At 38.4% G+C, this 216,056-nt stretch overlaps 6 protein-coding genes and 1 non-coding gene across 27 annotated transcripts; 4 read left to right on the top strand and 3 right to left on the bottom strand.

Annotated features, from left to right (window-relative positions):
* Positions 1-3,049: 3,049 nt before the first annotated feature.
* On the bottom strand, positions 3,050-18,208 carry PIERCE2 (piercer of microtubule wall 2). Its single transcript, XM_048217999.2, has 2 exons — positions 18,191-18,208; positions 3,050-3,397 (listed from the first exon to the last, which is right to left on the bottom strand). The coding sequence occupies exons 1-2, from the start codon at positions 18,206-18,208 to the stop codon at positions 3,050-3,052; spliced, it is 366 nt and encodes a 121-aa protein (XP_048073956.1).
* A 383-nt stretch (positions 18,209-18,591) lies between these two features.
* On the top strand, positions 18,592-57,255 carry CCPG1 (cell cycle progression 1). 15 transcript variants are annotated; one of them, XM_048219432.2, is made up of 13 exons: positions 18,625-18,767; positions 29,092-29,250; positions 36,169-36,237; positions 38,415-38,535; positions 40,127-40,203; positions 41,024-41,225; positions 43,206-43,301; positions 45,087-45,338; positions 46,432-46,455; positions 49,586-49,707; positions 52,358-53,763; positions 56,081-56,178; positions 56,722-57,255. In XM_048219432.2, the coding sequence occupies exons 3-13, from the start codon at positions 36,178-36,180 to the stop codon at positions 56,736-56,738; spliced, it is 2,475 nt and encodes an 824-aa protein (XP_048075389.1). In that variant the 5' UTR covers positions 18,625-18,767; positions 29,092-29,250; positions 36,169-36,177; the 3' UTR covers positions 56,739-57,255. The 15 variants fall into 15 exon arrangements, with proteins under 15 accessions (XP_048075409.1, XP_026374311.2, XP_048075407.1 ...); XM_044391023.3 differs by lacking the exon at positions 29,092-29,250 and having other exon boundaries at positions 18,619-18,767; XM_044391019.3 differs by having other exon boundaries at positions 56,081-57,255.
* On the bottom strand, positions 56,834-90,251 carry PIGB (phosphatidylinositol glycan anchor biosynthesis class B). Of its 2 annotated transcripts, XM_057306328.1 has the most exons (12): positions 90,119-90,251; positions 88,151-88,284; positions 87,600-87,719; positions 83,549-83,653; positions 82,002-82,132; positions 75,767-75,907; positions 69,126-69,177; positions 67,809-68,020; positions 67,030-67,094; positions 60,081-60,294; positions 57,730-57,910; positions 56,834-57,209 (listed from the first exon to the last, which is right to left on the bottom strand). In XM_057306328.1, the coding sequence occupies exons 1-12, from the start codon at positions 90,249-90,251 to the stop codon at positions 57,072-57,074; spliced, it is 1,626 nt and encodes a 541-aa protein (XP_057162311.1). In that variant the 3' UTR covers positions 56,834-57,071. The 2 variants fall into 2 exon arrangements, with proteins under 2 accessions (XP_057162311.1, XP_026374315.1); XM_026518530.4 differs by lacking the exons at positions 88,151-88,284; positions 90,119-90,251 and adding an exon at positions 85,786-85,937 and having other exon boundaries at positions 87,600-87,690.
* On the bottom strand, positions 75,163-75,269 carry LOC113269758 (U6 spliceosomal RNA). The gene has a single exon (XR_003321568.1). It is a non-coding gene; the product is annotated as a U6 spliceosomal RNA (small nuclear RNA).
* Positions 90,252-90,370: 119 nt separating the features above from the next.
* On the top strand, positions 90,371-95,784 carry PIGBOS1 (PIGB opposite strand 1). Its single transcript, XM_048219479.2, has 3 exons — positions 90,371-90,460; positions 91,528-91,593; positions 91,898-95,784. Exon 3 carries the CDS (start codon positions 91,979-91,981, stop codon positions 92,141-92,143), a length of 165 nt encoding a protein of 54 aa, XP_048075436.1. The 5' UTR covers positions 90,371-90,460; positions 91,528-91,593; positions 91,898-91,978; the 3' UTR covers positions 92,144-95,784.
* Positions 90,375-174,031, top strand: RAB27A (RAB27A, member RAS oncogene family). 6 transcript variants are annotated; one of them, XM_044391027.3, is made up of 7 exons: positions 90,389-90,460; positions 119,211-119,331; positions 149,953-150,127; positions 155,759-155,844; positions 158,092-158,195; positions 161,884-162,007; positions 171,732-174,031. In XM_044391027.3, the coding sequence occupies exons 3-7, from the start codon at positions 149,975-149,977 to the stop codon at positions 171,928-171,930; spliced, it is 666 nt and encodes a 221-aa protein (XP_044246962.1). In that variant the 5' UTR covers positions 90,389-90,460; positions 119,211-119,331; positions 149,953-149,974; the 3' UTR covers positions 171,931-174,031. The 6 variants fall into 6 exon arrangements, with proteins under 6 accessions (XP_044246961.1, XP_044246962.1, XP_048075435.1 ...); XM_026518521.4 differs by lacking the exon at positions 90,389-90,460 and adding an exon at positions 103,793-103,917; XM_044391026.3 differs by lacking the exon at positions 119,211-119,331 and having other exon boundaries at positions 90,375-90,460.
* A 4,958-nt stretch (positions 174,032-178,989) lies between these two features.
* RSL24D1 (ribosomal L24 domain containing 1) lies at positions 178,990-197,520 on the top strand. The gene is made up of 6 exons (XM_026518520.4): positions 178,990-179,139; positions 182,919-183,032; positions 184,707-184,779; positions 190,147-190,210; positions 191,923-192,008; positions 193,220-197,520. The coding sequence occupies exons 1-6, from the start codon at positions 179,059-179,061 to the stop codon at positions 193,291-193,293; spliced, it is 492 nt and encodes a 163-aa protein (XP_026374305.1). The 5' UTR covers positions 178,990-179,058; the 3' UTR covers positions 193,294-197,520.
* Positions 197,521-216,056: the final 18,536 nt, after the last annotated feature.

The following is a 216,056-nucleotide window of genomic DNA, read 5'->3' as shown; positions in this document are numbered from 1 at the left end:
TGTACCTGTCACTGGATCAGGTGTTTGTCCACGTGATCATCTACCTATCAGGTAGTTAGTTGTGGAAAAGGCGGAGGTCTCCTTCCAGGGTGGTGTTTCAGATCAAGAGGGTTGCAGTTGTCACTGTCCTAAGGCATGCAGCCACATGGCCACCAGGTCAAGCTCTTTGTTTAAATATACCACTAGCTGCTGAGTTGGTCCCCTGGGCCTGGGTTAGGATGCCCAAGGCCATTCCCTTCCTTTCTGTCACAAGTTTTAAGTCCTCCAAGTAGGAGTTAAAGCTGGGGCACTGAATAAAGCCTAGAATAACAGGATCGGTCTTTTTCCTTTTAAGGGTAGTTTTCCTCTTAGGACAGGGACCCTTGTCCCTGCCTGCCTTTCTTCCGACTATCCTTCATTCGTTTTTTAGTCCATATTAAAGAAACATTACTCTGTAGTTATCTTCAGCTACCTTTGTCTTTAGAACTGATTAGTATAGACCAGTAGTTCTCAAAATGTGATCCCATCAGCATATAAATAGGCTATATTATCCTATCTTTTAAAAAAGTAACCTTTGGCCCCCATGTGTCTACTTTTAGCTTTCACTCTATTTCTCTGTTCAGTATACAGTAAAACTAAAAAGTACTACTTCATTCTTTCTTAACCTATTACAGGGGTGTCTGGGTGGCTCAGTAGGTTAAGCATCTGACTCTTGGTTTTGGCTCAGGTCAAGATCTCAGGGTCGTGGGATGGAGCCCCGCGTCTGGCTCTGCACTCAGCGCAGTCTGCTTGCCTCTCTCCCTCTACTCCTTCCCCTGCTCTCTCTCCCCATCTCTAAATAATAAATAAATAAAATCTTTAAAAAATTAAACCTATTCCATTAAAGTTTTCCATTCTGTGACCTCACTGAAACACTTCTTGTTGAGGTGACCAATGTTCTCCGCATTGCCTAATCACACCTTCAGGTCTCAATCCATGTGTTATCTCTCAAGATAATTTCACACAGCTGGCTCATTCCCTCTTCTTCTTTTTTTTTTTTTTTTTAAAGATTTTATTTATTTATTCGACAGAGATAGAGACAGCCAGCAAGAGAGGGAACACAAGCAGGGGGAGTGGGAGAGGAAGAAGCAGGCTCATAGCGGAGGAGCCTGATGTGGGGCTCAATCCCATAACGCCAGGATCACGCCCTGAGCCGAAGGCAGATGCTTAACCGGTGTGCCACCCAGGCGCCCTCATTCCCTTTTCTTGAAACAAGTTCTTGGCTTTTGGGCATTAGTTTGCTAATTTCTTCCTCCTCCACTAATCACTTCTTCTCGGTCTCATTTGTTTATTCATACTCATTCCCCCCACAAAGACGACGACCACCACCACCACCACCACCACCACCACTACTACTACTATTACTACTACTTCTCCTCCTCCTCCTCCTGTTTTTAAAGATTAAACAGGTTTTACTTTTTTTTCCCCCCTCACAAGAACATAAAAATTATTGATGGGGAACTGCTGATTATATCACATGCCCTCTTTAATGTCCATCACCCAGTTACCCCTACCCCCACCCCTTCCCTCCGGTAACCCTCAGTTTGTTTCCTATGATTAAGAGTCTCTTATGGTTTGTCTCTCTCTCTGATTTCATCTTGTTTTATTTTTCTCTCTCTTCCCTTATGATCCTCTGTTTTGGTTCTTAAATTCCACATATGAGTGAGATCATATGATAATTGTCTTTCTCTGATTGGCTTATTTCACTTAATACCCTCTAGTTCCATCCACATCATTGCAAATGGCAAGATTTCTTTTTTTTTTTTTTGATGGCTGTGTAGTATTCGATTCTCTCTCTCTCTCTCTCTCTCTATACATTTTTAAATTAACTTTATTCACCTGGATATCTTACGCAATTCCTGGATTTTTGATGTTTTAAAGGAAGTGAACAAAACTAATTTTTCTTTTTGCTTGTGTCATTATATCAAATTTTGAGGTATTTGGAAAAATCTCATGAGGCAGAGTTTGAGCTGTTTCCTCACATCAAACCATTTTTTGTAAACAGAAGATGCAACTTTTCTAATGCCCTAGGAACTCACGAAAGTATTTTTCTAATTGATGTTAGTATCCTGAACCTGAAACTAACAATGACTTTTTTCCATAAAAGTACTCAGACTCAAGTGTGGTTACAACAGAGGGCAACTGAAATAAATAAATCTTTGTATACAGTAGAATTACAGAGTTTGAATAATAGTATAGTCCATCATCTACCACTGCTCATACTGTGTTAAGGATATATCACATTATTTGCATTTATAAAAAATGTACCACATCTCTTGCATCTTTGTATTCTTATATGTATTGCTTCTTCTTCCTGGACAACCTTTCCTTTGATTTGGTTTTACCTTCTCCAGGATGCTTCTCCTGATGTCCTTGGTCTTAATTTGAGCAGTTTGTCTTTGTGTCTGAAAGATCTTTTGCATACTTTACAGAAATTATCACACTTTATTAATTTGCTAATCTCAGTCCCCTAAAATATTATTCATTTAATCAATAAAAGACACTTTTATTTCTGCGTTCCATTTGCATGGTATGGTGCCTGTCATAAGTAGGTGTTGTATAAGTATTTGCCAAATGAATGAATGAATAACAGGTCTTCTCTTCTACTAGCCTAGCAGTGGAAACTAACATTCCCCCAGGTTCTAAGCCCTTAGTTGAAATAACAGAAAACTGGGAAATTACTGGTCAGTCTTCCTTTAATTCAGTTTTTTTCTTAGTGCTCTTGTGTTCCTTTGTCTTGATAAATATACTGAGTGGACAACTGAGATCCTGAAAGCCTTTTGAAACTTTTGGAGAACATGTACTAAATAAAGCCAAGATGTATTAAAACGTGTTTACTTTTTATTCTGTTTTGAACACATTTTTATTTAAGGAGTCACTGTAATTCAGTTATCAATTCAAATGCTTTATTTCTTAAAGGTATTCTTTTAATTCAAATACTTTTATATTCCAAGTTAGGTTTTCTAGCCTTAGATTTAAAACTCATTTTTCCTGAGTATATTTTCTCTTAACTATACAAAGGAATATATTTTCATAGAGTATGTTGAAAATTAGGAAAATCAAGGGTTCTGCTTCTATCAGGTGCAGTATTGAGAGAGTTATTTTGATAAAATCCAGTAGCTCTGATATGGCTTGAAAATACTTGCTCCCTTGGAGTATAATTGCAGGGAAAAAACTGTGGCATAGGTAAAAATTCACCATAATTACATGAATTGGTTTTATACATAATCATCTTAGGTTTTGATAGTGAGGTAGCTGTATGGAGTGTCTTTGGGTCCAACATACATGAAAACACAGGATTGCCAGGGTTCACACAAGAAGGAACTTGTTCAGGTTTCACTTCTGTGCCTGAATTTGAAGCTGAAGCACATTTCTTGTCCTAAAATATAAACACATCAAATAATTCTCAATTATAAAATTTTTTGGGAAAAAAACAAAGTTAGCACCAACCTGTCTTATACCACTGACAAAAATTAACTCAAAATGAATTAAAGACTTAAGTGTAAGACCTGAAAGCACAAAGCTCCTAGAAAAGAACACAGGGGAAAAGCTCTGTGATGTTATTCTTGGCATAGATTTTTTGGATATGACACCAAAAGTGTAAGCAACAAAAGCAAAAATAACAAGTGAGACTGCATCAAACCGAAAGCCTCTGCACAGCAAAAGAAGTAGTCAGCAGAATGAAGACAACCTACAGAATGGGAGAAAATATTTGCAAACAATATTGATAAGGGGTTAGTATCCAAAATATACAAGGAACTCATACAATGCAATAGCAAAACATAATCTGATTAAAAATGAGCAGAGGACCTGAATACACATTTTTCTGAATAAGACTATACAGATGGTCCACCAGGAACATAAGAAGGTGTTCAACATCATTAATGATCAGAGAAATGCAAATTAAAACCACAACGAGATATCACCTCACTCCTGTTAGAATGGCTAGTGTCAAATAACAAGTGTTGGTGAAGATGTGAAGAAAAGGAAACCCTTGTGCACTGCTGGTGGGAATGCAAACTGGTGCAGCCTCTATAGAAAACAGTAGGAGATGCCTCAAAAAATTAAAATTAGTATTACCATATGATCCAGCAATCCTAGTTGTGAATATATATCCAAAAAAAGTGAAATCACTATCTCAAAGGGATATCTGCACCCCCATGTTTGTTGCAGCACTATTCACAATAATAGCCAAGATATGAAAACAATCTAAGTGTCCATTAATGGAATGGATAAAGATGTAGTATACTATATTCTCATGTATACATACACACATGAATATTAATCATCCATAAAAAAGAAGGAAATCATGCCACTTCAGACAACATGGAGGACATTTATACTAAGTGAACTAAGTCAGACAAAGAATACAAGAATCTCACGTATATATGAATCTAAAATTTTTAAAAAGTCAAACTCATTGAAACAGAATAATGATGATTTCCAGGGGATGGGGGAAATGGAGAGATGTTGGTCAATGAGTACAAACTTCCAGTTATAAGAAGAAGTTCAGGGGATCTAATGTACAGCATGATAACTATAGTTACCAATACTTTATTACATACTTGAAAGGTGCTAAGAGAGTTCTCAACACAAAAATAACTTTAATTATGTGAGGTGATGAATGTGTTAATATTATGGTAATCATTTCACAATACATACAAGAAATCATGTAATACACCCTAAACTTACACAATGTTATATGTCAATTATATCTCAATAAACCTGGAAAAACAAAACAAAACGAAAAGTTAGCACATCTACTTCACTTTTTCAGAAATTCTATTCTCTTCAGGGCAGTGGCTAGTCCTCATTAAATGACATAATATCTGTTCAAAGTAAACTTATCAAAAGTATGCATAAGATAGCTTTTAAAAATCCTGTACTGGAATCATGAGAATTTGTAAAAACATTTGTAAATCATGGAGAAAATCTGCAAGAAGTCCTACTGCTGAATTCTACAGTGAGAAGAGAACAAGATAAAATTTAGGGATGATTTTAGCCTTGTGGGCATAGCCATTAAGCAAATAATTACACAACTAATAATTACAATTGTGGTAAGTGTTACGGAGGAAAAAAAATACAAGATATTTGTGGAAATTTATAGGGGGTTCTAACCTAGGTGGGGGCTAAGAAAGGCCATTCTAGTGAAGTGTCATTGAATCTAAGACCGGAAGGCCAGGAAAAGGTAGAAGTGGGAATAAAGAGAAACTCAGCATGCCCAAAGTCAAGTAAGTTAGGGTGAAAATAGCTTGAGATGAGAATAGAGGGGAAGGGGCCATATCTTGAAGGGTCTTGTTGACTCTGATAAAAATCTTGATCTTTATTGTAAAAGCATTGGAAAGCAATTGAAGTGTTCTAAGGAGATGCATGTCATTAAGTAACAAGTTTTAGTATGATCACTTTAACTGCTGTCAGGGCCTTGAATGGATGTAGAAAGGAGCTACAGCTGTCCAAGTGATGACAATGATCTGTAGTAGGGTGGTAGTATAGAGAGGGAGATAAGTAAACAAATTTGAAATATATTTTGGAAGTAGAATTCACAGGTTCTGGTGATTGATTGAATGTGGGTGATGATGAAGAGGGACAGATCAAGGATGACTACTAGGTTTCTGGACAAACACTTGGGTAGCTGGTGGTGCCATTTACTATAATTTTTAATATATAAATTAAATATGTGTGTATATACATATAATTTAATAAATACTTAAATACAAATCATTTAGCTGTTTGGGAATGCAAGGGAGCAAGACATTAAAAAGAATGGATGCAAAAGTGCACATAGCTTTCTAGCACATGCATATAATATGCTTTATCCTTAGTAAAGTTAAGTCTATTAAAAATATCAACCTTCATTAATGAAGATGAAATAATTCAAGTGGAACAGACTATATAAACTTAATTTATCATTCATTCATTGATTCAGTAAATACTTATTGAGTGCCTACTGTATGCTACACAATGTTAGATGTTGGAAATGCAGTGATAATACAAAATTCCTAAGGCTTACAATTTATTATATGGAAGACATATACAGGAAACCAACTCAGTAAATGATGTTGGGAAACTAGTTAGCTGTTTTCAAAAATATATATCTTCACCTTCAAATATTATCAAAATAAACTTCAGATGAATTAAATACACAGTGATTAAAAATCACATTATAGAAAAACCAGAAACCTAGGAGAAAGGTATTTTTAACCCTCTGAGAAAGGAGGATATTAAAAATTTAGAAGTGACAAAAGAAATTATAGAGGAAAGGGTTGAGGTATTTAACTGTCCAATCTATACCTGAAAATACAGTTAACCAAATTAAAAAATAAACTACAGACTGGGAACATTAACAGCACTTTGTATTGACAATTGTCAAGTAAATTAATGTAACCCCATTTAAAAAAATTAATGAAATGTATGAAGAACTAAAAACTGCTCATGATTTTGAATCCTGAAAATCTAGTTTTTATGTCTATCCTAAGAAACTTAATTGTAGAAAAAATTCAATCTACAACGTTCCTTATAAAAGAACTGAAACGTACTTGTTAAATGGATGTTAATTTTGATTATATTGTTTATGCCAAATAGACAAAGTACTTGAAAATAGTTTCATAGATAGTTAAGTTTCTTCCTCAGTTTACATTGGTGAAGATGAATATTAACCCTGCCCTGGCTTAATTCTCTCAGTATAATTCCAACCTGATGGGATTGCCTAAGTTCTGTTACTACAGATTTTTTTTTTGTTTAATAACCTTCATTTTGAGCCTGTATTAGATAGCTTAATTTTTTCTGATAGATTTGCAGCGGTTAATCCTTTATAAACTCAATTTTGCTTGTGTTTCTAGTTGGGAAAATCATAAATATATATAAGAACCATAAGTAAGAACATACATATATCATCTTATATCTACTCATGTTTTAAATGTACTTGTGCCTGGTTATAATCTTGAAAAATAAGAAGGTGCTACAAATTGAAATGAACCTGAGCTAAAATGTTTTCCCCATAATAACATCCCTAAAAGCTACCTTTTCATTTAACAGTACTATAAAACCACATTCAATCAATTCTTCAGTCAACTATTAATGTGCTACTTGAACAGTATCTTTAATAAACTTTTTGAAAGTATTTTTCTGTGATTAAGGGATTTAAAAATCTGAATCAAGTGTAGTGAAAAGAGCACTGACGTTATAAGACCCAGGTTGTAGTCTCCTTGACTTGACGGGAATGTGAGAATTTGGGTAAGTCTGATTCTCTACAGTTTTCTGTTTGTAAAATAAGGGAGTCTGAATTATTTGTTATTTTAGATATCATCTAGTGACTCCATTTATTCCATAGAAATTATAAAGTTTTGTAAAATGAAGTGGTATCATAGAGTAGAACATTATGTTCTCGCGCTTTGCCCTAATGATAATCATCAGGCAAAGTGACTTTTCAGAAGAGCTTCTTTCAATAATTTTAAGAAATCTTTTGGATCTTCTTGAAAACCCAGTCCAAGAGTGCTTGATCTGCTGGTGTATTTGCATAAGGGGAAAAAGCCTTTTTCTTATTGTGTATTACCCTATTTCAAACATAGGTGTTACATATTAGATTGCTGGTCTTTTTTTCCTCAAGTTTTCCATGTTAACTATCCATTTCTTTAAAGATTGACTTTTTATTGACAAAAGTTTGAGGTGGTTAGTTATTGTTCTATTGTCTTGGTATCTTCTAAGCTGAGAGCTTTAATCTTTGGCCTCAGAAAAACTTCATTGGTCAGTTCTTGGGAATTAGACCATTATTTTGTGAATATTTATCTTGCTAGAACGTCCAGCTACCACTGTCCCAGCCACCTTTAAGGCCCATTTCATTTCTTTTACTTTGCTAATCAGAAACAAAATCTTAGTAGTGCTTTACTACCTACCAATAACCCTGAGAAGTTATCTGAAACTAGACATCCTTTATCCATAGTAGTGTAGGGCCAAGATTCTGCATTTCTAACAAAGTCCCAGGTGATGCTCAAGCTGCTGATCCTTACATGACGTTGTGAGTACTGGGCTACACACACTTGTTAGGAAAGATGTGGCTAAGCCATGGTCAGGAATTAAACAGGCCTCTGGGAGACAGGCCTCTGGGGAGAGAGAAGGCCATCATCACAGCTGCATGGCTTATACAAGAACATGTCAAGCAGACTGATTGGGAAATCTTGTTGGTATTTGTGTATCTTCTCCTGTAAGAGTTGTAAAAAGCACCTATTAGGTATCACCAGTCCTGTGTTCTGATATTGGCACTAATAACTATTTGACTTTGATGAAATTATTTTACAAGGATATAAATATAAAATCTGCCTATAAATATATAATAAAGAATATGGATTAGATGGTTTTGTTTCCTAATCTGAGGACTCAGATAGCAGGACCTTCCAAATGTAGCAATAGCAACTGTTAAAAAACAAAATGCAACGAAGTAAATTTGAAGATCTAATTGGCTTTATTAAGTGATTCACGAATCAGGCAGCATCCCATCCAGGAAATGGAGGGTAGCTTGGAGGAGTGGTGCGAAATGGAAGGTTTTCATAGGAAGGATAAGTTACTAGCAAGAGAAAAGATTGTTTCAGGGATTAAGGTGCAAGATAGCAGAGGAGTAGGAGAGTCTGGTCCCAGGAATTCAGCTAGATAGCTATCAAATCATTCTGAACACCTGCGAACTCAACTGGAGATCTAAGAAAAGAATTGCTGCAACTCTACAAACAGAAAAGCAACCACTTTCTGCAAGGTAGGAGGTGCGGAGAAGTGAATCTGAGGTGATATATTGGAAGCTAAACAGTGGGGGGGAGGAGCAGGCTACTGGAAAGTGATATAGCAGCAGAGTGGAACTTTTAGAAGTCTGCTCTGTTGAGGGACATCCTTGCCTTACTCAAGTGAGGAAGTGGGATGGAATCCTAGGTGAGACAGTGTGATCTTAGGATCCCCGGGGTCACAGAAAGAACGAGGGTGCCTGAATGTGGCAGAGTTCACAGGCATTGGAGTGGAGAAGGCAGCTGCAATCAGTGAGCCCAAGAGTGGGCTCAAGATTGCCATAAACCATGAACCGCGGCACAGTCGGACAACTGCTCTCTGAACAGGGCTCCAGCAAGTGGTAGAACCATGGTGAGACTCCCCACCCTTCCAGTGCAGGTGCACACTGTGGGAGTCTGCAGGGTTTGGAGACTCGAAACAGAGTCATATGCCTGAGATAGAAACTCTTGGTCACAGGCTGGGTGAACACAGAGTACAGATGGAGACCAGGGAGACAGGAGTGATTGACTGCTTCTTCCTGAAGGTGCACTGAGGAGTGGGGCCCTGAGCTTCCAGTTACAGGCTGGAGATTGGGAGGCCACCATTTTCATTCTCATCCTCTAAAGTGGCAGGGAAAGCATTCAGGGAAAAAAAGACACGTAGAGCAAACTGGAGCAGATTACTTAGCCTGGCCCCCTGGCTAAATGCAATTCCACCCAGGGCAAATACACCTGAGAACTGGAGCAAAAAGATCAGCAAGAACGTTCAGCTAAGTTTACCAATCACAGAGAACTGAAAAACTCCAGCACTAGGGAAAATAGTATATAGAATTCATTGTTTTCTTCTCATGATTCTTTAGTTTTTCAATTTTGATTTTGTTCTCTTTCCTTCTCAAGCAACTTCTTATTTTATCAACTTTTTAAAAGTCTTTTAATTTTCATTTTTTATAGTTACATTCTACCCTTTCATTGTATTTTATACATATATATGTTTTAATTTATTTAATTTAATATATATTATATATATAAGATATATATTATATATATAAGATATATATTATATATATAATTTAATTTATTTAATTTAATATATATTATATATATAAAATATATATATAAAATATATATATTTATATATATATATAAAGTTTTTCTTTCTTTACAATTTTGGGATGCAGTTTTTTCTAACATACAGACCAAAATACACCCAGAATCATGTATTGCTCTGTTCTCTTCGCCTGTCTGATCATATTCTCTCATTTTTCTCTTTTTTTAAAACAGTCCTTTTTTATTTTTATCTCTACAGTTACATTCTATCCTTTCAATGTAATATATATATATATATATAATGGAGGATCTAACTACTAGGATAAATGAGGCAGAAGAGAGAACTAGTGATGTAGAAGACAAAATGATGGAGAATAAAGAAGCTGAGAAAAAGAGAGATAAACAACTACTGGATCATGAGGGGAGAATTTGAGAGATATGTGATACCATAAAGCAAAATAGTATTAGAATAATTGGGATCCCAGAAGAGGAGGAAAGAGAGAGTGAGGGGCAGAAGGTATAATGGAGCAAATTATAGCTGAGAACTTCCTTAATCTGGGGAAGTAAACAGGCATTCAAGTCCGGAGGCACAGAGAACCCCTCAAAATCAATAAAAATAGGTCAACACCCCAATATATAGTAATGAAACTTGCAAATCTCAGAGACAAAGAGAAAGCAGCTCAGGATAAGAGGTCCTTTACCTAAAAGGATAGAAACATTAGACTGGCAGCAGACCTAGCCACAGAGACCCGGCAGGCCAGAAAGGACTGGCATGATATATTCAGGGTGCTAAATGAGAAAAATATGCAGCCAAGAATACTTTATCCAGCTAGGATATCATTCAAAATAGGAGAGATAAAAAGCTTCCAGGACAAATAGAAGATAAAAGAATTTGTGATCACTAAACCAGCCCTGAAAGAAATATTAAAGGGTATCCTTTAAACGAAGATATAGCCCAAAAGTAACACAGATGACAAAGGAACAGAGACAATATACTGAAATAGTTTACAGGTAATACAATAGCACTAAATTCATATCTTTCAATAGTTACTCTGAATGTAAATGGGCTAAATGCTCCAATCAAAAGACACAGGGTATCAGATTGGATAAAAAAGCAAGACCTATAGATATGCTGTCAGCAAGACACTCATTTTAGACCCAGAGACACTTCCAGATTGAAAGGGAGGGCATGGAAAACCATTTATCATACTAACAGACATCAAAAGAGAACTGAGATAGCAATCCTTATATACTTATATCATACAAATTAGATTTTAAACCAAAGACTATAGTAAGAGATGAGAAAGGACACTATATCATAATTAAAGGGTCTATCCAACAAGAACATCTAACAGTTGTAAATATTTATGCCTCTAACATTGAAGCAGCCAATTGTATAAACCCATTAACAACAAAATTAAAGAAACACACTGAATACAATAATAGTAGGGGACTTTAACACCCCACTCACTGCAATGGACAGATCTAAGTAGAAGAACAAGGAAACAAGGGCTTTGAATGACACAGTGAACCAGATGGATTTCACAGATATATTAAGAGCATTTCACCCAAAAGGAACAGAATAGACATTCTTCTTGAGTGCACATGGAACATTCTCCAGAATAAATCACATAGTGGGTCACAAATCCGGTCTCAACCAGTAATAAAAGATTGGACTCATTCCCTCCATATTTTCAGACCACAATGCTCTGAAACTTGAACTCAATCACAAAAGGAAATTTGGAAGAACTCAAATACATGGAGGTTAAAGAGCATCTTACTAAAGAATGAATGGGTCAACCAGAAACTTAAAGAAAAATTAAAAAATTCATAGAAACAAATGAAAATGAAAACACAACTGTTCAAAACCTTTGGGATGCAGCAAAGGCAGTCCTAAGAGGGAAGTATATAGCAATACAAGCCTTTCTCAAGAAACAAAAAAGGTCTCAAATACATAACCTAACCTTACACCTAAAAGAGCTGGAGAAAGAAGAGCAAATAAAGCCAAAATGCAGCAGGAGAAGAGAATTAATAGAGCAGAAATCACTGACATAGAAACCAAAAGAACAGCAGAACAGATCAATGAAACTAGGAGCTGGTTCTTTGAAAAAATTAATAAAATTGATAAACCCCTGGCCAGACTTATCAAAATGAAAAGAGAAAGGACCAAAATAAATAAAATCTTGAAAGAAGGAGGAGAGATCACAACCAAAGAAATAAAAACAACATATGTTCTATATGTTCTATATCATATAATAACTATATGCCAACGAATTAGGCTATCTGGAAGAAATGGATGCATTCCTAGAGACGTAGAAACTACCAAAACTGAAACAGGAAGAAACAGAAAACCTGAACAGAGCCATAACCAGCAAGGACATTGAAGCAGTAATAAAAAATCTCCTAAAAAACAAGAGTCCAGGGCTGGATGGCTTCCCAGGGAAATTCTATCAAACATTTAGAGAAGCATTAATACTTATTCTTTTGAAGGTATTTCAAAAAAATAGAAATGGAAGGAAAACACTGAGACTCATTCTATGAGGCCAGCTTTACCTTGATCCCAGAACCAGACAAAGACTCCACCAAAAAGGAGAATTACAGACCAATATCCCTGATGAGCATGGATGCCAAAATTCTCACAAAGATACTAGCCAATAGGATCCAACAGTGCATTAAAAGGATTACTCACCATGACCAAGTGGGATTTATTCCTGGCCAGCAAGGTTGGTTCAATATCCCCAAATCAATCAATGTGATACACTACATTAATAAAAGAAAGGACAAGAGCCATATGATTCTCTCAATAGATGCAGAAAAAGCATTTGACAAAGTACAGCATTCTTTCTTGATTAAAACTCTTCACAGTGTAGGGATAGAGGGAACATATCTCAATATCATAAAAGCCATATATGAAAAGCCCACAGCGAATATCACTCTCAATGGGGAAAAACTGACAGCTTTTCTCCTAAGGTCAGGAACACAGCAGGGATGTCCACTCTTACGCTGTTGCTCAACACAGGACTAGAAGTTCTAGCCTCAGTAATCAGACAGCAAAAAGAAATAAAAGGCATCTGGGGCGCCTGGGTGGCGCAGTCGTTGGGCGTCTGCCTTTGGCTCAGGGCGTGATCCTGGCGTTCCGGGATCGAGTCCCACATCAGGCTCCTCGGCTGGGAGCCTGCTTCTTCCTCTCCCACTCCCCCTGCTTGTGTTCCCTCTCTCGCTGGCTGTCTCTCTGTCACATAAATAAATAAAATCTTTAAAAAAAAAAAAGAAATAAAAGGCATCTGAATTGGCAAAAAAAAAGTCAAACTCTCACTCCACACAGATGACATGATACTCTATGTGGAAAACCCAAAAGATTCCATCCCAAAATTGCTAGAACTCATACAGGAATTCAGCAACATGGCAGGATATAAAATCAATGCACAGAAATCAGCTGCATTTCTACACACTAACAATGAGACAGAAGAAAGAGAAATTAAGGAGTCGATCCTATTTAGAATTGCACTAAAAACCGTAAGATACCTAGGAATAAACCTAACCAAAGAGGCAAAGGATCTGTAATCAAAAAACTGTAAACACTCATGAAATAATTTGAGGAAGACACAAAGAAATGGAAAAACATTCCATGCTCATGGATTGGAAGAATAAATATTGTTAAAATGTCTATGCTACCTAAAACATCTACACATTCAGTGTAATCCCTGCCAAAATACCATCAACTTTTTTCACAGAGCTGGAACAAATAATCCATCCTACAATTTGTAGGAGCCAGAAAGGACCCCAACTAGCCAAAGGAATGTTGAAAAAGAAAACCAAAGCTGGTGTCATCACAATTCCGGGCTTCAAGCTCTATTACAAAGCTGTAATCATCAAGACAGCATGGTACTGGCACAAAAACAGACACACAGATCAATGGAACAGAATAGAGAACCCAGAAATGGACCCAAAACTATATGGTCAACTAATCTTCGACAAAGCAGGAAAGAATATCCAAAGGAAAAAAGACAGTCTCTTCAACAACTGGTGTTGGGAAAACTGGACAGCCACATGCGGAAGAACGAAACCAGGCAATTTTCTTACACCATACACAAAAAAAGACTCAAAATGGATGAAAGACCTAAAGGTGAGATAGGAAGCCATCAAAATCTGAGAGGAGGACATGGTCAGCAACCCCTGTGACCTTGGCCACAGCAACTTCTTGCTAGATATGTCTCCAAAGGCAAGGGAAACAAAAGCAAAATGAACTATTGGGACTTCATCAAGATAAAAAGCTTTTGCACAGCAAAGGAAACAGTTGACAAAACCAAAAGACAACCAACAAGATGGGAGAAGATATTTGCAAATGTCTTCCCAGATAAAGGGCTAATATCCAAAATCTATTAAAAAGCGTATCAAACTCAACACCTGAAGAACAAATAATCCAATTAAGAAATGGGCAGAAGACAGGAACAGACAGTTCTCCAAAGAAGACATGAAAATGGCCAACAGACACATGAAAAAATGCTCCACATCACTTGGCATCAGGGAAATATAAATCAAAACGACAATGAGATACCACCTCACATGGGTCAGAATGGCTAAGCTTAACAAGTCAGGAAACGACACATGTTGGTGAGGATGTGGAGAAAGGGGAACCCTCTTAAGCTGGTGGTGGAATGCAAGCTGTTGCAGCCACTCTGGAAAACAGTATGGAGGTTCTTCAAAAAGTTTAAAATACAGCTATCCTACCACCCAGGAATTGCACTACTAGGTATTTACCTGAGAGATACTAATGCAGTGATCCGAAGGGGTACCTGCACCCCAATGTTTATAGCAGCAATGTCCACCATAGCCAAACTATGGATAAAGAAGATGTGTTTTACACACACACACACACACACACACGAATACCACTCAGCCATCAAAGAGAATGAAATTTTGCCATTTGCAATGACAAGGGTAGAACTAAAGGGTATTATGTTAAACGAAATAAGCCAGACAAAGAAAGACAATTATCATATGATCTCACTCATATGTGAAATTTAAGAAACAAAACAGGATCATAGGGGAAGGGAGGGAAATATAAAACAAGATGAAATCAGAGACAGGGAGAAACCGTAAGAGATTCTTAATCATAGGAAACTGAGGTTTGCTGGAGTGGAGTGTGGGGGCAGGGTAACTGTTTGATGGACATTAAGGAGAGCATGTGATATAATGGACACTGGGTATTACAGAAGATTGATGAATCTCTGAATTCTACCTCTGAAGCTAAGTACATTATATGTTAATTAATTGAATTTAAATTTAAAAGATATTAACAAACAAAAAGAGATACATAGATCAATGGAACAGAATAGAGAACCCAGAAATGGACACTCAGGTCTATGCTCAACTAATCTTCGACAAAACAGGAAAGAATATCCAATGGAATTCCCCCTTGGGGGAGGGACTGAGGTTCTTTTTTGTTTTATTTTAGTTATTTGACAGAAAGCAGCACAAGCTGGGGGAGCAGCAGAGGGAGGGGGAAAAGCAAGCTCTCCATTCAGCGTTGAGCCGATGCGGGGCTGGATCCCAGAACCCTGGGATCATGACCTGAGCCACCCAGGGGTGCCAAGGACAGAGGTTCTTATCAAGCAGATCCTCTGGTTTTCCTCTGGGAGAGGGCGAGGGCAGGCCCAGGTAACAGAACACCTGATTGGTGCTAGTTAACTAGAAAATTCCAGATTGATTGGCTTAAAATTCCACTTCTGGAGAGGCTGAAAGTCCAATTAAATCTTCCTTTGCTGTCCTGGGGTCAAGTGACTCCACCTAGGCCCCTGTTTTTCTTTTTAACAGAACTTAGTGATTTTGTTAATCAAAAAGCATAAAGGGATATGTAGATTTACTCATAATAGGGCCCCTCATTTGTGATAAGAAGCTCTTAATAAGTGTGTTCTGTGGTGTCCAAATAGGCAAAAAAAATTGGTAGTTAAAAAATACAACAAAAAAATTTGGCAGTACTTAAAAAATTTGGAATACTTAAGATCTAAATCCTTCCAGATTAGAAGTTGCATTATTATATCTAAATAACTTCATGGTGGTCGGCAGGGTATTGTAACTGATCTTTTAAGGTTGCAGTAAATAGAAGATTGTTTACATGTATTAAAGTGCCTTTTCTTTGAAGATTCTAGAGTAGATTCTTGTGATTCATGAAGCTGAGACCCTTTATGAATTCTAAATCTTTAATACTAGTAAAATAATCTCAATTTCTTCCACTCTAGAATGAAGATAAGAATGTTTACAGAGCTGCATGTCAGAGTTAAGTGAGGATAAAACCTTTCTGAGTTTCAAATTTGGGTTGGATTAGTTAGGTTCCTCTTTAGCATAACTGAGCTCATCCTGAATTCCTGGGTTATTCTACTAAATATTTTAGCCAAGTTAAGTTTCTCAAGGTCAGGAACCTAATTTGTTTCGAAGGCTGAGCTCAATTCTCTAAATATGAAGTAGTTAATCCACTTTCTTTTCCTTTGTTCAGATTTGAATCATTATCAGTAGAGTACTGGAGGAGTAGCACCAGGCAGGAACTGTGACCTAGGTTCCAGTCCCTTACCATGATTTCACCTCTGGCCATCATCTGTAAATTGGTAAAAACACAGCAAGACAAGCAAAAAACCTGCCATAATTCTTGTGGTTTTGGAGATAAAATGAAAGAAAACTGGACGTAAGTGATAAATTGCTATATACATGGAATTCGTTTTTACCATTTTCTTTCAGGTTTACCTCAGTGCATATGGATGATGTTCCAGAATTCAGTTCTGAAGTTTACAGGTTAATAACACTACATTAGTACAGCAGTTTACTAATACTTCATAATCTTCTAGGAAGCTGGCACAGCTGGGAGTAGAACTCATCAGATCTTGCAGCTGCTTCTTTGCGACACTGCCAATTAATTTGTTTTCAATATCAAGAGCACAGACACTGAAACAGCAAGTCACCAGAATCCTATGGTATCTCACCAAGTCAGGTTTTCTCAAAATGTCCAGGTTTCTGGAGTACAGGGAAAGCTGCTTAGGTGGAAGGTGGCTGCCCTGTGACTTGTACTACAAAGTACCAACCCTAACTTACTTTATGGATACCCAGTCAGGTTGCCCAGGGCAACCTCAGTCACAGAGGACTCTCTTTCATCAAATCATCTTCTTCTACCTTCTGGTCATCTTTGGCCCAAAATGTAATACAGTAAACCATATCTAGTCAAAACAGAAGACAAATTAGCTGATAAACTTTGTTGGCATAATTTGTACCACACAATCAGGAAATGTTAAGGTCTACCTGAATCTTTTTGACTTCCAGGATAACTCACAAATGTTTACAGACCTAGAAACAAAATACGCATTTGCTTTTACTTCATGTCATAGGTCACTACAGTTTTCTTATTTGGGTTTCACCCTCTTCAAATCTGATATGCTTAAGATGCGGAGTTCAAATTAGATACAATTAAAAACAAAACAGCCTTACAGAAAGAATAATAAAAGGATTATTTTAAATGCTCTGCCAGGTTACACATAGGATCAGCAAATATTTACTTAAGGATAAAAAGGTTAATTAAAATTGCAAATGATTCTTCTAAAATTGACGGTCTTAAAAAACTAGACTGTGAAAGTGCCTTGAAAAGAATAAAAATCTACAAAGAAATGGTATTAGCTCTCCCACTAATGTAATTTTCAGGCTCCCCTGGAATTACAGAAAGCCAAGCCACTGTCACTTTTCAAACTTCTTCCTTATAAACACATACACATTTTTAAAAAAATAAATAAGAACAAGCCATTGAGATAATAAAAATGCTCTATGGAAGCTCTAATTTTAAAATTAAAAATCGTTTTTTCTTTTTTTGATGTTGTGTCACAGGTGATGTTAACTATAGCAACACCAAGAGCAAACAAAAAACCCTCCAAAAATCTAATTTTGAGGCACCTTTTTGTTTCTGCTCAGGCACATCATTCTCCTTGTTAATGCTTTCCTTATTTATCTTTTTTTTTTTTTTTTGCCACAATTGGGGGACAGAACCTTAAGTTTAACTTTCTACGTTTCCACCAAAAGTGAATACAAGTGCACCATATTCTTTTTTTTCTCTATCCTTTTTGAACAAGGCACAGTGTAAGAAAACGTAAGATTAACAAGGTACGTTTTTTTCTCATTTAAAGCCATCACCGCAGTTGCACACCATCCCCAATCATTTTATACTTTCAGAGGCAATTCTGGCTCAAGGCGATGCACATTTACATCTGTGTAGCCCAGTGGTTGCCTAGAAAGATGTTTCTTGGGGGTGGGGGGTGGGGAGAGTGGCGGTGCGGGGTGCCCCAAATTTATAGCAAGGAAAACCAACTGTCAAAAACATTCAGCCTTCTAGAGCCCAAACCCACCCAGTCGTACTCGGTCATTCTCGGTATCTTCTTTATTTTTTCGGCAAACGCAGTCTTCCCCGGCAGCGGATGGCAAGAAGACCAGCGAGCGCACAGGGGAGAAGCCTTACAACATCCAATTAAAGCCGCAAAGAGAACGTGAACCTTCCGCTAGATCAATAGCTATCAACTAATCCGCCTAATCCAGGGAGCTGCCCTTGGGGTGAAACCGCGAATCCTTTAGAGTGGTTGTAGCAGCCCGTCTCCATAGCAACTGGCCGCGGAGCTTCTCTAGCGCCGGGGCCCGGATGTTGTGGGGATCGCTGCCGCCCCGCCTAGCTTCCTGCAGCCGAGCCGGGGCGGGCTTTGCTCCTCTTCGGGAGTCGTAGTTCTTTCCTCCTCCTGTGCCAGACATGAGGAGCGGGAGGGACTACGAGTCCCGGCATGCGCTGCGGCGCCCCGCCGGCCGCCGCCTCCCGGCTGCGAACGCCTGCGAGCAGGTTGTTGTTTTTAAGAGAGGCGTCACTGTGCTCCAAGCTGTGACCGCCGCCACCGCGACAGTCAACACAGTCGGGCGGAGGTGGCGCTGCTTGTTCAGGTACGGCCCTGGGCAGGTTGGGACCCCGGGAGAGGAGTCTCGGCCGCCTGTCGGGGCCCTGTCCGGCACCCGCTGCTGAGTTGTTTGGCGGAGGCAGAGGCGGGGACTTCTCTGAGGCGGGGGGCTGCCCTGGCACGGGCTGCTCGGGCGGGGGCTGACTCCGGCGGGAGCTGGCGCAAGGGTGGTCTCGGAACGCGAGGCAGCAGCCCTCCAGGCTTGAGTAGGGTCGGGAGGTCTTGCAGCCTCCGATTCCTGCCTGCGGACCGGAGCGGCGTACCAAGGGATTGGGGGAGCTAATGGCCCTGGGGACCCTACTTCTTTCAATAGGCTGGCTTGGGCGCTTCTTGGTCTTGATTGATGAGAATCCGTATGGTAAGATGTTATGTGCGTCACCCGGCCGGTTTTTTCAGCCGGCCCATCTTTTTTGGTGACGTTTGAGCCCCGTGATGCCAGGAATAGAAAGATTAAATATTAAATAATGCAGCTGAAATTTCTGCTTATACTCCAGGCTGACAATTATTAGATCCCCTTCCTCATCTTTCCCCCCCTCAACCGGCCCGCGTTAGCGTGGTCTTCCTAAACTCCTCTGTAGCAGCTGTCCACACAGTTCCTTGTATCCTCTACGTGTTTATCTTTGTTTAATGAATCCAGCTCTGCCATTGGGAGCGGCAGTTTAAACGAACTCAGTCAATTACGGTACTTTGTTGAGTGGGTGAAATTTGCACAGCTTCACAATTGCTTTATTTAAAAACGAAGTGGAGCTTTCGTGTAGTTAGAATAGGTAACTACTTGAGTCCTGCGAATTTTGGATTTGCCTCCTCCAATAAGGTTATATCCATTGGATAGTGCTTGAATTGTCTCTGCTAGCGCTTCATATTTTTGGTTTAAGATTTGAAGCTTATTAGGTCCTACATTTCTCGGGGGGGTATAATTTTATCACACCTTGGACGCTAGTGTGAACGGTTTACTATTTGCCGAGTTCTCATCATAAAGGTGAAGGGACAGGAGAAAAGGTATTATTTTAATGCGTAATTTTTAACCCTTTAAGCGAAGGATCGGATTCTGATTAAAGAAGCTGTTAAATAAAAATCATTCTCAAATAATATTCAGGGGTGTGGGAAATACTTTTTAAGTGAAAACTGGTTAGAAAATAGGTTAATTCTAATTTTGTAAACGAAACTATAGAACCAGAAGTGATGTCTACTAGAAAAAAGCTCAAAAGATAGTTATAAAAGTGATAAGATGGTGAAACCATAAATGACTTTTTCTTTATACTTTCTGGCATTTTCCAAATTTTCCAAGGAAAACAATTTAAAAAAAGGATATACAGGTACGGCAGTTCTATAGACCCTTTAAACATTGCTTTAAAAAGCAAATAAGCAACAAAAAAACCTACACAGAGCCCCTGTTACTGCATCCACAGACTATATGATTAATATAATAATATATTAATATAATAATTTAAATGTAAATTATTTGTCTGGAAGGGGCAGAAAGTGCATTAGTTGGATTAAAAAGGGAAAAAAACCCCAGATATGACAATAATTCTTAGCATTTGTACATCTCATTTTAATCTCTTTTCATTTTGTATGATAAAATCAGCGCCAGAGTGCTTAGTCTTTAGTTAAGGCAGTGCAATGTTGATTATTTTTGTAAATCCATCAGGTGACAAAAGATGGCCATATTAATCTGAAAAGATCTAGAGATAGGAGAATTTTAAGTTTATTATTTGTAAGCATTTGCCAGTGGAAATAAGGAAGTTAAGCAGTGATGAAATGGGGGGTTTAAAGCTTGTTTTCATTAAATCACTTTGAGTACCAGGTTTTGTATGGTACTGATATTTTGGATTGTGCTTACTTTTATTTTCTATTTGGATATGTTGGAGATGGATGGGTAAGAAGAATATTATTTAGCCCATATTTTGTTTTCTGTCCTAAAGAAAGGGTCACATTGGTCTTCTGTAGGAATATTCTATGTATTTTTGCAATTACCAGTCCTGAAAAATTGAGGTTTAACCTCTACTCCAAGATACAATAAGTCTTAATACAATATCCATTCTAAAGGTTTTTTTTTTGTTTGTTTTTCAAGCTGTAGTATTCATCTTTTATTTTCTTTGAAGCTTTGCATCCTCCTCAAAGTTCAGTTCCTTTTCACTATTTTGTACCTTTTAATTTTGTATATGTTGTGTGTTGTGTTGGCTCAATATCTTATTAGATATTTGGGTCCGTTTACAGGGCTTAAGAAGAAACATAATTGATTAATATGTTTGATTTACTATCTGGTTCCACAGTGTTGTAGTCTCAATTGTGTTGTATTCTTATCTAAGTTAAATAAAGATTTAAAAAAGCTAGATGAGTATGAACTGCTAAGATCCTAGAGCAATAGTTTCTGACATGTTAAGAACATGGACACAGCAGCAAGGCCTGTTAAGCCCAGGATATTTTAAAACAGAAAATGCAGACTCATCTAACAATGCAGAACTACTAGAGCCTGGATTGTTTGCATGTTTATGTGTGGTTAGGTGAGGAAGTTGCTCTAATGTATGTGATAACTTTCAATATCAAGAATTTCCTTGCTGGCAGTTTTACAGTTTTGACTAGATTAAAACAAATTAGAGATATCAGTGTGTTTCAAAGGTCATGTCCAATATACTGCACCAGATAAACTTGAAAAAAGTTTCTCAATTTGAGTTCTAAGATGAAATTTAGCCCTATAATGTGGGAAAGATTGTAAGTAACTGATAAGTTTAGGGATTTTCTTTTTTTAAAGGACATCTGATGTGTGGAAACTTGTTTAAGGGCCAGTAGGTTTTTTGAAGGAAGTATTTAAAAATGAGTAAAGTGAGTCAAAGATTTTCCTCCTTCATTACAGGAAGTCAGAATTTGTAATTTTTCTTTAGTATTTGTCCATAAATCACTATCCTAAAACCTTCTGGTTCGTGTCACCATCATGATGAAATTACTGTAAAAAGAGCATAGGATTGGGAGTCAGGATGTTTAGTGATGTTGAGCACATAATTTATGACTCTGTCTTGCCTCCATGTGTACATTGTACATAATAGCCAATTGCCTTACTTCATGAGGTATTTGTGAAGCTCAAATCAGTTATGAAAATGACACCAGTTTGTAAGTGGCAGAGTGATCTGCCCATGCAAAGTATTATTGGCTACATAAGTAACATTTACATAAAGTATATGGTGCATTTAAAGTGTGATAAGAATGTGATATGTATTTTTTGACTGGGAAGTTTGATGGAACAGTCAAATGGTATCTTAATTTGATATTTTGGTAGAACTTTTGGCTTTTTCTAGGTTGAAGGAAACCTGGCCCCTCTCCTGACTGTGACTTTGCACTCTGCTGCCTTAAAGGTCTTGAAACTGCAGTGTGCTTTTATGGCTGGGCTTTTCATTTTGGTTTTGTTTTTTTTTTTTTTTTAATTGCACATCTGAAGTCTAAGGAAGATCATCAGTCTAACTTCTGACAGTAGGAAGTGGATGTTTTTAATGTTCTAAATGTGTTTAATGTTCTAAAATGTTACTTTAAGTTGATTTCATAACAGCCTACACTGAATATGAAATCCTAGGTCCTCTGAGAGAAACATTGCATGTGTAAACATTGGTCTTTCAGAAATAGTTTAGAGCTTAGACAGCTTCTTCTGGGGATGTCAGCTCTGCCTATTACAGTATCTGACCCTTGAGATTAACTTTAAGTAAGGTGGGCATACAGAATATTCAAGTAAAAAAAGTGTTTTAGAAACTTTTCTGAGGACTTTATGAGAGTAAATACAAGTGAAAGTGAAAGGCAGAGGAATGTATTATGTATCATGCATGGGTTGGTAACAGCTGTTTATATGATGAGTTGATAACTCAGTATCTTAACTAACATTTTCTAATATTACTACTAAAAAGTAACAATGGATGTATATTTAATTGTTTGGTATTTTTAAAAGTGGAGAACAATAGAAGTGTAAAATCCCTTTGTTTTTCATAAAATTAGGGAGAATTAAAGAGTATAGATATATGATGAATATGTATTTTTAATAAGCAAAAATTGATTATTTTTTTAAAAATTTGGGAATAGAGGAAAACAAGGAGGGAAAACCCAGTAGTTTTACTTATTTATTCATGAAAGGGAAAAAGGGGCCACCAGGGGCTCATGGTGCCCAACTGAGTTGGAGCCTGGCCAAGTTTATGTATATATGGGCTCTTTTAGGCTCTTTCAGAATTAAGATACAACAATCTTGGAAAGCCAGGATTTTTTCTCAGAATGAGAATACCTGGTGAGAGGAATGTTTACATACTAATAGGCATCCAAATTTCCCCACAGTGTTTGAATTCATATCGTTGACTCACTTCATTTCAGATGTTTTATCAGAGGTGTGGCTGCTTTTACATGGAAGCCAAAAAAAGAGTACTTTTATCTTCAAATATGGTAGTAGTTGCTTTTGTTTCCCAATTTGAGGGATGTTACATCATAGAAGGAAACGTGAAGAAATTGTGCATTGGCTCACTTCTTGATTTATTTTCTACATCAAAAGGTTAATCTGCTGCATGTAACCGTGTTGGTGCCTTTTTCTGGGCGTGGATAACGCGAAATTACTACTCTATTCTAGATTTTTTTTTTCCAGATTCCTATCTTTAGTGATAGATTTCAGTGTTTTAAATAAAATTCCACTCCATTAGAGCTAGGAGAGGGCAGCTTACTATAGATAGGTTATGGTTATCTTTGCATCCACTCATATGATGAATGTAGTAACCAAGAGGCAGGGCAGCCATAGGACTCACATCTTAATGCCCTAATTACTACACTGTGGACTCATCAAAGCCCTGTTTTCATCAAAGTGTCAGTTTTCCACAGTAAGTTTCTCATACCTCAGATAGTAAACATTTTTCTGACTCTTTTAAGCCCTTTGACTTGTCTTGAAGAAACTGGTCATCCGGAAGATGACTGGATTTGTATCAGGCGTATACTGTACTTAAATTGGGTTTGTCTTTTTATTTTAGAAAAAAAAATTTTTCTTCTGCTGACTATAAAGTTAATAAGTGGTCATTGAAAATTTAGCAGATACATGTAATTTGTTTTTTTTGGATTTGAAAGCTTCTAAAATTTTAGTATAAATAGCATTTTACTATGCATATTTGTCGTGCTTTTTAAAATATTGATATTTCACCATGTCAAGGCATGTTGATCTACTCTATCTTTTTAATGGCTGCACTAATTATAGATACTGCAGATTTTAATTTTAATAAATTCACACTTGGTAGACCTTCCACTTTTTAATTTTGTACTATAAAATTTGTTCCGTCAACCATTCTTAAACATATGTGTATAAATTTTCATACTCATGTGACTATTTCTATCAGATAAATTCCTAGAAATGAAATGAATAGGAAATGAAGGAGAATTGGTGGGTCACAGGGTATCTGCCTGTAAAATTTTGTTGTTAAAAATCACTGAAAGAAGGGGTCCTGGCTGGCTCAGTCAGGAGAACATGTGGCTTGTGATTTAAGGGTCATGAGTTCCAGCCCCAAGCGGGGTGGGGGGGGTGGGTAAAGATTACTTAAATAAAACTTAAAAAAAATTACTGAAAGGATGATAATATACATTTCCACTGTTCACAATGCCTATTTTCCCATATCTAATCTAATTTACTAACCTGTTTAGTCTTTGTTAATTGGTTAGGCATTAAAATAATCTTGCTTCTCTTTGTGTTATTTGGTAGTAAGTTTGAGCATTTTTTCAGTATTGTAAGTTATTTTTATGTCTTCTATAAATTGAGCATGTTCCTTGCTAAATTTTTTTTTATATAGGATTTCCTCAGAGACTTTTCTTTTTCCTTTTTTTAAAAGATTTTATTAATTTGATAGAGAACACAGGCAGGGGGAACAGCAGGCAGAGGGAGAAGCAGGCTCCCTGCTGAGCAAAGAGCCTGATGCAGGACTGGATCCCAGGACTCTGGGATCATGACCTGAGCTTAAGTCAGACGCTTAACCTACTGAGCCACCCATGTGCCCCCACTTGCTAAATTTCCCACTCAGTGTTTTAACCTTTTTCTTATTGGTTTATTGGTGCACTTGAACTGTTTTGAAAACTCTGTCATACATGTCACAGATATTTTTCCAGTATATCATTCATATTTACGTATAGTGATTTGGCAAACAAGTGTATGATTTTTATATAAGATCTTTTCCTTTATAGTTTCTGGGTTTTGTGTAAGCTTAGAAAAAGATCGTATTTACCTCCAGATTATAAAGCTATTTTCCATTTTCTTTGAGTCTTTTTGTGGTTTCATTTTGTATGTTTAAATCTTTAGCCCTATTTTTTACCAGGTGGTAGTAAAGTTTTATGAAGCCTTATATTAATGCTGATCTTTCACAAGGCAGGCAAAAGATGACAAAAGAAAGTCTTTTGTAACTTCATGTTTAGGAAGTTTAACGGAGGCTGTGATTCCTGAATGATGCAACTTGGCAAAAAACTGATTTTTTTTTTTCTTTTGGGGGCAGGATAGGAGAACAATGAAATTTCTTTCTTTTTTAATTCAAAAGTATTTTATGTGGAAGTGACTGTTTTATTTCTGCATCTCTTTCATCCTCTACCTTCTACACCAGTGGTGGGAAGCTTCTGTGTTGTGTTTTGAGCGTCCAAAATGGCAGACAGCACTTAGTTCCGTATTCAGAATTGCCTGTCAAATCCTTTGTCCTTGGTGTTTTTGGAAAGCCATTTAGCTTTGCCTTTGCTTGGTGAAAATATGTTGCAAGATTTATCTGATGTAACAGTTTAAAAGTCCTATAGAAACTTAGTCTTTTTCAAATAAAGGGTTTAGCTGACCATTCTAGCCAGTAAGCTTGAAATCAGCTTCCCTAGGGTAGTACTTATGTTTCCCACAGCACAAGGCATAGTGGGTACTAAGTACTCCTAAACTAGGTTTATTTATTGCTAGAATTTGGGGACTGAAATAGGGTCGGCATTGCAGATAGAAAAAAGAAAAGTATAAACTGACCCCATCACTTAAGATTAGACTACTTTGAAAAAAGAAAACAAATACAGTGGAAGTTTCTTCTCTTCCACAGTGAACAGATTGAAGAGTCCTTAATTCCTGAGAGAGACACATTTCTCAACATGTAACTACAGAAGTAGTTATGTCAAAATTTTTTAGGAGGGGAGAAGGAGAGGGAGAATCTTAAGCAGGCTCCATGCCCAGCACAGAGCCCAACATGGGGCTTGATCTAACAACCCTGAGATCATGACCTGAGCCAAAATCAAGAGTCAGATGCTTAACCGACTGATCCACCCAGACCACCCCATGTCAGAATAACTTTTTAAATGCGAATTTTCCAAATTACCATAAAGCATAGTGACAGAACCGTCTAACTTAGTAAAAGGCTTTGATGATTTTTTCCTTGCATCACTGTTTTTCATTGATGATAAAAACCCATCAGCAACTTAAATTATCCATTAATAGGGTAATCAGCTATGATAAATATAACAATACATTATGTAGTCATTAAAGTCATTTTTGAATAATTTTTAAAACATTAAAAATTTTTGTTAAACAGCTAATTGGGAAAAGTAAGGTAGGAAACTTGTTGACCCTAGTGCTTATATAAAATGTTTGGAAGACTATATCCAAGGTGCATTTAAATAAAATTTGCAGCAAAATAAACTGTATGTACTCCCACTATTGAGGAACACATTCTTTGCCCATCTTTTTTTTTTTTTTTTTTGCTTTTGTACATGGTCTTTATTTTGCCTGAAACACCCTCTGTAATCTTAATCTGTACATTTTGCTTCTGTTTGTACTCACCTTGCATTTTTGCCTAATCAAAATCTATTTTGGGCCCTAAAGGATAATAATTATAGTAAAAGGATTTAGAACAGTGCCATATAGCTGGTGTGTAATAAATATTTGTGGAATGAATGTGAAGGAATGAATTTATCTTGATGTCAGAGGGTTGAAGCAACTTAAAGAGGTACATAAAATTCAGGAAGGTAACAAAAGTAGAAGAGAAGAGGGAGACAGAGAGAACATAGTGGTAGAAATTATAAAATGGAACCAAGGATGAAGATACTCTTCTACCCACAGTATCCATTATGATGTCTCTCTTTTTACCAAGGGTAGGTATCACGAGGGAAAGGTCTTCCTGTTACTGAGGGTACCTGTTCAGGTTGAGCTCATTTATTCTAACACTCCATTCAGAAATAAATTTCTACTGATGATTTTTCTAAAGAAGATGCTTGAAAGTGGAGTGAAGTATATGCTTCCTAACAGTTTCAGGATAACGAGTTCAGTGGGGCTCTTTTTTTAGTGACTTGTTACTGTAGACCCATGGCGTCACAACAAAGAGTTTATGTTGGAGTAAGGTTAAGGTGTAGCACTTTTATGGGGGCTGTCTCCCCTACAGTTAGAGAGTAAAATGCCTTTGCATAGATCCGAACTAGACTTCACTGTCTTTAATACTAAACAGAGAGCATCTTCAGTATTACATCAGAAAGGCCGGTCTCCTGATAGATGCAAGAGTATCATCATCTGACCGCTGAAAGTAGAATGAAGCGATACAGAAGCCAGCTCCAGCTGGAGACTTTCATCCTTTTTTTTTTTTTTCTTTGAATAGATTCTGCTCGGCTTTTGTAAGAGGTCTTTTTAGAGCTGAGGAGTATAGTAACCGGGTCAGACTGCTGGGGTGATGTGGCATTAGGCGTCATCAAATTTTCTTTACTTGCTGCTGGGGACTTTACTGGTAAGCAGAAGAGTGGGTGAAACTGTTAGATAATAGTGGATTTCTTAAGCTTTTCTATTTCGATGTCTCCATTGTGATGGTTAGGGATTTTAGTGGCTCTAAATCCCTTTTGAAAATAGGCAGAATTAAAAAAATATAACTATGCTAAGTTTAACAGAGACAAATTTAGGGATGAGGCTAAAATTGGAGCTCTTTATCAAAGCCTTGAACATAATACTAATAAGTAAAGTTACTCAAGGAAGAGAGTAATATGAACTACCACTAGGCAAGTTATGCTATGAAGTAAGAAGTAAATGCTGTAAATTCAGGGAAAGGAGAGACCATTGTGTCAGAAACTGCGATCTAGGAAAACTTGCATGGAGGGCTGAGCCTTAAATATAGAAATCAGAAGAAAGGAAGGAGGAAAGCATGCCAGGAAGTGTAACTTGAGTAAGTAAAGACACAGAGGTAGGGCTGTCCATTCTGTATTCAGGAGACACACAGGAAGTAGATTACTTTGACCATGTGAAGGCTCAGGAGGGAGACCTAAGTGATTGCTAGGTTAGAGCAGGTAGTGAAAGCTTCTGAATATCTCCCTAGACTTGGACTTTGTAGAGAATACTTACCCTCAAGGTCATGGGGAAACTTTTAAATGGGAAAGAAAAAAAGTTCTGGTACTTGGAGTTAAGTATTGTATGTAACCTGCAGTCAGTTTCATCTTTGCTTGTATATAAGTGTTTAGGGTGGTTGTATATGTTTAGGAAGGGACCAAGGAAAGAGTTGAAAAATGGTACTAGTGAAAAGTACCATAATAATTAAAACAGCATTGTATTGGTACAAGGAATATAGATCAGTAGAACAGAACGGAGACTACAGAAACCGATCCATAAATGTATATAGAACTTTTTATATAATAAAGAGTGGCATTTCAAATCATAGAAAGTATGGAATTTCAGTAATCGGGATAATTGCTAACACCAAAAGGGAAAAAAATCTGCATACAGAAATTTAAGTAGCTCAGTGTAAAAGCCAAAATTGAAGAAGTGTTAGTAGAAAATATACAAGAATAATTTTGTAATCTTTGGGAAGACTTTCTAAAGCAAGATGTAAAATATAGGTGTTCTAAAGAACACCCTTTGCATAAAATTTAAAAACATATTTGTGCTAGAAGTTATTTTTAAAAAATTGAAGCATTTTAGAAGAAAATATTTGTGATAAGTATAACAGTGAATTATTTCATGACCCAATTTATAAAGAACTTCTACAAATCGATAAAGATATCCAATAAGAAAGTGTAACATAGGAACATTAGATAATTTACAGAAAAGGAAATGAGGATAGCCAATAAACATTGGCAAAAATGTACAATCCCGCCAAGTTATCTGGGAAATGCAGATTAAGATAAAGAGATTGTTTTTGCTTATGAGGTGATCAGAAATTAAAAAGGGTTGTTACCCTGTTAAGGTTATGGAGAAATAAGGTACCCTCCTATTTTGGTAGGAGACCTTCCCTAACCTGGTTTAAAATGCTGATTCCCGCCCCCCCCCCCCCCCCCGCCCCGCCAATTCCCTGCATTCAGTTTTCCCCTTTCATGCTTTTTTTCCACAGTACTTGCCACCAACTGGCTTACTACATATTCTGCTTGTTTGTGGCACTAGAACATGAACTCTCTTCAGGGGAGGTCCTGGTGTTCTGCCACACTGCTGTGCTGTGTCTCCAGCACTTGGAATAGTGATTCATGCATGGCACATAGCACTTGCTCAATAAGTAAGTATATGCGGACTGACTGAATGAGTGTAATATTTATGTTCCAGGTTAAGGTAGTCTCATTTAAACTATTTCTGTAGGGTTGTTATTGGATAAAAAACAGAGTATAAAGGGCATTTTAAAAGTTTTTATTAGTTGGGATCTTGGATTCTCTTCCCTTTCTTATGATGAAATCTGGTTTAAACCAGGCATTTTGATAGCCTGTTGGGGAGGTGAAAGTTCAGGAGCCTTTGAAAAGCATTTAGGAAATGGTTCTTGAAAGCTAGCTAGACTGACTGCTCTTGATCACATAGTTCAGCGGCATTTTTGGAACCTTTGCTGCCAGCCCATTGGTTGGCTTACATTGGAATTATAGACGTGTGGAAGAATAATGCCTCCATTCTTCTCCATCATATCTAATTCTAGAAGATATGGTGATAGGAAACCGTACCTTTTCCATAGTAAAATGTAGCTACTCAGGAAGGATGAGGGGCACCATCATTATCAGGTAACACTCCCTCCACTTGCACTTTATGAGATAAAATTAATATTGTTGCTGTGTTATTACTTTTGACAACTGCCACCTAAATTATTTTACAGTTACATCTTTAGCGCATAACTCCCCTAAATTCAGTTTCCAGCTTCCTGCTTGATGTTTCCACTTGGATGTGATAATTGCCGTCTCAGATTTAAGATGCCCCAAAACAGTTCACCAGTTTTCTTTTCATAACCTACTGCTTTTGAAGCTTTCCTGTCTCAGTGGCAATTTCATTTTTGTATTTGTTTAGTCCAGTAGTCATCTTTCACACCTAATATTCAGTATTTTGGGAAGTGCTGTTAGCTAGCTGTTACCTTTAGAATACGTGTGTTATCTGTCCACTTCTGACTATCTTCACAGCGACCACCCTGGGCCAAACCAGCATTCTCTCTCTCTCTCTCTCTCTCTCTCTCTCTCTCTCTCTCTCTCGGCTGGATTACTGTAGCTCTGCAGATGACCTACCTACTTCTGCCTTTGCTCTCCCCCACGATGCTGTCTCAGTAAGGCTACCAGAGTGAACTGTTTCTTTCCTGATAATTCTCATGACCTTTAGTTTGACTCAGAGTGAAAAGCTACAGAGTCTTAGGACCTGTACGGCCCTACATGGGCCATCCCCTGCCTGTTACTCTCTGTCCTCATCTCTTCCTACTTTCTTGCTAGGCCCCTCTTCTTTATCATCCAGGCCTCATGGCTATTACTCGGAGAGGCAGGCTGGCTTCATTCCAACTTTGTTACCTGCTGTTTGGTCAGAAGTACTCTTTCCCCAGTTAACTGACTAATTTCCTCACCTATTTAAATAGTTGCTTAAATATACTTTTTTTTTTTTGGTTTTTTGTTTTTTCGATTTTATTTATTTGACAGAGCGCACAGTCAGGGAGAGTGTCAGGCAGACAGAGAGGGGAGCGGGAGAAGCAGGCTCCCTGCTGATCAGGGAGCTGGATGTGGGGCTCAGTGCCAGGATCCTGGGTTTATTATGACCTGAGCCACCTAGGCGCCCCCAAATATACTTTCTTAATGAAGCTTTTCCTGACTATGTTTTTAAAAATGAGTCCTCTCCAACCCAACATTTTCTGTACTCCTCTCGTGTGTTTCTCTACAGTAGGAACTATACCATCAAATATACTGTATGTTCTAGCTGTTTATATTATTTATCAAATGTCTCCAGTGTGGAAGATGAAATGCACAGTATAATTGAGATGGGTTTAATTCAGGCTACTGCAGTATGGAGAAAGTTCATTAATGAGAAACATCTCAGGGAGAAAACCAAGGGGTTTTTGTAGAGACAAGTAAACAAGGGAATTAGGAGGAGGATGGAAGTGACTTTTAACTGGGATTTTTGTGAGGGTAGGTTGATCCTTTGCAGTTAGTCATTTGTCAGAAGACAAAACAGGACTGGGAGATTTTTCAGTGTTCCTTGCTTTCCTCGAACATAGGGCTCAGTTCAGCATAGTCTACTACGAATAGAATTTAAGCCCCAGGAGGCAAGACTTCTGTTTTGTATATTGGTATATAGTATTTTCAATACCTAGAAAGTGCTAAGGACTCAATAAATGTTGAACAGATGGATAAAGGAATGAATTTAAAATGGTATTCACCTTAGGCCTCCTGTCTGCTGAAGAATGTGATTGTACCAGTGTGGAACTGGACTTGCTGCTGTAAGTAGCTTCATAAATGAGATGAGACTCTATGGAATAAATTTATATCCTGTCATCACCAATATGTGCTATATTCTATGTTGAAACTGTATGTTTGTAATACATATTGTCATTCTCTTTCATAGAGTTCTGCATATAAAATTTTACATGTTGTGAAGATATGTTCCTTAGGATTTCTTACGAAGTGAGAATCAATTTAAATAATGTCTCCTATTCTGGAATCTCTTAGGACGTTGGATTTTGTCTTGAAGGCAGTGTGATTCAGTAGTTTAAAAGATTAGATTTATGAGTGTGAGCAGACTTATGAAGGAGTGATGGAAAGGGAATTGATCGCAGGTAGAGATCCATTAGGGAGCTGTCACTGTAATTGCAGTGGGAAATGAAGTTGGGTTAGGCAGTGGAAGCAGGAATGGATAAGGAGTTGTTAGACTTGACTAGATTTTTAGGTCAAGGTGAAGTTTTAGTTATCCTAAATCTAGGATTTTTGATCTGGTATTTCATGGCTTTTCCTTATGTCCAGATTGTTTTTGGCTAATGCTGTTCTCTGAGATACCAGAAACAGGAGGAACAGCAGGGTGTGATTTTAGTTTTGTAGAGGTTGTATTTGAATGCCCAAGAGCCTAAGCAATTGGATATATATGACTGCTTAAGAAACTACTCGGGAATGAAAGGAAGCCTGAGTCTGGAAACGGGCTTCAAGTTTATAATCTTCTTTAAGTAGCCTCAGCTGTATAACTTTGTATTTTTTATGCCTTTGTAACTTCCCATAAATTCTGCATATTTTTACATTACTAGTAAAGCTCTTAAAATGGGAAGGGTTTGCGGGGCGCCTGGGTGGCACAGCGGTTAAGCGTCTGCCTTCGGCTCAGGGCGTGATCCCGGCGTTCTGGGATCGAGCCCCACATCAGGCTCCTCCGCTGTGAGCCTGCTTCTTCCTCTCCCACTCCCCCTGCTTGTGTTCCCTCTCTCTCTGGCTGTCTCTATCTCTGTCAAATAAATAAATAAAATCTTTAAAAAAAAAAATGGGAAGGGTTTGTGCATTTACCTTTGGTCAAAATAATGGGAGGTTCCTCTAGAATTTTGAGTTCCTCGAGAAACAGTTTAGACTTGTGCTACTAACTGTATCATCATCCAGAAGTCTGTTTACCTTTCTTCTTCTTCTTTTTTAAAGAGTTTTATTTATTTATTTGTCAGAGAGAAAGAGAGAGGGTGCGTACAAGCACGGGGCTATGCAGAGAGAGAATCCCAGGACCCTGGGATCACGAACTGAGCCGAAGTTAGATGCTTAACTGACTGAGCCACCCGACGTCCCACCTTTATTCTTTTTGAGTGCCTAATATGTATCCAGCAATGTGCTGTGTGTTGGGAATATATAATAGGCAGGTAAATAAGCAATTACAACAGCATTCTCTTTCAAGTAATAGATTAGGGAAAATACTAGTCTTTGGGGATGGGGTCGGGGAATTGTTCACAAAAGAAGTAATGCATTAGCTGAGATAGGAAGGATGGACACAGGGGTTTGGGTTGAGGTAGTGGGGTAGGGAACTGATCAGAATATCCGCAAAGCCCCAGAGTTAAGAGAAAACCAAGCCTTTTAGGGGAATCAAAATCATGAGGGGAGAGGGAATGGAAGGGGAGAAGATGAGATGCTAGAGACGAAGCGTTAGATATACAGTGCCTTTGGGCATTATCCAAAAGACAGTATGAAAATCTTAACATTTTAAAGGAGTAATATATAAAATTATCATCGTAGGAAGAGCACTGACAAGTGGGGAGGTTCAGATACAATGGCAGATTTGGGTCAGTGTGTCTAGGGTGGAACTCAGAAATTTACTTTTAAAAAGTTTGCTCTAAGTGCAGTGCACCCAACTTTTTGAGAACTGCTGACTTAAAAAGATTCTTTAGTAGGACCGTGAATTTTATCCAAACTGTTTCTCTGGTGTCGTGGCGGGTATTATTTTTCTCATTTGGGCTAGATGTCAAACTTGTCTTCCTTCAAGATGAGTAAACAAGGAATTAAACTGGGGCCTGATTTAAGTGGGCTCCTTGATTCAAAGAACTCAGATATGGTGAAGTTGATCCAATTTAGCAATTTATATACCTTTATTTTGAAATGTTGTCTTTGTTAATTTCATCACCTGAGCTATTAGATTACTTTGTTAGAAAACAAATGGCTAGGAACTGTTTAAAAGAACTTTTTAATGGAAATTATCAAGAGAAGGGTAGGAGATATATACATTAAATATCTCTGATTGGGTTTGGTAACCCACAAGTTTTGGAAGGTTATTAACAAAATAAAGCGCTGGTACGTCTCGGTGGTGAGATGGAGCAGCAGTGAGAATGTGAGCTTATAGAGGAGATTAGAATCTTTCACATGGTGAAGAAAGAATGCTTTTTAGGGTTCAGCCAGTTTTCTTTATCCTACTTCTTTTTTTTTTTTTTTAAAGATTTATTTATTTATTTATTAGACAGAGAGAGACAGCCAGCAAGAGAGGGAACACAAGCAGGGGGAGTGGGAGAGGAAGAAGCAGGCTCCCAGCTGAGGAGCCCGATGTGGGACTCGATCCCGGAACGCCAGGATCACGCCCTGAGCCAAAGGCAGACGCTTAACGACTGCGCTACCCAGGCGCCCACTTTATCCTACTTCTTGTTCCGTATAGAATGGTTTTTCCGACTACCCAGTCACTTAAACCAGAAACCTGGGAGTTATCCTACCAACACTCTCTCCCTCTTATTCAGTCCTTTAAAAAAAACCTTTCATGTCTTCTAACATCTTTCCACCCCTTCCGTTTTCCTTTGTCCCCTCCCCCCTCATCAGTCCTGGTTAAATGTAGGTGCTCATCTTCTCCAGGGAGTAATGCGCTGATGGCTTGTATCCCGCAGGTCCAGGCTCTTTAATTGCATCTTAATTTATGCACTTTTAAAGATTCATACCTGATTTTCTTTTAATATTCCACTCATGCTAGATTAATTGCTTTGCTTAGAACTTTCATATTTAATTTTTTCTGCCTTTGTTTTTGCTCTGTAATGTTTTTTCTGTTCTTTTGGGGACTCCTTCCAGTGTCTTTTTTTTTTTTTTTAAATGGGGAAACAGAACTTTACTTTTTGTGCTATCTCTTAATTTTAAAATTTTGGCAACTAATTCAGGTAAAAAAAAATGCTCTCTTGCATGTCTTAAACATTGCAACCTCATTTATAAAGCCTTCTTTGACCATTCTCCTTTCCTCCTGCTCAGTCTTTGTGTAGTCTCATATGTTAACCCATAATTTTCAAATTTTTATAAAAGAATTCAAGTACAAATAGTAACATATCAAAAAAATTTTTAAAACTCATCAAAACTGACTCAATGAGGAATTGGGAGTTATCTAGTCAATTTAATAAGGAATGCTGAAATAAAATTACTAAGGCATAAAAATTGGTTAATACCCTCTAGGGTATGCAGACTGTAGTCTTTCGGGTAGTCTTCTCTACTGGAAAGAAAACATTTATTGCACCGTAATAGTTTACCTTTAAATTTATAGTTATAAACTGCCTGGGCCCTAATCAGTTGTAAGTAAGAAATCAAGTAATTGAGTGACCTCAGGTGAACTTACTAGAAAATACTCTAGCATGACAGTAAAAGTCATACAGTCATCTTTATATCTTATTTTAGATTTTTCGAATAATTTGTTTGAAAATATGCTAATTGTTATATCATTAATGACCAAGCACCTTCTCATTTTATTATTATTTTTAGGGGGGAGTAGGGGCAGAAGGAGAGGGAGAGAGAGAATCCAACGTGGGGCTTGATCTCATGATGCTGAGATCATGACCTAAGCCGAAATCAAGAGTCTGATGTTTAACCAGCTGAGCCACCCAGGTGCCCCGGCACCTTCTCCTTTTAAAATGTTAGTTTTTCAGGAATCACTAATGAAAGATATAGACCAATATTTTTTGCTCTGTTCTTATTTGAAGACTGGTTCCATATTACATTATCTGCAGTAGAGCTTTCTGTTAGAACACCAACCATCAAGTTGGATTTAATGTGTTCTCAGTGTATGTACAATAATAGAAACATTTATAAGATTTAAATGTATAGAACAAAGCCAGTAAGATATCATTTAATTAGCTTGGTTTTGAAGTTTAAATAGGAGTTTCAGATAGTAAGGGGAAAACAAACCAGGTAGAGTGACCAGTATATGTGTTGGTTTAGGACTTAAGTCTAGGTTATTGTCAGTGACCACAAATTTCTAACCATTTCTGGTCTTTTCCCCCCTATTTTAATTCAGCTGAAGTATTGCTGACACCGTTATTTTCATAAAAAACTGTGATCATATTTCTTCCCTGCTTGAAAAATCTCAGTTGCTTCATGTTGCCAACACAATAGACTTCATTTTGCTTGGCCTGGGAGCTCTTCCACTCCCCTATTTGGTCTCTCAACCCTTGATTTATCGACACGGTCAAATTGGCTTCTCCTTTCCCTTTAGTTCTGCTTGGCCAAATCCTACCTTTTCTTTCAGACTCAGCTTCTTTATTCCTACGGTATGACTATACTATTCTAGCTCAGGAGGATGTCTTAAAAGTTTGGTTGTGTCTGTTCATACAGGTGTGCAGTTATATGTCCTGTATGATAACTCTATGGATGGCTTGTCTCAGTTTCACCTGGAAGGCAGGCAGTAAGCCACTTTTCATACTTGGGCACAGATAGTGCTTCCTATAGAATTTTTAAAAATATACCCACATGACAATATGTTTTTGTATTTGTAGACCTGAAAAATGTCTGAAAATTCCAGTGACAGTGATTCATCTTGTGGTTGGACTGTCATCAATCATGAGGTATGCTATTTAATACTTTTTATAAGACTGTTTGTAATACTACAGTGTATCACCTGAGTTTTTTGAAGGCCATTATTTTTCTGCATTGAAGCCTGAGGTTCCATTGTCTATAGCTTGGACATTTTCCCACCCACATTAAACTTCGCTGCTGAAAACTCTTCATGAACCAGTGTCTTCTGCATTATTGTTTGTTGCTTTTCTCAGCTTTGAGACACTGAGAGTTGATTATTGTTTAGGCCCTGTACTTTTATCTACATTCTCATAGAATCTTAACCTCTGTGGTATAGATTGTTTTCATTCTCATTTCATAGTTGAGAAAACTAGAGCTTAAAGTAATTTGCCCAAGATTATGTAACTAGAAAATATCAGAGCCTGCATTTAGACAGACCAGAAAGGAGCATGGGGGAACATGTATTCTACTTTGGATATGTTATGCTACATTATATTACTAACAGAACTTGGTTGAAAAAGAATTATGGCTTGAACACTTTCAGACAATGAGTTTTATTAAAGAAGCATGATGTTACATGACTGGTATATAATAAGCATTAATTTATTTTCCACACTGGTAATATATATTCATTGTAGAAAAATCATAAAAATACTGATGAATAGAAGCAATAAGTTAAAAATCATCTATATCTATTTAAAGTTTTAATGGATTTATCTATAGTTTTCCTATTTGTTTTTAGGATCTCTTAAGCCTTGACTTATTTTCCTTGATTAAGTGGTAATTTTTAGAATTACTTTGATAATATAAGATTTAGACAGTTGGTTACTCATGTCTTCTTAAAATCAACATTAACCAACTTTTTTTTTTTCTGCAATAAAATTTGAAAATTTAATAGCAGCTGGACCAATTGAGATTGGGGTGGTTTCTTTTTTCTTTTCTTTAATAAGTGATTTTTCTATTTTTAACCTGTTTTCTACAAAGCGTAGATCAACTCCCATAGCGGTAACTTCTCCTTCAAGGATAATTAACAGTATAGGAGCAAGGAAGCTGTGGGAGTCTTACTTGTGATTCTGCAGTGTGAAGCAAGACAATAAACCTCTTTGGCACTTAGCCAAGTGTGTCATTAGGGTATTTGGTATTAGAGATATCGTGTCATAGAGTAGATCATATTTGTGTTTTTATCCCTCTTCCCTCCCTGTCTAGCTTTCAGGTTCTACTGCTAGTGTCTTTTCCTTTCTCATTGCCACCATTCTGTTTTAGGCCAGCACTGGCTTCCCCTGTAGTCCCCAATTCAGCCCTAACCTTGCCTGTTTCTCTGATTTTCCTGCCACTTTAGGCAACCCCAGAGTCTTAACATTCAGAGTTCTCTTTAGGATTCAACTCAAAACCTACTCCTTTGATGAATTCTTTTAATTTTTGCTGTTTTGACTTACGTATATTAGGAGAACTTAGACCTTTTGATTTCATGGGTCAGTGAACTACATGAAAGATTGGGTGAGGGGCATGGGGACAAGCAGGAAGAGCTTAGTGGCTAACTTTATTTTGCTAAATAAAATACAAGGAGGCAAAACTGTAAGATCCGCTGTTTCCTTACACAGAAGATGGCCTGACATCAAAGTAGGAAGGACAGCCTTGGAAGAATAAAGAATACTCTAAAATTTTATAGGGAAAGTTTGCTCCATTAATCTTATAGGTTCATTTTAATCCTTGCCCTTAGGCTTTTTTGGTTCTACATTGTCATAGTAAATAGTTATTCACATGTGGAAATTTCTACATTGTCATAGTTACTCACATGTGGAAATTTCTCTGAATAGGCTGTAAATTTGAATTTCGGATTTGAATTTTGTATACCTCATAACACATAGTAAAGTACCTTGCATTGTACCTTCATAAATGTTGAGTAGAAGTAAAATAATAGAAATAAGTTCAGTTTAAAAACTTATCCTCTGGGATCAAATGCATTGCTCAGGCTCATAAAATAGAGTAGCGTGTTTGACTTTTGGCTGACTTCTCTTAGAATCTAAGCCTGTGATTCCATTCTGCCATTTCACTGCCATAGGCCTTCATGGACTCAATCGAATAAAACGTAGTCAGACTAGATCCTGCTCCCTTCGGAGTATGGCGGCATCTAAGACTTTGACCAGTGGAAGTATCTATCTACATGTAGTCATATCCAGCTTCGAGCAGCTGACAGACATACAATTGATGATCGCTTTTTCCATAGGGGTCTGATATAGAGATGGTGAATTCTGAACATGGCACAGCCAGTGACGGCTGTGAGCTCGCTCCAGAATGTACATCTTTGGAGCAAGAGGAGCTACAAGTATTGCAGTCAGAGCAGGGAGGTAAGATATTAAAACAAGTCTGATTTTTTTTTTTTTTTTTTTTTAAATAATAGCATGTGTGAATGACAGTGTGAATCTTGCCTTTTTTCTAGCTGGGCAGCCTTTCTAGCTAATCTACATGATGGTGTCACTGAATGACTGGAATCTTAGTGTGGGTTAGGTCGTGGTACCAACCTGCCCAGGGGCTTGCTTATTTGCAGCTGTAGCATATATTTGGGCCTCCATGTAACTCCTTCATACTACAAGTGTAACCACTAACTAAATATTACTAATCTTGATTAAGGCTAGTGATGTACAAAATAATTAATCGTAAGGGATTTACCAAACTCAGCTTTTCTAGTTATCATCACCCGTCAAATTACTTTCGGTTAGAGGTGGTAAAAGGCATTTAACTGCTGTACTCTTGATTTTTCAATTACTTCTTAAACCTTTTAGAAAACTGCATTAAAATGTAAATAGAACATTTCCTCAGGACGATAAAGTGGTGTGTCATGGCTAGAAATAGGATAGATTATACCTGTTAATCTTGTTTTCAGCCTGTGTATTGATTACTCTCTTTTGAAGTGATTCTCATCTTTGATAGGTCAGAGATCTCCTTGAGATCTGAAAGGTGTGGATGGTTTCTCCCAGGAAATGCACATACTCACATATGTGAAAGTACTTCCAGACTTCCTTGGGAGTCCTTGAACCCAAGTCCACCTTTGTTGAAGAGTCTTAATTTCAGATTGATACGCTGTTAGGGGCTTTGTAACACATACAAATGGGGTTGTTTTTCTTTTTTTTCTCCTGTTTTTTTTGGAGGGGCTAAATTATATGAGATACATATTCATGACAGAAAAAAACAATGAGCAAAAAAAATTTTAAGTCACCTTTTATTCTTTTTACCTGGCGATAACTGCTGTTAACATTTGCTATGTGTTCTTTGCTATGTATAATATTTATGTGTTTATCATATTGTTTTAATATTTTTAACTTCAGTTAATTTTATAGCCTTTCATTAAAAATGTAATTTTATGAGCTCTAGTTTTTTTAATACATTTTTTTCTTTGAGGAGTTTCTGATAAAATATATCTGCTATAGTGACATTATCTTGTTTTTCTGTGTCCTTTTGAATCCTTGTTGTTTATAGTCCTTTTTATTGCAAAGAATTCATAATTTGAAGCTATAGTTTTGATTCTTGTGTTACCAGGCATTGACAGTCATTAGAATAATGCTGCTTTTAGGAGTTCAGGAAATATACCATCAGATGTCTGAAAATTGGTTTTCTGTATTAACAAGGCTTTTACAGACACCCTGGATTTAGTACTTTGGTATTGTAAAGTAGAGATTATGTTTACTTAGAGATTTATATTGTTTTTTTAGTAGATGTTAAATGAATTCAGTATCTTAGATTATCCTCTGACAATTTCAAATAATTTTATTTGAAATACAGAGATCTTTTTAGCAATGGTAGAATGTTATTGTTATGTGACATTTAATTAAATCCACTTTAGAAAATTAGGACTAGATTTTATGTACTCAGATTATAGTGTGTGGAGTACAAAAACTCAATTAAGTGTAATTGACTGAATTGATCTTTGCTTTATATCAGAGAGTAGCCAGAATGGCACAGTGTTAATGGGAGAAACTGCTTATCCAGCTTTGGAGGAAACGAAGTCAGCACTTGAGGTAAACTTGTGTTGTACTCTATGGATATATGATAAGAATATTCCTTAGTGAATACTGAAGAATAATTAAAGTTTCCATTTCTAGTTGTGCATTCTTTTCCTCTTTGAATTATAAACGGTATTTATTAAAAATTTTGAGATTCCACAGATTGGTCACTTTTATGATTAAAGTTAGTTTCTGTCTTATAAACTCTTAAGTGAGATGTCTTCTAATTTATCAAAGTAATTACAAAAGTAATTTCTATTCATTTACCCTCTAATAAAATTTTTTTTGGAAATAGTTTGCATTCTTGAATTATATCGAGACATTAAGTTATTAGGGTTTATCTAAAAAGGAAGATTCATTTTTAAATTTGAGAACAAACTAAATCTTGTTTTTTGATGTTTTATTTGACTTCTGGATAAAACTAGATTAAATGATTTTTACATGGTGTAGCTATTGAAGTTTATTACACATATAACCAGGGAAATTTGTAATCAATCTTATGGGCTTCCTGACTAGAGTTATGCTCCAATAAACCCATGTAATTAGTGAGAAATGAATCCTCTCTTTTCTGTTGTCCTTGGTTTTAAAGGTGGGCTTGTCAGCTTGGCAACAATGATTAGGCAGCAGTTTGATCTAATTCTTAGAATCGCCAAGGGGTTTGATGGTGGTGTCGAAGTAAAAGATGAGCCTGCTATTGTAATCTTTGTCTTTTGGGCGGGACTCCTGTCTTTTAGTTTCAGCCCAAATTACCGTAAGTACTGTTGTATACTTTGAGCTTCATAGAAAATATCAGGCTCTAATTGTTAAACTTACTGTCTTTAAAATTATTCCTCAGAGAGAAGAAGAAAAGTCATCTGAAGACAATGTCTATTTTGGAACTGTCAGTGATGATTCTGATATTGTTACCCTTGAGCCACCTAAGTTAGAAGAAATTGGAAATCCAGAAGCTCTGATTGTTGAAGAAGCACACAGTCCGGAAGACTTTAACATGGGCTCTTCTTCCAGCAGCCAGTATACCTTCTGTCAGCCAGAAACTGGTAAGAGCTATGTAAAGAATACACTGATAGAGACTTCAGGTCTCCTATGACCACATTTTATATAATGGCCAAGTTTTTAATGTAGTTGAGATTTTTTGTAAAATCTCCTGTTTTATCTAGTGCTTTCTTAGACTGTAGGTCCAGAGCCGAATTGCTGTAACAATAAATACCATTTTTTATTAAGTAAAAGATGAAAAAACCTATCTTCAAGGAGATTTGTTATTACCTGAAACACTTCAAAACGCGTTTGACATATTTTAGTTATTTAGGGGTGGAAGATTGAGCCATCACAACTAAAAACAGGAGAAAGTTATGATTTCTACTTACAGTGGCACAAATTTTCTATTCTAGAAATTGTGAAAGAAGGTTCTTATTGAAGTCTGTTAGATCCTTTCAGTTATTAACCATTTAACAAACATTTATCGAGTGCCACTTCCGTTCTAACTAGAGTTCACAGAGCTGGCAGTGCAGCAGCATCCCCAAGCCCCTGACCTTTGTATCTTTCCTTTTAGATTGAGGTAAGAACGGGTGCCTATTTTAAGTCATATTATTAATGCACTTAATGCCTACTGTTCAGACAATGATTTGGAGGTTAAAATGTGAGTTCCTGAGTTAATGCCTTTCTATATTTTTTTGGCTCAGCTTGAGGGATGTATATAATATCTTTCAAGGTGGACATAAATATTTAGACACAAAGTTACTGGGAAATAAAAGAAACAAAGCTATAATTAACTCACAGTTATTAACCAACACTTGTAACTCAAGGATAAATTGAGAGAAAGACAAGTTGGACCACTGCTAGTGATTCCAAAATTTCCTAATATGATGCAGAAATAAGGATGTGTTTATTTCAGGTCATTTTCTTAGAGTTTACCATTCTTTAATAATCACATTTGCCAGAATCAGACAATGGAATTTCTGTTATTCCATTTCAAGCTAATAAAATGTCAAGTAGAGATTTTTAGCTATCTCATTGAATGGCAAGTTATTTTCAATTAGTATATCAGTTTGCCTATGAGCAAGAGTTTAAAAACACTTTATTCAAATATTTGAATACTCATCTGGCATTCTTAGTGGCCAGCCTTTGCCAGAATGGTGTACAAAGACAAATGAATTGACTTCAGAAACTTTTTTTGTTCATCAAATTTTATTTTATTTGTTTAAATCCAGGATTTGTGTGTATTCAAGTCTTCTTTTTTTCCTTCTTTTCTTTATTTTCTTGGAAGACTATAGATGCTAGTTTAATTTGAGAATATTCATGGGCCAGAAAAAGTAGTCACACTGAAGCAAGAGTATTGCAGAAGGGTCCAAGCAGACATTTAAGAACTTGATCGTACACACTTAATTTTTTCAGGAACTTGGGCACTTCAAAGGACATTATTCTGGTTTTTATCTCCTTTCTGAACTTGGACTCCTTGGAAATTTTATAGTTTCAGCTGAGAGAAATATTTTTACTAGGAGTATTTTTATCCATTGCTATCTCTCCTGAAGGAATGAATTATTTCAGTAAAGAAAGTGTTATATAAAATAATTTTAAGAAATGACACTTTGGATTATGTTGAAAATACTATATATAAATCAATTGCCAACAGCCTCATCTCCTGTTTTTTTGGTTTGTTAATCCCCTACTACCCATTGCCTGGTTATTTTGATTTTTCCTTTCCCTTCTTCTCCATCTCTGTAGGATTTCAAGTTTTTTCTTCTCAATTAGATTCTCGTGGCAGTGTACTTTCTGTTCATTTAAGAATACTACCCAGTGCCCCCACTGGACTCTCCCCCAAGAAAGCAAAGTTGGTAGTTGTAGAAAAGTTTGTATTGCTTATATATATATATATTTTTAAAGGCATGATTGTTCAGTTTTGATGGAGCATAAATGACAATGTTGGGTGATAATTAAATAAGTATTTTCAATTCTCTTTTTCCTTTTTAGTCTTTATGATAAAGCTTTATACATCTTTTTTTCCTGTTTATTCACAAAAGAAAGGTGGTGGGAGAAGCTGTGGAAGATTCCTGAGTGCATAAGGGGATGGGATGATCAGCTGAAACACCATGTTCCTAGCCAACTCGCTTTCCAAGGTGGTGTGACTAAATCTGATCAGCTTTTCTAGAGCTGAGTGTGCCTAGTCACATTTACGATTTACTTAGTGCTTAAAGATAACTGTTGTCATCTGTGATACTCTAAACAGGTGTTCAAATTGATCTTGTAATAAAGCTGGCTAAGCTTCTTGCATGCCTTTGCATTGCCTGTGTCTTGGACTATGGGCCAAATTAAGCTTTGAAAGAAATTTAAAAATCAAAATATTTGAGCTATCGGATGTATGGGTTAAAAAAGATGGAAGCAATTAGATAAGGATATGAATTTATTAATATGGATTAGGCTGGCTTGTTTACTTAGAATCTGTAATGAAGGCAATATGCCAACGTAGAATTAAATTTATTTAAGGGATTTTGACAAATGGTTTGTTTTTACATTTATCCGTCTTAATACTGTCAGAAAGTCTGACTTAAATACTCCAGCCATGATCTTGAATGCCTTTGTATCATGTAATGCTTTGTTTAAGTCTTCCTTTCTTTCTCTTTGTCCAAGAAATGTAACCTCACAGCTGAGGCGACGGCATCTGGGAAAAACTAGTGATCAAGAATAACCAGATAATCATGATGGGCATAAGGGTCATGACCAAAAGATCTCTCAGTGGCATCTGTATCACTAAATATTAGGAATATTCATTCATTCAGTAGTTCTCTTTTTGTCTTTGTGTTTGTCGTTGTCGGTGTGAAAGTTAACCAAATCCTCTGTGACCCATCTTTACAAAGCACTGCCTAACCCGCTCACCAGCTTTCCTGTGGCATGGATATCCTGTCTTCTGAAGAGCTGTTTTGCTTTTTTGAAGCATGAATGTTTGTTGTTTGGAGCTCTTTGTATCAAATTGAGGTCCACATTTTATCTTTACTTTGGGGCTTTTTTTTTTTTCCTTCTAACTGGCCTGTGGAAATGATTACCGAGCCATCTAACTTCTGTGTCAACATGTAGCTTATTGATTGATGGAACAGTGTTAACAAGTTCTACGTTTGAAAAAACCGAAGGTGATTTTTTTAGTGGATGTATTACCAGGACTTGAGATTTCTTACGGATTTTTTTGTTGTTGTTCTTTACTGTTCTTTTCATGAAGAAGCAGCACCAGACTAGTCCTTAATATCGGAGATAGCTGTTGTGTCACTTCCTCATGCTGACATATTTACTAGAGGGTAAAATTAATAACCTTCTAGTAAGAGTGGCAGTCGAAGGGAAGGGCTCATCTGACTTCTGGAAACCTGGTTTAAACTGTAGTGCCTTGAACGTTGATTGTGGACTCAAGGATGGAAATGAAACTAGGGTCCAGATACACCCACGAAAACTTTTGGTAGTTATTGTACTTTGTAAGTTACAGGAACTGTTCGTATACCTCCCTGTGTTCCTTAAACAGTTGAGCTTAGACTACCTCTACTTGAAATCGAAGAGGGTTTTTTCTTTCAGAAACAGTATCTATTTATGGCTCTAATAGCAAAGACATTTAATAGGCTATGGGAATGACTGACTGTTCTAATAGTGTAAACTATAAGAGAAGTTAAAAAAATAAAACCAGATAGACCCTCAAAGGCACAGAATATGATTAATAGATTCTTATGTATCACAGTTGAAATCTTTTATGTTTCGGCTTTGTGTTGATAAACTTGAAAACTTGAGTTTCTGTTTGTGTTGTTTTTGGTTTTGGCCGTCTTATGTAAAAGGGCATGTAGGGATGGCATTGATTATTCTAAATCATATTTATTGGAAAAGCTATTCTAAAATTCTTAATATTTACATTTTTCTTTTTAAAATAGTATTTTCATCCCAGCCTAGCGACGATGAATCAAGTAGTGATGAAACCAGTCATCAGCCCAGTCCTGCTTTTAGACGCCGCCGTGCTAGGAAGAAGACTGTTTCTAGTTCAGAATCTGAGGAACGGCTGCTCCCCGAACAAGAAGCTGAGCCCTCTAAGGAGCTGTGTAAACGCCAGTTCAGCAGTGGTCTCAATAAGTGTGTTATACTAGCTTTAGTGATTGCAATTAGCATGGGATTTGGACATTTCTATGGTAAGTATTTGGAAATTTGTTACACTTAAACAGATGGCATGTATGGGCACTTGCTAAGAGAGGAATTCTGGGATCTGTTTTCAGTGTCATCATTAAATACGTGACCTTGGAAAGCTTGCAATCTGTTTGAGCCTCAGGTTTCTGATTTGGAAAATGGGGATAGTGCTTGCAAAGCTGTTTTCACCTACGTTAGGTGGTATTTATTTAAGACATGTAGGGATTTTTAGCGTGCGTGTTTATTTTTATTTTTTTAAAGATTTTATTTATTTGAGAGAGCGAGAGAGCACAAGTGAGAGAGCACAAGTGGCAGGGAGGGGCAGAGGGAGAGGGAGAAGCAGGCTTCCCTCTGAGCAGGGAGCCCAGTGCCAGGACCCCAAGATCATGACCTGAGCTGAAGGCAGACGCTAACCAACTGAGCCGCCCTAATGCAGAGCCTTTAAAAGTGTCCTGGGTGAAAAGAGGAAGGAATTCCATGTGGTATAATTTTTCATTGGGAAGCCTAACCATTGAGTCTTATTTATAACATGTCTGTTTGTACAAAGATGAGACTGTTTGAGAACTGAACGTTTCACACTCATTCACACACTCTGTATTAGAATTTTGAAAAAAATCACTTTAAACAAATGTTTTAGATCTTGTCAGCTTTACAGATTTCAGTTTTCCATACATGAAGTACTTCTAGGTTTTTTGCTGATATGATCCACAATTTAACTTCTGGAATATTCCCATTTTGTTCCTTTCAACAGTGTCTGCCTTATGCAAAAATTGAAGAGTTACATGTACCCTTTGTTAATTTGTGGAAAAGATACATTAAAAACATACATAGTGTATGTTAGAATAAACTTAATCAATACTTGTTAAGTCAGAGTCAGTAAAATGGGTTTCTTCTTGTCTAACTTTATATTGATAAATATAAGTATTTAGACTTCTGGTGGATGCTTGCTTGAATTTAATACTGAGATACTATAATTTGTATCCTCCCCTGAAATTTATTGTAAGAGATTTGACTTGAAATAATATGATTACTTTTGCTTATTATCTAGCTGGAACAAATGTATGAATGTATTTTTGAGAATGATCTTTTTCCCCACAGGTAAACATGGAGGTAACAAAGAAGGTCTCATCTTAATCTTTTTTTCTTACTAAAAAATTTGGACAGTGATTTAATGTTAATCCAGATTGCATTGAAACCCCACCATTTGCATGACCTTTTAAGTATTTTGTAGAAAGAACAATGTAGAGAGGAGTGCTTTCAAAATTGAGAAATTGCTGCTCTGTTAAAGATTTTGGTTACTTGTAAAATTTACTTTAATGATGATATCTAATAAAACACGTTCCTATACTTTTTAAAATTATCTTTTCAGAATATGAAAAGTATGGGTAATATGAAATAGTTTTGCATGGTGATGAGATTGGCTCAGTGAGCATATAAAAACCGTTAGTTTTTCAAGGTCACTGTTTAAAGGACATCATGTTTTTTCTTAATTCTGGCACTGGTCTCAACACTTCAGGAGCTTCTTTGAGTTGATTTCAGAGCCAGTTTGAATTTCTCATGCACTGTGAAGCTAGGCGTTGCGTACTCCATAATCAATCGTTTGCTTACAAATTATTTAACAAACATACTATTTAAGTGAATTACTTAGAGCATTCACCAGCCTCAGCTCTTTATAAATTTGGAGAATCAGATCTATCCCAGAAGGAAGGGAAAACCAGCAGGATTGAGGATAGTAAAACAGTACACTGCAGGTATTTCGTACTGCTCAGGTTCTGAAAGTGCTTACAAAAGTTAAAAAAAGAAAATTTTCACATATGAAGCACCTGTCTTCCTTACGCTTTCTTTACATTGTAAGCTATCCGTATTCTAAATCAGCAGTGGAGTTCAGTTCATTTGATTTTCTCGTGGAGTTACCTTAAGCATTGCTAGGACTACCTTGCTCTTCAGACACTGTAGCAGAATATAGCTAGGTGCTAAGTTATGTAGCACAGAAAAGAATTATAGCTCAAAAACTGTACTTACTGAGTCATCCTGGAGGTGGTAGGTTTTGGGTGGGGTCTGGTCTTACGCTTATGGTAGGCAGAAGGAAAGTGGAACATTCCAGCAATGGAGAACCTGACAACCTGAAAGTAAACTTTGCTGGGTTTGGGAGCAAGGAGAAGACTGACTGGACTACAGCAGAGTAGATAAATTAGAAATAGTGGAGTAAAACATTGGCATACGTGGGCCGGTGTTATGTTGTAAAACATCTTGGAATCTGGGTAAGAGTTTAATCTGTAGAGTGACCTCATGCTAATTTTAGAGGAAAAGTGCAGGGAGGCATATGGTATGGGAAAAATTAAGATCGTCATTTAAGAGGGTTTGTAATCCTGATATTTGGTGATCAGGGCCTTGACAATTATAGTGAAGGTGGGGATGGAGAGAAGGTGAGTGAAATAAGGGACACTGAAGTAATAGTGAAAAATACAACTTTGAGCCAGGATACTTGTGATATTGGTTTATTTTTTAAATTCCAAGAAGTGTCCTAGTTGCTTTATTTTTGGAATTGGGGTGTTTCTGTGAAAGTTTTTGCTAGGTGATAAATAGATGGTGAGCACACTTTGGTTTGTTTTTATCCAACTTTATTCTAGAGTAGTTTAGGGAAGGTGTTAAGGTTAGATTTTTTTTTTTCATGAAGACTCCCCCCAAATTGTGCCCAGCAGGCAGCTGGGGTATTATTTGTAAGCTCTGGTAAGATTGGACTCAGAAGAGAAATCTTACAGCACTGATAGCAAAAACTGGGTTTTTATGATTAAGATACGTAGCTCTGTAGACATGACAAGGCCAAAGATTGTACCTTGGGTGGTAACACTTTATACTTAGGCGGCTAAAGATATAGGAAAAAAAAAAAACAAAACAACCCAGTAGTTACTAGATAAATAAAGGCCACATGAAGACAGTTGTCCAGCATATGTTATGTGATAGTACTGCAAATTCAGACCTTAACGCATAGTTTTAGGTTATGTTCCAGGGGGCGAAGGAATTCATCCTGTCAGCAGTTTGAAAAGAAAGAGTTTTTCTGTTATTCTGGGAACTACAAATGAATCTTCAACATTAAAAAAAAAATCTGAGATTCTTTTGAGTAATATTGAGACAAATTGGCCATGCTTTTCTAAATTGGAAAATTGAAAGAGAGGAAGTGAAACTTAACAGAATATCATAGCTAGTAATGGTTGTTTGTAATTTGGCAAAAGTTTTCTTAGTGTTTTTCAAGATTATTGAAGAAATTGAAAGCTAATTTTTTTTAGCAGTAGGGTTAGAAATAGTAAACTATCATTACATCTTTTCATTACAAAATCCTGTGATATCTTTATAATAATAGTATGCCACTTGGTAGATGTTACGGTCAAGCTTTCCAAATGCCTTTTGCCTTATTTTTGAATCAGTGTTTTTTTCTCTCTCATGCATGAGGCGTGCAGCAGCATGTGAACAGCATGTCTTGGCAAATTAACATTTTGGTTTTTAGGGTGAAAATATAGAGCATGCTAGTTGGTTTAAGACTTCCCGCTGCAGGGATGGGGATGGCGGTACTCTGGTACAGACCTAGCTAATGCAGAACTCTTCAACGATTTGGCTCTGAGAATGGCGGGTAATCACAGCCAGTTATTTTCCTTGCTGTACTTTTTGGGCTGTGTTACATCATTTACTAGGCAAAATGTAGTGAGAAAAAAATAGACATTTTTATTTTTCCTTATTGACTTACATCCTGTGAATAGATTGCATGGTTTGTTTTTTTTCCCTGTTGAAGACAACACTTTATGTCCCTCACCAGTCTCTCAAAACAACAAACCTGAGTGCCCTCGATATAGTAAGATTAAAACATTATATAGGCTTTTTTTTTTTTTAAGGGTAAGTGTGGGCTGGCTTGTTTTAGTCAGAAGGATAGTGAACTGCTTACATGTCCCTGGGTGTATGCTAATAAAAAAAATAGATTGACCTACTTGGACTGATTTATATTAACATCCGTCCAGCACCATTTGATGAATGACACCATGAGATTTTACTTATTCTTTTGTTTATATAATCAGAGTTTTTATAGAACTTGAAGTGCTGCCCTTGAAGAAAATGATCCTGTCCAGGTTAATTAATTAAATATATACAGATTAAATGTTTTATTATATGTTTTAAAATATCGGTCATCATAACATTTCTGTTACATATATATGTGTGTGTATCTACGTATATGTCCCTAATAAAAATTTTCATTTTTCAGGCACAATTCAGATTCAGAAGCGTCAACAGTTAGTCAGAAAGATACATGAAGATGAATTGAATGATATGAAGGATTATCTTTCCCAATGTCAACAGGAACAAGAATCTTTTATAGATTATAAGGTATGTACTAACAGACTTTATAAGAAAGAATTGTTAGCCAATAATTATTGGGCTTTTCAGATACAAGTACAAAGCAGATCAGTGATTCAGTAATAATATTATAATAATTGTTGATTACTTACTGTGTCCTAGTCACTGCTCTGAGTACCTCACATACAGTATTTCTCTTACTGCTCCCCATAGCCCTGTGAATTAAGCAAGTATTAGCTTCGTTTCATAGATGGGAAAGAGGTTCAAAAAAATTAACTTTTCCAAGGCTAGCAATTGGCAAAGCTAAATTTATCTGATTTCAAAAATTTTATTTCTAATTACTATAATTAACATTTTTAATTAATAATATTTATAGAAAACATTGTTACTAACATTATTTTTACAGAACTAGGTAAATATTTTCAGTCAGTGAGAAAGGAGACTTTGTAGCTTCTCTCTAAGATCTTCCCTTGATCAAGAGAAATAATCAGCCAGTCCTTTTTCTTTGGTTTCTTGTTCAGTCTGGCAGAAGAGAGAGCATGTTATATTTGCCTGCCTAAACTCACCTAACACCGGCAGGACTGTGCTGTCCATTAACCGCTGTGTGGGTTTATGAGGACCAGTGTAATAGCTGGTCTCCTCTCTGGTTCTTCATAAGAGGGGTATAGGGCTTGTAGATAAACTCAGGGTAGAAAAGTAAACTGTTCCTCTTTCCTTCCATTCTCCCAAATTTCCCTCACAATTTATGTATCCCTTATTAGGGTTATGATTGTATTTCTTTAGAAGACAAAATCCCACTTGACATCTGGATTAGGTCATTTTTCAGGCAGGGATTCCTGAAGTTTTTGTAAGTAGTGTAGTTTTTCCTACCTTGATCAAAGGATGTTTTAAAAAGAGTAGGCATTTTCTTCTTCACCACCATGGTTTCTGGTTCCATAGAATGATGTTGGCTTTTAGGAGACTGACCCTGCATAGATCTTTACTGAGTCAGTTCTTGCAGGCTTCTTTCCTCTAGCTATTAAATGTGGTTTGGATTTTGAAGGTCTTCATGGGAGACGTGCCCGGGATTTGCTTATGAGGCACTTCAAGATTATGGAGTTTACTGAATGCAGAATATACCCTCCAGTCATTCTGTGGTCCCTTGTGCTTTTGCATTTAAAAATAATGCTACGTTAGTCTGTACTGCTCCATGGTCCACTTCTTTTGGGTACACAAAGCTTGTTTTCTCCCACATATGGAGAGCAGATGAAATGATTATGATGAAATTTTTTAAAAAATTTCTTTGAGAGAGAGACAGTACGGGTGGGGGGGTCAGGGAGGCAAAGGATGAGGGGGAGAGAGAATCCCAAGCGAGGCTCAATCTCAGGATCCTCAGATCGTGACCTGAGCCAAAATCAAGTCGGATGCTAATCCGACTGAGCCACCCAGGCGCCCCTGATTATTGTGAAATTTTAAATTTTAATTTGTTCTTTGAAGACTAATGAACCAGATAATGGACCATCCATTTCAGATAGTTATTTTTCAGGTGGAAATACTGTCATTCTCCAAAGGACATTTTTCTTTTGTTTCTGTATATCTGATTTTTTAGTCTGATTCAAATAGGATAACTATAATGTCTGTGGTAAATTAAGTAAAATATAAGTATCATTTGCTGATTTATATACAAGGTATTTTAACTGACTGGATAATGCTATAACCATTAGCCTACTTAAACATGTTTAATTTCTTGCTGTTTTGGTGAACGTTTATTACTAACATATATGTTGAAAGAGATATTCAAGGCTACTTTGAAATGCAGCAGAATTTTGTAAACCTAACTGAACATGGTTTCCTCTCTTTCAAGGGTGCTGACTTCAGAGTTCACATTGCTAATCTGGTGATAGTCTCTTCAGAAGATTATTTGAAAACTGAGAACTTAGTTATGAATGTTACCAAGATTCAGTCCTCTAAGAAGTGCTGAGAGAACTTGCAGGACTTAGCTGAACTTACTTTGGAATGTTAATTTGCACAGGGTGAAGATCTTTCAGATAGGACTAAAATTATTGAAATGTTTTCCTTTCAGAGTGCAGAGAATATAAATAGAATTTTTTGAATTTTCAAGTCATCTCTAGCTATAGTTTTCCTTTTTATAAAAGAGCATCTCCTTCATCCAAGGGTCAGAGAAGCCTTTAGTTCTGCCTAAATTTTCTTAAGGAGACTTCTCAGGAGAGATTGGAGTTCTGTAGTCAAAAGATAGACTGGTCTCCTTTTCTCCTGACTTGTAATTGGGCCTCTAAACCATTAAGGCTTTTATATGATTATGGGAAATAATCAGTAATCACTAATAAACATTAATCAGAAGTACTCCTAGCTCTATTTTAGAAATCTTACTTGGGATAAACCAGGCTCTAGCTCATTTTTTCCAGTCTTTAAATTCTTCCAGCGTGCTGTGTTATTATTTTGATGTGGTTCCATGCTGTGCATTTTCTTGCATATGAACTTTTATTTTCTGATATATATGTATTGAAATACATATATATATATATACTCTACCAATATATACACTGCATAAAGGATAGTCTCTGCAGAAATAGATACTAAAAATTTATGCGTATTGGTCACATACGGTTATGTCTTAAAGATTTGAATTGAGCTTTTAAATAAAGCATTTGACATTTTTCTTCTCTTTCAAAAAATATAGTCTTTGAAGGAAAACCTTGCAAGATGTTGGGCACTTACTGAAGAAGAGAAGATGTCCTTTGAAACTCAGAAAAAGAACCTTGATACAGAAAATCAGTATTTAAGAATATCTCTGGAGAAGGAAGAAAAAGCCTTATCTTTATTACAGGAAGAGTTAAGGAAACTAAGAGAACAGATTAGGATATTGGAAGATAAAGGGACAGGTACTGAATTAGTCACAGAAAATCAGAAACTTAAGCAGCATCTGGAAGAAGAAAAGCTGAAGACACACAGCTTCCATAATCAGAGGGAGACTCTTTTGGCAGAAGCAAAGATGCTAAGGAGGGAACTGGAGAGAGAACGACTAGTAACCATGGCTTTAAAGGTGGAACTCCAGCAGTTAAGCTCCAGTGAGTCATACGGCAACCCAGACTCTCCCAACGTATTGACCGAAAAAAAGGAAATAGACATCTTACGGGAAAGACTCACTGAGCTGGAGCAGAAGCTAACCTTTGAACAGCAGCGTTCTGATTTGTGGGAAAGACTGTATATTGAGGCAAAAGATGAAAATGCAAAACAAGAAACGGATGGAAAAAAGAAAGGGAGCAGAGGAAACCACAGGGCTAAAAATAAGTCAAAGGAAACATTTTTGGGTTCAGTTAAGGAAACATTTGATGCCATGAAGAATTCTACCAAGGAGTTTGTGAGGCATCATAAAGAAAAAATTAAACAGGCTAAAGAAGCTGTGAAAGAAAATCTGAAAAAATTTTCAGACTCAGTTAAATCTACTTTCAGGCATTTCAAAGATACCACCAAGAATATCTTTGATGAAAAGGGCAATAAAAGATTTAGTGCCACAAAAGAAGAAGCAGCTAAAAAACCAACAGTCTTCAGTGAATATTTACACCCGCAGTATAAGGCACGTACACAAAACCAGAATAAAGGCCCTACTATGCAAAGAGAGGGAAGGAAGGAAAAGCCAATTCACTTTGAAGAATTTAGAAAAAATACAAATTCACAGAAATGCAATGCTGAGCATGACTGTAGTGAAAATTATGATTCTTTCAGAAAGTCTTGTTCTGGTGTATTTGAATGTGCTCAGCAGGAATCCATTAACCTTTTTAATATGAAAGTGTTGAATCCTGTAAGGATAGATGAATTTAGACAGTTAATTGAAAGGTATTTATTAGAAAAACTGGATAGTTTTCATCATTGGAAAGAACTCGATCAATTCATCAATAAGTTTTTCCTAAATGGTGTCTTTATACATGATCGGAAGCTCTTCACTGACTTTGTTAATGATGTTAAAGATTATCTTAAAGACATGAAGGACTATCAAGTAGATAATGATGGAGTGTTTGAGAAGTTGGATGGATATATATTTAGACACTTCTTTGGTCACACTCTTTCCCCTCCATATGGACCCAGGTCGGTTTACATAGCACCATGTTATTATAATAGTTTTTAACATTTATAGATTGGGTAGCATTTTTATCATTTTAACATTTTGGAATGTTACTATCCATAAGGTACTTTTCGTAAGGAAAAAAAAAGTGCTATTTGTAAAAGTACTTTATTGCCAGAGAATTTAGAATTAATTGTCGAAAGATACAATTTTAAGTTAAGAGCTATTACAAACTAAAAATTTCATATCATCAGTTTGACTTGAGCAAATGGTTTAATTTCTGCCTTAAAAATGAGTTAAGGATATGTAAATCCTGTTTTAGCCTCTCATCTCTCTTCATTCTAGTTTATATGAAAAGATAATCATCTTAAGTGAAATGATTTTTCTTTGGTCTTTTATTTATTTACTCACTTTGGGAGGCTAGGGTGAACAATACAGATTTCACTGAAATCGGAAGAGCTCATATGTAACGATTTGGATTGGCCCACTTATTTGTCTATTCCATTTACCAACTAAATTATGATACTTAGTACACTTATTACACAATTATTGTTCATAGAGGTAGAGGCAAACTTAGAGTAAGGCACAAGTTATAATGTGTGTGCTTTAGATACATAATTTCTAAAAATAACTATCCATTGCTTATCAGCTTCATATCCTGTAACATGAAACTCGCCTAATCTTCAAATGTTAGCTTTATTTTTTAATCTTCGAGTTAGTTATATATATCTTTTTGAATAAATGTAATGTGTCTATAAAATAATGAGACTGATCCTGGTGTCTTTAGTCTTTAAATATCTAGTGCCTAAATGAGCAGAACATTGTGAGGCTACCCTGACAAGACATGAAAAATTCTTGCCATCAAGTTGCTCACAAGCTTTTGGAGATTTAGGTAAATGTAAGAAATGAAATGGAGGTATTGGAGGCACATTGTATATGGTGGCCTCAGCCTGGAGATGTTTGGGAAGGCTTCAGGAGTGAGGTGGTCTTTGAACCGAACTTCTTTAAACTGGTTTTTGAAGGAGAAATGAGAATTTGCTAAGCAGATGAGTAGGACATTCTGTTCCAAGAGAACTTAATTTGCATAGATTTGGAGCTGTGAAGACACACCACTTTAAGGAGGCAAGGTAGTCCTGGGATAAGAAAAGAAAAGGTACGGATCTTTCGTGAAGATCTGAAGGACTTCATTTTATGCTAAAGGACTCGCCTCGTTGCATTTTGGATCACTGGCAGCAGCCTGGAGGGTTGGCTGGAAAGAGTGAAGCTAGAAGCTAGATGTGGTCTTGGAAGAAACACAGACATGAGCTGATGAGTATCTGAACTAGGGTAATAGTAGGAGTGGGAAGGGGACAGATTTGAATAATATATAGTAAGTAAAATCAGTGGTATTTCTTGTGAAAGAGAAGTAGAAAGTAACAATTCCAGATTTCTGGTTTGGGTCACTAGTTGGATAGTGTCATCACTAAGATAAGGGGTACCAGACATTTTGGGTAAGGGGAATTGGAAATGAGAATTGTGCTTGTAGGTACCTATTGACAGCCAAGTGGAAAGAGTTAGTTGGCCATTAGTTATAGAACTCTTTCTAGCCCAGACTGTGTGTGTGTGTGTGTGTGTGTGTGTGTGTGTGTGTGTGTAGGTCATCTAGGCTGGGGGCATTTTATCCGACTCATGGGGCACACTAACACCTACGGGGTTGTAGAGAAAGGAGGCTGAGAAGAATGCCAAAGTGTAGCAGCAAGAAAATCCAAAGATCATCTCAAGTGAAAGGAATATATATATGTGTGTCAAATGCTTTAAACATTAAACAAGAGACTGGATTTCCAGGTTGGGGAATTGGGTGGCCATGAATCGCATTAGGGACTATTTCGGGGAGGTAGTGACAGAAGCAGCCTGATCATACGGAGTTTGAGGAAAGTAGTAGATACAGACCTTGTTTATGAACCTTTGCTGTGGCTGTAAGAGAAGAGAAAGAAAAAGAGCCGTTCTTTAGTTTGTAAGAGATATGTACATATTCTAGCTGAAGGATGAGGCCAGTGGGGAGGGACTGATTTTTGAATGAGAGGAGAAATAATGGAAACACATCTCATTATTTTATTGTCACATTTCATTTATCTGTTGAGTATTTCCCCTTTTTTGCCACTGCAGTATATTTGTCTATTTTTTCTGTAGGATAAAAGTGTAATACTGAATCTTTTTGGTATGGTTGTGTTAGGATTCTACTTCAGATTAACATCCTTTTTCAGAGTGTTCAGATAATAGATTAATGGAGAAAAACATTAAAATTGTTTCTTGTTTAAATTTAACTCTAACATAGATGAAAAATGTGTTTACTGCTTTCAGTCGACCAGATAAAAAGCAACGTATGGTAAATATTGAAAACTCCAGGCATCGAAAACAAGAGCAGAAGCACCCTCAGCCACAACCTTATAAAAGGGAAGGTAAATGGCATAAGTATGGTCGTACTAATGGAAGACACATGGCAAATCTTGAAATAGAATTGGGGCAGTTACCTTTTGACCCTAAATATTGATCATCATGATTAAGTTAAATTAGCAAATGGTAACCGAAACATGGATGCTTTCTACAGTGTTTGGTGTTGAAACTAAAATGAAATTATCAAGATAATGTCTTTCTGTCACTTCTAAGTATCAGTTTGATGACTTTATTGCTCAGAAGCATCAAGCAAAAGCCTACTAACTTGCATTTTCCTTGTAGTTTAGCTTTGCTGAATTTTTTTTGGCACTGGAAATATTCAACTGTAGTTTTATGGAAGCCGGGCATGCAACAGATTTTGTGCATGAAATGAGTCTTCCTTTCAGCGTATGAGCTTAAAGCAAGCTCAGATCATATGACAAAGTGTAATTAACACTGATACTTGTGTTAAATTTTCCGTAGAGCTTGAAAAAAGTACATTGTGATGGAATTTCATCTTTAACATTTTATAATCTTACACTTGCTTCTTGTCTTTTTGTGGGTTCAAGAGCCCGTTGACTTGTGAAGAATTTGCTGCCTTCTTATGAGCTTGCTGACTTGTTCTCTTGTGAAATTTCTTGCACATCTCAATATTGTGGAAGAAACAATAAAACTACACCATGAGGAAAACTAAAGGTCTTTATTTAAAATCTGGCATTTATTTGTATTAATATATTTTATACTTTGTGGTATTTTTCATACATTTCCTCAGTAGTGCTATTTGGTAAAGCAGTTCAGTGGTTTTTTTGCTAGTTCACGAATCTTACCCAGTGTTTACAGGCATATGTATGCAGCATCTGAATATTTGTGCCCAGCAATGTCTGTTTCTTTAGGAAAGATTTAAACACAGTTCAGAGTTTCATCTTCTGTTGAGTGTTCCTTCTAACTTCCGTTCATAGACATGTATGTGACTTCCAGTTCGACCTTCTGGCAAGTGAGTGTGGAAGAACACAGCAGTCCTCTCATAGTTGCTTGAAATTAGGAAAGCACTTATTTCCTAGAAGTAAATAAATGTTTAAGTAAATAAAGGCTACATTTTCTGAGTACTGTTTCAAGAATTTTAGAATGACCTGATTTGCGCCTCTACCACTTTTTTCTTAATAAAACTATAGTTTCTTTTTTAATTAATTTTAGAGAAAGAGAGAGAGCACAAGTGGGGGGGGGGCAGAGGGAGAGAGAATCTCAAGCAGACTCTGCACTGAGCATGGGGCCCAACACGGGGCTCAATCTCATGACTCTGAGATTATGACCTGAGCCGAAACCAAGAACCAGACACTTAGCCAACTGTGCCACCCATGCGCCCCAAAGCAATATAGTTTCTTAATGAAAGAATTAACTCATGGTAAGTAACATATATATCTTGATAGTTATAGAACTGGGATGGATTTTGGCCAGGGAAAAGAACCAGTAACAAAATATGGGGCTTGAAAGGGACCATAAAAAAGTTTTGTTGTCTGTTTACCTGAGTGCTAAACCTGAGGTGAAATAGTGAGTTTTCCCTTTTCATGTTTCCTTACCTCCTCTAAAACGCTGAAGATGATCAAGTGCGTAGGCAATGTGGAATCATTGTGAAACTCTTTATCTAGCCAGTTTAAGGGATTCAGATAGAATGTATCTGCTTCATCAAGGTACTGCCTTTTTCCAGTCAGGTCTGGGGGACATTGGAGAAATCTCATTGGAAGTGGGTAGTGGACATGGCTGTGAAGAGAAAGTTATCATAATAGTTACAAGAAGTTAAAAAGGTGAGTTTTCCAGTTACTCTCAAGATCTGTCGTGTTCACATAACAAAATGTAAAGTCAGAATCTAAACTGGGTCCCATGAAGGTGAAGAAGCAAGCCTTTCATGTAGTTTTCTCAAAGGCGGACAAGAGGATTCTTACACCCTGTGCCGGTGCAGCAGTAGCATGACCGTCAAGTCCAAACTAAAGCATGAAACTCCATTTCAAGGTGGGATAGTAAGTCAGCCGTGTGGGAGACTCTATTCTCCAACATGAGTATGCTTTTCCAGGAATGGAAGGGGCCTTTGGGATGAAGTGGGTGACTCGTTAATAAGAGTATAATTCCCCATAGGCTTAATTGGCAAGGTAGAAAACTTCATGAACCAGAAAGGGTTCTTGCTCTCTTCCCTTTCTGCTCTGAAAGGGGATGGATCACATCCTTAGATGTTCCTGTGGGGGGGTGGTGGTGGTGGTTCACATTTATATAAATAAGATTTAGTAATAGCAACATGCGTTCACTGATTCAAATCCATATTAGTAATGGTTTTATTGTGGCATAGAATAGACTGCATGTAAAAAAGATGGATTGATGAATTATGACAACTTAAGCCAGTTACTTGGGCCCTGCAAAAGCTATGTTTATAACTGCGTAAGGAAAATAAACACGTGTTAGAGGTTTATGTTATCTATGGACTGCATACAAAGTAAATTTACACAAGACCTAACACTTCGTGACTTGTATAATTTAGGAGAGGAAGGTCTTTGCTTCAGGGAGAAAACCAAAACAAGCTGAGAAAAAGCTGTAGGCCTTCTAGCTCAAAGTAGGCATTAGAGATTTTTTTTTTTTTTGCGCTCCATTGTACAGTTTGAAAAATGTAAGATGAGAACCTGGTGAACTACTCAAAGCCTAAGACATCAACCATACAACCATGTATGGAGAGCATCTTGATGCCTCTAGAATTCCTGTTCTCTGCAGTGTTACTGCGAATGTGGGCATGGAGGGAGAGTGAATGTCCCGCTCTCAGCTCTAGTCTTTCCTATATTGTAGGTGAACCTCAACTTGAAGGGATATTTGGGTCTTACATCTAACCTGTGGCTTTTGCTAGGCAGTCCCAACTTTCCAAATTGTATATTAATGATTGGCATTAATGATTCAGTTAAGTATCTTAAAATGATACCAAGCTTTGATATTTAGTTGACTGAATATGCACATGGAAAATTAACTTCAGACTGTTTAAAGCTAGGTTAAGGAGATGTAGAACTATTTGAAGAAAAGCAGTTTGCTTTATCCTTGTACTGTTATCAGGCAATTGGAAGCATAGGACCAAATGGATTTCTTTTTAAATGTCCTGCATAGTTAAGGCAGTTTTAGTGTTGTATTTCTCAGCAATACTTAATTCATGCATCAGAATATCATCTAATTGAATTTCCTAACTTTTATAGGTGAGACAACTAATACAAAGAGAGATTCAAAAAGACTGGTTTAAGACGAGGGCAGCAGCCCAGTAGTAAATCTGGAGTAGAATCCAGTGTTTTGAGATTAATTCAAAATTTTAAAATAGAAGATGTATTACAAAGATTTGTAGTAAGCTCAATGATAATTTCTTTTACTACGGTTACCTTCAAATAATCTATAAAATATATTACATTTAAAGCAGATCATTTAAATGTAAGTCGTTCATATTTTTAAAATGAAGTTTATTTAAACGTGGTATATGATTTTCATTGACATAGTTCAAATGGCTTTTAAAATTCAGTGAATATATATGGATAAAGTTTCAGATTTCTTAGTCATTTGATCACTTATCAAACTCAGAAATCTGAAAGGAATTTTAAAGTAGTTTGTTTCATTTTCTTTTTTAAGATTTTATTTCTTTATTTGACAGAGACAGCCAGCGAGAAAAGGAACACAAGCAGGGGGAGTGGGAGAGGGAGAAGCAGGCTTCCCACCAAGCAAGGAGCCCGATGCGGGGCTCGATCTCAGAAAGTCGGGATCACACCCTGAGCCACCAAGCAAGGAGCCCGATGCGGGGCTCGATCTCAGAAAGTCGGGATCACACCCTGAGCCAGGATCACACACGACTGCGCTACCCAGGCACCCCAGTTTGTTTCATTTTCTTAATAGCATAGAGTGGAACAACTTTTATTACCTATAATAAGGAGTAGAGTGGCAAGGCATCATTATAAATACTGAAGCTGAAGATTTATTGGGTTTATTGTAACAGAGTTCTTGAATATGAGTCATGACATCAAGAGTACCTCGTTGATGAACTAAACCAGTATAGAGGGCGAGGAGCATATTCGATAAAAACAGGAAACTGAGAGCTGGTTTCTTCCACATTTTCAGGTGGTTTAGAGAGTACCCTGTATGAAGACAGACACATTGAACCATAATACTGACATTGTTGTTTTAGGATAGCTAAGCAAATGTTAACTGCAAATATATTTGTAACCTTTAATGGAAGTAGCACAAACTGAAATGGTATCATGGAAAAACAAGAAATAAGCAGTAGGTCATCTTCATAATTTCTCTAAGCATTCACAGTCATTGTCCTCGGGTCTTAACCTTTTTCTAGAAAAAAGAATTGGATAGTGGAAAAAGAATGGCTAGGGAGTCCAACAGACCCAAATTTGAATTCTAACTCTGGCACAGGTTGCTTTCTTTACTTAGCTGAGTGTTATTTTCCCCATCGGCAAATGGGATAATTTTTCCAAGTATGACGTCCAGTGCTTGTCCTGGTACATAGTAGTTCATTTATCTGTCTCTTCTCTTTAATCCCCCAAGCACTAGCAATGGCTTGTGTACAATAAGTCTCCGTAATTCTGGAGGAAGTGCAGCAGAGTGTTCTCTTAGAAAAACAGACCACTGGAAGATTTTTCAGTAGTTATTTTATGTATGGTGGCATGGATATCTTTTTCTGAAGGAAGTATGTCTTTTCTTTCACTACAGTGTTGGGCAGTTTGGAGATGCTGAACAATTTCTTTTTTAATTTGTAAAAGTAATTCTTGCATGTGGCAAAAACAAAAACAAAACAAAAACAACCAAGCAGAACAAATAGAGTAAATGAAAAGTAAAAGTCCCCCACCCCCTTCCTATAGTCCTCCTCACCAGCAGTAGCCATTGATAATGAGCACATAAGGAGCTGTTGAAAATACCCATAAAAAAAAAGGCCTTTGCATTGGAAAATAATAAGCTTATTAATGAACTTGACATTTTGTTCATACTCCACATGTACTGTCTCCATGGAATTAGTTAATTGTTCTCTTGGAATTTGGGTATCCAGGATCCAGTCTGTGGCTTGCCTAAAATTTTAGCACTAATTCCCACTGGGGCTTGGGCACTGTTTTCCATGATCGTCACCTGACTGACTGCTATCAGCTGTCTTAGCTTGGCTCAATCACTGAAAATAACTGAACATCAATAAAATTAATTTTGAACTGTTTCCATTTAAGGACACTAACATAAAGTTGGCCTAGGAGGGATTGTTTCAAAATCAGGAGCAAAGTAAGACCTGTGATTTACTTAAATCACATCTAATTCTTCACATTCACTGAAGACACTCAGTCTCTCAACTTACCATTGTCATAAATTAAAAAGACGGTATGTATTAACATTTGGTTTAGGAAAAACTGAAGATACCTTTTGTTTGTACACTTAAATGTATCTTAATTAGGTGTGGTGCCTTTATAGCTCTTCTCTCATCTGTATTCATTGCTCTGAAGATTATAAATAATATGTTGTATATAAATAATATATAATAATTGAAATTTTAGCTGTTGAAAATAGTTAAAATAACTGCATCTATTCCAGGGTATCTGATACCTGCCACTTACTTGAGAGCTGAACTAAATCTTAGATGCTCAATTTCGTTCCTCCAGGAAATGTTCTAGATAACATTACCTATAGTTCATCCCTCTCACTTACTACTACTTGAGACAGCTGATTAGCCAAAGCACATTTTAAAAAGTAATGTGATAAAAAATGTAGGAAGAACAAGAAAACTATACCTACATTTAAAATATATCTAAATTTATGTTTGCAGTGGTAAAATGAGGAACCTACTAAAAGTTTGAGAACTAGAATTAGCTTTATTAGAATTGAAATAGGATTCCAGAAGTTCTCTTACTGTACTAATTCCAGTCACAGAGCTAATAGACCAGCAGGCTTAAAAGCTGTGCTTTCTTGGGTAGACAGGAAAAAAACCAAATACACCTAGTGGCCTCAGATTACAAAAAGCTACAGTAAAGGCTATCCTGGCAAGGTGCTTTAGAAGACAACTTGCCCTTAGGAATATTCAAATGAAGTGTAACTTGGGCATGTGTGAAATGTTGACTCATCAACAGTCTTCACTCACTAAATGTTCCTTGAAACGGGCTTTAGGGACAATGGTATGGTGACTGACCTACACCTGGAGTGCATGGTGGTGAATGCTGTAAAAATGGCATTTTCGGTAGAATGCTGGAAGAAGATGTGTTTGTGTTTCCAGCTGCTGTAGTACGGAGGAGAGTCTTAAATCAGGCAATGCTTATATTTTATATTTTCTTTGTGGTGATATTAGGATGGACCCTTTCAAAGAGAACTGAATTTCCCTGTTATTTTGGAAAAAAATATACAGAAAATGCTGGAAAGAGAAGGAAAGAAGGAACAGTTGAACAGACTTGGGTTTGAATACTCCCAGGGTTTTCAAACTATCTGACACTGAACATTCTCAAGAGGATTTCAGAACCTGGAGTTGGTAAAGGGAGAGCTGGAAATACAGCTGCAGTGCTAGTCTGCGGCACAAGAGCAGCTTAGGATTCACAGTTTTCTTACAGGGAAGCAGTATGGTTTCTTCAGTATTTAAAAAAAGGCAATAAGATCCTAGTAGCTGCTGTCTAGTAAGTCTACATAACTGTACATACAGATAATATGCAGTTCTCACTGAAAGGATTCACCCTAAAGTGAGCAAGCTTCACAATGGGATAGTCAGCACAATGTAACGTAAGCATTATCTAACCTGAAATGTGAGACCGCTCTCCCAATTACTGAAGATTCTGTGAACACAAGCTTGCTTCTATTCTGTAAACCACTTACAGAAATCTTTCGGCCTCTCATGTAATTTCCATGAGAATAAAGACTTAGTATGAACCTGGCTGACTACTTGTCCGAATTCAGACACCTTCCTTTCACATACAGTAGCCCCCCCTTCTCTGCGGGGAATACATTCCAGACCCCTGGGGGATGCCTAAAACTTCCAATAGTACAGAACCCTATACTCTTCCTATACACACCTAGGATGAAGTTCTAACTTACGAAGTAGACGTGGTAAGAGATTAATAATAATTAATAGTAAAATACAAATGTAACAGCATACTGTAATAAAAGTTGAATGTGGTCACAAAATTTCTTATGTACTGTAGCCATCTTCCTTGTCATGATGTGAGATGGTAAAATGCCTATGTGATGAGATACGGTAAATGACGTAGACACCGTGATGTAGTGTTAGGCTACTGCTGACCCGAGGATAGGTCAGAAAGGGGATCATCGGGATCGCGGTTGGCGCAGGTTACTAAAATTGTGGAAAGTGAGTCGTGTGTGAGGGCATGCTACCATAGTAAGTCTTTCTAACTCAACGCTAAATAACATCCCAGAATATGTAATTTGCTCCTGTTATCCATGCCAACAAAAAGATACATAAAAGAGGAAGTTTTAAGAATTTAAAAGACTGATAATTATCTCTGGGAAATGGAGCTAGATGATTAGAGGATGACATTATTGGGTTTTTTCTTTTTGTACCATGAGTTTATTTTTATAATAAACACACTGGGTTCTTATCCAATCACTATCCTCGGATCACTGTTAAAGTTTTAAGCCCATTATGTCCCAGCTGACTACTCTCCAGGATAAAATCTAAAAACTTGAGTATATAAGAAGGCCCTACACGAATTGGTTCTTCTTCACTCAGCCGTATCTCCTAATCATATGATTTATCTTGATACAGTTACTTTTAAGTTTTGGATACTTCGTGTTATAATCTGTATTCTTAAGCAAGGACTGATGAGTTCCTTCTTACCAAGGTAAGGTTCATGGAATGGAGAAGATGAGAAAAGTCAGGGGCTGTACATTACTGATCCCATCAAACACAGGGGTAGGAAGGATGCACCTTGTTTTGACAAGACTTAATAGAAAACCCAATCTAAAAGCCCAAGAAAAAGATCTCTACCAAGTTCTACCAACCAGGGACTTTTCTCTGGGAAAGCTGTTCAGTTAACTTAAATTCAGTGTTTACATGAAAAAAAACAAAGGGTGGTTTAATTCTGGGATGGAACATACAGGAGAATGGGCCTGGGAAAGCGACTACTTTTTAAATCTTTTTTTTTTAAAGAGAGACTTTTTTAAGAACAATAAGGAGAATATTGGGCACAGAGGTATCAGGAAGAATTTTATGTTGCTACTTTGCTAAGGAAATAAAGCTATTTTCATAGAAGTCCTAGCTAATGCCAAAAACAAAGATATTTAAGGGCATAATTAGCTTTTTATGTAAAGAGATAAATTATCAAAATAACCACCTGAAAGTATGTAAGTACCTCTGAAGAGGGGAATTGGGAGGAAGGGGAGGGAACCATTGTTTTTTAAAACAAACTTTGGGAATGGCTTTTTGAAACAATGTGCATGTGCAGTTTTGATAAATCAGCTTATAGAGAAACAGAGACAAGTCTGCGTTGGCCACTGTGGTAAAAACAGAGGAGGCAGATACCTAACCTAGAATTAGGAGCAGGTGTTGGAAACCTCATCAGCACAAATGACAGAGGTTCAACTAAAAATTTCAATGTTACTAGACCAATGGCACATTTCTTTTACAGATAAGGAAACTGAGGCACAAGGTTATACAGTTCATTAAGGATCACAGCCAATTGCAGAAGGTATGTTTTCCAGAGTTAGTCCTATTCTGGATAGAACTGAGGGAAATTCAAATTAGGTAAGAGAAGTTACTGTAGATTGAAAAAAGTGTCTGCAATTATCCCCCTTCACGTGTCCAATCCCTACCTGAGCCTGAAGTTTATTTTTCATTTCTTGAATCTGGCCTGGGTTTGCAACTTGCTTTGACCAAAAGAATGTAGTGGAAGTGACCATGAGCCAAGTACAGACATAGTAAGTTTTAAGCCACTGGGTTTTAAGGCCCTGCATGAGTTGGGCCTTAAACTTAACGTGGCTGTTAAACAGCAATTGCTGATAGTTGTTGTGTTAATATAAAAATCAGGTTAGAATAGGTCATAAAAGAATAAAAACTGAGATTTGAGGTACAGTATAACTCAAGATTTCGTGTAGTTAGAAAAGACACAAACTGGGCCATTTAAAACAACTCCAAAGAGAACTCTTGTCTACCACTGTTCTGAACATCCAAAGACTACTGTCCAGGTGAGCTCACTACTGACTGTTAGTGGGAGTACGAGTCCCCTAGGAATTAGAATTTTCAGGTCCAATTCAAGGACCGTAGGTATTTGTGTCCAGAGGAGGGATCACATCCTCTGAGAAGATGAGGGGTTTTGCTAGTTCAGTCCTTTAGGGATAATTCTGAGTGGACAAAGGACAGAACAAAGGCTGATTCTTGTTCATTAGAAAGGGTCCTCTTCAACCCTCATCAGCATTTTATCTCAATCTTTGAGATTGAAAACAGATTACCAAGAACCTGCCACTTAAAAGATTCATTCTTTTGGAGTGGGAATGATGATTCAGACAACCCAGCCTTTCTCTAAAACACTCTGTAAAGACACAGCACAGAAGTGGAATGCTAGAAAACCTCGAATTATAAAAATGGGATGAATCCAAGTTCCTAAACTGACCAAACAACACACACAAATATTTGAGCTCCAATATAGCAACACATCTGGGCAGAAACCAGAATTATAACTCCAACTCCAGCTCAAGTGGTTGTAAAGAAAACTTTATCTGAATAGTGATTGATGAACAGATTTGCAGATCTGCTCTGGTGAATGGGCCCACTACTCTTAAGACTTGCCAAATAGCTGTTAGATGCCTATATTTTGTGCCTGCATCTACATATGAAGTGACACTATAATAACTCGAACTTTGGTTTCAGCACTTCAGATGTATCAAATATTTAGATGTATGTGTGTGTATATATATACATATGTAAATTATGTGTGTGTATATATATATATATCATAATGTACATATATATGTAAATTACATTTGTATCTCAATTGAAGAGAGTACATCTGACATCTGTAGGAGATGATGAAAACTTGGGCAAAGGTGGCTGCTTAACTCAGTGGGTTGTTTGGTTTTTTTTTTTTTAAGGCAAAAGTTTGATATTAACTCCCTAGTTTTTCCCAGCCTCCAGTCTCAGTTGTATACTTATTTCTTCCCTCCCCAGTCCAGTGATTTTTTTTTTTAGTGTTAATATTTGAGGGAAGCCAAGTTGTTTATTCTGAATTAAAGTTGAAGTTAATAACGTTTCAATTCATAGTTTATCCAAACCAACCAGTGTAAAAATTCACATTTTTCAGAGTTGAGTACTGTTAAGATTGGTGGAAGTTACATATAAAAAAATTACTGCAAAAGACCTAATGGAAAAATGGAGAAAAGTCCAGAAATAAAATCAGAGGTGTGGATCACTTTAAAAATTGCATATGCATTAGAGTGAATCTTAAAGGGGTAGATGTGTATGAAGAAGCATTAAAAAGTAGTTTCAACAGCTATAAATATATTTTTCATTTGTGGAATGAAGAATTTCATAGTTTAATCATAAACTTAAAATGCTATTCTAAAATAGACATATTTCATTACTTTAAAGATTCCTACTAGCCACAAACCACCACCACCCAAAGGTCCACCACCATTAAATCCTTACGTTTTTTATATCACATTATAGGACACAGGAAAAAGTACATTTAGGCTGCAGTAATATAACTTGTAATTAAGAATACTGCAGTAATATAACTTGTAATTAAGAATACTGCAGTAATATAACTTGTAATTAAGAAGCATTTCTCATTTAGCTTAGTTGAAAAATATTTTAATGCTTAAGGAAAATTTATTGTCTTAACTATGTCTATATAAATATAACTTTTTCTATATTAAACAAAAATACTTACCACAAAACACCATACAAAATGGTAAAACTGGATAGATAAACCTGAATTCTTTGTGGCTCAACATGCTAAAAAAAAAAATTAAGAGAATTACAGGACAGTTTGAGAAATAAATATATTTAGATATAAATATATTTAAATTATATTAAATAAATATATTTAAAATATAATAAAATATAATATAATTAACAATCTGTTTTTTTAAATATTGAGACAATTTCATCCTTCAGGATGCAGTCTCATTATTTGTTAGTTATAAGGTGATGGTGTGTTAAAAGTAATCCTAATATGTGATGTCAATGTGCGATTCTAAAGTACAATTACATTCTAAAAAAGATTTAAAAAAAGATTTCTATTACCAATCCAGTTGTCATATTACTCAAATTTGGAATAAAATAAATATATTTGGAATAAAAATATATACATATATATAATATATACATAAAAATATACATATATATAAAAATATATACATTTTCATTTAAAAATATAATTTCTCTGGTCCTTCAATACTTAAAATTTTGGTAGTTTCAGTGTTTAAAAGCAAATAAGATTTTTTCAACTTAAAAACTGAATGTACTTCTGGTCAAGCAAACTATACATATCAGAAGTATTCATTCTGAGCATCAGCATAATTATTACCTTTTCTGTCTGCTAAATAATCCCTACTAACAAATCATAAGAGTTAATACATCTTCAGAAGATAAACAATTTACTTTTTGAAGAATTTAAATTCTTGGTGACATTAAAAAATTTAATTATTTGAACAAATAAAATCTTACCTATAAACTAGCAGTGTCCACAGCACAGTTACCAAAAGTATTCGGTACCTCTTTGGGGCCAGAAAGCAGCCATGAATAAAGAAGGGTAAGTGAGTACCCAAGACAGCTGGAAATCCTTGGCTGAAGTACCAGTGCCACGGATGAGAACCATAAAATGTTCCCAAATTCTGAAGCACGTTAAATTTCAAAAAGTTATACTGAACCAGGGTCCACTGGCATAGTTGATGGAAAAAGAAATAGAAATGTATTAGTGCCAAGTACGAATCTTTGGCATTAGGGAATTTGGCAGAATCTTGATACAATACTTGATATTAATAATTTTGATTAATAACCACAAGAAATCATTCTTTATTCATTTTTAATGTTCTAAGTTTTAATGTGTTAATTTGTAAAAAAAAATCTAGGTTTCTGCAGTTCAAGAAAGCATGAATAAACGTTCATCTGTATTTTGACAATGTAAGTTTTGCATACAATAAGAGGTAAGACGATCCTCAAAAATCGTTTTTGTATGAATATGTGTGTTACCCATATTAAAGGTACTTTAGTACCTTATGATATCACACATTAAAATTTAAAGCTTTGAGAACATTACCTTTTGAGTTGTAGCACAAAGCAGATAATTAATAGCAACAACAATGGTTAACAGTAAGTGCTCATTTCTGCCAGGCACTGTTGTAGTCATTTACAGGCATTATCTCATTTAATCCGTCAACCTTATGAAACAGGTACCACAGTTATTTCCAGTTAAGGAAACTGGCAAGAAAGGTACCTAACTTATCCAAGGTCACAAAGCTAATAATGAAGGTTACTAGCTTTCAATTTGTGGCAATCTGATTCCAGAGGCCCTAAGTGCCTTTAAAATCAGGGAACTTCAAAGCAACCAAAGGCCATTTACCAACAGTCATGACATTAAAATGTCAAATCAAATGCCTGAAGAGAGTATTCTGATTAACTTGAAATTCTGAATGATTAACTTGAGGTCAATTAAAATTTAAAAATTTAACCTTTGTTACAAACCTGACTAAATTGTACAAACTTGACAAAAATGCCATAAAATGGACTCCTTTTAACTTCAACTATGAATACACAATTCTGTTTTATAGAAAACACAGCAAATTGAATGAAAGCCATATGCCAATAGTTGTTTTTTTTTAATGTATCCCATAAAATTTTTAAAAAGTGATTTGCCTGTGTTCCCAAATATTCATAGATTAATAGGTCAGGCTGAGTTTAGTGTAATAAATGGTAGTGTAATAAAGGTAGTGTAATAAATGGTTAGCTTAAAAATAGCCATTAGCTTAATATATTTTTACTTACTTGACCAAAAAAAATACGATCAATTATCAGAGACAAACTCAAAATGACAAATCTGAAAAACAAAATAGAAGGGTGATTATCATTCCGAACTTACTGAAAATCCAGTACTGGCATACGGCTTTGCAAATGCTTGGTATCAAAAGTCAATTTAAAAATGCCTTACAATTTTGTCAACTGAATATGGATTTACACATTGCAAGATCTTTCACTGATAGAAGCTGTATTTAAGGAGAGTTTCTAAAATTAATAAACACTGCATTATCTATTGCCACACAACAAATTACCCTGAACATTGGCAACTTAAACTATGAACATTTATTACCTCATTGTTCTGTGGGTCAAGAATCTAAGAGGAGCTTAGCTGGTGTCTCTGGATCAAAGCCTCTCATGAATTGTCAAAATGGTGGCTGGGGCTAAAGTTTCATCTGAAGGCTTGACTGGTGCTGCTGGGGAAATATGCTTCCAAGCTCACTCAACATGGCTGTTGGCGGGGCTCAGTCTCCCACATGTGACTTTTTTTTTTTTTTTTAAAGACTACCTCCTCACATGGAGACTGGCATCAGCAAAGAGAGTAAGATGGGCATCTAAGATGGATGCCACCGTCCTTATAACCCAGTCTTGGAAGTGACATCCCTTCTGCCACATTTCTATTTGTTAGAATTGAGTCAAAATGCCCAGCACAAGCTCAAGGGAGGGAGATTATACAAATGCATGAATATCAAGAGGATGGGATCAGTGGGGGCCATCTCAGTGGCTGCCTACTATAAACATATCCACAGAAAAGCACACTAGGAGTATAAGCCTTCATCAATCATCACTATATGAACACAACTGTGTAACTGTCCTATAGACCAGGATACAGAGCATTAGCACTTCAAAAGCTCTTCTATCTTTCCAATCAATCTCCACTCCCTTCCCAAAGACGACCACTATCCAGTCTTCTGATAGTGTAGATGTTTTACCTTTTACTGAATTTTACAAAAATGAAATCACCCTGTAGTACTCATGTCCAGTTTCCTTCAATCATATTTGTGAGATTTAACCACATTTTTTGTACATTGCAATAGTTCATTGATTTATAATACTATATAGTATTCCACTGAATTAATCTGTCACAGTGTATTTATTCTGTTGATGGACGCTGCTTTCCTTTTTTAAGCTATGAACAGTGCTATGAACATTCTTTTATGCGCCTTTTGTTTTCCAAATGTATGTATATACATTTCTGCTGAGTATATACCTAGGATTGAATTACTGGGCCTCAGGGTGTAAGTGCAATCAATTTTAGTAAATTCTTGTAGTTTTCCAAAGTGGTTGTATCAATTTTTATTCCCACAGGACTATATAAAGGCTCTATATCCTTTCAGGCACTGGGGTAGATGTATACTAGAATGTCATGGTGGTTTTAATTGATATTTCCTTGGTGACTAATGAGGTGAGTACCTTTATATTCTTGGCCATTTAAATATCTTTTGAAGTATGTGTTCAGGTTTTAAAATCAATTTTCTATTATCTCTTTCTTATACATTTGTACAAGTTCTGTATATAATTGATAGACCTCTTTTCTTGGTGTTGTGTTTTGTACTGCAAATATCTTCCAGTCTGTGTCTTGCTATTTCTCTTAATGGTGAATCTGATGAACAAAAGTCTTGAATTTTAATGTATTCAAATGTAATTATTTTTTCCGTTATAGTTAATACTACATTCTATTTAAGAAATCTTTGCCTGCCTCAAGGTCATGAAGATATTCTATCATATCTTGAAGAAATGCAAGATATGCATTTACTTTACCCTTTACCTTTACTTTAAGATCTATAATTCCCTGGATTTTCATTTTTTTGTTTATGGTGGCAAGAAGGGGTCAATATTAATTTTTTTCCCATATGGATATCCAGCTAATTATATATTTATTGAAAAGACTATCCTTTCTCTACTGCACTGCCTTATCACTATTATCATAAATGAATGACTTTATGTCTGGGTCTATTGCTGAACTATTGTGTTCCACCAGTCTGTTTTACCTTGCACTAATTCTAAGTTGTCTTAATTATTTTAACTTTGTAATACATCTTAATATCTAGTAGTGTAAGTCATCCAACATTTTTTTTCTCTCTGATTTTAATATTGGTATTTTGTATTCCACTTAATTTAAAATCAGCTTTATCAGTTCATACACATACACACCCTATACTGGGCTTTAATTGGAATTGCACTGAATATACAGATCACAGTCTATGTTGAGTTGGTATCTCTAAACTGTAGAGTCTTCCAACCATGAACATGGTATACTCTTTCATTTACTTAGGTCTTCATTAGTTTTCCCAATAATGGTTTTATAGCTTCCTGTGTAGAGTTCTTGTATACCTTTCATTACTTTATTCATAGACATCTGATGTTTTTTTATGCCACCATAAATGATATTTCTGTTTTCCTTTTCATTTTTTATTTTGACATAATTTCTGACTGAAAAAAGTTGAAAGAATAGTATAAAAAAATTCCCATATATCCTTCACCTAGAGTCCCCAAATGTTAACATTTTACCATATTTGCTTTATCTTTTTCTTTTTCTTTAAATATGCATTTTTTCCCTGAACTGTTTAATAAGTTGCAGACTTCACTCACCTCTATCCCTATACTTCAGTGGGTATTTCTGAAAAACAAGAAAATTCTCTTACATAAATCACAAATAATCAGAACTGGGAAATATTGGCACAGATAGCGATCTGTCCAATTACTGACAGTGTTAACTTTGATCCCTTTTTCTTTTTAAAATTAATTATTTTTTAAAAAGATTTTATTTTTAAGTAATTTCTTTACCCAATGTGGGGCTTGAACCCACAACCCTGAGATCAAGAGTTGCATACTCTGCCAACTGAGCCAGCCAGGCACCCCTTAACTTAGATTCCTTGATTAAGGAAGTGTCTGTCAAGTTTCTCCACTGTAAAATTATTTTATCCTTTGTAATTAATAAATATTTTATGGGGAGACATTTTGAGATAACATAAATATCCTGTTAGTCCTCAAACTTTTACCCACTAGTTTTAGTGTCCAAATGAAATCAATATTTGTATACTGACCTTGTATTTAGTGAACATGCTGAATTTATTTACTAATCCTAATAGTTTCTCTAGATTCTTTCGGATTTTCTACATACAATCATGCCATATAGTTTTATTTCTTCCTTTCCAACCATTTGTTTTTCTTGCCTTACTGTACTAACTAGGACATATACCGTTAAACGGCAGGGGAAAAAATAAGCATCCATGTATTGTCCCTGATCTCAGGGAAAAGGATTTCAGTGCTTCAACACTTAGTATGATTTTGCTATAACATTTTATAGAAATCTTTGTCATATTAGTGAAGTCCTCTTCTATTACACATTTTCTAATGGTTGTTTCCTCCTCTCCCATCATGAGTAGGCTTTTAATTTTATCATGTGGCTTTTCTGTGTCTATTAAGATTGTCCTATGAATTTTTCTCCTTTATTCTGTTAACATCATGAATCATACTGATTGATTTTAAAATAGTAAACCTGTTTCACATTCCTGAACTAAAACCAATCTTGGTTATGATGTATTTTTTTTTTTTTAAGAGAGAGTGTGCACAAGTTGGGGGGAAGGGAGTGGGAGGGGGAGAGGGAGAATCCCAAGCAGGCTCTACACCCAACACAGGGCCAGTCTCATGACCCTGAGATCATGAACCAAGCTGAAACCAAGAGTTGGATGCTTAATCGAATGAGCCACCCAAGTACCCCACTCTCTTTTTTAATAAATTGCTAGATTCAATTTGGTAAGATTTGTTTAAGAGTTTTGCATTCATAGTCATGAGATATATTGATTTATAATTGACTTTTCTTGTAACGTCCTTAGATTTTGGGATCAAGGGTATGTTATCTTCATTAAAGGAGTTGGGAAATGTTATTCTTTTTCTATTCTGTGGAAAAGTTTATGTGGATTGATGTTTCTTCTTCCTTAAATATATGGTAGCATTCACCAGTGAAGCCCTCTGAGCCTGGTGTTTCTTTGTTTAAAGTCCTTAATTACAAATTCACTTTAATATATATAGTACTATTTATATTTACTATTTCCTCTTTTGTCAGTTTTGGTAAGTTGTATTTTTCTAGGAATTTGTCCATTCATCCAAATTGTCAAATTTATTAGCAAAAGGTTGTCCATATTAACTTCTTATCTCCTTAATGCCTGTAAGATCTATAATGATGTCCCATACTATGTTTTGCCTTGCTAATTGTTGGTGAGAATGTGGCCGCTGAAAGCCAACTGAATTACGTTTGATTTTACATAATGAATGACAAAATGATGTCCCAGATTCTCATGTAAAAGGCAAAGAGAAGTAGTCCTTACATATTAGAAATTTTCCTAAGACTAATGCAAGATTTTTCCTTATATTTAGAGATACTTTTCCTATCTGGATATGCAACTGTTTTTTTTTTTTTTCTTTTCTTTCGTTTTAAATAAATAGCCCTAGGTGCTAGAGGTTTGGTGTTCTAGTCCTGTTCTAGTTCTGACCCTGATCAGCCCAAAGACCTTGCAGGTATCATTTCCTTCTCTGAACCTCCAATGCCTCATATATAAAGTGGGGTGATAGGTTAGATGAAATTTGTGTTTTTTTAAAGTAAACTCTACTCCCAACATGAAGCTTGAATTCACAACCCTGAGATCAAATTGCATTCTCTACCAACTGAGCCAGCCAGGTGCCCTGCATTTTTAAAGGGTGTTTAATGCGTAAAAGGCTGTTGGCTGGGGCCAACTCAGTGCACCAACACTTGAGAGTATAAGACTAATCAGGACTGTGAATCATATTTGTTATACACTGTACAATTCAAAGTATTTTCACATATATTATCTCATTTGTTCTTTCCTATATTGTCCTTCAAAATAAACAGGGGAAGAGTTTTGATCTATATGAATGGGCTCCTTCAGGCCTTTACAGCTTAAGCATGCTGATTCCTTAGGCCTGGCAAACTCATTTTCATTCTTGATATTATTTAAAACATCATCTACTTTTTATAAACCTTCTATTAATGTTTCCCCTGCAAGCAGAATTAGGCTTTTTTTATTATCTGTTCTCCTACAACATTTTGTTATATAACTACTCAGAACACTCTATCTTGCTGGTCAAGAATTACTGTTGTATCTCTTTTCCCCCCATAGATTTTGACTTTGGGAGCAGATACTGCATCTCACTCACTTCTGAATCATCAAATGCTTGATACAAAGCAGGCTAAATGCCTGTTGAATAAATAAACTATACATTGTATTGCTGATAAGGGAAAAAAAGGCTTTTTAATCTCCCTGTGTAAAAGCCTACATAATCTGAACTCTTGCTATTTCTCTGACCTCATTATCATATTCTCCCAAGTTCACTCTCCTTTAGCCACACCAGTCTCCTTGCTGTTCCTCAAATATGCCAAATACACCTTTACATCAAGGTCTTTGCACCTGCTGGTTCTTTGCCTGAAATATTCTTTCCTTATTGTCTCAATTCCTTTAGGTTTTGGCTCCAATGTCACCTTATGGCGGTCTTCCCCAGGTACCCTATAAAAAATAACAATGCTTCCCTCCTACACCAGCATTCTATCCTTATCTCTCATTATTTTTTCCTATGGCATTTATCACTTGACAGATATATATTGCTCCTATGTTTTTAGTTTTCTGTCTTCTCCCACTAGAATATAAACTTCATGAAGGCAGGGACTTTGTTAAGTTGCTGTATCTCCAGCATCTGGAACAGTATGTGGCACATACTAGGATTAAACCAATATTTGCTAAATGAATGTAATACATTAAAAACAATGTTAATAAATCTGAGAAATGACAACAGTGGCAACTTGGCTTCTAGATGATTTAGCCTTTTTGACTCCTACCCAAATATACTCATACAGAGTGAATACTAGTATATTAAAAAGATTACTGTTCTAAGAATGAGAATGCATTCAGCCCTTCAATAAATAACTGTTTTGGATACTTTATTAGATGCTTGGGGTAAGTTTGATCCTAGGAGCTCAAAATTAGAAGACATAGATTTTTGTTTTGTTTTGTTTTGTTTTTGTTTTTTTGCACAGGGGCCATGCTAATCTTCTTTGTATTGTTCCAATTTGAGTATATATGCTACTGAATTGAGCACAGAAGATATGAGTTTCAATCCCAGTTCCATCACAGCAACCAACCCAATGACTCCAGCTAGCGCATGTTTAATTTCACCAAGCTCCCCCCACCCACCCATTTCCTCCACTACAAACTAAAAATACCTACACAATTCTACATCCAAGAATTGTGAAAGTCATGAGATAATATATAAATACACATTATAAATTATAAAGCCTTATACAAATGTAAAAGAATCAAGTAGCTCTAAAATGTACTTGAGAAATATTTAGGAAATGAAGTGTAGAAAAGTGAGAAAAGTTCCAACGATCCCAATTTAAGCAAATTAAAATAATTATAGTTAATAATCATAAATATAAAAATATAAAATATAAATTTGGAAATACTGTTTCCTTAGTCTGACAATTCTCATTGACATCAGAAGATATAATAATTGACTACAAGATGTAAAATCATGTTCATAATCTGTAATTTATAGGTTATGGACATTAATAGATGGATTGTAGCCATACTTACCCTATAGGTAAAAATTGATGCAGAATAAGATCAAGCTTTTTCTGTTCTTGCCAGAAATGTCTGAAGACCAAAGGTATCCATGGAATGATAGCTGTGGGACGAATTATGAAGGCAAGTGCCACCAGGGACGAGTACTTGACACTATATGCAAGGAAAATGTATTGTCAAGACAACTAGGAAATAAGTTTAGAAGTTATCTACTATTTATGCTGTGATATAACATTTTTTAAAAAATGAGAGCATTTTCCTTTTGGTATAAATAGCTATGTGAATTTGGGTATGTTATACTTTTTGACTCTTAATTTTTCTCCTCCACAAAAAGAGGTAATATCTAAGGTCTTTTTCAGCTCTAATATCCCAATTCTAGCACTTTAAATTAAGAAGTTATTCTATGTCTTAATGTTGGTCTTGTTTTGCCAAAAGGTATACTAACTTTTAGCCATACAACTCTGCCAATTGCTTTCCTGATGGAAAAATTATCAAGTCTCTCCTAAGGAGATGAAAGTCACACAAAACCATTCTCTAAGAAAAAAAGAATAAATGCATTTAAGGAAATATTAGGATTATTTAGACAATGTTGGGCTTCTGGGTACATACAATTTTGTTTTGAAAATAAGCTGTTAATTTTATCCAAATGAAAGATCTGTATGTATAATCGATAAAAAGCCTACCATACAAACCTCTAAGATCATGGATAGAAATGTGGATTTTTACTGTTAGGACTTCTCACAATAACTGGTTAAAGAAAACTATAATAATTTAATCATGAGGACTACAGACAGTGGATTATCACATGGAAATAGTGTTAGCTGTGCTAAAAATTGAAAGCAAACAAAATAAAACTTTATGGTACTACTATATATGTATTAACCAATAACGAGCTATGGAGAAATTTCTAATGTTGGTGAGGATGTAAGAGAAGGGATTTCAAATTCAAATGCTTACAGAGACCACATAAGTAATAAAAATGAGTGATGTAGACCGTGGGGAGGCTCTGATTTGATATTGTCATGAAGGAATCTTGGGCCAAAATGTTGCTGGGCCTCTCATTTTTTCAAGAGAAACAAGAAACCCAGATTATGTAAGATCTCCCAATTTTAAAACTTTGCCAAGTAGTTTCTTCAAAAACAAAACAAAACCCCTTATGCTGGTGAAAAGAAAACATATTCATAGGTTGGTTTGACTTGCATGCATCCTACTTGCAACTTCTGCTGTAGTCAAACTACTGAGAGTACACCCAAGTATATACTTCCAGTCCTAACCTCACTCCAAACTTTCAGACTTGGATTTCTTATTCTTTTCTCGGTATTTCGACATAGATCTTTACTGGCACTCAAAATCAGAGGATCTGAAATAAGCCCAAACCTTCCCTGAACCTGTTCAGTGTCTAATATTTAATAGCATCACTCAGTTTCTCAGTCTTAAGATTTTAGAGTGCCTTAAATAGCAGCATCTTACCCCACATGTCCACCTTGTTTCTTTCCCATTCCCACCATCTTACATTAAGTCCTGTCACTTGTCTAGAATATTTTCATAGTTGCTGTCTTTTTTTTGTATTGCCCCCAAATATTCCTTTATTTAATATCATTGTCATCAACAACACTTACTGAGCACTTACTAAGAGGCCCTGCGCTATACACTTCATATAGATTCTCATTTAATTCTAACAGGAGATGTTTTATTGTTACCATTTACAGAAATCAGTGCTTAGTCTCAGTCCCTCCTTAAAGAAATCTTTCATTTATAAAACTTGGATTTTTAAAGGAGTTTGCAGAATGTCATATATTCTAAGGCCAGGAATAGTACCTGTCATGCTTATCAGGGGGAAAATGCTTTTCCAGTGGTCGCCTGTGCTACGTGACCCTCTCTTTCTGACTGAACACAGGCAGCCAATCTAAGTCTGGCCAGTGTGAAACTATGTCCAAATAGGGATAATGACATTTAACAGACCTAATCAGATTTTCTCAAATTGAATGCTACCTAGAGAAATTTGGACAATTGGCGGTGAGGACAGAAATGGAGACTAGCTACGCCTTAAAATTAGACAACTAAAATGGATTCACAGACTGAGCTATAAAGGTACAACAGAACAGACTTTTCCTCAAAACTGCCATAATTCATTCATTTCATTTATGTGGCTGAGATAGTCTATAATTTTCTTCCAGGCCTGGCCACAAGGTGACTCTTTTCCTTATTTTTACTTTCAGCCTTATAATAAAGCTCTCATTATAGGTAAACTTAAGTGAATGCCTATTCTTACAGTCAGTAGTCTAACGCAGAAATGATCTTATTTGATTCTCCCCACAACCTTTTAATATAGGAAGAATGGATAGTAGCTTCTTAACTAGACCAAATTCCAGCTTTCTCCCTTTCATTATATCCCAAATATTGGTACTGCAAGAGCTTCCTAAATCAGATTTGATCATGTCATGCTTTCAAAAGCCTTCAATGGTTCCTTACAACCTACAGAATAAAGTCCAAAATCTGGAGAAGGGCCAAGTCCCATTCCAGCCTCATCCCTTATTCTTCCCTTCCCCCATGCTCCGACCACGTGTGTGGTAGGATGGACAACCTGCCCACAACAAAATGAAGCCCTGTTACAGCTCTGTGTTTTTGCTCACGTTGGTGGTTCCATTTGCTTGGTATTTGCTTCCCCAGTTTATATAAGCCCAAATCCAGTCCATATATTTTCTTTAATTTACTTTTTAAAGCTGAAGTACAGTCGATATACAGTATTGTTATTAATTGCAAGTGTAAAACATAGTGATTTGACATTTACATACATTACAAAATGCTCACCACAAAAAGGGTGGTTATCATGTTACCATACAGAGTTATTACATTACTGACTATATTCCCAATGCTATACTTATCCTCATGATTTATTTATTTTATAAATGGAAGTTTGTACCTCATAAACCCCTTCATCTGTTTTGCCCATCCAACCCATCTGGCAACCATCAGTTTGTTCCCCGTTATTTGTGAGTCTGTTTCTGTTAAGTTTATTTATTCATTTGTTTTGTTTTTTAGGTTCCAATTTTAAGTGAAATTATATGGTATTTATCTTTCTCTGACTTATCACACTAATATCCTCTAGGTCCATCCATGTTGTTGCAAATGGCAAAATTTCATTCTTTTTATGGCCAAGTAGTGGTCCATTGTATGTGTGTGTGTGCATTTGCCAAACCTTATCTGTTCACTTATCGATGGATACTTAGGTTGCTTCCATGTCTTCCCTATTGTAAATAATGCTGCAGTAAACATAGGAGTGCATATTAGTGTTTGCATTTTCTTTTTCTTTTTTTTTAAAGATTTCTTCATTTGTCAGAGAGAGAGTGCGCACGAATACAAACGGGGTAGTGGCAGGCAGAAGGAGAAGCAGGCTCCTCGCCGAGCAAGGAGCCCAATGTGGGACTTGATCCCAGGACCTGGGATCATGACCTGACCCAAAGGCAGATGCTTAACCGATTGAGCCACCCAGGTGTCCCGGTGTTTTCATTTTCTTTGGATAAATACCCAGACATGGAATTACTGGATGATACATATGGCATTTCTATTTTTAATTTTTGGAGGAACTTCCATACTGTTATTCATAGTAGCTGCACCAATTTACACTCCTACCAATAGTGCATGAGGGTTCCTTTTCCTCCACATCCAAGCCAACACTTGTCATTTTTTGCCTGTTTGGTAATAGCCATTCTGACAGGTGTGAGGTGATATCTCATTGTGGTTGATTTGCATTTCCCTGATGATGAGTGATGCTGAGCATCTTTTCATGTTATTGGCCATCTGTAGGTCTTCTTTGGAGAAATGTCTACTTAAGTCTTCTGCCAATTTTTTAATTTGATTTTTTTTGAATTGTATGAGTTCTTTATGTATTTTGGATATTAACCCCTTACTGGATATATCCTTTGCAAATATCTTTTCCCATTCAAGAGTTTGCCTTTACGTTTTGTTGATGGTTTTCTTTGCTCTGCTGTTCATATAGTCCCAACAGTTTATTTTTGCTTTTGTTGCCTTTGCCTGGGGAGACAGATCTAAAAAAATGTTGCTAAAACTGACATCCAAGAGTTTACCACTTGTTTTCTTTTAGGAGCTTTATGGTTTCTGGTCTTACATTTAGGTTTTTATTTTAAGTTTATTTTTTGTATATGGGTTGAAAGTCAAGTTTTAGTCTTTTCCACGTAACTATCCAGTTTACCCAACACCATTTATTAAAAAGACTGTGTTTTCCCCATTGTATATTCTTGCCTAGCTTTGTCACAGATTAATTGACCATAAAAGTGTGGGTTTGGGCCGCCTGGGTAGCTCAGTTAAACATTTGCCTTCGGCTCAGGTTATGATCTCAGGGTTCTGGGACTGAGCCCTACTTTGGGCTCCCTGCTCAGTGGGGAGTCTGCTTCTCCCTCTGTCCGTCCTTCGTGCTCATGTTCACACTCTCTTTCTCTCTCTCAAATAAATAAAGTCTTAAAAAAAAAAAAAAGTATGGGTTTACTTTTGGGCTCTATATTGTTCCACTGATCTATGTATTTTAGTGCCAGTACCAAAACTTTTTTGATTACTATAGCTTTGTAGTGTAATTTGAAATCTGGGAGTGTGATATTTCCTGCTTTGTTCTTTCTCAAGATTGTTTTGGCTATTCAGGTTTTTTTGTTTGTTTGTTTTGGTTTGGTTCCATACAAATTTTAGGATTTGTTTTACTTCTGAGAAAAATGCTGTTGGTACACTGATAGAGATTGCACTGCATCTGCAGATTGCTTTGGGTAATATGGACATTTTAACAATAGCTTTCCATTTACTTCTGTCACCTTCAATTTCTTTCATGAATGTCTTACAGTTTTTAAGAGTACAGGTCTTTCACTTCCTGCATTAAATTTATTCCTACATATATTTTTAAATGCAATTATAAATGGGATAGTTTTCCTAATTTCTCTGTCTGCTAGTTAGTAGTGTATAGAAACAGAACAGATTTCTGTATATTAATTTTGTATCCTGTAACTTTACTGAATTTATTAGTTCTAAGTTGTTTTTTTTTGTTTTTAAAGATTTTATTTATTTATTTGACAGAGAGACAGAGAGAGGGAACAAGTGGGGGGGCGGGAGAGGGAGAAGCAGGCTTCCCACTGAGCAGGGAGCCCGATGTGGGGCGATCCCAGGACTCTGGGATCATGACCTGAGGTGAAGGCAGACGCTTAATGACTAAGCCACCCAGGCGCCCCTAGTTCTAAGTTTTTTTGGTGGAGTATTTACAGTTTTCAATATGTAGTATGTTAGCTGCAATAGTGAGTTTTACCTCTTCCTTATCAATGTGGATGCTTTTTTTTTTCTCATCTGATTACTGTGGCTAGGACTTCCAGGACTATGTGGAATACTAGTGGCGAGAGTGGGCATCCTTGTCTTATTCCTGACCTTAGATGAAAAGCTTCAAGCTTTTCACCACTGAGTATGGTTATTAGCTCCGGGTTTGTCATATATGGCCTTTACCCTCTTTACCCACTTTACCCACTTTGTTGAAAGTTTTTATCATAAATGGATGTTGAATTTTGTCAAATGCTTTTTCTGCATCTGTTGAGATGATCATATGATTTTTAACTTTATTTTGTTGTGGTATATCATACTGATTTGCACATAATGATCCTTGCATCTCTGGAATAAATTCCATTTGATTGTGATCAATGATACCTTCAATATACTGTTGAGTTCAGTTTGCTAATATTTTGTTGAAGGTTTTTGAATCTATGCTCATTAGAAATACTGCCTGTAATTTTGTTGTTGTTGGGTTTTTTTGTTTGTTTTATGATGGCAGAAGAGTTAAGCCAGGGCATTTTATTCCCCCAGCTCTCTCCTTGCTATGGCTAAAGGCTGGCTGTGCATGTGCCCTGTTGGGGCCCTCTGTTAAGTTACAGCTTTATATGGATTCCCATAACAACTGCCTCTGCTTGGGGCCCTGGAGTAGCAGGAAACTTCCTCCTGTGAGTAGCCCTGGGGTACTATGGTTATTCCCTTATTGGCTTTTCTAAACATTGCCTAAACGTTTATACATAAGTCCTTTTACTGAACTGCCCTTCGTTACCTAGTTTGCATGTGTCTGTTTCCTACTGTAATAAATGTATCAACTGACAATGTGTTTTTAATAAACGTCATGAACATATGGGGGTCCACCAGACATTACAATATGTTGATATTTAAGATTTTTCACGTTTTGTATATAATTATTAACAGTAATACATCTCACCTGTTCATAGACTTTGACCCTTCCAAAGGATAGTAGAAAAGAGCAATTATAGTGAGAACAGTTTCCATGGTGTTTGTAAGAGTTCTGGTACAGCAATACCATGTGAACCAAGAGCATAACTGGCAAAAAAACTAAGAACAATTATAAGCAAACATATGGAGTGGGAAATGGAAAAGCTCAGTATTATCTTCTTCTATGGAAAACAGCAAGTCTACATACTGCAAAAATCACATCAAAACATAAACAATATTGAAAACAGGCATGCCCAAACATTGTTTTTAAGAAGTTACATTACACACAGGTCTATGATAATACTAGATATGTAGGTGTTAAAGTTAACAAGTGTATACTTTCAGGTAAATTGACCAAAATAAATAAACCAGTTTTTCGAAGAACCTGCAAACAGAAGCATCAAGTCCACGAAGCAAATGTCTTAAACTTGTTAGCTGGTGCAAGGATGTTAAACATGTGGTATTAGATTCCTAGCTCTTCAAATACAGCCTTTAAAAAATGTTCCAAATTTTTGCGGGTTTTTTCTTAAACTAGAAGAACCCAGTACTACTACTTTGGAGGAAGGATTTCAAAGGCATTACACTTTTGCCATTTTAGGTTGAGCCTTCAGTGTATGTAAGCACAAGATAGACTGATTTTATCCTTGAATCCATTAACAAGGACTCAATCGCTAAACCATTCTGTTTTTTTAATGCAAATAAACACACTATCTGCAGAAATATCTTATTAATAATTGGCAAATTATTAATATTTATTAATACATTAACAATAAATTGTATTCCAGAAACTTATTGATAAGTTGGTCACTTGGGATTTGGAACGTATTTTTCAGTAGAAACAGTATTAAAAAGGTAGTAAGATTTCTAAGCTAGCTTGTATAAGTTTATTTAATTTAAGAAAGAGACAAGGGAGGTTAAACACAGTACTAAAGAATCCAATCACTCTTCAGGATATGGTTTCAATGAGAAAATCCATTCAAGATTTGAATGTTATGAGGAATCTATCACCCCACTGTGAAATAAGCCAGTCTGACAAAGAACAGTTTTCTACATCACATTTTCTCCCTTCCAGAGTCTAACTATTTCAAACAATCTAGCTAGAGGTGAAAGAATGCTTCAGTGAAAACCCACTTCTTAGGCTTAGTCCAGGTCGCTAGAGGTAGTGAACAAAGGTTGTCAACAGTGGAGGTGGTTTGTAAGGCAGGCAATTATTAGAACTATTCCTACTGAATTTTATAGAAAGTGAGGCAAGGACTCTGACAGATTTGATAAGCGAAGGTGCTTCCAAAGGCTTTTCCTAGGGTTCAGCCTCTCAAAGATTCTGAGGGCATCACTGGCTTCAATCACCCAGGGTGCAATCAGAAGGAGGGATATGACATGCACCACTTGCATTTTCCTGTTCTTCATTATCGTGGTACCTTTATAAAATTGTACAAATTATCTTCTGATGCTGTTTTGAGAACTGATATTTTTCCATGTGCTTCATGCTGTTAGGAATGAAGTGAGTGACTAGTTTCTAAAGTGTTTAGGACTTACCACCCATCTTGCCATTTGCTGATTTTCTAGTTGCTTCATTAATGAGTAGAGTCTGATGTCTGCTATAGCAGACAGAAGTGCTTGGGCAAGTCTAGGAATCCAAATCTTCAATAGTTAAAAAAAAAAAAAAGCTATTAAAAAACATTTACTGGTTCACACGGAATTATCATTAAGAAACCAACAAAGTGATCCAATTATCAATTGAAGGCCATTCTTAGTACAAAAATAGACAATGTCTTATTCGATTCTTCCGCAAAAATTCCCGTTTTTCTACAAAAATTACATTAATTTTTCAGGGAAATGCCCAAGGTACTTTTATCATTCTCATTCTTTCTCTCTGAAATTTATATATTACAACACTACTACTTTTAACGTAGATAGCCAACAAAAGAGTTCACTGTGTTAAGGTTCTATTTGAGAAGCATATTTAGTGATTTTCGTTAGCGTAACAATAGGGTAAATTTTTATGAAGCACTTAACAGTAATGTGTGATAGGTATCATACCAAGTACTTTATATATATCAGCTCATGCGGTCCTTCTAACAATCCCTGTGAGATAGGTACTGCTTTATAAGTGAGGAAACTGAGGTAAAGAGATGTTAAATAATTTTCTCAAGGCTGCACAGCTACTTAGTGTGGAAACCAGAATTCAAATCCAGGTCTTCCTGATTCTAAAGCCTGTGCTCTTAACTATTAAGTTACATTGCTTCCCCATCCTGCAATACAGATAATACAATTAATTACTTTTTTTTCCATAAAAGGACAAGTATTCTACAATTATAGAAACATAGTAATCAAATGACATTAAAAAGCAAATTTAAGAGTAAAACTAAAGAGTAAATGTATTATAACTTAATTAGTAATTCTAATGCTACACAATGACCTCTTTGAGAGTTTTAAAAAAAATGTGTCACAGTTATCATCAACAAAATAACACACCGATAGAGCACAATTTAATCTAGATTTGTTCAAAAGACGTGTTTCTAAAAATATATTTAAATTTGTATTTTTGTTGGATCAATATTAACTTTACAGTATAATCAGAGTGGCTTTACTTTCAGGTGTCAGTGCCTTCTAACACTTTAGCTTTATGTTCCTCCTCTTTCTCAGCAATCTGTAAATAAATGTTTAAGTCTTAAAGGTATGGTGTACTTCATAATTTCACTTAAACTCTGCCCTGTAAAATACAGCAAAAGGCATCTATGTACATACCTTCTGTTTACTCTGCATAGAGATCTATATGCTTCATTCTTACCTCTCAGGCCTGAAAGTAGTTTATGTGAGAAGTCAGTTTGGCTACAAACTTAATATAAGCCAACAGTATGAGGAAGCCACTAAAACTAAAAGAATCCTTATGCATTGACAGAAGTATATATAGCATTTGTAGGATTAATGGTTCTACTACATTCTGAACTAGTTACCCTACCTTTCAACATTTTATTCAATTTGGAGACCTACATTTTAAGACAGATATTAATAAATTGTAAGATGTCTAAAGGATATCATCTGATTATGATATTTAGAAATGGAGAGGTTTATCTGGATAAATAAAACTTTCTGAAGGCTTGTCTTGTAGAAATCTTGACTTTAAAAGAAGGTAGATTTGGGGCGCCTGGGTGGCTCAGTTGTTTAAGTGTTTGCCTTTGGCTCAGGTCATGATCCCAGGGTCCTAGGAGAGAGGCCCACGTTGGGCTCCCGGCTAAGCAGGGAGTCTGCTTTTCCTTCTCCCCGCTTCTCGTGCTTGCTCAGTCTCAAATAAACAAATAAAATCTTAAAAAAAAAATAAAAATAAAAGAAGGTAGATTTTGGCTCAACACAAAAATAAGTGGAGATGCAAACTCCCAGTTATTAGGAGTCTCTCCAGACTTTTAAGATACAATAATTTTCGGGGCGCCTGGGTGGCACAGCGGTTAAGCGTCTGCCTTCAGCTCAGGGCGTGATCTCAGCATTGTGGGATCGAGCCCCACATCAGGCTCCTCTGCTATGAGCCTGCTTCTTCCTCTCCCACTCCCCCTGCTTGTGTTCCCTCTCTTACTGGCTGTCTCTATCTCTATCAAATAAATAAATAAAATCTTAAAAAAAATACAATAATTTTCTAGATTTATAGTAAGGACCCGAGAAGAATTAAATAATAGTTGCATATGACTCTTGGAAATAAAAAGTTGAGGGGTGGGGCAAAGAGAAGGAACATGCAAGGCGGGGTAAACCTTGAGTATGATACTGTGTTGGAAGCTTACCATTCTCCTGTTCTTTAAGCTCCTGATTCCTCCATTAAGCTCCAGAGGCCAAATGCCCGTGCACGTCTTCTGACTATTGAAAGCCCCCATGGTGGTGCCCTATTCAGGCCTCCCTTCTATATCCCTTTCTTCTCACGTGTTCTAAGCCAGTGCTGTCCAGTAGAGATATAACACGATCCAGGTACGTAATTTAAAATTTTATAGTAGCCAAATTAAAAAGTAAAAAAAAATCCCAGACAGGTAAAATTAATTTTAGTTATTTTGTTTAACCGAATATATCTAAAATATTATCATTTCATCAAAATAAAAAATTACAGAAACATTTTACATTTTTATTTTGTACTAGGTTTTTGACATCCAGTATGAATTTTACACTAATAGCACTTCTCAACGTGGACTAGCCACATTTCAAATATTCAATAGACACATGTGGCTAGTGGCTACCATATTAGATGGTGCAATTCTAGTTCTATATCCACACTTTATACAGTTAAGGGAGAAGCTATCTGGTAAGAGCACAGGGCTGTGAATAAGCAGACCTAGGATCTAGTTTTAGCTTTGCTTTTAACATGCTGTGACCTTGGTCTATTTATTTCACTTCTCTGACCCCTTCTAGTTTCAAAATTATGTAATCTATGTTTAAAATAATCAGTATGACAGTATGAATGACTGATAACATCTTCATGTTTCTCTACCTGGTCAAGTTCCAGATAGGACAGAGGTGTTTTGGGGGGGCAGTAGGGTGGGTATAGGGACTAGAAGAGGCTTACTTTAAATCACAAAATGGCCAGGTGGGTCAGCTACAGGTTGAGGGAAGTGGACAGGTCCTGGAGGAATAGGAAGTTTCCTATCTTGAAGATTCCTTCATTCATAATATAGCCTACTTCTTGGGATATAAGATATCCTTGATGATATTATGTCTATTTGCCTGTGGTTCCAGACTTTATAGTTAACCTACATAATCTAGAAGCCCTGACAGGAGAAGGGAATTCACAGCCCCTAACTTCCACATGTGTCAATGGGAGAAACTCCGCTACTGCTCTAAATTCTCCTTCCCCATGATCCTTCCATGTGTCTTTCCAGGCTCCAAGAAACCCTTAGGATTTGGACTGCCTTTGGAATTCTGGGCCAGTTCCCTAACGGAAAATGGGAAAGGCCCAAACTCCTGAGTCTAATCTGAGGACAGCTTAAAGGATCTTGAGAGTGAGCTTAGAGAAACTTTGGCACCGTTAGTTCTTTTGTACCCTCTCTTGGCAACTGACCCCAGAAGTTCATGATCTAGGAATTACAACCCTACTTACTATTGCTGCCTAATTACTACATACATAGTACAATGATTGTGCATATCATTAAATTCTTGTCAAATTAATTTTCTCTAAGATTTAATTTCAACACTAAATCCTGACTAGGTTTATATGTAGTCTTCATAAGCTCATATAACATGGTCTTCTGCTCACAAGTTAAAAAAAACAAGATACAACACTGCTCTCCTGTGATTCTTTCACGAAAGAAGAATACTTCTAAAGTCCAAATGTAGTCATTCTGGAAGTCTGAATATCTTAACAGGATTCCTTGAAGTAGGGCAATTCCATGCTAAGTTTTGGGTTTTAGCTCATAATGAGGGGTTACACATCACAGGATGTCTTTGGAACTGTGGGCTTCCCAGATATAGTCAGAGTTTAGCAACAGTATCTTTTTAAAAACAAACTTTGTGATACCAATAGTGTCATTTAGTTAATATACATTAGCCTTTTAAAAAGGATGGAATAAGTCGACTTTTAATAACTATTTTGATTACTTTTATTTAAACTTACTAGCAGCTGAACACTGTCTTTTCCCAAAAGATGCAGAATCTTGTAAATGCTTGCAAAGATTAAGGGATACGTGTAACCCCTCAATCTTTCTGTCCATTCCCAGGTCAAATAACCATAATTAGTAATGTTAAGGATTAATGTTAAATAGCACTGAAACAAAATCTATTTTAATTTCTGTGCATAAAAAATTTCTATTTTTTTGACAAAGAACCTTAAAAACACAGCATTTTATACTGGTTATTTGAATTAAAAATGCAATTGGCCAGTTAAACTCATAACTTCTTCAAGAAGGGAATGTGTTTCGTACTTGATCTATATCCTCCACAGTACTGAGCACTATGGGAGTATCTTCTGGTTAAAGGTTGAGTCAAGTATATTAACATCAAAGAAAGATAGAAGAAATAGTAGTGTAAAATAATGGTATACTTTGATAAGTTAAAATTACTCAGAGAATATATGGAAAATTGATTGAAAATATATAACAGAAGCTGTTACAATTCCTAAGATGAGTATACATTTCTAGTCTGGAGAAGAAACTACAAAGGATATTTGAAAACCATGTGATGGGCAACTTCAAGAGACTGCCAATATTCATCTGGAACAAAACTTGTTTGGACTAAAAAACAGTTACATATTCGTAATGCTATGGTAAACAAGACCAGATAAATGTTTTCACCAAGAAGATCTGAAAAACAAAATAAAACAGGTGATTGTGGCATAAAAGTCAGGCAAGTTCCACTTGCAGAACTAAAACCCGCTGCTCTGGTTGACGCCTTGCTCAGACTTTGTGAAGGCACACTGGAGAGCTCTGGCCCGGCCACACTACTCTCAAAGCAGACTTGGGCTGACGGTTATACAAGGGCCGGAGCCTCACCATTGGGAAGTCATCGCTCCTTTCATTTAACCAATCTTTCTTGCAAGTAATTGTATAAGGAGAATAGTTTAAGATAACACGGAAAATGAGGTTGGGTTAACGAAGCCCTTAGGCTAATTAGGTGATATCCTGTATGGGCAGCTAAGGAAAGAAATCAGCTAACAAATTACTAACTTAGGTGCAACTCTTCTATATATGTCAACAGTGGCATATCAAATGGTCTGCTACATGTTTTTAAATAGTACTTATTGATGCTTACTCTATGCAAGGCACTGAGTTCATTCCTTCATGTGCCTTATCTCATTTAATCCTCCAAATCATGCTAAACGGTAGGTATTGGCTCCATTTACATATGAGGAAATTAAGACTAAGAAGTTAAACTGCCTTGTCCAGAGACAAAAAGGTTGTAAATGACTAAACAGGATTCAAAACCAGGTCTATCTGCTGCCTCCAAAGCCCTGCTCTTGGCCACAGTTGGACAGCCGGAAGGCTGAATACAGAGTACTTTATTTTTTAATGTGAATTTAGTTGTCAACATTTAAAAATCCGACTTTATATTGAAGTCTGTATTGCAGCATTTCAAAACTAAGTTCTGACAACAGAGCTCAACTGGCAACAACTGACTGGTTCTTTAATAGAAGGTGCTTTAATTTATTCAGACCTGCCTGTTTGGCCTCCTGAGTATTTGTGTTTGCACTCTAATCCATTTTGAGTCTTTTGCTATAGTTCTAGGTTCCTGCCACTCTCCTTCCTTATTCTCCAGGAACACATTTAAATATTTTTCGACAATTGGTACATTCAACACAACACACATGACCCATCTCAACTTTCACCTTTCAGAAGCACTTAAAGAAACACCCCGACCGAACTGTATCTGCTGAAAGAAAACCTTGTGAAAAAACCTTTTTACTGAAGTTCAACTATACGTCTGTGATCAATATGGTAATTTACCGTCCTTACTAACCTTTATCCTGAGGGATCCAACTCCTAACAAAGGAAGGATTGGGGAAAAGAGCGAGAGAACTCTGGCCCAGATACCTCTCCCTTTCCCGTCACAATCCTCCCTCATTTAGCAAAATGATTCTCCCCTTTCTTGGTCTCAGGTTTCCAGAGGGAAACGGCCTTCTTTTCATGTCGCTTACACAGTGCTCCGCACATATCAGGCGCACAATAAATATTTATTGAATGAATGAGAAGTCCATCTTCATACTAAATACCCCTCTGACACATCGAAAGCCCACTTGCTGGGGTGATTTTGCTCCTGTCAACATCATCACACCGGACCAAGGAGAAGGCGGGGGTGGGGGGTGGAAAAATAAATGGGGTGGGAGTCAGACCTGGTCCAACCCCAGGAATCAGTCCCCCCGTAGCCGCGAAACCTTAGTTAACTCCAGTCCGGGTGTCCCCTTTCTAAAATGCGGATGGCTACGTCATGTCAAGTCGCTCCGCACGGCCGCGGCAGAACTGATGCAGAATAAAGTGCCCTGTAAGCGGCAGGAATGGAGAATCCGTCTCGAGTGCACCACGATTTCTTGGCAACCCCGCCCAGCAGATGGAGCCCTAGCTCACGGTCCGCGGCTTCCCGCCACAGCCTGGGAGCTCCGCACTCGAAACCCAACCCCCCCCCCGCCCCCGCCCCACTCACCTCCGCGGCGCTCGGTGCTCTTCCGGGGGCTGAGGTACAAAGTTGACTTTCTCTTTCGCAGCTTCATCTTCTCATGGGAGCGGTTCTGGGCACCGCGGAAAAATAGGCTGCTATCGTCGCCCTCTTGCTTCATCCTGCACCTACTTAGAGGTCTGCTGAGGATCCTCTGGCACTTCAGTGCCCGCGATGAGGGAGACTGGAATTGGACGAACGCGCGTTGCTCTTCCGCTCACTAAGTTTGGCCTCTACAGCAGCCGTCACTCTCGGGCGCGGAGATAGCTGGGAAAAGGCACCAGCCTCACACGGACCTCCGATGTTTGTCTCTGTTGCAGCGTGCCGCAGGTTTGTTTGGCACGGGTACGCTTTGCCGCGAGCTCGCCTGCGCTTTTTCTTTAGCTTATCCTTCTCGTGAGATTGCTGCCGGCCTTTGGTTTCGTGGTTTCAGCGCCCTGTTTTCTTTTCCGGAAACTGCTGGAAAGGAGCTGGAGCTCCCCTAGGCTAGGGCAGACAGGAGGCGGGGTCAGCGACGCGAAGCGACAGCGGAACGGAAAGTGGTAATGGTAATAGTAATGATAGTTGTGAACGTGTTTGTGTAACATTTCACTGTTTCGGTGATCTCACAATAGCTGTTGGACGAAGTAGGCGGGGTAGGGATGATTTAGCCTCTTGTACAGATGTGGAAAATGAGGTTCGGAAAAGTTACATGACTCGGTCAGGGTCACTTAGCGAACTAGTGGCAAAAGGGGCACCTTCCCATTTCGTGTAGTTTATCTTTCAAGGAGCTAACTTGCAAAGGCTCCCCTCTTTCTTTCTTCCTTCCTGCCTCCCTCCTCCCCCCCCCCTTTTTTTACACGCCGCAGACGATGAACCAGAGCATGCTTGATAAGGGGTCATTTATCTAGTTAACCATAGACTCCAGGAACAAACAGGCATTTCTTTTCCATATTAGTTTAAATTACATTTTAGCGGTGTTAAGGACAACCTAGTTTCTAGTACCGATTGTGTTTCTGATGATTTTTGTAACCTCGGGGGCCGGTCTAAGAGACGGTGAAAGACTGTTATAAGAAAATTTGTAAATCCGTTACTCTGCTTTCCTCTTTCATAAACGTCTATTTTCTCCAGAGACTATGGTGTTCACAAATAGAACTTTCTGAGAAATACTGGCGTCTTTACTCCTCACTTGTTAAAAGTAAAATCGGTCAAATCTCCTGTACATTTTTTTTATCAAAAATGGATGGCAAGTTATTTACATGTGTTTGATGTCTACTTATACCTTCTAAAGCATCAAAGTGAACTCAAAATCTTTTAGTCTGTTTAAAATTTTTTAATTATGCATATTGCCAAAAAACATGAAATAGTAAAAAAGGGCTAATAATGAAAAGTAACAATTCTCTTTCTTCTACTTCCAGATTGGATTGGCAGTCACTTTCAACGTTTTGGGGGAGCTGTTTCTTTTAGTGGTTAGTTTTATGATGGTATGTAAAGGTGTAAAGAGTATGCCTCTTCCCAGCCTCTCCCCCACTTCTGCCATTTTCAGAATTATCTATTTAAAACTATTGAAAAAATTCTGTAATAGGATTTAGCTTTGTCTTACACCATCCCCTAACCCTCATTTGTCATATTCCCTGTATATTTATATTCCTATTTTAGTTAAATCAAGTGACATGTACATATTATGATAAAAATACTATTCACTTTGGGACAAAGTAGTGACATGGAATCTTTTAAAAGGATGTTGTGCTGAGTTGTTGCTTTGCTTTCCGTTTTCTTTGTACACAGATCTGAAGATATTTCCTGGATGTGGACTGTAATTTTTCAAAACCACCGTGTGGCAAAAGCAGTGTATGGCATTTGTGAAAAATGTTTGGGAGATTGACTCTTCCGCAACTGCTTTTTGCTAGCATCCTTGGAATTGCTGGAGGGCTGTATATTTATCAACCAATATTTGAACAGTATCACCGAGATCAGATGGAATTAAAAGAAAAGTTGAAATTGGCACAAGAATCAGAAGAGAAGAAAAGCTAATACTACATGGAGTTAAACTGTAATTGTTTAAAGTTCTATTGAAATTATACATTGACTATAAATAATCTAGTAGAAACTTCTCAAGTATATTTTAAACACAAATAAATCATAAGTAATGATTTTAAAACAAGCACTGTCGATTTTAATCTTTAATTTTATTTGTCATTTTTTAAGCTAAAATGAATGTCTTAAAGAATATTCTGTTTCCCATTTGATGTTTATTTTTCTGGGAATGCAGCATATACAGGATCAAGGGATGACAAGACTCTATAAAGCTGGGAATGGTGTTTGTAGTACTGTTTATAGATGAAGTGAATCAGTTTCACCACCTCAGGCAGAATGCCCCTCAAGTAGTCTACAGTTAGTCTGGTTTAATATACTTGAGCAGTCTTTCAGCCCCAGGCAGAATGAAGGAGTAAATTGAGAATGGGGGTGGCTCAGAGCAAATTGAGGTTTTAGAGAAGATAGATGGTATTATATAGGATGGCAAATACGACACAGATCTGTTTGTTTAACCTAAGCAAAATTGCACTAATAATGGTGGTAAGGGTGGAATTAATTTGTTATGAAGCTATTTTTCATGTAGTTAGTGTTTTTCTGAAATTGGTAAGAACTGATAATTACTTTTTATGCTAATAATCTTAAGCGTATATTTTCACTGGGAGCTATCAAGGTAATCACATGTAAAGATGCTTTATTAAAATCAATTCAGTTTTATTGATTTCTTTTTCTTGAAAAGTAAATTTATTATAGCTTAATCTAAGATATCTATGTTCAATGGAGGCCAGCATGGGTAATTTTTAAAAAGGAGTGAAGAAAAAAATTACAAAAGTAGTATGTGTACATAAAAAATTGAAACAGTATGGAAATGAACAAAGTGAAAGGTGAAAATTATTGTATACATCGATTTAATCACCACCATCAACAGTTTAGTGTGAACTTTTGAGAACTTTTGAGACTTTTTCTTCTATGCACATAAAAATATACATTAAGATTTTAATTCTTACACCAAGTATATACCATGTGACAGGCTTAGCTTTTCTTGAATTACAGTTAGACTGGGGTTCTGTTGCATGAGTCTTCTCATTGTGGGACCCAGGCTCAAGGAGCGTCTCCTTTCTGGGATATGACAATGTAGGATTAAGACAGAGGAAACTTGGAATTGTAAGCTTTTGCTCATTTGTGTCAAATGTCAAATCTCATATCCTGTTGGTTTAGAGCATGTCACATGGTCAAGCCCAATGTCAAGGGCAGGGACACAGACTTTGTACAGGGTGCAGAGTCAAGTCACATGACAATGAGCAGGAATATATGATCCTATTGTATCCAAGGAATGATAACCCTATCGTCAAGTTAAATTGAACTGCTTTTGATCCTCCTTTTGAGAAGGATGCATTGGTCAGTTTAGTATTTACGTACTAAGTGGCAGAGAATTAGTTAATTTTTTTTTCTAATAAAGAAAGATATTGCAGCCATTTACATCAAGATCACAGTGAGATACCACTTCAAAAACTTAGATGACTACGAACAAAAAGATGGAAAATAACAAGTGTCAGCAAGGATAGGGAAAAATTGAAACCCTGGTAGGGTGCTGGTGGGATGTAAGTGCAGTTGCTGTGGAACAGTTCAGCAGTTACTCAGAACGTTAAACAGTGTTACCGTATGACCCAATAATTTTACTTCTAGGTATATATCCAAGGGAACTGAAAATGTCCTCACAAAAATTTGTACATTATGTTCATAGCATCATTATTATAATAGCTAAAAAAGTGGAAATAACACAAATGTCTATCAATGCATAACAAATTATAGCACACAATAGAATATTACTCAGCCATAATTACTGAAATAGTGACATGTTACAACATTAATAAACTTTGAAAACATGAAAGAAGCTGGACACAAGAGGTCATATGTTGTAAGTCCATTTACATGACATGTCTAGAACAGGCAAATGCAGATAAAGCAGATTAATGGCTGCCAGGATGTAGGGTTTCTTTTTAAGGTAATGAAAATGTTTTGGAACTAGATAGTGGTGGTCAATATACTTTTTAGAATTGAATTGTACACTTCCAAACTCATTTTATAAGGCCGGCATTACCCTAATACCAAAGCCAGGTAAGGATGCCACAAATAAAGTTACAGGCCAATATCCCTGATGATCCCTGAATTGTACACTAAAGTAGTGGACTTTACTGTATGAGATTTATATCTCAATAAAGCTGTCTTAAAGAAAAAGGATACTGTATCCAGAATGATCACCCTCTTCACCATGTTACGATATAGCAAGAAGGTACAAACGGGAAAAGGGCCTTCTTGCCAGGCACCAAATCCACCAGCACCTTGATTTTGGACTCCCCAGCCTTCAGAACTGTGGGAAGTAAATATTTGTTGTTTAAGCCACCCATTTTATGGTATTCTGTTACAACAGCCTAAGGTAGGGTTCTTTCTATGAGGTCAATGATCATAGTGTATGATCCTTTTAATGTATTGTTGGATTTGTTTTGCTACTATTTTATTGAGAATTTTTGTATCTCTTCATCAGGGATATTGGCCTGTAATTTTCTTTTGTGTGTGTGTGTGGCATCCTTATCTGGTTTTGGTAGTAGGGTAATGCTGACCTTGTAAAATGAGATTGGAAGCATTTCCTTCTCTTCAGTTTTTTTTGAAAAGTTTGAGAAGGATAGGGTTTAAATCTTTGAATATTTTGTAAAATTCACCAGTGAATCCATCTGGCCCTTGGGTTTTGTTTGTTGGAAGGCTTGTGATTACTGATTCAGTGGTGTCAGTTATAACTTCTCTTTCATTTCTAGTTTTACTTATTTGAACCTTCTCTTTTTGGTGAGTCTAGCTAAAGGTTTGTCTGTTTTGTTTATACTTCCAAAGAACCAGTTTCATTGATTTTTTAATTTTAATTTTTTAAATTTTGTTTTTAGTTTCTATTTTATTTCTGTGACCTCTCTTATTTCCTTCTTTCTACTAACTTTGGGCTTTATTTATTCTTTTTCTAGTTCTTTTAGATGTAAAGTTAGTTTGAGATTTTCCTTGTTTCTTGAGGTAGGCATGTATCACTATGAACTTCTCTACTAGAACATTTTTTGCTGCATCCGAGGGTTTGAATTGTTATATTTACGTTTTCATTTGTCTTGAGGTATTATCTGATTTCCTCTTCGATTTCTTTGTTGACCCATTGATTGTTCAGTAGCATGTTGTTTAATCTACATATTTGTGATTTTTTTCGGTTTTCTTCTTGTAATTGATTTTTAATTTCATGCCATTGTGATCAGAAAAGATGCTTGATATGATTTCAGTCTTAAATCTATTGAGACTTGTTTTGTGACCTAACATGTGATCTGTCCTGGAGAATGTTTCATGTGCACTTGAGAAGCATGTGTATTCTGCTTTTGGATTGAATGTTCTGTATTTTTCTGTTAAGTCCATCTGATCTAATGTGTTGTTTAAGGCCAATGTTTCCTTATTGATTTTCTGTCTGGATAATCTATTCATTGAGGTAAGTGGGGTGTTAAAGTCCACTACTATTATTGTATTGCAGACAATTTCTCCCTTGATGTCTGTTAATATTTGCTTTATATATAGGTGCTCCTATGTTGGATGCATAAATATAATTTTTATATCCTCTTGTTTGATTGACTGCTTTTTCATTATGTAATGCCCTTCTTTGTCTTTTATAGTCTTTGTTTTAAAGTCTGTTTTGTCTGATATAAGTATAGCTACACCAGCTTTCTCTTCATTTTCATTTACATGGAATATTTGTTTTCATCTTTTCCCTTTCAGTCTATGTGTGTCCTTATTTCTGAAGAGAGTATCTTTTAGGCAGTATATAGATGAATCTTGTTTTTTTATCCAGTCAGCTGCTCTATGTCTTTTAATTGGAGAATTTAGTCCATTTACATTTAAAGTAATTATTGATAGGTATGTATTTATTGCCATTTTAATTGTTTTCCAGCTGTTTTTGTATTTCCTGTCCTTTTCTTCTTCTCTTGCTCTTTTTCCTGTGGTTTGATGACTTTATTTAGTGTTATGTTTAGCTTTTTTTCTCATTATCTTTTGTGTATCTACAATAGGTTTTTCCTTTGTGGTTACCATGAAGTTCACATATAACTGTTTACAGCATATTTTAAGTAAATAGCAACTTAATTTTTTTTTTAAAGATTTTATTTATTTATTTATTTATTTATTTATTTATTTATTTATTTGACAGAGTGAGAGACAGCCAGTGAGAGAGGGAACACAATTCAGGGGAGTGGGAGAGGAAGCAGAGCAGGGAGCCCGATGCGAGGCTCCATCCCAGGACCCTGGGATCACACCGTGAGCCGAAGGCAGACGCTTAACGACTGAGCCACCCAGGTGCCCCACAACTTAAATTTTTTTTTTTTTTTTTTTTTTAGTTTTTATTTATTTGACAGAGATAGAGACAGCCAGCGAGAGAGGGAACACAAGCAGGGGGAGTGGGAGAGGGAGAAGCAGGCTCATAGCAGAGGAGCCTGATGTGGGGCTCGATCCCAGAACGCTGGGATCACGCCCTGAGCTGAAGGCAGATGCTTAACCTCTGTGCCACCCAGGCGCCCCCACAACTTAAATTTTTGACACATTCTACATCCTCTACGTTTTTATTCCCCTCTACCACGTTTTATGTTTTTGATGTCATATTTTACATCTTTTTATTTAGTGTATTTGTTAACTAATTATTATAGTTATGGTTATGTTTGCTACTTTTGTCTTTTAACCTTAATACTAGCTTTATAAGTGGTTATTCTCCTACCTTTCTTATGTATTTGCCTTCACCAGTGAGATTTTTACTTTCATATTTTCTTGCAATTAGTGCATTTTCTTTTCTGCTTAAAGAAGTCCCTTTAATATTTCTTTTAAAGCTGGTTTAGTGGTGATGAACTCCTTTAGCTTTTACTTGTATGGAAAAAGTCTTTATCTCTCCTTCAGTTCTGAATGATAGCTTTGCTGGGTAGAGTATTCTTGGTTGGGAGTTTTTTTTTTTTCTTCAGCACTTTGAATATATTATGCCCCTCTCGTCTGGCCTGCAAAATTTCTGCAGAAATATCTGCCAGTAGTCTTAAGGGGTTCTGTTGTATGTAAGAAGTTGTTTTTCTCTTGGTGCTTTTAAGATTCTCTCTTTAACTTTTGACATTTGCAAAACAGCTGCCTTCCCAGTCTTGAAGGAGTGGCCTTATGTAGGAGATGAACCTTATTGTTCAACCTTGCCCTAGCTCTTATTTGTCTTTGGGACATTTGTGATTGTCTAAGTAGACTGATTTGTTCTTGATGGATCCCAACTGTTGGTGGTGTGCTGAGACCTGTGATTTCAGTCAGTACCCGGATTCAGGCTGATTGGAAGCCAGATCCTTAGGCAGCAGCTTTTAACTTACGTAAGTATATATAGTCCTTTGGGCACACAATGGTAGATCCCGTTGACCTCTAGACCAGGAGATCTGGAGTTGTCCCCTGAGCAAGAGTTGTAAGAATTGGGACTTCAGATGAGTGTATTAACTACTTTCTGGGAGGTACCAGTAAGCTGTGATGAGGCCAAGGGAGGGTGCAAAGATGGTGTTTCCCTGGCTATGTTCCCAGTAGTGCCTCTGTAATCTGCAGGTATCTGACAAACCTAAAGTCTGTCTATCAGGTTAAAGCTACAGAACAAGTAAATGGGCCTTATTCATAGGCAGACTGGGGGTGTGTTTCAGTTGGCTGTCTGTGAAGGCCCTTTGGTATAGTAAGTAGCCTGCCTTGAAATGTCTTTCCAGTTGTTACAATCTTGTAGTGCCCAGGAACACAAGCCCGTTAGGCCACCAGAGCCAAGTGATCTAGAGGCACCCTGTGTGTAGAGTGTACTTACCCGTAGGCTTTAGCAAGGCCTGGGACAAGTGGGGACAAGGAATGCCTGTAGCTTTAGTGAGTGGGGATTCTTTTATTTCTAGTTGATGCTAAGGAGACCTGTTGAAGCAGTATCTTCAACTGTCAGTCTCAGCGTATAAAGGGCAACTAGCATTGAGCTTTTCAAAGATGTCAGTGGCTTCCTCACCGGTGCCTCAGTGAAAGGAGTATCATCAGGGCCTTCCACGTAATAATCAGGTGGTGATTTTTCCAGTCTCATCACAAATCCATTCTAACTCTAAGATCAGGAGAACAAATAGTAGGAGTAAAAAAGCAAGGGAGAAAGTCAAGAAAATTATAGATTTTTAAGTGGGCCATTAGGTCCATGGGATTTCCTAAAGAGACTTTCAGAAGTGGTTTTTTTTTTTTTTTTAAAGATTTTGTTTATTCATTTGACAGAGAGAGACAGCCAGAGAGAAGGGGAACACAAGCAGGGGGAGTGGGAGAGGAAGAAGCAGGCTCCCAGCAGAAGAGCCTGATGTGGGGCTCGATCCCATAACGCCAGGATCACGCCCTGAGCCGAAGGCAGACGCTTAACGATGGAGCCACCCAGGTGCCCCCAGAAGTTTTTTTTTTTTTTTAAACTATTGTGACATAATTTCACACTTGGAGAAAAGGTGCAAAAAGAGTTAAAATAATTTTTGTATACCTCTTACCCCAATTCCACAAATGTTAACATTTTACTACATTTGCTTTAATGTCTCCATATATGTGTATTTACACACAAACACACTACATTATTTTATTCTAAACCCTATAAGAGTAAGGTGCCCACAGGATGCCCTTTCACTACTAAATATTTTCAGTATATAATTCCTAAAAACAAGGATATTGTCTTTCATAATTACAATATAATGATCAAGATCAGGAAATTAAGATTGATACAATATTATCTAATCTCAGATTTTATCCAAATGCTACCAACTCCTATTAATGTCCTTTAGATCAATAGACATTTTTTTTTTCCAGTCTGGGAACTAATCCAAGATCACACTGGACTTGCTGGATCATATGGTCATTCTGTTTAACATTTTGAAGAACTGCCAAACTGCTTTCCAAATTGACTATATCCTTTTACATTTCCACCACCAATGTATAGGGTTTCAATTTCTCCATATCCTCACTTAACACTTATAATTTTTCTTTTCTTTTTGAAAAAAGTTAAGGCCAACCTAATAGATGTGAAAGAGTAATTATGGTTTCGATTTGCATTTCCCTAATGACTAATAACATTGAACATCTTTTCATGTGCTTATTGACCATTTTTATATCTTCTTTGGAGAAATAGCTATTCAAGTCCTTTGTCCTCTTTTTAATTGAGCTGTGTTTTTAATTGTAAGAACTCGGTTATATTCTGATACTATATTCTCATCAGATATATAATTTGCAAATATTTTCTCCCATTCTATGTGTTGTGTTTTCACTCTTGATTGTGTCCTTTGATAAACTAAATCTTAAAATTTTGATAAAGTCTAATTAAGCTATTCATTCCTTATACTTTTGGTATCAGGTCTAAGAAACCACTGCCAAATCTAAGGTATTGAAGATTTGTGCCTCTTTTCTTCTATAGGTTTTATAGTTTCAGCTGTTATAATTTTGGTCTTTGATCTATTTTCAGTTAATTTTTATAGGGTGTGAGATAAGGGTCCAACTTTATTTTTTTGCATCTGAATAACCAGTTCTCCTGGCACTATTTATTGAAGAGGCTGTTCTTGCCTCATTGAATAGTCTTGGCATTCTTGTTGAAAATCAACTGACCGCAGATTTACGAGTTCATTTCTGGACTCTCATGTCCATTCCACTCAAATACATGTTTATTCTTATGTCAGTACCACACTGTTTTGATTACTGCAGCTTTGTATTAACTTTTGAAATCAGGAAGTGAATCCATTAACCTTGTTTTTTTTTCAAGATTGTTCTGGCTATTCGAGGTGCTTTGCAATTTCCTATGAATTTTGGGATCAACTTTTCCATTAATGCAAAAAATGTTGGCAATGTTGATTTTGGTAAGGATTGTGTTGAATCTGTAGATTGCTTTGGGATGTATTGCTATCTTTATAATATTATGTAAAGATGAACATGGAATGTCTTTTCATTTATTAAGTCTTCTTTAATTTCTTTCAGTAGTGTTTTGTAGTTTTCTGTGTATAAGCCCTGCACCTCCTTGGTTAAATTGATTCCTAAGTATTTTATTCTTTTTGATGCTATTTCAAATGGGATTTTTCCTTATTTTCCTTTTCAGATTGCTCATTGCCAATGTGTAGAAATACAACCGATCCTGTATCTTGATCTTTGCTTATTTATTAGCTCTAATAGTTTTTTGTAGATATGTTAGATATAATCATGTGCCTCTTGCTTTTATTGTAGAAGGGTATTTAGAAATCAAGGTCTGGGTGCTAAATGTATTCATAGCTACTGTGATATAATTGCTTTTAGGACTTCTTAGCAGACAGTGCTGGAAAGTACACATATACATGCATATCAATATATAATTGGATTCCTATCTCGTTTTATGTATTAAAAATCATGAGTTCTTACTGATACCTCCAATTTCCACCCTATTAGTGATACTGGAGCTGGGACTGTGCGTGTTTCAAGCAGCAGCCTGCAGTGTCAGAAAAGCCCCAGCGTGGAAAGCAAGGGTATACTGTGACCAGTTCTGTGACTAGAGCAAGAAGTGGTGTAGAGAGGATTTTGAATTGGTATACAAGACATATTCAACATATTTAGTTTCTGTAATAACCTTTTCTCTTTGTTTTCTTCCTACTTCTCCGGGCACTCTTTTCTCAGACTTCATTAACTGAGTCATCCTCTGGGTTTTGTACCAAGCCCCTCTTTGCCTTCTTAGTACATTTGCTAGACTAGCTCATTGACTTTCATGTCTTCGAGTACCTCTTGGGCAATAGCTTCCGTCCATGTCTTCTGTGCTTCAGATCAGCCTATTCAGTTGCATACTGAACAGTTTCACTTGTATGTTCTCCCAGTGCTGATATGTCAAAGTTAAAATGTCCTAAACTTGTTCATTATGGCCTATTTTACCCTGTTGCAACAGGGTCCTCTTCCTTTTGCTCCAGGTTCCTAGTTGCCCAAACCAGAAACAGGCACTTTCATGGATTTCTCCCTCTTCCTCACCACCTACAATCACGTCTTCTTGATTTACTCTCTTAAATATCTCAAATCGATTTATTCATCTTCATCCTTATGGTCATAGTCTTAAACCAGATTACTATTATTCCTTACTTGGATTTCAGCATGCTAATTGGTCTCTGAAACCCATTCTGAACCTTAATAGCCATTTAGAAAATGAGTTCTAAGTTCTAATCCTGGCTGTGCCACTTTCAGCTCTATGACCTTGGTCAGGCTGCTTCTTTGCTTTAAGGCTCAGTTTCCCTATCTGTAATACCAAGACAGGAATAGTACTTATTTCAGAGGGCAATTGTGAGAAGTATACGAGGGGATATAAGCAAACTTCTTAGCATATTACCTAATTCATAGTAAATGGTCAATAAATTATAATCATTCCAGAGTTCTTCAAAATCCAGCCTCTGCTATTCCTCCAGTCTCTTCTCTGATTGATTCCTTCCACTCAGTTTTTCAGCTTCTCTGAACTTCTTTCAGTTGCTCCAATATCTGATACTCTCTTTTGCCTCTAGGTCTCTTCTCTGCTCTCTTTTCCTAGAATTCTCTTCTCCCCCATCCTCCTACTTTATTCATCCTTCTTAATTTATACATCACTTTTCTGCTAAGTCTTGATTTGGTGTCGCTTATTTGTGTTTCAGTAACACTCTTACTTCCCTTATTGAGGATCTTACTGGAATTACATCACATTGGAATCACATTGGAATTAACTGCTTACTTGTTGGGCTATCAAGCTTCTGAGGGTAGGGACCGATTTACCTTGTTCACTATTCCATCTCTAGAACCGAAATTGGACTCAGTGGGTGAAAGGATAATGAATGGGCCTCATTACCATTGTCTTGTTTTTTTTTTAAAAAGATTTTATTTATTTATTCGACACAGAGAGAGAGACAGGGAGAGAGGGAACACAAGCAGGGGGAGTGGGAGAGGAAGAAGCAGGCTCATAGCGGAAGAGCCTGACGTGGGGCTCGATCCCAGAACTCCGGGATCACGCCCTGAGCCGAAGGCAGACGCTTAACCGCTGTGCCACCCAGGTGCCCCACCATTGTCTGTTTTTTGATCCGCTGCTTGGTAAACCCCTGGTCACAGTCCTGCTTGGCTTCAGGAGTGGGGAAGATTGAAGGGGAAGTCTCTCCTTGTATCATATCAACCATTAACAGTTGTTGCATTGTTGGCCCCCAGTTATTAGCTGATCAGTAACTCCCAGAACTGTTCCTTTACACATGAACATGTGGCTACTTTTCCTGTCAGCCTCCACCAACAACAGTCTGATGGCCTTTCTCAGCTGGAGAACATCCCTTGACACTATCACCCTGATGAAATCTGTTATCTTTAATTCTGAGATTACTCTGTTATATTTCCCTATAAATATTAGATTGGATGCATAGTCAAATATTTCACAATATCATATGGTTTATCCTAGATGCGATTTTGTAAATTGGACATATTTGAGAAGCTAATTGTATTGTAGTGTAAACTGTGAGTCGCTGCAGACTGGAAGTGTGATGGGGTTGGGTAGGTGGGCCTGGGACAGCTGGAATTTGTGGTGGAAGTAGACACAGATCACAGTGAGATGGCTCCGATGCATTAGGGTTTTCAGTCATTTTGCTCTGCTTAGATGTGGAATTATTTGGTTCAGAGGTGCTTTGCCTGAGAGCCCACAGCAGCGAGCCCAAAGGCCACTGTCCACACCCCGAGGCCACTGGAGGAGAAATTTGGCGGCCCTGAATGGTAACCTGGTGGCCTGAGCCACCTTCACAGCTACATACCCTTCAGGGCTGAGAGAAGGAAGCCGCTGGGGGGCAGCAAAGGCTCGCAGATTTCTCCTTACAGCTGCTAGTCTTTATTGTGCTGCTTTTTGCGTTTTTTTTTTAAAACACATTGCTGTCTTTTAGAAATGTAAAGTAATTTTCTAATCCGAACTAGACTGTATGAGCAGAGACCCCGTTTGTCATTTGCTCTCAGAAATACATTTTTCCTGCCAGAATTTTACTTTTTCTCCCTCTTGTCATTTCCGAGAATCCCAGAGCTTTCCCTTGCCCCAGGAAGGCCGGGCCCCCCGGATCCGAGTGAGGAGCTGGCGAGGCAGGATGGACAGTGGCAGAGCCGGACGTTCGGCGCGGATCGGGCCGCTAGGGAGCTGGACGAGGCAGTACCGCAGCAGGAGCACACTGGGCCTCAGGAACCCTGGGTGGGGCCGACTTTGCAGCCGCGCAGCACCCCTGGCTACTACCGTGGCGACACCGACCTAATGCCCTGAAAAATACCTTTAGAACATGGCTTTGGGGGGAGGCGATTTGACAAGAGTAACCAAACCACACCTTGCAGCTCACGGATCCTGGAGAAGTTTGTCGAAAACAACTCTCTAAGGTTTCACACTTTGCAGGAAAGGGCAGTGGAGACCTGATAGAGGCCACGTGAAGCGTGCGGGAGCCTTCCCGTGGCTCACAAGAGAACCCCGCGGCAGGTGCGGCGGGACCGGGAGCCGCGCGCGAGGAGGCGCCCGCCAAGCGCCCTCGCGGAGTCGGGCGGGGGTGCTCCCTGAGGTGACAGGAGGAAGCGGGAGGTGGAGGGTAGAGAGGAGGTCCCGCCCCCACCTCGCTCTCCTTTACGGGAAGTGATGTGGGGCCAGACGGAAAATACCCGCCAAGGACCCAAAAAGGGCCGGCAACGGGTGGACGCGGCGCGCGCGCGAGCAGAGCGGCGCGGGGACAGCGAGGTCCAGCCAGGTGAGCCCCGCAGCTGCGGGAGGTCTCGGAGGCGCCGCCAGACCGCGGCGTCCGGCGGGGGAGGGTCCGCTCCAACCCGGAGAGCCGCGCACGGTACCGGGCGAGTGGCGGGGCTGGCCCTGGGGCTGGTAGCACTGGAGGCTGCGATCCTCGCCCAGCCTCTGGGCGTCTGAGCCCGCCGGAAACGTTGCTTTGCCTCTCCCGGGCCCTCAGCACAGACCCTACGGGACCACCGCCGGGGGTGGGGGGCGGCATGGGCGACGTGCTGGTTAGTTGCAGTTCCAGGTTTGGGACGGGGCTGAGGTCACCTCCGGGGGGCCTCCAGGTGCTTGGGTGTCCGTCGGGGCGGTGGGGTCGGGGGAAGGAAACTTCACCGGCAGGAGAGGAGAAAGGTCCCAGAGCTCCTGCACTGCCGCATAGTTCTTTCCTTCCTCCTGTTGTTTTCAGTTTAATTATTTAACGTCTTTACACCCTTGTTGATAAGGATCTGGACAGCAAACGGGCCGGGTGGGAGAGGGCTCTCCCCTATCCTGTCAGTGAGACAGGAAACCCAACCTGGCCGCCAGGCCCCTGGATCTTGACTGATGGTGAGGCTGATGTGGACACAGGTTTGGTAACTGTTGCCAAATCCTTGTCTTTGTCCCAATAGATCACCAATTAAGCAAAGGCAGGCCTGAAATGAAGGAAATCTTGTGAGCCCTTGACTTCATCTTCCCAGCCTTTTGGTGCCTGCTGGCCACCTAGGCCACATGGCTCCAGGATGTTCTGCCACAGGGTCCTCTTCCTTGCCTCTGTGGGCTAACAGCTGTTTTTTCCTACTCCGTGGATTATCGCTTTGTGGTCGGCTCTTCACTCTGATGTTGGGAGGGGGGAGTACTGTTAAGGCCCCCTAAGCTTTTTTTATTGTTGCTAATTTAATTTGTTGGTGGTCCTATCCCCTCCCCCCCTTTTCTGCCGTCTTAAAAACTTGCTTTAGAGGCAAAACAATCTGGAAAACAGGGTTCTACAGATGGTTAGAGATTAGGAAAGGTTAATAAAATACTGAAAGAACCTGACTGAAGATCATTTTTTTCCTGTATTTTATGTGGGTTTTCATTACTACTTTCTTCCTTCTTTTTTTTAAATCATGAATTTATTTTATTTTCATGCCTGAAGCCAACTCATTTAGCTCTCTCAGCCTTTTTTCCTTCCTTCCTTCCTTCCTTCCTTCCTTCCTTCCTCCCTCCCTCCCTCCCTCCCTTTCTTCCTTCCTCCCTTTCTCCTTCCCTCCCCTCTCCTTTCCTTCCTTCCTGCCTTTCTCTCTCTCTCTTTCTCTCCTTCTCTCCTCCTCCCTCCCTTCATTTCTTTTTCTTCCTTCCTTTCTTTCTTTCTTTCTTTCTTTCTTTCTTTCTTTCTTCTTTTCCTTCCTTCCTTCCTTCCTTCCTTCCTTCCTTCCTTCCTTCCTTCCTTCCTTCCTTCCTTCCCCCTTCCCTTTCTTCCTTAACTTGTGTGGATTTATTTCTAGACTCTTAATTCTACTCCATTGATCTGTTTGTCTATTCTTAAGCTAGTATCATATTGTCTTTATTATTGTAGTTATGTAGTAGGTTTTGAGAGTGGGAAGTGTGAGTCCTCACGTTTTGCTCTTCTTTTTTTCAAATTGTTCTGGCTATTCTGGGTCTCTTGAATTTTCATATGAAATTTAAGATCAGTTTCTCAATTTCTGTTGCTTTGGTTTTAGAACAGATGTAAGGGTTCTCTCTCTCTCAACACACACACACACACACACACACACACACACACACACACACACTATTGTCTCGCACTGGTAGAATAGGCTTTGTGAAGGTCAGGAATTTGTCTTGTTCACTGTGGTATGTATAGTGCCTAGAATGGTTTCTGGCACGTAGTAAACTCTAAAAAATATGTGTTGAAAGAATGAAAAGGGAACGAGAGACTGAGAAATAAGGATCACTCTACTGTTGCTTTCTCTGTTCCTTCACACATCACCTAAGACAAGCAATGTTCATAGTTACACTAACATCTCCTGTGTCTGTCCCATTCTATCCTCTTATTCCCCCAAGACAATGGTTTAAGCCTCCTAGGAAAGGAAAAGGCTTTGGGTGCTTCCCACGCTGGCAGTGGGTAGCCCTCTTCTCTGTAGCCTAAGCAGACTGGGGGGGGGGGGGGCGGCACTTGGTTCCTGCCTCCAGTGATACCCCTTCTTGTGCTGAACTCAGATTCAAGAAAATGAAAATTCATTTCTTGATGAATAGTTTGCTCTATAGCGAATTCATCTTTCTCTGGCTTCTAACTGAAACTACAACTCCCGACACCCATTTTGGCATTTAATTACATAACTGCTTTAGACTGTTAGCTGTTTATGTATATGTTGTCTTGCATGTCTTTTGGCTAGATTGTAATATCCTGGAGGCAGAGCATGACTTTAGCTCACTGTTTGAGTCTTATACTGCACAGTATCTTGGATAAAAGGAATGTTCGATAAACTCTTGCTGAATGTACCAATAAGTTAATGAATAAACCTGGATTTCTTTTTATCATTGGAAACTTCTAGTTCATACATTTAATTTTTCTTAGCCAACAGCTGTAAATACCTTGTTTTAGTCTACCATATTCTGCTGCTTCTGATGGAGCTGTATTGGCTACAGTGGAGTAGGATTTCCTGCGGCCCTTTCTCAGTGAGAATTGAATCAAGTCAGCCTAGAGAGTATGGTAATTAATCTTATAAGTTATTTAAAATTGAATCTACCTTCCGTTATTATTTAACTTTATCTTGGAATGTGCCCTATTTGTATCTTCACTGCAAAATATGGAAAAGGATTATTTTTACATATATGTGGGATATATACAAATACATATTTTCCATAATAAACGATACGTTTGAAACCTCCTGAAAAACAGAACGGAGCTTGCGTATTTAAAGTCTGAGCCCCTAACTAACTAGATGGGGGGAATCCTTTCACAATGTAAATGTCCATCAAATTATCATGAAGTACACTTGCAATACCTTGCAATTTTATATGTCAACTACACCTCGATAAAGCTAAAATTAAGAAAAAATAGTGTGAGCCCCAAAGAAGCAAGATTGTGTTGCCACTATCAAAACAAGATTGCCTTCAGAAGAGAGTAATTTTTCCCTCTCATGGCTTTTGCTTTTTGTGCCTTGTGCAGTTTTTGCTAGAACCGCATTTATTCCTCTGCTTCTTGGTCGGGAAGTTTAAGTTTATGATCTGGTTTCCCTTAAGCTGATTACTTTGGGAGCAGACATGAGCCCTGAGTTGGAGGAAGAGATAAAGGGTTTGTAATTAACTTTATGCCCGGAGGGTGAGATGTGGAGCAGGGAGCATCCAGCTCTTTCGGCCTCCTGTCTGGTCAGGCAGCAGGGAAGGCACACCACATTCTTTGTTTTGTATGAGTGAGGTCTACTAACAGTCACATTTTATTTACTGTTAACTAAAATTTGATGCCTTACTTACTCAAGAGGAAAGTTGAAAGTTATTTTTCCATTTATTTGTTTGTTTATTGCCTCTGTATATGTTACCAGTCTGTGTATGGAACCAGACTTTTGATTCTTAAAATCGAACTTTTAATGTGGGGTTGGAGGTAGGGTGCTAGATTTAGCAAGTAAAAAAAAAGAAAAAAAGAAATTTGCATTTTGGATAAACAATGAATAACTTCTTACTGTAAGTATGTTCCATAAATACTTACACTAAGAAACTATTTGTTGTTTTTATGAAATACAAAATAACTCGGTATCTTGTATTTAATCTGGCAACTCTAGTCTGGTAAACCCATGTTTATGAATAGGAAATGAATTGATCATGATAATGTCCAATGAATGACTGAGCTCTGGCTTATTCTGGTGAACACACATGTGCCTATCTTAAGGACAGAGAAGGGGTGCCTGGCTGGCTGAGTCAGTGGAGCATATGACTGTTGATCTGGGGGTTGTGGGTTTGAGCCCCACGTTGGGTGTAGAGATTACTTTAAAAAAAATAAAATCTTTAAGGACAGAGAGGACTTGTAAACTCAAGGAGTATAAAAAATGGAAGGACATTGAAGATTTAGTTTTATTTTAGTCTTTTGTAGTTAGGAAATTCACATCCAAAGACTTTAAGTCGCTTTGTAAGATCATAGAGTTAGTGGCAGAACCAGGACTGGAACTCCAGGCACAGTGGGTCTGTTGCATAATGTCTTCCTGTAAGATACATATATAGCTTACTTTTTCATGTTGACCCATAATCACTTTTGTTTTTTTGAATTCCAGTATAGTTGACATACAGTGTTATATTAGTTTCAGATGTAAAATATAGTGATTCAGCAGTTCCCGCACTAAATCACTTCTGTTGTCACCATCCTATGATCAGTCCCTTATACTGTCCTTCCAGTCCCCAGATCCAGTGGCAGGCAAAGCCACTCACATGAGACACCCTTGACTTTTCTTGGAGAGCCACATGACTGTCAAAGGCCACCATTTGGTTGTATTCGTGACGATGCCAGAAAGCCTGTTATTCAATGTGTTTTTATTCCTTTTGAGGTTCTTGTTAATAATTTTGTCCCTTTTAAGTTTTTATTTTAAGATGCTTTGATTACAATGCACTTAGAGTAATTCCACAACAACCAAGTATTGTCTTATTGACAGCCTCCTTGCTCTGTGGCCTACTCCTATGATACTCCTCATTGCCTTGCATTGTGGTACAACAAATATGGAAGATATATGGGAAGGATAAATAAATTACACAGATATGGGTGACTTCCCTGTAGAGATGTGTTCTTATAAAACACTGAGTTAATTTATTATTATCTTAAAATTATTTATTAAAGATTTTTTTTTTAAATTTATTTGAAGAGATAGAGACAGCCAGTGAGAGAGGAAACACAAGCAGGGGGAGTAGGAGAGGAAGAAGCAGGCTCATAGCAGAGGAGCCTGATGTGGGGCTCGATCCCATAATGCTGGGGTCACGCCCTGAACCGAAGGCAGACGCTTAATGACTGCGCCACCCAGGTGCCCCAAAATTATTTATACTTATTTAAGAAAGCAGCCTTGAAAATGAACATGCTTCCTCTGTCACTAGAATACCGTATTTCAGAGCCACTAATCTTGTTTTTTCATAGGTTCATTGATTAATTCATATAAAGCCTTACCAGCTGCCAGGTCAAAGCATAATAATAAAATTGGTTGCCAAGAGACTGAAAAATCTGTTCATTCTTATTAACAGCAGTTCATCTATCCTACCCTGATCCCACCACATGGGTGGCTGGTCAAGTCTCATCTGGGTATGACTGGTTACTGATCTCCTGTGTATTTGTATCATTAAAAACCAAGACTGGGTCTCAGTCAACTAACTAAACCTTATGATAAGGTATTTTTGTTCTTGTTATACTAGCCCTCAGATGGGGGAGGAATAAGACATATAGAAATAGGTCATGACTTAAATGTTCATTTGAGAAACCCAAGAATTTTAAAATATAATCTATGGTGGCCAGGACTTCTTTGTTTCTTACAAAGCGTGATTAATTTTCATAGTGAATCTCACCACTGCAAGGGAGTGACCCCAAGAATGAGTAAAAAGGTCTAGCAACCCTTGAAAAGATAAGGTGTTATTCTAGTTAGATACTGGAGACCAGATGTGGCCAAACAAGCTGCTGGCTGTTCCTGACTGGGCTTCCGTTGTCAGGGGCAAGGTCACGTGTCCATTGCCCTGCCCTGCTTCGGCACAGAAAGCCATGAAATGGTTGTGTTGCTTCCTCAGGGAGTGACTCATCCCCGTGTTCTGGAGCTCCTGCTTGAATGTGGGGGAGCCTACATAGCTGGGACTTAGTAGGCTGGCTTTTAGTCTCTGATACTGCTGACAGTTAACTAGGTGATACCCCATCAGTGGTTCTCGGGGCTGATTTTGACCCCCTCCTCCCCTGGGGACATTTGGCAATGTCTGGAGACAGTTTTGGTTGTCACAACTGAGGAATGACTATTGGCATTTAGTGAGAGAGGTGTAGGACGGCTCCTCGTGACAAAGGATTACCCTGCCCAAAATATTAACTGTGCTGAGGCTGAAAAACCCTGCATTTGACAAATCACCGACTCTCCCTGACCTGCGTTTTCCCGAGTTGTACATTCTCTCCATCGTGTAAAGTTCACTAAGCCTGACTCCACCCTTGTTGTCTTTCTCATCTCTCTCTTACCCTGATTCTAGGTCATTATATGTAGAATAGGGTCCTATTCTGTCAATATTGATGGGCAGTCGGGATTGAGAACCCCTGCCCTCGGGGATCACATGGAGTAGGTCTTGTGAGGGTGCCAGGTGGACCCTCTGAGAGGAACGGACCCTGTGGTGACAGCCTGTCCGTAGGAAGTCTGCCGTGTGATTCAGCGTAAGTGGAAGCCTGCCAGAAACCCACAGAGAGCGTTGTGACTCCAGGCTTGGTTTCCAAATTCCTCAGGGCCCTGTGCTCTCAGCACCTATGTATGATGAGCTCTCAGCTGACCAGGAGTGTCTACTCCCCAAATTTCCAGCCAGCAACCATACCTTTGTGCCAGGGGTGCCTTGGACATCAGACATTCCCAAGGAAATATTAAGATGGACAATTTCTTCATGAACACCTGGTTTTCTGCTTAACTAGAGCCTCTGAAAGCTTTAAAAGTCAATAAGAAAAGCTCCCTACGCTAAGTCATCAGGCCATTTTGCCACCCAGGTAAGGAAATCTCATTTACTATTCTTACAGCGTCATGTAATTCAAACGCTGGTAGGCTGTAGAAACCAGGTAGCTCAGCCTCCCCTCCACCTCAGAGGTTCAGAGCTGTGCTCAAGGTCACATAGTTAATCGATGCCAGGGAAGGTTCTAGAAGACAGGTCTGTCTGCTGGTTCTCCATCGTATTCTTTCCATGTCCCCATGCTAATATTTCTTGATTGTAACCAGGTATATGACATGTTTTGTTGTTTAAAAGAAGTGACTTACAGATGAAGCTTTAACAAGCAGTGTCTCTTCCTTGACCCTTCTGAAATATCACAGGAAGTGAAACAAATATATTATGACTTTAACCTAAGTTAAAGCCATCCAGAAATAACTGAGTGCTTGCTATGGTTATGCGCCAGCTGCCATCATTTCTTCCCAATATTGCTCCTTTTCTGGTCCTGTTCTTGCCCCCTCCCCCACCCCTGCCACAGCCCATTCCTCACGCAAAGCCCGTGAGCTTTAAAAAATGTAAATCAGATCCCATCCTTCTTCTCCTTTAAATTCCTCTGCCGTTTCCCACTGCAGTTGGTATAAGATTCAAATGTTCTGACCGGGGTCTGTAGCGGTCTCCATGATCCGGGCCCTGCTGGCCTCCATGACCTCAGCTCATCCCTGCGCCTCCATCCTCAGACTCATCTCCTTCCTTTCTGTTCCTTGGAGATGCCAAGCTCATTCCTTCCTCAGAGCCTTTGCACTTGCCCTTAACTCTTCCTCAACGTGTTATTCTCTAGATCCTTACTGGCTGGCCCCTTGGCTTCATTCGGATTTAATTTCAAATATCACCCCTTCAAAGAGTGGGTGATGACGTTCACCCTGATGACTGTTGAAGGTAGCCTCTGGTCACTCACTGTCCCATTACTGTGTTGTTGTCGTCACCGTACTTATTACTGTTTGGAATTATTTTATCCTTGTGTTCACTTATTTGTTGTCTCTCTCTTCCTGCTAAAATGTTCTGTCCATGAGGCAGGAATTATGTCTGTTTTGTGAAGTGCTATGGGTTTAACCCCTAGAATCATACCTGGCACATGACAGATGGTAAGATAATAATGAATGAATGACAGGGGCACCTGGGTGGCTCAGTCGGTTAAGTGTCTGTCTTCAGCTCAGGTCCTGGGATCGAGCCCCACATCGGGCTCCCGGCTCAGCGGGGAGTCTGCTTTTCTCTCTGCCCCTCACCCTGCTTGTGCTCTCTCTCACTCTCTCTCTCTCTCAACTAAATAAATAAAATATTTTAAAAAATAATGAATGAATGACAGAGTAAGTAAAGAGCAGTTGGTAATAGAGAAGATTGCTTTGTAGACTTAGTCCTATGTAATTCTTGTTTTCTCTTACATGTCGGACTTTATTTTTTAAACTAAAACCAGAATGCTACTTTACTGATACGTGAGAAATAGAACTGTCCAAGTAGACTAGACTTTTTTCTTTGAGGACTAACGCGCTTGCCTCCTGTAGTAAAATTCCATGGGGAGCACATATAAAAGAAGACAGCTGCTTGGTAAGCACAGACTCAGGGCACAGGGACTTAGAAATCAAACAGATCTGAGAGCTGCAGTGCTGGAAAGATCACGCTGGTAATGGTTCCTCACAACTGGCTGACTGTGAAAATCACACGGGGAGATTTATTAAAACATACCCACACAAAGCCACACATTTTCCAGCCTCTCCTTTGGAGATTCTAATTTAGTAGTTTGCAGCCAGGCCTGGGGAACCCATGTTTTCTTTGAAATGCTGCCAAAATGATTGATGGTACACGACCAGGTTTGGGAACCAGTGACTGAGCCCACCCCTGCTTCCAGATAAGTAGACTGAGGCTCAGAGAGATCAAGTGCCTGCCTCACCCAGGGTCACATATAGGGTGAGCAGCGAGGTGGCACTCAAATCTCCCGGCTTTCTCTCTGCACTGTTCACAGAACACGACCACAAAGATTCTCAAGGGCAGAGGCCGCAGCACTACCTCGGAAATGGCTGGTTTATTACTTTTTTTCTTTATTTACATAAAACGAACCAGTCTGCTGTCAAACAGGAAATGCATACAACCTAGTTTTCCTTCTTTATTACAAAGTGTCAGATCAATTAGATTTTAGATTCTGGGGCTGCAGAGTGACAATCAAAGTGTCGTTCTGGGGCCATCAGCACCATCTGGAACTTGTTAGAAATGCAGATTCTCAGCCCAGAAGTACTGAGTCTGAAAGTCTGGAGGGAGGGCCCACAGTCTGTATTTTTTTTTTTTTTTAGATTTTATTTATTTATTCGACAGAGATAGAGACAGCCAGCGAGAGAGGGAACACAAGCAGGGGGAGTGGGAGAGGAAGAAGCAGGCTCATAGCGGAGGAGCCCGATGTGGGGTTCGATCCCATCATGCCAGGATCACGCCCTGAGCTGAAGGCAGATGGCCAACCGCTATGCCACCCAGGCACCCCCACAGTCTGTATTTTAAAGCCATCCAGAAGATTCTGATGCACACTCAAGTTTGAGAACCACTGTCCATCTGTACATTTTGCAATCAACCATTGGTTAAAGCTGCTGGCCTCTGCCTTTTTTGTCCGTGACTCAGTAACATCAAGGCCTCAAGTTAAGCTAGCCATCTGCTTTCTTTTGTGACATTTATTCAAAACAGGGCCTATTGTTATAAATCCTCATTAGAATGCCATACACAAGGAAGGAGGGGGAGGGATTAATACTTATTGAGCACCTGCTGTGTGTGAGGAACCATGTGGGAGGCTATTCTCTCATTTTATTCTCACCACCATCCTGCTGGGTGGGTATTAGTACCCTCAGTTTACAGATTTGGAATAGGAAGGCTGGTAGAGGTTAAACATGGTCTCCTCTATGGGTCCTTTGACCAACTATAATTGTATGTTTTGCTGTCTGTTGTCTCCCTAGAACAGCTGCTCTCAGATCTTCTTATGTATAACCAGGAATCCCCTGGGAAGCTTGTGCAAATTCCCTACCCTCTCTTTCAGACATCCTAATTCAAAGCCTGGTTGGAACCAGGACTTTGGATTTTCATCAAGTACTCAGGTGCTTCCGCTGCCAGTGGGCCTCTGGCCATACTTGGAGAAATCCTGTCCTGGCTCCACCCCCAGGGGTTGGACTGGGTGCTCCTCGAAGTTTTGATGAGGTTCTGTGGTTCTCCAGTGTTTCGTGTGCTCACAGGCCTTGGGCACTGGGTGGGGATGTTGGCAGAACAAATGTGAGCCTGGGACGAGGGATCTCGGGAGCCTGTATAAAGTGGTCTCACATTTCTGCTCTCTGCTGCCTCTTAGAGGGTTCCTAGTCCATGTTTTGGCTTTGAGTAACTTGCTCCTTTCTGTTCTCTATCCCAAATTGTGCAACGTTTCTTATAGCAACTTCACCCTTGTGTTGGTGGGATGCACAGTTGTGAGCAATTTCCTCCAGGCTGTAATTAATATCTATCGAATACTAAGTTGCTTTGGGTTTGAGGTCAGAAATGGTGGTTCATCTGTTTGATGATAACATAGATACTTAGGGTTAGAATTGACATTTTAATGAATGAGTTGTCAGTCCATTAGGAGACTGAATGATTTGGTTCCATTTTGAAGGATGCAAGTTAAAAAAGAATGTCTGGTGTGCTGCCTGATGTCCTTTGTGAGGTGGCATGTTGATTGGTCCATAGGTTTGGAAGCAGCTACTGATGTAAACACCCCCTGGCCTCCCATAGTATAAAAAAGATGCATGTGTCAGAAGATGGTGAGAACCTCCCAGGCCTTTGCCCAGTGGAGAAGTCAGCAATGTGGAAATATTAAATATCTTTAATATGTCTTAGTCCCTGAAATAAAATTGTGTAGGGCAAGGGCAGGAGGAAATTCACAAAAGCACACATTTCGGTCTCCTGAGAACCACTGTACATAAGGCAAATTATCTTTGCCAGGAAAAAAATAACCACGTTACAGGCTAAGTATCTAAGAATAATTTCTTTTGGCACTGCTGTCCGAGTTGACACTAACAGTATGTAACTAGTACGGTAGCCAGAGCTACATTTGAGGGCTTACTGTGTTTCAGGAAGTATACAAGTATTCTCTCCTTTAATCCTCAACAGACTTTCAAGGTAGATACTATCCTTTATTTTACAGATGATTAAACAAGCTCAGGAGGATTAGGTAATTTTCTCAGGGCTGGGACTGAGGTTTCCGGGGATGCAAGTCTGTCAGTGTTGGGGCACCTGGGTGGTTCAGGCAGCTAAGCGTCTGCCTTCAGCTCAGGTCATGATCTCAGGGTCCCTGGATCAAGCCCAACATTGGGTTCCCTGCTGTGGGGAGCCTGCTTCTCCCTCTGCCCAACCCCCCCCCAACCACTTGTGCTCTGTCTCTGTTAAATAAACAGATAAAATCTTAAAAAAAAAAAAAAAACCCACCAAAACCAAAGAAAAACTGTCAGTGCTAAAACTAAGACAGCCCTGAATAAACTGGGATGGTTGGTTACCCTGAGTGTCACCCAGCCCACTCATCCATACTTGATAGTTAGGAAGTAAACCCAAAGGGTTCTGAGTAGTCAAACAGATGGTTCATATATTGAAACTTGCTGATCTGCCTCACAGAGACTTTCGGAACATTCCTTGGCACCCCTTTTCCTCCATTTTACGTGCAGTTCTAATAAGCTTGATTATTTGGTTTCCAGGTGCCTTGTCAATTAGAAACTGAACATTGGAAGGGGAAGCGGTTATTGTCGAAAGGTACACTGATTACTATGGCGAGGGACATCTGGCTGAAGGTGGGAGCAAGGAGAATGAAGTATAAATGAGCAAAAGACGGAATCACTACAGTGGCAAACATACCTTAATAAAAACAGCTGTTATTGAACACTATGTGCTGAACACTATTTTAAGCACTTATAAAGAATCACATAATTCAGTTCTTACAAAATAATCCTATTAGCCCTCTTCCTCAGAGGAGGAAGCTGGGGCACAGAGAGGTTGAGTAACTTGCTAAAGATCACACAGCCAGTGAGTGGTGAAGCTGAGATTCAAAGTCTCCAGAGCCCAGATCCTCCACATCCTGCTTCACCGTAGGTCCTAGACGCTGAGGAGGTAGCACAAGTTAGTGATGTTTATTGTGATGCCCTGAATCAACCAAGGAAAAATAATTAAAGCGTGGACATTGCATTTTACAGTAGTTCCCCCCTTATCCGCGGGGCATATGTTCCAAAGTCCCCAGTGGATCCCTGAAACCGTGGGTGGTACTAAACCCTATATCTACTATATTTTTTCCTATACATACATACCTCTGATAAAGTTTAATTTATAAATTAGGTGCAGTAAGATTAACAGCAATAACTAATAATAGAACAATTATAACAATACACCGAATGAAAGTTATGTGAATGTGGTGTCTCTCTCTCTCCAAATACCTTATTGTGCTGCCCTCATCCTTCTTGTGATGATGTGAGATGATAAAATTACTATGGGATGAGCTGAAGTGATGTGAGTGACGTAGGCTTTGCGATGCAGCCTTAGGCAGCTGCTGGCCTTCTGAGGAATCGTCATCGATCGTGCGCTTCCGGACCACTACTGACCCCAGGTACTGAAGCCCCGGAAAGCAAAGCCATGGGTGCGGTGGCGAGTGTATGACCGTATTTTGTAGGAATTTATTTTTAAAATTTTATCAAGGTTATACATGGACATAGTGCTACAGGCCTGTTAACAAAAAACCATTAGTCTCCTCCCCCAGCTCATTTCCTGCTGCGCAGAGACAACTGCTTTCAATTCTTGTAATTAGGTGACTCTTGCTGGTAGTTACATCCCTTGTCTCTAAATGACATACTGGATATTTCTATGGTCGAGTTTCAGTTTTAAGCATTATTTAAATGCCCATGCCTAGACACTTCACCATGGAAGAGGAGAATTTTAACTCATTTCCCCCACCTATCTCACCACACGTGTATCCATTTCCGTCCCCCACTCTCAAGTTATGTCATAGTTTTAGTTAGATCAGTACGTCCTGGGCTGCTTGTTTTTGTCTTTAGGTCTTCTCTCCGGGGCTGGGCGGATTCTCCAGAAAACATTTGAACCACCTGCCTGTGGAGAATGCGAAGTTCCGGCGTGGGGGGGTGGGGGTGGAGGCATCTCAGTATTGAGAGGATTGGGATCTAAGCCGACTTCCGCTATTTTTAGCCTTGACTTTACCCTCCCCTCACCTCCAGGAGTGTTTGGGGGTCTGAATGCCTGAGCCTTTCTGCAGATTCTGTGATGAGTTGCTTTTTGGCTTTCCCCAGTGAAAGATAAGCGTCGTCTTTTCCAGGTGGGCTCATCAGTTACCTCGTGTCCATTTACTTTCTAGCTTCCAAGTTTTGTTGCTGTTGTTTCCACTCCCTTTCTCTTTGTCCTTGTGACTTCATGTCTAAAACAAAACAAAACACCCCACCTCGTTTTATTGTTATGTTAATGAGATTTGGGGGGGAGGTAGCAGAACTAAGGTGTGTGTTTAGTACGCCATCTTTATCCTGAAGTCGGAAAGACACTTTAGAAAGCTTTCAATGTGGAGGGGTCAAAAAAAGTTTGTGTTGCTCTAATGCGAAGACTACTAGTTCTAGGAAACATGGAAGTTTTACTTCTACATGCTACTTGAAGTGTAGTTCTAGGACTAGGACCATGGATATCACCACGGCCCCACCGAAACTTACAGAATCAGAATTAGCATTTTACCAAAATCCCTGAGAGTCCTAAGCATGCTGAAGATTGAGAAGTGCTACCATGAAACTTTACTCAACTCCTACTATAATTAGGATAAGCTAATTTTAATGAATTTTAATCTAGGATTTAAAAATCTTGGTACATTCCCTTACTATACTATAATTGTCCAAATTCTAGAGGTCGCTGTGAGATAATATAGAGGAGTAGTTAAGTTTTCAAGAAAATGCACCCTCTCCGCCTTTATAAACCATGTCTGTTCATCTGAGTCAACATCAGATGTGAACCAGAAATTCCATGTCATTTGCCATGAGAGATTTCGGACTGGTTGCATTCAGGCTTTTTTGGTTGGCCACACTTCCTGGGGTTGGTGATAAGATTTTATAGATTGGATAGGCTGAGTCTTCAGTCACACATCAAGCTGCCAAAGTTGTAGGGTGGCTTCCCCTAGAGGCAAAGGATAGATTAATTAGTTTGAGCCCAGCATCTGTCCCAGTGACGGTATACACTCAGCAAGTGATTGTGGGATGAGCGAACCAAAGATAAAATTCCTGTCTTCTAGGTATTCACCAACCAACATAATTGGATGTCACCATACAGGGTTGACCAGCTCTAGGAAAGAGTAAGCACAGAAGAAAGGGCATCTAACTGCATTACTGGCAGAAGGCGCCAAAGGGCTATGTGTTTTGATGAACCTCGCCTGGTGGGTTTGGAGCAGCGGCTCTCAGTTTAGTGTGTATTAGAATCACTTGGTGGGCTTGTTAACACACAGACCCTGTAGCCATCCTGACGATTTCTGATTCAGTACACCTGGGGTGGGCCAAGGACGTGCATGTCTAACCATGTCCCGGGGGATGCTGATGATACTGATTTCACATTTTGAAAACCACTGGTTTTAGAGAATTATGAATAGTCCTTGTGGCTGGAGTGAGCGGGCAGGGAATCGTCCGTGATACTGAAGGCAGAAGTCGAAGGAGTAGGGATTTCATTATGGAGTTTGTGGGGAGTCAGGTTTTGCAGAGGAGAGGGAGGGACACCCATTTGCAGTTTGGAAAGGTCATTTTGGGTGTGGTGTGGAGGAGGGATCAGTAGCAGGGCCAGGCGAGAGGCCAGAAAACTAAGTAAGTGGATGATCCTAGCCATCCAGATGAGAAATAATAAAAACCTGGAATACAGGTGGGAGGAGGAAAGATCCCTAGAACTTGGTGGCCAGTTGGAAGTGGGCGGGGAAGAGAGGGAGGAGTCGCTGCGGACCAACAGGTTGCTGGCTGGATGGGTGTTGGGATTGTTACTTAAGACATAGGAAGAGGGGCGTCTGAGCAGGGTCTGGAAGGAAGAGCAAAGGGGGTAAGTCAAGGGCAGGACGTGTTGAATTTAAATACCAGCAAGAAATCCGGGTGGCCCTCCTGGTAGGCAGTTTTATTTCTGGGTCCGAGGCCAGGAGAGGCCTGGGAAGTCACCTAGCCCGTCCCTTCTGCCACTTTGATTTGATCTCCTGTGTTGTTTGGATCAGGCATTGCATTTGTGAAGAAACGCTGTTAGTATAACCTTTAAGGGCCTGGGGAATGCAATACTTTCAAAGATTCTTTCTCAAGAAAACAAATATTCTACTCTTGATTGGGGGAAAAGAGTTGGAGTACCAGTCTTCTACCACTAGAAGAGGTTAATACAGCTGCCGTCGTCTGAGAGCCCAGTGGAATTGGGTTTTGGTAAGCTTGAAAGGAGCAAAATCACTTGACTGGTCTGCAGGCCATATGACGAACAGCTGAGACTCATTAGCTGGATTGTGGGTTTTTACAGAGATGCCTGATTTTGGAAGTTGATGGAGTGCCCTGCTTTTCAAAAGACTCTTTTGAAAAACTTTTCCAAGTAGGCGATTCTGACTTTAGCATTTCCCTTTGTATAACATAGACAAAAAGTAACTTTTTTGAAGAGGACATGTGATTGGACGTTGTCTAATTGTTGAAGTGTTGGGACCAACATTTCTGAAGTTTTAGAAAAACAACCAACGACTTATACTCCCTCCTTCAAGGTATGGTTTTGTGTTTTTATATATATATGCTTTTGTAGAGGTTTCGAATTCTACCATGCCAATTTTCATGTACTTAGAATATGTGCAATTTAACATAAAATACCACTGCACATGTTAACTTTGTTTTTTTTTTTTTTCTTTAAACCAAAGACTCTGAGACACCTGCTAAATTTCTGGGGCGTAGTTTGAAAATTGCATTTTCCATTGCCGTCGAGTGGGTATGAATACTGACTGCATTTTTCCTTTCTTAACTTTAATAAAGTAACATAGGTTTTTATTCTCAGATAATGTTTTTTTATTTAAATTCAATTAGCCAACTTTTAGTACATCATTAGTTTCAGATAATATGTTGAATAGAGCTGATTAAGGAATTAAATTGCTCTAAGTCTTGCTCATTCTCGGAGGAGTTCATAAAAATACAAACTTATTGGGATTTTGTTTTCTAATATTATTAATAACTTTAATGGAGGAAAGCTTTAGGTAAGTATGTGTTTTACTATTTCTTCTATGAATTAAATTTGGCTCCAAAGAATTGTTAATTTTGTTAGGTTTGGTCGTAGTATTGTGGTTACGTAAGGAAAGGTCCCTAGGTTTTATAGATGCTTAGTGATAGTACGCAGGAGTGAAAGATCTGGGGGTTGGGTCTCATGGGGTCTGATGTACACTGAACAGTTGTGTCTCCTTCCGGATACGTGCTGGTTTGCCAGCACTGCCATGACAAAGCTCTACAAACTGGGTGGCCTCACTAGCAGACAGGTGCTGGCAGGGTCCGATCCTTCTGAGGATTGTGAGGAAGCATCTTCCAAGGCCCTCTCCTTGGCTTGCAGATGGCAGAGTCTCCCCATGTCTTATCTTCTAATCTTCCGTCTATGCGTGTCCTCCGATGAAGAAGGAGTTTGGATGCAGACACGCAGGGCATGCCGCTGATTAGTGTTGGAGTCAAGGCAGTGTCCTGACTGCCACTCCGGGGCGCTGACCAATTCCTCGTTTTGTTTTATTTGCTGCGAGCTCAGGCTTTTCTCCTAGGAGCAAATCCAGAGCCCTGATTATCAGAAATCACTATGGGAGAAAGCATTAATCAAAAGTTGACTTTGGGGTGCCTGGGTGGCTCAGTCATTATGTGTCTGCCTTCAGCTCAGGTCATGACCCCGGAGTCCCGGGATTGAGTCCCTCATCGGGCTCCCTGCTCAGCAGGGAGTCTGCTTCTCCCTCTGACCCTCACCCCACTTGTGCTCTCTCTCTCAAAAAAAAAAAAAAAAAAAAAAGAAAAGAAAAAAAAAGGAAAAAGTGTCGTGGGGAGGAGTGTTTATTCATGAGGGCATCGTGTCCATAGAAGGTCCAGGTGGGATTTAATACATTCCAAAGGAGTTTATCCCCATCTTGGTGGCTTTCTCTGTCTCTTACGACTTTCTCCTTGTCCTTTCCAGACACAGTGTTCAGTGACCCAGCAGCCATTAGAATACAAACACATGATTTTTTTTTTTTTTAATTCTGCTGCCCGCAAGACAGGAACTGTGGCAGCAAATGCTGATGAAACCTTGCGGCCGGCAGGATGGCACCATAGCAACCCAGACCTGCGCCTGTGAGCAGGTCTCGGAACCCAGGCTGCCTCCCCGCTGTCCCAGTTTCCACCCTCCCGAGACCTTCCGTACCTGAGTGCTCAAAGAGGAAATGCTCACCACTTCCCTCTGTTCCGTTTTCTCCTTTTAGGATGGAAGCTTCCTGAGATCTCTTCATTTTTTGCCATCCCTCCTTTCTTCTGCCCTCTGCACTTGGTCGATTTATAGCTAGAGCTCCAGGCAGAGTATACCTCATAGGTAATGAGTCACGGAAAGCCCATTTAAAACAAAAGCTGATTTTCGCAGAAGCCATAATTGATTTGTACTGTCTTTGCAAGAGGACGCCTTCCTGCTTGCTTCTGTGCTCCTGCAGTTGCTGCGTTTGGCCGGGGCCCTGCCCTCTCGGCAGTGGCGGGTTCCGTGGGGGTTGGAGGGGTCGGGGGTTGACGAGTGAGATCAGAGTGCTGCTCAAGAGAGGTTTGCATCACTGATGATTCTCTCGAGGCAGGAGCCACTTTGCTCAAAACACCGATACGGATCATCCTTCCAAGAACTGAGAGCATCTGTTTTCTCCATTTCATACTGTTAGGTTTCTCTTCTCCCTGATGTTGTCTGAGCAGGGAATCTCTAGCTGTGAATGCTAGATATATCACTCGGCAAATATTAAATGGGTCCCCTGTTTCACAAGAAGGAGAGAGTCCAGATGTCTTTACACTGGCACCTCTGTGCTTTGGTGACTGTGGACTATTGTTTTAAAAAATCTCTTCCTAGTGTCCTTCTTGGGTCTCTCTTCATTCTCAATGGTCATCTTATCTCTCCCATGGACTCAGGAAATCAATTATGTTCATAATTCTAAAATCCATGTTGTTAACACTGAGTTTGCTTTTGAACCCTAGTTCTGTTTTCCAAATGCCAGTTATACACAACTCCCTGGATGTCCAGCATGTCTAAGGGACATTTAATTGATCATGTCTGACACTGTAGCATTGTAGTAATGTGTCTGGGTTCAAATGTTGGCTCTACAGGTGGCGGGTTGAGTGACCTTGAGAAGTTATTTAACCTTTCTGTGTATCAGTCTTCTCATCTGAAAATTAGAGCCCTTATATGGTTATTATGAGGATTAAATGAGTTGGTATTTTTTTACTTTTAAAGATTTATTTATTTATGTCAGAGAGCACAAGCAAGAGGGGCAGAGGGTGAGGGAGAGAGAATCCCAAGCCGACTCCATGCTGAGCATGGAGCCTGACTCGGGGCTCCATCTCACGACCCTAAGATCATGACCTGAGTCATTTCACCAACTGTGCCACCCAGGTGCCCCTAAATGAGTTGGTATTTTAAAGGGCTTAGAAAAGCACTAAGTGTTGGTTATAATAATCATCTCAAGCCATCTTTTCCTGTCTTCGTTAATGACAATAGCATTCATTCCATTGCCAAACCAAAAGTTTTGGTTATCTTTAACTTCTTTACCAGTCAGTTAAGAAGTTATACTAATTCTTCTACTTCCTAAATATACCTTGAATTATTCCTTTCCTCTTCTTTCCCACTGTCACCGACCCAAATCAAATCACCACCTCTCCCATCCCCTTCTGACCCTCTGCGGTATATTCCCAGTATCCACAGTGTGCCAGGAAGATCTCTCTAAGGCACACACCTCGTGTTCCTCTCTTCCATAAAAGTCTGCGGTGGCTGTCGATTGCCCAGAGGATAACACGGACTTTTTATGTTACAGAGGAGTCCTTTCAGGCCTCAGTTGCTGAGTCTCTCCCACCTTTATAGCCCCTCTACATCCTCTCCCATGCCCTTGCACTGCTTTAGCCGTCTGCTGCGGCCCCCTAAGTGCACATGCCCTTCTCCCCCTTACACCACTGCAAGTGCCAGGGTCTTCACTCCACTCCCACCCTCCCAGGCTGTCTCCCAGCACTTGCTCCCTTCTCACGGCTGGAAGCCTCGTCTGGGTTTTATACTTTGAATGCCAGACAGCTCTTACCTAATTCCATGCCATTTATGTCCACCTTTCAGATTAGCATCAAAGATCATTTTGTTGATAGTTTCTGTTATCTTTAAAGGATGGTACTTATTTGACATGTGAAGTCCTTGGTCACATCACTTTGTGAGCTCTGTGATTTTCTGTCCATTTACATGTATTACTTGTCCCTTGGTGTGCCAGTTTTAGCCCTTGACTTGGATGCTACTCTGTGACGTTTTCCTGATTCCCTCCCCAGGCCTATTGGGCGCCTTGTCTTCCTTCTAACCCTCTCTGCCCAGCCCTCCCACCTGCCCAGCATCGTGTGTGTATTTGTTACAGTTCTTGCTTCACTGTTCCTTTCCACAGAGAGCGCTTCTATTAGACTTGCTCTTCCAGAGCTATGTTCTCAGCGTTTCACATAGTGACGAGTGCCAGGCATGTTCTCGAAGCTTGTTTGTTAAATGCATGACGTTTTAACTGATGTGCTTACAGGCTGGTGCCTGAATTGAATCATCAGAAGCAGGCTCTCCTTCCTCAGTGACTTCAAGCTTTGCTGGTGTGTCTTTTGATCGTTGGCATAGGCCAGTCTACTTATCAAACTTTGTTTGAGATTATGAACACCTTTTGGGGTGGTATTTGTATGTCATTTTGCATTTAACTTCCGTTAGGGACATTTGGTGTAGGTTTCTTGAGAAATCTTTCCATACCCGTCCCACGTGGTACTACCCTTCCCGACATCCTCCTGTGCTGTAGAATTTTTGTCATTTCGCGTCTGTCAGTCGAGCCAAGTTTATTTTCCTCTAAAACAACTTAAATGTTCTGTTTAGCTCAAAATCTATTTTTAAGGCTTTACTAGTTATTAAAAGTGTTTAAAAACCAAAAGTGATCAAAGGTTTGTAGAACTCACAAAATGAAAATGCACTTTTTTTTTTAATGCTATGATAAAACTTACTCACTGCAGGCAGTGGCTGTAGGTCCTTTGGAGTCAGATATAGACTCCAATACTATATACTCTTGTGATGTTTAATTTGTTTTTCTAAGTACTAAAGATTTTAGAGCTTTGTTACAGAGCTGCTTGCTGATTTCTATTCTGTGTAAGTGCCCTTTTTCACTTCTAGAGCACGCCTTGTCTGACATCCTTGGTCAAATAGATGCACTTAACAGAATTAAATGAAACAGATTTTAGGATAATTGCATAGACCAATGAAAAAACTTGGCAAATTTGTTTTTTTTTTTTTTCCTTAAGTACATCCTAAATAATTTGAGTTTAGAATTTATAGAGGTTAGAAATGTAGTTTCAACTTCTTTAATTTTAAAATTAAGATGTTGTCACCTTTTAAAAAGTAATGAGTTCACAGTTTTATTAGCAGAGGGAGATGGCAGATTGGGTAGAGCCTAGAGCATAACAAGAGGATGTTAAGGTGAGAAAGATGAGGAACCTGTTTCATACTCATCTTCAGTCATTTCTCCAAGTATCTGACGAGGATCTTGACTTCCTTCCTCCCTTCCTCCCTTCCTTCCTTTCTTTTTTTAATTGTAGCTTCCTGGGTTGCATATGTTTATGGGCAGTGGGGTCAGATGGGGGGAGTGTGTGGATGGGGGTCCATGGATCTTTCAGCTTTTTTCCCCTCTCCTGATCTACACCATTGGGCTATGGAGTGGTTTTCCCCAGAGAATGCTAGCCTTACATGTACTGTTTAGGTCTGCAAAGAACTTAGAGAACTTCTGCATCCCAAGTCACCAAACCTCCTCATCCACTTCTTAGAAAGCTCCCCTGACCCACCCGACCCATATCTAGGTTAGGTGTTAAACTCAGGGGATCCTTCCATTATGCCAACTATAGGTACTCACCATACTTGGCATCTTGCTTCAGTGGTCCAAGAACTCTGTTAGATGGTTAACTCTGTGAGGGCAGGTGCTGTATCTGTCTTATTTGCATTTCTTTATCGTCTTGTACAGCGTGTGGTGGGTACTCACCTATTAAATGAATAAACAAACATATAATCCCTTATAAGACAGAACCTACAAAAGAACCAGACTTTTCTAGAGCTATAAACCCCCTTGATGCAGCATAGCAAAAATCAGATTTGTTCACCCTGCTTTAAACAAAAGGAAATGCCTATATTCTTCTCTCTGTCTCTGGATTGTTTGTACAAATTAGATCATGATTGTGGCTGGTTGGGTTTAGGTTCTGAACCAAGGTTTTGAGGTATGGGGTGACCTCTCTCACTGATAATGTTGAATTACAGAATGGGTATAAACAGCACTTTGCATCTTTCCAAATTGCCTATTTTTAAATCTGTTACCTCCAATTGCTAGGTGTTATAATGGGGGAGCCTGAGCTTTAGTACTTAAAGCCAAGAATCATTTTGAAAAGAAAATTCAAAAGATAGCTTAATAACTTTCTGATATTTCTCTAGGGGGTGAAACACTATTTCAATCGAAAAACTTTCTATGATAATTCTGCCTCTAGGAGACTGCATCTCAAGTAAACTTTTATTTAGCTCCCAAAAAGAAAAACCTTATATAAATGTAATGTGTTACATTTGAAGATTAGTTTTGGGTAATCACCTGAAATACCTGGCACTTATTAGATATTTCATTTTCTTATTCATTCAGTTATGTATGAATGACTCCTTCCCCACATCAGAACTGACAAGGAAGAAACAGAGTGACTTTGAAAGAAAAATCTTGGGTAGAAAGTATAAATCAAGAATAGAAGTTAGGAAGGTTAGAGAAGAAAAAAGACGAGAAAGCTACACAGATCAAAGGCAGAATGAATGTAAAACTTGTCAACTAACACACTGAAGGAGAAAAATTACATAATTTTCCCAATAGAAGCCAGAACAAAATTTGATAAAACAGATACTCATTCTTGGAAAACTAGGAATGAATAGATGGAGAACTTCCTTAACCCCCAAAAAGTAGCTACCAAAAATCTATAGCAAATGTTATCCTTAACAGCGAAATGTTAGAATCAAGACAACACTGTCTATTAAGTACTTTTGGAGGTCTAATTGGCACAGTAAGATAAGAAATATGAATAAAAAGCAGAAAGATTAGAAAAGAAAAAAATACAATTATTTTTTTCATCTATATTTAACAAATTGTTAGAACAAGTGTGACTAAGTAATAGAAGACATGTGTGTATATTTAAAAGATGTCCCATTGGTGACAAAAATATAAAGTATCAATAAGTCTGAAGATGTACAAAGTCTTTATGAAGAGAATTTATTTATTGACAACATTTTAAAAGTCATTAAAGAAGACCTAAATAAATGGAGAGACAGAAACTGTACGTGCACAGGTAGGTTCAAGATCATGAATATGTCAGTCTTCTCCCTTCGATTCATAGATTTTTCATGCAATCCCAATCAAAATCCCCATATGGTTTTTAAGGAACTTAGATGGAAGGATGAAGCGTTAAGAATGTCCCCAGTAAGGTCGGGGAAGACCAGTTCCCTGTACAGACAGTCCCTGTCTTATGATGATTTTTTTTTTTTAAGATTTTATTTATTTATTTGACAGAGATAGCCAGTGAGAGAGGGAACACAAGCAGGGGAAGTGGGAGAGGAAGAAGCAGGCTCATAGCGGAGGAGCCTGATGTGGGGCTCGATCCCATAACGCCGGGATCACGCCCTGAGCCGAAGGCAGACGCTTAACCGCTGTGCCATCCAGGCGCCCCTGTCTTATGATGATTTGACCTAAGAATTTTTGACTTGATGGAGGTGGGAAAGCAATATGCATCAGTTGAAACTGCACTTTGAATATTGAATTTTGATCTTTTCCCAGTCTAACAATTTGGTGGGGTACTCTTTTGTGATGCTGGGTAGCCAGAGTGAGCCTCAGCTCCCAGTCGGCCACATGATCACCAGGGTAAACAACTCATGCATTTAAAACCATTCTGTACCCAGACAGCCACTCTGTTTTTCACTTTCAGTGCAGTATTCTGTCAATTACACGAGATAGTCAACACTTTATTATAAAATAGGCTTTGTGTTAGATGATTTCGCCCAACTATAGGCTAATGTAAGTATTCTGAACACTTTTAAGGTGACCTAGGCTAAGCTTTGAGGTTCCGTAGATTAGGTGTATTTAGTGCATTTTTGACTTAAAGATATTTTAATTTATGATGGGTTTATCAGGACATAACCCCATTGTAAGTTGAGGAAGACCTGTATAATGAAGTCATAGTAAATAAAGCCTTGTGACATTGGCCCAGGGATAGTAAAAATGACCAGGAACAAAAGAGAGAGCCCTGAAACAGATCTGCCCATACATAGTGAATCACTAGGGAAAGGATAGTTTTTTCCAATGAATGGTACTAGGACGATTAGATATCCTTCAGGGAAAAATAATGAAATTGGATCCCTACATACACCTTAAAGAATTTCCAGTGGATTAAAGATTTTAATGTGAAAGGCACCACACTTAGGAAAATATAGAAGACTATCTTTATCACTTTAGGTAAAGAAGGATTTCTTTTGCGACTTGAAGATTAAGAGCCATTAAAAAAGTGAAAAGATGAACTACAAACAGGAAGCAGCTATTTGCAACATCTGTAACTGACAAAGGACTAGTATCTGGAATTTATGAAGAACTCCTGCGTGTCCATAAGAAAAAGATAACGCAAAAGAAAAATAGGGAAAGGACATGAGTGTGTTTCCATAAGAAAAAATGGAATGGCCAGCAAATTAAATGTGCTTAACCACATTAGCAGTTAGAGAAACGCTAATTTAGATCACAATGTGTTACCATTTTGAGAATTTTGACAACAAACACCAGATCTTGGTAAAAGTGTGAAGTTGGGCGTGTAAAACAACTGTCTTGGACAACTATCTGGCATTATCTTATATAATCGAGCAGGTACGTACCTATGCTCCAGGAATTTCACTCTTTGGTGCCTGTCTTAGAGCAGAGCTTCCTCTTTTGTATGCCCTGAATTGGTCTAGATGGGTCGAGATACTGAACGCCTCTTCTCCCACGGTGGGTGAGTCGGTCTGGCATTGCTGGAGCCCCCAAGTCTGTTGCCTTTGATCATGAGCATTTCTTCAGCTTGTCATACAAATAGCAGGAAAAAGGTTAGGAAGCAATTTTCTAGAGAGACTCTTGCTAGCGTACAGCAGAAGATGTGCACATGCATATTTATAGCGGTATTGTTTTAAATGAGAACAAAAACATGGGGGCATATGCTTTAGTTCTGCTAATTCTCCTCTGAAAACCCGCTGGCATTAAGTAATTAGAGAAGGGCTTTGGCATGTAATTTCTTAATATCAGTGGTAAAAGTAGTAATTCTTTCAAGCCAAGAAAGAGAGGCAGAGGAAGACGCTGAATGAAAATGATATTACTCCTGGTCAGTATGTGTTTTCATCAGCGTGTGCTTAGATAGGTGGTGCCTGATGATGGGCAAGGCTCTGAGCTTTGAAACTGAGTGGGTGCCTTAATGTCAGCTCCCCAAAGGAGAGAATACTGTGGAGGCAAAGTGACATCCAGCTCTCTTCCTGACATTGCCCTTTTACTCATGCCAGATAAAAAGTACCTTACAACAGAGGACTGCAAACAAAATTTTGTCAGAACAGCGGGGACTGCCCACCATGTCCCATGTAATTTAGTTTGGCTGAGAATCCCTGCTGTGATCCTTGGTCTTGTGTGTTCCCTCTTCGGTGGTGGATACAGTCATGGCCCTCTTTTTTTTGACATTCCTCCATCGGCCTCCCTGCCTCTGTCCCAAGGACAGAGATAAATGTGGGGCCCTAGGGAATGGAGGTGGTTTTCAGGCATTTCTGTGTTGTGTTTTGGCTGACCCCTTAACATTCCACCTGTCCTAATCCAATCTCATCATCTTTCCCCTCCAAAAACCTGATACTCACCATGAAAATCTTATGTCCACTCCAGCTTTTTCCCTTCCCCCACTTCAATGGCCTGTTTCTGTCTGCAATACCACTTTGCTCTCTGGTCACGCAGTTTCATTCTTCTTTTTTTTAAAGATATTATTTATTTATGTGAGAGAGAGAGAGAGAGAGAACAAGCATGAGGAGGAGCAGAGGGAGAAGGACAAGCAGACTCTGAGCTGATGCAGAGACCCATGTGGGGCCCAGTCTCAGGACCCTGAGATCATGACCTGAGCCGAAACCAAGTGCCGGATGCTCAACGAACTGAGCCACCGAGGTGTCCCATCCAGTTTCATTTTCTGGAGCTCTTTGTCTTTGCTGCTTTCTCTTCTAACCACTGTGGTACTGCATTCTATTATTTTTAAATTAACATCTGTTGGATTCCTTCCACATCATTCCCGCTGCTGGTGCCCTTGTCTAGGCTCTCCTCTTTAAGGAGTGAGGGGTGATACAAGCAATAGCTGCTGCTATGACCCCACTTAACTTTTTCATGGTTAGACCCTGGGCTCTGAACCTAGAATCAGGGAATAGAATGTTTTCTAGGAAAGAGACTGGAGTTGAAACCTCTTATTTCATATTTGAGGAAACAAGGCCTGGAGAGGGATAGTGACCCATGGTGGGTAGCACACAGATAGTAGCAGAGCCAGAACTAGAAACCCACACACTGATTGGTCATCCAGCCCTCTTCAACTTGCTGTGTTACCTTATGAGCATTCCTTTGAATTTATAGTTGCTTGTCTTACGTCTCTCTGACTAAATTTTTAGGGGAAGAATTATTTCTTAGTCATATTTGTAGCCTTAGAAGTAGTCGACAGGGCTTCTCAATACTTGTTAAATTAAAGTCAAAACATGCCCGTGCACCAGACAAGCTTTTTCTTTCTTTCCTATTCCTGACCACCTTGCTGAATCCTTCTTGGTTTGGAAGGTTTTCAGCTCAGGCTCTGGCTCCTGCTTGAAGACTTGGTCAGCGAATTCTGTCTTTCTGACCTCCCAGAGTCTATTTGTCTTGTAAAACCACTATCTTACAGGTACCCAGCCGTTTATAGTTTATAAAATGCTTTCACATAATGTATTCTTTAGTCCCTCCACTAACCTTGCTAGATAAATATTCCCATATTGAGGAAACAGACCAGGAGAGGTTATGTGACTTGCCATAGGTCACACAGCTAGGGAGTAAGTAGCAGAGTTCGGGTCTTCTGACTTCAAGCCCTTTGCACTTTTGTTGTCCTATGCTGGGTGGTCTACATAGCATGCTAGACATTTTGCTTCCTGTTTATCTTATTTGTCCTTTGTTGAAAATCAGTTCATTTTGTTTCCTCGTCCCAGCTACCAACTTACTGAGGAGAGCGTCTGGGTCACGTATCTCTTTCATGCCATTCAATTGCTAGCACAATACCGGGCAACATCTCAGTTGCTTATCAAATACTGTTGAGTTGAACACAAATACAATTTAGTTTACCAAAACAGAGCGGCTATCAGTGGAGACCCAAGACACTTTTTGGGGTCACTCCTGGATGAAATCAGCAACGAACAGAGGGAACCAGAGGAAGGAAGAGGCTGTTAGAGAAAGCCAGATGGTAAACACAATTAGCGGTTGAGTGACAGTCTGGTTATGAGGGGTGGTGGACAAGGAATCCACAAGAAGACAGTCTTCAGGAAATGTGCAAGTTTCCTGGAGAGTTGAGACACGTTCGTGGGAATGGAGAGGAGTACTTAACGTAGCATAGTACTCCTACAAGTTAAGCAAGGCAAAGCACTCATACATAGTGAGAAAATGTTGGTTAAAAGAATATCCAGAGTAGGATGTGGCTTATGAAGGCAGGTTTCCAGGGTGAGAGTAGGGTAGGCAGAGGAGCATTGGGCTTAGTTTGTGGTTATTCTGTTAATTACTTGAGGCTGTGAGAAAAGGAACATAAACAGGTAAGGATGTTTCCTTTGAAACAACTTCCCTTCCTTTTCCCCGACTATGGCAATCAGTAGCGCCTCACCCTTGAGCCCTGGTGTCAGAAGTGCAGGGAACCCAAATAATAATGCATGTCATTCTTATGTATTTACCCTATAAATTAGTGAGATGCTTCAGGAATTTCAGTACTTTGATAACTAAACTATATTTCCAAACTCTATTTCTTTTTCTTGAAAGGATCACAAAAATCCACTGACCATATGCCCCACATTTTGGTTTGGAAAATCACACTGCATCTCCTGAGTTCTTAAACATTTTGCATTCTGAACAAAAGGAAAAACCTCTTCTACTAGAATGGATATGAAAAATGTCCAGTTTCCTAATAGTAGACGCCTACACGTGTTCTTTTATGAGCTTCTGTCTCCTGCAAAGAACATAAGATTAAGTGCTTTTAGATTAGTGGTGATAGAGCTTTAATATCTGTTCTTTCCTGTGTCAAAATGTTCACAGTTTAGAATTATTTTGCAGGAGCTGAAGCAATGTGTATTTCCACTACTCAGAGGCACCAGCAATTAAGGGAAATTATTTCAAATTAAAAATTGTAATTTCTACGCAGTGGAATCTGAAATGTGAATATGTAAAGCCTCTTCTGGGGCATTCATATATGAATTTTTAGGGTGATTTCTCCTTAAAAATTGATTAATATCATTGGCATCTATTGTTAGAAGTTTTAGTTTATTTTTAAAGCTTGATAGCTATATAGCAATTGTATTTTTATGTGATATGCAAATATATGGGGAAGTTCTAATTTATATTTTTAATTTTTTAATTTTTTAAAGATTTTATTTATTTATTTGATAGAGAAAGAGACAGCCAGTGAGAGAGGGAACACAAGCAGGGGGAGTGGGAGAGGAAGAAGCAGGCTCCCAGGGGTGCAGGGAGCCCGATGTGGGGCTCGATCCCAGGACTCTGGGATCACTCCCTGAGCCAAAGGCAGATGCTTAATGACTGAGCCACCCAGGCACTCCGGGAAAGTTCTAATTTAAAATGGAAACCATTGAGGCACCTGGGTGGCTCAGTCAGTTAGGTGTCTGCCTTCAGCTCAGGTCATGATCCCAGGGTCCTGGAATCAAGTCCTGCATCGGGTTCCCCGCTCAGTAGAAAGCCCGCTTCTCCCTCTGCCTGCCGCTCTCCCTGCTTGTGCCCTGTCTCTCTCTCTCTCTCTCTCTGTCAAATTAATAAATACGAACTCCTAAAAAAATAAATAAAAAGGATACCATTGATAACATTGCTTTTGTCGGTTTTTTGTTTGTTGTTTTATGGAAAGATAATTCCCGAGGTCAAAACATTCAACTTACAAACTTTTACAGTCAAATTTGTTGGTATGTGGAAGTTAACTTTATATTTTAAAAAAGTGGCCTTATTAAAACATGTTTATAGACTTGTGAGATTGATTTTTCCTGTGTGACTTATAAAACCTTTTCTTACTACTTTACAATCACCTCTCATATATAGAGTCTCATTTCAATTTCAATAAAAAATTTAATATCATTTGCTTCTTGAATGTCCTCCAGCCACTCAAACAAAATGTCTGAAGTCATTGCTTATCAATTTCTTATAAATTTGTGGATTCTTAACATCCTCACAGTATTTTGTCATGTGCTTCATGGTCTTGTCTATAATTTTCTTTACCCTCTTAGCTTGTTCTCTTGCTGATTCATAGTCAGAATTTTTATTTTGTGTTAGTTAATCTATATTGAGGTTTCTTTATCCACTCCTTTTATTTTTTTTATTTATATTTTTTTAATGATTTTTTTATTATATTATGTTAGTCACCATACAGTACATCCCCGGTTTCCGATGTAAGGCTTGATGATTCATTAGTTGCGTATAACACCCAGTGCACCATGCAATACGTGCCCTCCTTACTACCCATCACCGGTCTATCCCATTCCCCCGCCCCCCCGCCCCTCTGAGGTCCTCAGTTTCTCATAGTCCATAGTCTCTCATGTTTCATTCCCCCTTCTGATTACCCCCCCCTTTCTTTATCCCTTTCTTCCCCTACCGATCATCCTAGTTCTTATGTTCCATAGATGTATCCACTCCTTTTAAAACAAGGCCTTCCAGACCTTTCTGAGTGACCATCTTGCCTACTCACTTTAGACTCTATATACTCAGACTCCTGCCTTAAAATATCATTCAGAAAACAGGAGCTTGGTTCTCATAGGTGCCTCATCTCAGGCTTGGCTAATGACAAAGACAGATATGGCTTTGGGGAACCAAATGCTAACCTGGATGCTTGGCTTTCCCTTTGCCCAGGGTAAAAGGAGGAAACTTAGTGAAGGAATCTGGTTGGAACAATTAGGGAGCCTCGGAAATTGGATAGGCTAACAGGGGAGGGCAAGTGGTTGGAAAAAATGACCCTGACTTAGAAGGTTAGAGAATCTCTTTGGTTTTTGATAAAGCAACAATTGCTAAGGGCCTTTTCTAGGTGTTGCTCCTGCTGGCTGTAATGAGCTAAAAGGTCTCTCCGGTCTGTATGACTAGATGTTCTCCTGAATTTCTGGAACACTCGCCCACAATCCATAAGCTACTTCTCCCCTTTTTGATCGATTCCTTACCTTGTTGGTGGTTGACTTTGACATGACGTGGACCACCTTCCTGTCTGGGAACCTCCATTTGTATTTAACCCCTTGTGTCTGGCATTGGTTCTGTGTCACCTTCACATGAGGCTGCCTGCTCTGATGGGCAACACCAGAGGTTACTCTTTTCCTATTTTCCCCATGCCCCTTCCTGCTTCCCTGGAACTCCCTAATAGTTTTAAGTAGCAATGCTTTGGCATAAAAACATCCCTCGTGACATAGCCGTTAGCTAGAACAAGGGTTTTTGTGGATAAAATATAATACTAGCCATTTCTCCTGAATTCATAGAAAAAAATCAGGTTAGAGGAGAGAATCTTCAGTTTTTCTCCCATCAGTATTAAAAAAAAACACCTTGTGCCCTATGCTATTCTCATTATAATTTGGTTTAAAGTGGCTTTGGACATAGCACAAAATAATATATTCTCAGTTATTTTAAGTTTGCTATGTCAACGTTTTATTCTGTTCTTCAGAACGTATCTTGACTTTTGAGGGCTCCAAGCACAACTTCTTGAGTCTATTGAGGCTAATCTGGGTATATTTTCTGATGGCCTCAATGTGTCCGTTATACCTTTAAGGAAAGGATCACCAGTGTAGCTGGTTATAAACATCCTTCCGTCAGTTTGCATTTTCAAGGACACTGGTTCCTATCCCAAAGTGGGTTATGTGGGGGCAGTGCTGCCTCTTGGTTCACTTCCGGCCAGTTTGATCTGGCTTTTCCCAGGACTATTTAGACTTAGACCCAGAGCTCTTCCTTTCCTGTGGGTGACCCAATGAGCATTGTCTCCAAGACTCTTTCTTATAGGTTTACCTTACTCTTTCAGGCTTTAGGTAGCCCTTCTTGGAGTCCTCACCAGGGACACCCAGTACATTTTAGGTTTTCCCTCCCAGGTGAGAGGACTCCTAATATTGTGGTAAGTGGGGGGAGATCCAAGAGATGACATCTTTAGGGGATGTTCAACAGAAAAGCCTGGCAGGCCTTCCAAATGAGTTGTCAGTCTAAGGGGTTTAGGCAGACAGGAAGTGTTTGGGTATGAAGGCAAATGAGATGATTCAGAGCTGGGTTGAAGGTAGAGCTTTCCTCATTGGTTTCCAAATGTGTACAAAAGAGCTCTTGTTAGTCCTTATCGGGCCACAGGCCTTGGAGGTCAGGTTTCCTACCCATCTTTTCATCAGAATGGTTCCACTCTCATTGCTTTTATATGTTGGAGTGCCATGTAAGAGTTCGTTTGAAGAAACTTGCTAAAGAAAGTTTGTTACTAACTAGACCAAAGCAGTTTCCTGAGGCAGTGAAAGGTTTGCTATAATGACATTATATAGGTTTTCTGAGACCCTGTGCAGGAATATCCAGCTGGCTGTGAAGATACTGATTTGCTACAGACAAGAAGTAACCCAAACTTAGAATAGCTCTAGCATGTTTATAGAAGTCCAACAAAACCCCCCAAACATAAAATCATCTCTATAGTGGTCTATAATTGAATGTTTATTTTATGTAATTATATAGAAGAACTGAATTTTATTGCACTTACATCCTGCTTTTTATTTTTATAATTGAATGCTTTGATGCAACATATTGTGTTCATTTCTTATTCAACTGACTGTCCTAAAGGATGAAAGCAAACGTGCCAATAAATGTGCCTGAGCTTTGCTGTCATGTATTGAGTGCGGCTTGCACGTGCTTCTTTAAATAATTTCACAAGAGTGGACACATGAATCCACTCTGAATTAAAAGAAAAAGAGAGAGAGAAAGAAAAAGAAAAAAGCCTAGTGCAAATTATAGCCTTCTAAATTAATGACACATTTATAGAAATTTCAAATAACATATATGCTATAAAGGCAGAAGCAAATAATAGCCCAGCAGCATAAGTGAACAATTTGGAGGTCTCTAAATCTGGTATATAAATCATTTGACCGTCAGAGTTTTTAGTCCATTCAAAAAAATAACAATAAAGGGAAAAACGGATATTTTGAATAAAAGTTTGCAGAACTCTTAAAGTACCTCCATGGATCTCAGAGTTCTGCAGGACACAAATTGAAGACCACAGATTTAATACCTCTCTGAATAGCTTGTTCTTCTATGATGCTTTATATTCATCTCCTTTAGGACATTACCTTTTACTTATTTTATAAAAATAAATATGATCCGGTTTCTTAACACACCTTTCTCAGAAACGAACAGATAAAAGAGCAAAACATAAAACTGTATCAGATTGAAGAACACAATTAACGAGCTGGAACTCGTATGTATGTAGTTCTGCATACCACAGGGCATACAAATATTTTTTTAAAAAAATCATGGAACAGTCATAAAACTTATCTTAACAAATCTGGTATTTGTTATTATGCAGATCACATTTATTGACCAAAATGCAGTAAAATTAGAAATCAACAGCAACAGCTCAGTAGCCAACTGTGATCAGACAGGTCGATTTAGAAATTGGCTGGATAGTTGCAAGTACGTTGTAGTTCCTCAGTCCTTTTGCATAAGTAAACCCAAGACACACCCCATTCTATAAACAGCTGCTGACAGAAATGTAAACAGTCCATTACAAGACTGCCTCCTGAATAGGTGAAACAAGGAAAGACTTCCCGAGAATCAATAAGAAGTACATCCGATTAGACCTTACCCATTAGGTGAGTTTTCTTTCCTTCTAATTCAGCTGAATATGATACTATTTAGGGAGCAGTTCGACACATGCTATGAATACACTGCTGAGAGACTAGACCTGAAGGGGACCAAAAAGACCTACAGCCAGTCTGTACCTTATTGACATCTAATGGGCAGGGCTGAGAATCTTAATGTCAGTGTTTAATGGTGCTAAAGCATCAGGAAATAGTTTGATATTCTGAGCCTGTTTCAAAGTTGTTGTTTTTTTTTTTCTAATTCTTATATTTCTGGGACGCCTGGGTGGCTCAGTCGGTTAAGCATTTGCCTTTGGGTCGGGTCATGATCCCAGGTCCTGGGATTGAGTTCCACATCGGGCTCCTTGCTCATCGGGGAGCCTGCTTCTCCCTCTGCCTACTGCTCCCCTTGCTTGTGCACTCTCTCTGACAAATAAATAAGTAAAATCTTTAAAAAAATTCTTATTTTTAAAATTTCTTTAAAAATTGAGGTGTAATACAATATAATTCTAATACAATGTATCGGTTTCAGGCATACAACATGATTCAATATTTGCATATATTGCAAAATGATCACCACAATGAGTCTTGTTAACATCTGTCACCATACATACAGAGTTTTTTGTATGATGAGAACTTCTAAGATTTACTCTCTTAGCAAGTTTCAAATATGCAGTCCAGTGTTATTAGTTGTAGTCACCATGCGGTATATTACATCCCTCTAACTTATTTATTTCATAACTGGAAGTTTATACCTTTTGACTCCTTTCACCCATTTTGTCCACCACCCATTCCCTGCCTCTGGCAGTCATCAATCTGTATCCATGAGCTTGGTTTCTTTTTGTTTTTGGGTTTTTTTTTTTATTCCACATATAAGCGAGATCATACGGTATTTGTTTTTCTCCTGTCTGACTTATTTTACTTAGCATAACATCTTCACGTTCCATTCATGTTGTCACAAATGGCAAGATTTCCTTTTTTTATGGCTACGTAGTATTCCTGTGTGTGTGTGTATGTGTATCCATCCCATTTTCTTTATCATCTTTATCCATCTGTTGGTGGATATTTAGGTTGTTTCCTTAACTGCTGTAAATAATGTTGCAGAACATGGGGTGCAGATATTTTTTTGAGTTAGTTTTTTCATTTTCTTTTGACAAATACGAGAAGTGGAATTACTGGGTTATATGGTGGTTCTGTTTTTAATTTTTGAGGAAACTCCACACTGTTTTACGCAGTGGTTGTACCAATTTACATTCCTGCCAATAGCGTAGGAAGGCTTCCTTTTCTCCACGTCGTCATCAAGTTATCTCTTGTCTTTTTGCTAATAGCCATTCCAGCAGGTATGAAGTGATATTGTGGTTTTGATTAGTATTTCCTTGATGATTAGTGATGTTGGGTGTCTTTTCATGTGTCTGTTGGCCCTCTGTAAGTCTTCTTTGGAAAAATGGCTATTCAGGTCCTCTGCCCATGTTAAAATCAAATTTTTTGGGGTTTTTTTGGTGTTGAGTTGTATGACTTCTTTATATATTTTGGATATTAACCCCTTATCAGGTATATGATTTGTAAATATTTTCTCCCATTTAGTAGGTTGCCTTTTCGTTTTGTTGATGGTCTCCTTCACTGAGCAGAAGTATTTCAGTGTTTTTAAAAGAACTAAGTTGCGGGGCGCCGGGGTGGCTCAGTTGGTTAAGCATCCTACTCTTGATTTTGCCTCAGGTCACGATCTCAGGGTCATGGGATTGAGCTCAGCAAGGAGCCTGCTTGTCCCCTCCCTCTGCTCCTCACCCTGCTCATGCATTCTTTCTGTCTTTCAAAGATTGTTATATGGTAGAAATATTTACAGATGTTTTTGCCTTTTTTAGTTTTTTGTTTGAACTCACGAGCCTGAGATCAAGACCTGAGCAGAGATCAAGAGTCAGACACTTAACTGACTGAGCCACCCAGGCACCCCTACGGATGTTTTATTTATTATGTTATGTTAGTCACCATAAAGTACATCCTTAGTTTTTGATGTTGTGTTCCCTGATTCATTGTTTGCGTAAAACACCCAGTGCACCATGCAATACGTGCCCTCCTTAATACCCATCACCGGCATATCCCAATCCCCCACCCCCCTCCCCTCTGAAGCCCTCAGTTTGTTTCCCAGAGTCCATAGTCTCTCGTGGTCTACAGATGTTTTAAACTCAGGACCAACTTGTACCAGTATGCTGCCTGTTCATTAACATTATGGGAACACCAAAACTAGCACAGTATTGAGAAGCATTAGTGTTCCTGAAATGGCTGTATTCCCAGGAATAGATGGGAGAAAGCTCTTTCCCGTATTGGAGAAGTAGAAGTCCTTGAAGACATAGAAGCTCTTGAGCTTATGGAGGAGGGTCCAATACCTTGAAGTTAACATGGCAGCTCACTGTGTTGCCCAAAAATGTGCATTCCTGGACTGGCATTGTTGGTGTAAGCTCAGCTGTTGCACACACGAACTGGAGTTTGGGAAAAGTACCTGGAGGTCAGAGACAAGAAAGCCAGAAAGGGGAAAAGGAGAGTAGAGAGGTCATGGCACAAGGGTAATTCTTAGAAACAAGGCTGTTCGTACCCAACATGGGGAGATCGTAGGGTGGATGTTAGACTGTGGAAAAGAAAGCCCGCCGTGAAGTGATGGAATCCTGTGTGCGTTAGTAAGCCACCACGTACCCTGGGAGCACATTCCTGGGAACTGAGAACAGCCATGCTGTGACGTGGCCAACGAGGGTTAGGGTGTGGGGCAGACAGGACAAGGGAGAAGTGGAACCATGTCTGACACATCTTAGTAGCCATTGTAAGCATCTGTGTACCAAACCAATGGTTCAGGTTAGCCTTCAGAGTCGGGTATGTGGGATGGGAGCTCTCAACACCCACAGTTCCTGCAAGTGTGGACGTACTGCATCTCTCATCACAGAAGAGTTCAAGTACAGTTTCTGGCCTTTGTTGAAGGAATCAGTGAAATGATTTCAGTATACTGTAAAAAAAAAATCATAAAACGCAGTGAAATTAATACCCTAGTGTGCAAATGGTTGAGTCTGGAAAGGCAGGATGGTGGTCTATATTCTGGACACACTTTCTCTATAGGGTGAATAAATACAGAGTGCTCACATTCTTGTTTTTTAAAAAAGGCAATGATAAAGGAGCTCCTCTCTTCCCTAGTTATTTTCAACTCAGGGATATTTATCTAATTGTTTATTATCTGGACTGTGATCCTCAATGGATCTCGCTTGTAATTCCTAAGGTTTTTTTCATCCTAAAATTTTTCTTGGAGTGAAAGCAGCGTTATTGCTACTTCACAAAGTGAAGTGGTTTGCTTCTTGAGTTGGTGTGTTTCTCCCGACAGATTAACGCCTTTCCTGTGTGGCAGCACACAGAAAAAAACTTGAAGCAGGTGAGATGCAAGAGAGAGCCAGGCTGCGCTGGTCAAAGGTCGCACCACACGTGTGCCGTGCTCTAGGAGGATAAGGCTTGGCAGAACTCCCGACTCCATTTCTAAGTGAAAAATGGAAAGGTGGTGTGTGTTTTGCAACCTTGGAGATGCACATTCCAATATCCAGTTCTTTGAGTGCTACTCAATTTGTCATCCTTACAGTCCTGGCTGTGGTAGCAGCACAGTCACTTCTAGTATTTCTGCCTTTGAGTCTCAGGCCCCAGACTTCGGTGGCGCTCTGACATAGGCAGATGCCACCGTTTGGCTTGTTAAGAGCAGAATTCCCTCTGTCGACCAGTTGGACTCGCAGCTATCCCACCTTCCAGGTAGCTCAAGTCACTCCTCCGTTTCCATTTTTGGAAAATATTTTCACTATGTTCTTTGAGAGTTTTACAAAGCGTCAGTGTCATTCTTGAGGTATTGTGGAAAAGAGCCGGGCTTAAAGCCATAAGATCAGTGTTCCAGCTTCAGTCTGTTGGAATCGTTAAGAAGAGCTGTGACATATTGATATCCATTAGGCATTTTGCTTCTCACTCTGCACAGATAAGTAGTGGTGTCCTGTTGTTTGAACATAGGAGACCCTGACTCCAATGTCTGTTAAAACCATCTTCTATGTGCTTATAAAAGGCAACCACCGTGTGGGAGCAGACTTTACAGATTTTGCGCTTGCATCAAATTCGTGGAGTCGTTAAGAAGCATATTTAGCCATGGGTTGGACATTGCCATCACCTATGGTTGTGTCCATTATGGGGCTGCTTTCACATTGTTTGAGATATTACTCAGCAAACCAAACAGCCACTCCTGTTGTCACAGTATGGCCTATATTTTATAAATGACATATTCTATAGTGTGCCCTTTCCCTGTATCTATAAAACAAGAGGTACTTATCACAAACTGTAAGTAATTGAACAACCAGTGTTTACTTTCCATGAATTCCTATAAACTCTCATATTCTGATCCTAAAAGAGGCTTGGGCAACAAATAACATCTTTTAAGTGAATGAATCAATCAGTGGTCCCCATAAATGAACAATGAAGCAACTCGTATATCATTTGAGTCTTTCCACAGTGGTCTTCGAGAAGAACTTTCTATTTTCAAGAATAATTCCAGTGTCCCCATCTTCTCTATGTGTAGTTGCTTGTATTACTTGTTTACTGGGTTATGTTGCTCACCGACTGAGGTGATGGTAGCATTGCAGAAACAACAGGTCAAGTCCTGGATTGAGACTGTTTATTTTTTCTTTACCCTAGTCTTTCTCTTTAATACTCATAAAGGATTTGCAAATGTCTGGAGGAAGCTTTTACAAATGAAGATATGTTTGGATGTCCTGCCGGTATTTGGAAATGTATATTTAATGGTTTTGCAGGTCACTTTATTTTTTCTCTGAATAGCCTGCAATGTTGGAATATCGCCATCTGCTACAAGTTAAGTCTTTTTACTTTGGTTAAATGAGGAGAATGAAATATTCCTATGTAGCAGGCACATTTATAAATATTAAGCCAATGATATGCAAATTTAGATCCAGTCAGTTTTTAGCCAAGAACATCTCCCCTCACTATTAAGGCTGGATTCGTGATATGACTACAAAACAGTGTATTGATAGGAATACATTTATGAATCATAGGTGAATATCTAATGCAGTTATTTAATATTCTCAATTTAAATGAAACCAAACTCATTCTTGAATGAGGAGACAAGGAAGAGTTACATTCCAATTTCCTTCTATTTTTCAGAGCCATTAGATTTCTACTTACTTCTGTCTACCCAAGATCTTTGCACAAACAAGACGAGCTCTTTGTTTATAATTTCACCTATTCCACTCTCAAGGAGGGCCGAAACCTATCTACTCTTACCTGGACTAGAAATTGCGAAGAAGAAGCTCACGTGTGCAGAGGGCAGAGGCTGTCTCCTCTTGTGGAGATGGGGAGCCCCACTACTGGGCAGGACACATGTAGTTGTTGTAGTGAAAGTGGACGTGTTTGACTTTAGGGTATAGGAATTGCACTGGTCTGAAACAGTTGTAGCCAGGGCTTATCTGGTAAACACAAGTTGTTCCCATTCCTGTCTTGGTACGTTCTAAAATGCCTTTTCTTTACTGCCCCACTCTGTATGATTTCTCTTCCCTTTTTCTGCTGTCTCTATTATATGCATCCTTCAGAATGCCAGGAATGGGTCAACAATGGTGCCATACACAAAACAAGAAAAGCCTATTGCTTTTTAACATTAAATTTAAAAAACACCGATAGACTTTTTTGTTCTATGCCAGTCACTGGTATGTGAATATTTTTCTCTAAATGAATCCTTGAATAAAGGGACATTAATGTGTACGACAGAACATGAGGCAATATAGTTCTCAAAAATGCTGATGTTTTGTGTTTTATCTGAAAAGTAATAGTTATATTCACATTTTCCTATTTCTACATTGAAATCACTTTGGGCAAGGCAAGCAAAGTCCATAAGCTCTATAGGAACACCGTAATATTGTATTAACCTTTCCAAGAAATTAAAAATATTTTTCAGTACAAATTATTTACAGTATACCTCATGTTTCTCTTTTAAGGGTTTCTCTTTCTTCTCTATCTAGCTTTACATGTTTATTCCTTTTGCATCTTTATAAGCATGCCAAACATGTGACTTGTGCACGTACTGGTAGGGAAAAGGCAATACGGGGGTGTGAATTTTGATGTCGTGTTGTGTTATGTTTACAAGGGAAAATTAAAATGTTCTTGAGTATCAGCTTTTTTGAAAACCCAAAGATGTTGGTATAGTCATTAGGAGGACATAGATTGGGATGTGGCTAAAAGTGTAAGGTTTCCATGTTGAGTATCGGCTTCCCATTGTGCTCTGGCACCGAGCACAGAACAGGCATTCAATAAATATTTGATGAATGCAAGAGTGAGTGGATGAGCACGAAGAAGTGTCCTTACAGAGAACCTCAGGCAGCACCACAGGAAATCATCTTGATTCAAGAAGAAAGCACCAAGCTCAATACCAAACCAATCTGTAGGGAAATGACAAACTTCATGATTTTTCTGCTCTTTCCATGTTGAAGCCACAAGAAAGACATACATAAAGAGGGTTTACAGGAGATGGTACAAGTATCAACATCCATAATTTCTTAGATTTGTTGTGACCAACAAGAGGCAGACATGCCCTCAGTTTCTGAACTCTCTTCTTGGGGGAACCCGTCAGAAGGAAGAGCTTTGCGACAGAGAGGCAGAAGCACAGGCCCTTCATCCCAACCTCTCTGAGTCTAAGGCTTAGTTATAAAGTAATTGATCTCTATAGCTGCTGGCACCACAGAAAACTTTTGATTCCTGAATCAAAGCAACTATAATTGAGGTTCCTGGCTTTGAAGGAAGGCATACAGAGAGAACAAAACTCATGATATGTTAGAAAAGGATGCAGGACTAGAATTTAGAAGACTAGGGCGCTAGCTCAGCTTCACATCTAAGCTGCTGATCCATTTTATGTTGTTCACTTGTCTTCTCTGGGCTTTATTGAGTTTCCTCTTCTGGAAATTAAAGTATTCAACTGATGAACATTCCAGCTCTGAAATTGCCAAAAATCACACAGATAAAACTAAGTGTTAGATTGGGATGCCAAGATAGCTTTTGTAATGGATAGAGACCTCATAAGTGATTGCATTTTGAATTGAAATTGAATTTTTCCTAAGATTTTTCTAAAGGTTGAGGTACAGGATTAAATTAAGAATAGATCGTAAAATGACATGTCTTGCTGAGAACGTGATGAGGCTCCTAGTAATAGTATTGCTACAGACCAGTTTCAATTACTGAACATTTAACATAGACCAAGCAATGCACCAAAAGCTTCCTGTGGATAATGTCACTTAATAACCATTGTTATTTCCATTTTATAGTTGAAAGAATGGAGGCTTAGTGTAAAGAACTCAGACCAGGTCACACACAGAGTCAGAATTTGAACCCAAGCCTACTTCCCATCATATTAAGACAACATCACTCTTTATGTACTTTAAGTTTTGTACAGACCATTGAGTTTTCTTTAAGGATGATGTACTGATAAAATAAAATCATGCTTGCCTAGTACTGTTAGTGGCACATGGTGGTTATTCAGTTAATATTATCCTTCCCTCTTTTTTTGACCTCTGTACTAAATATGGGTGATAGAGGGAATATTTGGCTTTCAAGAAATGGCTGATATATCTGAAGTAGTTTCAGAATGGTTCTGCCTAATGATAGGGGATCCTAAGTTTGGAGTCTATAATCGACTTTCATAGGAAGCTTTATGGAGTAATTCTGCTAGGGGTGTGGTGGGGGGGAGATGAAGAGAGAGAGGAAGGAAGGGAGAGAAATCTAATTCCTTTGCTCTTAACTAAAACCACTCTCTTCTATCTTATTCCCTGAAGAACAATTAAGATATGTTTCATTTTTTAAATAAGGAAGAAGATCATTGACTTTCTCTCAGCGGCAATTATCACCACTTATTGTATGTTGAGGAAGTGGGTGTTCCTTGCTTTCTATTGTTAATCTGGTGAGAGTGAGGGTGGAGAGCACTTTGAAAAAATATTTGTGTAGGGAGGAGAGATAGAAGTGAACTGAGTAACAAACTCTTCCGCAGGTCCCACATTAGGGTCATTCTTAACTTTTTAGAAGAGATTTCCTTGAGGTATCTCAGATGCTGCTTCCTGAAGGAAATATAGAATATAAAGAACTGAACTTTGGTTCAAGTGTTCTTCATAGCTTGTTGTTTTTTCTTTCCTTGATTTTTAGTTTAGGGGCGTAGTTCTTTCTTACAGTTCTAGGAAAGAAAGTAATACTGACTGCGTATTGACTGTAGGGAGGCTAGATTGCAAGGTGATGGTGCTAATGGCAGTTAATAGTTATGCAGGATTTACTGTGTGCCAGACAGTGTTCTAAACTCTTCATGTATACATTAACTCAATCCTCACAACAGCCCTCTGAGATAGGTTTACCGCTTCATCAAATCTAGAATGTGCTGATGGTGCATTTGTGATCTTGGTAGAAGATGCTAACTAACGTAACTATAACATAACTATCTCCTGTGCTACCTCATTTAGTAACAGTTGCAAGATGTCATGGGTTGTAAGACTGTAAAATGTAAGATGCACCCCGATTATAAAGAAGTTAAAATAAGAAAGCATATGCATGCTAGAATTAATAAAATATTAATTTAAAAAATCATTTCCATATTTATTTATTTATTTATTTATTTATTTATTTATTTATTTATTTATTTATTAAAATTTATTCATGTGACAGAGAGACAGCCAGCGAGAGAGGGAACACAGCAGGGGGAGTGGGAGAGGAAGAAGCAGGCTCCCAGCAGAGGAGCCTGATGTGGGACTCGATCCCAGAACGCCAGGATCACGCCCTGAGCCGAAGGCAGACGCTCAACGACTGCGCTACCCAGGCGCCCCCATTTCCATTTTTAAAATGGGGGAACCTGAGGCAAAGGGATTAAATTTTCTTTAAAAATCTTTTTTCTTTTTTTAAAAAAAGATTTTATTTATTTATTTGGGAGAGAGACAAAATGCAAGGGGGGGGGAGGAGCAGAGGGAGAGGGACAGGCAGACTCTGAGTTGAGCTCAGAGTTTGACATGGGGCTCATCTCAGCTTTCTCAGATCAGGACCTGAACTGAAATCAAGAGTCAGTCACTTAACCTGCTGAGCCACCCAGGCGCCAGAAGGGATTAAATTTCCTAACGTGAAATGACTGGCTTCACATCCAGGTGATTTGGTTTTACAGTCCATGTTCTTGACCTCCACTTTTTCTTGTCTCTCAACAATGTGCTGGAATTGAGCCCATGTTAGCATGTGAATAGACTGTCCTAGACCCACTTACTTGTCTTCTCACTGGGGCATTCATGATAAGAATGGCACTGAGATCCTTCTGAGAGAGGAAGTATGTGTGGTTATGTAGCACCTGGTTTTAGGGCTGTGATAAGGATTGTAAAGTAAGGTACTTGGGCATCTGACCTAGGCTTCTGACCCATTTTTAGCAAGAGTAATGCAATTGGGAAAAGCCTCCATGAATTGCGTCAATAGGCTGGAATGCTCACTGCAAATAGTATGCACAAAACGTCATTTGGGTGTCCCAGATGTCAAATTCTGCACTGTGTTTTCAGTGTTTCCCTTTCTGCTCTAAAATGCCAACATAAAAATAATTTATATCATTTCCATACTTGGGGAGTAGAGTATTTTCTTTATGGAAAGTAGGCCCCTGAAACACCCAAGACTTGAGAAACAAAAATAAGAAACAAAAATAATTTTTAATATGAAGATGGTCCTCTATGAAGACCTACCAGCAGTTGAAACTTAGCATGAAGTTTTCTTCATCTGGTGGTGATAAGCAGTGGCGAAACACAGACATGGGACTGCCGGTGGGTTTGGGGGTATGATTTGCTATGCACCAGAATTATATTCTGCTGAAAGATGGAATGGTTTCACTAATTCTGGGCTTTGACTAACTGGCTGCAAACTCAGATAAGAAGCTTGTCACCATCCATGCGCTGCCCAAACCCTGAAAAATCTCTGTTATCAATTTGAAGGCCTGTCTCTTTCCTGAGTCCTTTTATTTCCTTGCAGTTTTCTTTTTAGAATTCTGGTCTCTGTTAACTCAGACCAGCCTAGTCATTGTGACCAAGTTAGGAGACACTTGACATAGCCTCCAAATTTGCTACAGGTTTTCCTTACCTTGAGATGTCTATTTTATTGTTGGATCATGGATTAATGTTGCCAGGTCCCTGAGATAAAATGAATGGTGAGTTGTCAACCAAGGAAGCCTCTGTCAGTCATCACAGCTTTTCCTATTGTTTATCATATTCTTCTCTGCCAGCGTGCCCATACTTCTTTCTCTCAACCTGTTTATTGTTCTCCAACACATACAAACCATTCAAGTGTAGAAAGAAACTATATTGTGGTGGAGACAGACTATCTGCAACAGAGGTAATTATAAATAAAAATTTAAGTTTTTTGGTTCAGCATATATTTAATGCATCAAACCATTGCTTTTTGTGCTTCTGTTTATCATTTTACATTTCTAGTCTTGAACTGTTTGAACATCTGATCAGTCAACTCCGACTGGTTTGAGCCAGTTTTTAATCAGTCGAAGACAGTAAAAACAATTTTATAGATGACCTGTTATAATATATAAACTAGTTATAAGCAGTTTGATAAAATTAGAGCAAGTATGACCCAGTTGGAAAGATTTAATTGGTCAGCACTAACTTGACTCAGTGAAATATACTCTGAATCAGTCAAATCTTGTATGAGCCGGTCAGAACATGCCTTCCAGGTCAGAACTTATTTGAGCTAGGTAAAACTAGTTTGAAGCAGTTTGAGCTATTGAAACCAGACCCAAGTAATTTTCATTAGATATATTTAGTTTTAGCCAAAGTGGCTTTAGATCAGTCAGAAATAGTTTTGTAGGTGTAACCTCTTTGAGCTCGACTCTTTCGTTCTGAACTATAATGAACCATTCAGATTTTTTTGAGCAAGTATGAGCTTGTTAGAATGGACTGCAGTGTTTTATACAGATTTCAAACTGTTTTTAAGCTGGCCCTACCTTCTTTTGCCATAGGCATATCAATTTAAAATGAAAATGTTTTAAGTCAGCCAAAAAAGATCACAATTAGTTTGAAAGTGATCTGTGTTGACTCAGCAAATGACTCTGAGCCAGTCAGAAATCCTTTGTGCTAGAAAAATGTTTGGAGCGACTCAGAGGCAATTTCAGAGATTGGTCTAGGTCCTCAGCGTTAGTCTGATCCGTCCAGAGTGGGGTGAAGAGGGTGAGCTAACATTTACTGAGTATCCAGTATATGCCAAGCACTGTGCTGGGTGCTTCACAAAGAGTATCTTATTCAATCTTTAGAACAATCGTGTAAAGGAGTGTATAGCATCTTCTTTTTCATAGGATGGAAACCTGAATCCAAGACTCAGAGACATCTGAGGCATGTGGGAGACATGGAATTTGGCCCAGCTCTGCTTGACTTCGGAGGTCATGTTTTTCCTATTAGGCTACCATGTAAGATATCATACCTGGTCACCTTTAAGCCCAACATGCATTTGTGGAAGCTTGAGTAACAGACAGTAAGCTTGGAGGTAGACTGGACATTGAACTTGGAGTTAAGAGATTTATATTCTAGACTGTGGAAATGAGTTCACCTCTCTGGGTTCTATTTCATCCTTTGGAAAACTGAACCCAGAGAGTGAAAGGTCTGGACATTTATTTTCAGATTAGCAAGGCAGATAATTGCCTAGAGGTGTGATCTGAAGAGTGCAAACTAAGATTAATATTGTCGGTGGTATTTATGTACCTTCACTTGTGGTATTTGGTTTGTTAATGCTTCCTTTATGATGGCTTGGTTTGGGAACAAACTGTTAACGTATTGCTGTCAACATGAATAGAAAAGCCCACAACGAGCATTTTTAGATTTATATGTGTGATTCTTCTCCCATGATAACTAAACACATAAAATTTTGGCACAGCCGATATAGTTTCATCTGTCTTTGAATTCCATTCAAGTGAATTTAGAGAATTTTAGAAGAGTGATGCCATTGGTGACAGCATTTTCTCCTGTACCTTAAATGATATAAAAACATAGACATAGAAATGACCAACCTTTGTTCAAATTAAAAGGAAAGAGGAAGTAAGGTAACCACAGTGTTGTCTTGTATCATTCTCATTGCAGAATTTGGAGTTGCTTTCTGCTTCCTCATTCATTTTTAGGGGAACCTCTAAAATGATTAAACATTATCTGGACCTGCTTTTCAATTCTTAGCTCTAGTTAATGAAAACTTGGAGCCAAATGAGATCCTATGATATGACGTACTAGAATATTTATTTGTACCCTATTGGTCATCTTCTGGAGAGGAATTCTGTGATATACCATTAATACTGACAACCTAAACCTGTGAATACAGAAGGGAAGCCATCATCTATGAAGTGTCATTCTTTATAGTGTGCAAATAGAATAATGAATGTTTGTGGAGTCTCTGCCCTTATCAGCTGACCAGCCATATCTGAATGTGAGGTCCCAGATCTTTACTAAGGCACTATGAGGAAGTAAATTTCAGTGGCTCTTGGGGGTCAGCATTCAGATTTTTGAGCGTAAGATGAGTCACCAAATTGAGGCTGGGGTGGGGGAGGAAACCTTGAAAATCAATAAATGCCCTTGCTTGAGCTTTTATTAATTTTACGGATCTATAGAAATAATCCTATAGGAAGCATTGAGAATTGTAGTAAAGTTTCTCAGTGTGAGGCTGTATGAAAATAGACGCTGAGAGGAAAATCAGTGTCTAATGTAGGGCATCTGATGTGTATGTGGATGGGTGAATATGCATGTTTGAATGGGCATGGAGAATTGTCAGTGGTAGTGGGGTAGCTGATGATTTCTCTGATTTTCTGGGGGGTTTATTGGTATTAGAAATGAGAGCATAAAAGAGGTAAGCCTTCCCTGGGGACAGACTACGTTTTCAGTTGGACTGCTATTTTGAGTAGTCGGAATCTACTTAGAGAATAAAAACAAATCATGAAAAGTGCTCAATGCAAAAAGATAAAAATAACTGTGGTTAGGTCTTGGTAAAAATAAGAATTTTTCTTCTCTAAGGTGGACTTTTGTTTTAGTCAATATCTTAAGATCTGAATTGGTAGCATTTCTTGTTTGAATACCCAGGCAAGTACCGGTAGATGAGCCCTTTGTAATGGAACGATGGTCTCTGAACAGTGACTGCCCAAATCTGGAACTTAGTTCCCAGGGGAGCAGTGGTATTCTGAAAAGTCTGACTTAACATGCAGTATATCACGACCACCACCACCACCACCACCACCACCACCATCATCATCATCAAAAATAAGGAAGCCACAAACCACATTTTACTTGTGAATTTAGCATTGTCTTTGAAGGAACTATCGTGACATTTGAAAATGAATAGAATAAGTGAAATTGCCTAGATATCCAAGTAAAAGAGAAAAGCCAAGGATCTTGCACCAGGAGACTTTGAAAAAGAAGGGGGAATTGAAACCACTTGTACTCTAAGAATTCTTATTATTCCTGTAACATTCTCCTTCCTACTTTCTTTTAAAAATTTTTGTTTATGTCATCTGCATGTAAGACTTAGTGCTGGTTATCTTCTTAATTTTTATTGCACATTAATTTTAAATTAAACTGTTATTTAGGGGCGCCTGGGTGGCGCAGTCGTTAAGCGTCTGCCTTTGGCTCAGGGCGTGATCCTGGCGTTCTGAGATCGAGCCCCACATCAGGCTTCTCCGCTAGGAGCCTGCTTCTTCCTCTCCGACTCCCCCTGCTTGTGTTCCCTCTCTCGCTGGCTGTCTCTGTCAAATAAATAAATAAATAAAATCTTAAAAAAAAAAATAACTGTTATTTATTATTTTAGTAACATCTCATCTAGCAAGTTATTAGGTCCTTGGGGGCAGTGAATACTATCTAATCCTCTTCACAGAACCCCTAGGCATATAGGTGTCACATAGTACTTATTGAACTGGATATTAAAATAATTCACTTTATTCATGGAAGATTCCAGTATTTCCTAATGACTTTTTAGTAAATATGCATTTGTTTGTATTTTACAGGTGAACCACTGAGTTCTTCATTATGTCTGATGGAGACTATGATTACCTCATCAAGTTTTTAGCTTTGGGAGACTCCGGAGTAGGGAAGACCAGTGTACTTTACCAGTACACAGATGGTAAATTTAACTCCAAATTTATCACGACAGTGGGCATTGATTTCAGGGAAAAGAGAGTGGTAAGTTCTATATAAAAATGTGATCTCTGAATCAATGGTTGTCTGTCTGTCTAGTTTGTTTTGTAGGAATTAGAAGGACAGAGTTTGGAATATAAAATTGAAGGGTGCATGTGAAAGTGTATTCTGTTCAATCTAGGAAATGTGATTTAAAAGGTTGTGCTGAAGGACATTTACTATAAAACCAATAAGACAAAAGTGAAGATTTCTTTTAAATTTCCCTTGATACCCTTTTGGCTTGTATGTTCCGTCAGAACTCCACAAAGGTATTTGTCTTCCTTTGTTATGAAGCCTACAAACCACCCTAGGCCTCCTACTGCTGTTTTGTGGACTATTTCTTCCACCTTTGATGTCATTTTTAATGGCCTTTGTTTTAATTCAATCCCACATGGAACACTAAGTGGCAAAACTCATCACTGCTGCCAGGAAGGTGAGGCTGGCGTGGAGTGAGAATACCAGTAGTGTATGTTGACCTGCGAGGTAACCAAGGGAACAGAGAGGTTCTACTGAATGATGAAGGAAGAGGCTCTGTTTTTGTTTATTTAAGGGACTGAAAGTTATTCTGATGCTGGAGGGAGGGCAGAAGGTCACTGGGTCGGAGTTGCAGAGAGAAGATGGCCTTCATCATGACCTACATTTCTTGCTGAAAAATTGACTGTTACCCTGAAGCAGGTCAGCACGTGGTCAAGAGATTAATGACAAAGGTCTTTCAATGGAGCATATTCTACCTGGAAAAGATACAGGGTCTATGGCTTCCAGGATAGAAGAATTCATTCCCTCTTACTCAGTTGGGGTCTTTTCTTCCACTGCCGGAGAATCTTACAGAGACTCAGACCCACTAAGAATAGGATTTCATTAAAATTTTAGTATTGACATATAATTGGTAGAATTGGTATACATGTATGTGATTATATTTATTAATTCCCGTTTTATAACTTTGTTTTTTAAAAATCACTTTATTGAGCTATAGTTCACATAACCTAAAATTCACCCATTGGAAGTGTACAATTCAGTGGTTTTTAGTATATTCACAGTTGTGTATCTCATTTTAGAACATTTCATCACCTCCAAAAGAAACCTCATGCCCTTTAGCAGTCATTCCCCATTTATCATCCCTCTAGCCACTAACCTGCTCCCCATAGATTTGACTATTCTGGACATATCATAGAAATGGAATCATACAATGTGTGGCCTTTTGTGTCTGGCTTCTTTCACTGAGCATAATGTTTTCAAGGTTCATCCATGTTGTAGCATGGATCAGAGCTTCATTCTTTTTTATGACCAAATGATATTCCATTGTCTTGGTATACCACATTTTGTTTATTCATCCATTGATAGACAGTTGGGCTGTTTCACTTTTTAGCTATAATGAATAATGCTTCCATTAACAGTCATATACATTTTTTGTGTGGCCTTATGTTTTCAAATCTCTTGGGTATACACCTAGGCGTGGAATTAATTGGCCATATGATAACTCTCTATTTAACTTCGAGTGACTTCCAAATTTTCTAAAGATGCTGCACCATTTTAGATTCTTATCAGGGCTCCATTTTCTCCATATCCTCACCAGCTCTTGTTACTGTCTATTTGATTATAGCCATTCCAGTGAGTGTGAAGTGCTATCTTACTGTAGGTTTGACATGAATTTCCCTGACAAGAGATTTTTTTTTTTAAAGATTTTATTTATTTATTTGACACAGAGAGAGACAGCCAGTGAGAGAGGGAACACAAGCAGGGGGAGTGGGAGAGGAAGAAGCAGGCTCCCAGCAGAGGAGCCTGATGTGGGGCTCGATCCCAGAACTCCGGGATCACGCCCTGAGCCGAAGGCAGACACTTAACGACTGAGCCACCCAGGTGCCCCGAGAGATGTTTTTGAGTAATCATTTCTTTCATGTACTTATTAGCCATTTGTATATCATCTTTGGAGAAATGTCTATTCAGATTGTTTGCCTTTTTGAAATTGGTTGCCTTTTTGTTCTTTACTTTTAAGAGTTTTAAAAGTATATTCCGGATAAATGTCCATATATATGATCTAACATAAGGCCTATCCTTGAGAATGTTTCATGTATACCTGAGAAGAATGTGTGTTCTGCAATTGTTGAGTGCTCGGTGGATGTCTGTTATGTCTTTGGTTTACAGTGTTGTGTAAGTCTTCTGTTTCCTTGTTCATCTGCCTACTTGCTCTATCCGTTATAGAAAGTGGAGTATTGAAGTCTCTCAATGTAATGGTCGACATGTTTATTTCTCCCTTTTTCTCCCTATATGTTCTTAATGGAGTAACCCTTTTATCATTATAAAATGTCCCTAATAACAATTTTTGTCTTCAAGTTTATTTTTTCTGATATTAGTAAAGCCACTCCAGCTCCCTTTTAGTTCCCGTTTGCATGGTATTTTTTCCCCCATCCTTTTATTTACCTCTTTGTGTCTTTGAATCTAAAGCATGTCTTTCTAGATAGTACATAGTTGGATCATGTTTTTAAATCCATCTTGCCAATTTTTGCCTTTTATTTGGAATATTTAATTCATTTATATTTAATTACTGATAAAAAAGCCTTTATGTTTGCCATTTTGCTACTTGTTTTCTATGTGTCTTATTTTTTGTTCCTCTGTTTTTTTCATGACTAATTTGTGTTATATACTTTCTAGTATACCATTCTTCTAATTCTCTTGTCATTATTTTTACTATATATTTGAGTTATTTTTTAATAGTTCCCCTAGAGATTACAATTATCATTTAATTTTTTACAGTGTAGTTTGGATTAATACCAACTTAATTTCAATACTGTCATGAAACTCCGCTTATATATAGCTTCATTTCCTACTCCCTCCTTTGCACTGTTATTGTCATGCAAATTACATCTTGATATACTGTGTGCTCATCAACAGATTTATAATTATTCACGAAGCCGTGTTTTCATCAGATGGAAGAAAAGAATTTAACAATACATTTATCCTGTCTTTTATATCTATCTATGTAGTTATCTTTCTGGTTCTCTCTATTTTTTATGGATTTGACTTACTGCCCAGTGTCCTTATATCTCAGCCTGAAGCACTGTCTTTATTATTCCTTATACAGAAAGAATGCTGGTGATGAACTTTCTGTTTTTGTTTATCTGGGGATGTCTTACTTTGTCTTTCAATTTTAAAGAATAGCTTTGTTGGGTATGGAATTCTTGGTTGATAGTCTTTTTTTTTTCTTTCAGCACTTTATGTCATCCTACTGCCTTTATTGTTCTTTAATGACAAAGCAGCTGTTAGTCTTATTGAGCTCCCTTGTATGTGATGAATCACTTTTCACTTGCTGCTTTTAATATTCTCTTTTTGTCTTTGGATTTTGACAGTTTGATGATATGTCTAGGCAATTTCTATTAATTTTTTGGAGCTCACTGGGTTTCTTGAATGTGCAGATGAATGTTTTTCATCAAATTTTGGAGGTTTTTAGCTATTATTTCCGCAAAATTTTTTCTGCCTTTGTCTCTCTTCTTTTTATAGGATTGCCAGTATGCATATGTTGGTATGTTTGATGGTTCCATAGGTTTCTGAGACTCTGTTCGTTTTTCTTTATTCTTTTTTCTTCTGTGCCATGGCCTGGATAACCTCAACTGACCTATCTTCAAATTCAGTGGTTATGTCTTCTGCCAGTTTAAGTCTGCTATTGAAGCCCTCTAGTGAATATTGCACTTCAGTTATTATACTTTTTAACTCCAGAATTTCTATTTACCTTTTATAATATCTATCTCTATAAACATCCTCTATTCAGTGAGGCATTGTTCCTTTAATTCTTTAAAAAATTTATTCATTTATTTGAGAGAGAGAGAGAGAGAGAACAAGAGAGCACAAGCAGGGGGAACGGCAGAGAGAGAGGGAGAAGCAGGTTCCCCACTGAGCAGGGAGCCCAACACAGGGCTTGATCCCAGGACCGACCCTAGAATGATGGTCTGAGCCAAAGGCAGATGCTTAACTGACTGAGCCACCCAGGAGCCCCTATACTTTAATTCTTTAGACATGATTTCCTTTAATTCTTTGAACATATTTATAATAGCTGATTTAAAGTCTTTGTCTAGTAAGTTCCTGGCCTTCTTTAGGGATGGTTTTTGTTCATTTCCTTTCCCCCAGTGTGTATGAGCCATACTTTCCTGTTTCTTTTTGTGTCTCATGAGCTTTGTTGAAAACTGAACATTTTAAATAATATAATCTGGCAATTCTAGAATCAGATTCCTCCCCTTTCCCAAGGAGGAGGAAGGGGGAGAGGGAGAGAAAGAATCTCAGGTAGACTCTGTGCTGAGTATGGAGCCTGACATTGGGCTCTGTCTCACAACCCTGAGATCATGTCCTGCGCTAAAATCAAGAGTCAGACGCTTAACTGACTGAAACACCCAGGTGCCCCTGAGCAGAGAGATTTCTTGAACCAGTAAGTCTGTCAGCTTTTTCTGACACTGTGTGTTTGTGTTTGTGTGTGCACGCGTGCAAATGTGTGCACACTCATGTGTGTGTGTGCCCCGTTTGGGGACATGTCCCTGATGTTCCTGCAGGCAGTTTACAACTCTGCCTTAGCCTTTACTTCCTGCTCGCGAAGAGCCTCAAAGTTAGCTAGAGATGAGATAATAGGGTCTTTTCAAGTTTTTCCCAGGCATATGTATAGTGCTATACATAAGACTGGCCTGTACATTCCAAAGAACATTTTGGAGCTTTTCAGATTTCCCTATGGAGATCTCATTTCCTTTTTATTTTTTTTCTTCTTCAAGTTTTTTGGTTCGCCTCTTGTTAGCCCCAGTTGGTATTGTTGCCGTTGTTAGATGTGATGTTGAATAATTGCTGCTGATCGTTTTCAACAAATGCCCTAAGGGTAAGGTTATTATCATCAGCAAGCTCTGAGTTTGGCAAAGGCAAGGCAAGGCCTGGAAATGGAGGTTTACAGGCAACTTTTAGACAGTTCTCTGGAGATGAGACTTTGGGGAGCTTCAAACCTGTTTTGCCTCCACTCCCTCCAGTGACTACTATGCTGATTGTTTTCACAGCTCTCATAGTTGTGCATCTCTTGGTTTTCAAGGCTACTGAGGAGCTGGGGAGAGTGGAATGGGAATAGAATAAATTAAAACAGCACAAAGTTTATTGTTTTTACTGATATTCAGCCATTTTTCTTGATTAGATGCTTCTTGGAACATTGAGAGTCTTTGTTAGTTTTCAGAGTTTGGAAAAAGTGGATTTCGGCTTTTTTTTTTTTTTTTTTTTTTGCCAGTGTTTCATTGCTTTTATGGTGGAAGAGATCTTCAGAGGTCCTTCCTGTAAAATTGCTTTAGAGTACTTTTTAAAGATGGGATTGGGGAAAATACTAGTGACTTGAGGGAACTTTGAGGAAAGGTTAGCAGATTATTATTTTTTCATATAGATTATGTGTTATGTATATATTTCATAATATATTTATAAAAAATATGTAATGTATATATTTATGTTTTAATACAAATTATTGTATTATCCAAAGATAGTTTTTTGGAATAACGTACAAATAAGGTTGTATTCCAGATGGGATTTTTTAGAAGTTTAGATGCTTCGAGGAGCTTTACTAAATAGAAAAGTGAAAAAAGTTCATTGGTCTCAAAAGTTTTCTTTTTCTCTTTCATTTCGCTATTTTAGGTGTACAGAGCCAATGGACCAGATGGAGCCATCGGCAGAGGCCAGAGAATCCACCTGCAATTATGGGACACAGCAGGGCAGGAGAGGTATGAGATCTTCAGTCTGGTGTTCCTTACTGGAGGAAAGGGAAAACCAGCTGCCCTTCACACAGTACCTGAGCAGGAAAAGGCCAGCTGATTAGTTGACTTGCACCTAGATAAGACATGTTGCTAAATTAGCAGGAAATTTACCCATCTGAAATGATAATGGTGTCTATTTCATGCAAGGTCAAAGGAAAAATGAATCCTTTTCAAAATAGACTATCTTACTTATGGAGTTTTTACTTCTTCCTTCTTTCTCCTCCTCCTCCCTCCTTTGTCTTTCCTCCTTCATTTTTCTTCTTCATGTTCTTCTTGTTCTTTAAGATGTATACACTTTTTTTCCATTTACTTTTGCTGTTTACACAGCCACAAAGACAACTGCAGAATTACATGCATTATTCTTACCTGATTGTGGAAACCTCGCAGAAAATCTGATTGGCATTAACTCATACGGTCAGAAGTTACTTGATCAAAATAAGTCACATGAAATCTTGATATAAAATTTCTTTTCGTTATGGCTGCTGTTTTCTCTCACGGTTTCTTTGACGTATTCTGTTTGGTTTTTATTTTTTAAAAGATTTATTTATTTGAGAGAGAGATTGTGTGCCAGGGTGGGGGAGGGGCTTAGGGAGAGGGGGAGAGAAACTTTAGCAAACTCCACACTGAGTGCAGAGCCTGACTCAGGGTTCAGTCTCACAATCCTGAGATCATGACCTGAGCCAAAACCAAGAGTCAGACGCTTAACTGACTGAGCCACCCAGGCGCCCCTGCAGTGTTCTGTTTTTTAACTTTTTGTTATGGAAATCTTCAAATATATACTACAGAGGATAATATAATAAAATCACGTACATATTTCCCAGTTTCAGTCGTCATCAGTTTGTGGCCTTTCTTATTTCATGTATACCTCTATCCCTTCTTACCCCTTCCCCCAAATACATACTTTGGTATGTATTCCTCAAGAATAAGGACTCTTTTTGTAAAAGCATTGATTAGAAATCTTCGAGAAAACTTAAAATAACAGATTAGATGACAAATTCATACCAGTATTTTCTTCCCTGGAGTCTATGCCTGTCAGTTGCAGACTTTACATAAAAATAAAGTGGAAACTGACCTTTAGGGGGAGAGAGAAGGGAGATAGCAGGAGAAAACCTTGCAAGAGAGAGTACCAAGAAAGGATAAGGACTGAGTCAATACTACTCCCACCTTAAAGCCAAAGAAATAGTTACCAGAGTTATGAGACCTCTTTAGAGACTAAAATTAAAAGGTCATGGAACCCATTGTAACATCAAGTCAAGCTGAATTTTCTGAGGACAAGGGAAATATACCCGGCAAGAACCATTGCTTTTGGCCTGATTAACTCTTAATTGTACAGTAAATTCTTGACTGAGACTAAGGGATCATGAGCTAGTTCTTCTGATCCCTGTCCAGCAGTCTGGTTTTTCAAATCACATGGTCTGTTAACACATAAACTTATGTAAGTTATAAATAACAGTCTTATTCACTTTTGGAATATCATCATCCAATTTTTTTAATTCTTAAAAATTTACAGAGATTGTTTTTATTTTTTATTTAATTCCAATATAATTAACGTACAGTGTTAAATTAGTCTCAGGTGTACAATATAGTGACTCCACAGTTCCGTACATTACTCAGTGCTCATTATAAGTGTACTCTTAATCCCCTTGATCCATTTCACCCATCCTCCCCACCCGCTTCCCCTCTGGTAACCATCAGTTTGTTCTCTATAAGATTGAATTCCAGGGGCGCCTGGGTGGCTCAGTCATTAGGCGTCTGCCTTTGGCTCAGGTCATGATCCCAGGGTCCTGGGATTGGGCCCCACTTTGGGCTTCCTGTTCAGCAAGGAGGCTGCTTCTCCCTCTCCCACTCCCCCTGCTTGTGTTCCTTCTCTGGCTATCTCTGTCAAATAAATATATAAAATCTTAAAAAAAAAAAAAAGATTAAAATCTAAATACAACTTTTGATAATTGTTGGTGTTTTATAAAGTCTCAATATATTTTCAAGTATTCTTTCTGGTTCTAGATATCTACTTGATAGCATAATTTGCTGAATCTTGTATAATTAAGAGATAGAATATACATGTATAACGTGAAGTTATTAGAAATAATGACACATTATTAAATACCTAATTTGTTATTGATGAATTATTGGAAGAGGCTAAGGGCACTATTGGTAGTTTTATATTTCAGGAGTGGGGCCATGATGTAGGTGACCAATCTGCTTTTATGTTCCTAGGTTTCGTAGCTTGACAACAGCATTCTTCAGAGATGCTATGGGGTTTCTTCTGCTCTTTGATCTGACAAACGAGCAAAGTTTCCTCAATGTCAGAAACTGGATAAGTAAGTGCTGTTTTTTCCGTGTCTCCCACTCCCCACTCCCCACAATATGGTGCTCTTTTAAATTCTACTTCTGTTGTAAGTTGTTTTGGAGGAGCTCCTAGGGCTATTAAAAAATGCTGTTTAAAGGAGCAAGGTTTTACTTTGGGGGCAAAGATTACTGAAATACTCTGCTTTTCCTAGTAATACTAACTTTGATTTTAGGATGAGGACTCTGGGCCTTGAAGACCCAGAGCAGTCCTGTCCTTCTCCGAGGGCATGGAGTTTAGCTCCTTCAGTTCAGTAGCCTTTGATGCTCTTTCTTAACTAACTTGATCATTACGGGCTGAAGAGTTATTTAATACTGTAAGTACAGGTGCCTCAAATGTAGTTCTGCTCCCTGGGCTTCAGTTTGTTAAATGCCTGTGTTGCACACCTCATTATTTCAATTAAAACTGAATGATGGTGGCTATTTCTAGTCCTTTATCCTCGGCCCTTCCTCATCATCCTCTTCTTTGTATCATTCTAACAAGTTCTGAGGCTTTAAGTCAAACACTTTATAAGATTCTTATTAGAGATGTGCTCATAGAATCTCAGCATGGGGAGATCATCAACCCACCCGTTTTCTCAGACAGAAATGGAAACTCTGAGACAGATAAATCTTGCCTGTCTTGACTTTTTCAGCTGATTAGATAAATAACAAAATTATGTGAAATTATGTGTAATGTATGAATATTGTTATCCTTACAGTGTAAAAGAATTCTTTTTTTTTTTTAAAGATTTTATTTATTTATTTGACAGATATAGAGACAGCCAGCGAGAGAGGGAACACAAGCAGGGGGAGTGGGAGAGGAAGAAACAGGCTCATAGTGGAGGAGCCTGATGTGGGGCTCGATCCCATAACACCGGGATCACGCCCTGAGCCGAAGGCAGACGCTTAAACCGCTGTGCCACCCAGGCGCCCCAGTGTAAAAGAATTCTTATTGCACAATTAGGTAGAGAAAACTTACACATTTTGAAGATTTCATATCTTCAATGAAAAGTATTCTCCCCCAATCCGCCTTTTAAAAAAAAAAAAAGTTATAGTGTTCAGTATCAGAGATAATAATATCAAATCTTAATTAGGAATAAAAATTTATTGTCTGTACACTTTATTTTTCCTCTGCCTGTTGGCATTTTGAATATTACAGGGATCATTCATTTCTTCTTTTTGGGAGTGTATGCTAGAACAAAGGCACTGTTGCCTTGAACAAGTAGCTGACTCCTGGGCCCTGACTGGCCCGGGGAGGGGAGAGCTGGTCTGCACCCTCCCTTTGCTTCCCCCGAGCTGCCCTGGCAGTCCCTTCTCTCTTGAGTCCAAAGCTCTCCATGTCCTGTTGGGAAGGGGATACATACAAGTCCAAAGGTGAGCCCTGCTGAATTCAGAAGACTGAACAGAGAGCTGAGTTCTCTCAGCCTAAATCTGATATCTGAAAGGAATCAGGTAGTGTTGTGTTCACTTCTCTGTCTTCCTAGAGCTCAGAGAGTGGGCAAGTGATGCCCATAGTGACTCTTCACCTAGTGGCAGCCTATTTTGTAAAGAGATTTTAAGGTAGCCTGAATTTTTAAACCTTGTTTCTGTAGCCTCACATGAATGGTGTAAGAGCGCAACAGGTATATATTTACATGTTTTTGCCTGTATATTTTTATCCCTATTATTCTGCCTGTCTGCAAAGCAGTCCCCACACTCAGTCCCCCCCACCCCCCCCACCCCCACCCCCACCCCCTTTTAAAAACTGGTTAGAGTTCTACTTATTCTTTCAAATCTGGCAAATTATAGGCTCCGTGAAATTTTCTGTAACTGTAGTTAGATTAATTTTTTTCCTTCCTCTTAACTGCTATTATGTTTTGTACTACCCATAGGATTTTTAGCACATACCACCCTGAGTTGTAGAAGTTATTTATGTACGTGTCTTTTTCTTAGTGAGATTGTTTGAGAATTGATTAATTTACTTTTTATATAAGTAATTAGTCTTTGAAGAAAAATTAGAAAGGAAGAAATAAAAGGAAAAATCACCAATAATCACACTTCCCGGAGTCTCCAAAATAAACAAATACTATTAAACATCATTCCTGGTAATACTTACACAGCACTTCCGAATGCTTTAACGTATTAATCTGTGGTTCTCAAGTATGAGTGTGCATCTGAATCACCCAGGGATCTTGTTAAAACACAGATTCTGGGCTCCAAATCCAGCATTCCTGACTCAGTAGATCTGGGGTGGGACCTGAGAATTTGCATTTCTAACAAGTTCCCTGGTGATGGTAAGACCCATGAACCTCACCTGGAGAATCCCTGAATTAACTCACTTAATCCACACCTTAACTCTTTGAAGTAAGTACCATCATTATTACCACTTACAGATGGGAAAACGACTTCCTCAGGGTCACGCAGCTAGTAAATGGCAGAGCAGGGGTTCAACCTTGGACACAGTCAGTCCTGAGTTTGTGCTCATAATCATGACACTGGACATATGTGGGGTTAAGAAAGCATAGAGCCACTCTGGAGACCAAAAAGGTTTCACGGTAGGGGTAGCTGAGATGCAAGTCTTTTAAAAGAAGGGTGGGAATTTCTGGAAGGAAGGTTGTGGTTGGGTATTCAAGCACGTGGGGACAGCCTGTGTGCCAGCCTGGAGGAAAGAAAGCACATGGCAGTTACTGGAAACATACACAGTTTGGTTTTGCCTATATAGGCCTTGTTCCCCGGTTGTCCCTTGAGGGCAAAGGTCAGGGCCCTGAAATTCTGCACCAAGTATCTGGCCTATGTTAATGATCAGTGAGTGCTTGCTGACTAGATTTTCTCCCGATAAGATAAAATGAACCTGACTTTGTAATGAGGAACTAAAATGTCAACACTTTTCTGGTTAACCATGCTAAAAAAATAAATTAGGCCATACCAACTTTGAGGTATGTCTTATTGTGAAAGTTTGGGCTGCTTTAATTTCATTATGGGGTGTGATGAATAAGACATAGAGCTTTATTTTACTGCTTTGGGAGGTGATTTAGCTTAGTGAGGCTCCTTTTGCTTAATGTAATTGCTTGTTTAAAGTACGTGTTTACAGGGTTTCAGGTGAAAAGAAATAAAAGCTGTGGAATAAGAATTGTCTTCCGCTTCCCCTTGATTCTGGTGACAGAGTCCTTTCCTATTTATTCGGGGTTTTCTCTCACTTAATCTTAAATCTTGCTTATTTGAATTGAATTGATTCTGCCTTAGGATCATAGAAAAATGTGAAAACATTTCAGGTAGGAACAATCTGGTTTGTAGGAAGAGAGTTCTTTTAAAAATATTGCTGTGAGGAGACACTATACGAAAAACAAGAGCTTTAAGATGAGCAATAAGCAGTAAAAATTCTCCAAGCTTTTTTCAAAGGGCCTTCGATAGATAGTCACAGGTGTGTGCACACATGGTCGCTCACACGCACACGTGCACTTTCGGAGGGTTAGTGAATTCTCCCATTGCTCTCTGATATAAGTAAGATGGGATATGTGCTTAAGGACAAGTTTTACGTCTCTGTCCCATGCATTCAGTTTTGCACACTAGGTTCTTGACGCTTCAAAAGCATTGTATCATTTCCTTAGGTCCTGATATCCACTTACAGTTCTCAGAGCACTTTTCCATATATTCTCCATTGATCACACACACATTATTTACCTATAATAATCTTTCTTACAGGCCAGCTACAAATGCATGCATATTGTGAAAACCCAGATATAGTGTTATGTGGAAATAAAAGCGATCTGGAAGACCAGAGAGTAGTAAAAGAGGAGGAAGCAAGAGGACTTGCAGAGAAATATGGGTGAGTATTTTTGTGGAGACATCCAGAGAAAACATTCCCAGTTCGAACGTTAGCACATGAATGGATAGCAGAAAATGCAAAAGCAAAAAGATGAAACAACACACTCAGATGTAGGCCTTGGGAGGTATAAAGACCTTCTTTACATGCTCATATTATGTGGTAGGGGGAACCCTAGGAAAAACATGGGGTGAGGGCCATGCTTCAGTCCCATTTTCTCAATCTCTTGGTGTTTAAAGAAAGACACCTCTGAGGGCAAATGCCCTAACTATATAAGGCTGCTTTCCCAGGATGCAAGTAGGAGATGCATGGGGTAGGAAAATGCTCTCTATTCAGTGAGAAAATTTCAAACCAGTTCATGTGCTGCTGTAGAGAGCCCCAGCATACAAGAAGGCCTGTCGGCTTTGAAATTTCTATGCTGGGAGAGGAGCGTGAGTGTGAAGATTCCCGTGGTTTAGTTTGTGTTTTTGTGGTGGAGAATCATCTAAATACTGTCCTTGAACTCTGGGAATAGGATCACAGTAGCATTAACTGGACATGAAAAAAGCAGTTAGCTTGCTGCTTATTACAAATGTCAAGGGCACCTCTACAAAGGAATTTGTGCTTTACTTTCTTTCTCCCTCTAATACAATGAGAACTCAAATGTGTATATATTAGTGACCCTTAATATAAGTGGGAGGCAGCAAGTGGAGTTGAGAAGGAAGGGGAGGTGGAGAGAGGTGGTGTGGTATGTAGCGGATGTTACCCAGCTACTTGCCCTGGTTTTTATTTATTTTATTTTTTTTTAAAGATTTTATTTATTTATTCGACAGAGATAGAGACAGCCAGCGAGAGAGGGAACACAAGCAGGGGGAGTGGGAGAGAAAGAAGCAGGCTCATAGCGGAAGAGCCTGATGTGGGGCTCGATCCCGCAACGCCGGGATCACGCCCTGAGCCGAAGGCAGACGCCTTAACCGCTGTGCCACCCAGGCGCCCCTTGCCCTGGTTTTTAGGCAGAATCCAAAGAAGCCAGAGGAGGGCCTTTCTCTTTTAATTGGGTGGCAACTGCTTTGTTCTTCCTTGGGCTGATGGAGGACCAGAGCACACTCAAGGATAGCTTTCACATTGGGAAGGGAGTAGAAGGATTAGGTTGGCCAGGTGGGAAGAAGTCAGAGTCTGGAGAGTTTAGAATACCAGGTAAGGAGAGTTGCTGAAATCCTGGGGGGCAGGGAGTTGCTGGAATCCTTTGAACGGGGAGGGTTGCGAGTACTCTCTCAAGATCAGTCTGGGGGTGGTGGGTGGGGTGAAGTGAAGGGAGGAAATACTAGAGACAGGGAAATTGTGGTGATCTGTTAGATGGGTAGGGGCTGTATTTGTGGAAAAGAAAAGGGAGTAAATCAGAGAAAATAGGTAGGGTGGCGGCAGAACAGGATTTTAAATCTTTTTCAATTCTAGGGGTAGGGCAAGGCAGCATGGGGTTGGGGAGTGTATCTATTCCCATCAACTCTATTGGCTTACTCTGGCACGTATTTGCAATAGGATGTGGAGATTTTCACTCTAGGGTAGATGGTGCTTAACCATGTTAGAAGCACCTAAGGGGCTTTTAACAAATGCTTGTGTCTGGGCCTCACCTCTGAGCTTCTGAGGTAATTGGTCTGGAGTGGTTTATCAGGCAAGATTCAATGGAAGAAACATATTTACATATAAAGGGATTTGTTACAGGTATTTGACCTTATGCACTGTGGGAGCTGCTTAAGCAGTCTCTAAGGTGTTAATTTGGGCACTGAAACTTGAAGTCCACAGGTCAGGCAGTCAGGAAGGGAAGGTGGGTTTAAGGTGGGGAGAGCAAATACCAGCAAACACCGGCTAGGACCCATAATGACAGAAGGAGACCTGCGTCAGTGCTTGTTGCCTCTGACCTGGATGGTGTGGGTATCCTAGAGAAGCCAGGGACCTTTGTCACAGAGCTAAGCACACGCACCTGCCCAAGGAGTTAGAGAAACCGAAGGAGGATCACAGGAACAGGTCTGGTTGCTGGTTTATACCAACCAGAAGAGCCAGCAGGTAAGCAGTGGTGTATGAGAGCTACTGAATGGCTGCTGCTTCACTTCCGCTCCCCAGACTCCCCCAAATCTCTCCTGTGATCCACCCTAACCAGAAAGGAAATTCTGGGAAATGTTGTTCAACCTAACCAAGTTGATATGTTACGAAACCACCACAGGTGGCGGCCTGGACTTTGGTGTCTTTTAGAAGCTCTCCACATGATTGTCATGTTAGAAGTTTCTGGGGAGCTTTTAGCAAGTACTTGGACCTGGGCCTCTCTTCTGAGCTTCTGACAGAATTGGCCTGGAGTAGTGATTCTGAGGTGGAGGCTAGCAGAGCCTCGCAGGCCGTTCTGACGTGCTCTTGTACTCTCGAGAGGCACTCGGGTAGTGTAGTGGGAAGGAAAGAGGGAGGCCAGATACCACAGAGAATACTGAAGTGTCGAAACTGGGAGCTGTGTTGCAAGGGCGCGAGGAGGAAGTACGTGATGAAGCAATGGAAACCGTGGACCTAGATGGGGCTTTTGCGAAGTCTGTTAGTGAGGCCGAAAGAAATAGGGCATCTAGGGGAGACAGCTGGATCCAGCAAGTATGTTCTCAAGTACGGGAGGGGAGCCAGGATGGACTTCTTCCCCCACTCGGTTTCTTCAGCCTTTTGTTTGTTTCTTCTGTTCTGGTTCTCGGGCTTCCACTTCCTGCCTGGTATCAAAGAGCCCAACAGTGCCTTCTGTGTGTAGGCGGAGTCTGGGGAGCCAGGGATTGTCTTTCATCTGTGCCCAGCTCACAAGGTCTGGGGAGTACCTCATAAGAGGGGCTCAATCTCAGGTTTCTGAATTAAGTTAAAATGAGAGAAGGGATTAGCGGATCAGATAATGCAATCTATTGGAAAAGAAAGGAAAGAGATAGAAACAATTTCCTTAGGAATTAGGAAGCATAAAATATTGTTCTCAGGGCACCTGGGTGGCTCTGTTGGTTAAGTGTCCGACTCTAGGTTTCAGCTCAGGTCATGATACCAGGGTCGTGAAGTCAAGCCCCGTGTCAGGCTCCTTGCTTGGCATGGAGCCTGCTTAGGATTCTCTCTCTCCTTATCCCTCCCCAACCATGCACATACACTTGCTCTCTCTCTCTCAAATAAATACGTCTTTAAAATACATAGTTCGTAGGCTGTTTGGCAATTTCAGAAGCAAAAAGAAACAGTGCGTACGCATTTCACAAATTTGACATGTAAATTTAATGATTATTTTCACAGAATTTTGTAAATTTTTAATCATAATATTTTCACTGACTGCACATGTATGTTGGTCAGTTCATCTTCACACCAATAGCGGTAAAATAGAGGATGGTTTATGGCACATCTTTCTATCACTTGTATGTTGTCTGATAAATTTGCTTTTTTTTTTTTTTAAGATTTTATTTATTTATTCGACAGAGATAGAGACAGCCAGCGAGAGAGGGAACACAAGCAGGGGGAGTAGGAGAGGAAGAAGCAGGCTCATAGCGGAAGAGCCCGATGTGGGGCTCAATCCCATAACGCCGGGATCACGCCCTGAGCCGAAGGCAGCCGCTTAACCGCTGTGCCACCCAGGCGCCCCTAAATTTGCATTTTTTGTTACTATTGTGCAGCCTCTTCTCCCCAGTACCTAAAAATGAATCATTGGCTCATAAGTGCTTCTTTTAAATATACAAGTAAATCTGAGAATAAGACTTTCATGCAGCAGCCAAAATGGAAAGGGTGAATTGAATGTATGAGAAAGAGTGTCAGAAATTTTATGTTTATTAGACTAAGAATCCATTTACTTCTCGTTCCCTGTAATTTTTAGGTTTTTCTAGAACAAGGGCAAAATAATGCTTTCTAGTATGTTGTATTGAATAATATTGTCAATGAAGTCAGAGAAAGGAGCAAAACAGAAGTTTGTCCAAACTTGTCCTCCTACCAGTCAGAATGAGAATGGGCTACACTATTGCCGAAACACTTTAGAAAATAGCTACCAAGTCATATACGTTAGAAGAGCAAACAGAACCAGCCTGGACAGCAATGTCTTTGAGGTGATACTACTGGATCTCAAACCTTCATGTGTATCAAAATCACCTGAACTCTGGCTCCCAAGGAATTCCTCATTCAGTAGGTCTGGGGTGGAGCCCAGAAATTTGTTCCTAACTGATTCCCAGATGTTTCTCCTGCAGGTGGTTGAAGATAACACTTTGAGAACCAAGTTACTACAGGTGTGCACGCTGGCAGATACTTTCCTTGACAGTAGAGTTGATAAATCATTATGCACAGGGTATGAGGCAGTTGTCTGCTGTGCCATGCATGGGATGAGGGAAGTGTGCTTAATGACGCATCACTGGAAAATCCATGTTTGAGGAGGGAGGATGTTTTTTCTCTCTCAAAATTGATTAAATCAGCTGTGATATAGACTGGGAAGGGACACTGGGATTGGTAGTGAGGGAGTACCAGCCATAAGTGGGCAGGCAGAGGACTTGGTGAGTAAAAATGGCTGCATCTAAATACGCTCCCCCTCTCCTTTTTTCACACAGGATAGTTGGTGGTCATTATAAGCCTTTTGTTTTTGATTCTGAGTTGAAGGAAATACAGGAAATTGTGAATACGATGAAAGCGTGATAATTGAATGTGTACAGATTTCATGTGCTATACAAAGGAATGGGTAGAACATTTTTTTAAAATTGGGAAGTAATTGATAGATGACATTGTATTAGTTTTAGATGTACAATGTAATGATTGGGTATATGTATATATTGCAAAATGATCACCACAATAAGTTTGGTTAACATCCATCACCACCTACAGTTATAATTTTTTTTTTTTAGGATTTACTTTTTTATTTGACACAGAGAAAGAAAACGAAAGACTGAGCACAAGCAGGGGGAGCTGCAGAGGGAGAGGGAGAAGCAGGCTTCCTGCTGAGCAGGGAGTCCGATGCGGGGCTTGATCCCAGGACTCTGGGATTATCACCGAGCTGAAGGCAGACGCCTAACTGAGCCACCCAGGCACCCCAATTTTTTTTCTTCTGATGAGAAGTTTTAAGATCTACTTTCTTAAGGGCAGCAAATTTAAGATGAGTTTTACTGCACTGAAGCATGCTGGCTATTGATGAGGAAAGCGCTCAAGAGTTTCTGGATTAAAGAATGTGTTAAAAACATTTACTTACAACATTAATAATATGAGTGCACACCATTTCTGGGTTTCAAGTGGCTTAGCTCAGCAGAATGCTCAGTGTCCTATCTAGTGTGAAGTAGCTGAAATGTGGCATGAGTAGCTTGATCTTTAATAATTCGGTTCTTTGCACACTTCATGACATCCTTCCTTAATCAAGAAATAATAATGTATCATTGGGCAGGCATGTTTTAAAACCACACACATAAGCTAAAACTAAACATATGAGACTGATTTTCAGAACCCCACACAGCTCAACAGAGGATCTCGATTTCATTTGGCACAATCTCCTAGGTTGAAACAGTCCAGACACTAGCCCTTTCTTGTAAGTGCTTGTTCATTTAGCATTCAACAGACTATGAAAAGTAGTGAGACTCATTTCTTAATTTAGTGAAAAAATTTTCCATGATATCTGGATCCACATGTGAGCCAAATATCTAGAACCATTTGACAGAACTGTCAAATACGCTTGCTTTCATTCCTGACACCTCTAACTGTAATCTAGGATCTTCTAGTTTTGTGGAAATAAATAATAAAGAAATCAGCTTGATGGGGATCCTGACCTGTTGCATGAGCAGGATATAGATATCCTCGTGAAAAACTGCAAATGATAATAGTACCCCCTGCCCCCATCATTGATTTGGAATAGTTTGCCATTTTGCTCATTTTATCTACTTTAAAATCTGTTATTAACCTATTTAGTTTTAAAAAATGTACCAGAATTGGTGTTCTGCATGCATTCCAAACAGCTGTTGCATGGTCATTTTTGGATTGATACCACAATTAGCTGCACAGGATTTTTTCAAAGGTTTGGCAATATTGCCCCAAGTAATGCTACGTTAGCACCACCATGTGGAGAGAAGGAACAGTATCACTCTTTCTACGGTTAAAAAGGGGGAGAGTTGTTCCTCTTGAATGTAAGCTAACTTTACTAAATTTTTGCATAGAAAGTTTTAGGAAAAGCAGAATATTATTTTTAGAGAAGGAAAAAACTCATTACATTAGGATTTATTGAGCACTACTGGATGCTAGGCTTGTGCTAAGTCCTTAGCGTGTATTATCTCATTTCCTCCTTGCCATGACCCCATGAACCACTGTTACCCTCTTTACAGGTATGCAGAAGTTTTCGGATAATGTAGCCCAAATGCCTTCTAAAAGATTAAGATTGTTAACCAGACTCCCAGTTACATGACCAGGAGGTTCACAAATGGCGGGAAAATATCTTTTGAAGGAGAGAAGGTTGTTACTTGAATTTGGAGTTCTAAATCTAAACTACATCTTATTAAAAGATATACAATATTAACATGAGTGACTTAAAAATCTATAACTTAATTCCTATACTCTGAAGTTCTACCAATTAAAAACTTGCTTAAGTGAGTAAATATATTAGACAATAGCTTATAGGTCTGCTGGAGGCACCAGTCGTTTATACCTTAGTATTAATCAGTGACGGGAGATCCATTTCTCTCTGCATTTGGTGAAGATCACTTGGGGCAATGAGGAATCCGATGAGGACGCGCGGTAGGTATATTCTTTGGAGCACGAAGCCTTCAGCAAGGACAGGTCTAAGTGAGCCATCCTTGACCTAGGAAAGGAAACATGGTCCCAGGTACTAGAATTGAGGGCAGTACTGAGGCAGTACTCAGCTACCTTATGGATTAAATCAATAGTTTGTAAGCTAGTCTGGGAATTTAATGTTTATAATGTTGCTCAGGTCTCTTGGGGCTATGACCGTCCATGACTCAGTGACATTGTTTCTATGGGACGATGTGTTCTGAGTGTTAAACAACAAAATTACAAGCAAACTTTTGTAACCTAACCTATTCTGTGTTGGAAATAGGAAACATTTATCAGTGACACAATGTCAAAAAGGACACATTTTCTATGTGTCAGATTCTGAGATAAACACTTTAAATGTTAACTTATTTAATCCTTAGAAGAAGATACTGATAACTATTTAGTTTTATGGATAAAGCAACCGAGGCACAGAGTTTAACACGTTGCCAGGGTTATAGAGTTGGTAAGCAGTCGTACTAGGATTTGAATCCAGGCAGCCTGGCTTCAGAGGTTATGGCTCTTAACCATTGTCCAAGATGGTTGTAACTTCTATGCATAAATTTTTATGGTTTGTAAAAGTATTTTCAACTATGATTTCTCATTTATGCCTCAAAAAACAGGCAATTTTCAGGAGCTGAGAGGGAAAAACTATGGAAAGTAGAAATAGCTTAATGGAGATTCAGTTGAGGAATTCAATGAAGCGCAGGATTTGAATTCAAAGTGCTTTATAATGGACTTTGAGGGGATTTAAAAAAGTTAGATGTGCATTACCGCGATAAGAAAGTTCTTCTGCTCAACGGCTTTTCTTTCTTCCGCTTCCCTTCCCTTCCCATTCCTTCTTCCCTTCTTTCCTCCCTCCTTTCTTCCTCTTCCTCCTCCTCCTCTCTCTCTTTTTGTATTTCCAATTTCAGCTTATTATTCTCGGGAAGAGGCATGAGTTTTTCAGTTGCTTTTCCATGAAACAGTGCATTTCTGAATGGTGATAGAATGATTAATCCTTCTTTTTAAGTATGAGAAATGTTCTGTAGACAATAAATGGTTCTTCATAGTGTAGTTGAGAAAGAGTAGGATGAAGGAAATGTAAGTATTGAAATTTTGAGAATTCTCAATTTAAAAGTATTCCTGTAACAATGGCAGTACCACATACCGTTACGGTGATTTAGCTTAATAACATCATAAGTATTCGATAAATAGATGTTGAATCCCCACAAAGCATGCCCTCTTAATACTTGGTAACCAAATACTGCAGGTGACCAGGGAGATGGGAAAGATGCATTATCTTCATTTTGTGGATAAGACAGCAGATGAAGATGGTATTAAGAAGACTGACAACAACCGAAGATGTAGCCAGGCAGGAGGTTTAAAAACATTAAGACCATGTATTTTGCTCAGCATACCATTCTCTGATTGAGATATCTTGGAGTCAGTATGAGGGGTCTGAACACGGGCATGGTGGAATCAGGGGAGCAGTCATGTCTTGCAGTACTCACAGGTGGGTGGATAAATGCTCAAATGAATTAGGAGTTCCTCAGCCAGTTTTTAAGAGCTGTCCTAAAGCAGGAGAGAATTGCAGAGGTCCATTTGCAAGGCCTATCAGCTCCTACAGGAAGTGTGCAAATAATAAGACGGTATCATGAAGAATCATAACGGAGAAATAGCCTTCCATTCCTATACATGCTCCCCGTCATGTGCTTCTTAGTGGCATGAGACGCAAAGCAATTGTGGAAAGATCTGTAAAAGTACTAGGAAGTTAAAAAAAAATCTATAAAAGCTCTCATTGTGGAAGCGGCTCCTAGCCAAGAAATAATAAAAGAGTAACCGACATTGTAATCAGTCACTGATGTAGTGTTAACATGCTAGGAGAACACTGGAAAACAAAGATGTTCTCCAAGAAAAGTAATACTGGTGGAGGAACACTTTACTGAATTCAATTTCAGGACCCCCTGAGGTTCTCAAACAACTTTCTTTTGCAGTTTTTATATCTCAGAGCATTTTGGTCAGATTTCTTACCAAATGGTAGAAATGAACTCAATATTTTGAGAAAATAAAGTTTTATCACTGTTTTCATGGCTTTATTAAGAAGCAGGAAGAATGTGGAAGTTGATTAATCCTCTTGCAAAGACTAACCCACTGCAAGAAGACCGACCTCAAAATTATGTGAAAAGCAGCCTTATGGTTTTGAAACTCTTTTGTGAGTTATTAAACAATTAAACATATACCAAGGTCCTTGGATAACAGAAGACTGATGTCCTTGGGAAACTCTGTGATGCTGTAGATTCTGGAATGTTTTCAAGTTTATGACATGTGGCAAAACCTTTGACAATGAGCTTGCATTCCTCTCTAATGTCATTCCCTCCCTCCCCCAAGTGCAGGAAGCGAAAGGGATTGGTTTTGGAAATCCTCACACAAAGTAGATTAGTTTGGAACCAGTAGAGTTTATGGTTAAATTGGTTATGCTGGAATCAAGCAGCTGTGGATTCAAATCCTAGCACTGCTACTTTCTATCTTTATGAGATTGGGCAAATTGCTTCATCTTTCTGAGCCTCAGTTTAATCATCTGTGAAATGGGAATGAAAATTTCCAGAGGTTTTTCTCTATTAAGAATTCAGTGTCAATTATTTTATTGTCTTTTTTTACTTTTTAATGTACCCCGTGGTAGTGTTTTCTTTTTTTTAAAGATGTTATTTATTCATGAAAGAGAGAACAAGCATAAGCAGGAGGAGGGGCAGAGGAAGGGGGAAACAGGCTCCTTGACAAGCAGGGAGCCCAATGCGGGGCTGGATCCCAGGATCCTGGGATCATGACCTGAGCTGAAGGCAGATGCTTAACCGACTGAGCCACCCAGGTTCCCCTGTGGTAAAGTGTTTTTATTGTCTTACATATTTATACTCATTTTTGAAGTTGAATTATGAAGGGCAAAGGTCACTGTCTTTTCCCTCCCTATGTTGCTACCTGAGTTGTCTCTGTCTTGCAGAATCCCCTACTTTGAAACTAGCGCTGCCAATGGGACAAACATAAGCGAAGCAATCGAGACGCTCCTGGACCTGATAATGAAGCGAATGGAACGGTGTGTAGACAAATCCTGGATTCCTGAAGGAGTGGTCCGATCCAATGGTCACACCTCCACAGATCACTTGAATGAAGAAAAGGAGAAGGGGATCTGTGGCTGTTGAAGAGTCCAGTGAGCTACACAATAACTCAAGTGGCCCGTGTCTGTGATCTTTGCTATGGATGATACGTGGCTCAGAGAGAGATGAACAGGCATTGTGTACAAACTGCTTCTGCCGTCCCACTTAGACCTATCTGGTTTTAAAATTTATTTGCTGCAGCTTTGTAAATATTTAAGATTCAGCCCGTGAGTTATGAGAAATATTTCACATAGCCAAAAGTGCCTTATAAAACCTTAGCCCATGGCAGCAGATGTTTCAGGATTGAGGATTTTGTAGCCACAGAAGAGTGCATATATGATGTAGAATGACTGACGATACCACCACCTGCCTTACCATACATCAGTCCAGAGTCTAACACTCAGAATCTTAGATACAATTATAAAACTATCAACCTTTAATCCAAATTAAAAAACCCTACTTGTACTGTGGGTAACCTTGTAAAATGCCATCTAAACCACTTGAATGTTAAATAAGAATATGCATAAACATCAGTTCAGTGTCCTTGAGTATTAATTTATATAAACAATCTCCTTAAAATGAATATAGCATAACTTAATGGTTTTATCTGTAGACTCTGGATAAAGTGGATTGACCAACTGTATACTCACTGTGACTCTTGTGGGTAGGAAGGGGATTGGGAATGAGGTTAAGGGTGTCTTAATGTAGTATGAACAACTGAAGTGGGGCTTCTAGCTCCCTGCTATATTCCCACTGCTCTGAAGGGTTGATTGAAGGATCAGGGAATTCGATTTTTATGGCTTTATTTCACTGTAATCTGTGCGTTTATACTTGGCCTACATGCTGGCCACATTTGAACATAGCTGGTGTTTATGCTGAAGTTATTTGTGATAAGTAAGCATTTAGCTTCTTTTTCTTCATATTTATAATGTTGGTCTGGCATCCTCAGACTGCAGTTTTAATTAGCTTGTGAACTGCTAATCTTTTGTCTTCACCATCACACTTTATATTATTGATATTTGCAACTTGTTTTATTTTTACATTGGTGGAATTGAAGAAATTAGATTTTAATTACATAAAATGTTTGCTATGTGGTAGAAGAAAGACGTTTGTATTTAAGTAGTTACATTTATACTATAGCTCAATATAAGAAAAATGAAGCCTTAAATAGCCTATATTTTTTATTGAGATCACAGGCATTTATTGTACTTGCTAGGTCTTGCCAAGGTCATGGATTCCTCTGCATTGCCTTAGTGTCTTTATATCAAATTAAAGGTAGTTTTAGAATATGCTTCATGGCAGGTGTTTATAAAGGTCATAGGGAAACATTCTTATTTATTAAAGCAGTTTAAGTAAGATTAAAATTTCCAAAGAGCTTAATGGCTATTTAGGAAGAATTACCATTCATGTTAATTTAAACAAAGAATAAAAATAAATATATTTTGTGGTGGCAAATGATTGGAAGAACTGTAATTAGAAAAATACAGCTATGATGGAGGTAATTACTTTTACATGGTAATTTTCAAATAGCTTTTTATCGAGTATCCTATTTCTTTCCCACATCTTTCCTACTACTCCCTTAAAAACTTAGCTGTGGTTAGTGAGATCTTACATGTTTCTATCCTTGAAATGAAGACTTCTTTTAAATACTAAGGAAGTCATTGAGTCCTGTGCATTTGAATTGTGTATTCCAGTAAGGAAAAAATCCAGACATTACAAGGGCAGGGTCCTAATCACAAGCAGTGCCTTCTAAAGTTGCCATAGATGTCAGTGGAGCAAATCATAATTTTATAGCTACGTATTAGGCAGCATTTTTTATGGTCTATTATGTAGTTAAAAAGAAGACAATATTTGTATGTTTCACTTTTTTCAAGAACCAAATGAGCAATTAGCTACATATCCCATTGGCTTTAAGCATAATATGCAATTAAACATATACATGATATAATGCACATGAAAGAACCATCTTTAATTGAAATAAATAACCTGTATTCTCTTTGGAAGCCTTTGTTTGAATTGGTATCAAAGTATCATTTTTGTGCATCAATGTATTTTTCTATTTATAAGACTGTGTAAAAGTGAAGTATATCCTCAGTGAACTTTGTGCCAATTAAGCTTATAATTAAAAAGTGGTCTAGTCTGCCAAGTTTGTATGTGAATATAACTTCATTTTACCTCTCCTTCTGAGGTGTTCTGGGGGTTCTGCTCAGCATGGAGTCTGCTTGAGATTCTGCCTCTCCCTCTGCCCCTCCCACTTGTGCTGTCTCTCTCTCAAATGAATAAATAAAAAAATAAGTAAATCTTAAAAAAAAAAATCCCATGACAAATGGGACTCAGGCAGCTTTCTTCTAAATTGTGTTGCTACTACACAGAAAAGGGCCGCTACCCAGTAGGTTATTGGTGGACTGCACAGAGGACTTCAGTGGCGGCAGGGTCAACTGAATGAGTTTTCAAATAGGAGTCACTGTTCATGTTCAAAGGGGAGTAGAATTTAAAAAATTAAAAACAGCTTCAAAAATGTTTACACAGGCTCACATATGTTTATGGTTTATGTGAGAAATTAGGAAATCTGAAAAGTACATTCTGTATCTTAAAGTTGATGTCAAGATTGCTCACAATCTAAGAAATGTTCAAAGGGAATGTTTTGACTGACATTTTTATAAGCTGGAAATTTCTGTATGGTATTTCCAGGTCTTCTATTTTTGGCAATATTGGTGACTATATAACTGGAAAATTCTTCCACTATAAAACATTAAGAGATGCTGAATAGAATGAATGTATTTTTTAAATGTAGTGTTGATCTCTCAATAAAGTAAGGGAAATATCCTGTGACCACCCCTTTCCCTCCACAAAACAGGCAATAACAAGGGCAACAGGAATGGCAGCAACAGAGAGAAATTTCAACAACCTGATGCTGAGTGTGGTTTGCTTTTTGTTTCATTTTGCCAGTATTAGTAATCAAGGTGCTTGGTTTTAATGACTACATGCCATTAGGAGACAAAGTCTTGTTAATGGTGGAGGTAGGGTCCTGGAATGGAGAAGCTCTCACCCACAAACAGAGAAAAATCCAGGGCCCACTCTATGTCTTAGTCTCTCCTGAGAAATGTATAGCCTTTTACACAGGTTTAGGGTTCAAATTTATAGTACCTATTTTTTTTTTTTTGTCTGAGAATGGCTAAGCCAAGAAGTTAACATAAAAAAGTGATCTGTGGTTGGTAATACCTCTGAACTACTTAGCAGAAGCAAAGCAAAATTCAGAACATCTTCATCTACCCTTTACAAGACTCTTCCAGAAAACACTCTACTAAGGATGAACCCACAATTAAAAATGACAACCCATTCCTTCCCTACTTCCTCAGCCTCAGTAATGAACAAGGGTTAGTAAACCCAAAGCAGCAGTATTTTACACTTAAGGACTTCAAATAATATATTTACCAGATGGGGTCCATAAAGTAAAAATGTTTAAGAAAATTACAAACATAAAAGGAATCGAAACATCTGGAAAAAGAAGGCATTATTAAAGATACAAGATTGGTTTGAATGAAAAATTATGAAAAATGATAGCCATTGATATTCAAAACTTAATGGACAAAAGCTAAATGGCAAGTTTTACGGAGAGAATTAGTGAACCAGAAGCTAGGTCGGAGGACATTACACAGACTTGGGCAGAGATAAAGAGCAAGTAAGAGAAGAGATACAGAGGAAAGATAACAGCTTCAATTTACGTCCAAGAGGAATTCTAGAAGAAGAAATTAGAGAAAAGAAGAAGCAATATATAAAAAGAGAAGAGCTGAGGATTTTTTAGTATGATAAAACACATACTTTCAGATCCAGGCATCATAAGTCTCAAGCAGGATAAATGAAATATTTCCAAGATTTTAGCTCAATTTATTGGATGTGGAATACATGTCTTTCTCTCTTTTCTCATGTATTCTGTTGTAATAATTAGAAAAAAAGCTTTGAAGACAGGCTACTCATCCATTCAGCCTAAAGTTAAGCACTGAATATGCTTACAGGCTGAAAGGAACGAAGTCCCCAGTGAAACCTTAGGGTACAGGATTAAGAGCACAGATAAGGGATGTGGCCTCTGACATTGAAGGTAAGAGGGGGATGCTGGCTGATTATGTAAGTGAGAAGGGCAGGAAATTTGTTTAAGTAGCAGGATAAAACAGTTGAGAAGGCATTGTGTAAATAGCTTGGGAGGACTGGTGAGACTTCTATAATTGTTGGTGGGTATAAGAGAGAGGATTAAACAAGGGTGAAATAATTGTCAGTCTCATGTTTGACAATGAAGTATTGGGCAAACGTTTATTACTAATATTTCTGGTATGTGCCTTTGTTGTTAACATTGTTCTGGAGTTACTAGTCAAATGATTAGAGAAGAAAAGTAAATATAATTATCAGATAAAAGGAAAAATTACACGTATTTGTAGATTCTAATTAGACAAACTGATTCTAAAGTTACACTGAAAAAATAAACTTCAAAGAATAGCCAGAGACAGGCGCCTGGGTGGCACAGCGGTTAAGCGTCTGCCTTCGGCTCAGGGTGTGATCCCGCCGTTATGGGATCGAGCCCCACATCAGGCTCCTCTGCTATGAGCCTGCTTCTTCCTCTCCCACTCCTCTTGCTTGTGTTCCCTCTCTCGCTGGCTGTCTCCTATTTCTGTCGAATTAATAAATAAAATCTTAAAAAAAAAAAAAAGAATAGCCAGAGAAACAATGAATAAGAAGGCCGAGAAAGAGGAGGGCTGCAGGTAAAGCCAGTTATTTAAAAAATTACAACAATTTAAACATTTTTGAAACTGGCACATAAATAAACAAAGTAGAAAGTACAGAGACAAGGCCGAAAAGAAGTGACATTTTGAATTAGTGGGGGAAATGATGCCTTATTCAACATATTTTATTAGAAAAAAGCAAAACAAAATTGGAATCCTATGTCATTTATACTTAAGTAAATTCCAGATTGGTTGAAAATTCTAATGTGAAAAATACTGTAAAAATAATGGAGAAAAATTGTTGAAAAACAATTTTGAAGAGGGAAATGCAGTTCCGAGCAAAACAGCAAATCTAAAACCAAAGAAAAAGTCATAATTAAATAAATGCAAGTTAAAATAATAATGAAATAAATTTTAACCTCAGACTGGTAAAGATTATTTTTGACAAGGGTGTAGTGAAATCAGTATCTTATTGGTTGTTGTTGAGTGTTAATTGGTAAAACATTTTAGAGAGCATTCAATATTACCTTCCAAATTTTAAGAGCCCTCTGACCTAGGGTTTCTATGTAGATAAACGCTCTTTGCGGGGGGAGGGGAGCGTACCAGTAAGTGATAGAGTAGGCATTTAGTTAGATGTGAGCTGGAGGCAAGGAAGGTGATAAATAGGTTACACATTAGAAGCCTGGGGACACAACATCCTGACTTTGTGGCTTCCAAGACCCTGGGGCTAACAGACCAAGAGCCACAGTTGTAGAACTAGCTTTTCTCTTCCACCTCTGCCCCAGGGTAACCCCCAGACTCATTGTAATATATTTGCATTGCGCCTTTAGCCCCGCCCCATGGGCAAAGGCTGCCATGACAGTTTTGGTCCAAACCTTGCCCGGTCAAAAACTCCCTCTCCCAACCTGTGGGAGGAGTCCCCCAAATGATTGGAAGCACCCTCTATTAAAAAGACCACGCCTCTATGAAGAAGACCCCCCTCCCCCCCATAAAAAGAAAGAACCCCTCTAATCTTAGAGCGGTTGTCAACTCTGGGCCAGCCTACTCTCTCACCTTGAGAGTATACTGTCCTTAATAAATTGCTTTCTGCTTTCTATTTTTCTTCTATCTTTACTGGAGTGCAGATAATCAGATAAATCTTCCGTGGGGAATCCAGGAACCGACACCTCCATTCACACAAGGTAGACTGTCCCACCAGGAATATAAGGATGCTTGTTATACCAAAAAATAGGAAACAAATGTCCATCCATAGGCAACCAATTAAAATGATACCTTAACATACACATAACACATACAAAACTTGAAAAAGAATGTCAGGGAGCCCCTGTGTGGCTCAGTCGGTTAAGCCACCCACTCTTAATTTTGGCTCAGGTCCTGATCTTAGGGTCCTGGGATTGAGCCTGGTGAGGGGCTCCACACTTAGCACGGTGTCTGCTGGAGGATTCTCTCCCTCCCTCTGCCCCTCACCCTGCTCACATGTGCGCGCTCTCTCTCAAATAAATATATCTTGAAAAAGAGAGAGAGAATGTTAAATATTCATTGATAATAAAATATATATTTATGTGCCAGGAACTGTTCTAGGTATTGGAGCTGTAGCTATAAACAAGAAGACAAAAATCCCTATCCTCATGGAGCTCTTATTCCAATAATAGGGAACAGATAACAGATGCAGAAAAGGGTGAATAGGATGCTGATTAGTGTTAAAAAGAAGAGGGAGACACAAGCACACAGAAATAAACACGTTTGTCTATGCACAGAAAATCTTTGACAGGTAATAAAAGGAACCGATTGCCACCGGGAAGGAGGTCTCGAGGTCAGAGGAGGGAACCTTTGTTTCTTATGAAAATGTCTGTTTTTTACCACATGTATATTAATTCATAGGGGGAGGAGAAAAGGTAAAAATCACTACACGTCTTTCAAAAATTGTTGGTAATGTTCTCTGAGCCTCAGAGAATCATATGCTTAGGTCTCAGCGGCCGAGGTAGGTTCTCAATCCTGCCACCCCGCTCCGCTGGGGACGCCAATCAGGGGCGGGTCTGAGAGCAGGCAGTGGAGAAAGGAGCTCCTGGAGGCATCCCCGTGTGTGGACAGTCGGCCGGGGACAAAGCACAAACCGTATTAGATATGAGTAAATGCTGACGTTATAGGATATGGTAGAGAGGAAAACTAGGCGCTGTGAGAGCGAGCTTAGAGGGAGAGCAGCGCCACATTCCGCTTTGTGAGAGCGAGGGTAGTGAGGCGATTTTGCAGCTCTGCGCCTGAGCCAAACGAGCAGCATTTTTGCTCGTGCGGCCGCTGGGAGGCGCCGTCACGTCCGGACGGCTTCCCAGGGCCCTCAGGGGCGAAGGACGCTCGCTTTTTCCGGTCGGGTGTTGAAGAGAATCACTTCCTGTGACGGAGCTACGTCATTTCCACTTACGATCGGCGTCTGGTCAGAGGGACCCCACGCGGTTTCAACATGCGTATTGAGAAGTGTTATTTCTGTTCGGGCCCTATTTACCCCGGCCACGGCATGATGTTTGTCCGCAACGATTGCAAGGTGAGGCGCCCAAGACCAGCGCGCGCTCTGCGACGCTTACGCGAGCGTGAGGCCGCGCCAGCTCGGCGCCGGCTCCTCCTGCACCCGGGGCGGTTGGCTCGGTTTTCCCCACTGCCCTCTCGAGACGGTGATTTTACGAGGAGCTCTGGCCTCGTCCTTGACCTGGGGAATTTCTCCTTGTGGGTGTCCGGAACCGAGCTGTTCACCAGCCCAGGCTTGGAGAAGGCTGGCGGCGGTGAGGTTCCCCAGTTTCTTGAGCCATCGCCGAATGGAGTCTCGGGGTGTGTTTGGGCTGTTTGGTCACTCTTGTATGTGAGTGAAGTTCTTGAGTTCAGTAAACTTTGTTGAATGTATGCCCAGTCAAGCATCGTGGCTAAGGTCTGTGTCCATAGAGATGAATAAGATTTGGGAATGCCCGTGACGTGTAGCGGTTGATTGAAGTGTTGCCTCTGGCTTAGTAGTGGTTATGTATTAACGAAGGCGCAGGTGAGTTGGGGAGGGTCATATATGAAAAGACTCAGAAAGGAGATGTCATTTATCCTGCATCTTGAATGTTACGTAAAGTGAGGAGGGGACATTCTAGGTGGAAGTAAAGTGAACGGTTGAGTAGAGGCGCAGCGAAGCAATCTCTAAGGAAGTGAGTGGATTGTGGTGATAGAGGCTTGATGTAAGGCTGTAAATACACATGAAAGTCTGTATATAAAAACATATGTACATAAACATAAAATATAAACATTATAAGGCCTGGTTGTGAAAGACTTTGTGAATGATACATGAATTTGTCTTAAAGCAGAATGAATCTCATTCTTTGTTTACTTAACACGTTGTTTCTCAGAATTCGACCTCTTATATTTGCTTCTGAATCACTGGGCACTTGTAAAAAAAAAAAAGATTCCTCACGTCCACTAGATCTATTAAATTTAAAGGTATCTTTGTGGGGAGGAGAAGAGGATCTAGGACTATATTTAACAGGTGACTGATATGCTAAGAGCCTACGTCATCACCTTATATCTCTTGCAGATGGAAGAGATTGACGTCATTAATTAGGAGCACCGGGTTCTTGCGGGAAGTGTGGGACCAGAGCTAGGATTGGGAACTTGAAAGAACATGCAGAAGATTTTTGAATACCTGCTGTCAGGAACATGATAAAAAGTTTATAGAAACGAACTAAGTAATTGTTAGGTTGGCAGTTAATTCAGGGTAGGCACCATGGCTTTGTAGATGATCTGGTCATCATAATTTTATGATTTTTGTCGAGCAGTGCTTCTCAGGTGGGTATAGGAGTTAGAACAACAGATCATGGGAGCTATCTAGAGTTGGGTGTTGATCTGGCAGGCACAGTGGAAGTTCATGTTGATGAGGAAGTCTATATTGCTAGAAAGGACAGGTTTGAATTGGCTGGGAGCCAGTGAGTGCAAAACAAGAGTTGGCTGGGGGTATAAGCAGAGGCCCGGAAGCACTAAGGAAGATAGGTATTTCGTTTTTTATTCAGTGTTAATGATCCCCAAATCTGTATCTTTTTAGCTCTAGTCTGAATTTTCCGCTGGATGGGGAAATCTGGTTTGTACCTAACAGTGAGCCTACTGAAAGAGTTCCTAGTTACCTCAAATCTTTTTTGCTTTCTGAATTAATACCACTGTCATATGCCTAGACAGCTTTGCTAGAACTGTGAGCTGTCTTTGAACCTTTCGCCTTTTATTTAGTTATCAAGTCTTATCCATCTGCCTGTGCAGAGTATAGGGGTCTTTGCTTTCTTTCTGCCCTCCCACTCTGGTTCCATATTAGGCACTGGTCACTTTTATAGCCTCCTAGCCAGTCTTTTTTCTGCCTTTTTTCCCTCTTAGCTTTTGAGATGGTTTTTCATAGAAACCGCCCCTCTTAGACTTCTTGGGTAGCTTCTTAATGGTAAAATTAATGTTAGTGTTCTATATTTTCATATACTTTGCAAACATAAAAAATACATGCACCCTTAATGAGACCTTAGTAAGTGTTCAATCAGTGGAATTTAAGAAAAAGTTAAAGAACTTTGAAGCTGAAGTATTAGATCATTTCTTGAAAACTGAGGGTGGTGATAGAGGACTAGCTTAAAAGGGAAAGTTGGCACCTATGAAGTTTTGCCTCACAAGCCATCCATCACCTCCCCACCATAGATTTAACCACTCCCTTATTTTGTATTTCCATATTACTTAAACATGATCATTGTATGTATTGTGTATGCCCTATCCTGATCTAAATGTCTCCTTTGTAAATTGAGACTATTACAATGCTAGCCTACGCTTCTCGAGGTAGAGTATCGTATTTTAATTATTCTTGTATTTCTAGCACCTGATAATATCAGATACATAGTAGAGTCTTCTTATTTGTTGATTGAATTCCCTTCACATCTCCGGTGATTCCATTCTCTTCATGTACTTCATTGTCCTTTTTAGTTAACATCTATCAGATACAGCGTCAAGTAGACTTTTCTTTAACTTTCCATTGGCTCTGTTTGGAATTGAGACCCAGGACAAGTTCAGACATCCCATTCAGTATATCTCAGAAATGGGGACTTGTCTAGGAGTAATCTAGTAGATATTAAATGTAGGAGGCTTTTACTTAAAAAGGTAAAAAAGTCCTTTGGGCTGAAAATATGAAAAAAATTTACTGATAATGAATTCATAGTGCGATACTCCAGGAGACCCACTTGTATTCATATATTTCTATTTGCTTTGAAACTAAATCCAGAATATAGACATGTTTTGACTAATGTCCCCTCTAGGAGGTACTGACCTGGATCAGATTAAACTGGTATTATACTATTTCTAAGAAAACTGTCCTAGTATGTATAGGGATCTGCTTGAATTCCCCCATAGAACAAAGCGTACATAAAATGAAAAGTATTTTGGCTTGTGATAATATACATACGGCTTTGTGATCTATACACATAATTTGAAATATGTATATCTCATTTTGACCTTTTTTTATGGGTCACATCTTCTAGGTATGATAATTCAACTTAAGACTCTTTGTTAAGATGCATGTACTCCAAAGTAATACTTTTTCTCTTCAGATGTCCTCTACGTGTACAAATTGCAATGTGTTCTTGACATTACAAAGTAAAAAAATATGTGTTTTAGACTTCTGATGAGTCCCAGTAAGCCATTTCAGGGGCACATTGAAGCATCATTAAATCATAAGTTAGCACTGATAAAGGGTCATATCTTCTGGGATAAAGGTAGAGAATTAAAGTATTGAAGAATTTTCCTAGTAGACCTATGAATAAATACTTTAGAACACAAATCTATACCCAGTGTTAGTTGCTCTTTTGAAATTATTTTGTGCTTTTAACAAAAAGGATGGAAAGAACCAAAGGAGATTTCAGAATAGGTGTTTGAAACTTTCACCCCCATTGAGGTATATAGCAAGTGAAATTTGAGTGTTATTAAGTAGGAAGGATTTAAATAAATGACTTTCCTTGAAACTATTGTTATTATTCAAGGTGATTGTACAGTTTTATTGTTAATCTTTAAAAATGACTGGTAGTTTTTAACCATATATTTGGGGCCCTTAAGCCATTAGTTGTGATGAAATTTGATAATCAAATAATAGTCAAAGATAGTCCAGTTTACATTTAATCTTATATGTCTCACATATTTCTAAATGGTGTTGTAAGTAGAAAGAATTGTTAGTGAGAACCATTGTCATCTCTCAGACTTTGCAGTATGTTTTGTCTGGCATGCATCACATCCTGGATAGAAACATTCTTAATGTTGACTCCACTATTTTAACTTTTCTTGTAGGTGTTCAGATTCTGTAAATCCAAGTGTCATAAAAACTTTAAAAAGAAGCGGAATCCTCGCAAGGTCAGGTGGACTAAAGCATTCCGTAAAGCAGCTGGTAAAGAGCTTACAGTGGTGAGTATATTAGCTATCAGTATAATTTTTAACTTTTGTGTGGGAGGGTAATTATTAGGTATTAAATGTAATTTAACTATAACAAGACTTTCTATGACAAGGTTGGTGAGTAATTTATTTGTATTTGGCTATTGTAATAATATTCTCACATCCTAAAAAACCATAAATCTGTAGAATTCTGTAAAGGAAAAAATTCCTAATTAAATTTATGGAAGTGATTTTCCTTATTCTCAAAAAACCATTTTTTTTAGCTCCTGCAAACAAAAGGGAAAATCATTTAAATGGATTGGGGTGAAGTTGGAAATTACTACTTAGGTATTTGAGAGGAAGCTAAGAAATTAAACGATTCCTGAATACCATTGAGGGCTCTGATCAGATTTGTTGTAGACTCATTTGTTAGTTTCTGGATTTCCTTACAGGACTTCGAGAGCAGAGGAGTGTGTTGGTTGAAGGAGGAATAGTCAGGGGTGAGGGAATTTCATGCATGAGCGTCCATTGTCAGGTTGTTGTTACTGAGTTGATAGAATGGCCTGGTGAAACTTGTCCACATTTGACCCCTGTAAAAGGAGGAGGTGAAAGCTGCTGCACAAGCTACCTTTGAAGGAGGAAGATCTTTAAAGTGTTCCTTCTCTCCATGACTTCCTCTTTCCCACCTCTCTACTTCTTTAAGGGAGGTTTCTAAGCAGTTGCTATGAAGCCCCTTCCTGGCTTTATTTTCAATGAATGGGGTGAATATTTTTTGACAAGATGCGAAGCCAAATCACAATTATTGTCACAAAAATAATCTCCAGTATGGATTAGAATAAACAGCACTTCAGATGCAGGTGACAACTGCAGGAATGAAGAAAGGATGCCAGTCACAGTCATTTGCTGGTGACCAGTTACCTTGTCATTGCTGAGGTTATTGTGATTGAACAGGTCATGTGTGTAGAAAAGAAATAGGTAAATACAAAGTTAGTTCCATTTGCCTGTCTCAGAGAGATTTGAAAACTAAGAAATAGATCTGTAGTTTTTCTAAGAAACCTGTACCGTTTCTAAAATTGTTTCACATGTTTTAAGGTAAATAGGATTTATTAACTGTCAAAATACCAACTACATTTAGAGGGGACCTGAAACATTTCTGGGAGAAAATTTTGTCATGCAGAGCAGCACCACATTTATTTGAAGATGTATGGTTTTACACTTTTGTGCTGTAAGAAAGGTATATAAATATGGGAATACATAAACATGATAGGTACATAGGTTGAACAATATGAAGTTCTCAATGTTTGACCCTTTTTGATCTATGAAAAGTGGTAATTCATATGGCTCAGCCTAATAGAGAGTTTTCTGCCTGTGAGTCTCATCTAGGAATGGGAAATTAGGGAAGCCTCTTCAGTTTGTTTGAAATCTCCATGATTATTATATGACCCTCTGAAGGATGGGGCTGATACCCTCCTCCTCTTGTCATAAAAATCACTTGTCTATGGATTGGTGTTTTCAGTAGGGCTATCTTGTACATCTGGTATATAAAGGAGAAGTAGCATGAAAACTTGTAGTTTGCTAGGGTCACCCTGGGGAAATCTTAATATGTGTCTATGGTTTGAAACACAACTCTTGTGACAAGGAGGATAAGTTTCTAAGAAATGCTTCCTTTGTATCTCTCTTAAAACCATATTTTTCTCTTTCTTACAGGATAATTCATTTGAATTTGAAAAACGTAGAAATGAACCTGTCAAATACCAGCGAGAGTTATGGAATAAAACTAGTAAGTCACAAAGAATTACCAGGAATTTTCAGGAGAGATTGTTTTGGGATATTACTTTGAATTTAATGTTTAATGTTTAAATATTAATTTTCTTTTCATTGGTTAGCTTTTATTCTTATCTTCATCTTAATGGTTTTGTTGTACTAGTGTATTTTATGATAAGCTGCCCCAAATCCTTTTCAGAATTGGCTGATATATCCTTTATAAAAATAATATAGGGGCTCCTGGGTGGCTCAGTTAGTTAAGCATCCAACTTTTGGTTTCGGCTCAGGTCATGATATCAGGGTTGTGGGATCGAGCCCTGTGTTGGGCTCTGCACTCAGTGTGGAGTCTGCCAGAGATTCTCTCCCTCTCCCTCTGCTCCTCCCCCTGCTCACTCCTCTCTAAAATAAATAAATAGAATCTTTAAAAAAATGTAATTATTAGATTTGATATTATTTGGAGTGTCTATACAGAGATTTAAAAATCTAAAATTGTGAGAATAGAAGGGGAGAATACTTTTTTGGGGTGAGTGTGGCATAGTGAAAATATACACAAAACCTAACACACTTTATAAGTTTAGTTAATTTGATTTAGGGATATAAACATTATATTCTGTATACCTTATAAAATGTAATGCTTCTGTAAAATTAAAAAGTACAGTACTTAAGGTGATAGTTACATTTCCTAAGAGAAATTCTAAGTGCATGACTTACATATAAATCAAGTTATAGACTATTGACGTTAAAAGCAAGGATAACTAGTCCTTGTCTTTTTTCATTTTTCTGATGTAAGCAGAGACTAATGAAAAAAAAAATCCCATATGTAGTAAAATTAAATTTCTTAAGGTAGCTTGTAGATGCCCCTATGTGTGTGTTTGAGGCTGTTGGCCTTGACTTTCCTTCTCCCTACAGCTGTCTTATGCGGTCTTTAGCCATTTCTAGTCTTAGGTGTAGATGTGATACATCCGTTGTTAATTGGAAGTCCCCAGGGCTCAGAGTCCTATAGACTTTATCAGTTTTGTTTGTTTATTTGTCAGAGAGAGAGATACACCATGAGCAGGGGGAGCGGCAGGCAGAGAGAGAAGCAGGCTCCCCCCCCCCCCAGCAGGGAGCCTGATGCGGGACTCCATCCTAGAACCCTGGGATCATGACCTGAGCCAAAGGCAGATGCTTAACTGACTGAGCCCCCCAGGTGGCCTGACTATATCAGATTTGAATGGATCATAGGCAGGGCATCCTTTTCAACACCTTTTGCCCAGTCACAGCACTTCAGGGGAGGAATTGAAAAATTAGGGTCTTTGTGGTAGTATTTGCCTCTAAAGCTTTTTATCTTCCTGGATCTTGTGGAGAACTCAGAGTCCAGTTTTGGAATTGCGTTTTCCACATGGCCTTAAGTATTTTGCGTCTTGGTGTTTTGTTTTTTTAAAGTCTTTCCTTCTGTTTTATATTTAGAGGAAGAGTTAATTTCTGAAAAGCCGTGGATTTTACTAGTTTTATTTGTTAGGGAAATAACACTAATTCAAACTCAAGGCTTTTTTTAAAATTTATTTTTAATTTATTTTTTTCAGGAGAAAAATGTATTTTTTTATTATGATATGTTAGTCACCATACAGTACATCATTAGCTTTTGATGTAGTGTTCCATGTTCCATTGTGTGTGTATAACACCCAGTGCTCCATGCAATATGTGATCTCCTTAATACCCTTCACCAGGCTAGCGCATTCCCCCCACCCCCCTCCCCTCTAAAACCCTCAGTTTGTTTCCTGGAGTCCATAGTCTCTAGTGGTTCATTTCCCCCTGTTTACCCTCCCTTCCTTCTCCTAACGATCTCCCTCCTATTCCTTATGTTCCACAAATGAGTGAAACCATATGATAATAGTCGTTCTCTGCTTGACTTATTTTACTTAACGTAATCTCCTCCAGTCCCATCCATGTTGATGCAAATGTTGGGTAATCATTCTTTCTGATGGCTGAGTAGTTGTCCATGTATATATGGACCACATCTTCTTTATCCATTCGTCTGTTGAAGGGCATCTCGGCTCTTTCCACAGTTTGGTTATTGTGGACAATGCTGCTATGAACATTGGGGTGCATGTGGCCCTTCTTTCACTACGTCTGTATCTTTGGGGTAAATACCCAGCAGTGCAATTGCTGGATCATAGGGTAGCTCTATTTTTAACTTTTTGAGGAACCTCCACACTGTTTTCCAACTTGCATTCCCACCAACAGTGTAAGAGGGTTCCCCTTTCTCCACATCCTCTCCAACATTTGTTGTTTCTTGCCTTGTCAATTTTTGCCATTCTAACTGGTGTAAGGTGGTATCTCCGTGTGGTTTTGATTTGAATTTCCCTGATGGCTAATGATGTTGAACATTTTTTCATGTGTCTGTTAGCCATTTGTATGTCTTCATTGGAAAAGTGTCTGTTCGTATCTTCTGCCCATTTTTTTATTTGATTATTTGTTTCTTGGGTATTGCAAACTCAAGGCTTTCTGAAGAGATTAGGATTCTTTTTTTAATTGAGGTATAATTGACATAACATTCATTTCAGGTATACAGTGTAATGATTTGATATTTGCATATATTGTGAAATGATCACAGCAAGTCTAGTTAACATCTATCACCACACATTTTTGGAAAGAATTCTTACAATGATTCTAAAAGGCAAACTTGCCAAGGACATTATTAGAAGGTCCTAAAGTATTTCTGTATCCCATTGAATTTTATTTAATTTTGGCCTTTGTTTTCTTTTTTGTGACTATTTGAAGATAGCCACTTCAGATTTGATTTCCCACAACCCCTATTTCAATATCATAGGTCTGTAAGCTAATCTGTTGACAATAGTTTTATATTCATTGCTTACATTTTTGAATCATGTGGCGATGTGGACTGAGCAACCTTTGTTAAGATGCTGATGTCATGAGGAGAACTTCAAAAACAAGAATACTAGGAAGAATAGTTTGTATTTTATCCCTCATATCTCTGTATTTCAGATCAATTTTTTAATATCAGGTGCTTCTTACGTAGAAAAATTTTCAATCTTCTGGAATATTTGAAAATGTAGTGTCCTACTGTTCGGAAAGGATTTACGTGCCACTTCTGTGTTTATTTCCCTTCTGAGTAACTTTAAGGTATAGAAATACTTTTGAGTACTAGAACTTGACCTTAGCAATTTTTGTTGAAAGGCAAAGAAAGAAAAAGTTATATATCCAGCATATTTAGCATGTGCAGATTTAGAGTTGACTTTGCCTTAGACTACTCATACAAACATCATCTTAACACCAGTGGCCCCATGGAGCCTTCTGGGAAGTCTTCTTAAAATGCAGATTGTGATATAGCATGTCTGGGTGGAGCCTAAGATTCTGCATTTCTTTTTTTTTTTTTTTTAAAGATTTTATTTATTTGACAGAGACAGAGACAGCCAGTGAGAGAGGGAACACAAGCAGGGGGAGTGGGAGAGGAAGAAGCAGGCTCATAGCAGAGGAGCCTGATGGGGCCCGATCCCATAACGCCGGGATCACGTCCTGAGCCGAAGGCAGACGCTTCACCGCTGTGCCACGCAGGCGCCCCAAGATTCTGCATTTCTAACAAGCTCTCAGATGATGCCAATGTTGCTGGGCCCTAGATTACGCTGAAATGTGTGTGTGTGTGTGTGTGTGTGTGTGTGTGAGAGAGAGAGAGTGAGCAAGCATGAGCGGGGTGGGGGGTGGGGAGGTGGCGAGGAGGGGCAGAGGGAGAGGGAGATTCAGATTCCCCACTGAGCAGGGAGCCTGATGTGGATGGGGCTTGATCCCAGAACCTTGAGATCACGACCTGAGCCAAAGGCAGATGCTTAACTGACTGAGTTACCCAGGCATCGTCACTTAAATGTTTTTATTTTGACTTAATTTTAGACTGAACAGAAAAGTTGCAGAATTCCTTCATACATATTCCTCAAATAACATTTTACTAAATTTACCTATTCTCTCCCTTTCTTTCCTTCTATAATTTTTTGAACTGTAAGTTATATACACATAAGGGGCACCTGGCACATAGATAATGCTTTTATCCCTAAGTAGTTTAATAGAACTAAAAGAATATTTCCTAAAAAATAGAACATTCTTGTACATAACCATAGTGCAGTTACTAAAATCAAGAAAGTAGCATTGATATAGTATTATCTAATCTCAGACCTGTGTAAGAATAGTACATGCCCTATTTGCTTCTTCGAAATTTTAATAGTTTCCTAGTTTTTAGATTTCATGACATTGATAGTTTTGAAGAGTATGGGTCAAGCATTTGGTATAAAATCCCTTAATTGGCCTTTGTGTGATGCTGCCTCAAGGTTAGATTTGGGTTCTGTACATTTGATAGGAATACGATTGATGTGTTGCTGAGTTCTTATTGTGTCCTGCCAGGAGGCATGTGCTATTCATTGGGTTCCTATTATTGCCCATGTTAACTTTGATCATTGTTTAAGGTGGCCTCTGGTAGGTTTCTTCACTGTAAAGTTAGTGTTTTATCCTTTGTAATTAATAAGTATATTGTGGGGAGATATTTTTAAATTATGTGAATATCCTGCTCTTCTTCAGATCTATCGAATATAAGAAGTTAGATTTGGAGTGTTTTGCCCAATATGGCAGCCACAGGGGCTGCTGAGCACTTAAATTGTGGTTAGTCTGAATCCAGATTTGCTGTAAATGTAAAATACGTGGTTTTTGAAGAGTTCATATGAAAACAAGCATAAAATAGCCTCAGTAATTTTTATATTATGTTGAAAAGACAGTATTTTGGATATGCTGGGTTAAACAAAATCTATTACTAGATTTTGACCTGTTCCTTTTTTATTTTTTAATGTGGCTGCCAGAAAATTTAAAATTGTATGTGTGGGTTGTCTTAGTGCGGTATAGATGCCAGAGTGTATTTGGATTCAGCTCCTCTACACATTTCCCAAAACAGTTGGATTTTAGTGGTTGGGAACATGGTAAAATGATTGGTTCATCCTACTAATATTCATCAGGTGCAGATCATATCCCAGGCACTTGGAGAAATAGTATTTATGCCTGGAATGGTGCTTTTATTAATGGAGAGGACAAGCTAAGAAGGGATTAGTTGCCATTAATCCAGATTCGCTGTAAAGTTTGAGAAGCATTGGGCCGGTTTAAAGTAGAAGGAAAATTTAGTAGCAATAAAGGCTTTTGTAAAATAAAAATAGAGGTATCTTTGTGAAAGTTAGAGTTAACAGTGTTGTCAGCCAAGAGTATTTACCTTCTTTGCTATTTTAGTAGTGATTGTTTTTGCAATGAGTTTTTCATTAAATTCAATTCTAAATGAGAATAAAGGGAAGTGATCCTTAAAGCTCTTGCTTGGATGTGCAAAAATTTGCTAACTTATGAATTTTTTTTGTAGTTGATGCAATGAAGAGAGTTGAAGAGATCAAACAGAAGCGCCAAGCTAAATTTATAATGAACAGGTATGAATATATGTATCAAGTAACTCTTGAAAAAATAATTACTAGTAGAAATCCAGAGATTTTTTTTCCACTTCTTTTCACATAAGCTCAGAAAATAAAAGAAATTAAGAATAGTATAAAGAACTCTTATATATTCTTTACTCTGTCCCTATCTCTATAGTAAGTTGAAGACATGATGCCTTTTTCCTAAGTATATTTCAGTGTAAATATTCTAAAAATAAGAACATGCTCTTATATAACTATACTATAGTTACCAAAATTAGGAAATCAACATTGAACAATACTGTTATATAACCTACAGACCTTATTTAGATTTCACCAGTTCCAGTCATGTTCCTTATAGCAGCAGAAAATCCTGGATCTTGCATTGCATTTAGTGGTCCTATCTCCTCAAGCTCCTTTAATCTGGACACTTTCTCATCTTTGTCTTAAATGACATTGACATTTTTGAAGAGTAACAGGTTAGTTATTTTATCGAATTTTGCTCTGTTTGTCTAATGTTTTCCTCAGGATTAGATTCAGGTTAGGTACTTTTGGCCAGAATATCATAGAAATGATACATATGAAAGACATCATATTCGGAGACACATGTTGTCCCAAGGGACTGATCATTTGGTTAAGGAGTATCTGCCGGTTTTCTCCATTGGAAAGTTTTTTCCCTCCTTTTTAATCAGTACATATCTTAGGGGAAATACTTCGACACTCTACACGGAGTCCCTTATTTCTCAAACTGGTGCCTACTGGTGTTAGCATCCAGTAGCCTCTTGTCTGAATCTGTTACTGTATTGATTGTTGCCAAATGGTGAGTTTTCTAATTCAGTAATTTCTTCTACACTTATTAGTTGGCTTTCCCATATGAAAGAGCTTTTCCCTTTTCTAATTTCAAAATGTATTCCTTTATTATTTATTCATATATCTGTGTGTGTTCATTGATTCTTATGGTATTCAGTGGGCTATACTTATTTGCAGTTATTTATTTTCATGTTCTAAGTGCTCCAGATTGGCCGGTGGGAGTTCTTCAGGCAGATTCCATGTCATTTTGACAGTTCCTCATCTTTTTTTGGGTGCTTTCTTGCTTTAATAAGATGTGGCCTCATCTTGTACTTCCCTGGCCCCAGCCTAGAATTGGTTATTTCTTTAAAGTAGTTACTTATTTTTGATCTCATCACTGTTTAAGTCTGTCATAGAAAAGCATGTGCGAACAGCTTTCTGGCTTTAAAAAAGTGAAGTGTTACAAAAAGGGAGCCTAAATGTTTGAGAAGGACTGTTAGCATGTTTGTCTAAAATGAATGTCTTACATGTTTTGTGTTCTTATAATTACTGACTTAAAAAAATTAGGTAAAACAATGTATTCTCAGTTTGAGGAGAAAAGATCTAGGCACTTTAACAATTAGAGATTTTACACTATATTTGTATAATAGATGTTGATGTTTGAGATTTAATTCTTCCCTTCAGTCACATTTCGTCATTCACTCAGCAAATATATATTAATCTCCACTTTATTCCCAACTAAGTACTAGGGATACAATCAGTGAACAAGTTGGTAGTGTAGAAATTCTGATTTGTTAAGCTTATTAAGAACTAGAACATAATTTCGAGTTCTCATTGCTCATCTGTGTGGCTAGTAAAATTTGTTTTTATAAATTATGAATTAATGTCTTTTAAAGGAGTTACAGTAACTGAAATTTTGGCTTTGATATGTTTTATCCTAGATTAAAGAAAAATAAAGAATTACAGAAAGTTCAGGACATCAAAGAAGTCAAGCAAAACATTCATCTTATCCGGGCCCCTCTTGCAGGTAAGTAATACATTACACAGAATGTATTTCTCTTTCAGTAGAGAAATGAAAAATCTGCATTGTTGCAGTCTATGTAAATGGGTCAACTTTTTATGGGTATTTTTAATGTATACCTCATTTATGATAGGATTCGGTTTTTAATACAGTGTATTTCCCAGCTTCAATTTTATTGTATATGGTGTTTCTTTTCCCCCTTCATAAAATCATACTCCATAAGCTAGTCATAAAGATCTGAGTAATAGTTTCATAGATTTTGCTTCATACTTGTTTTTATTAAGAACAGTGTTTTATAGGAGTGGTTTTCCGGCTTTGGTTGGAATGGGAATTACTTGGGGAATTTAGTATAAATACAGAGGCCCAGGCCTTTTTAGTCTGCGCTTCTGTTCCTTACTAGCGCTCTGGGTTCTGATACTGATTTTGATACTCAAGTTTGAGAACTGCTGTTTTGTATTAAAACCTTTTTTGTGTGTTTATGTAACTTGCCCGTAGTCACCCATTTGGACAGTTGTTCATGTGCATAGTTTCTTCTGTGAGGTGCTGGGAAACCAGTATTTTACTCAGCTGGCACCAGATACCATCAGTTGTATGATTTATTTATGCAGATTATCTGAAGGGAGAGAAATTTTGGTGAGATTTAGTTGAAGAGTTGATTCCTGAATGATTCTATGCCTAAACTTCAGTAAAGGTCAAGTTCTGAAACCACATGTTGAATAGATTTATGTAAAAGTCTTAAATAGGTTAATTTTTGTGCCAAATTGTATTAAAATAGGCAAAATCCTGTAGCATTATTTCATGTATGCTCTGAACTGACTCCAAAACAACAGGAATGAACCGTTATTTAACTTTTTAGGTAACCCTCTGAGGGTAGGTAAGTACAATGTTAAAAGCAGCGACTTTAGATCCAGAGGGCCGGGCTCCAACCCTAGCTCTTTGACTCACTGGGCTTACGTAATGATTTGGTACAATTTTATCTGTCTCTGGGTCTCCCCTGTCTCATATATTAAATGTAGGTGGTTAGGAGGGTGAAGTGAACAAATGTGTATGGAATGCTTACTTAATGCATGGTATATCGTAAGACCTGTGTAAGTTTAGTTACTATTCTTAAATTTCTTAGAAATGGCTAATGTTATTTTAAAACATTTAAGATCCTTTATAAAGTGTTGATATGAGTTTGGCAAGGTCACATTGAATTTTTTTTTTTTTTTTTTAAGGCAAAGGAAAGCAGCTGGAAGAAAAAATGGTGCAGAAATTACAACAGGATGTGGACATGGAAGATACTTCTTAAAAATCTCACTAACTTTATAAGCATATGAAAATCTCCTTAGGAGACTAAGAACTTCTAAATTATCAGTTTATATTTTACGTAGGGTCACTCGAATGAAAGGTAATTAAAAATACATCTCTCCTACATTGCTGTCTGTAAAACATCAGGTATTATGGATGTTAGATTGCATCTGCATTGTTAAACCTTCGCTGAGAGTAAGTCATGCAAATTCTAATTGTAAATACAGAGTGAACTGTGGACACAAAATGGTCCTGCCATTTGGATAGTGGCACTAGGCAGATTTATGTGTGAGCTAATGACAAAAATTCATGGCTAGCAATATGTAAAATAAATTTTCTTTGCAGTGAAATATTCCCTTTATTAGTATTATAGAAAGGGGGCTTACAACAAGGAACTAAACCTGTATGATAATTAGCTGCAAGTAATCTTTTATTTTGATTTCAGTATTTGTTTTGGTTTCTTAGCATCTTAGAAGAGCATATTGGCCTCACATATTGAAACCTAATTATGCTGGACTGTTTTGACATGCTTTAACTGTTTTGCTAGGCAGCTCTTAATGTTGGGAATGAGAGCTGAATATTGTGCTCCTGAAATGGCCCCATATACTTTCCACTTTGGAGAATACTTAATTGTGAGATTCCTGATAGAACCAGATATATTTTTCCAGCATAGCAATGATTTAGAAGCAGAGGAATTGCAGTGCCTTTTTCAAGGTATGTTGTGTGGTTTTCTTTTATAAAGCTCCTAATTGTTTTTGGAAAATAGAATTTATGGTTTTAGCATTACAAATTATTTGCACCCTAAGATCCTTTTTTCTGAAGTAAGTAACTACAAGTTTTTTTGTTTAAAATTAGGTACTAAAAAAAGAATTAGTGGGAAGAAAATAACTCCCTCCCACATACTACTGAAGCAGGAGATACATTTTTAATTAAAAATATATACTGAATATTTAATGTTTTTATATTTCTACATTATTTGCAACTTTAAGGATATTAAGTAACCCAGGTTTTATATTGTTTTTTGAGGACAGAACTTAGAATAAATTATAATCTTAGGGTTATAAAATTATAAAGAAATGGCTAAATTTTTATTTCAGTCTTAGTGAAAAAGTGACTGATCACTGGACCAAGTGTTAGAAGACCTGAATTCCAGTGTGGCTTTTGCCTTTGTGTTCTTATTTGTAAAATGTAGCTAATTTGTAAACAACTTTATTGGTAAAACAATTAGGGGAAATGATATATGAAACCAAAGACATTTGTTAAATTACTTGAAGTTTTCACTCCATAGGTTTATGTTCGCTTTAATATAGACATGTTTAAGGTTACCTACTGTTAGCAGATTTCCTGCTTTGTTAGTTAGCAAGCTGTTGCTTTGAGACCATCAATTTGGGAAATTGAGTTAAAAGGAAGAACGGACATTGCATCTCAGGTTTAACATCCAGACAGTTCTCTTAAGTGTCAGGAATTCATAGTATTTTGAGACCCCCAGATATCATTATAAACTATATGGATGCAGATGCCACAGTGTTACCCCCTGCAGCTCTTTCAGCTTGGTTGGATCACTGAGTTGTCCCTTTAAAATGTTGCCTGAGAAGGGCATGCATGGTACAATACTGTTGTTGCTGTTTGTCTGATTGAGACCTCTGCTGGGCAGTTAGTGTAACACAAAAGCATAAAATTTTCCAGGCACTTGATACACAGAACTTATATTCTCTAATTGCTTTAGGGTAATAAAGCACTGGAAGTCATAGAATTTCCTTACACATTTGCCTTACAAAACCCTGTAGGGTAGCAGAGAAAACATGAGGGGGCACTTGGGTGGTTCAGTCATTAGAGTATGCAACTCATGATGTCGGGGTCGTGAGTTCAGCCCTACCTTGAGTGTAGAGTATACTTAAAACTTACTAAATCTCGTTTCTTAAAAATAGAAAACCTTGAAAGATGTTTATCTTGTAGAAAGAAATTCCATAAGGATTGGCCCATTTCCTAACATCCTATGATGTAGCACTCTCTTTTTATAGATGCCGACATTTTTAGGTAACTTGCCTCTTTATCACACAGAAAATGGAGGAGGTAGCAATTTGTATTCTTCCAAGTGCCTGTATGTAGAGGGATTTATCCAGAGCCTCAGATCCGGTCTTCACGAGTCCCGCTGATGGCTGTGAGAGAGGACTGTAAGTTACTTGAGTGATGCTCAGCTTGATTTCTTCATTGGAAAATGGAAATGATAATATGACTAACCTCAGGACTTTTTATGAGGATCCAGTTAGGTAATACATGTAAAATAATCATATCAAGGCCACTACCGGAGTGACTAGTTTAAAATGTTAGCTATTAGGATTGGCTGTGTGACCACAGAAAACTCACAGCAGTGGGGTTTGCCTCAGGACAAAGGTGGAGGATAGTAGTGTTTAGGGATAGATATGGCTAAATTGAATCTGCGGACTAAGTGCACTGCAGACAGGGTTGCATAGGTTTTAAAATGTTTTAGCTTTTACTGTCACTTAGAAAATTCACTTATTATGAGCATCTTACCCCCCATTCTCTGTTAAGAAGATTGGGGGGGCAGTACATTTCCTCTTTGTCAGCTAATAGTTTAAACAGTGAATTGTCACCCATAATTTTAAGGGCTAATTTATATAGGGGAACTTATTTTTCCCCTTGTCCCTTAGCTTACATTTTATTTATTTATTTTTAAAGATTTTATTTATTTATTCGACAGGGATAGAGACAGCCAGCGAGAGAGGGAACACAAGCAGGGGGAGTGGGAGAGGAAGAAGCAGGCTCATAGCAGAAGAGCCTGATGTGGGGCTCGATCCCATAACGCCAGGATCATGCCCTGAGCCGAAGGCAGACGCTTAACTGCTGTGTCACCCAGGCGCCCCCCCTTAGCTTACATTTTAAATGGAGATTGAAAAAAGACATCAGACTTCAATTACAAAGATTTATAATGTAAATTCCGATATTGAATGAAGACTGCCTTGTAAAAATTACCATGGTAGCCTGTTGAATTAAGTGTTGATAAGGGGGAAAATTGGTATCAAAAAAGAGAGAACCCAGTTTCAAATCTAGGAAGAATTTTCCAAAAAACAATATCCTTTTAGTGGTATGTAACAAAATTGAAAAGGTAACTCAGAAATTTTGCCCTTTATGTCTTTATATTGAATATCAGTTAATCTCATGTTGATTTGAATCATATGTGTCTGTTGATGAATTTCTTTTTAAGGAAGTGGCCTTTTTCTTAAGAAGGTATTATGTTCTGAACGTAAAAATCTCTACCTTCTGGTGTCACTACTTGAGCCTCTGGTTTAAGCTGTTTTGCCTCAAAATTTCCCCTGGCTTTTATATCTTAAATGAAGCCATCATATGGGGATTGAAGGTGATATTTCTGCCACACAACCTTCCCTGTGGTACTGGTTACTGGATGTCCTTCTGTAACCTCTCATTGATTCTGTGGATGCCCTATGATCTTGCTGTAGCTTCCTTTTTCAATGTTTGTAATCAAAAACCTTGACTAATAGATACATCCATCCTGTTCAGCAGCAAACCCAGGCAGCCCACTACTATCATAATCTCCAGGGTACAGGAATGATTATCTTATCCCAGGCACATATTAGGAACTTGGTACATGGAAGATGCTCAGTAAATGTGACTAAGTGGAAGAAAAGTGTGTAGCCGTATGCTAGCTTTACTGGAGTTTATTTTTTAAATAACCAGTAACTTGAAAGATATAAAGAATAAATTACCAGCAGTGAGCTACATTAAGAAAGGAAGCATTCTTTGACTTCAGCATTAGTCAAATCTGCATTGTTGGGAAGGCTTAGTGAAAAGCAATGTTTGCCTTAGGTTGCATACCAGATTTTGCTTATGTCTACTTGTTTAGTGGTGATCAACCTGCATTTCTGGGTTTGGCTGGTGCATTTACATGTCAGGAAATCCCAGGAAGGATTGAGCATAAGCTGTTATGGCAGGGTTCTTAAAGAAGTTTTGCCTGTAACTTGCTTTGCTGATGGAGGAAACACTTTACTTCAAGAGCCACACAGTATTAAAATAGAAATAAGGACAATGAATTGGGAAGAATTGGTTAATACCTAAAGAGTAATGCTCCAAAGAATGTTAACCAACCAAAAAATACAAGGGACAGGTTCTTTAGTATTTTTGAGGAACTCAGTTTTCAATTCTTTTAAATGCTTGCTTTAATATATTACAATAAAGTGATATATGTTTAGTTTGCTGCCAAGCCCTGGATGCCTAGGAACACCAATGAAAAATATGCCTTTCTAGTCCACACAATATTGTAGGGTACATCTAATGAGACTTATGTATTTCTTTTTCTTTTTTTTTAAGATTTGTTTTTAGAGAGTGTGCCCAAGCTGGGGGAGGGGGAGAGGGAAAAGGAAAGGGAGAGACAGAGACAGAATGCTCAAGCAGACTCCCCGCTGAGTGTGGAGCCCGATGTGGGGCTTTATCCCAGGACCCTAAGATCATGACCTGAGCCAAAATCAAGAATCAGACGCTTAACAAACTGAGCCACCCAGGCACCCCCCGTATTTCCTCTTTTGCAAGCAGTGTAGGGAGTGAGCAAATACTAAAGACAGCCCCCCTGATGAAAAGGATTTGCTATTCAAAAGAATACTACAACATACTCAGGTTTTGTTAAACTATAGGTGTCTACGTTGCATTGTTCAGAGTTTCTCTTCAGTGCTCTGCTTCTTCATACTGCCAAACACCAGAGCTAGTAGCTTTTGACTTTGTAGTAATACAATTTCCCCCATGTCTTAGAACATACGCAAGAAGAACTACCAGAAAATACATTAGAAGAATATACAATGGAAATAAAAATTGTGCAGGAGAAAACGTCTCAAAGGAGAAAATATGCAGGTCACAACCTCTTAGTACCATCGCTCACACATTTGCAAACATGTGGTACCACCTAATTCCAGAGTTCTAAGATGTAGTGCCAGTTATTATAGCCAGGTACATTGGATATTACTATCTTAGAATATTCACACCCCTTTAAGTCAGTCCTCATTTTGCAGATGCGGAACATGAGGTTTGAAAGAAATTGAATAGCTTGATCCATGTCACAACTAGTAGAGCTTAGAATTAAGCTCACTCTGTCTGACTCAATCATTAGCTGATACTCTAAACAGCATCTAGTATGATGCCTGGCACACAGTTGGTGCTCAATATGTTTATTCATTCAAGGAAAAAAAAATCTAACAGTAAAAGAAGGTGTTCTGGAGAATTGGATACATTTCTATGAAGTAGTTTTTTGTGACTAGATCTTTTTTCTTACCAGTTCTTTCAGGACCGACAGGTGATCATCTGTCCCAGCCTGAGTGTAATTAAGACAGCAGATCTAATGAAATGTTTTTGAAACCTACTGTCTTAAAAAAATTAGTATAGCAGTCCCTGTAGGTACAGTTTAATTTATAATTGTTGGAATAAATATCCATCTGGCCCTGAAATATATGCTAATCCTGTTATCCAAAGAAAAATTTAAAACTTTACCAACACCTGCTTTTATTTATGAGCAATTTCAGTGTTCATCCAGTAGGTTTTAATATGTTTGTGTCTGCTGGGTGTGAGGCATTTATTTGCCTCATTTAGCAATAAAATAATTAGTTCATGTTATACTTGAGAAGTTTGAATCATTGGGAATTGTATTCATCTAGTTAGAGTTTATAGGACTTTTAAAATCTGGTATTTATCATTCTTGTGCCAATTCTTAAAATTCTCCAGGATTGTTCAGATTACTGCCCACAAGAGTTCTTTGTCCCAGGGACTGAAAATTCTGATATTGACAAGCTTCAGGGTTGATCTGAGGTGAGAGGTGGCCTTTGAGGATGCCCAGTATGCTATTTGCGTTGTCTAACAACTGATAGGGAAAAGAATCTTAAGATTAGGTTCTCAAAATGCATAGCATACATGGTAACATTTCATTCCCACTGTTAAGTGGAATCTCAGGAATAACATGGATCCTACTAGTGATTTATTTCCTTTGGCTTGATGGCAAGTCCCCACTAGAAATTTAGACATTCAGGAAGGTTTGAGTCAAAACAATTGAAGATGAGCTACAGTAACATCCAGAGAGTGGGCTTTAAACCTTTTGGCACATTGGGATCATATGGGGCAGCCATACGATTAGCACCACTCTAAGCTGCCAGTGTCATTGTCGAAGAAACTTATACACACATTTGTGCCCCAGCTTTTGAACTGCTGCCCAAAGGACATGCCCATGAATCACCTGGCTCTGAAAGTAATGGGGCTTGCATTCATGAGTCCCATAGGACAGTAGCAAGCAAAGTAGTTCTTTTTTTTTTTTTTTTTAATGTTTTTTTATTGTATTATGTTAGTCACCATACAGTATATCCCTGGTTTCTGATGTAAAGTGTAGTCCCACAAGTTCATTTTATCTTTTGTTTCTCTTGCCTTTGGAGATGTGTCACGAAAAAGGTTACTTTGGCGGATGTCGTGGAGATTGCTGCCTATGTTCTCCTCTAGGATTTTGATGGATTCATGTCTCACATCGAGGTCTTTCATCCATTTGGAGTTTATCTTAGTGTATGGTGTGAGAGAGTGGTCAAGTTTCATTGTTTTGCATGTAGCTGTCCAATTTTCCCAGCACCATTTATTGAAGAGACTGTCTTTTTTCCACCGGATGTTTTTCCTGCTTTATCAAAGATTAGTTGCCCAAAGAGCCGAGGGTCCATTTCTGGGTTCTCTATTCTGTTCCATTGGTCTATGTGTCTGTTTTTGTGCCAGTACCATGCTGTCTTTGTGAACACAGCTTTGTAGTACAGCTCGAAATCTGGCATTGCGATGCCCCCAGCTTTGTTTTTCCTTTTCAACAGTTCCTTGGCGATTCGGGCCTTTTCTGGTTCCATACAAATTTAAGGACTATTTGTTCCAGTTCTTTGAAAAATGTCCTCGGTATTTTGATCGGGATAGCGTTGAAAGTGTAGATTGCTCTGGGTAGCATGGACATTTTAACTATGTTAATTCTTCCGATCCTTGAGTATGGAATATTTTTCCATGTTTTTGTGTCTTCCTCAATGTCTTCCAAGAGTGATTTATAGTTTCTAGAATATAGGTCCTTTACGTCTCTGGTTAAGTTAATTCCAAGGTAACGTATGGTTTTTAGTGCTATTGTAAATGGGATGGATTCCCTAATTTCTCTTTCTTCAGTCTCATTATTTGTGTATAGAAATGCAACTGATTTCTGAGCATTGATTTTGTATCCCGCCACATTACTGAATTGCTCTATAACTTCTAATAGTTTGGGCGTGGATTCTTTTGGGTTTTCCATATAGAGTATCATGTCATCTGCGAAGAGAGACATTTTGACTTTTTCTTTGCCAATTTGGACACATTTTATCCCTTTTTGTTGTCCGATTGCTGTTGCAAGGACTTCTAGTACTACGTTGAATAATAGTGGCGAGAGTGGGCATCCTTGTTGTGTTCCTGATCTTAAGGGAAAGGCTTCCAGCTTTTCCCTATTGAGAATCATATTTGCTGTAGGCTTTTCATAGATGGCTTTTATGAGCTTGAGAAAAGAACCCTCTATCCCTACACTCTGAAGGGTTTTAATCAGGAAAGGATGCTGTATTTTGTCAAATGCTTTTTCTGCATCTATTGAGAGGATCATATGGTTCCTGAGTCTTTTCTTGTTGATATGGTGTATCACGCTGTTTGGTTTGCGAATGTTGAACCACGCTTGCATCCCAGGGATGAATCCCACTTGATCATGATGGATAATCCTTTTAATGTACTGTTGGATTCTATTAGCCAGGATCTTGTTGAGGATTTTGGCGTCCATATTCATTAGGGAAATCGGTCTGTAATTCTCCTTTGAATGGGGTCTTTGCCTGGTTTGGGGATCAAGGTAATATTGGCCTCATAGAATGAGTTTGGTAGCTTTCCTTCTGTTTCTATTTTTTTAAATAGCTTTAGGAGAATAGGTATTATTTCTTCTTTGAATGTTTGGTAGAATTCCCCAGGAAAACCATCTGGGCCTGGAGTTTTGTTATTTGGAAGGTTGTTTATCACTGACTCAATCTCTTCATAATTAATTGGCCTGTTTAAAAAATCAATTTCTCCCTGTTTCAGTCTTGGTAGTTTATGAGTTTCCAGGAAGGCCTCCATCTCTTCCAGATTGCTTAATTTATTGGCAGATAGCTGTTGATAAAAGTTTCTAATAATCCTTCCAATTTCATTGGTATTGGTTGTGACCTCTCCTTTTTCATTCATAATTTTATTAATTTGGGTCCTTTCTCTCTTCTTTTGGATAAGTCTTGCCAGTGGTCTGTCAATTTTATTGATTCTCTCAAAGAACCAGCTTCTAGTTCTGTTGATCTGCTCTACTGTATTCCTGGTTTCTAATTCATTGATTTCTGCTCTAATCTTGGTCAACTGCTTCCTCGTGCGTAGGTTGGGTGTCCCTCTGTTGCTGTTCCAGCTTCTTGAGGTGAGAATCTAACAACTGCATTTTAGATTTTTCTATTCTTTTGAGTGAGGCTTGGATGGCTTTGTATTTCCCCCTTAGGACTGCCTTTGCAGTATCCCATACGTTTTAGACCGTTGTGTTTTCATTCTCGTTGGTGTCTATAAATTGTTTAAATTGATTTTTGATTCCTGGTTTATCGAGTCATTCCTGAGCAGGATGGTTCTTAGTCTCCACGTGTTTGAGTTTCATCCAAATTTTTCCTTGTGGTTGAGTTCCAAATCAAAGCGTTGTGGTCTGAGAATATGCAGGGAATAATTTCAGAGTTTTGGTATCGGTTTAGACCTGTTTTGTGACCCAGAACATGGTCTATTCTTGAGAATGTTCCATGGGCATTAGAATAGAATAAGTCTTCTTTGGTTCTGGGGTGTAGTGTTCTATATATATCTATGAGGTCCAACTCGTTGAGTGTGGCATTCAAAGCTCTTGTTTCTTTGCTGATTTCTTGCTTAGGTGATCTGTCTATTGCTGATAGTGGAGTGTTGAGGTCTCCTACTATTAGTGTATTTTTATCTATATGTCTCTTTATTGTGGTCAAGAGTTGGCTTGTGTATCTTGCTGCTCCCCTGTTGGGGGCATATATATTTATAATTGTCATATCCACTTGTTGGATACATCCTTTAAGAATAATATAGTGCCCTTCTGTGTCTCTAACTATAGTCTTTAGTTTAAAATCCAATCTGTCTGATATGAGAATTGCTACCCCAGCTTTCTTTTGAGGTCCATTGGCGTGAAAGATGGTACTCCATCCCTTTACTTTCAGTCTGAATGTATCTTTGGGTTCAAAATGAGTCTCTCATAGACAGCAAATGGATGGGTCATGTCTTTCTATCCAATCTGCAACCCTGTGGCGTTTTATGGGAGCATTTAGGCCATTTACATTGAGACTGATTATTGAGAGATATGATTTTAATGATGCCATGTTGCCAGTAAAGTCTTTGTTTCTATTGATTGTGACTTTCTGTTCTGTATCACTCTTGGGGCCTTTTTACTTTTATAGAACCCCGCTTAATATCTCCTGTAGGGCTGGTTTTGTGGTTACGAAATTGGTCAATGACTGGCAATTCTGGAAGGTCTCTATTTCTCCATTAATTCTGAATGACAGCGTTGTTGTATAAAGGATCCTTGGCTGCATGTTTTTCTCTGAAAGAGCTTTAAAAATGCCCCCCCCCCCAACCCTTTCTCTCACTGCAGGTCTGTGTAGACAGGTCTGACGTAATTATGATACCTTTGCCTTGGTACGTGAGAAATTTCTTTGCCCTGGCTGCTTGCAATACTGTATCCTTGTATCTAATATTTGTGAATTGCACCATGATGTGACGTGGTGTAGGTTTGTCGTGGTTGAGCTTGGGAGGGGTCCTCTCTGCCTCTTGGACACGAATGTTTGTTTCCCTTGCTGGATTAGGGAAGTTTTCAGCTACAATTTGTTCAGATATCTCTTGTAGACCTCTGTTTTTCTCCACCCCCTCGGGGATGCTGATGATTCTGACATTGGATCGTTTCATTGAGTCAGTAATCTCCCGTAACCTACATTCCTGAGCGTGGATTTTTTTGAGTCCAGATTCTATTTTCGCTTTTTCTTCTACTAACCCATCCTCCAATTCGCTGATACGTCCTTCTGCCTCATTCACCCTGGCCGTCAGAGCCTCAAGTTTTGATTGCATTTGATTCATAGCATTTTTAATTTCCGCTAGATTTGCTCTCATTTCCGCCCTTAGAGATTCTATATTCTCATTAACATTTTCGTTAATACTGTTTTCAAGTCTACACATCATCTTGACCATTGTTAACTCTGAATTCCATTTCTGATAATTTGGTTATATCCATATCCATTAGTTCTGTGGCAGAGGCCACAGACTCATTGTCTTTTCTTTGCTGGGAGGGATTTTTCCTCGTCATTGTGATGAGAGGTTGCGGGGTTTTCCAGAGCCCAAATTATTGCCCGGGACCCAGGCCGTGAGCCCTTGTTTTATAGGGATCTTAGGGATGTGGGTTTCTTGATTTTTCAGCCTGCCTTCTGGGGGAGGGGCCTGCCGCTTGATACTCAGGCAACTCTGTTTGGGTCGAGTCTCCGTGTCCCCTGCGAGGGGGGATGGGGGTGGCACACTGTGAGCCGGTATTTCCAGGCTTCTGTTCTCTGGCAGCTTTCCCTGACAGTTTGCTGTGCCTCTTCTGAGAGTCAGAGTAGCAGTGGCCGAATCTCAGCATCCGTCTTAGAACAGAGGGATCGCGAACCGTTCTGCACTGATGTTCTGGCCACTTTAACTCTGTTTCTGTTGGTGCTCAACCCTGAAGTGTCCCGGGATGTGCGCCCCACACCAGGCGTCCCAGCCCTCTCTTCCAGGGCGGCACGCCTCTGTCCTTTGTGTTTCTAACACCGCCAGCCGCCCCCGCGCACCCCAGGAGCTCCCGATCTCAGTCTGGTTCCAGTGAGCACACCGGAGCTCCGTTTCAGTCTGGAGTCACATGTTCCCCGGCTCACGGTCCCAGTCTGCTCTCTTGTGGGTGGCGGTCCACGAATCCCCCCGCTCCCCCGTGCAGGTGGCTACCGCTTCCCAGCACCCAAACGCGCTGGCTCCCTCCCCCTTCCATTTATCTTCCGATACCTGTGCACGGTTTCACGGCTCCCCGCTTCTTACCTCAGTACTCAGCGCTGGAGATGTTCATTTGTAGAGATCCAGATGTATCTTCCTGTGTCTCTGGCTGATTCTGTGGATGTTCAAGCTGGTGTGGTATTATCCAACTCTTCTCAGGGGACCGGCTGAAAAAGGGGTCCCCTACTCCTCCGCCGTCTTAACTCAGCAAAGTAGTTCTTAACAGGCAGGAAGAGCCACTTGCAGGTATACATACATTTGAGCCCAGAGCAGTGGGAACAGGCAAAAATACCCAACTCCCAATGTCTACCTGGAAGGGGCTTAACTACATACTTTCTCACCTATTGCCTGAGGGTCTGCCTTCTAATTGCCCTGCATGTAGGTAATGACTGAGATCTTCCACTTCAGGACACATTGGGATAGGTTGTGGCCCACTTTTAACTAGAGGCTGCTAACAACAAAGAAGGCAGGTTGGACAATTATGAAAGGAGCTGGGACCAGACTGACAGACGTTCATCTCCTATCTGAGACTACTTTGTCAAGACAGGTGGCTGTTTTACCTGATAGGCAGAAATCAACATATAGTCGAGGAAACTGAAAACAGAAAAATATATTCCAAACATAATCCCTCCAAAATAGCCTCTACTTAACCTTGCAAACAGCCCTGGGAGTGACTGGCACCACTCCAAGTGACTCCTGCTTTGGGGAGAGGGAGGACCAACCTTACACACCAGTGTGCCTGCTGTTCCAGCAGCTGAGTCTCTTAGGTGGTTGTGGAGGGAGTAAGTCCTGCCATTTAGTGCCCCCGCAACTGTGGCAGAGAGGAAACTTGCAGATACCGTGTCTGGCAACTCCACCTAGGTTTGGACTGTACATCCTTAAGCCTGTGGCCACCTCATATAGGCCTCTCAACAGCACAGGGACCAAACTGTCCAGTGCCCAAACTTTGCTGCATGCACCCTCAGCGGGCAAAACAGATCATTGCAGCAGGCTGGGCTGAAGTCAAATACAGCTCAGCCACAAGACTAGGGGTACAGGCAGTTCATATAGGAGACATCCCTGGACTGCTTGTCCTGGTAGCAAGGGAGGATTACGCTACAGGGAACCAGAGGACTTCTACATAAGGCCACTACTTTCAAGACCAGGAGACAAAGCAGATCTCCCTAGTATGTAGAAACACAGAAATAAATAAAATGAAGGAACAAGACAAAGTCACAGCAAATGAGTTATTTGAATTATTTATCAGGCATATTGCTCATCTCTGTTTCAGTGTAATGGTCATAAAGATACTGGGCTTGAGAAAACAGATGAACTCCATAAGAACTTCAGCAAAGAGATAGAAAATATAAGAATCAGATGACGAGTTCAGTAATGGAAATAAATACATGAGAGGGAATCCACAGTAGATTAGAGGATACAGAAGAATGGATCAGGACACCTGGGTGGCTCAGTTCATTAAGCGTCTGCCTTTGGCCCAGATCATGATCTCAGAGTTTTGGGATTGAGTCCCAGATTGGGCTCTCTCCTCAGCAGGGAGTCTGCTTTTCCCTCCTCCTTTGCCCCTCCCCACTTCCCCTGCTTGTGCTTACTCTCTCTCAAAGTCTTAAAAAAAAAAATATAGAAGAATGGATCAATGATCTGAAAGGGTAATGGAAAGCAAATAAGCTGAACAACAAGAAAGAGATATGAGAATAGGTTAAGGAAACTCAGCAATATCATCAAGTAAAATAACATTATAGGGATCCCAGAAGGAGAAGATAGAAGGGGAGGAGCAAACTTATTTGAATTGATAGTGGAAAACCTCTCCAACCTAGGGAAGGAAACGGATACCCAGATCCAGGAAGCAGACCCTAAGATTAACTCAAGGAGGTCCACACCAAGACACATAATAATTAGGATGGCAAAAAAAAAAAATAATAAAAAAATAAAAAAAAAAATAAAAACAGCAAAAGAAAACACAAAAGAAACCTGTTAAGGCTATCAGCTGACTTTTTAGGAGAAACTTTGCAGGCCAGAATATAGTGGCATGATATAGTCAAAGTGCTAAAAAGAAGAAACATGCAAAAAAGAATACCCAACAAGGCTATCATTCAGAATTGAGGGATGGATTAAGTTTCCTAGACAAACAGAAGTTAAAGGACTTCATCACCACTAAACCAGCCTTAAAGGAAATGTTAAAGGGAGTTCAAGTGGAAAGAAAGGGCCACAACTAAAAGTAAGAAAATTATGAAAGGAAGAAAAATCCATAGGTCAAAGCAAACATAGTTAAAGTAGTAGATTAATCACTTATAGAGCCAGTATGGAGGTTAAAACACAAAAATAGTAGAAGCAATTACATCTACAAAAATCAGTCAAGGGATACACAAAATAAAAAGATGTAAAATAGGACATACATAAAATATGGAGGGAGGAGTAAAAATTTAGTGCTTTTAGAATGTGTTTGAATTTAAGCAACCAACAACTTAATATAGAGCACCACACATGTGACATTATATATGAACCTAATGGTAACCACAGATCAAAAACATAATACACAAAAATAGAGAAAATAAGCATAACACTAAAGAAAGCCACTAAAGCACAGGGAAGAGAGCAAGAAGAAAAGAACAGAGAACTATAAAACAAGCAGAACACTAACAAAATGGCAGTAAGTACATACCCGTCAATAATTTCTTTAAACGTAAATGGACTAAATGCTCCGATCAAAAGATAGAGGGTGACTGAATGGCTAGAAACAATAACCAGCTATATGCAGCCTATAAAGACTTAAGACCTAAAAACACATACAAAGTGAAAGAATAGAAAAATATAACCCATATAAAAGGCAGTGAAAAAAAAACTGGGGTAGCAATACTTCTATCAGAAAAAAGACTTTAAACAAAGTCTGTAGCAAAAAACAAAGAAAGGCACTGCATAATGATAAAGGGATCAATCCAAGAAGAGGATATCACCCTTGTAAGTATGCACCTAACATAAGAATACCTAAATACATAAAACAAATATTAACACAGGGAAAATTGACAGTAATATAGTAATAGGGAGCTTTTAACATCCCACTTACATCAGAAGATTATACAGACAGAAAAGCAACAAGGAAATAGTGGCTTTGAATAACCTGTTAGACCAGATGGACCTAACATGTATACAGTACAATTAATCCAAAAACAATAAACATTGTTTTCAAATGCACATGGAACATCTCCAGGATAGATCACATGTTAGGCCACCAAACATGGCTCAATAAATTAAGAAGATTGAAATTATATCAAGCATCTCTTCCAATCACAAAGTATGAGACTAGAAATTACAAGAAAATATCTGGAAAGAACACATACGTGGAGGCTAAACAACATGCTACTAAACAATGAATGAACTAAGAAATAAAAAGGGATGGAGACAAAAATTGGTCAAAAATTTTTGGGACACAGTAAAAGTAGTTCTAAGAGGGATATTTATAGTGATACAACTCTACCTCTAGAAACAAGAAAAATTTCAACCAACCTAATCTCACACTTAAGGTGCTAGAAAAGAACAAAGAGACTAAAGTTAGTAGAAGGGAGGAACTAAGATTAGAACAAAAATAAATGAAATAGAGAAAAAAATAGAAAAGATCAATGAAACCAGGAGTTGGTTCTTTGAAAACAAGCAAAATTGATAAATCTTTAGCCAGACTTAGCAAGAAGAGTCCTCGAGTAAAATCAGCTGGGAGGAAGTAACCAGCACCACAGAAATACAAAAGATTATAAGAGAATATTATAAAAATTATTTGCCAACAAATTGGATAACCTAGAAGATATGGATAAATTCCTAGGAACATACAATCTTCCAAAACTGAATCAGAAAGAAATAGAAAATTTGAACAGACCAATTACCAGCAATGAAATTAGATCAGTAATCAGAAAACTCCCAAGAAACAAGACCCCAAATCATCTGGCTTCACAGGTGAATTCTATGAAACATTTAATGGAGAGTTAATACTTATTCTTCTACAACTGTTAAAAAAAAAAAAAAAAAAGAGGAAGTAAAATTCTAAATTCATTCCATGAGGACAAAATTACCCTGATACCAAAACCAGAAAAGACACTACAAACAACAACAACAACAACAACAACAACAACAACAACAAAAATGCAAGCAAGCTACAGGCTCTTATCTCTGATGAACAAAGATGCAAAAATCTTCAACAACATGTTAGGAAACAGAATTCAAGAATATGTTAAGAAAATCATGATCAACTAGGATTACAGGGATGCAAGAGTGGTTTAATGTTCACAAATCAGTCAATGTGATACATCACATTAACAAGAAGGATAAAAATAATATGATTATCTCAATAGAGGCAGAATAAGCACTTGACAAAATACAACATCCATTCATGATAAAAACTCAACAAAGTGGGTAGAGAGGGAACATACTTCAATGATATAAAGGCCATATATGGCAAACTGAAATCAAACATCTTGTTGGTGAAAAACTGAAAACTTCTAAGATCAAGAATAAGATAAAGATCTCCAATCTCACCACTTTTATTCACATAGTACTGGAAGACCTAGGCACAGCAATCAGACAAGAAATAACAGACATCCAAATTGGTAAGGAAGAAATAAACTTTTCACTATTTGCAGATGATATGATACTATATATAGAAAACCCTAAAGAAACCACAAAACTATTAGGACTAATGATTTCAGTAAAATTGCAGGATACAGAATTAATATACAGAAATCTTTTGAATTTCTATACTACATGAATAGCAGAAAGGGAAATTAACAATTACATTTGCAGTTGTGCCAAAAAGAATAAAATACCTAGGAATAAATTTAACCAAGGAGGTGAAAGACCTATACTGTAATACAGAACTAGAAAAATCCTAAAATATGTAGGAACCACAAAAGATCTCCAATAGCCAGATGCAATCTTGAGAAAGAAGAACAAAGCTGGATATATTGCAATCCTAGATTTCGTTGTATAGTAATCAAAATGGTGTGGTACTGGCACAAAAATAGACAAAGAGATCAAGGGAACAGGATAGAGAGACCAGAAATAAACCTACACGTATATGGTCAATTAGTCTATAACAAAGGAGGCAGTAATATACAGTGAGGAAAAGACAGTCTTTTAAATAAGTGGTGCTGGGAAAACTGGACAGCTACATATAAAAGAATGAAACTGAACCACTTTATTATATCACCAACTGTCCCCCCAATAAACAAATCCCCTCAAAGTAGATTGAAGACCTAAACGGGAGTCCTGAAACCATAAAACTCTTAAGAGAAAACATAGGGAGTAATCTCTTGGACATTGTCCTTGGCAACATATTTGTGGATGTGTCCCCTCAGGCAAGGGAAACAAAAGCAGAAGTAAACTATTGAGACTACACCAAAATAAATAGCTTTTGCATAGCAAAGGAAACTATCAACAAAACAAAAAGGAAACCAGTGAATGGGAGAAGATATTTGCAAATGGTATCTGATAGGGGGTTAATATCCAGAAAATATGAAGAATTTATGCAACTCAACATCAAAAAATCAAATAATCTGATTTAAAAATGGATGGAAGATCTGAATAGACATTTTCCCTTAGAAGACATCCAGATGGGCAACAGACACATGAAAAGATGCTCAACATCATTAATCATCAGGAAAATGCAAATCAAAACCACAATAAGGTATCACCTCTTACCATTCAGAATGTCTAGTATCAAAAAGACAAGAAAAAAACAAGTGTTGGTGAAGATGTGGGAAAAAAAGGATCCCTCACGCATAATTAGAATGTAAATTGGTGCAACCACTGTGGACAATGGTGTGAAACTTTCTTGGAAAGTTAAAAATAGAAATATCATATGATTCAGTAATTCCACTACTGGGTATATATCAAAGAAAATGAAAACACTAATTCAAAAAGATATATGTACCCCTATGTTTATTGCAGCATTATTTACACTAGCCAAGATTTGGAAGCAACCCAAGTGTCCATCGGTAAATGAATCAGTAAAGAAGATGTGGTATATGTATACAATGGACCACTGCTTAGCAATAAAAAAGAATGGGATCTTGCCATTATTGACAACATCAATGAACCTAGAGGGTATTATGTCAGACAGGGAAAGATAAATACCATGGGATTTCATTTATATGTGGAATCTTAAAAACAAAATACCCGAACAAAAACAGACAAGCAGAAACAGACTTTTCTGTAGAATAAACTGGTAGTTGCCAGAGGGAAGGTAGGTCAGGGGAATGAGAGAAATGGATAAAGGTGATTAAGAGGTATAAAACCTCCAGTTATGAAGCAAATTAAGTCACGGAAATGAAAACTACAGATAGGGAATATAGTCAATGATATTGTAATAATGTATGGTAACAGATGGTGGCTGCATTTATCAATGGTGAGCATTGACTAATGTATAAAAGTGTTGAATCATTATGTTGTACACCTGAAACGGATATAACATATGTTAATTATTATACAATAAAGAAAAAAAGTTAAGAGCGAAGATAGCTTAAGGGATTTATGGAAAAACATCATATGGATCAACATTCACATTATAATTGTTCCTGAGGAAGCAGAGAAAGGTGCAGAAAACTTATTTGAAGAAACAATGGCTGATAACCTTAATCTGGGGAAGGTATTAGATCTCCAGGGTGAGGAGGTCCAGAGGGCTCCAAAGAAGATCAACTCAAGGAGAACCAAAGACACAGTATAATTAAATTGCCTAAAGTTAAAAGCAAGGAGAGAATCTTAAAAGCAGCAAGAGAAAAACAACTTGTATACAAGACTATAAGCAATTTTCTAGCAGAAAATTTGAAGGCCAGAAGAGAGTTGCATGATATATTCAGAGTGTTGAAAGAAAAAAACTGCCAACCAGGAATACTTTACCTGACGAAGCTGTTCTTCAGAATTGGAGAGATGAAGATTTCTTTCCAGGCAAAGAAAAGTTTAAGGAGTTCATCACCACTAAACCAGCCTTACAAGAAATATTAAAGGGTATTATTTAAGGTGAAATGAAAGGGTGGTAATTACTAACAGGAAAACATGAGAATGTAAATCTCATTGGTAAAGGTAAGTACATAGTAAAATTGAGAGTAATCTCATGTTGCAGCAGTGGGGGATAATCACCTATAAGGCTAATATGATGTTTAAAAGACAAAAAAGTAACCATAAGCACAATAACTTGTTAATGGCTACGCAAGATAAAAAAATGTAAGTTGTGATATCAAAAACAGATTGAAGGGGTAGGGGTAGAGCTTTAGAAGGTGTTTGAATTTAAATTATCAATCTAAAATAGACTTACAAGTTGTTTTATGTAAACCTAATGATCATAGATGCACAAATGCACAAAACAAACACCTCCAATAAATACACAAAAGACAAAAGGAAATGAATTAAGCAAAGCAGTAAAGTCACTGAATCAGAAAGGAGAGGAAAAGAAAGGAATCTACAAAAAACAAAGAAACAATGAACAAAATGGCAATAAATACCTATAACTTAAATGTAAATGGACTAAATTCTCCAATCAAAAGACACAGATGGGCAGAAAGGATAAAAAAAAAAAAAACCCTCTATATCCTGTCTACAAGAGACTCAATTCAGATGTAAAAACACATATAGATTGTAAGTGAAGGGATGGTAAAAGATATCCTGTATAAATGGAAACCAAGAGAAAGCTGGGGTAGCTATACTTATATCAGACAAAATAGGCTTTAAGACAAACACTGTAATAAGAGACAAAGAAGATCATTATATAATGATTATGTGGTCAATCTTACAAGGGGACCCACTTTCACAAATGGATAGATCAGACAGAATGTTAATAAGGAAACACTGGTCTTTAAACAACATGTTAGATCAGATGTACTTAGACATAAACAGAACATTACATTCAAAAGCAATAGAATATACATTTTCCTCAAGTGCACGTGGAACATTCTCCAGGTTATATGTTATGCTGCAAAATAAGACTTCGTACATTTTAGAAGACTGAAATCAAATCAAACAATTTTGGACTATAATGGTATAAAACTAGAAATCAATTACAGGAAATAAACTGGAAAAATTCAAATGCAGAGATTAAACAGCATGCTACTGAACAACCAGTGTGAAAGAAGAAATAAAAAAGGAAATAAAAAATTACCTTGAGACAAATGAAAATGTTAATAAAATATACCAAAACTAATGGGATGCAGCATAAAGCTCTTCTAAGAGGGAAGTTCAATGTGGTAAATGCCTATATCATGAAATAAGAAAGAGCTCAAATAACCTAACTTTATACTCCAAGGAAACAGAAAAAGAACAACAAACAAAACCCAAAGTTAGCAGAAAGAAGGAAACAAAGATCAAAGAAGAAATAAATGAAATAGAGGTCAGAAAAACAGCACAAGTGATGAAAAAAAGACCTGTTTTTTTGAAAAGATAAACTAAATTGACAAACCCTTAGTTAGACTAAGAAAAAAAGGGAGAAGACCCAAAGAAAGAACATCAAGAATGAAAGAGGTGGCAACACATACAAACCAAGGAATAGGAAAGATCATAAAAGATACTATAAACAAGGGAGGGAGGCAAAATGGCAGAAAAGTAGGGGACTTGTTTCATCTGGTCCCTTGAACTTAGCTAGAGAACTATCAAATCATTCTGAACACCTATGAATTCAATCTGAGATGTAAGAAAAGAATTGCTGGAATTCTACAAATAGGAATAGCGACCGCTTTTTACAAGGTAGGAGGTGTGGAGAAGTGAAGTTGAGGGTATATATCAGAAGATAAATGGCCAGGGGAGGGAGCCTCTGTAAGCTGGCTACTGGAAAGTGGTAGAGCCCCAGAGTGCAAATTCAGAGCATTTAGAAGTCTGCTTCAGTGAGCAAAGTTCCTGCCTGAAAGGGGCTCAAGTGGCAAAGTGGGGCAGAATCCTAGGTGGGACAGTGTGGTCTCAGGATCCATGGGGGTCACAGAAAGAATGGGGATGCCTGAGCTGACAGAATTCCCAAGCATTGGAGTGGGGAAACTGGTAAAGGTCAGCAAACCCAGGAGGGGGCTCTCAGCTCCATTTGTCATAAACTGCGAACCACATCACAATGAAGAGACTGCTATCCATGCAGGGGCTCCGCAAAGGGTAGAAACACAGTAACCCTCTGTCTTCACCTAGGAGGATCAGTGCAGATGCACACTGCGGGAGTCTGCAGAGTTTGGCACACACAGAAGTGAAGACTGCTTATCTTTGAGGATTTACTGAAGAGAGGGCGCTGTAATCTTTTCAGCTCCAGGGCTGGAGATCAGGGTGTGGTCATTTTAATTTTCATCCTCTAAAGAGGCTTGGGAAGCCTTCAGGAAACAAAAGCCACATAGAGCAACAAGAAGCAGCTTACACTGAGCCAGGCCCCCTGGCCAGGGGTGGTGCAACTCCACCCAGGCAAAGACACCTGAGAATCAATGCAGCAGGCCCCTCCCACGGAAGACCAGCTGGAACAACAGGCGAGCTTCAACTTCACACAGGGCTCCAGTGCTATGGGAAAATAGTATATAGAATTTGAGGTTTTTTCCTCATGATTTGTTTATCTTTCCAGTTAAAATTTTCCTTTTTCCTTTTTCTTTTTTTCCTTTTCAACTAGTTTCTTATTTTATCAACTTTACAAGTCTTTAACTTTCATTTTTTACATTTACATTCTATTGATAATATTTTTCACTTTTGCTTCCTTTCACTGTATTCAATTTTATTTTTGTATATATCTAAGTTTTGTTTTCTTTACAATTTTGGGGTTTAGTGTCTTCCAACAAACAGACCAAAATACACTGAGGACCAAGTGGATCACCCTGTTTCATCCACCTGGGAGATTATATTTTCTCTTCCCTGCCCCCTCCCCACCATTTTTTTCTTTTTCTGTTTTGGTTTCCGACCTCTTCAGATTTTTCTAGTGTGTATTTCGCTTGGGTCATGGTTATTTTTGATTTTGTTCTCTCGTTCGTCCGTTCTTCCCTGGGCAAAATGACTAGAAGGAGGAAGTCACAACAAAAGAAAGAACCAGAGGTAATACTCTCTGCCACAGATCTCATCAATAACAATTACAAAGTTACTAGCTGGGTTTGAAAAAAGCATAAAAGACACTAAAGAATCTCTTAGTGCAGAAATAAAATTGAATCAGGGTGAAATTAAAAATGCTTTAACTGAGATGTAGTGTAAATTGGATGTTCTAACAGCTAGGGTAAATGAGGCAGAAGAGCATGTCAGTGACATAGAAGACAAATTGATGGAAATTAAGGAATCTGAGAAAAGAAAGAAAAACACCTAATGGATCATGAGGGGAAGCTTTGAGAAATCAACCATAAAGAGAATATTAGAATTATTGGGCTTCCAGAGGAAGAAGAAAGAGAGAGGAACAGAAGGTATATTTGAGCAAATCATAGCTGAGAACTTCCCTAATCTGGGGAAAGAAACAGGCATTGAAGTCCAAGAGGTAGAAGGACCCCCTCAAAAATCAATAAAAATAGATCAACACCTGGACATATAATAGTGAAGCTTGCAAATTTCAGAGATAAAGAGAAAATCCTGAAAGCAGCTTGAGATAAGAGGTCCTTAACCTACAGGGGTAGTAACATTAGGGTGACAGCAGACCTATCCACAGAAACCTGGCAAGCCAAAAAAGTCTGGCCTGGTATATTCAGGGTACTAAATGAGAAAAACATGCAGTCAAGAATACTTTATCCAGCAAGGCTGTCATTCGGAATGGAAGGAGAGAGAAAGAGCATTCAGGACAAACAGAAACTAAAAGATTTTGTGATCACTAAACCAGCCCTGCAAGACATATTAAAGGGGATCCTGTAAGCAAAAGAGAGAGCCCAAAAGTAACAAACGAGAAAGAAACTACAGCAACAGGGATTTTATAGGTAATATAGTGGTACTAAATTCATATCTTTTAGTAGTTACTCTGAATGTAAATGTGTTAAATGCTCCAATCAAAAGAAATGGTATCAGACTGGATAAAAAAGCAAGACCTTTCCATACGCTAAGACCTAAAGACACCTCCAGATTGAAAGTAAGGGAGTGGAAAAGCATTTATCATGCTGATGGACATAAAAAGAAAGCTGGGGTAACAATCCTCCTATCAGACAAATTAGATTTTAAATTAAAGACTGTAGTAAGGAATGAAGAGGGACACTTTATTATACTTAAAGGGTCTACCCAACAAGAAGATCTAACAATTATAAATACTTATGCTCCTAACTTATGCTCCTAACAATTATATCAGCCAATTAATAACCAAATTAAAGAAACACATTGATAAGAATACAATAATAGTAGGGGATGTCAACACCTCACTCACTGCAATGGACAGGTCATCTAAGCAGAAGATCAACAAGAAAATAAGGGCTTTGAATGACACACTGAACCAGATGGACTTCACAGACATATTATTCAGAGCATTCCATCCTAAAGCAACAGAATACACATTCTTCTGGAATGCTCATGGAACATTCTCCAGAACAGATCACACACTGGGTCACAAATCAGGTCTCAAATGGTACCAAAAGATTAGGATTATTCTCTGCATATTTTCAGACCACAATGCTTTGAAACCTGAACTCATTCACAAGAGGAAATTTGAGAGGAACTCAAACACTTGGAAGTTAAAGAGCGTCCTACTAAAGAATAAATGGGTCAACCAGGGAATTA

Source organism: Ursus arctos, unplaced genomic scaffold, assembly GCF_023065955.2.
Source record: "Ursus arctos isolate Adak ecotype North America unplaced genomic scaffold, UrsArc2.0 scaffold_36, whole genome shotgun sequence".
NCBI classification, from domain to species: Eukaryota; Metazoa; Chordata; class Mammalia; order Carnivora; family Ursidae; genus Ursus; species Ursus arctos.
This window is presented reverse-complemented; position numbering and strand designations above follow the sequence as displayed.

Excerpts from the sequence above, each read along its gene's own strand:
- CCPG1 (XM_044391018.3), top strand. The coding sequence starts at position 36,178 with ATGTCTGAAAATTCCAGTGACAGTGATTCATCTTGTGGTTGGACTGTC. Across the intron at positions 36,238-38,414 it reads GGACTGTCATCAATCATGAG|GGGTCTGATATAGAGATGGT; the intron begins GTATGCTATTTA and ends CTTTTTCCATAG. Across the intron at positions 40,204-41,023 it reads AAACGAAGTCAGCACTTGAG|AGAGAAGAAGAAAAGTCATC; the intron begins GTAAACTTGTGT and ends ATTATTCCTCAG.
- PIGB (XM_057306328.1), bottom strand. The coding sequence starts at position 90,251 with ATGAAGCAAGAGGGCGACGATAGCAGCCTATTTTTCCGCGGTGCCCAG. Across the intron at positions 88,285-90,118 it reads GAGCACCGAGCGCCGCGGAG|ATCTTCTTGGTGAAAACATT; the intron begins GTGAGTGGGGCG and ends TTTGTTTTTCAG. Across the intron at positions 87,720-88,150 it reads TTGCCCATCACATGGTTTTC|AATTATGGTTATTTGACCTG; the intron begins AAATATCCTTTG and ends CTTAACATTACT.
- PIGBOS1 (XM_048219479.2), top strand. The coding sequence starts at position 91,979 with ATGTTTGGGAGATTGACTCTTCCGCAACTGCTTTTTGCTAGCATCCTT.
- RAB27A (XM_044391026.3), top strand. The coding sequence starts at position 149,975 with ATGTCTGATGGAGACTATGATTACCTCATCAAGTTTTTAGCTTTGGGA. Across the intron at positions 150,128-155,758 it reads ATTTCAGGGAAAAGAGAGTG|GTGTACAGAGCCAATGGACC; the intron begins GTAAGTTCTATA and ends TCGCTATTTTAG. Across the intron at positions 158,196-161,883 it reads CAATGTCAGAAACTGGATAA|GCCAGCTACAAATGCATGCA; the intron begins GTAAGTGCTGTT and ends TCTTTCTTACAG.
- RSL24D1 (XM_026518520.4), top strand. The coding sequence starts at position 179,059 with ATGCGTATTGAGAAGTGTTATTTCTGTTCGGGCCCTATTTACCCCGGC. Across the intron at positions 184,780-190,146 it reads AGAGTTATGGAATAAAACTA|TTGATGCAATGAAGAGAGTT; the intron begins GTAAGTCACAAA and ends TTTTTTTTGTAG. Across the intron at positions 190,211-191,922 it reads GCTAAATTTATAATGAACAG|ATTAAAGAAAAATAAAGAAT; the intron begins GTATGAATATAT and ends GTTTTATCCTAG.